This window comes from Pan paniscus, chromosome 11, assembly GCF_029289425.2.
Source record: "Pan paniscus chromosome 11, NHGRI_mPanPan1-v2.0_pri, whole genome shotgun sequence".
NCBI classification, from domain to species: Eukaryota; Metazoa; Chordata; class Mammalia; order Primates; family Hominidae; genus Pan; species Pan paniscus.
Genome location: NC_073260.2, coordinates 32,332,758 through 32,621,115, shown reverse-complemented (window position 1 = coordinate 32,621,115; position 288,358 = coordinate 32,332,758). Strand labels below are relative to the sequence as shown.

At 39.9% G+C, this 288,358-nt stretch overlaps 2 protein-coding genes across 9 annotated transcripts; one reads left to right on the top strand and one right to left on the bottom strand.

Moving 5' to 3' along the window:
• Positions 1-72,845: 72,845 nt before the first annotated feature.
• LOC103784844 (uncharacterized) lies at positions 72,846-78,100 on the bottom strand. Its single transcript, XM_034967932.3, has one exon. It carries the CDS (start codon positions 78,062-78,064, stop codon positions 77,489-77,491), a length of 576 nt encoding a protein of 191 aa, XP_034823823.1. The 5' UTR covers positions 78,065-78,100; the 3' UTR covers positions 72,846-77,488.
• Positions 77,698-231,300, top strand: ZNF462 (zinc finger protein 462). Of its 8 annotated transcripts, none has more exons than XM_034967926.3 (14): positions 79,576-80,870; positions 83,449-83,658; positions 140,792-141,041; positions 141,571-147,197; positions 147,963-148,127; positions 149,701-149,987; positions 152,944-153,062; positions 156,531-156,722; positions 189,626-189,893; positions 191,761-191,897; positions 201,811-202,034; positions 220,944-221,076; positions 227,209-227,332; positions 228,486-231,300. In XM_034967926.3, exons 3-14 carry the CDS (start codon positions 140,822-140,824, stop codon positions 228,691-228,693), a joined length of 7,704 nt encoding a protein of 2,567 aa, XP_034823817.1. In that variant the 5' UTR covers positions 79,576-80,870; positions 83,449-83,658; positions 140,792-140,821; the 3' UTR covers positions 228,694-231,300. The 8 variants fall into 8 exon arrangements, with proteins under 8 accessions (XP_008961535.1, XP_034823817.1, XP_034823822.1 ...); XM_034967925.3 differs by lacking the exon at positions 79,576-80,870 and adding an exon at positions 81,362-81,546; XM_008963287.5 differs by lacking the exons at positions 79,576-80,870; positions 83,449-83,658 and adding an exon at positions 77,698-77,757.
• The last annotated feature ends 57,058 nt before the right edge of the window (positions 231,301-288,358 follow it).

Sequence of the window (288,358 nt, the reverse complement as noted above, 5' to 3'; positions counted from 1 at the left end):
TAGCTTCCATGAGAAGCACTTTCCACAAAGCATAAACAAAAATCCTTAAACAACCAACTTATTAAATCTAGAAAAGCTCTCATTCCAGAATTTCTATAGTTAACTTCAAATATAAGAAAATAACCAAGCTGCAGAAATTAACATTAAAACTCTACTCACAAATTTATCAATTTGAAATGCAAGTTCTCCAAAAGGAAGGATAATGTTGACAGAGCCTGCTTACCAGAATCCATTAAACTGGAATCCAGCAACATTATTATCAGCACCCTTAATCTGTCATCAAGATTTCTTGATTATTCAAATACAATCATGGGCCACATAATGACACTTCAATGATAGACTGCATACACAATGGTGGTCCCATAAGATCATAATAAAGCTGAAAAATTCCTATCACCTAGTGACGTTTTGATGATCCTGACCCTGTGTAGGCATAGGCTAATGTGTGTTTGTTTCTTCATTTTTAACAAAAATGTCTAAAAAGTAAAAATAACTAGAAATTTTAAAAATAAAAGAATGCTTATAGAATAAGGATATAAAGAAAGAAAATATTTTTGACAGCTCTACAATTTGTGGTTTAACCTAAATGTTATTAAGAAAGAGTCAAAAGGATTGAAAAAAATTAAGCTTATAAGGTAAAAAAAGCTACAATAGACTAAGGTTAATTTATTTTTGAAGGAAGATAATTTTAAAAAATAAACTTAGCGTAGCCCAAGTGTCCAGTGTTAATAAAGTCTACAGTAGTGTACAGTGACATCCTAGGCCTTCACATTCACTTACCACTCACTCACTGACTCACTCAGAGGAACTTCCAGTCCCACAACCTCCATTTATGGTAAGTGCCCTATACAGGTATACCATTTTTTATCTTTTATGTCTTATTTTTACTGTACCTTTTCTATGTTTAGATCTGTTTAGCTATACAAACACTTACCTTTAGGTTACAATTGCCTGCAGTATTTAGTGCAGTAACATGCTTTACAGGTTCGTAGCCTAGGATCAATAGATTATACCATATAGCTTAGGTATATACTACGCTATACCATCTAGGTTCATTAAGTACACTCTTACCATGTGCAAACAATGATGGAATCATCTAATGATGCATTTCTCAGAATGTATTCTTGTCTGTATAATGACACATGACTGTATAGTAAATGAAAAGGGTTGAAGCATATTCAGAGAAGATAGGTTAAGCAGCTTTTGATAAATACTTAACAGTGGCTACTAATTCTACAGGCTTCATATGAAACATTTTTACATAAATATCATTTTCAAACCTCATAATAATTTTGCAAGTTGAGTATCATTATCTCCATTTTACAAATGAAACAACTAAGGATGAGGAGTGTTGGGTCATCTTCTGAAAACCTAAGAGATAGTAACTTGTTGAACCAGGAATCAAAGAGAGGTTTGCCTAACACCAAACCTGACGCATTTCCCCACATATTGAACTACTTCACTAAGGTATGTGTGGTGCTTTTCTGTATATTAATTGCCTCATTCGCTCTAGTCAACAGCCCTCTGATATAGGTATTACTATTCTTGTTTTAAAGACAGGAAAATTGAGGTTCAAGAAAATAAATGGCACCAAAAGCCAGACAGGGAGTAAGTGGTAATTCTCTTCCAATAACACCACAATGCATCTCCCCAAGAATTAGCAACAGAACTCCATCATCGACCAGGAGAGTAAGATTCAAATTGAACCGAGTTGTGGTAGATCCTTAATCAGACACATTCCATTTAACTTTTTTCAAAGTCTGTTGCCATGGTTGTTAAGACCAGCATGCATTCCTTGAGATTACAACAATCTCACAGCTGACGATGCTGGAAATTGCATTTTGAGGTGTCATTACAAGAGTAAAACCAAAACGAAACAAACAAAAAAATTAGTCTATGGCAATGAGATTCAGTAGTCAAGACAATCATTCCACTTAGGATTGTATTTAAATATTTTTACTGATCTTTACTAGCATTATTATTATTATTATTATTATTTTAAATACATGGTCTTTATAGAAAAAATTGTTGAGTTAAAAAGTAGAAAGAATATGGGGACAAATGTATAGTTTTTAGCATCCCAAGTCCACCACAACTGACAGCTTGGGTTTTTTTTTTTCTTTTGCTCTTTTTAATATTTATAGTTTTATATACCTTTGTGTATTTTTTATAAAGTCGTCATCATATTATACATATAACTTGGTCTTACTTTTTTCATTGAACATTGTAACATGGGAATAACAAGCACCAGGTTACTAGCTGCTAATATTCTATGGACCATGATTGTCATGATTTGTATATATTTTTTTCTCAGTACAATAGTTAGCCCTTTTGAGTTTTTCCAATTAATCTCTGTTATAAAAAACTTTGCAATGGGTCTTGATCCATAAATGCTTTGTCCAATATTTAGGCTTATTGCATTGGATAAATGCTCAGAAATAAAATTAATGATCACTTTTAAGACTGAGTAGATATTGTGAAATTATTTTTCTAAATGCATGTATTTCCCACTTGAAATGTCATTAATATCATTTGAATATCCCAATTTCAGCAAAGTGACAGAATATTTCCCAGAGTATTCTCTGAAAACCTATATGAATCTGTGTCATTTATTCTGAATTTAACCACTTAATTAGTTCATTCTCATGTTAAAAATAATCTTTGGCTCCAAAGAAGAAATTGAAGACGCTTCCATAGATAATAAAAATGTCCTGAAACTATCACCACTGCCTTTTAGCCATACTTTAGCCACTTCATTATTGTCTTATAACTGGGCACTGGGCAGAATGTAACTGCAACCACAAACGCTTAAGCAGCACCTATATGCATTATCTTTGGACAATCTGACTCTGGATGACTTCACTGGTGTTGGGGACTTTGCAAAGCCTAGACTTGTCCAAGTTGGTCAACAGCTGATCTTTGATGAAGCAACCATCACTTGTGAAAGGTTATTTCAGGTTACAAGGCTTCCCTTTGGAAATTCTTTCCTTCATAAAATTTTTCAGTGTCTGGGTAACTTTGAAGAAATACACTTTAAAAGAGATGCAATTAGGACTTCACTGCGTCTAAAAAAAAAAAAAAAAAGAGAGAGAGACAGAGAGCGTGCTAATGCAGGTATCTGCCAGGAGAGAAATAACACTATTCCACCAGAATCCTGGTCTGGGTTATGAAGTAGAAGTAATGTTCCCAGAATAGGAAAATAGGAGCATTGTCTTGACTGAGGAAAGGAAGATGGGGGAGGGAGGAACACAGGGAGAGGGTCAGAGATTGAGGGAGAATCAGAGAGTGAACTAGAAACAGAAAGAAGAGAACTTTTTTCATGTCTTTGGATAGTTGTAAGATTGAAGAAAAATTTTAACATATTTTGCTCAATGATATACTACTGTGTAAACTCCTGGACTAGCTCTTTAAGAAAAGATTGTAAAGATTCACATCGTTTTCTGGTCTTCTGCAGTCAAATGCTCCACCACAGAGCCATATCCCCATTTTCCGGTCTTCTGGAGTTAAACTTGTAGTGGTTTGAGGTGGAGCGTGAGATGACAGAGAGCTGTTCTTACTGGGCTCTTTTATGTCTTATCTACTGGGGACAGGTCTAAAGGTGAGACATCTATATTTAATTTATATAAATATTTTCCGAGGAAACCATTCTGAATTGACTGGGTCTTCACCAAAGCTCATATGGTTTATACGCTGACATGCTGCTATCAACTTTGACCCTGGGTCCTCTCCTATCCCACCCCAACCCCACCCCAGATTCTGACTTTTACTTATGGAATCTAGAATCTGGATGACTTTGAAGATTTTGCTATCCTGGTATTGACTTAAGCCCTGATCACTATCCCCAGTCATCACCCCTTATTTTTGCTTTTCCTTATAGTGTGAGCTTTGCTATCTTATCCATCTTATACACACTCCCATAGCATTGCCAGCCCTGCCTGATTTGTCTCAGTAATATTAGCTTGGCCTAGGCAGCTAGCACTAGTCTATACAGCAGAGAGAACATACCAATCACACAACCAAGGGAAGATACATTCATGAAAATCTTTTGATTGCCTGATATTTTCACAAATTATAAAACAAGAAAAAATGTGGAAGTCAAGTTGGAATTTCAACTCCCCCTTAAGTAATGACATGACTACTTTACCCACCCCTACTCCCACCACTTAATAGGAGTAGAGTCATATTTTATTTGAAATTTAGTTTCCAGTGTTTGCTTTTTGGTTAGAACTGTGTATCATAAAAAAATACTTTTAAAAATCCCTTAAATAGCCCAAAAAGTTTTATGTAATTCTTCAATAATTCTAAAAGCCCAGGAAACCCAGGTTTTTCTCTAGTGTTAGAATACATCACTAGTGGCTTCAGTTGAGCCCTGGAGAAAATCATTATGTGCTTAGAGGCCGTGTTGTATAAAAAATGTAAACTATGACTTGAACTCTAGATCAACATGTCAATATGTTCCCAGTAGGAGAGTCGCATGGTAACTTGGAGACATAGGAGCACCAGAATCACAGCTTTCAACCCACATTCACTCTGGGGTACAAGCTCACTGAGTGGAAATATGAGCAGAAATATCTATGCATCATAGTAGCCATAATGTATCTACTCCTAAACTAAATCGGGGTGTTAAGTCTTCTTAGAGCTATTTACTAATTCATCTATTTCAGAAACAAACACCATAGGCTTATTCTGTATCAAATATCAGGTTGGATACTGCAGCAGTGACATAGAGCAATGAAACATATTTTTTATCCTCCAGGAGCTCATTGTTGGGTGAGGGAAAGACAGAAGTTTGGACCAATATTGATCATTCAATTCAGCAACATTATATGCACACCAACAGAGGTGTAGGCATGAATTGATGAGAACATAGTGGGAGACCTTATTAATCCCAGCTGGGTAAGTTATGGTAGAAGTTACAGAAGCCTCTGAGAAGAGGTTCACTGATGATAAATTTATAATTCTTAGTGCAAAAATGGGCCTAGTAGCTCCTATTGCAAAGGTAAGCAACATGCATTTCATGCTATGTTTTTCAATCTCCGTAGTACTACTTGCTCATTCATTCACTCATTCGCTCAATTTTTCAAGCACTAAGCTATAGAGATTAAAGTATAGGGTCTGAAATTACTTGGCCTGGATACCCTTTCTAAATCTGACAATTACCCAAGCCCTCTAAATCTTAATTACCTTCTCTCTAAAACATGAATAGAACCCTGTATTAGTCAGGGTTCTCTAGAGGGACAGAACTAATAGGATAGATGCATATATGAAGGGAAGTTTATTAAGGAGTATTGACCCACATGATTACAAGGTGAGGTCCCACAACAGGCTATCTGCAAGCTGAGGAGCAAGGAAGCCAGTCTGAGTCCCAAAGCTAAAGAACTTCAGCTTTCTGCCACGTTCGATGGCGGAAAGCATCCGGTACAGGAGAAAGATGTAGACCTGAAGACTAAACCAATCTAGTCTTTCCACGTTCTTCCACCTGCTCTTATTCTGGTCATGGTGGTAGCTGATAAGATGGTGCCCAGCCAGATTAAGGGTGGGTCTGCCTTTCCCAGTCCACTGATTCAAATGTTAATCTCCTTTGGCAACACCCTCACAGACACATCCAGGAAGAATACTTTGCATCCTTCAATCCAATCAAGTTGACAACAGTAACCATCACAAACCCACATCTTGTGATTTTAAAAAACTGATTGATGCCAGGCGCGATGGCTCACGCCTGGAATCTCAGCTCTTTGGGAGGCCACAGCAGGTGGATCACTTGAGGTCAGTGTCAGGCCTCTGAGCCCAAGCTAATCCATCATATCCCCTGTGACCTGCACGTACACATCCACATGGCCAGTTCGTGCCTTAACTGATGACATTCCACCACAAAAGAAGTGAAAATGGCCTGTTCCTGCCTTAACTGATGACATTATCTTGTGAAATTCCTTCTCCTGGCTCATCCTGGCTCAAAAGCTCCCCTACTGAGCACCTTGTGACCCCCACTCCTGCCCACCAGAGAACAACCCCCCTTTGACTGTAATTTCCCTTTACCTACCCAAATCTTATAAAACGGCCCCACCCCTGTCTCCCTTCGCTGACTCTCTTTTTGGACTCAGCCTGCCTGCACCCAGGTGAAATTAACAGCTTTATTGCTCACACAAAGCCTGTTTGGTGGTCTCTTCACACAGACGCGAGTGAAATTTGGTGCCATGACTCAGATCAGGAGACCTCCCTTGGGAGGTCAATCCCCTGTCCTCCTGCTCTTTGCTCCATAAGAAAGATCCACCTACAACCTCAGGTCCTCAGACCGACCAGCCCAAGAAACATCTCACCAATTTCAAATCCGGTAAACGACCTCTTTTTACTCTCTTCTCCAACCTCCCTCATTATCCCTCAACCTCTTTCTCCTTTCAATCTTGGCGCCACACTTCAATCTCTCCCTTCTCTTAATTTCAATTCCTTTCATTTTCTGGTAGAGACAAAGGAGACACGTTTTATCCATGGACCCAAAACTCCGGCGCCAGTCACAGACTAGGGAAGGCAGCCTTCCCTTGGTGTTTAATCATCGCAGGGACACCTCTTTTATTATTCACCGAGGTTTGAGAGGTATCAGACCACGCAAGGACGCCTGCCTTGGTCCTTCACCCTTAGCGGCAAGTCCCACTTTTCTGGGGGAGAGGCAAGAACCCCAATCCCTTCTCTCCGTGTCTCTACCCCTTCTCCACTTTTCTGGAGGAGGGGCAAGAACCTCTCAACCCCTTCTCCTTCACCCTTAGCAGCAAGTCCTGCTTTTCTAGAGGAGGGGGAGGAACCCTTATTTTCATGCCCCGACCTCTTATCTCTGTGCCCCAACCCCTTATTTCCACGCCCTGACCCCTTCTCTGCTTTTCTGGAGGGCAAGAACCCCCAACCCCTTCTCCGTGTCTCTACTCTTTTCTCTGGGCTTGCCTCCTTCACTATGGGCAAGCTTCCACCTTCCATTCCTCCGTCTTCTCCCTTAGCCTGTGTTCTTAAGAACTTAAAACCTCTTCAATTCTCACCTGACCTAAAATCTAAGCATCTTATTTTCTTCTGCAATGCCGCTTAACCCCCATACAAACTCGACAGTAGTTCCAAATAGCGGGAAACCGGCACTTTCAATTTTTCCATCCTACACAATCTAAATAATTCTTGTAAAATAGGCAAACGGTCTGAGGTGCCTGACGTCCAGGCATTCTTTTACACATCAGTCCCTCCCTAGTCTGCTCCCAATGCAACTCGTCCCAAATCTTCCTTCTTTCCCTCCCACCCGTCCCCTCAGTCCCAACCCCAAGCGTCCCTGAGTCTTTCTAATCTTCCTTTTCTACAGACCCATCTGACCTCTCCCCTCCTTGCCAGGCTGAGCTAGGTCCCAATTCTTCCTCGGCCTCTGCTCCTCCACCCTATAATCCTTTTATCACCTCCCCTTCTCACACCGGGTCCAGCTTACAGTTTCGTTCTGTGAGTAGCCCTCCCCCACCTGCCCAGCAATTTACTCTTAAAAAGGTGGCTGGAGCTAAAGGCATAGTCAAAGTTAATACTCCTTTTTCTTTATCCCAAATCAGATAGCGTTTAGGCTCTTTTTCATCAAATATAAAAATCCAGCCCAGTTCATGGCTCATTTAGCAGCAACCCTAAGATGCTTTACAGTCCTAGACCCTAAAAGGTCAAAAGGCCGTCTTACTCTCAATATATATTTTGTTACCCAATCTGCTCCCAACATTAAATAAAACTCCAAAAATTAAATTCCGGCCCTCAGACCCCACAACAGGACTTAATTAACCTCGACTTCAAGGTGTACAATAATAAAGTAGAGGCAGCCAAATAGCAACATATTTCTGAGTTGCAATTCCTTGCCTCCACTGTGAGACAAACCCCAGCCACATTTCCAGCACACAAAAACTTCCAAACGCCTAAACTGCAGTGGCCAGGCGTTCCTCCAGAACTGCCTCCCCCAAGAGCTTGCTACAAGTGCCAGAAATCTAGCCACCAGGCCAAGGAATGCCGGCAGCCCAGGATTCCTCCTAAGCCGTGTCCCGTCTGTGCAGGACCCCACTAGAAATCGGACTGTTCAACTCACCTGGTAGCCACTCGCAGAGCTCCTAGAACTCTGGCCCAAGGCTCTCTGACTGACTCCTTCTCAGATCTTCTCGGCTTAGCGGCTGAAGACTGACGCTGCCCGATTGCCTCAGAAGCCCCGTAGACCATCACGGACGCCGAGCTTTAAGTAACTCTCACAGTGGAAGGTAAGTCCGTCCCCTTCTTAATCAATACGGAGGCTACCCACTCCACATCACCTTCTTTTCAAAGGCCTGATTTCCTGCCTCCATAACTGTTGTGAGTATTGACAGCCAGGCTTCTAAACCTCTTAAAACTCCCCAACTCTGTTGCCAACTTAGGCAATACCTTTTTAAGCACTCCTTTTTAGTTGTCCCCACCTGCCCAGTTCCCTTATTAGGCCAAGACACTTTAACTAAATTATCTGCTTCCCTGACTATTCCTGAACTACAGCCGCATCTCATTGCCACCCTTCTCCCCAACCCAAAGCCTCCTTTGCGTCTTCCTCTCGTATCCCGCCACCTTAACCCACAAGTATAGGACATCTCTACTCCTTCCCTGGCAACTGATCACATGCCCATTACCATCCCATTAAAACCTAATCACTCTTACCCGGCTTAACGCCAATATCCCATCCCACAGCACACTTTAAAAGAATTAAAGCCTATTATCACTCGCCTGCAACAGCGTGGACTTCTAAAACCTATAAACTCTCCTTACAATTCCCCCATTTTACCTGTCCAAAATCCGGACAAGTCTTACAGATTAGTTCAAGATCTGCACCTTATCAACCAAATTGTTTTGCCTATCCACCCTGTGGTGCCCAACCCGTACACTCTTTTGTCCTCAATACCTTCCTCCACAACTCATTATTCCATTCTTGATCTTAAAGATGCTTTTTTCACTATTCCCCTGCACCGCTTGTCCCAGCCTCTCTTTGCTTTCACCTGGACTGACCCTGACACCCATCAGTCCCAGCAGCTTACCTAGGCTGTGCTGCCGCGAAGTTTCAAGGACAGCCCTCATTACTTCAGCCAAGCTCTTTCTCATGATTTACTTTCTTTCCACCCCTCTGCTTCTCACCTTATTCAATATATTGATGACCTTCTTCTTTGTAGCCCCTCCTTTGAATCTTCTCAACAAGACACACTTCTGCTCCTTCAGCATTTATTCTCTGAAGGATATCAAGTATCCCCCTCCAAAGCTCAAATTTCTTCTCCATCCGTTACCTACCTCGGCGTAATTCTCATAAAAACACACGTGCTCTCCCTGCTGATCATGTCTGACTGATCTCTCAAACCCCAACACCTGCTACATCCTAGGCATCGTTAGATACTTTCGCCTTTAAATGCCTGGTTTTGCCATCCTAACAAAATCATTATATAAACTCACAAAAAGAAACCTAGCTGACTCCATAGATCCTAAATCTTTCCCCACTCCTCTTTCCGTTCCTTGAAGACAGCTTTAAAGACTGCCCCAACCCTAGCTCTCCCTGACTTATCCCAACCCTTTTCATTACACACAGCTGAAGTGCAAGGCTGTGCAGTCAGAATTCTTACACAAGGACCAGGATCGCGTCCTGTAGCCTTTTTGTCCAAACAACTTGACCTTACTGTTTTAAGCTGGCCATCATGTCTCCGTGCAGCGGCTGCTGCCACCCTAATACTTTTAGAGTCCCTTAAAATCACAAACTATGCTCAACTCACTCTCTACAGCTCTCATCATTTCCAAAATCTATTTTGTTCCTCACACCTGACGCATATACTGTCTGCTCCCCAGCTCCTTCAGCTGTACTCACTCTTTGTTAAGTCTCCCACAATTACCACTGTTCTTGGCCCGGACTTCAATCCGGCCTCCCACATTATTCCTGATACCACACCTGACCCTCATGACTGCATCTCTCTGATCCACCTGACGTTCACTCCATTCCCCCACATTTCCTTCTTCCCTGTTTCTCACCCTGATGACACTTAGTTTATTGATGGCAGTTCCACCAGGCCTAATCGCCACACACCAGCAAAGGCAGGCTATGCTATAGTACAAGCCACTAGCCTGCCTCTTAGAACCTCTCATTTCCTTTCCATCATGGAAATCTATCCTCAAGGAAATAACTTCTCAGTGTTCCATCTGCTATTCTATTACTCCTCAGGGATTATTCAGGCCCCCTCCCTTCCCTACACATCAAGCTCAGAGATTTGCCCCCACCCAGGACTGGCAAATTAGCTTTACTTAACATGCCCCGAGTCAGGAAACTAAAATACCTCTTGGTCTAGGTAGACACTTTCACTGGATAAGTAGAGGCCTTTCCCACAGGATCTAAGAAGGCCACCATGGTCATTTCTTCCCTTCTGTCAGACATAATTCCTCGGTTTGGCCTTCCCACCTCTATACATTCCGATAGCAGACCGGCCTTTGTTAGTCAAATCAGCCAAGCATTTTTTCAGGCTCTTAGTATTCAGTGAAACCTTTATATCCCTTACAGTCCTCAGTCTTCAGAAAAGTCTTCAAACTAATAGTCTTTTAAAAACACACCTCACCAAGCTCAGCCACCAACTTAAAAAGGACTGGACAGTACTTTTATCACTTTCCCTTCTCAGAATTCAGGCCTGTCCTCAGAATGCTACAAGGTACAGCCATTTTAAGCTCCTGTATAGACGCTCCTTTTTATTAAGCCCCAGTCTCATTCCAGACACCAGACCAACTTAGATTGTGCCCCAAAAAACTTGTCATCCCTACTGTCTTCTGTCTAGTCATACTCCTCTTCACCATTCTCAACTACTCATACATGCCCTGCTCTTGTTTACACTGCCAGTTTACACTGTTTCTCCAAGCCATCACAGCGGATATCTCCTGGTGCTATCCCCAAACTGCCACTCTTAACTCTTAAAGTAAATAAATAATCTTTGCTGGCAAGGCTATGCTGAACCTTCTTAGGCACTCTCTAATTAGATGTCCTAGGTCCTCCCAATTCTTGGTCCTTTAATACCTTTGTTTCTCCTTCTCTTATTCCGTTTAGTTTTTCAATTCATACAAAACTGTATCCAGGCCATCACCAATAATTCTAAATGACAAATGTTTCTTCTAACAACCCCATAATATCACCCCTTACCACAAAATCTTCCTTCAGCTTAATCTCTCCCACTCTAAGTTCCCACACTGCCCCTAATCCCGCTCGAAGCAGCCCTGAGAAACATCGCCCATTATCTCTCCACACCATCCCTCAAAAATTTTCACTGTCCTAATACTTTACCACTATTTCGTTTTATTTTTCTTATTAATATAAGAAGACAGTCAGGACTTCGAGACCAGCCTGATCAACATGGTGAAACCCCGTCTCTACTAAAAATGCAAAAAATTAGCCGGGCATGGTGGTGGGCGCCTATAATCCCAGTTACTTGGGAGGCTGAGGCAGGAGAATCGCTTGAACCCGGGAGGCAGAGGTTGCAGTGAGCCACGATGATCCTGCCACTGCACTCCAGCCTGGGCAACAGTGCCGAGACTCCGTCTCAGGAAAAAAAAAAAAAAAAAAAACACTGATTGAGACGATCCATGTAAAGTACTTAGTATAGTGCCTGAAGCAAAATAAATGGCCAATAAATGCAACTGTTATCAATCATTGTGCTAAGTTTGTAAAGATGACTAGGATTCCTGGGCAGGGGGGATCGGGGACGGGGGGCCAAGAAAAAGTAGAGAAGGGGATTCTAAGGAGACAAAAACACTTATGAAAACAAACCAGAATTAAGAAAGCTGGTGAAGAGTATGTGTTTGAAGGGAGAGGCAAGTAATGAGATTGGAAAGATAAGCTGGGTCCTGATTGTGAAAGGGCTTGTAAACCATATGAACAAGTTTGAACTTTATCCCTCAGGCAAAGAGTAAACAATGGAAGTCTTTTTTTTTTTTTTTTTTTTTTGAGACGGAGTCTTGCTCAGTCGCCCAGGCTGGAGTGCAGTGGCGCGATCTCGGCTCACTGCAAGCTCCGCCTCCCGGGTTCAGGCCTTTCTCCTGCCTCAGCCTCCCAAGTAGATGGGACTACAGGCGCCTGCCACTACGCCCGGCTAATTTTTTTATATTTTTAGTAGAGATGGGGTTTCACAGTGTTAGCCAGGATTGTCTTGATCTCCTGACCTCGTGATCCGCTCGCCTCGGCCTCCCAAAGTGCTGGGGCCACCACACCCGGCCGACGATGGAAGTCTTTAAGCAGAGAAGTAACCTTATGACATTTTTTTAGGAAGAAAATCCTGGCAAAAGAGTGTATGAAAAATTGGAAAGATGCAAATCCAGAGGCAGGGATATCCGTGGGAAATGTTTGCAATAATCTTGGCAAGAAAAATCTAAGGTAGTGATAATGAGTGAGAAATGAAGTGGAAGAATTGGACTTGAAGAATATTCTAAGGTAGGATGAGCAGATCGTAATGATTGATAGAATGCAAGGAACAAGAGAGAAGGAAGAGTCTGTAACCTATAATGACTCAAGCTAGAATAAAGACAAGAGAAGCAGAGGCAGCATAGATTTTGTTGTTCAGATGAGCAGTATGTGTATGCAAGACATGCTTGTAGGACTGTTGAACAGGTAGTTGGAAACTGGGTCTAGAGTTCATTGCAAAGCTCCGAGCTAGAGATATAAATTTGGAAGTCATCAGAGAATAGCGAGCAGTGAAAACTCCGGGATTGATTCCAAAAAGAGGAGTTGAACAAGCTTTCTTCTTGGTCTGTTGCATTACTTTCCCTGCTATTCACTCTTCTGAAATGAAGTGCAATCCATGTCACATGGTCTCCAAAAATAATGTCTTCAAGCCGTCCTAGAGCTATTCACCTTTCACATTTTTATTCCACAAAATGCAGCCATGGTTAAGTCACCTCATTGTCTCATGTAGAAGAAGCATCCTTTGGCATTGAATTCATCAACAAAAAAACTGCTCCTTGGATTTTTGGGACTGTTTTCTTGACAGAAACCAGCCTCTTACCATAAACAATTTATGCCTCAACTTTGTTCAGCCTCAAAATGTTGGAGGACTAAACTGACCATTTTTTACAATGCATACTCATCTTCAGGAAGTAGCTGCATACAAATTTACCAAGAAACCCATAATTTTATGACAAATCAATGTTTCAAAGGCCCTTCCACCTTTTACATTTTTTCTTCCTCTCAAGTCTTAGCAGGCAGATTCTTCTCTACAAATAAGGCTAAGCCCTTTATCGTGTCCCAGGTCCATAATGAATTGCATGACTCTTCTAGAATAAGAAATTTTGATCACAGAAGATGTCTCTAAAGGGCTAACGATGATCTTAAGGGTTTATGAAGCAGATATCTACCAGGAGAGAGAGTATATTTTTTTCCACCAGAATCCTAGTTTGGGCTGGGTAGGAGGAGGCCCCAGGCCAGTTATTTGAAGCAAATGAATGACCAAACATTGTCATTTTGGGCAATAGTTCACCATTTGCTTTGGATGAATGTAAAGAATTATGGGCAGGGCCATTATTAGACAGCCATAATATCTCATCATTCTCAAGCTTAATGTTGGACAAAAAAGAAGTTGCAGACTAAGAATGCCTTTGAGTTGACTGATGGATATAATTAACCAGAATGGCTTGGTAGTTTCCTCATTGCTCAATATACCATGTCTTCTTAACAATAGGAGCCAGTTATAACAAATCATCAATGAAAGAGCACAGAATTGAAATTTAGAAACATTAGGTTCACATCCCAGCTTCAATCTTGAGCAAATTAATTAAACTTTTAGGGGCTTATTATCCCTATTTGTAAAACATTGAAAATAGTACCACTTTACAGGGTTTTGTTTAAGCATCAGTGGGATAATATATGTGAAAACCTTTATCATAGCACCAAGTAAATAAAGACTTGCCCCCAAACATCAGTACTGGATCAGAAAAACAGCTTGGGCTCCAAATAAGATCATGGTCTGCTTATGCCAGATGTTGAGTCTTTGTTCTAATGATATAGTAGAATGAGTCTTAGCTCTAATGAAAGAGTCTTTGCTCTATTGAACTTAGAGATCCTGAGTCATATTAGTTGGAGACCAGACCTGACCCATCTTTATATTAACCATCAGCAAATGCATTCTTATTTGAGTGACTAGAAAATTTAGGACTTTTAAGAAGTTGTTGCTTTTCTGTTTGTGATTTATTTTTAGGTGCTCAACAAGAGAACATACCTTTACCTCAATGTAAAAAAGCCATAAAAATCTGACAACACAACTGCTTAAATTAAAAATATATATATATGCAGAACTTCAGACAGAAAAGGTAGAGTATCCCTCAGATTTAGTAAAGTTTTGGGTAGGGAACTAGCTGATTTTAAGACACTAGACTAGAGCTGCCTTGATATTATAACATAGTATGCATGACTAATATCTGGCATAGTTTTCAAACATAAATCTATTCCCCATAAACTTTGACTATGTGTGGCTCCCTCTCCAGTGTAAAATTTTGTCTGAGGAAAATTCCAAAGAGTTTCACTGAATATAAAAAACTGAAGAGAGCAAACTTAACAAATAAGACATTTTGGAAAAGGTCAAAGGATATTTAAGAGAGCTTGCCAAGATAAACAGCATAGGTTCAAAGAAAAAAAAACTTATAATAAATTAATATTTTAGAATCCAATATATGTCACTCTCCTTGTATATTAGAATGAAATAGACATCCATTTAACAAGTACTCACCAAGGAGAAATTGATTTTGGGGGCCCACTGGACATTCACACCAAAGTTTGCTACTGATACAATGAAAGGTTAATGTACCCAGTCACACAGAGCCAGTGAAGGAGGCTTGAGGCTGCACCTCTGTCATGACCAAATCATCTTCAGGCAACCAAGAGACTTCCTGGAAACTTCTGTGAGAAGCTGTGGACTTTGCCATCCTGGGCCATTTATCCAGGCATGATGTTTAATTAGTGCACACAAAGTCGACGTGAAGGCTTGGCAACTCATCCTCTCACCCCTGTTGGGTTCATTGCCTCATTAGAAAAGCCCTGGATGACTAACCAGCCAGACAAAACTAACAAGCACATTTTCCACTGCCCACAGTAGCAGTAGCTAACATTTTTATAAAGATGTAAGGTTTACAAAGTGATTTTATGTATGCAATACTCTCTGTTGCAGTGTAGCAGACAAAGCACCAGACCTTGGATTTCAAAGACCCGAGTCTATATCTCAATCATCTCAATCCTGCCATTATGTGACGCTGGAAAGAGTGCTAATGCTGCCTGCCTCACAGGGAGTTGTTGGGATTATCTGAGATAGTACATGTAAACATAACTGCCCCTTTGCAGGTGCTCAATGGTGATTGTCGTGACCCAATCTACTGCCTTCCCACTTCTCCAACCATTTAATTTGAAGAGTGAAATTGCCTAAATTGTCTGCTCTACATCTGAAGATATGGTGGCCCCAGAGTGACCCCCTATGTAGATCAGATGGTCAATGACAATAGAGGTTAACTGAGAAGATCATAATAGGAGATTCAGACAGGAAAGCTGGAATAGAAGACAATGTCAGCTAGGTTGACCCATCTTCAGATAAAATCTTATTGCCAATCCAGACTTCCTAGAAATTATTTTCTAGCTAAGCATGATTCTTGTTAGTTGCTGAGCTAATGTGATTATGCTGTATCCATGTGACCAAAGGAAACACTTTGAATAAAACACAGAAGAATGTTAAAATTTAACTCTAGAATAGAGGTCTTGTCTCTTGCCTCTTTTTCTTCTCCCATGTTTTGTTTCAAAACTCCAGGACTGAGTCCTCAGCTCCCTCAAGAGAAGGGGGCTGGGGCTCACACAGCAACTGTATTTGAAGGAAAGCAGTGATTACCTCTCCTATCTTTCACAGTCAAATAAATATTTACTAAGTAAGGACACACAGCATACATTAAAATTAATGCTTCGCACAGCTTTGGAAATGTCTGTCATATCTGTCAATGTTTCAATAGCTCCATGACTGTGAATGGCTCTGCTGTCTCTCAGTGAGAGCTGCCATTTTCCTGATGGTGCTCTGCAGGAGGCTGGGCCTGATTACACACTCGGAGCCTGAGGACGGGCAGCTAAGCGGACGAAAGCTCAAGGGAGAGAGGGAGAGCTTATAAAGTTATTGTTCAGTGAGGTCTGCGGCTGCTCTACAATATTTTTGGAGAGCAATTTAACGGTGATTTCAAATAAAGAGAGGAAGCTACACCTAATAGGCACATCCGTGTTTATAGACTATTAACAAAGAAAAACTGAAGAAAACTGACAATCATCTTTACTTGGTTAAATAGCCTATGCAGAGTTATGTCTTCTCTGTGTCAAGTTGTCACCAGCCCAAGGGTTTCAGAAAGGACAGTTTACACTTAAAAGATATTGATGTGTGTGTTTCCCCAAGTGTCATTCACCCAATGCCTGTGCATCATGGAGATATTTGAACTTGGATAATTTTCTTTTGGTGTTCTTCGCTCCTCTAGGAACAATGTCAACTCCTGACACTAATCTGGCTACTGAAATGATGGCTTCCAGTTTCATTAATGATATATTTATGATCCTTTTAAAATGCCAGTGATCTACTCTTTTTGGAAAATATACACAGCCATTAAGAAAGCCACATTTTTCAGCTGTTGCTCCTTCCATTGGCACCTCAGTTTCACTGCAGCTACAGTCACCAGAGGATGGAAAGAAATTTGCGGGCTATTTTGGGACAGTGAGAGAAACAGATCTGGAGAGATACAGAAATAGAGAAAGCAAGAGGTGAAATGAGAAATAGCAAACAGAGAGGTATGTGTTACACAGTTGACTACATTTTCCCAAGTATTCAGAAATAAATTAGTGACATTCCTGAATGTGCTGGAATGTCTTGCTTCATTCCAGCTGTGTTTTTTCTGTGACTCATATGTTAGGGTCCCATCTCATCAGCTCTGGCATATGAGTGTTCTGATTTAACATCGGTGCTGGCTTCCTGGGTTTTTTTGTTTTTTGTTTTTTTTGTTTTGTTTTGTTTTGTTTTAGAAAGACGCAATTATTTTTGTTAAGAAGAAAGCCAGTCTTTCCTGTCAATATTTTTATCAATGTATATGCCTCCCCATAAAAGGTATTTTACATTATAGAAATGAGATTGGAAAATCATTACAGAGGTTCTATCTCTAATGCTTTTTGAAGTTACTTGGCTATTTGGAACATGTTTATTACCTCAGTGTAAATGGCAAAATAAATAAATAAATAAGCTTGCATGTATAATTCTAGCACTGAGAAGCAACTGAGGTATTCATTTGGGTTTCCCAGAAGCAGAACCTGAGATGAGGATTGTTTCATCGGTGACCTACTAAAGAAGGATTCTCTGGAGAAATTGGTAAGTGTCGGGAAATCAGAATAGGAAAAAGGAAGAAGCTGAACATGATGTAATATCAGGTGAAGTTCCAGCCTCAACCTGAATCTGTGGGGAACTCTGGAGGATATTTAATGTTGCAGTTTGGTCTACACTGGGGCAAAGGAGCTGGAATTTCATACTGCTGCACCAGTAAAACATTGGCTTCAGATGCCCTCAAGGGATGTAAACTACCAAGCACTTTGGCTCTCGGGAGGTCCAAGCAAAAATTGTCCAACAGCTCAAAAGTGGTTCTCTTCAGAAGGTCACTAGTATAAGCTGTTAGAGGCAAAACAGCCAGAAGCTGTAGGATGGTATACAAGGGGATTTGTCTGGATCACCAACAGCATCCACTACGACATATGACCTTCATTTATTCACCAAATAATCATTTAGTGCCTGCTGTGTGCCAGGTTCTGGGCCAAGTACTAGGCTTATTAAAGTGAACAAGAAATTATTTTCTGAAAAAGTTCAACACCCAGCAGAAGGAATGGGATATAAAGAGGTCACTAAAATATAATGTGTTTGGTGCTTCAAGGATAAAAGTACTATGAAACCATATAACAGCCAAGAGGGGATGTCATGAAAAACTTCAGAGAGAACATAATCTTCTTTTTTTTTTTTTTTTTTTTTGAGACAGAGTCTCACTCTGTCACCCAGGTGGCAGTGGCACAATCTAGGCTCATGGCAACCTCCATCTCCCAGGTCCAAGTGATTCTCTGCCTCTGCTTCAGCCTCCCAAGTAGCTGGGACTACAGGCACCCACCACGATGCCTGGCTAATTTTAGTATTTTTAGTAGAGACGGTCTCACCACGTTGGCCAGGCTGGTCTCGAGCTCCTGTCCTCCAGTGATCCACCCTGCTCAGCCTCCCAAAGTGCTGGGATTACAGCATGAGTCACCACGCCCAGCCCAAAGAGAACATAATCTTAAGCATCAAACACTCTTGAACAAGTAGAAGAACTCGAAAACATTGTGAAAAGATGAAGTATTGCATCCTCAGCTCCTCAGCTTAGCTGAGCTCTGCACACACCCTGGATCACTGTTGTTTTTCTGAGATATTCATTAAGTATGTGCCCTGGAAACATTTTCTGGGGATCTGATATGTTCTAGGAACCGCCACAGGCACTGGAGACACAAAGAAAAACAACAGTCCCAACCTTTAGAGGAGCTCACATCTTGAGCTCATCATTTCCCATTCTGGAAATTCAGATTCTTCATCTGAAAAATAAAATGTATAAACCCCTGGCACCTGTCTATACTCAAGAATAATACTTAAAAAAAAAAAAAAAAGAACTCAACGGAAATGCTCCAAATGATTAAAATCTCAGATCTCAGAAGCCCCCAGAAAACAACCAACAAGCAACTTTTCTTTTTTTTCCCCCTTCTTTGTAGAAGGTGTGGGCACAGTTAGTTACAGATTTAAACTCAGCTCTTAGAATGAATGACTATTATCCCCAGTGAAATATCTATAATGTCTTAATCTACCACCAAAAATAAAAATAAAAAAGTAAATGAATCTTAAGCTCCCTGTGATAATAGTCCCTATCATGAACAGCCAAACAAAATCAATTATAGGAAAGCATCAGAATGAAGGATGGTGACACCCTGGGCCAGACAGATGTGGACATAATTGTCAGTAGAAAATGAAGAAGAAAGGAGAATAATGCAGAGGAAAAGCAAGACCTAAGCAATTCTTGCCTCATATAGCCTGCACCAGTTTACAAACTGAGATGCCCTCCCTGGGCCAGTCCAAATCTTGTCTAAACTTTCCCATCAAGCTATGTTGTACCTTTCTAATGAAATAGTCCAAACCCTTATTTTAACCTTGATAGTTCTTGTGCTGACATCAGTCATTGAGTTCTCTACAAATCTTCTGGCCTAATTTCTTAACTATCTCTTGTATCCCCTACTAGTATGTAAACTCTTTGAAGGTAAAAATTTGTCTTTGTTTCTTCTTTTCACTCTCCAAGCTGAGTGAAGGGAAATGGAAGACATGAGAACTCATGCTTGCTAAGGAAGAAATGGGTAGCGTCTCCTCAGGCTCTAAGTGTGCCTTCAAATTCTGAAAAACAAAGCAAAATGTGGGTGCAGGAAAGATCACACATTGGCACCAATGCAGATGAGTCATCAAATTTAGTAAGATTAGCATAGAAATGACAGAAAGGATGGCTGAGATCAGAATCTGACTCCTGTGAAAAAGATGCCAACACTAATCAAAGGGTTGAGAAGGACACAAGGCAGGAAGGAATAAGTCAAGATCAGAGCTAGCAGGAACTAAAAGGGAAGACGGCAGAGAAATAAAATTTGAAAGATAGGGCCACAGTGTGCAGACAGCTCTCTGCTGAGGTCCACCTCTTTTGACGACAAAGTCCACTCAGCCATCATTGCTGAATTGTGGTGATGGCCACCCAAAAGCACGATAAGTTGCATGTCTTCAGAGTTTATATGAAATTCCATTTTTAAGGATGAAAATCTTAAAGACTGCATCGATTCACTATTCCTCTATTTAATGTGCTGAAACAATTACAGAGACTATGAAATGACTATGACCAAGAGGATAGAAGAACCTGTCCTCCAGGTATGTGAACAATCTATGAAGATATTCCCTTTGTTTCCAATATGTATCTTTGACTTTTTTATAGTAATAAGGGTGAAAATGGGTAGAAATTTCCTGAAAGTGGAAAAAACACTTAAGGAAGTAGAGAAATTGAATACCTGGGTCAACACTGTCTATAGAGCCTTCTGTGATTATGGAAATCTTCTGTATCTGCCCTGTCCAATCACTGTGCTGGCCACTAGACGCATGTGGTTATTGAACACTTGTAATGTGACTGAAGAGGAACTGATTTTCTTTTAATTTTCTCTAATTCTAATTAACTTAAATAGACACATGTGGCCAGTGGCTCCCATATTGGACAGTGATAACCTAATCATCATCTAAAAGGATGAAGAGAAAACAATTAAATAATGAGGTTGAAGGAAGAGAATAAAAAAGAAAAATAATGACTAAATTGAGAAAGTGATGAGAATGGGCAACAAAGGTAGTCAGTAGAAGGAAAGAGTGAACAAGACCATCTAGGAGATCTGTTTTTATTTAAAAGAAGATTTGTTGCCAGGAAATAGATCAGCCTAAGACCAGAGTTAAAAGAGCTTAGCTAGGAGAGGTGAGATTGGCAAGAGGCCTTGTCAGGAAACATCAACTAGTTTCTACAATCTGGAAGAATGTTGAGCTAAGAATTCCTTCTATGTTCAATTTCTAGGATCCTAAATAAAGCCATGTGCACTGTCTGTTTCGATTTTAGATTGGGCCAAGGAATATCCCTACAAGGCACTTTATTTGATGCTACTTTCTAAGGAATGGCAGTTCTCATTCTTTGAAAGACAACTCTGACTAGCTGGGTCTTAAGTCCAAAAAATAAGACAAAAATTAACAAATGCTGGCAAGGATGTGGAGAAAACGGAACTCTTATACACTGTTGATGGAAATGTAAACTAGTACAGCCACTATGAATAACAGTATGGAGGTTCCTCAAAAAACTACAAATATTATAGAAAGACCATATGATACAGCAATCCTACTACTGGGAATTTGTCCAAAAGAAATCAAATCAGTATATCAAAAAGACGTCTGCAGTGTCCTGTTTCCTGCAGCACTATTCTCAATAGCCAAGATATGGAATCAATCAAAGTGTCCAACAACAGATGAATGGATAAAGAAAGTGTGCATATATATATATACACATACATATAATGGAATACTATTCAGTCATAAAAAAGAATGCAATCCTATCAATTGCAACAACATGGATGCAACTAGAGAACATTATTTTAAGTCAAATAAGCCAGGAACAAAAAATTAAACACCAGCCAGGCATGGTGGCTCACGCCCATAAACCCAGCACTTTGGGAGGCCGAGGTGGGCAGATCATGAGGTCAGGAAATCGGGACAATCCTGGCTAACACAGTGAAACCCCGTCTCTACTAAAAAATACAAAAAATTAGCTGGGCATGGTGGTGGGCACCTGTAGTTCCAGCTACTTGGGAGGCTGAGGCAAGAGAATGGCGTCAACCCCAGAGGCAGAGCTTGCAGTGAGCCAAGATCGTGCCACTGCACTCCAGCCTGGGTGACAGTGAGACTCTGTCTCAAAAAAAAAAAAAAAAAAATAGTTAAACACCACATGTTCTCACTCATGCGGAAGCCGAAAATGTTTATCTCTTAGAAATAAAAAGTAAAACAGAGGATACCATAGGGTGGGAAAGAGGGATAGGGAGAGATTTGTTAAAAGATACAAAACTACGGCTAAATAGGAGGAATAAGTTCAAGTGTTCTATAGCATTGTAGAATGACTATGGTTAACTATAATATATTTTATAGTTTCAAATAGCTAGAATGAAGATATTGAATGTTCCCAACACAAAAGATAAATGTTTCAGATGATGTATATTCTAATTGTCCTGGTCTGATCACTATATATTACATGTATTGAAACATCACGATGTACCGCATAAATATGTACAATTTGTATATATCAATTTTTAAAATTAGAAAATAAATAAATTTTATATCAAGAGATAATATTCATCCTTGAATATTATTGCATTTCATTGATTTACTGACTGTAGATGTTTGTGGCATTTTGTCCATACATACACAGAAAAGCAAATAGCTTCACTTCTCATTGAAGAAATGGGGAACTCTTAACACAAGTGTGTAAACCAAACAAACCAATGCACTTTTCTCCTGTTCAGTTAGAGACATTTTTCTGAACACTTGGAGACTCCACTGAGGTTATTAAAAACTTCAAGGGAGGGGAAGTACCTGCAGAAGAAGAGCAGAAGAAACGTGCTTTCTTTTTTCTTTAAACATGGGAAGTTGCTCCCAGACTAAGTCATTGCATTGCTTGATTTGCACCTTCCCCTTATGTAGGCAATGCCTATCTGACTATCATGCTTATGTATTATACAAAAAAGCTACCCAGTGGAGCAAAAATAACTAGTATCTTCAATGAGTTAAAACATTTAGAAAGCCTTTCCACAGCAATTAGCTCCATGATCCCCAGATCATCCTTATTTTGCCGAAAAGACAACTAAGACCCACAAGATATGGTGGTCTGCACAAGGCTGCCCAGATGACGGGCAAGAGCAGCCCAGGTTTCCTTCAGCCAAATCCTACATGAATGCACTTAACCCAGGACCTGACTTGTAAGGAACTGACTGTTTCCTTCCTCAAGACCATGTACACAGCAGAATTCATACTTCTCAGGCCGAAGGAAAGTTTCCACAATACAATACCTGAAAACCAGGCAGGTCAAGAGCCATCAATGCATTTAGATACTCACTGTCAAGTTTACTCTTATATGAGGCACACATCTCCCAAATATTGGCCAGAGGAGAGAACAGAACATTGTTAAGTAGGTGCAAGAAATGTTACAAATCAAAAATCTGAAGTGGACTTTTTAGGTCCAAATTAGTGAGTGGTTGATAAGAGAAGCTACCACGTTCTTACTATATGTGGGACAATGAGCTCAGAGTTTTATAAGCAGTTTTCACAAAAAATAAAAAAATTACAAGTTGATTCTGTAGTAGCTATGGTGACTCTCCAACATTTATTTCTCTTGAGATGACTGATTTGTGACCATCATGATAATTCTATCCTCACTACTCATCATTACTTTGGGAATAAGCTGCTAACCCGGTAGCCTTTTGTTTTGTTGTGTCGTGTTTGTTTTAGAAACAGCCTTGCACTGTCACCAGCCCTAGCTCACTGCAGCCTCAAACTCCTGGGCCCAAGTGATCCTCCCACCTCAGCCCCCTGAGTAGGTAGGACTATAGGCATGCACCATCACATCCAGATAATTTTATTTTTGTTTGTGGATACAGGGTCTCACTATGTTGCCCAGGCTGGTCTCAAACATCTAGCCTTAAGTGATCCTCCCACCTTGGCCTCCCAAAGTGCTGGGATCACTGATATAAGCCAACACACCCAGCCATACCAGCGGTCTTGAAATAAAATTTCCTTCACTCTTAAGAGACACTGGAAAATGCAGCCCTCTGAAAATGAGAGTTTTCCTCTGAAAGAAGTCAACCCTGAAGATGGTAACACTAAAAGACGGAAAGAACATCACGGTGTCATTGAATCTCTCACAACCCTGGAATCCACTGTGCCTTTGAACTTTTCATTATGTAAAATAATCAATTATTTTATTATCAGAACATCTGTTATTTATAGCCAAAATCATCCCAACTCATATATTCTATCAGTCTCATTTAAAGAAAAGAAAACTGATGCTTGAAGGCATTAAGCAAGCAAATCACATAGGTAGTAAATAGCCAAGTTGGGATTTGAGAACAGATCCTTCTGATTTCAAAGCCCAAGATCTTAACCACAAAATGAACTGAACCTATTTTCTTAAGTTTCCAGAAATTGTTGGCCACTATCATACCAAAAATATTTTTAATTCACAGTAGAAAAGTGCCAGACTTAACAAAAAATTATTTGACTAATTATGTTTTTAGATTTATTAACCCTGATCCTCATGTATTACTCTTTTTTTTCCTATTCAAATACTCATGCACACCCTCAAGGAACTCAACATCAAATACAGTGAGTGCAGCAGTTCTCAATTCCTTTTGTATTTTTTATTTTTAAACACAAGAATATATTTTTAAATACTGAATATATTTTTAAATACTGGATATATTTTTAAATACTAGAAATCTGGGCATGGAGGGTTTAGATTTCCTCCATCAGTCACAAAGCACTGTCGAACTGTTGGGTAAAGCATGGGCTGCTCTGGCGTGACATAAATTTCTGATCTTTATCCATTTCTGGTCTGCTATTGACAATATTTAGCTCTCTTTGCAGCAACTAACACCCTGCTTTAGACCACATTGCATAATTTACTGATATGGTTTGGCTGTGTCCCCACTCAAATCTCATCTTGAATTGTAACTCCTATAATTCTCACATGTTGTGGAAGAGACCTAGTGGGAGATAACTGAATCATGGGGGTGGTTCCCCCATATTGTTCTTGTGATAGTGAATAAGTCTCATGAGATCTGATGGTTTTATAAGGGGAAACCCCTTTTGCTTGGCTCTCATTTTCTCTCTTGTCTGCCGCCATATAAGACATGCCTTTTGCTTTCTGCCATGATTGTGAGGCCTCCCCAGCCACATAGAATTGTGAGTCTTTTAAACCTCTTTTTCTTTACAAATTACCCAGTCTTGGATATGTCTTTATCAGCAGTGTGAAAATGAACTAATACACTTACTCAACTCAATGTACCTTCTTACACATTGTAATAAATGAGTGTAAGGCCGGGCACGGTGGCCTCACACCTGTAATCCCAGCACTTTGGGAGGCTGAGGCAGGAGGAGGTCAATAGTTCGAGACCATCGTGGCCAATATGGTGAAACCCCAACTCTACTAAAAAAAAATACAAAAATTATCTGGGTGTGGTGGCACGTACTTATAGTCCCAGCTACTTGGAGGCTGGGAGGCTGAGGCAGGAGAATCGCTTGAACCCAGGAGGTGGGGGTTGCAGTGAGCCAAGGTGGTGCCACTGCACTCCAGCCTGGGTGACAGAGTGAGACTCCATCTCAAAAAACAAAACAACAACCAAAAAAAGAGTGTACTCAGTTACAGCAAAAATGAACTTTACACTTGGACCCACGCTTGATAGTACACCAGGAAAGGGTTCATGGTGTAGGATGTAGCTGTCAATTTTAACGCAATAGTCAAATACCTATCTGGTTAAAAAGACAGATTTGTCAAAACTAATTACAGTAATGTCTAAGGAAATTCAAGATGAGGGTTCTTCTTGAAGGATTATCAGAGAAAGTTTTGGCCGGACATGGTGGCTCACACTTGTAATCCCAGCATTTTGGGAGGCTGAGGCAGGCAGATCACGAGGTCAGGAGATCAAGACCATCCTGGCCAACATGGTGAAACCCTGTCTCTACTAAAAATACAAAAATTAGCTGGGTGTGGTGGCACGTGCCTGTAATCCCAGCTACTTGAGAGGCTGAGGCAGGAGAATTGCTTGAACCAGGGATTCAGAGGTTGCAGTGAGCCAAGATTGCGCCACTGCACTCCAGCCTGGCGGCAGAGCAAGGATCTGTCAAAAAAAAAAAAAAAAAAAAGAGAGAGAGAGAAAGCTTCATGGAGGTGGGGGCTTTTGAGCTGATCTGTGAAAGAGGAGTTGAGGTAAGCCTATCTAAGAAGGAAAGTTGCAGGGAATGTGGAGGAGGGGATTCCAGGTGGAGGTAAAAATATGGGCAGAGGCACAGTGACATGACTTTTCTTGTAGTCACAGATTAGGGTTGCCCAGTGAAGCCGAGTATAGCTTCTAATAGGAGAGAGACTCAGTCAGTCCCTTCTTATCAAAGAAATGAGAGCTTGATAAGGATGTCTATGAACTTTAAGGTAAAAATTATGGTAATTATTATTGCTTCTAGACATATAACACATATCACAATTTAAAAGAAATTTTACATATATTATCTAAGTTGGCATTTACAACAGCTCTTATTATTATTTACACTCTACTGATGAGGAAACCAAATTTCAGAAAGATTGGCTGACTTGCCAATGATTACACAGCAAATATTCAGCTAAAATTGCAAGTAAAATGCTCTTTCCATCAGATCACCAGCATCACCTCTGAGTATCTGTAAGCTCAAGACCATGGGGAGATTAACATGTATATTTTCATTGATGCCAATGAGCACAGCATAATTATTGAGTAAATCAAGCATTGGGGAAAATTTTACATTTTTTTCTTTCTAGCTTATACTTTCCCAAATTGTGGTCTTATAATTTAAAAACAAAAATTAGGAACATAGTGAATGCATCTGAGATGTAAATGGTGATATCTCTCTATATTTCAAAATTATTCTTTATTGCATATTTAAGAGTACTTATTGCTTTCTTGACTGTAAAGTAATTTATATTCATTTTATACAATTTCGGGGGTGAAAGCTCACTTTAATTTAATCATCTGTTAATATTGCATTAATGCATTTTTTTGCTTCTATGCATATATATATGTATGTATTTACCTCATGAGCCACCAATTTTTTTCTCAGATTGCTCATCAACAGAAGTGGAAGAAAAGACAAGCAAACCATGTTAGTTATATAAAACACTTCATGCTGAACAAGCCACAAGCTAGGATTGCTAGGATTGCTCCAAATCTCACTGTTGAAGCAAATAGAGTATAACAAGGAGACCTTGTTCAACTGAAGATATCTAAACATTAAGAGCATATCTGGTGGGTCACCGTTCCAAGATAGTCAAATAGTAAAAGCTCTGGTCTGCAGCTCCCCGCATGATCAACGCAGAAGATGGGTGATTTCTGCATTTCCAACTGAGGTACCTGGTTCATCTCATTAGGACTGGTTGGACAGTGGGTGCAGCCCATGGAGGGCAAGCCCAAGCAGGGCAGGGCATCACCTCACCCAGGAAGTGCAAGGGGTCAGGGGATTTCCCTTTCCTAGTCAAGGGAAGCCATGACAGACTGTAGCTGGAAAATCGGGACACTTCTGCCCAAATACTGCACTTTTGCAATGGTCTTAGCAAACGGCACACCAGGAGATTATATCCCACACCTGGCTCGGCGGGTCCCATGCCCACCGAGCCTTGCTCACTGCTAGCACAGCAGTCTGAGATCAACCTGTGAGGCAGCAGCCTGGCAGGGGGAGGGGCATCTGCCATTGCTGAGGCTTGAGTAGGTAAACAAAGTGGCCAGGGAAGCTTGAACTGGGTGGAGCCCACTGCAGCTCAGCAGGGCCCACTGCCTCTGTAGAGTCCACCTCTGGGAGCAGGGCATAGCTGAATAAAAGGCAGCAGAAACTTATGCAGACTTAAACATTCCAGTCTGACAGCTCTGAAGAGAGCAGTGGTTCTCCCAGCAAGGGGTTTGAGCTCTGAGAACAGACAGAGTGCCTCCTCAAGTGGGTCCCTGACTCCCGCGTAGCCTAACTGGGAGACATCTCCCAGTAGGGGGCCAACTGACACCTTACACAGGTGGGTGCCCCTCTGGGACAAAGCTTCCAGATATTTGTTGTTCTGCAATATTTGCTGTCCTGCAGCCTCTGCTGGTGATACCCAGGCAAACAGGGTCTGGAGTGGACCTCCAGCAAACTCCAACAGATTGCAGCTGAGGGACCTGACCATTAGAAGGAAAAATAACAAACAGAAAGGAATAGCATCAACATCAACAAAAAAGACATGCACACCAAAACCCCATCTGTAGGTCACCAACATCAAAGACCAAAGGTAGATAAAACTACAAAAATGGGGAGAAACCAGAGCAGAAAAGCTGAAAATTCTAAAAACCAGAACGCCTCTTCTCCTCCAAAGGATCGCAGCTCCTCGCCAGCAGTGAAACAAAGTTGGACAGAGAATGAGTTTGATGAGTTGACAGAAGTAGGCTTCAGAAGGTCGGTAAGAACAAACTTCTCTGATCTAAAGGAGGATGTTTGAACCCATCGCAAGGAAGCTAAAAAGCTTGAAAAAAGATTAGACAAATGGCTAACTAGAATAAACAGTATAGAGAAGACCTTAAAAGACCTGATGGAGCTGAAAACCATGGCACAAGAACTACTGACACATGCACAAGCTTCAATAGCCGATTCGATTAAGTGGAAGCAAGGGTATCAGTGATTGAAGATCAAATTAATGAAATAAAGTGAGAAGAGAAGTCTAGAGAAAAAAGAGTAAAAAGAAACAAACAAAACCTCCAAGAAATATGGGACTATGTGAAAAGACTAAATCTAGGTTTGATTTGTGTATCTGAAAGTGACGAGGAGAATGGAACCAAGTTGGAAAACACTCTGCAGGATATTATCCAGGAGAACTTCCCCAACTTAGCAAGACAGGCCAACATTCAAATTCAGGAAATACAGAGAACACCACAAAGATACTCCTCGAGAAGAGCAACACCAAGACACATAATTGTCAGATTCACCAAAGTTGAAATGAAGGAAAAAATGTTAAGGGCAGCCAGAGAGAAAAGTGGGGTTACCCACAAAGGGAAGCCCATCAGACTAATAGCGCATCTCTCAGCAGAAATTCTAAAGGCCAGAAGAGAGTGGGGGCCCATATTCAACATTCTTAAAGAAAAGAATTTTCAACCCAGAATTTCATATCCAGCCAAACTAAGCTTCATAAGTGAATGAGAAATAAAATCCTTTACAGAGAAGCAAATGCTACAAGATTTTGTCACCACCATGCCTGGCTTACAAGAGTTCCTGAAGAAAGCACTAAACATGGAAAGGAACAACTGGTACCAGCCACTGCAAAAACATGCCAAATTGTAAAGACCATCAATGCTAGGAAGAAACTGTATCAACTAATGGGCCAAATAACCAGCTAACATCATAATGACAGGATCAAATTCACACATAACAATATTAACCTTAAATGTAAATGGGCTAAATGCCCCAATTAAAAGACACAGACTGGCAAATTGGATAAAGAGTCAAGACCCATCAGTGTGTTGTATTCAGGAGACCCATCTCACATGCAGAGACACACATAGGCTGTAAATAAAGGGATGGAGGAAGATCTACCAAGCAAATGGAAAGCAAAAAAAAAGCAGGGGTTGCAATCCTCATTTCTGATAAAACAGACTTTAAACCAACAAAGATCAGAAGAGACAAAGAAGGCCATAACATAATGGTAAAGAGATCAATTCCACAAGAAGAGTTAACTCTCCTAAATATATATGCACCCAATACAGGAGCACCTAGATTCATAAAGCAAGTCCTTAGAGACCTACGAAGAGACTTAGATTCCCACGCAATAATAATGGGAGACTTTAACACCACACTGTCAATATTAGACAGATGAACGAGACAGAAGGTTAACACGGATATTCAGGATTTGAACTCAGCTCTGCACCAAGTGGATCTAAAAGACATCTACAGAACTCTCCACTGCAAATCAACAGAATATACATTCTTCTCGACACTGCATCTCACTTATTCCAAAACTGACTACATAGTTGGAAGTAAAGCACTCCTCAGCAAATGTAAAAGAACAGAAATCACAACAAACTGTCTCTCAGACCACAGTGCAATCAAATTAGAACTCAGGATTAAGAAACTCATTCAAAACTGCACAACTACATGGCATCTCAACAACTTGCTCCTGAATGACTACTGGGTAAATAATGAAATGAAGGCAGAAATAAAGATGTTCTTTGAAAACAAAGAAAACAAAGACACAACATAACAGAATCTCTTGGACACATTTAAAGTAGTGTGTAGAGGGAAATGTATAGCACTACATGCCAACAAGAGAAAGCAGAAAAGATCTAAAATCGACACCCTAACATCGCAATTAAAAAAACTAGAGAAGTAAGAGCAAACAAATTCAAAAGCTAGCAGAAGGCAAGAAATAACTAAAGATCAGAGCAGAAATGAAGAAGATAGAGGCACAAAAAATCCTTCAAAAAAATCAATGAATCCAAGAGCTGGTTTTTTGAAAAGATCAACAAAATTGATAGACTACTAGCCAGACTAATAAAGAAGAAAAGAGAGAAGAATCAAATAGATGCAATAAAAAATGATAAAGGGGATATCACCACCAATCCCACAGAAACACAAACTACCATCAGAGGATACTATAAATACCTCTACACAAATAAACTAGAAAATCTAGAAGAAATGGATAAATTCCTGGACACATACAACCTCCCAAGACTAAACCAGGAAGAAGCGGAATCTCTGAATAGACCAATAACAGGCTCTGAAATTGAGGCAATAATTAATAGTCTACCAACCAAAAAAAGTCCAGGACCAGACGGATTCACTGCCGAATTCTACCAGAGGTACAAAGAAGTGCTGGTACCATTCCTTCTGAAACTATTCCAATCAATAGAAAAAGAGGGAATCCTCCCTAACTCATTTTATGAGGCCAGTGTCATTTTGATATGAAAGCCTGGTAGAAACACAATAAAAAAAGAGAATTTTAGACCAATATCCATGATAAACATCAATACGAAAATCTTCAATAAAATACTGGTAAACCGAATCCAGCAGCACGTCAAAAAGCTTATCCACCATGATCAAGTTGGCTTCATCCCTGGGATGCAAGTGTGGTTCAACATACGCAAATCAATAAATGTAATCCATCACATAAAAAGAACCAATGACAAAAACCACATGATTATCTCAATAGATGCAGAAAAGGCCTTTGAAAAAATTTAACAACACTTCATGCTAAAAACTCTCAATAAACTAGGATTGATGGAACATATCTCAAAATAATAAGAGCTATTTATGACAACCCCACAGCCATGATCATACTGAATGGGCAAAAACTGGAAGCTGGATGCATTCCCTTTGAAAACCAGCACAAGATAAGGATGCCCTCTCTCACCGCTCCTGTTCAACATAGTGTTGGAAGTTCTGGCCAGGGCAATCAGGCAAGAGAAAGAAATAAAGGGTATTCGATTAGGAAAAGAGGAAGTCAAATTGTCCCTGTTTGCACATGATATGATTGTATATTTAGGAAACCCCATCACCTCAGCCCAAAATCTCCTTAAGCTGATAAGCAACTTCAGCAAAGTCTCAGGATGCAAAATCAATGTACAAAAATCACAAGCATTCCTATACACCAACAACAGACAAACAGAGAGCCAAATCATAAGTGAACTCCCGTTCACAATTGCTACAAAGAGAATAAAATACCTAGGAATCCAACTTACAAGGGATGTGAAGGACCTCTTCAGGGAGAACTACAAACCACTGCTCAATGAAATAAGAGCACACAAACAAATGGAAGAATATTCCATGCTCATGGATAGAAAGAATCGATATCGTGAAAATGGCCATACTGCCCAAGATAATTTATAGATTCAATGCCATCCCCATCAAGCTACCAATGACTTTCTTCACAGAACTGGAAGAAACTACTTTAAAGTTCATATGGAACCAAAAAAGAGCCCGCATCACCAAGACAATCCTAAGCAAAAAGAACAAAGCTGGAGGCACCATGCTACCTGACTTCAAACTATACTACAAGGCTACAGTTACCAAAACAGCATGGTACGGTACCAAAACAGAGATACAGACCAATGGAACGGAACAGAGGCCTCAGAAAAAACACCACACATCTACAACCATCTGATCTTTGACAAACCTGACAAAAACAAGAAAGGGGAAAGGATTCCCTATTTAATAAATGGTGCTGGGAAAACTGGCTAGCCGTATGTAGAAAGCTGAAACTGGATCCCTTCCTTACCCCTTATACAAAAATTAATTCAAGATGGATTAAAGACTTAAATGTTAGACCTAAAACCATAAAAACCCTAGAAGAAAACCTAGGCAATACCATTCAGGACATAGGCATGGGCAAGGACTTCATGACTAAAACACCAAAAGCAATGGCAACAAAAGCCAAATAGATAAATGGGATCTAATTAAACTAAAGAGCTTCTGTGCAGCAAAAGAAACTACCATCAGAGTGAAGAGCCAACCTACAGAATAGGAGAAAATTTTTGCAATCTACCCATCTGAAAAAGGGCTACTATCCAGAATCTACAAAGAACTTAAACAAATTTTCAAGAAAAAAACAAACCACCCCATCAAAAAGTGGGCAAAGCATATGAACAGACACTTCTCAAAAGAAGACATTTAGGCAGCCAACAGACATATGAAAAAATGCCCATCATCGCTGTTCATCAAAGAAATGCAAATCAAAACCACGATGAGATACCATCTCATGCCAGTTAGAATGGTGATCATTAAAAAGTCAGGAAACAACAGGTGCTGGAGAGGATGTGGAGAAATATGAATGCTTTTACACTGTTGATGGGAGTGTAAACTAGTTCAACCATTGTGGAAGACAGTGTGGAGATTCCTCCAGGATCTAGAACTAGAAATACCATTTGACCCAGCCATCCCATTACTGGGTATATACCCAAAGGATTATAAATCATGCTACTATAAAGACACATGCACACATATGTTTATTGTGGCACTATTCACAACAGTAAAGACTTGGAACCAACCCAAATATCCATCAGTGATAGACTGGATTAAGAAAATGTGGCAGATATACACCATAGAATACTATGTAGCCATAAAAAAGGATGAGTTCATGTCCTTTGCAGGGACATGGATGCGGCTGGAAACCATGATTCTCAGCAAACTATCACAAGGACAGAAAACCAAACACCGCATGTTCTCACTCATAGGTGGGAATTGAACAATGAGAATACTTGGACACAGGGCAGGGAACATCACACACACAACAACACACACACCTGTCGTGGGGTTGGGGGCAGGGGGAGGGATAGAATTAGGAGAAATACCTAATGTAAATTGTGAGTTAATGGGTGCAGCAAACCAACATGGCACATGTATACCTATGTAACAAACCTGCACATTGTGCACATGTACCCTAGAACTTAAAGTATCATAAAAAAATAAAAATAAAAAAAGAGAGCACATCTAAGTTACTGGTCTTTCTCAAACCCAGGAATACCAATGGAATATAACAAAGTGAATGGTAAGAAGGTCGCTTTGAGACATGATCTTAATGAAAATCACAGTTTTGTGGTCCCAGCAAAGATGAACTCTCTTCATGAGTCTAAGATTCCAGAAAGTTTAACTACCACTTGCTGGTCCCCATAACCCAAACTGAATGTTATGTCTATGTTCCCCACAATATACAGTCAGAATGCATTAAGATACAAGTGTGAACAATGAAACTTAGGACCATGAAGATGGTGGTCAGTAGGAAAATCAGAAAGCAAGATGACATGCCTAGAATCAGCAAAAAACGAAAGCTAACTCACCCTCTTATCCATGCTGCCTACGAAGTACAAAATCTTAAAGGAGGACCACTAGGATGTTGTTCTGAAAGATACGTGATCATCACTTGAAATAAACAAGTTAATCCATGAATTTTCTTATCTACTCCAATTGGATAGATCACTCCCCCGACCACACCTACACGGGAATGACTGCTATATATACCCTGTCTCTGTGCTTACCTAAGCGTCATCTAACTTCTGCAATTAATGCAGCTTCCAGCCTCAAAATCTGGCTCCTACTCAAAATGTGCAAAGGTCCGATCCCTACCCTTCATAGCAAAATTATCTGGTATCAGTGGTTGTAAAATAAAACAATTTTCATGGGACTTATCTATGTTAAAAACATTATTCATCTTTTAAAGATGTCAGCTCTGGAAACCTTTGAAGTTCATCATTTATCTTCATGTGATATTTTCAATCACTTAAGGAATAAGTAGAAATGTATTGATCACTTATATGCCAAGCATTCCATGAAGAGCTAAGAGGAACTACAATAAAAGAACGTACTATTTCTGCCCTCAACAAGCTTGCGGTCTATTAAGAAAAACATAAGTTACACAAGATACATTGGACAACGCAGTATTTGCACTACTTATAAGTCAGGGGAATATATAATTTAAGACTGTATTGTAAAGAGGTCACTCTGATACACTAAGAAGAGGGTAAGGCCCTGTGGACCACAGGCAGAGTTGTCTAATGGAAAACATACTGAAGTCAGAACCTAAGTTCAAGTCCTGACAGCATTATTTTCTAGTTGAGTGGCCTTGGCAACCTCTTTGAGCCTTTAAACTAGATGGCTTTGCCCCCTTCCTGCCATAAAACTTGACAACTCTCTATATCTCATCTTGAGATACAATGAAGGCAGAATAAACTTTGTATAAATAAAGAGGAACAAAAGGGCATTCAAGACAGGAACAGTGTGAATCAGAAGGAAAGTGGTAAACTGCATGTAGTGGGGAAGACCCTGAGGGGATGACAGCAATGCCTTATGGATTCAGAGTTAACAAAAATAGACTGTGACCAAGACCAGGACTTTCATTTCCCATTTCTTCCAACCCAGAGCCTTTCATTAATACTATCAGATCAAGACGTCAGAGCCCCTACCCATTCACTCCTAGACAGCCATCCAGAAAGGCAACAAGTAGAATTCAGAAGGCTTCTGATCTGAGAACTTTAGTTTGGCCAAGAATCATTTTGTTGCCTATAAAAGAAACCCACTTTTTAAGTAAAAAGGGTTTATCAAAATAACACAAGAGGATCCTATGAGGTCCAATTGTAGATTACTATAGCCAGGCCTTATGGGACCTGGAAGGTCATCAGGTACCTATTCACTCCATCTCACTCTCTGAACCACATGGCTTCTTTCTGCGCATACATCTGCTTCATTCTTTTCTTCCTGTATACCAGCTTGGCCATTCTTGCCCTATACATAACATGGCCATTGCATGGACTCTGTCCCTACCTCTTCATGAGTATAGTGTCTCTGTGCCCTAGTTAGTTTTTGTGACACATTTTAAATTATAGGGAGAACTCTTCATTGACCACCAGCCAGCTGATGGAGCTATATGTTTTCTAAAATTCCTCCACTTATCAGAGGCCAATAGAACTTGTAGTACTCAGTTCTGTCCTTTCAGGACTCTAAGTTGAATAGATTAAACTAGATATTAAATAGAAGAATTTACTTACAGCAAGCAAATCAACCACAGCCTTTGCTACAGGCTACTAGGACAGCTTAGATATCTTATGGATTCAAAAGATGTGTGAACTAACCATTTATGACATAGCTTTTAGAAGAAAAAATGCTCCAAGTCACAAATTGCAACAAATTTTTGGAGCAGAATCTACTTTTAAATTGGGGGCTATCCAACATGTTTAGTTGGTAGACACTGTGTGAATAAACATGTTGGTTTAGTTGGTAGACACTGTATGAAGAAACTGGTCAGACTGTGTCTCAACTTGATTCTACAAGGTTATACTTGCATACCACAAAATCTCTAACACACTTTAACACAAACACATGCCCTTTATGTGGAGAATAAAGGCCAATCACTTAGAAAATAATTTAAGAATGTTAGATGAGTGGCTTAGAACATCAGTCCCCACTCTTTTTGATACCAGGGACCGGTTTCATGGAAGACAATTTTTACACGGACCAGGGTGGTGGAATGGTTTCAGGATCATTCAAGCACATTACATTTATCGTATACTTTATTTATATTATTATTACATTGTAACATATAATGAAATAATTATGAAACTCATCAGAATGTAGAATCAGTGGGAACCCTGAGCCTGTTTTCCTGCAGCTAGACAGTCCCATCTGGGGGTGATGGAAGATAGTGACAGATCATCAGCCACTAAATTCTCATAAGGAGTGCTCAACTTATACCCTTTGCATGTGCAGTTCACAATAGGGTTCATGCTTCTTTGAGAATCGAATGCTGCCATTGATCTGACAGGAGGTGGAGCTCAGATGGTAATGCAAGTGATGGGGAGTGGCTATAAATACAGATGAAGCTTCACTTGCTCACCTGCTGCTCAATTCCCGCTGTGTGGCCCAGTTCCCAACAGGCCATGTACTGATGCTGGTCCATGATCTGGGGGTTGGGAACCCCCAATTTAGAAGAAAGTGGGGTGGCCAATCTCCCTCCATGCCATTAGAGAGAACTTCAAAAGGAGGTAACAAACTTTCGTTTGATGTCAATCACATGTCACAAACTGTACCAAGTGTTGGACATGCATTTTCTTCCTTAATCCTCATAAAATCCTAAGAGGAGAACATTATTAATCCCATTATCCAGACAAAGGAACCGAGGCTCAACAAGGACAACTAACTTGTACGAAGTTTCAACAGTTTTGACAAAACCAATGTTCAAAGCAGGGTCCATCAGACTCCAAAGCACATGCTCACTCATTTCCCCCTTGACTCTAGTCAGCATAGTGGTTGTGGGCACGGACTCTGAAGCTGACCTACTGGATTGCTAACCAGTCCTATGACAGGGTACAAGGAAACCTGCACCTCAGTGTTTTCAGTAAAATAAGAGTTATTTAGAACATAGTCCCAAAAGCTGTTAGAAGGGTTGAGTTAACATATGTGAAGTGCTTTAAAAAAAAATCCTGACACATCTTAAGCTCTTCACCATTCACTTTGGTATATCCAGCTGGATTTCTGATTTAAGAAGGGCTGGCAACTTAGATTTGCTCTTGAAGTCCAGATATCTTCAGTTGAACTAATCAAAGTCTCTTGCCATACCCTATTTGCTCTAATAATGAGATTTGGAGCAATTCTATTTTATGGCTCATTACTATGCAGAATTTTACATAATTCAGATGATCTTCTTGCTTTCTCATAAGCCTTTGTTGATAAGCAATCCGATAAAGAGATTGGTGGCCAGTTATGTACATGTACACAAACATTTATGCGTAGAAGCAAAAAATGCACCAAAGCTATTGTTATTACTACCCCCATATTGTTTTGTATACTATGATCCGTAAGTAGACGATTACTACTGTGAAGAGGGAAAAGTCATTTGCCTTGATCTGATTACAAGCACACAATAGTATTTGCAAACTACAAGATGTATCTAAATATCAAAGGAATGTAAAGAAATCAAGGTGAATATACTTATCTAAGGAAACACACTGAAACCCTGTCAGCACACACAGTTTAGAATGAGGGTGGACCAAATACCAAAGGAGAAGTAGAAGAAGGAATAAAATATGCTATCAGAGTAATCTTCAGTGCTGGCCCTAGGGGGATAAACTAAGTAACCTAATAGGTGTTTTCCATCTTTGAATTCTATGACTAGAATAGCAATGAAGGTTTTAGCTCAGAATTGGGATGCTACAGACAACTGAGGAGGTCTGCAGAAAGAAGCTTTTATATTACCTACCCACACCATGTCTGGCTTAAACTAGTGCTGACTGATTTCTGTTTTCATAAGTGCTCACCCACCATAACAATGTTTTTACACACTGTGTGCAATCATCATGCACACATGCATACAATTAGGGCTCAAGATACATGAGCATTTGTGTATAGATAGATTTTGAAAAGTAACGTTCATCTCTGATGCATTGGTTCTCTGATTTACATTCAATACGTAGAGAATGAAAGCATAGTTCTTTTAAAAGGGAAAGGGAAAGGAGAAAAAACAGTAGCTGATGTAGGTTGGAATTTAGGGGTCAAATATTAATTCAGTGACTATTTCAATAAATGAGTATTATACTTGTAACTTGCAATGTTTATCTAAAATGATAGTGTGTGTTGAGGGAAAGAAGAGGTGGGGGTAGGAAGAGAAAGCTATAACTTCCTTTAGACTTCATTATCAACATCACTTGGCCTACGTATTAAAATTATTATGATTATGTCTTTAAAGGTAAAAATGTGCTCATACTGATCACATTAACTTCCTTATGGTGGTAATGAGTTTGAATTACAATGTGAAAACATTGAAACTAAATAACTACTAATGTTCTTCCAAAGATTATTAAGAACAGAAGATTTCTCCAGATGGTCTAGAAATTATACCGTTAAATCATAGTTAAATAATGTATGGGTCAAATTCCACGATCTTAAGTTCAATAAAAGTGTATTTTCTGTTATGCTACTTTTCATATAATATTATATGGGTTGATTAATATAATATTAAATGGGCAGATCTCATAATATAAAGTGAATAGATTATAACCTGGGGCTTTTTCATCTTTTGCAAACAGGTATTTGTTGAAATGGAATCTGACCCATACAAACAAATTTATCTGTATGAATGCGAATCTGATATGGCAGAAACCCTTTCAAAACTCCATGCCACATGTTTTTTTCATTACTAAAGACTTTTCAAGGATATGCACTAAGTGCATGTAAAAGTTATTTTCATTGAATAAGGCATTAAATTCTAACATATGAATCTCAAAATGTAGTAAATTATTATAAAATACGAACTCAAAGTATTACATTTAAAGGAACTCATTGTAAAATGTATGGGTGCATGGAAAAATACCTGAATGACTATTTCAGCATTTAATTCCCTCAGGCTAGATTCCTTCATTTGCAGGAAATGATTATTATATATTCAGCCTTTTCACTTTTTCTACCCCTATTGTAGTGTAGTGACATTAAAAATAACTTTCTTGATTAGAGTCTGCCACCTTGGATTTTTCCCCAAGTTAAGATGCTTGAGTTTACAAAAAAGTCTTAAGTTTTTATTGCATGGAGACTATCATGGTACAACTTATAACTAGATAACATCTCTTTTCAGGCAACAGCCAGATATTGTGTTTAGAGTTTGTGCAACCCTCATTCAGTCATACATTCTTTTTTTCAACTAATAGTTGTTCATCATGCCAGACACTGTTCTGAGTGTTTCATGTGGCTAAAGATGGAAGAGCAGTCAAATAAGGAGGAGAGAAGAAACCCTACGTTCTTGAGGCAAGGTTCTGATTATACAGTACTTCCTTTGTTAACAATAATTGCTTGTTACCTTATGATGCTATCCTTTAATTAGAGATGCCAATACAGGAAAATGTTAACTAGGTCTCACACCTATTATCAAATGTAAGATATGTCAAAATTACAAGCAGTTGTAGAAACACACACTCATAATAATAATGATAATAATATTATAATAACATCTGTCATGAATTACTGCTTAGCATGTGTCTGACACCATGAAAAGAAAACACTTTACATTTAACCATAAGACTATCAGTTTTCTTTGGGCAGGAATCACGTATGTATCTCATTCATGGTAACATCTTCAGAATCATGCAAATTGTAAATATTCAAAAATATCTTTGTCAAAGGAATACATAGACGAATGAATCAATTATCTCATTGAGTGACCAAGACATATGAATTATTACCCCTTTTTACAGATGAGTAAACTTAGTTAGACAGATGAAGTATTCATGGCTAAACTAGGATCTAAATCCAGTTCTGATTGACTCCAATGTCTGTGGTTATAACTACTCTGCCCCCAAAACTTCTAGCATTGTGGGTCCCAAATCTCACTTCCTCATTAAATCAAACATATTCTTAGTTAAAATAAGCATAGAATTATCTTTCATTTGGTAAGTATTTTAGTTCACCTATTATGTTTTTAATTTCTCATACCATACCTATAAGCACCTAATTCACTCATTATTCTGAACACTCATAATTATCTTTCAAAATAAATGTTCCTTAAAACAACTCCTCTCCCTCTCACACCTAAAATTCAATGGTTGCATTGCCAAGAGGGTGGAAGCCTCTCAGGGATGCACATATGGTTTCAGTAATCCAAATCACCTTTTTATGTCTTGAAACCTGGTATAGTGAAAATAACAGGAGCTCTGGATAAGGCAAACCTGAGCTCGAGGTCTCACTACCCTACTTAACCAGCTGTGTGACTTTGAGGGTTTAAATACTGAAAGCCTCAATTCTTTAAATGTAAAATGGGAACAACTGGAAGAAATAATGATATAATATCTGCAAAGTTCCTAGCAAAGTAGCATAGAAGAGACTTAATCAATAAGAAACCTGATAAAAGTATGAGAGCAACTGAAATTTCCAGAAGCAGACTGAAAATCCTTATGTCTGGTAATTATGCCACTCCTGAAGAACCTCACCAAGAAGGCAGGCAGAAATGTTCATCTGGGTGACTTCTGGAATGGCACCTGCTTCTTGCCCTGGTTTACTGGTGAGTCAAACTCATGCTTTTCTCCAGAGACGGTACTTAAAGGAATGGTTCCTCAGGTTAAACAGTGAAAAGGGAGTTTTGTCTAAGGCTTTTTCTGCATCTATTGACATAATTATGTGGTTTTTGTTGTTGGTTGTGTTTATGTGATGGATTATGTTTATTCATTTGTGTATGTTGAACCAGCCTTGCATCCCAGGGATGAAGCCGACTTCATTGTGGTAGATAAGCTTTTCAACAGCCCTTCATGCTAAAAACTCTAAATAAACTGGGTATTGATGGAATGTATCTCAAAATAATAAGAGCTATTTATCACAAACCCACAGTCATTATCATACTGAATGGGCAAAAACTGAAAGCATTCTCTTTGAAAACTGGCACAAGACAGGGATGTCCTCTCTCACCAGTCCTATTCAACATAGTGTTGGAAGTTCTGGCCAGGGCAATCAGGCAAGAGAAAGAAATAAAGGGTATTCGATTAGGAAAAGAGGAAGTCAAATTGTCCCTGTTTGCAGATGACATGATTGTATATTTAGAAAACCCCATCACCTCAGCCCAAAATCTCCTTAAGCTGATAAGCAACTTCAGCAAAGTCTCAGGATACAAAATCAATGTGCAAAAATCACAAGCTTCCTATACACCAATAACAGACAAACAGAGAGCTAAATCATGAGTGAACTCCACTCACAATTGCTACAACTCCATTCACAATTGCTACAAAGAGAATAAAATACCTAGGGATCCAACTTAAAAGGGATGTGAAGGACCTCTTCAGGGAGAACTACAAACCACTGCTCAACAAAATAAAAGAGGACACAAACAAATGGAAAAACATTCCATGCTCACGGATAGAAAGAATCAATATCGTGAAAATGGCCATACTGCCCAAGGTAATTTATAGATTCAATGCCATCCCCATCAAGCTACCAATGACTTTCTTCACAATATTGGAAGAAACTACTTTAAAGTTCACATGGAACCAAAAAAGAGCTTGCATCGCCAAGGCAATCCTAAGCCAAAAGAACAAAGCTGGAGGCATCATGCTACCTGACTTCAAACTATGTTACAAGGCTACGGTTACCAAAACAGCATGGTACTGATACCCAAACAGCATGGTACTGGTACCAAAACAGAGATATAGACAAATGGAATGGAACAGAGGCCTCAGAAATAACACCACACATCTACAACCATCTGATCTTTGACAAACCTGACAAAAAGAAGAAATGGGGAAAGGATTCCCTATTTAATAAATGGTGCTGGGAAAACTGGCTAGCCGTATGTAGAAAGCTGAAACTGGATCCCTTCCTTACCCCTTATACAAAAATTAATTCAAGATGGATTAAACACTTAAATGTTTAGACCTAAAACCATAAAAACCCTAGAAGAAAACCTAGGCAATACCATTCAGGACATAGGCATGGGCAAGGACTTCATGACTAAAACACCAAAAACAATGGCAACAAAAGCCAAAATAGATAAATGGGATCTAATTAAACTAAAGAGCTTCTGCACAGCAAAAGAAACTACCGTCAGAGTGAACAGCCAACCTACAGAATGGGAGAAAATTTTTGCAATCTACCCATCTGACAAAGGGCTACGATTCAGAATCTACAAAGAACTTAAACAAATTTTCAAGAAAAAAACAACCCCATCAAAAAGTGGGCAAAGGATATGAACAGACACTTCTCAAAAGAAGACGTTTAGGCAGCCAACAGACACATGAAGAAATGCTTATCATCACTGGTCATCAGAGAAATACAAATCAAAACCGCAATGAGATACCATCTCATGCCAGTTAGAATGGTGATCATTAAAAAGTCAGGAAACAACAGGTGCTGGAGAGGATGTGGAGAAATACGAATGCTTTTACACTGTTGATGGGAGTGTAAACTAGTTCAATCATTGTGGAAGTCAGTGTGGTGATTCTCAAGGATCTAGAGATACCAGAAATACCATTTGACCCAGCCATCCCATTACTGGGTATATACCCAAAGGATTATAAATCATGCTACTATAAAGACACATGCACACATATGTTTACTGCAGCACTATTCACAATAGCAAAGTCTTGGAACCAATCAAAATGTTCATCAATGATAGACTGGATTAAGAAAATGTGGCACATATACCATGGAATACTATGTCGCCATAAAAAAGGATGAGTCCATGTCCTTTGCAGGGACATGGATGCGGCTGGAAACCATCATTCTCTGCAAACTATCACAAGGAAAGAAAACCATACATTGCATGTTCTCACTGATAGGTGGGAACTGAACAATGAGAATACTTGGACACAGGGCAGGGAACATCACACACCGGGGCCTGTCGTGGGGTCAGGGGCAGGGGGAGGGATAGCATTAGGAGAAATACCTAATGTAAATGATGAGTTAATGGGTACAGCAAGCCACCATGGCACATGTATAATATGTAACAAACCTGCACGTTGTGCACATGAACCCTAGAACTTAAAGCATAATAATAATTTTAAAAAAGGATGCACACACACATGAATAATAATAATTAAAAAAAAAGAGTGGAAAGGGAGAATTGCCTCCTGATGTTTCGCCTGAGTTTTAGACTTTGTGAGAAGCCAATGCCAGCTCAGGTGAAGGAAGTCTTGGAAGGAGAAACTAGTAGAGGATCTAAGGTTTGGAATGGGATGATCTCCAAGGTTTTATCCAGCAATTGCATTTTATGATTTTAACTACTGACAAATTGTAAAATCATTTAAATGATCTCACATGTCTTGTAAATGTATGAAGGCAGAACAGAACACCATGGTGTTGAGAGAAAGAGGGATTAAAAAAAACTTCACATCAGCCAGAGTGCAAAGCCTGTAATGCTGGAGAAATTATTTTAAATGGAGGTAGGAAACATAACCAAGTAGATTTCAGAAAGGGCATCGGTCTCTCCTCCCCGGCACCCCAAGAAGAATGCATTCGGTGCTCAGTAAATCTTCCAAAATATACGTGAGTGCAGCCTCAGATGGAATATTCTAAAAGCATACAGGAAAAACATACTGAATACTTGATTTGTGGCTTTTACTGGAGAGTTATACAAAAACAAATAGAAAAAGTTTTCTACCCTCAAATATCTTGTAACTAAATGGGGAAGATAGCAATCAATATGGCAGACTAAATTGATCTCTAAATAGAGGTACAAATAATGTGTTATGAAAAAACAAAGATTCAAACTAAAACACTAGAAGAAAGTTCCATGAAAAATATGTTTTTAATTGAGATTTGAGGAATAAGCAGGATTCATAATGAGGAGAAAAAAAAGAAACATGGGAAAAAAATCTTCCCTAATTTAAAAAAAAAAATAGACAAAAGCCATGAAAAAGTAATTGCCTCAAAATGCCATATAAATAACCGATAAACATTAAAAGAAAGATTAACGTTGTTAATACTCAGAAAATGCAAATTAAAGTAATGTGAACTTTTTTTGTATAACATTGGCAAACACGGGGATTTTTTTTATAGTTCTTAGGAGAGATCACGCAATATACATATCAAGGCCCTTAAAAATGTTAATATAACTTTACTCAGTAAATTCAAATCTAATAATTTATTCTAAGGGAAAGAAAAAATCAGGGGAAGTAATAAAGACACAGGTCAAGTCATTACTTATAAAGATAAAATATAATATTAATATAATAAAATATAATACATCCATTGTATATATTTTAGAAGAATATGTAATGACATTATAAAATTTTCATAATGTACTCAATAAAAAAGGGTTCTAAATAAATATATATATATGCATGTATATATACAAAGTATGTATATGTACTTTGAAGCAAAGATCAGAAAATACATCTAAAGATATCACACTATTTCTGGATTGTGGGATTATGTGATTTTATTTTATATTTAATAATCTCTGTAATATCCAAAATTTATAGTCAGAAAAATAATGTTATCTTAATGTTATGTTAAGTAATATTATTTTAAATTTTAACATCATTTATAATGAGTTGGATTTAGACAAGTGAAGAATGGAAACTGTCATTTTAGCCTAAAGAACAGTATGAGTAGAGACAAAAAGACAAATTTGAAAGGCACTTTCAGAAAAGATAGAGCAGATGAGTAGGAAGGATGCAGGGTAAATGAAACTGGAAAAGTGGTTGGAATCAGATTATTGAAGATATTGAATGTCATGCTCATGAATTGGTCCTATGAGTAGCGGAGCTCTTCACACAGGGTGATCATTGGTTTGCTTTGTTTTGTTTTGCTTTGCTTTAGAGACAGGATCTCATTTTGTCACTCGGACTGGAGTACAATGATGCAACCACAGCTCACTGCAGTCTTGAACTCCTGGCTCAAGCAATCCTCCCACCTCTGCCTCCCAAGTAGCTGGGACTATAGGTATACACCACCATGCCCAGCTAATTTTTAAATTATTTGTAGAGATGGGGGGGGTGGGTCTTGCTATGTTGCCCAGGATGGTCTCAATGTCCTGCCTTCAAGCAACACTCCTGCCTCGACCTCCCAAACTGCTGAGATTATAAGCATGAACCACCGCACATGGCCCAATCCCATTGGTTTATAGAAATACTATCCAAGTGACCATTTGAGGCATGGAGGATGGATCAAAGGGGGAAAACTACAAGCAGAAAGAATGTTGTTTATATACTCTAAACTAACAGTGTCCAAACTGTTTAGACCTTGACCCAGAGTAATGATATCTTTCATATTGTGACCCAATACCCTCATACACACACACAAACCCATATCACCCTCACATGTGACTAAAATAAAGGCTTCATTAAAAGCCTATACCCTTAACTTATGGCATCTACTCCAATACTTTCTATTCTGTTGTTTCCTATTTCTTTCCACTCTATAACATTACTTTTTTTTTTTTTCTTAAGTGCTGGTCACAGCCCACAAAAATGATTTCATGACACCTAATGTGACAGTACTACTCTGGGAAAAACCCAAGTCTTCCTTTTCTCTTCCCAACTCTACTCCTGAGTAGTAGACCAAGCTCTAGTGATGGATTGAAACCAAGAACCCGGAGCTGGGCCACGGTACTAGGAGCTGGCGCTTTCCGAGGAAGAAGCCAAGGGGGAAACATCTTTGATCCCATGTGGAAAAATATTTAGAGAGATCTTCTCCCTTGGCCTCACTTTCTTCCATGGAAGGCCTCTTGGTCCTATAAATTGTTTCCCATATAGCCAGTAAGATAAGACAGGCGTGGGTCTTGTCCTCACCTTCTGCCAACCTACCATACCCCAACAATACCAACACAAAATCTTTGTAGGCCAACAAAATATTTTTAGCTGGCATATTATCCAATTTAATTCCTAATGTAGGAATTTGAAACAAAAGCCACATCAACTAGAAAAAGAGGTTAAATTGGTAGACTGTTGTTGACATACTTTTCCTTAGACACAATTTTGTAGGCCGTGGCTTTGGATGGAAGTCATGTTTCCATCTATCCTGGCACAAAAGGATTCACTAGTCCCAGTAAGAGATAATCCAGGCTAAGTGAAGGATAGATCCAATAGACATATCTCTGATGGGATCAGCTGAATTTGAGCCTAGTTGAATTGGGGAGGGAAGGGAAGGAAGTGGTAAGGCAGAGGATGGAGAAGAGAGAGAAAGAGAATACTCCTAGCATTTCCGCTTGGGAGACTGGGATTGAAACTGGGTGTATTGTGGCATCATCAATGGTGATAGGAAATATGGGAAGAGGAACAGATTTTATGGAGAAAATAATGAGTTCTGTTTTGGTAGAGGTCCAGATCAGAGATAATTTAAAGCACAAAGAAAAAGGCATTCCGTTTTTCCATCAAAGTGTTTCTATCTTTTACAGAAGAAAGCAGAATGTGAAGGTCAGTTGAACCACGTGATGAATTGGTTAATTATTACACATTTCTGGATCTAGAGTGAACCAAGGTATAACCCCATTCACATGGCAAATGCAAACAACACCTATTATACATTTAACCAAGTTTTCTTGTTGACCATTTCACTTACCTCTCTTAACAACACCTGGGAGATATCAGGGTCATTACCTCCATTTTGCAGATGAAAAGCCTGGACCCAAAGAGTTTAAGATTCTTGTTCAAAATCACATTTGGTCCCTGGTGGTTTGGTGGCTAGGGGAAAAAAAAAGCAAAATTACATTTTGGTCTGATGCATTTTGCCAGTGCCTGTTCTAGACAGCAGCCTCTCTTATTAAGTAGTGAGCCTATAAATTTGATCTGATCATGAGAAGAGAGAGGAAATCTCTGGCTGAGGAGGTCCAAGTAGAAGAGTCATTTCTAAAAGGAATTTAGAATATTCCAGCAGCCAGGAGTAAAAGGCACGCCTTAGTCAGATTGTAAAATAGTATTAAACTGTGGAATATAAGATCTAGGCCATTAGAGAAGGTTTCCATAATTTGATGCTAGTTATATTATGAAATATAGCTCAAATAAATTCAATCTTATGGCTTTATAATCACTCAGGAAAATCATTGCAGAAAGAGGATAGTAAGGGAATTAAAATGTTTTCTGCTTTGAAGATTGTTTTGTATTTTCTTAGGCAGAAAAGGGTTTTCAACAATTTAAAGGGTGTTAATGAACATAAATCATATATGTTTTAGCAATTCAGAAAGGCTAGTATGTATAAATTATTTTTTATATTAACAAGAGTTTAATCTTTGTGATGTAACACAATTGAGTCAGATTCTCCCTTGCAGACTAGTGCAGTGGAAGGAGAACTTTGGATTTAGAGATATCAGGATTTTCATTCTGGTTCCACCACATACTAGTTTGGTAACTGCAACTGGGCAAGTCACAGCAGAATTTATCTGAGCTCAGTTTCATCACCTGTTAAATAAAAATAACAATACCTACCTCATATAATAGGAGTAAGGATTAAGAGATAAAAATGCATATAAGGCTCTGAGTCCAATCCCTGACATAGCAGAAGTTCAATGAATAGTAGCTGTGATGATGAAAGAGAATAAAGGAAAAAAAAAACACACACTATAAGCCAGCCTTGGAAAAATATAGTGATTTTATTTAGTTCATGAGGGTAAAATTCATTCTGGAGATTCCAAACTTTTAAACGCAATATATACTTTAAAAATGTATGTTTGGTTCTAACATTCATATTTCGGGTGACCCTGGAAAAGATATCTTGTCTTCTTTGGTTCAGGTTTTGCAAAACACCAGGATAAAAAGACTTACCTCTGACCTTTCCAGAAATATAGTGAATATTTGCTTTTAAAAGATCAGTCATGGTTAGAATTTTCCCATATTAGAAGTCAGTCCAGCTCTTGTCTTCAGAAAAACACATACATACAATCACACACAAACAACCAAACCATTCCAGGTAGATAAGAGGCAAGCCTTATCAGTCTAGGTTTTCAGAAACGATATGTGACCATCTTTCTAGGGAACTCATCAAGATACTTAGCCTTTTGCACTGTTGGGAATTTCTTCCTTAAATGTATGTAGAATGTCTATGTTTCAAGTGTATTTCATCATGTTCTAGCTTTAGCAGAGTTGGAGTACAATTGGTTACTACCCTCTGAATAAATAAATAAACTTTTTTCAATCCTGGAGGATTTATAACAGCTTCTTCTCACTCTTCTCTTCTCCAGGACAAATCATCCTGGTGCCTTTAACTTCTGCAGAGCATGCTGAAATGCCCTGACTCCATTAAAGTGCCTGGCACCCCATGGACCTTAATAAAATACTCTAGACAAACTGGCTAATGGGTTGACTTTTGCCATAGATCTTATTTGCCAAACTTCTAAACATGCTTGCATGCCTGGAGCTTTCCTGTCCAAGTTCAAATATAGTATAACACATCACAAGTGCTGAGAAGCAGGAAGCCCATCACTGAATCTGGCACCACAGCCCTGAATGGAAAATACCATTTGTTTCCTTGGCAATCTGTCCTTGGTAACTAGAAAAAGTGGGGAGCAAAGGGTTAATGCTACTGTAGAAGCGCCACACTCACCAATTCTCAGAGGAGGGGGTAGGGTGGTAAATTCTACTAAGAGAGAGTGACTGGAAACAGGTTAAATTCCTGGTGCCGTTCAGCAGGAAGTTGGAGAAAAGGTCTAAAGTTCTAATGGCCTCATTAAGGGCTTCTTCTGCTCCACAACAAGTTTATAATCAGAAGTTGTCCTGCAAGAAGAAAAGGGAAGGACAAGTGGGAAAGACACTTCTACATTGAGAATTGGCTAGCACAGAGGATGGAAGGCAGAAGACCTTTCCAACATGTGAAAAGCCAAAAGAGTACCTTTTAGTGTTTGTTTTGATTATATTTGCCTGTAACCCAGCAACTGGGCCCAGATGCCAGCAGCCCGAAGAGAACACTGCTGATGACTGGTGTCCAAAAAGAAAAAAAATTCCTTTTGTTTTCTAACTTTTATGGTTCTTCTCAAGGTGAGTGAAAAGAGCTGGTCAGGGCCCTTTGAAACTGTTTAGAACCCTTACTCATTTTTCTAACAATAGTCAGAATGATTTATAATGCCACATGTTCTCATTGGTGGTTTCCTCTTTTTTATTTTTGAAGACAAGACACAAGTGGGAAATGTGAATCTTGAGCCAGAGTTAAGATGATCTTTTAAAGCAAACGAATGCATTTTCCAGTCACTCTACCCCCAACTTGAGGTTTTCCTCCCTGAATCACTGAGTTCTCCCTGCTACAAAGGCAATATTCATATGTTCAGTGTCATTACAAATGCTTGGATTTGAAGAGCTACACGTTGCTAGATATTTTAAGTTGTTTGTGCTTTATACATTCTCCCCCTCTGTACCGAAAAACAAAACTAGTGTATCCAATGTATGAAATTCATCAGATATATTACAAATCACACCAAAATGATCCCAGGCAGACAGCATTCTATTATTTCAAAAGATATATCACAACAAAAGAAGACTACAAAACTAACTCATTCTTTATCATCTTTGCAACCAAGCAGGTCTTTATTCAATTCAAGATAAATCCCTCCCCTTTTAGTGTGTGTTTATTTTATTTTGTTCTTAACTCTACAGAAATAAAGAAAAGTGTGTATGTGTGTATGTGTGTGTGTGTGTGTGTGTGTGTGTTGGTGGTAGTGATGGTTTGGTTTTGGTTAACCATTACCACTCAGGCATTTGAATATCAGTATTAATGCAATCCTTAACCTCTTCATTTCTAGATGAATTAACCCAAATTTTTATAATTACCCTCCCTCCACCAACGTCCCCACGAGTCTTACTTGGTATGTTAGAAAATAACTTCGATGGCACATGTATACATATGTAACTAACCTGCACATTGTGCACATGTACCCTAAAACTTAAAGTATAATAATAATAAAATAAAATAAAATAAAAGTATTTAAACTAAAAAGAAAAAAAGAAAATAACTTCAAATTAAAATTTTTCATTATTTCTTACCTAAAGACTCCTAGAATTTCCTATGATGTGTTGGTTTAAATGGAAAAAATTACAAGTAAATTTTATTTGGCTTTTATTTGTGTCATTTCTGATTTACTTGAGCAGTGTTTTTAATTCTCATTATAGAGATCTTTGACCTCCCTAGTACCTGTATTCCTAGGTATTTTATTCTTTTTGTGGCCATTGTGAATGAGATTGCATTCCGCATTTGGATCTCAACTTGGATGTTGCCGGTGTATAGGAATGCTACTGATTTTTGTACAACTTTGCTGAAGCTGTTTATCAGATCAAGGAGTTTTGGGGCAGAGACTGTGGGGTTTTCTAGATATAGAAACATGTCATCTGCAAACAGGGATACTTTGACTTTCTTTCTTCTTATTTGGATGCCTTTTTATTCCCCTCTTGCCTGATTGCTCTGGCCAGGACTTCCAGCACTACATTGAATAGGAATGGTGATAGAGGGCATACTTCTTTTGCTCTGATTTTCAAGGGTAATGCTTCCAGCTTTTACCCATTCAGTATAATATTGGCTGTGGGTTTGTCACAGATAGTTTTTATTATTTTGAAGTATGTTCTCATAATGCCAAGTTTGTTGAGGGTTTTTAACATGAAGGAGTGTTGAATTTTATTAAAAGCCTTTTCTGCATATATTGAGATAATCATGTGGTTTTTGTTTTTAGTTTTGTTTGTGTGATGAATCATATTTATTGATTTCTGTATGTTGAACCAACCTTGCATCACAGGGATAAAGCCTACTTGATCGTAGTGGATTAGCTTTTTGATGTGCTGCTGGATTTTGTTTGCTAGTATTTTGTTGAGGATTTTTGCATCAATGTTTATCAAGGATATTGGCCTGAAGTTTTCTTTTTTTGTTGTGTCTCTACCAGGTTTTGGTATCAGAATGATACTGGCCTCAGATAATGAGTTGAGGAGGAGTCCCTCCTCAATTTGGTGGAATAGTTTCAGTAGAAATGGTATCAGATCTTCTTTATACATCTGGTAGAATTCAGCTGTGAATCTGTCTGGGTCTGGGCTTTCTTTTTTATTGGTGGGCTTTCTTTTTTATTGGTAGGCTTTTTGTTACTGATCGATTCAATTTCAGAGCTTGTTATTGGCCTGTTCAGGAATTCATTTTTTTCCTGGTTCAGTCTTGGGAAGTCATATGTGTCTAAATATTTATCCATTTCTTCTAGATTTTCTAGTTTGTATTCATAGTAGTCTTTGACGGTGTTTTGTATTTCTGTGGGGTCAGTGGTAATGTCCCTTTTGTCATTTCTAATTGTGTTTATTTGGATCTTCTCTCTTTTTTTCTTTATTAGTTTAGCTAGTGGTATATCTATATATTAATTTTTTAAAAGAACAATTCCTGGACTCATTCATCTTTTGTATGGTTTTTTTTTGTGTCTCAATTTCTTTCAGTTCAGCTCTGATTTTGGTTACTTCTGAATAATCAATATCATTAAGATGCTCATACTGCCCAAAGCAATTTACAGATTTAATGCTATTCTTATCAAACTAACAATGGCATTCTTCACAGAATTAGAAAAAACTATTCTAAAATTCATATGGAACCAAAAAAGAGCTTAAATATCCAAGGCAATCCTAAGCAAAAAGAACAAAACTGGAGGCATCACATTACCCAACTTCAAACTATACTATAAGGCGACAGTAACCAAAATAGCATGGTACTGGTACAAAAACAGGCACGAAGACCAACGGAACAGAATAGATCGCCCAAAAATAATGCTGCACTCCTACAGCCATCTGATCTTTGACAAAGCTGACAACAATAAGCAATGAAGAAAGGACTCCCTGATCAATAAATGGTGCTGGAATAATTGGCTAGCCATATGCAGAAGACTGAAACTGAACCCCCTTCCTTATGCTGTTCAATAAATGGTGCTGGAATAATTGGCTAGCCATAGCAGAAGATTGAAACTGAACCCCTTCCTTATGCCATATACAAAAATCAACTCAAGATAGATTAAAGACTGAAGTGTTAAGTCTAAAACTATAAAAACCCTGGAAGATAACCTAGGAAATATCATTCTGGACATAGGACCTGGCAAAGGTTTTACGACAAAGTCGCCAAAAGCAACTCCAAAATAGAAATTGACAAATGAGACCTAATGAAACTAAAGAGCTTCTGCACAGCAAAAGAAACTATCAACAGAGTAAACAGACAAGCTACGGAATGGGAGAAAATATTTGCAAACTCTGCATCCAACAAAGATCTAATATCCAGAATCTGTAAGGAACTTAGACAAATTTACAAGCAAAACCAAACAACCCCATTAAAAAGTGGGCAAAGGACATAAACAGGTACATTTCTTTTTCCTTCTTTCCTTTCTTTCCCTTCTTTTCCCTCTTTCTCTCTCTCTTTCCTTTCTTCCCTTTCTTTCCTTCCTTTCCTTCCTTCCCTCCTTCCCTCCCTCCCTCCCTCTCGCTTTCTCTCTTTCTTTCTGAGATGAGGTTTCACCATGTTGGCCAGGCTGGTCTTAAACTCCTGACCTCAGGTGATCCACTCGCCTCAGCCTCCCAAAATGCTGGGATTACAGGTGTGAGCCACTGTGCCTGGCCTGAACAGGCACTTTTCAAAAGACACATATGCAGCTAACAAGCATATGAAAAAGTGTTCAACATCGCTAATCATTAGAGAAATGCAAGTCAAAACCACATTGAGATAGTATCTCACACCAGTCAGATTGGCTATTATTAAAAAGTCAAGGCCTGGAGTGGTGGCTCACAGCTTTAATCCCAGCACTTTGGGAGGCCAAGGCAGGCAGATCACCTGAGGTCAGGAGTTCGAGACCAGCCTGGCCAACATGGTAAAACCCCATCTCTACTAAAAATACAAATATTAGCAGGGTGTGGTGGCGGGTGTCTGTAGTCCCAGCTACTTGGGAGGCTGAGGCAGGAGGATTGCTTGAACCTGGGTGGTGGAAGTTGCAGTGAGTCGAGATCCTGCTGCTGCACTCCAGCCTGGGCAACAGAATAAGACTCCATCTCAAAAAATAAAATAAAATAAAATAAAAATTCAAAAAGTAACAGATCCTAGAGAGACTGTGGAGAAAAGGTAGCATTTATACACTGCCGGTGGGACTGTAAATTAGCTCAGCCATTGTGGAAAACAGTGTTCACTTCCTCAAAGAACTTGAAACAGAATTACCATTCCACCCAGCAATCCCATTATTGGGTATATACCCAAAAGAATATAAATTGCTCTACCATAAAGACATATGCACATATATGTTCATTGCAGCTGTATTCACAATAGCAAAGACACTAATCAACCTAAATGTCCATCAACAGTAGATTAGATTTTTTAAAATGTGGTACATACATACAATGGAATACTATGTAGCCATAAAAAAAGGATGAGATCATGTCCTTTGCAGCAACATAGATGGAGCTAGAGGACATTATCCTAAGCAAACTAACATAGGAACAGAAAACCAAATACCACACGTTCTCACTTATAAGTGGTAGCTAAACAATGAGAACACATAGACACAAAGCGGGAAACAACAGGCACTGGGGCCTACTTGACGGTGGATGGTGGGAGGAGAAAGAAGATAAGAAAAAATACCTATTGAGTACTATGCTTATTACCTGGGTAATAAAATAATCTGTACATCAAACCCCCGTGACACACAGTTTACCCATCTAACCTGCATATGTACCCCGAACCTAAAATAAAAGTCATAATAAAAAAATACAGAAAAAAATTACACTAAAAGTTTTTTATTTGGCTGACTAATTCGGTGAATGGGATTTTCAGATTAATCAAACATTCTCCATATATTTGATATTTTAAAAATTTGAAATACATTTAACAACAAAGCTCTGTGCTACAGAATTTAACCTGTCTGATGACTCAGATGACATTTTAGAATCTTGCATTGCTTCAGTACCAGTTTTCAAGAGTTCACTATGCAACTTCACACTGGTAGCCTGAAATCAGCCAGGATGGGAGTCTTTATAACACAGAAAGCAGTAAATTCTACAATGAGAATGAGTTGTTAAACATTTACCAGCACACCACTAACTTCTAGATCATTATTACAGGTTTAATTATAAATTTCCTATACAAATCACATTCTAAAACGTACACCCTCAAATATGTAGCAGCATAATAGATCGGAGAATGAATGAATAACCAAAGTCTGAGTTTTACTAATGCTTAAAGTTGCAAAAATTCAACCTGATTTTAATTTTCTTTGCTAATCATTTTCTGAATTTTTAGAACAAAAAAAAATCTACCTTAAGTTAAAAGTGAGCGAAACAATAAAACATGCTGAAATGGCAGAATATTTTAAGTCTTGTTTAAAAGGTTAGAAGAAGTTTACTGTTTCCCTATGATTCCTTTATAATTGAATATTCAATCCCTGAAAATCAATAAGTAAAAAACATGAACCTCAATAGAAATTTTGGTGAAAAACTACATGTCTAAATTATTCTGTTTTAGATGAAAAAATACATGTCTAAATTCTTCCATTCCAAAAAAATGTAAACAATCATTTTTCTCACAGGATATCCAACAAATGCATTCTTATTATTCAGTTTCCTCATTTGTAACATGTATTTAGTTTTGAAAAAATTTATATATTGTAAAAGAAAAAGAAAAATCAAAATAATAAAGTTCTGTTTTATCTACAAGATTGGCAAAGCTTAATTTCTTAATAAAAACATTCAATGTTGGTGCAAGTATGGAGAAATAAACATTCTCACACTGTTAGTGAGAGAGCAAAATATCAAAACTTTCTGGAGAAGTTGGCAATGTCTGTCATAAGCCTTAGATACATGTATATCCTATAACCCAGAAATTATCACTCCAGAATTTATCACAAGAAAGTAACTAGAGTTTGGCAACAGCCAACTATTCAACAACATTAGATTGCTAAAGTAATTAGATCATTAGTTTTCCATTACAGTAGCTACATTGTGTTGAGTAGTTCATATAGCAGTTCAGTTTATGCAAATAAAGGATAAGAAATAAGTCTGATGTCAACAATTTTAAGGAACGAATTCAAGGCACAGCTAAGACTAGGGTAGAGTCAATTCATCACCCCAGATTCTTCTCATAAAAAATCAATATAATTCATCTTGACTGAGAACCTTCATTATCAAGAACAAAGCAAATTGTAATTGTGTTGCTCTGTTTACGAAGGCAGAAAATCATGCCTTGGGTCCTAAACGTTCTTAATTCTACTTTTCACACTATATACAGTTTTTCCTTCACAATGCTTCCAATAAGTATGTTTGTCACTCTTTTAATGTATTTTTATTAATCGTTTGTATAGATATTGCCATGGCCATAGATGATGCTGTCACCATCTCTTACCCATCACTGCAGTAGCCTCCTAACTCATCTGTATTGCCCTTGGCACTCCACAATACAACATCAGCCACTTACCCCGCATGAAAGCTCAATCCTTAATACAGCCTACACACTCCAGTTTATATGGTTGGCCCCTAAATAGCTCTTGGCTTTCTCGTTCTCCATTTCTCACTTGAGTCCAGCATCCTTTCTTCAGCTTCTCCAGGACACCTTGCACAAGTTCTTTGCACAAACCATTCCTTGAGTTCCTTCTCACTGCCCTCTCCAACCACTACTGCCTTCATCCCCCAGTTAATTTTTTTAAAAACGTTTTTCAGATCTCTTGTCCTTGGTTGTTTTTTTCTCAAAGAAACCTTCCTTGATCTCTCTATTACAAGCTCCCATGAACATTCCCTTCAAGGTCCCTGCTAACCCACCTTTGTGGGAATTTCAAAAAGGTGTCCCTTCTTCTAATGTTTCCTGCAAGAAACTCAGCAGGGAGAGCTCTGACTGGTGTTCAGGCATCATTTACACGTTGGTCTGGTGTTTTAGGTGAGGCACAGTCTGAACCACTGTAGTGGCCCTACCATCCTTCACGTGTATCACAGCTGCAATTTAACAATTTTCATAGGGAATCATTTCTCTAACTCCAGCCTCTTTCCACTGTACCTTATTAGACGCTGACCTCCAGAGTTCTGTGATATTGTCTGGACTTGATTACCATTGTATTCTCATTGTCTAGGACATTGTCTGACACAAAACAAGTACTTAATAAGTCTTTACACATCAATGAATAAATCTAATCTTTCTTTTTGTCACTGTTATTTTCCTTTCCTCCACTTACCCTTTCTATTTCCATCCTGTTGATAATCCATACACAAAGATCATTAAAACTTTCTAAGAAGTCTCCACAGGTGGCTATTTGCACCAAAATTACACCAGTAATGGAGACACATTGAGGTCCTCAACAAATGGAAACAATCATTATTTTCACAGGATATCCAACAAATGCATTCTTATTATTCAGAGTTTCTTCATTTTTAACATGTGTTTAATTTTTGTTCTTTTCTGCATGTTAAATGTGCAACCTATGGGGATATTTAGAAATAGTGGGATGTAAAGAAACGTGTAGTATATCTGATGGTGCTAACAGAGATGAATGGTGTGTCTATATTTGTGCATTTAGGTGTGTGTGTGTTTGTATGTGAGGTGGGTGTGATAGAGAGGTGAGGGAAAGAATCACTAAGATCTCAGTTCTGCTTGGCAAATAATTACAAAGCATTTCTGAACTACCCAAAAAGGGAAAGATAGGATTTATAAAAGAAAGGACCAGGTCAAAACCATGCTAAGGTAAAGGAACATATTAACGAATAAAGTTAAACAATCATGTACCAACTGTACTTGATATTGAAAAGAGATTTGTGAAAGGCTAGAATCTGGTCTTAATCCCAGCAGATTTCAATCAAGTATCAAAAAGAAGACCTATGTGTTTATAAACTTTAAATATTTTATAATTTCCAAAATAATTTATCAGATTAAAAATGAAACATTAACTAATCAAGATAGGTGGAGAACATATAAGGCAATGAGCACATATGGGTTTGGGTAGAGAAGATTAAAGGATGAGACTCTGTGTCTTGGGCTAATTGTATAGATGCAAAACTGGTATTATTGCTCCTTCCTCTATTTCTCTTGGTTTTCTAAAAGTAGCAAATGGCTGGATGGAAATATTTAGGAAGAAGGGGCTGTTCATGAACAGAACAAGAATTCTGATTTTTTTCTGCTCCTAAATCCAAATTCTACTAGAAATACAATGTACTCAGAGAAAATTAGAATGTTCATAGAAAAGTAACCAAGTTAGGGAAAGAAAACCCGCAAAAATGATATTGGCTTAAAAGTGCTTTTAGATATGTATATAACCTTATAAAATCAATTTAACTAAACATTCTAATAGACATTCCCCATTGCGCATTGAAATGTGAGTTGACAGGAAACCTTGGAAGATTAACAAAAATAGTGAAAAACAAGTCTTGTGTCTCATTAAACAAATCTTTTATGCTTTCAAAGTCAACTAAGATCATGTTGTACTCGAATGAAAGAGAGATTAAAGATCTTGTAGGTTAACATCTCCTGACCTGTGGCTGGTTTATTATATCACTCACAATATATGTGTTGGGTTTCTGATTTGAACCAGAAATTATGGTGGGTGTTGGGCATACAACAGGAAATAAATCAGAGTCTCTGATCTCAAAGAACCCATATTCTTATTGAGGGAGAAAGGCAATATCCAAATAAAGAAATCTGTAATATGTTTGATAATGCTAACAAAGCTGTACAGTGTGTGTATGTGTGCACTCAGGTGTGTGTGTATTGACATGTGAGGTGAGTGTGATAAAGTAGTGAGAGAAAGCATCTCAATAAGTTGATATTTGAGTAGAGACCTAGTTGAAGAGACAATGCCCCTGAAGATAGATGATTGCAGAGAATGCCAAAGAAGGGAACAGCAGGTGCAAACAATGAAGTAAAAAAAGGAGGCCATTAAGGCTGAAGCAGTCTGAGCAAGAAGAGGAATAGCAGGAGCAACAGTCTAAAGAGTAGTGAAGACAAGGTCATATCAGGCCCTACAGTCCAAGATAATCCAATATATACTGGATGTTATACTGTACAAGTTATGATGCCATACCATATCAGTTACTTGCTCTGACTTAATGTCTTAAAAAGGCCACTCAGAATTAAATTTAAGTAGTCAAGGGTAGAAGCAGAGAGGTCAATCGGAAGGTTATTGAAATCACCAGTCAAGACATAAGGGTGTCTTGGCTCACTCAGATCAGTAATAGAGGAAGTAAAGGGTAGCTAGACTGAGAATGTATTTTGAAGTAAAGGGATATGATTTGATTATTAATTGAATATTGAGCATGATACAGTAAGAAATTAGGAATGATTCTGATATTTTTTTAATTTTTAAAAAAATGTTTGTGAGTATATAGTAGGTGTATCTATTTTGGGCGTACGTGAGATGTGGCTCTGAGGTTTTAAAAAAATAGAACTGCCATTTGCTGTTAGAGAAAACTGGGGAAGTGAAAATCAAGGATTCCGTTCTGGATATGTTCAGTTGATGCCTATTAGACATTCAAGCAGATATATTGCATAGCGCTTATAAGGGTTCTGGAATTTAGGAGAGACGTTCAGGCTGGAGGTGTAAATTTGGGGGTCATTTTATATTTATGGTACTTAAAATACATGACTGGGTGAAATTACATGGGAAGAGAGTTTAGATAGCCAAGAGAAGGAGTCTGGGGACTGAGCTTAGATTTCTCCTACAAATAGAGCTAGAAAAATGAGGAGGTTCCAGCAAAGGACACTGAGAGAGTATGGCTTGTGAGATTGGAGGAGAACCAAGAGCTCAGTCTTGGAGGCCAAATGAAGAGCATGTTCACAGAGGAAGCAGTTGAGTGAGACAAAGATTGAGTCTCAATAGATATGACCACAGGTCATAGATTAGATTTTTTTTTTCTCATTTCCATGCTTTTTCCATAACACCATCCTTGCCTGAGCTATAGACAGGACTTCTTGGGAGCTGCTCATTCATATTGAAGTTCACTGAAATGTCAACAGAAATGGTGAAGGAGAATGACTTGGCTTGTGTTTTTCCAAAGGCAAACCCGGAAAAAAGGATTTGACAGAGGCCAAAGATGTACTAATGAGCATACTACTTCTCTGGGCAACTGCCTCAGTTTAATGGGAATCCTCTGAGGAAACATGTAGAATATGCTTCAGCATTGTCAGGAGGAGTTGTTTATAGACTCATTGGCTGTGAGTTGCCTACCTGGGGCTTTAAATACTTAGCATTTCCACATTGCCCTGTGCATGTCCTGTGGTGGTAGCAAAAGTTCCCAGGCAAAGAAACTGAGAAGCATGCTCATCACAACTGCAGATGAATCCAGAGGTGGACTGAATTGGTATGAGCATCTGCTGTTGAGGACAATGCAAATCTGATTGTGGCAGAATTTGTTCACCATCACCTGAGAGCAGACTGTCGGAACTTTATTTTTAGACTATGAACTAAGATATTTAGCTAAATGATCAGGTAGCATTCTTTTGAGCACATGCTAGATTGAGGAAAATATATATGTGTGAGAGCTTTTAAACAGTATTTATCATGTCCTAAGAGTAATACAATCTGACAAATATTAGAAGATATAACATTCTGCTTGCATTTTTTTATATCTATAAATTTCTGGAAAATCTTCTAGTTTCTGCTGTGTAGAGAAAACAGAAAGAAAATTATTGAAATATAAATATTATAAGTGGTATTATTTCCTTGTTTTTATTTTTAAAATGTATTATTTAGATCCACCTAGTACCAAAGAGGATTTCATCTGGCTAAAATAAATGATAATTTTAATGTGTTTTAATAGTGGATATGTCTATATGAATAGTTCATTAAAAGGAAATTATTTATTAGTTCATGCCATGAACTACTGCCATTGTCTCAAGAAACTGTATTTCTCTGCCTGATGAGCAATGGGTCTTTATTAAATAGATGATAGATATTTGTCTTAGTAAAGTTTCATAACTTTCTCTAGGGAACTTATCCACATAGATATGCCTTTAATTGGCAACACAGCTTGTCTGAACTTTATGTTCTCACTGGGTATCTAGCTATTCCAAATTAATTTTTTAAAAAAACAGGATTAATAGAGGATTGCCTGACACATGGCAGTATATTCTTTCCTCTAGATCCTCTGGGTCATCCTGGATAAGGTCAGGTCATAAACACACCCATGTAGACTCATTGCTTTGACTCTTCTAGAACTATTCTCAATCAAAATTTTGTGTTATCCCAATCAGTCTTTTGAGGACCTGTGGATTCACAGGATGAATCCACAGAAATAATGGCTCTCTTACTTATCTGCCTCAGGAAAAAAGCTCTGCTTCTTGTTTTAAAAAACAAAACAAACAAACAAAAGTTAGTTTTGCTTTTATCTTCTGAACACCATGCCATGTCACTAGTAATATGTCCTACCTGTTCTGGCTGACTCTGAAGGCAACTGTAGGACTCTGTGCCACACACTTCTGTGTGCCCATATTACATCTGCTACTGTTATTTTTCTACTCATTTTTCCCTTTGCTCAGACTTCTTTAACTACTTTTTATATTTTGTATTAAATTTATTTGTATAATTTGACTTGAATCCTTTGTAGAACCAAAAAAGAAATAAAAAGAAAGATGGTAGGTAGATAAATGAAATAATTTGTGAGCATTTAGGGAAAAATTGCAGTGGTTGTTGGATCTAGCATGGGTTCATTAAGAATAAACCAGGTCAAATTGACAAATGCAGAAAAAAAATGTATTCTAATTACAAGAGCATGTTTTTGTTTCTTAGAGTAGATCAGATGCTAACTTAGCTAGGTGAATTCGTCCCTAATTGAACAATGATAACAAAAAAGGATTGAATAATGAACCTATTCCATCTTGGAAAGAGGTCATTAGTAACACAATTCAACACTCCCTCCTTTGCCTTGATCCTTCAAAGAGATCACAAAAACACTGGGTTCTGAGGATTTAGGATTTCATACAACTGGGAGATATATAATAAAATGGAAAACAATATCAAGACTAAAAAAGTTTGGCAGTCTGAAATGATAGACCAAACATTTCTTAAAAGATTGTATTTAACAAGGATAGTAATAAAGTCTTGATTTAAGAATTTAATATTTGATTTCACTCTTCAGCTGAGCTAAGCCTAGGGAAAAAAAAATTGATTTTATAAGTTCAAAGTGAAGGAGAAAAACCAAGATCTGGATAGACCAGTATTTGTAAAAACAAACAAACAAAAACAAACAACAACAACAACAAAAAAACAAACCCACAGAGGTTGGGGTCAACAGAGTGGTAGAGTCATGTTAAGTTCATTTAATGTAAGTAAATAAATAACGCTGTTAGAAAAAGCTAGAATTATCACTGCCAATATTAATTGAAGTCAATATTCAAATGAAAATCTGCTAAAGTTCCTCTGTACTACCATGACATTGTATTGTTTTGTTTGAAAACCCTGTCTTTTAAGGACAGTATCAAGTACACATCTGAAGAAAGAAAATTGAGGTGGCAAAACCTCTGGAAATTTAGCAACAATTGAAGGAACTGAGGCTATTTGATGCACAATATCAGAAATTCAGTTGGAGGTAAAGTGTTTTTTATTTGGAAGAGGGTGGGGGTAGGCTGTTTGTAAATCTTTGGAGGGCTCTCCTGTAGAAGGGGCAGGTGTTCCATGCTCCTCCAAAGAGAAAAATCAGGATTATAAACTGTTTGAGGGTAGAAACCATGTCTTAAGCATCTTTGTACTCTTAGTAGGTCCAATTAAACAGAGGTGTCATTTGATGCTTGTTGGGGTGTGGAACGATGTTACAAGACAGAGTCAAGCACTCTATAGGGAAGAACTTTGTAAGAAGCAAAACAGCTGCCTTTTGATATATTGAGTTTCTTACCATTGGAAGTGTTCCAGCTGTGAGGACAATAGTGTATTAGTTCAGATTAAGAACTTGAGTTCTGAGATGAGGCTGACCTAGATTCAAATTTTAGCCCTGTTAATTAGCTGTAGGGACTCAGACAAGTTACTTAACCTCTCTGGATATTACTTTCTGTCTGTAAATTGTGTATAATGGTAGCTGGCTTTCAGATTTTTTGTGATGTTTGAACTGAGATAATTTCTCCCATCCAAGTACTAACCAGACCTGACCCTGCTTGGCTTTCAAGATCAGACAAGATCGAGTACGTTCAGGGTAGTGTAGCCATAGACAGAATTGAAATAATTTCTATGAGGAGTTAGTACAGTGCCTGAAACAACAGTAAATATTCAATAAATTGTAATAATTATTCTAGCAGACAGTATTTGACAGTCTTCTAAGAATGTTATAGAAGGGATTTTTGCATGGAATGGGAAGTTGAAAAAATGATCACTTGGTCCCACTCAATTCAAAGCTTCTCTAATTCTGTGTTTTCTCAACATTATTCTTTTCTATATCTTTAGCATTTTATGAATGGTTCTAGAATTGCATTTCTCTCACTAAGTTAAAAGCATAAAGTTAAAGCAATTATCAGGCTCCTCCAGAAAGAAAGAGTATCTCTTGTTTAACTTCACACCCCCAAGTGTTTAGGACATTGATTGACATATAGTAAATAATACTGTATCACTGTATAAACGAATGAATGATCAAATAACTAAATATTTAATTCATCTGAAAACATAAGACCATGTCTGCCATCTTTCAATGAAAATTTCAAGTACAAATGCTTGCTCAAATCGGCTTAATCAAACCATGCTTCCTTTAAGCCCAAATAAACAAAGCAAATGATAAAGATTATAATTTATTTGTCTCTAAATAGCTATTTAAGAAACTAACATTTTTTAGCACCTACTACGGGCCAGGTGTTTTTCATAATAATTCTGTCTGGGGCCGGGCGCGGTGGCTCATACCTGTAATCCCAGCACTTTGGGAGGCCGAGGCGGGCGGATCACGAGGTCAGGAGATCGACACCATCCTGGCTAACACGGTGAAACACCGTCTCTACCAAAAATACAAAAAAAAAAAAAAAAAAAAAAAAAAATTAGCCGGGCGTGGTGGCTGGCGCCTGTAGTCCCAGCTACTCGGGAGGCTGAGGCAGGAGAATGGCGTGAACGCGGGAGGCGGAGCTTGCAGTGAGCCGAGATCACGCCACTGCACTCCAGCCTGAGCGACAGAGCGAGACTCCGTATCAAAATAATAATAATAATATTAATTCTATTTGGTCTGTTCACACATCTATGAAGTAAGTAATGTTTCACCCAGTTTGTTGACCAAGAAACATAGTGTCTGAGAACTTAAAAATATTCAAGTCACACTGCCATTGGGTGGTAATATATAGGATTTGAACCTTAGTCTGACTAATCCAAATGCTAAACGATTCCTTTACAAATATTTTTAATTGCAAAAGCAACATGATATATGCTTATTTTGAAAGTTTTGAGCAGTTAGAAATATATAGACCAAAATATTAAAACTTCTTTTTATAGTTATTGTTTCTTCACCCCCTTCAACCCCCTTCCATCCTCCAACCTATAAAAAATGATCTGTAAAAACATCCTGTTAGACACTCTTCTATGCATTTACACACTTATATGATAACATATATAAACATAACAAAATATAAATGCAATAATAATGACAGAAAGATGTAGTCTTTAAAGATACAGTGCCTTTTTTTTTTTTTTTTTTTTTGAGACAGGCTCTCACTCTGTTGCTTAGGCTGGAGTGCGGTGTTGCCATCACAGCTCATTGCAGCCTTGACCTCCGGGACTCAGGTTATCCTCCCACCTCAGCTTCCAGAGTAGCTGGGACCACAGGAGCGTGCCACTATGCCTGCAAATTTTTGTGTTTTTAGTAGAGACGGGATTTCACTATGTTGCCTAGGCTGGTCTTAAATCCTGAGCTCAAGCAATCTGCCCGCCTCGGCCTCCCAAAGTCCTGGCATTACAGGTATGAGCAACCGCGCCTGGCCAACAGTGTCTTCTTTAACGTTTTGCTCATTTTGTATGCCCTCGATCAACTGCTTGATGATGCCCTAGATCAACTGCTTGATGATGCCCTATGCCTGTTTTTTAAAATGTAGATTTAATTTTTCTAAACAAATTACTGGAACACTTTGCAAATAACATTTATCCTTTCTTATATATATTGTAAACATTTTCTTCAGGTCAGTCATTTGTCTTTTTTTTTTTTTCTTTTTGAAACGGAGTCTCGCTGTGTTGCCCAGGCTGGAGTGCAGTGGCACGATCTCGGCTCACTGCAACCTCCACCCCTCCAGGTTTAAGCAATTCTCTGCCTCAGCCTCCGGAGTAGCTAGGATTACAGGCGCGTGCCACCACACCCGGCTAATTTTTTGTATTTTTTTAGTAGAGATGCGGTTTCACCATCTTGGCCAGGCTGGTCTTGAACTCCTGACCTCATGATCCACCTGCCTCGGCCCCCCAAAGTGCTGGGATTACAGGTGTGAGCCACCGCACTGGGCCAGTCATTTGTCTTTAAATTTCTTCACCTATAGAGTTTATTTTGTAGATTAACTGGTCAATCTTCTGGATTTTGTGTCATCTTAGGAAAGCCCTTTCACACCCAAGACTATAAAAATATTGTCCCATGACTTCTAGCATAATTTCGTTTTTCTATGTTTATATTAGTCTGTATGCAATTTGTTTATGTATACAGTGTGAAAAAGAAATATAACCATTTCTTCCCAAGTAGAGATAATTCTTCAAAATTCAATGGAAAATAATGAATTATTTCTGACTGATTTGAAATACCATACTTACTGCACACTAATCCTTATATGTACATAGTCTGCCTTTGGACTTTATACTCTGTATTGTGCCCCATTCTCTGTTCTGCTATTGTATTCTGTTCTTGTGCCAATACCACATTGTTTTTATCACTATATGTTTATAACATCTGATGAGGAGTTAGTCTACATAGTAGTGTTACTTTTCTAAATGTTCATTTCCTTCTACAGATAAATTTTGGGATCAATTATCAAGGTAATAAAAAGATGTCACTTTGATTAGGACTGCTATGGATTTGTAGATAATTATATGGAGAATCAACACTTTACCATATTGAGGCTTTTCATATGGGAACATGACGTGTCTCTATATTTTTCATGTTTTATAGTCTTTTAGTAAATTTAAAATATATAATTATATAGGACTTGCATACTTTATTGTTTATTCTAGATATTTTATGGGTTTTAAAAAATTGTCAGTTGAGTAAATGAGATTTTATCTCTATTGATTTTTTGGTATATATCTTATACCTGCGTCATAATTCGTATAGTGGCATATACTGAGAGTCATCTACCAAGAAGCCCTCTGACCACTTCTCTTGCTAACAGAATTCTGATTTTGTTTGGAAGTAGCAATGTGCCCATTCCCAGAGGATGAATCATGATTGGTATAAGCCAGTCATATAGCAATCCAAATGATTGTGTAATTTCCTTCATGTTCACTTTCCCTACTACACTTGCCACCTACCTTTACAAAATATGTAATAAGGGAAATTCTGATAAATTTTACTGCTTGGTACAAGGAAAGCCCCTTTGTGCCTATCTCCATTCTTTCTTCCTACTTTCAATGCTGATGAGCTGGCATTATATCTGGTTGGAATAGCCATAATGTAGCCATGAAGCTACAAATATGAAGACAAAAAGGCAATGAGTTGCAATGATGGGGTAGAAATATGGAAACTGCTGAAGTCTTTGAAGATACTACAGAGCCACTGAACATATAGATAAACTGCCTTTTTCCAGATTTCCTTTTAAGGAAACAAGGTTTAAATTTTGGTTAATTCAGTTTCTCTAACTACAGCTAAATGCATCCGAACCTATTTAGATATTACTGACATATGGAAAAATTGTTGATTTTTGTATATATTCCTTGTATTCAGTTCCCTTGCTGAACTCTAATTTTTTAGAGGTTTGTTTTAGAGTTTCGAATTTGCATTTGCAGATAATGAATTTTGGTTTTGATCTTTCTAATACTTCTTACTATTTCTTGCATTATCTAAAAGGCTGGAACCTCAGTGAAGTGTTGAATTGTATCAGTAAATAGCAGGTATTCCTCTTTTTAATTCCTGACCTTAATAGGAATGCCTGTAATATTTCAGTAGTAAGTTTTGTGCTATAAATTTCTGGTTGATACTCTGATAATAAAAAAAGCGTTCTTCTAGTCTTAGATTACTAAAAATTTACTTTTGCTTTATGTTGTTTTTTCTTAAGTCAGAAATAAGTATTATATCAACTACTTATTTGGCATATATCAAGATAATCACATGGTAGGTCTACTGCATTCAATTAATGTAATAAGGAACATCAATAGATTTTCTGGTTTTGAGCATCCTTGGTTTTCTGGGATAACCTTATTTATTCATGAAGAATCATTTCTTTCATACAACATGAGATTTTTTATATAAAATATTTTATACAGGAGTTTCAAGTCCATATTTACAAGTAATATTGCTATAAAGTTGTTTATGCATTTGATTTGCTTTGTTGGATGGTGAGATGACAAAATAATACTAGATGCAGAGAATGAGCACAAAATCTTTAAATAGTATAGGACTTTTACTTTAATGTCTAGACTTTCTGTACTCTTAGATTTTCCAATAAGCATTCATTACTTTTATAATAAAGAGTGAATATATATATATCTGAGTATATATATATAAATTTAAAGATATTAATTTTTACATGACTACAATTGTGTGACATCACATAAGTTTTGATATGTAGTATTCTCACTGTTATTTTTACTTTAAAAGACTGTAATTTTGGCTTGGTATTCTTTTTACCTAAGGGTTATTGTAAGAGGCTTAATATATATACATACACACAGGAATTATTGGTTTCTGTAAGATGTACTAGAATCTACCTAGCACTTCTGGTGTGAGGGTTAGGGGATGTTTTCTTTTTTCTATAAAAACTGATTTTTTCTTCTTCCTCTTAAGACAATTTTCATCATTATGTAGACTTTTAAAACATTATTATTTTCATCTAATATTTCTAAATTCATTGATACAATAGTCTCATAACTTTTTAATCTCCTCTGTGGAGTTATGTCTCTATTCTTGGTTTAATGTTATATATTTGTGTTTTCTTCTTTTGTCATCAGACTTACCTGATTTTCAGTTGATAGTTTAATTGATAGAGTTTACTTGTTAATTTCCATAGAATTTTGTTTCTAAAACTCAATACTTTCTACTTAAAATTTTTGTCTAATTTTAGCTCCTTTAATTGAAAGGGGTTGTGTATTTTTAATATTTTCTATTTTCTAAATAATAAATTTAAGGATATTAATTTTTACGTGACTACAACTGGGTCACATCACATAGGTTTTGATATGTAGTATTCTCAATGTTGTTTTTACTTAAAAAGGCTGCAATTTTGGCTTGGTATTCTTTTTAAGAGGTTTTTTAAACTTTTTAGTATTTTGTGTATTTTGGGTTTGTGTGTTTGTCCTTTAAGTTTATAGTTTTATTGCATTATGTTTGTTATCTACTTTGGATGTTTATTGAACTTGTAGAGATTTTTATGTGTGACTAAATAACCGGCCATTTAAAAAAATGTTCCAAGGGTACTAGAAAAGAATATCAGACACATAGTTCTATACATACCTCCATTTAATCAAGTTTAATGAATGTATCATTCAACTCCTCTATAACTTTGTATTTGAGGATCATTTAATTTGTCATTTTTTGATGAGGCATATCAAAACTCTACAATTATCATTGTAGTTTTATCAATTCTTCCTTGTATATATAACACATTATACTTCACATACTAAGAAGCCATATTGTACATAGAAATGGTGAATTATTCCTCCTATCAGTTAAAACTTTCTTCTCTTTTTCATTTGTGTTTTTCACTTTGGATTTTATTTTGTCTGATATTACCATATTTTCTGCTTTCTTTTGTATAGTATTTGCCTGATTTCTGGTTAGTCTATTTTATTTTAAACATTTTTGATCATTTAGTTTTATTTATGATATATTTAAAGAGCTGTTTGCATTTTCCATTTATCAGACTATCTTATTTCACATATCTCCTTCAGAAACTGACAGATTCTGTGACTCTCAGACAAAAAAAGGAAAAAAATATATAGAATTGAACAACCCATTTAATAAACTTGATTAAAGTTTGTGGTTATCTATTGGGCGTAACAGTATGAGTTTCTATATCGTGATAAGAAAATTTTATCTATTAACATTTATTCTGAAAATTGACATAAACATATTAACCAAACAGTTTTATTTCTGACATCTTATTCTTATTTCTGGCATTGTGTTCGTGTTTTCTATTATATAATCTTGTTTATTTTTTTCTTTTCTTTTACTACGTTACTTGAATTTTCTTGTTTCTCTTTTCTTTCATGAGTTTTAAAGCCACTGCTCTATTATCTTTACTGCTTTCTCAGTGGGATGAAACAATATCTAACAGTGATCAGTAGCGTAAGTTATTAAACTCAGAATCCTGAATCTAAGTGCAGTTGAGCCTTGAACAACATGAGTTTGCACAGGTCTACTCATACACAGTTTTTGGTCCACCTATGTCATCTCTGAGATAGCAAGACCAACTTCTCCTCTTCCCCCTCCTCCTTAGCCTACTGAACGTGAAGACATGAGGATGCAGAGCTTTACGATGATTCACTTCCACTTAATAAATCGTAAATATAGTCTTTCTTCCTTATGGTTTCTTAATAACATTTTGTTTTCTCTAGCTTACTTTATTGTAAAAATACAGTATATTATACATATAACATACAAAATATGTGTTAACTGTTTGTTATTGGTAAGATTTCCAGTCAATGGTAGGCTATTAGTACTTAAGCTTCCGGGGAGTCAAAAGTTATCTACCAATCTTTGACTGTGGCGGGGGACAGGGTGGTGGGGGTTTGGTGCTCCTAACCCCTGAGTTTTTCAAGGGCCAACTGTATGTTAAGAAAAAAGCTCATGTAAAGCTTTAAATGGATTTGTAACCCACTAATGTATCTGCGATTTTGTAAAAACCACTGTTTTGGGTCATGAGCTAAACTTGTGTACATGCAGACAGAATTCAGTCTGGGAAGTTAATTTATATATATACATACATACATATGTATATATATGGAAGTTTTGCTCAAATATTTAATAAAGTCTAAGCAATATTTAATATTGTGATCTTTTTCAGTTTAAAGTAAATAAAAATAAAACTGACACACATTTGCTAATGTGGACAGATAAATGGAAACAAATGGATAGTCTAGAAACATATCTTACGATATATAAAATTTTAGTGTGCAATAAAATGACATTTCAACTAAGAGTGTAAAAGGTTTTTTTTAAATGATGCTGTGACAGTTAATAATTTGGAAAGCAACTATGTTTTATCTCTACCTCATAGCATATGTTGAAATAAATTCTACACAGATTGTAAAGTTAAATATGAAGATAAAATTCCTGAAATTGATTAAAAATCAAGTTAATGAATAGTTATTTTATTAGGATTTCTGAAGGCTTTCCTAATATTATATTCATGGTAGAAAGTGTAAGGAAAATGATTGGTAACTTAAACTTAACTTTAACTTCCATATATCAAAAATTTAACTTCCATATATCAAAAAATATTATTATTAAGTTAAAAGCAAAATTTAAGGCCGGGCGCGGTGGCTCATGCCTGTAATCCCAGCACTTTGAGAGGCTGAGGCAGGCGGATCACGAGGTCAAGAGATCGAGACCATTCTGGCCAACATGGTGAAACCCCGTCTCTACTAAAAGTACAAAAATTAGCTGTGCGTGGTGGCGCTTGCCTGTAGTCCCAGCTACTCGGGAGGCTGAGGCAGGAGAATTGCTTGAACCTGGGAGGTGGAGGTTGCAGTGAGCCGAGATCGCGCCACTGCACTCCAGCCTGGCGACAGAGTGAGACTCTGTCTCAAAACAAACAAACAAACAAACAAACAAAAAAGCAAAATTTAAAACTAAGAAAACTATTTTATTACATATTATAAGGGGCTAAAATTCTTAATCTACAAATTAACATCATAAATCAGTGTGACACTCACACATCATACCAGTAAAAAATAAGCAAAGAGGGCCGGGCGCGGTGGCTCATGCCTGTAATCCCAACACTCGCACTTTGGGAGGCCAAGGAGTGCGGATCACCTGAGGTCAGGAGTTCAAGACCAGCCTGGCCAATGTGGTGAAACCCTGTCTCTACTAAAATTACAAAATAAAATTATTCTGGCCTGGTTGCAGGCGCCTGTAACCCCAGCTACTCAGGAAGCTGAGCCAGGAGAATCGCTTGAATCTGGGAGGCAGAGGTTGCAGTGAGCCAAGATCGCGCCATTGTACTCAAGCATGGGCAACAAGAGTGAAATTCTGTCTCAACAACAAAAACAAAACAAAACAAAAAAAACAAGCAAAGGACACAAACTGTCAAATCACAAAGGGAGAAATACAGAGGAAAGAGTAACAGTTCTGTGTTTGAAGGTTAAATATTTTTCTTTTTTTCAGACTTTTCTGTGTTTGCTAAATTTTCTATAATATGTATTACTTACATAATCAAAAAACATGTATATATACATATATACATATACACGCATAAATGCAAAAGACATATTACCATGCTATATCAGGAGTTTAATACTTGACAATGAGGAAAGCTGGTGGGTGCTATCTGGAATCAGTTCTGAGTTCAACTCCCAGTGCTAGTTGAATGATCTGGGGAAAGTCACTGAACCACTTTGAGCCTTGGTTTCTCCAAATATAAAACAGAGGAAATAATCTTCATGTCACAGTTGTGAGAACAGTTTTCGAAATGTGTGTGGAAATGCTTTGTGAGCATCATTTACAGATGTTTGAGATTCCTGTTACTGATGCAGTACGTTGGGGCTTTTCCCAGACTCCAAACACAAACACAGCCTCTGTGCACCGTCTCTTACAAACACTACATCCCTCTGCCTGATAAGGGGTTATGTTCCTGAGTTGTCCAGGTGACAGCTGGGGCTGTCTTGCATTTTGCCATCTCCTAAGTGAATGGGACAGACGCTAGCTACAGGCTATATAGTCAAGGGAAACGGTAATAAAGATCACTATTGCTGTTCTTTCTCCATGTCAATTGCTTTGACACTCAATTCTAATATTTGCAAAGTTAATGTGATTACCAAATGATCCTATAATCTCTTAACATTCAGAAAGTCCCAGCTACTTTCAAATTCTGTGTTCCATCATACGGCAAATGAGAACATTGACCGTCCTTCTTTTTGAATAATAGAAATAATCCCTTTGTGAGTGTTCCATGTTAGAAAATAAATGCAAAAGGACCAGAAGAATCAATTTGTATTTCATATGATCCCTGATAATGCAGAATAGTGCTATATTTTCCATTTATATTTATACGTGAAATAAAAAAATTATATTTTTCCAGGTGAAAAATCGTATGTTTCTTTTGTCTTTTTTATTTCCTGATCCTAAGCCTATAAAAATCATTTTAGATTAAAAATGAAAAAAAAGGTGGAGGATAACTCCAAATACTCCCAAAGAACAGAAGATATTGATATACAGATATACAGAGAACACAATTAGCTATTCCACTAATCTTCTGAGGTTAGAAAATGAAATGAACTGAAAGTCATCAAAATAATTTAGAGAAAACATAAAAATTAGGTACTGATTGACTAAGCAGTTAATTATTATTGGTCACATAAAGTACAGGATTTCATTCCTGAGAAACCTTAGGAAGGAAGGAAGCTAAGAATGGAGGGAGGAAAACGCCAGAGAGGGACAGAGGGAGAAAGTTAAAGAAGGAGTGAGAAAGGGAGGAAAGAAGATAACTGAGCTTTTGGTTCAATACCAGCTCAAGGAAATCTCTTTTGCTAGGATAGGCAAACTGGATGTAGTGGAAATAGCCATGAAGAGGGATTGAGTAGGTCTGGATCTTAGCTTCTTCAATAACTTGGTATGTAACCCTGGGCAAATCACTTTTCCTTGAGACGATTTTCTCATCTGGAATAGATCAGTGGTTTTCCAATTGTGCTCCAGCAGAACACTGCTGACTAGAAGCTAGACCAAGGAATAGTGGTGGTCTGTGCAATTAACAGAAAAAATGAAGTGAAATAAAATGTTTCCTATTTGCTGTAGTTTTAAAATTTATATTTATTATAACAATTCCTACAAAATATTGATTTTTCTAAGCATACCGAACTGTTTCTTGTATTTGAGATATCAACAAACAAAGCTTCCTTGATTTTAGGTTTTTTTCTTACACGTAAAAATAATAGCTTTTGCCCTACTCTCTCTCACATAACTGGTAGATTAGTTCTTGCAAAAGGCAAAATGAATTAGTAAGCAGCAAATCAACAGCAATAGAAGAATTTAGATACCATTCATTATGTTTAGGTGTTAAAAATTTTAAATTATTGTTGTTGTCTTGTTTATTTAAATAGTAATGGCTTGTTTTTCTAAAATCATGGCTACATAATATGGTTTTGATTTTCTAGACTAGATACCTCTCTTGATTCCAAAATTAGAGCTCTTGCTTCATCTATCCTGCCTCACAGTAAAGGTTTAAGGATTTAGAGCATATCAGCTTACAGATACAGACTCCCATATACTTTATATACATGTTATTCAATCCTCATAGCAATCCTATCAGTATTTAATTTATTCCTCTTTTACAGATGTGGAAACTGATGCATGGAGTCATTAAGACACTTGTCCAAGGTCATCATTAGCAAAAGCAGGAGGTGGAAACCAGTGAGTAGGTGTTCAGTGCTAGATTTGGTTTCATCTTTGTTCTAAACATTAAGTCACTGAAAGGTCACATAAAACCTGTTGTTTGGAATGAGCAAATTTTCAACATAAACATCAGAAAGATGCTAAAAATAAACCTGTTCTGCCTTCTAGATACTTAAAAAAACAACCAATGAGTAACTTTTTTGAAACACTGTTATTAGTAATGCGCTGAGAAATCAAACCACAACCTAGTGGACAGGAGAGTATGTGTAGATTTCATGTAATGGTGAAAGGGCAAATAACATGAAATCTACAAGGCATCAGTCATGGGCTGGTAGTCTGCAGATGCAAAGTCAACTTTGTGCTAGCATACTGCATACTGGATACCCTGAATTCTGAGTGAAGGCTGTTTGGGAAATCAAATGGATATATCACCAAGAATTTCAAGGTGTGTGTGTGTGTGTGTGTTTAAATAATGATTAACAAAACCTCACAATTAACATTATAAGTTAGAAAAGCATTTGATTTGGTCAGTCTTATGATATGGAAGAAATTTTATGCTGGCAAAATTTATTTGCAAGCTCTGAACTTTTCCTAATTGCAAAAGTGATATATTCATTGTAGAAAAGCTTAAAAATCTGAAAAGCCAGAGTGAAAAAAATGTATAATGTATACATAATTACTTTGCTAGAAAAAATGACATTACCTGGAAAAAATTACTATTAACACTTTGATTATACTTGTCTGATTATTTTTCAGTGCCTAGCCACACACACACACATACACACACACACACACACACACACACATACAAATATGGGATAATACTATATACATTGTTTTGAAATCTGTTTTTTTGGTTATCAAAAAATCATTTAAATATTTCAGTGTCATTTGACATTTCCTACAGAATTTGATAGGCATACAACTTTCTATCACATAAATGGATATAACTTCTTTGATCACTTGCTGTTAGATATCAATGCTACAATGAGTCTCTTTATACAGAAAATTTTGATGACAGTCATGAATATTTCTTTAAATCAATTTCCAAAAGTTAAATTCCTGGGTAAAAGACTTTTAATATATCTGGAAAGAATAAAACTTTTCATAGTTCCAGTCTCACCAGTAGAGAATTATAGGGTCTATTTTTTCATATTCTCAACAACTGGGAATTATATATGCTCTTAACAACTGGGAAATCACACACACTCACAAACATTCAGTATGTGGTCATCCCTTGGTATCCAAAGGATATCAGTTCCAGGACCCCCATGGATGCTCAAGTCTCTTATACACTATGGCATAATATTTGCATATAATCTACATACCTTTTCTGATATACTTTAAATCATCTCTAGATTACTTATAATAGTTAATACAATGTAAATGCTATGTTGAACTTTTTTCATATTGGCCATTAGTAATTTTCTTTTGCTAATATTTGGTAATATTTTTCAACTGTAGTGGAATGACAGATTTCAAAATGTAACAGTAAGAATTAAGAGACCTGGATTTTAGTCTTTATACCATTAGCATTGGAAGACCTTAGGTTAAATCATTCAATCTCTTTGGTCCTAAATTTTCTTTTCTATATAAAATATATTTAAAATGCCCACTCAAACCTTCTTCCTGTGTTATCTGTGAAGGGAAAAATATCTGTGTGAAAAGGTTATTGTACCACTATTTCATTAGCAGTATTAATATGTTCCTTGAGACACATTTACAATTACCAGTCTTACACAAAGTAGGTTTTATCATTTAACTTTAAAATGCTTTTAAATACTTAAAAAGATAATTGATAATTCAGTCCAAACAAAGCAGTTGACTCCATAGCATATATATATATAAACATCATTATATAGCTATATAACTTACATAGCTTATCTATACCTTCTAAATTTTCCAAATTTTTTCTAATCAGAAGTCAACTTGCTGTTCACATGCTGGTATATTTTCATTCAAGGTGATTTTGGGGGTATACAATTTGAAAAAAGTAATTCATGATCATAATTTTGTATCCAGGTCTTTTACCTAATATTGGACCATTTTTCTATTTAATTGCAAATTCTCAAACAATTAAAGCTACTTAATGTGTCATAATGGGAATAGATTATTATCTACCTAACTAGTCCTCTTATCTTAATCACTTATTTTTGATTACTTACTTTATCATTTCTTATATATATATATATTTTTTTTTCATTTCTGTTAAGGTAGATTCTAAGCATAGGAATTAAGGGCACTAAAGTGTGAACATTTAAAGACTTTAAATGTATATTGTTAAATTGCTCTAAAAAAGATTCATGCTAATTTTTATTCCCTATTAAGAATATACAAAGGAATGACTTAATTTGGAGATATACTAACCACTACTATGCCACATAATTTTTTCTGTAAAATTTTTTAAATTATAAAGGTGATTCATGTTTGTACACACACACACAAACACAAATTGTAACAACACTTTCCTCCCCATCTTTCTCACTCCTTACCATTAGCATACAGTTTAGCAAGTATACTATCAGACATTTTTTACTCCAAAAATCTTTCTTTCAATTTTGATAACAGTGTATGTATTTTGATATGCATTGAAAATGTATAAATAGCCCATCAGAGCTGTGATTTGTGAATATTATTGCTTATGATGAAGTTAAAAAATTTTTAAAGTTGACTTTAAAAATGTATATTAATTAAATAACAGGACCAAGTTACGTGAAAATATATCCCCCCAAAAAAAGAAAAAGAATAAGAAGAAATCTTGAATATGATATGAGAATGATAACTTTGGAGAAACTACCATTGAAGTGTAGACTATAGGGCTGACTGCTCCTTACCAGCTCTGCGTTCCTGAATAAATCACTTCCTTTCTCTAAGCTTCAGATAGAGAACAAATAGTAAGAACCTGGAAATGCTGGTCTTTCTGCTGGAAGTGATGCTTCAACAAATGGGCAATCTTTCACTTGAGTCTTGTCTTCAGAATTTGGTTAATCTAACCCTAGTTGATCTAAGGTTGTTATTTTGCACTTTTAAAAAGATTGGCTAGGCGAGGTGCCTCAGGCCTGTAATCCTAGCACTTTGGGAGGCTGACGTGGGCGGATCACTTGAGGTTGGGAGTTTGGGACTAGCCTGGCCAACATAGTGAAACCCCGTCTCTACTAAAAATACAAAAACTAGCTGGGTGTGGTGGTGCATGTCTGTAGTCCCAGCTACTTGGGAGGCTGAGGCAGGAGAATCCTTGAACCCGGGAGGTAGAGGTTACAGTCAGCCAAGATAGCACCACTGCACTCCAGCTGGGGCGACAGAGCAAGACTCCATCTAAAATAAAATAAAATAAAATAAAATATCTCTTTGAGGGAGAATTTCATGTTAAATTATGAGTTAAGCCAACACATTGGCTTTACAACGAACTCCAAAAATTTTATTTTGACAAAATATTACTCCTTAATAGCTTCATTGTGAGAACAGAAATATTCAAATTAATTATAGTTTCATCATAGGCCAAATCCTGGTATTGCTTTTGAGTAAAAAATCTGAAGTTTTATATCCAAGTAATGTTATATAGAAGCTAGTGGTTGATCATGCATCAAAAATTTGACTCATTTCAGTTATTCATCTTCGTATCCCTAGTACTCAGTTCTGAGATGGCATAATACAGATGCTAAACAAATACTCAATGATTGAATGAAATTACGCATTACATATTACAATAACTAGTTTGATAGAACTGTAAATTTAACTACTACCTATGGAAGAAAGACTTTCTTTTGAATTTTAGAATATCACTATCGAAACATCTTTGGTATCCAAAGGCATATATACAAAGATTCATATGGAGTAAGTTTAATATAAGTTATTGCAGTGTCTCTTCCTTTGAAAGCTGTTCAGAATCATGAATCATCCACCTTTGTCTTCTGTTAGTCACTTTTCCCTAGGCATGGACACTAGTTACCTAGTTATATATGTTTAAATATGGGTTTATGACAATATATTGATTTTTCTGTAAGAAATTAGAAAGAAGGTGTGCTAGTGACTTCACTTTTTTGATATTTGGAAGGTCCATAATTATCCAATTTGAAGTTTTAAGAAAAACTTTTTGAAGACTGAGTAATTTCCAACGAGTAAAGATCACAAGAATTCAAAATAGATAACTCATTGAAAAATCACAAGCAAACTCAACTAGTAAAAAGACTACATTGCATTGCATAGAAAGGAAGTTTCACATAGGCAGGGAAATACCACAAAGAGATGTGTAAAATGTGGTTAAAAAGCCATATTGTATTCACCTACTCTTTCTTTTGCTAAAATCATCAACTTGAATAGTTTTCCAGCTGGAATTTAGAAAACGGGGCTATCAACTGGATTTTTTTTTTTTTTTTTTTGTATAGCTTTCAGGAAGCAGGAAGACTTTTCTCTTTTTAAATGATAGAACATAAATACTGAAACAATGACATTAGAACATCTATCCATTCTTGTTTCGGTGGAAATTCTATCTAATCAGCTTCTGGACCGACTGTTCGTTTTTCCATGATCTCTTCCTGCAGGTTTGCTAGAAGTCCCTTTCCCCCCATAAACACCTTCCTTTGGGAGATTTGGGTGCCTTCCTTTTTTAAGGTTTTAAAAACTAAAATGATTTATAGACTATCCGTATCCTGTTAAGAGTTGGGCAAGTGAATGGATCATATTTGCGTGGGTCACTCTGATTATAGGACTTCACTGTTTCTTGAACTAAAAATACAAGATTTATTATTCTATTAATGCTCATAAAGTCACTCTTTTGATGAGCCATAACTTCTCTTTATGAGGAGTGTGTATGCCAGTCACCTATGATAAGGGAGAAGAAAGTCCAGACTTCTAACATATTCACTCACATTCCCTGCAACATTAACAGTCTTGAAACCCTATATGACTCCAGGGGATAATGCCACAGGATAAAGTAACAAAAGGTAAATTTCAAGGAGTCAGGATGTCCCCGTGAGACTTCCCTCACAACGTTGGCTGTGTAGGAAACCAAATTTTTTGTATTTTAATTAACAAATTTAAACATTAACCCTCCTAATGGAGAAGATAACCCACCAACTAGCCTGGTATTATCTTTGTGACTATTCTTAGGGAACGAAATAGCAGGAGGTGTGAACTTTCTCCTGTTTATCTTAATGGTCTGCTAATGGCAAAGCATAATTAGTTACTTAAATGCCACGTTTACTAAGGTTTTTACGAAAATCTTCAGCCACGGCGCTTTCCTTGACTGACCCAGCTTCTATTTATACAGTTTTATCATTTGAAAAATTGTCCCAAATAAAAACAAGAAAAAAAAAAGCCCATTCCCCTTATGTTTAACCTCTTTCAATTATTTTCATTGGAGAGTTAAAGCGTTTGTGACTTCTAAAAAGTCGAAAAGATTACGTGTATGGCATCATTAATTGAATTTGTATCGTCCCCACATTCAAGAAGCAAGAGAGTTTTGCGATAGTTCGCTTCACAGCTTCAGGAAGTCAATTTGCTTCTAAACCAGAAGACCGAGTGTGTCTTCTCAAGACCATCGTGTGGTGCCGTATTTGGGATGGAAACTTAACCATTGTACCTTTCCCCCATGCACCCACACCAGAAGCCTGAAAGCCACCATCTCCCCGTCGGTCTCTGGATCTCCTCGCTGCCTTTGTCCCTTCTAGACGTGGAGGCTTGGAGAGGAGGTTTGGTTTCCAAGGATTGGAGCGCTGTGAAGGGCGGGGCTACTCCAAGTCCATCTCCCCTTTTTGTCCTCTTCTCCCGGGACGGGAGGGTGGAGCCAGGTCCCCCCGCGGCCGGTTCGGGAGCTTTCTCTATCTCGGTCGCTCGAGGTGAGTGTGAAAGGGCGGCAGCCCGTTTAATTGCAGCGCAGGTTAATTTCTTGAGTTCACCGCAGTCGGTCCGCCAGCCGCTTCCCCGGTCTTTGCCAAGTGGGTTTACGAGGTCTGAGGCGTGTTGCGGCGCGCTCACGTTCTCGCAAAAGGCTCCTCCCCAGGGCTCAATTCCCCGACTGCGGGAAGCCCTTTGGTGCCCCAGGAGCCTTGGAAACCCAAGGTTTCCTCTGACCTCGTCGCTCCTTTCTCCCTCCCCACCGCCTGGTTCCCTACGTCCCTGCCCCCAGGGAAGGACGGCCCCCATCTTAGGACTTACGACCCAAGCCAACCCAGAGGGTACCTTCACGTCGATGAAGATTTTATCGCAGCCTCCAAAACCCAGCAGTAATAGGAGCTTTCAACCTGAAATACGATTGTTATTTTCCCGGTGCAGAGCTTGACAGAAAAAGTCAGCTTTTTATTAAAGACAAAGAGGTAAATTATCAGCCGGGACAGTGGAGGGACGGCGGAGACCTGGCGCGCTTCCTCCGGTTGCCACGAGGAATTTATGGGGTGGCGGCGGCCAGCGCTCAGACACCCCCCGGGTCCCGGTGGGGAGGAGCTCGGGGCAGGAGGACTTCCCTAGGTCCCTCCGGGCACTCGGAAGGGGGAGTCCTCCCAAAGCCGCACAAAGCCGGGATCATTTCAATCCCGAACAGCCTCAGCGTCCTCCTCCTCTCTCCTTTCTTCTTTCTCTTCTCGGTGACTCCCGTTCCCCTTTCGCCTCTGTCCTTTCTGCGCCTTGTTCTCGTCTCCTTACTTCTCTTCCCTCTCCTCGCCTTTCCTCTCCCTCCCCCTCCTTTCTTCTCCACCGCACGCGTAGACTGTCATTTATTTATTTATTTATCACCCCCGCCATCAACACCCTTTTAGGGATCCCGAGCTTTTCAATGTGAGTGGGAGGAGAAAAGGGCAGGAAGTGTTGACTGGAAGTGGGTGAAATCGTGCCTCGGGGTGAGAGATTCTGCTCAGGAATATAGGGTCGGGAAAATCTTGGAAAATGAGGATTTAGATCTGTTTATGAAGCCCCGCTATCGGATGGGAACCAACTCCGCGCGTCTCCTCCTCTTCCTTTATTGTATGGATTTATAGGTATATATCTTCTCGGACTGTTGCTTGGGGGGAGGGAGGAGAAAGGGCGAGTATTTAAAGAGGACAGACTTGCCCAGGATCCTTAACACCGCGCCTTCACCGGATGCGCGCTCCTCAATGCAAAGGAATCCAGCAACATCCCCAATTCAGACGCGGACAAAAGAAACTTTAATTAAGGTCTCTGCCCCGCGCGCTGCGCGTTTCTCCTGAGGCTGTTGATGTCCAACTCCAAGATCCGAGAAATAGAAATGGTACAATCAGCCCATGCCCTTGAACTTCAATTGCTCCTCACTTGCTGCATTGATTTTTTTGATACTGTAGAACCCCCACCCCCAACCCCCACCGCTCCCAGTCCAATTAAAACCGTAGGAGACTTTCGACCTGGTGGTGGAGGGGGGGAACCACTCCTTTGCAAAAGAGATAGTTCAGAATGATATGGGAGAGATTACACTAAATAAAAATTCAAGGTGTGAAAGCTTCATCTTGGCTCGCGTGTCTTCAACACCATGACACCTTATCATTAAGAGCGCTGATTGTTACTTTCCGAGCCTTTAGATGATCAGCCAGAAAGTGCAAACAACGCGGGGCTGGAGGGTGTAAAGTTATTTAAGCAGGCTTTCTTTTTTTCTTTTGGTGCGCAGTCAAAACATTTCACAAGTTAGGAAAAGAAAGTGGTGGTTCCGAAGCTCGGAATGATGGGCTCTTTTCCTCCTCCACCCCCCACCTTCCATATCAGGAAAGAAATAAAACGCACAATGAGCCTTTATTTCAGGAGAGAAGACTTCAAAATACGTGCCAGTAATGGACAATTTGAGCTTTTCACTGGAAATACTCACACCGCAAGCTGGAAAGGGATTAAAAAGCCCCACGTGGTTGATCTGGGTTTAGACTTGCAACCTCCAGTTCCCCACGTATGTTCTTTGCAAAGGTTGGCCTCTAGATGGATGCAAGTAAGGGACCCTCTGGGGCTCGGGCTCGGCGCCTCGGGCAGGGCTGACGGTGGGAGCGCTATGAGCTGCCGGGCAGGGTCCTCACCGGGGGCTTCCTCTGCGGGCCAGGGCTGCCGGGCGCCACCGGGACGCGAGCGCGCACGTCTCGGCCCGGCGGCCGCGCTCCTCGCACCGCCTTCTCCGCAGGTCTTTATTCATCTCATCTCCCTCTTCCCCTTCTCCTTCTCCTTTGCCTCCTTCTCCTCCTCTTCCTCCCCCTCCTCCACCACCACCTCCTCCTCCTCTGCCGCCGCCACCTCCTCCTCTTGCATCTCACTGGCCTGGCTCTGAGTGACAAAGACAATGTCCCAGCCTTAACTTTGCAACCACCTTGCCTCCTTCTGGGGTTCAGCAGGGGGGAGGGGGAACAGCAGCAGCAGCCTCAGCATCTCCTCCAGCTTCTCCTTCTGCTCTTCTCGAGCTCTTGGATAATTCTTCCTCTTTTTTCCCCTAGCCTTTTTCCTCATTTCTTTCTTTCTTTCTTTTTTTTCTTCCTCTCTGCTGCACGTTGTTGTTGTTATTAGAAAGGCTTCGCGCACCCCCTGGTGCTCCGGCGTTTTGTGTGGCAGGAGAAGATTGTCTTCCTTCTCTCTTTCTGTCTTGCTTTCTCTCTCCCCCTGGTTGCTCATTATTCAGAGAGAGACACAGAGGGAGGGAGAGAGAGAGAGCGCGCGAGGGAGAGGGAGGAGAGGAGAGAGAAGAGGAGAGAGAGGGGAGAGAGAGAGTGAGAGGGAGAGGGAGGGAGGGAGAGAGAGAGAGAGGGAGAGAGACGGATATCTCAGGTCATCTGCAGCTGCAGCGAGTCTGAGGAGCCGAGGAAGGCAGGGAAGATGGCGATCCTCCATTGCTGAGACCCGGCAGAAGCACATGAGACTCCCAAACAACTTCCACAACAATAACCCGAGCAGGAAGAGGAGAAAGAGAAAGAGGATAAGGAGGCGGTGGGGCTGGAGAACCCGAAGCACCTCCCGGCGCCGGGACGCTTCTTCTGTAAGTTACTGCAATTAACAACCACCTCGGGGTGGTCCGAGTGCTCCGGGGAAGAGAGCGCGGGGTGGTGGAGGCACAAACGCGCTCATTCATTCGGCCAAGGAAGGTTGGAGGAGCGGGGAGGAGAGGAAGTCCCCTGCATGGACTGGCTGTTGGAAGAGGAGAAGAAGCGAGAGAGAAGAGGAGGAGGGGGAGGAGGGAGAGCAGGAGGGGGAGGAGGAAGAGGAGGAGGAGAAGCGAGGGAGGAAGAGGAGGAGGAGGAAGAGGAGGAGAAGGTGGTAGTGGTGGCAGTGGAGGTGGCTGTGCTTTTCCTGCTGGCTGCTCCTTCTGTTGGGGGGAGTGAGCGCGGTGGCTTAATTAATTTCGTGTAGTTCTATGAAGAGAAGAGAAAATGAAAGATGAGTGAGAAGAGAGCTGGAGGCTTAGGACGGATGCTCCGAGTGTGGGGACAGGAGTAGGGACAGAGGGGGGCGGAGGGCGGGAGGCCGGAGACCTGAGCCGAGAGCCAGAGGGAGCGAGCGAGGGTCAGAGGAGGGAGAGCTCCGTGCGAGCGGCCCCGACCTGAGCGGGTTGACCTCTTTCTTTCTCTGTCCCTCTCCTTCCTTTCCCCCTTCTGTCTGCCTGTCCCCCGCCCGATGGCAAAGCCGTGCGGATTGGCACCCCCCCTCTTCCTCAGGTATTTGGCTCTCTCTCTCTCTCTCTCTCTCTCTCCCCGAAGTTGGGATGCGGGGTCGGGATGTGTCGGGGGGTGGCTGCTGCAGCTGCTGGTGCCGGTGCTGCTGGTGAACAGAGAGGCGAGGAGCGGGGGGCACCGGCCGGGTGGGGGGCGCAGGTTCAGGAGCGGCTGAGGAGCTGTCTCCAGGCTGGAGGTTCAGAAGCGTCTGGTGGAGGAGGACAACGGTTTCTGGAGAGGAGAAGCCATTACACACGCTTGGCTTTCCTCTGAGGAAGGCAGAAAGGAAGGCAGGGGCCTGGGGGGGCGTCTCACTCCTGGTGCAGTTCCCAGGGGTCTGCCCTCCTTCCAGGCACGAGGGGAAGCCGCAGCCGCCCCCCATTGGAGCAGCCCCTCTTTCCCTTTCTTTATCTCCCTGTCCTCCATTTGCAAGCTGTCTGCTTTGGTTCCAGTCCAGACTCCAAAACACAAAGCTCCTTCTCACGTTCATTCTCCAGGCTGTTCACCATTCCTGAAGGAACCCTCGTTTTCTTTTCATTGTGGCTTCTAACCTACAGAGAGGGAGGGAGGGAGGCTGCCTGGAGTTCCTTTTATATTCCTCCCCAACCAAGAAAAAAAAAAAAGTTTCATTTTTAAGCACGCGTCTGGGATGGGGAAAGACCAACCAGTTGGGGCTTTCTCCCAGGGCTCCCGGGGGCTGTGTCTGAGTGTCTGTGTTGGCTGTTTGGTTTGCTTTGGTTTTGTTTCTGGAGGTTGCTTGCAGGTTTTTGGAGGAAGTGACTAGTTTGGTTAAGAGCTGGGAACTGAGTCAGGTAAGCCGTGTCATGTTGTAACTCCACCAGAAAATGGAGGAGAGCGGGTTTCCAGGAGACAAAGCTGAGATGAGAAGTGTTTATAAAATTATGGATGTCTCCATTTTGAAGCTCTGTTGGTGATGGCTGGAGGAGGAGGAGGCTTGCTTGCCTACTCCTTCTCTCTTTCCAGAGGGAAACCTTGTGGTGGTTCCTCACTGTCTATTCATTATGCAAGGAAATGAGGGCTTTTAAGGGTTCCTCAGATTTTTCTCCACCAAAGAGTGCTTTCACAAGTTATTGAGGCGTTTGTTTCCATTTTAAAGTAAACTTTTGGAATTTTTTTTCTCCTTTTGAGTGGACCTGAAGGGTTTTGACCTCCTTCAGGAAAGGCAAGGCAAAAACCTTAAAACAGTTCCACTGAGGTCTTCACACAACTTTAAGCTGCTCCAGGTCTCCTGAAAGTCACCAGGAAATGTGATTTCCTCCTTGTGAAGATGGTGATGGCCCTAAGCTGAGATTTTTTTGAGTTCTAGGGTTTGGTTATCATCATGTTTTGATGCATTGCAAGACTTTATTGTCTGATTTGAGTTGATTTCTGCAAATATAAAAAATAATAAGAATAATCCTGCAAGATCTCAGAGGAACTCTAAGACTGGCTAACACCAGTTTCTCCAGGTTCTCCATTTCTCTTCAGGTCGTTCCATTTGTATGTTAGGCCTTCTTTCAATTTCTTTGTTTCCCCTTTCCCTTTCCGTCGGCTATTTTTTTCTGTGTTCTGAAGTACTCTTAAGTCTTCAGAAATATCAGTATGTCTTCTTAACAATGTCGCTATGGAAACAAATTTTAAAAACATGATGTCAGTTGAGAAAACCTAATGTCCAGGTATCTTCACCTTTTTAGTTGGGAGGAATTTATTAATCATGTAGGAAGACATTTTGTGAGGATAATTTGAAAAAAGGACCCAGTGCTACCCTAGTCCACACACATTGATGGGAGCTCTTCACATATTAGTTTTAGAGAATGTACATAATTGACCCAAGCAAAGAACTAAATCCCGAAATGCTTCAGGAATTTTTAAAAGCCAACCATGAAGATGTTGCTTTTCCATTAGGTGAGGTAGCCATCTTGAGGATGAGGGAAGATGTTGGAAGAATTTTAGATGAACTGTTGAAGATAGGTGAGGAGGGCTCCACGGTGGAATGAAAACTTGGAGGAGATTCAGAACCAGTTAATATATTCTAAGGAGGCTAATTGGACCTTGCTTTCAACTAAGAAGAAATATAGAAAGGTACCAGCTTCAACAGAAATAAGGAACACATTGGTGAGCAACTTACAACAGCATTTTTCTTGCTTTGCTTTCTCATTATGTGTCAGATTTTTTTGTGTAAAGTTCCTTATGTCTACAATATTTTTGTACATATTGAAGTGGTTTTAGATTCCAGATGTAATTATATTCTGTTGAGTAGCTGGTAGCACTGTCACTCAGTAAATGCACAGTGCTGTATATGACAACATCACATTTTTCAAACCAAACTGTTGTGTCATTAATTGAGGGTTATTGTTCTTCTGAGGGGTGTGAAAGGAGAAGGGAAATACATGGTTCTTTAGCTGATAATTGTCCATGGTCAATGAAGTAAAACCATGTTTGTGCAGACAAAAATGTATGGTTTCAGTTGACGTGTATGCTCATTTAAAAATACTTCTGTTAGATCTCTGCTCCTTTATGAAAAACCTAGGCCTCTCCAAGAGCACTTAAAAAAAATCCTACTTGGAATCATAACTTTTATTATTCATTTTTGAACATGATCTTTTGATACCATTACTTTTGCTCTTAAGTGAAATTTCACCAATATTATATTTAAATTTGCTAATGCATAAATGGATGCACCAAACTGGGTGTCCAAACTGGGAAGTTCAGTTGCAATGGATAAAGAGTTATTTGGAAAAGTAATTACCAGATAATTTTACATCTAATTAACCATGTATGTTTATGTAAACATAAGTACATTATATATTGATCTTGAAACAAACTTTCATGATACTTTTTTTATTGTTATTGATAGCAGGACAATTGGTTCATTTGCTTATTTCAGCAGGGGGGAAACATCTGACAATCTGGTTGTCAGTCCAGCTGTTTGACTCTCCACATTTTTTACTTTGCAACCAAATGTGTTGGCGTCTTAGAGTTGAACTTTTCTGGAAGGGAAAAAATAGGTATTTAAAAGGCATCTTGGAATTTGGAAATGCATTCTAACTGGTTATCTAAGACACATCCATCTCTGATGCCCTTCACCAGCATGGCAAACACCATAATATTTAAGGACATGGTTTTTTGAATTTTTCTAGACATACCCATTTGAATTAAGACAAGTATTTTGAATAAACCACCATGAGAGAAATAAAAAGTATTAAATCAGACATTTTCATTTAATGTCAAAGTTCAAAGATCATTTTTGTTTATGAGACAAGTTCATGTGGCTTATTATGCAAATTTTTTGCCATGGCTCTAATATATCACAGGGAGAAATCATGGAGAAATATTTGTGAGCTATGATGCATCCTGCCATAAAAAAAATTCTTGTTGGATCCTCACATTCCATAATATTTCTCATATTGGATTTATGTCAGTCTAATTCATTGACCATATTCCCCGAGGAATTGTTTTTTCCCCCTTACTCTTTTGAGTTGGAGACAACTTTTAGAGAAAAAAAAAAAAAAAAAACTTATCTACTCTTCCTAATGAATCTTCCGGAAGACAGCAGCAGAAAAAAAATCCAACTCTACTAATGGACTTTAGAGTACTTGTGGTCGGTTTTCCTGAAAGAAAGGAATGGTAAACTTGCAATGGGAAAGAGTCCTTTTTTCTGTGTGATGGAGTTTAATACGGTCTAGTCTGTCGTAAATTATTCCTTGATGTTGCAATTTCTTGGTTAAGGTAACCTTACTTATCTTCTTTATGGTATGTGCCTTTTTCAGACTTACACTTCACTGCATCATGAAATTGATAAAACTGTATCAGATATTCTAAATTGATAATTGGAGAACAGAGATGCTGTTTCATAATGCCGCAGTCACAATTAGGAGATACATAATGGACTCTTACTGCTAAGGATCTAACATGAATGTATGACTGGGATGATTGGTATATTCAACAGAAGTGGAGGGAGACTATTTCCATGACTGAAAGCTAAAATCCAGTGAACTGAAAAAAAAAAAAAAATTCAGTGTGTGTGAGTGTGTGTAAAAGCAAGTATCTTGTGAGTTTCACATACTTATGGAGTATGATGGCTTTGAGAGAAACATTAGCTAGGTGTTGGTGACCTATTAATTGATTATGAGAAAACAGAGAGGAGAGTAGATAATGCTAGAAGAAAATTCCTCTCCTTGTGTGATATGCCAAGACATCTGGCAGATGTTATGTTGGGCCCTAAGGAATGGACAGTTTAATTTTAGCCCTTGCAAGGAAATGGGAAGTTCTAAGCTCTTTTAATAGCACAAGTCTTAGTTTGGGGGGAAGGTTGCTTAAAAAAATAAGAAAGAAAGGAAAAGAGGCACTTAGTGTTATGTGGAAGAACTCTAGGGAGTAGGGAGTGAAAACTGAAGTTTCGGGGTGAGGAGCAAAAATATTATTTCTCATGTAGAAATTAACAAAATTATTTTAAAAGTGACAAATATGTACACTGTAAGTAAGGACTATTAGTTATTTAATATTCACCAGGCAGAACTTCCAATTTAGAAGCTAGTTGTTTTAGGCCCTAGATCATTTAGATGAAGTCTCCTCCTTCCACTTGCATTATACTGAAGAGGAAACTGGCACAAAGACATGAAGTGACTTGCACAAGGTCAGAAAGTTCAGTTGTAACCGAGCCAGGCCTAGAACTCAGGTCGGCCGACTCCAGCCTAGTGCCCTTTCCACTACCCCATTGCATTTGATTGTTGAGGGTTGTGAAATAGCTGCTCTCTTCTCCAGGGCCCACAGCTTTCTGAGAAACTCTGTACTCATACACTAGTGGGCAGGAGTATGGATTTTTCTTAGTTGGATTTAACACGTTGGGGAGCCCAGGGTTGAGCGTGGTTTCATTCATAGATCCAGAGCCCAATTTTGTTCATGTGACATTCAGTAAAGTGTTAGCTCCCGGGTTTGTAGCTGTACTTTTCTTTTCATCTTTCCTGCTCTCATCTCTCATTCCATCATCCAAGGGCTTGGGAGCCCTTCTCAAATGCCCTTCTTTGGAAGTTTGTGTGAGTCTATTGCAACTTACAATAGTGCCCACAATTGGACTCTGAGGATCTATTTTGCAACGTGGTGCAGATTTAAATTGGCTCCTTTCAGAGATGCCATTTTGTAATACTGATGAATGGCTGAGAGGGTGAAATCCAGTCTGAAACAATTACTGGTGGTTTTCCAATGTTCTTACTCATTCAAAATGTGCCCTCCGTGTATCTTCTTGGAGCCCAACTCTCTTGCAGACTAATGGCTAACCTTTTCCCATTTTCCCAGTATACATGAAATCATCCTTAAAATGACTTTTAACAACACAGACATTTAACCATGAGCAATGGGACAGTCCTGTAAAGAAGGGTGCAATGGGTTTCCACTTCTATCTCTTCTTGGATGAGCAAAAGTGATTTTGTAAAGAAGAAGAGTGATGTTTGAAGTTTCCACATTTTCTAAGCTCCTTCCAAACGAATGCATCAATTTTTAATCCAGGAGGCAGTCTGGAGAAGGTAGTGCTGGATGTGGACTTCTGGCAGAAACACAGTTAACGCTGTAAACAGTTGAACCTCAGTGTGGCACTCCTCCAAATGAGTTGACTGTCGAAAATAAAATGTTCCAGAAGAACTGGGAGAACAGGAAAGAAGTTAAAACAGCATGGTTTGCATGCCAGTACTAAAGGAAGAAAAAAAAGTTTGGGTTGGGGGGGCATTGGAGAGAAGATAATTGTAAGTTGAACTGTCTCTTGGATTTATAAGACCCAGGAGAAGTTTCCAAATGTGGGAAAATGGGTTTTTATGAATTTAGATTGTATTTGCAGTATGCTAGGAAGCTCTTTTGGATTTTTTTTTTCCCCTTGAACTTTGCATTTGGAGAACTGCACACACTGATAAAAGGGAAATCCATTGGAAGCAATTTGGATTTACATTTTGTGCTTGGAAATGCTATCATAAAATTTATCTTTTTTCTAAGTCCTCCTATTCTCATCAGCTGAAGCACATACAGGATTTTTAAAGTCTTTGGATGTGTGATTCCAACACAAAGTTAATTATTTTCACGGCTTAGAAGGACGAAGGATAGAGTGGTGTGGTGTGAGGAGGTGCTAGTATTGTCACCTACAAATGCATTGCCTTTTACTTCTGGTGAGCACATTACTTGGTGTCTTCAAAGCATTCTTGCCTAATTCCTAGCTGGAGACATTTTTTCTTGAGTTATTCTTGGAGGGAAGGTTTTTTTTGTGTGCCAGGTCATGGGTATTTTGGTATTGATTTCCTTGCTTTCATGTGTTTGCTTGTTCAGTTCACTGCATGTTGCTTCTGGATATTAATAAAATACTTGTGCTGCGCCTGTCCACATCTTACCCCCAACCTTATTCAAAGAGTAGACCCTGTTCTTTAGGGTGAAAGGAAGTTTGACAGGTACTTATTTGTTCAAAAAATAAATACTTGAAGATGAGAACTGTGTAATTCAGGAAGTTATTTGCTAGACCTTCACATAGACAAATTTTAACAAAGACCACACCAGGAAAAATGGAGAAAATTCTACTAGGAACCAATAGATCCTGATTAAAATGTTTTAGGATCACTTAGTAGGAAATTAAGCATTTGCCCAAGATGAGGAAGCGAAGTCTTACCTTTGGGTTCAGCTTGGTTGGAGCACAAAAGGAGCTGCAGGCCCAGGTGAGACAACTGTGTCAGAAGTAATAAAGCCCAGGATTTGTGGAGAGAGCTTAGCCGCCACAGAGCCCAGCTGGGGAAGGCCAAACTCACTCTAAGTTCTCGTCTGAGCAGTTGAACCGGAACACACGCTAAGGCCTCCAAATTTTGGAATTCTTCTTTTTCCTGTTCAGATTTAAGAAGGTAATGCCATTATTCTTCAGTTTTGCTCATGTCAGCTGAGTGTTTCTCTTTTGAACTGGGAAATGCCAGAGGCTGGGGGGTGGGAGCCGATGTCCTCTAAGGGAAAATTCTCCCCGTTAACACTGCAAATGTGCCTTAACATTGTACTTATTCCTCCAAAAATAATTGTTCAGTGGCACAATGTGGGATACTTGAAAGATGTTTGCTGCACAAAGGTTCCAATACTCACCTGCAGATTAAGAAATGAGTTTCTAAACCATCTCATTTCTATTGCTAATGAAAAGCTTTGGAAGGCACCTGTGAATTAGAGCTCCAGCTGCTATCATGGTAGGGAAGTTAGGCCTTGAAAGGATACGTGGATTAGCCTGTCAGAAAAGCAAACAGTAGCATCAGCACAAGTAGAAAATAGACAAGGTTGTTAAAGCTAACAGGAAAGTAGGCTAAAGCATTGCTGTAATTTTATAGTGGAAATTTGCTGGGAAGGAGTGACTGGTTGGATGGGAGAAGGAAAAGAAGAGAAGCAGGAAAATAATTGACTAGCCAAATTGAAGAAGTCTGTCCACTGGGGAAGATCCTACAGGAAGAAGTAAGGCATTGCTTTTAAGAAAGCGATTATAGCAAGTAGAAAAAGACCTTGTAATTTGGTACCTAACACATGTGAAATATGAAGACCAGTGCTCAGATGCACATTCTTTGGCTAGTTCCTATTGTAAAAAATAGAATTGGGTTTGGAGGACAATTTATGTGACTTTGGGGTTACAATTACAGCCTTTCTGATAAAGGACAGATGGAAACTCAAGGGAACTGGTTAAGTAGGCCTAGGTGGAGATTTTCCTGGAAAATGAACGAAGTAGAGAATAGAGCACAGCAGAAAACAGCTGCATTATTAATGGACAGAAAATGTGATAGTCCTCTCTGAAGTGATCCATAGAGCTTCTCTACCTACACCCTGGGTGTTAGAAGAAATGAAGAACAAAGACATGCCTTTTCAGAGGGGAAAGGAATGGACTATGACTACTACCTGGCGTCAGTTTGGGTTTCAGCCATTGACTTGAGCCAAGCGTCACAGCCTGGTCTGTCCTTCCAGTCCCAGCATTTTAAAATCCAAAATAAGGCCACTGTGGTCCAGAAGGTTTAGCCATTCTAATCCCTAATTACATCATCCCTCTGTGTTATGACTAATTAGTCAGCAATTGAGCACCAATCATTCAACCCAGATTGCCATGGGCCTAATGGAGGGTCCTTCGTTTGGGGTACAATTTGAATGCTGGGTTATAGCTGAAGATGACCAAAGATAGATACCAGCTACAAGTACTTATCACCCAGAATCTTTTCTCTTCAATGGTTTCTATCTTAAATAGTCTTCTCTGAAGACTCATTAGTATTTGATAACAATAAGTGGGAAGGGAGTCTTTGTAGAAGAGACCATTTTCTTTTTTCTTTTCTTTTTGGAGACAGTTTTGCTCTGTCTCCCAGGCTGGAGTGCAGTGGCACGATCTCCACTTAAGCAACTGCTGCCTCCCAGGTTCAAGCAATTCTCCTGACTCAGCCTCCTGAGTAGCTGGGACTACAGGCACAAGCCACCATGCCCAGCTAATTTCTTGTATTTTAGTAGAGACGGGGTTTCACTGTGTTGTCCAGGCTGGTCTCGAACTCCTGAGCTCAGGCAATCTGCCTGCCTCGGCCTTCCAAAGTGCTACGACTACAGGCATGAGCCACCATGCCCGGCCTCAGAAAAGACCATTTTAATTTAAATATCAGAGTTCAGTTGCAAGAACTTCCCCCCTTTCTGCTGTCAATTGAATATTGTCTGTTCTAATATTGGGTAAGAACAATAGAAAATAAATATGATTGCTTCATCAAAAAAATCTGCCAACTCTATATAGAGTGGGAATACCACATAGGACCTTAAAACATGCTGTCTTCCCTCGTGGACTGACTCATAGTTAATACTGGACAACGGTTTTTATTTTTTTTTTAACATTTAATATGAACCAGGGACTGTTCATATGGTAGAGGAAACTGAGGTTTAGGGAGGTAAAGTAATTTAGCCAAAGTCATGAGGCTGCAAAGTGGGGGAGCCAGGATTCACATGGAGTGGGGACTGCCTCCAGAGGCCTGGCTCTCAGCTGATGGGACCCGGCCTTGGTTATTACTTAGTCTGCTAATAGCTTATGTTCTTGATGGTTTATCTCTTCCAGTTGCTTATGCCAGGACTATATCCTTGGAGTTCTAGAAAGAAATCTGAGAATAATGGAAAATTAATTGTAATATATTATTTGATATGAGAGATATAACTTATTGCAATAGCTTGAGGAAGTGTGTTTAACTGAAGAGCGCCCTTTTCTGAATTGTAGAGGAGATGATAGGGAAAAAAAGCAAGAGACCATGTAGGGGACACTTTAGGGAATAAACATTTAAAAATTATATCAAACTCAGAAAAAAAGGAGTCACCTACCTGTTATGGCAGGAAGATATGCTGGTGACTTTTTTTTTTTGTAGAAAAGGTGTTGTACTTTTTTTCTTCATAGGGCCCCTTTTGAAGCCTCAGTGCCCTGTATTGGCTCTGGTTACTATCAGCCTGAGAAATGTTCTCAAAAGCTACGCAGATGTTTGAAAATTAGTTCTATTCTTTAATGGTCATTTTTGGAACATGGTGCAGATTCTCTTAAAAGTGTGGGTGCTGATACCCCCTCCACCCCTTTTTGTGATCACCATGTGCTCTATTTAGATCATGGAGATGTGATGAGTGCTTTGGTTTTATTTGCCTGTCTCTGAAACATTACAAGATAGTAAGGAAGTTCATGGATGAGCACAAATGTCCCTAATAGAGTGACACACTGTGCTAAGGGAGATGGAGCAGATCCAGATATCCCTACGGTATCCGAGAGAGTAGCTTTTCTGCAAATGGTGGTTGGACATTAGTTGCTGAATAGACTCTTCAGCCCCCAAGAAACTAGTGGTGGTTTTATAAAATCCTAACATTGCTATGGATCTATCCAGTTGATCTCTGGTCTCCAGACAGACCCATAATCAAAACCTTCGTAGAAGGATAAACACATGTCCTGTTTATAAAGTGTACTAGAGAAGGCCACAGAGTCATCCATTTTTACTTCTCATCCATATCATTATCTACCAAATTTATAAAAACCGTTATTTTCTTAGATAAAGGACTAAAATAGAAAAAAGGCTTAGAAAAAATATATAAAGTGAACAATTGAACTGTATAGTTAAAGAGAGTAAAATGGAACTGAAGCGTGTTGTTCTCTGGGCAGAATTTCTAATTTAGAGGAATAGGGACTCCATTCAGCCTTGGACAGCGTAAACTGTGACCCTAGGCAGTAGGGCCTAGCATTCTAGGATAATCCCTCAGAGAGCAGCCTGTCTCAAAGACCAGTTCTCAATGGGTTTCTTCAGTTTTCCTTTTAATTCTTTGAGGAAACCTACCCAGGCTACCCTCAGGAACTGCTTTGCAGGAAACAAGGTGAACTGGGTCAACATATCTTTGTGGATACAGTGAGAACTGGGAATTTGCGAACACATTCAATTTGAGGGGCTCCATAGGAGAGGAAGCTTGGGATATGTTCTAAGGAGGTAAACTTAGAAAGTTTATGTATGCAGGCCTGGCAAAGGAATCATTCATTCTCTTGAAAAGAAAACCACATTTTCAAAGACAGATTCTATGATAATTTAAAAAGTACACTGTATAGATCACATAAAATAGCACGTATTTAAGGAGGTGGAATTGTATCCTTCCACTTGTGTGGAAGTTTTTGCCATTCATTCCATCTTCTCCCGTGGCTTTGCCTCCAATTAGCAATTTTGCAGGCCTGAGAACTGAAGTGGTGTTGAAGAACAGATGTCAGCTGTTCCTGAAATTCATCCCTGCCCCATGGTTGACTCAGTGTTTCAGAATACCTCACCCATTCTTTTTCTGACCAGTGGCTGTAGCTTGTTAATAATGAATGAACATCACCCATAGGTCCTGAAATTAGCAAGTGTTAAATGTTAGGTGATTATTAGGGGAAAACAAGATAATCTAGTCAGTGGGCTTAATTAGGTGGTGATTGCCCAATTGCTGCTTCATGATAATTATATTCATAACCCCATTTCTAGACATCAACTACAATTATCAAAATTGACCCCAGCATAGGTAAGTGTTAGGAATCTTATTTGAAGCAGCTTCTCAACGGTAAATATCTGATGTTTCCAATGTGCTTCTGCCTGTTCTTTCTTCCCCTCTTGCCCCCTTTCCATGATCTTTCCCCCATCTTAGTAGAAAGGTCGTGGCAATATTATTTTGTCTGTGACCATGCACATATTGTATAGCTTGTGTTGGTGTCTACAGAAAAAGAAATTCTTAAGTTTTTAGGGGTCAAGTATAACTGCAAAGCTTTCATAAATCAGCAAATAGGAATCTTGAAGGATAAAAATCCCAAATTGGCTGGATTGTTATTTTCCTCAGCACATGAAACCTGTTAAGTCGATTGAATATGATTCATTTGAATAGATCTTTTACTTTATAAGGCATAATCTTAAAACGAAAAAGAGAGTCATCTGTGTTTAAGATAATGCCTTAGCAACATGATCACTAAGATTTGAGGGAACTGTAAATCGAGAACTTTTAACTTTATATCACCCCTTCCTTTCCTCCAAATTATGAAATTTGCTGCCAGTGTATTCTAGTATAAAAAAGAACGTGTCATTACTAGGGACATTGTTTACTGTTTATCTCCCAAATGAAGTCAATGATTTCCAGGAAATACTAACAACAACCTGTATCAGAAGTGATACAGTGTGGGTATGTCAGTGTGACACTGTGAATCACTGGGCCAGATTGTCATTTGGCAGGCTTCCCTTTCTGACATGCAGTTATATGGGAAAATAATGCACTTGAAACTTGCACACCATGGCTGAACTTCAGAGCAACTAAGAATAGGAACTCAGCTACTGTATATATTGCTTTATATGTGTATATATGTATATGTATGTATACGTACACACATGTATCTCTATACATAGAGGAAGATAGATAGATAGATACTCTCTAGGCACTTATTTTTCTCTAAAACATCAAGAGTGCAAATAGTCATCTCTTAGAATTTCTGGGGTGAAAATGCAGTTCTCTGTGCAGGGGTCTCTGTTAAGAAAGTGATGTGTAGTAGGTGGAGTATACTCTTTGGGGCCACACAAGCTGAGGCTGAAATTTGTCTCTGTCCATTACTAGCTGTGGGACCTTGAGTAAGTCATTTATCCTTTCTGTCCCCATGATTTCCTACCCAGTAAAATAGGAATTATTATAATTTGAATCTGTAGAACTAACATAAGGATTAAAAAATAATATGTGTCTAAGAGTCCTGGCTCATAATGGCCAGGAAGGAAGAAAGTGATAGTTTCTTCCTTCCTCACTGATAGAGAAACTGAGGCAGAGATCTTCTCCAGGGCTTTGCCCCATTTATCTATGGTCAGTATATTAGGTATTTTGTTCTTGGTCTTAAAGTCAGCTTTTGGAATCCTGCTTGTTTAATTTTGTGCTGTGTGTCCCTTTACTGATGAGTAGTCTTTGCTGCAGCTGTCCATTCCCGGCTAGACTTTATTACATCTTCAACTGATGGTCTGTGGATGAAGCAGCACTCTGTATTGCTGTGTGTGCATTCAGTAGGAGCTTGTAAACTACCCGAGAATGATGCCATTTCCTCTTGGAAAAAGTACATTTATATGGTAACAACGCCTTCAACCTGACCTTGCAGAGCTATTCCCTGGAGTGTTGTAGGGGAACAATTTTTAATAAACATGAAGTTTTCTGAGCTTTTCAGAAGAAAGATGTTATTACTGTTCCTATTGTTTGGTATCATTCTGGCAAAAATGATATGTCGAAGAAAATTGTCCTTATTGCAGAGAAAATATTGGCTGTGCTGTTTATATAAATGTTGTCTGCCTCACTGTTGCTGTACTCACATACATATCTCTTAGCCAGTTTGAGGACTGCCCCATAGCCTGGCTTAGAAATGCTTTGGTTTTCTCTGTGCAAATGTTTATTTCAATAGTCCACATCTACTTGGTCTTACTAATGTACTGTAATATCTTGAGACCTCATGGGTAAGGAGACTAATTTTAGAGTGTTTTAAGGGTAGATGATATTTTAAAATGTAGAAAACATGGAATGGTGTTGGTAGGGCCTAACCAGACTTACCTTATTGGGTCTGGCCAAAAGGACATTCATTGGTAGCTTTATTGGTGGTGGTGGTGGTGTGGTGGTGGTGATGTGGTGGTGGTGGTGTGAATGTTAGTGGGAAAGATGAAGAACATGTAAGTGGTTCTTTGGTAAAACCATATAGTGATTTTTCACCTGTACAAGCAAAGTACTCATGATTTTTTTTTTTTTTTTTTTGGGAAATTTCCAGAGAAATAAATATGTCATTGGAATGTTGTTGTTGTTATTATTATTATCATTATTATTACTATTTTTGAGACAAGATCTTGCGCTGTTGCCCAGGCTGGAGTGCAGTGGCATGATCTCAAGCACACTGTAAGCCCGGCCTCCTGGGTTCAAGTGATTCCTCCACCTCAGCCTCCCGAGTAGCTGGGACTACAGGCATGCACCACCATGCCTGGCTAATTTTTTATATATTTAGTAGAGATGGGGTTTCAGCATGTTGGCCACGCTGGTCTTGAACAGGAGTTCAAGTGATCTGCCCACCTCGGCCTCCCAAAGTGTTGGGATTGCAGGTGTAAGCCACTGCGTCCAGCCAGAATGTTATTATTTTTAAATTATAAATAAACTTTAGAGTTGCCACTCTAACTTTGTCCAGAGCTATTTGAGGAGGAAAGAAAAACCTTGTGTTTATTTACTGGTGTTCAAATCTCTAGGATTCTCCTAAATGAGAGATTTTTGGTCTTCAAAGGGTAGAACTCAAAACTAAAGGAGTAGAGATGTAGCTGTGGCTGTGGCAGTGGTTATTAGTACAGAATGCCCTCAATACAGTAAGAAATATGGGATGAAAGAGTATGAGCTGAACCCCAGACTCCCTGGGACCCCTAAAAGACTGGGAGTGGGAAGGTTGTCCAGTTGTTTACTTCCTTAAGAGATGTATTTGGGAATGCTACTGTCACATGTGTTCAGTTCGTGACATGTAGGATCCTTGCTTATTTGTGACTACAGAGTAGTGGGAAAGTGATTGGCTTTGGGGTATGACCTGAATTCACTCCCCTGCCTGCCACTTCCTAGCTTTGTGAACCTGGGTCAAGCTCATAATGCTCCTCTGCTCCAGTTTCTTATCTTTAAAGTGGAATTCTCTTTCTGGTGAAGCCTGAGAGGCATAATGTATGTAAAGCATTCAGCACCCTGCCAGGGGCCCAATAAATGGCCACCTCTACAGTTCATTTGCAATGATCAATTAGGGGCCACCCAATGCCTCTGGTACAGATGGCATGCTCTTGCCATTCATCCAATGCCTGGTTTTGCATGCTTAGTTAGCAGTTGTGGGATGATAGAGTTGGAAATAATTTAGTGTCTTCATCTTCATGTGTTTTATAGAAGCTGTTTAAGGAATATGTGCCCATACGTCTATTCATTCATTGAACACTTACTGAGCTCCTCCTTTTGAGTGAGTACTAAGCACGGCTACAGTATGCCTAGATGGTCAAACCCAGGGGATATGAGATCTCTCTATCACAGTTGTGTTAGGCTCTTTGTTTTGGTAATTCAGTGATTATGATGGAGATAGGTGTCCTCAGCCACATTCAAATAGCCTGGAGCCAGGGGATGGTGAAGAGTGGCTTAGGCTGTGGGTAGTGGATTCCTGTTTAGATGCATTCATTTCTACGTCTTTGTGTGTATATATTTACAATATAATCTGCTAACCATATAGTCAGTGCTGCTGTGGTTCGTAATCTGGCAGATGATTTAAATATTTACTCCAAAATATCTTGTTCTCTGTTGGTGTGAAGTAGAGTTTCCAGTTATTTTTAGGTCATTTTCATCTTAGCAACCCTGTTGGAGATGAACCAGACATGCTGCTGTAAACTGTCCCCACATTTGGATAGAATTTAATAAAGTAAAGTTTAATGGTTTGGTCCCAAGAGGCAAACAGACCATCTGGTTAGCAGAAGGTTAGGTCAAGTATTGCATGGCTGCTGAGAGGGCCACAAACCAGCCCTGATGCACTGGTAATGTGTCCAGTTGCTGAATGCATTAAGCATTGAAATGGTGCTTTCAGGTCTGCCGAGCCAGCAGTTCTGTTACCACCGCTGTGACGCAGGAGATAATTCAGCTGGGCAAGCAGCAGCATGGGGGTGGATCTACAGTACAGGATGTGTAATGTCAACATGAAGGATTGGAGCTGGCAGAAGGAAGGGAAGCAGTCATTTCATGCCAGTGCAGGAAGCCTAGAGAGATGCTTTCCACCCCCCCCCCCCACCCCCCACCTTGTCTCTTGTCCTCTTCTGGAGCTTTCACATTATGTGTTAAATGATTACCTTGTGCATGGTCCATGGCAAAACTTCAGCTGATTTTTCTGCCTCTTTTGGAACCTGTCAGCATAAACAGAGTAAACCACATTCCACACACATGTAGGGCGGGCAAAGGAAAGAGTTTACTGCACAGACTGGGAGGAGGAGAAAGGGCTTCATTAGGCAGGAGCATCTTTGTGCTTGAGATGGAATCCCATTGTATGTCCCTTTGTGCTCAGATTTGAGACCGGCCATCCATTCAAAGCCTGCAATCATCTCGGAACATTGTGCTGCAGCTGTAGTTGGTAGAAGCCTGCAGAATGGTTCCAGTGATTCTGCAGAAGCTTAGCAATTATATAATTGCTATGTAACTGGAGAGAGCCATCAGGATTGTCTAGTTCCCCTGGAAAGAAAGCTTCTACAATTTGAGGGGTAGATTGTTTTCCCTTGTTAAACCTGAAAGCTGATGAGCAAGTACATCATACCACTAGGCTGAAACCAGGTCCTCTCACTGGCATGAGAGGGGAAGAAATTCACAAGTACACTTGGCTGGATATTCAGTGGACTTCACAGCTGTGTTAAAGGGAGAGAGAGCAACTCACTGACTCTTGGAATCGTGGATCCTTGTAGCAGTTGAACATGATAGTTGAATTGTTTCTAATATCTGAGACTGTGTTCTATATGCATTCAAGGCATGGAGTATTCCAGAGCTTTCCTAGGAATGGGACAAACAGAGTTGCTCGTAACCACCAAGAGCCCTCTCAATTTCTGCCCCCCCGCTCAGGAGGATTTTCACAGCCTCTCTTGAATGAATACTTGCCTCAGATGCTGATCAGTGGAAGCACTGCAAAGCCTGACTCTTCAGATATTCCCGAATGCTGAAATCTTCTCGGCATCAGCTCATGATTCTGTCTGGGCCTGTGCAGTCCAGGAGCTGGGACAGACTGAACAGTTTGCCTGTGAGAATTTAACAGTGCAGAAATGAATTCCTTCTTTCAGCTACCTTACCACTTGTTTTCCATAGTTGAGAAAACTTTGAGGTGGTGTTGGCTAAATGTAGGTACGAGGGCTGCATTAAACCAGTGAGAAGTCCAAGGCTCCATTTCATCCCGTGTAAAACACTCATCTAAAATTAGCCACATCTCCTAACCCAAGTGTGGACTTTGTGTTTGTTTATGTTAAGTAGCTCTAAATTTCAGTGATCCTGCCTTTCTGGTGTCAGTTTTGTAGAGCTGCTAGAATAGAAAGAGTGGTTGTTGGGATATATTTTTATTAATGGTTTAAGTTGGGCCTTTTATAACTGATACTCACCTATATTTCTCTATTTAAATGTGTTTGTAGTCAGAACTTCAGTATAAGGGAAAAGTAAAACATTTTGGTTCCTTTGTGAATTAAAAAGGAATGTCTAGTAGGCAGTGTGGGGACCTGGACTCCCAAGATGGATTGGGTCCACACATTCCTAGACCTTTCACCTTTAGACCTGTACGTTACTCTGTACCTCCTGGGTTTAACTCTGAGGTTGATAGATACAAATAGTTTCTTTAAGAATTCTGATTCCTACAAAACAATATTGGCAGGTTTTCAAGGAGCCAGCCTGTCTCAGCACTGAGCTTTTATTTTGTAACAATTTGGAGGGGTATAGGATCACCCATGGTGACCCTTTCCTGCGTCATTCCAGGCAGGCCTTGGCATGCTTCGCCAGATGAGTAAGGACGAGGACAGTTGGCAGGAGGATCTGCTGAGTTCATCTTGCTTCGTATCTTAGGAACTGGCTTGACCCTGCTCCATCATCAGTGTTTGGGCCCTCTGAGAAACTCTAGACCATCTTTTCAAACACTAGGCCTGGAGATTATGTTGGGAGCAGCAGCGTGCCCTCATATGAGGGAGGAGCACTTGATTCTAGCGCAGAGGACACATCGAAGGGGGACCCTTTTCTGTCAGTATTGGTAGGCCTGTGAGGACCTTGGTGGTGAGGGCCATGGTGTATAGTGGAAAGATCGTAGACCTCAGAGTCAGTGAGTAACTGGGTGACCTTGAGGGAATGATTTAATCTTTGGTCCCCAATTTCCCTATCTGGAAAAGAAATCCACTTTGTAAAGTTCTTTTGAGGAATAAAGGAAATCATGAAAATAAATCTCTGGTGCAGAGCTTGACATATAGTGGACACACAAAAAATCCTAATTTTCTTTCCTCCCATCTTTGAGTTTGTATTAAACACTTATTATAGGTAGAGCACTGTTAAACAGTGACTATCTGATTAGAAGTCAGAATATACCTGAGTTTTACATGAAATCCCAATTGAGGGCTCCTTGAAGCTTGTACTGGTAAAATTGACAAACATATACCTTCTTGGCTAAAGAGGCTGAGCAATATTTTTTATTATATGGTGGCTTTTCAAAGCCAGTGTGCTCCCCTATGAAACATGACTCCAAAATCTGGTAAAAGGAAAGAAAAGTACCTTACCCTCTGTTTGTGCTATCTTGAACATTCTATAATAGATTATATATTAAATTCCTTAGATGAAGTTCTGGTTTTTTGTTTTGACTATTGCTACACGACTAACTCCTCTATAGTAAACCTGAAATTTTCCAGGAATAGCACAGATGTAAGCTATTTGATTATCTAGAATCCAAATGTCTTAACAATTTTAATGTCTTAAAAGCCTTTTTTCTATCACCTCTAGTCCAGTGTGCAGCTCTTCATGTTGGTGTGCAGGCAGCCTTATTGACTGGTTTCAGGGAAAAAGATCTTATTCAGTTAAAATTTAGCTGATCAACTTTGAAGGCCAACCACTGATTTGTTTCATAATGAGTTCCTGAACAGGACTAGACTAGAAGCTACAGAAAGGCAGGCTGAGTCTCCCTTGTTCACTAGTGCCTTGAGCAATGCCTAAAACAGATGTACACAGTCAAAATGTATGGAGTCTGTAAACCAAACCTAGCATTTTTAAAAATGTCATATTGCTCCTAAATACCTGTTCCTTAAAAGTGCCTACATATCTGAAACAGAATGGTCTCTTAGTTGCTTCTGAGCAGTCATTGCTGCCTGAAACATCGCTAGATTTATAGCATTCAACTAAAAAATGAAAGTTAATGTAAGTTCTCAATCAAAGAAAACTACCCATCTCTACAATCCATATTATGTACATTTTGAAGTAAGAATGTCTAACAGTCTAGGTTAAAGAAGCCAAGGAAAATTTGTTCGTTGGTAGCTTTCGAAAGATACTAATGTGAGGATGACATTTGACTAGTATGATCCTGAATGATCTTCAGTGCATTATAGAGTTAAATTTCATAGAATTGAGTCTGAAACATTGGATAAGAAAAATTCAAACTCGAATATTCAGTGATTCAAGGCCATTGGTTCTGGAGGAAACTCATTTGCGGTTTTATGTGAAAGAGGAAGACAGGTCTTTTTCCAAGACTTTCTTTGACCTATTAAGTCTAAATGGATGGTGGCATGTATTTTGTAGGGTAAATTGGTGGTATGGAAGCCTCAAGGAATATAGAGAAAAACGTTATGGAAAAAAATGATGAGTATATAGTGTTTCCTATCAATTTAACAAAATTGGAAGGATGAAGCAACGGAACCAGGATGATAGTCATGTTCTTTGAAGATGGTCAAGCAGATTCAGAAAACATCCTTCTTCACCTTTGACTTTAGTTCTTGAACATTTCAATGGAATGATTTAGATCATTGAAAGTCTACTATGTGCAGAAGCCTTCTAGGTATTAGGTGACCTTGCAGTATTAAAGAAACCCATGGGTCCTGTTAGTCCCAACCTCACTGAAGGACATATTCTGAAGAGCCAGCTCATTAAGCAAGCTTTTGAAGGGTGTGCGCTGCAGAGCAGTTTCCTGTTATTTGGTTAATGGTTGACCTAGTTCTAATGCCATATGCTTCCTGGAACGCATTCTAATATAAAGTATGTGTTAAAGCAAGACTAGGATAATAGCAGGAAAGTCAAAGCCTTTCTAAAGCAGAGACCATATTAATGCTGGCCCAGTGAAGGCAGAATAGTGTGTGGATGGAAAATGAAAAGACTTTTCTCCTCATGATCCTGTTTGCTAATTCTGATTTTAATCCTCACATTTTATCCCAGTTCATTCTAAGGAGTTGCATTTTCCCCAGAATACCGTATACATAAGGCCTGCGTCATTAGTTCATTTTTCAGTGAATGCTAGGCCAAGGTTAGTGTTGAAGTACCCTAAGTAAAATTATTACTGCAAGGAAAGATTAGATTAGAGTTGGCTAATGGCAGGTGATTTTGTTTTTGTGTTATTATTTTTGTATTGTAAACAGGGGATTAGTAAATCTTTTCCTCTGAAGTTTGGATGCGGTTCAAAGCTAAGATTGAGGCTCCTTTGGCTTATTTATCCTTCTACCTGGAATCAGCATCCCTGGCTTGTTCATTTAGATGGACAGGGGAGCCTACGCAAGTCATGGGGGCTGGTGAGCAAACTCTACACCAGGCACACAAGTGTTTGTTTTAACAGCTTCAGAATGTGAAGAATCTGTAGGTCTAGTCTGCTAATTGCTGGATATTTGGGTGGCAATAGAGGAAGCTGTTATGCTGTCTTCATTGCTCATAAAAAAATGTTTAAGCAACCACAAGTGTGTATATATGGTGGGGGAAGGGTGGACAGCTCCCTTTTAAAAAGTTTTCTTTTTAAATCACCATAAACTTGTGGTATGCGGCAGTGATTCCTAAACCAGGCTGATCTTCAGAATTATTCTGAGAACTTAGAAACAAAAAGGGATTTATTAAAAATAGACTTTCAGGTTCTACCACAGGAGAGGAATTCATTAGGTCTAGGGTAGGAGCCTAGAATGTTTATTCTTAGAAGCCAGGTTTGGGAGCCACTGGTCTTGGTATCATTAAGGAAGGGAGGAAGAAGCAGCCACTGTGCTTGAAGAGTTGACATGCAGGAAGTAGGAAAAGGAAAAGAGTTGCTGTCAGAACTTGATATTTGTGGCTGCTAATAATTTGAGCTATGGAATAGGCTTTCGTCTTTTCTTCTCTAGGAATTTAGTACCTTCAGAGCACCTTAAGGGTACTGTATACTGAGTGATTTACTCACTACTGTGGTTATTGGATACTGAGTGATTTAGGTTTGGGAAATGTCATCTCAGTGACAGGCTACATACTGCAACCACCACCATCCACCTCTGCCCTGTCCCCTTCCTGCCACCATGGAGGCAGTGGAAACAGAATATCTGTCATTCATCAGTTAAATTGGATGCAATTTTTTCATATTAATATATTTGGCAGAAACAAAGGAAACACATTATGTTGATTTCTGTATACAAAGAAATTGCTATGAATTCACCCAAGTACATTTTTGGTTTTTTTGTTTGTTTGTTTGTTTTTTCTATTGACAATAAGAGATGCACTTGTTGACCGAGGACTTGTTCCATATGGCTTCCTGCCTGGCCTGGTTTGAAGCTGTTGCTTCTGATATTGGGCCACTGCTAACTGACCTAGTTGTAAATTAGAGTAACGTTGGCTAGAGGATCAACACGGTCTAGGGTCTAATAGTATGCCTGATGTGTAGTTGATCGTCAGTGCTTATTAGTGAATGACTGAGCCAGCTCAGTAGATGTTTCTTCAAAAGATAAGAAGTAACCTGGAGAGGTTAAGATTCTGCTTCAAAGCAATGTATGTGTTCAACATAACCTTTCTAGAGAGATTTCTGCTTTAATCTCAATAAAAAGGAAAATGGCCCTGTTGCAAAATTTGGCAGGTCAGACACTTCAGCTTCCCAAGAAAATGCGAGGAATTTATTTATTTTCTTTACATGTTGTCTACTCCTAAAACAACTATCACTACTACCATTAAACTCTCCATATACATTAAAGGAAGTGCCTCTAGAATAAATGTTGTTAAAAGAATTTAATCTTCACTTTCCTTCTAACTTTAAGAGCCTCATGGGAATGAAAAGAATGTTGTTTTAGAAGTAGAAGAGAAGAAACAATTGAGTAGAAAAAGAAAATAATTTGAGAAAACTTGTCTGGTTGACAGTAATTTTTTAGTAACAGAAAGCAGCAGTCATGGCCCAAGAACCTATGGTTCTTGGTTGTGTCCTTGCCATGCTTAGAAGGTTCAAGAAAGGGAGTATAGTCTCTTTAAAGTTATTTTGAGGAGTTGGACACTACCTACTAGGTTCCTAATGCTTACCCAAGTTAAGAGGTTGAAGTGCCTCCAAGGCTTTAAGTAGCAGCTGAACATGTGATCTTGTTAACCCTGAGATGTTGCTGAGAAGTGACTCAGATCACCGTGGCAAACAATCCTGTCCAGTTCCAGCTGCCCCAGCAGAACTCAGCATTAGGTCACCCTTTAGGCGTATGGTGCAGAGCTCATGCTACCATCAAGACTTAAGAACAAGGACAACTTGAAGTGGCTATCTTGCACATGGGACTGATGTTGAGGACTGCTTGATGTTTTGGAGCCCACCTGATTCTTAAGAGTTTCCAGTTCCTCTATCCCTATTCCCTGTCATCACATAAACCACTTGGAGAGAAGGGGAGGATGCCAGAGAGAGTCATGTTCTCATAATTATTTGCTCTTTGGATATTTCCTCATCTAGATAGACGGGACCTTTTGTTTTCCCCAGGAAAAGGTAACGTATGCTCAAGGTAGCCTTAAAAAAATGTGTGATGCCTATTTTAAATAAAATAACAAACTAGAACAGTTTGTATTTTATTAAATAATAATCAAGAGGTAACTCATACCCAAGAAGTGGGTTTGTTGGCCTTAGCCTGATAGGTGGTAGCCACATAATGACTCATTGAGCACTACTGACTTAGTAAAAAAGAAAAGTAGGGGTGGGGTGGTTAAGAAGGTGGCTGGGATTGTTACCTCACTGGACCACTCTTTAAACTTTCTCTGTCTTTTCATGACTTGGGTATGTTTATGTAGATCCAAAATTATTTTAAAGTTTGAAGTGTCTTTCTGTTAGCTGTGTGAATGTGCTGCCTATTTCGAAAGTTGATAATGACTCAAGGGTATCCAACTCTCAGGATTCAAGCCACTGCATGTTGGCAATGATACGAGATCCTGGTTTTAAAAATAAAATGCCAGGATGCCACCCTGAGGATCCAGACATAGGCTGTGAGCACATTTGAAATCCACATCCTCAAATATACAACAATGTCAGCTACAAAAAAAATAGAAGAGATAGGGTCTGAAAAGGAAGGAGTTCCTGTCATCCGCAGTCAATGTGAAGAAACTGGTTATATGGACCTAGGAAATCATCCCACTTAACCCCTTCATTTTACAGCTCTGGAAAGGCTGAAATGATGTGTCCAAAGTCCACAATGTAGGAAGTTAGTTAAGGAAGCCTGAAATGGAATACCAGTTTTCTGCCCTGGTGATCCATGCTTATTCCACTACAACAGTGTTGGCAGATAGCTTCTATTTCTCGTGCCAATTTTGATTGATTGGTGGAGAATGCCTGGAGCTCCACTTTGAGGATTCTGTGCCTTGTCTAGGCTTGTTGGAAAAGAGTGTGGAGATCAAGCAGAGAAGTCTGCAATAGACGAGAGAGGGTAAATGACAGGCGGTGGCACTTCCCTATACTTGCTGTCCCTTACAATTATGTGACTTAAAATTACAGCCTTACTCTTTACCAAAACACTTTCTCCCTTGGTGTTCATGAAGACATCCTATTTCCAAATGTTTTCAAACAAAATAGAGAATATTTAGTCAAGGGCAGAGAATCTCATTCAGAATAGCTTGTCCAGGTGATTTATCCAGGGTAACTAAGTTGTTGAGTAGCAGTTTGAACGAATGATAAGGTTTTCACCATAAGTTTTATAACCTATCATGAAGAGCTGTCTTTCTGCATTGTTGGTATTATCTAACCCTGATAAGGCTGAGGAGTCATTCATCTGTTTCACCACCATCTTCTAACATGTTGTTCTTACATGTTATCCACAGCTGGCTTTTCCTTGCCTACATCCTCCTAGGCCATCTACTAAATCCTCTCCCTCCATAAATGGAAGTAAAAAAACAGTTTCACAAAGGTCATAATTTGCCCAGGATAATACAGAGCCCAAGTGGAACCTTGGTTCCCTGACCATCAGTATTCCAAGATACTTCCTGACAGGTTTCCTACTTGTTACAATAAAACTAGAAGGAACCTTTGAGGTTATTTATTTAATGTTATCTTATAGCCAGAGAAGTTGAATCCAAGAATATTTAAGGGACTTGCTCAAGGTAACGAAGTTGTTTAGTAGCACAAACACCCTCTGGATCTTGAAAGCTAAACCCACATTGTATATACATCTATTTCTTTCCTTTCTTTCCTTTACTTTAATGAGACAAATGAACTGTTTATTGTTGAATTCACAGGGGTCATGATTGCCTTACAACATACTAGAATCTCTAGATTTCAAATAGAATGATGAAACTGTGATTAAAAAGGACTTTTTGGGTTATCGTTACATAGTTTATGTAGTACATTTAGAAAGAAAGACTGATAATAAATTTTCTCGTAACACGACCCTCACAAGTGTAATTTTGGAACCCTTTCTACTTCCAAAAACAAGCTGTTGTGAAGATGAATGTGGGAGATAAATGTGCCTGGCAGTCTAAAGCATGCCATGAATTCGTGGTTGTCTAGCCCAGTGCTAGGTACATGATAGCTGTTCTGTAAATGTGGATTTTTTTTTTTTTTTTTTTTGAGACGGAGTCTCCCTCTGTCGCCCAGGCTGGAGTGCAGTGGCGCGATCTTGGCTCACTGCAAGCTCCGCCTCCCGGGTTCACGCCGTTCTCCCGCCTCAGCCTCCCCAGTAGCTGGGACTACAGGCGCCCGCCACCGCGCCCGGCTAATTTTTTGTATTTTTAGTAGAGACAGGGTTTCACCGTGTTAGCCATCATGGTCTCGATCTCCTGACCTCGTGATCCGCCCACCTCGGCCTCCCAAAGTGCTGGGATTACAGGCGTGAGCCACCGCGCCCGGCCAAATGTGGATTTAGATCTACCACCAGAGCTCTGTCATGGTTATCTTTTTATGTACGAACTGACAATACTTTGCCCTGAATAGGGTTAGTGTTTGGCAGGGAGGAAGCTATGTTTCACTGGTAGAGCAGTCTGTTAACGTCTAATTTGAGATGAATGCTATTGATAACAGCATAGAAAAAGCTACTGTCATTTCCAATTCAGTTGCATCCATTTGCCCATCTTGGCCAGTTTGGAAAACATAACTGGGGCTCTTTTTTGGCGTCTTCAGTATCAGATAGCTCCTTATATGCAATGCCACTGTGGTCTGTTGCCATTGGCTGCTCCACATCTGTCACTCTTCCCACCGTATTAGCTAATAATGAGAGAGAGTTAACCTAGATTTCTAAGATCCTGGTGTTCAAAAGTGTTGACTCTTGGACCTCTTAGGAAGTAGGCAAGGTAGGCCACCTTGGAGCTTTTACCCTCTGCTGGAATATTTCCTTTTGAAGTGCCACCATTTATAGAATCATCGATTACAAACCTTTCCCATGTTCCTTCTGGAACCTCAATCTAACCTTGAGCCTTTGTTTTTGGAAGATAATGGTACAATTTCTACACAAAACTGGGAACAAACTACTTTTAATTCCTTTTCCTCTTAGTTGTTTCAGCAGAATGATCCCCTTTCACTTTAACAGAAAGATTCTCTTTCTAGCTTAAAATATTCTGGATATGCTTTAACTTGCCTTGGGGTCATAGCACACATCTCCCAGGACTGATGAGTCTTGTCAGTTGCCCCAGGGTGAGAACTTTAATAAGCAAATTGCACACACCTGGTTTTGCAAAATATTGGCCTAATGGGGCACCTAGGTGGAAGTCAGTAAGTATGTCCACTCCCTATGTACACACCCTTCCTCCCCACCCCTTTTAAAAGGGAGGCCTCAGAAATGCTGCCTCCCCATTTATCTTGTAAAACTTTCCTGTCTCTCCTTCGCTGTGCTCGGGTAGCTCAGAGGGTTGTGATCGTTAACGAGCTCAGGGTGTTACTGTCACTGCTGCTGTCTTGTGGATTTGAAAGTAATGCCGTGATGGGATGTGGTATAGGTACGGGGGAGTCTGGTTAAAAGGGAACAGGGCTGGAGAACTCTCTTTGTCAGACTGTGATTCCCCCTGCTCTGCTCTTTGATTTGTGGCTGCCATTGGTGTTTACACAGCCTTTCCCCGCTCACACTTTCCTTGGTTAGTTGAAAAGAAACAGCCTGTTTTCCTGTTACTGAATGCTGGACCCTGGGCTTACTTGTTTTTTACTCTTTTTCATTCATTTGTTCATTCATTTAAATACTTACTGAGCATTTGACTGCTTCCCAGGCTTTGTGCTAAATGTTGGCTCTACAGAAATGAAAGACCTAGACCCTGCCTTTCAGAGGCTCATAATCTAGTATTTACATCTCCAGTTGTCAACAGGTCTAACACATTACCACCACCACTAGAAGTGGTGCGTTTTAATGCATTTTATTTGGCTTATGTACTATCTTTATTTGCTGACGATCAACTCCCCCAAATAAAGCTATTTGGATATCTTTCTTGTTATCCATTCTTTCAGACATATTGGCTTACCCAGGTGATTAGAGTGCAGGGTAACTGCCTTAAGAAGCTACAGTGGCATTGATACTTACACATATCCAGGCCAACTAATAGGTGTGACCATTTCTTTGTTTTATGCTCTAGTGTAGAGCTTGACTCCACCTTACTTTCCGGCTGCCATCCAGTTAACATACCCACAGGATTCTTAGACTAGGCATACATCATTGTATATATTCTGCCTAAAAGTTTGTAAAATCTAGTGGTGGCATTTAGCTCTTTTGGCAATAAAAACTATATGTGAGAATTTCGTGGCCTTGACTGAGCTGTGTATGGCCTCACTCTTCAATTCTGTTGTCAGCCTATGTTCCACAATCATTTGTGTGTATGGACCTCAAGAATTTCAGTCAACCCGGCAACACATGCAGTGCCCCTTCTGGGAACACTGGTGATCTTCTGGTCTCTTGGTTTGGAGTTAATTAAACATTGTCGGGAGAATTCCTTCATTTCCTTCTGGAGTCCTTTTTGGGCATACAAAAATCTAGCACTTGAAGCCACTTAATCAAATATCATATCCACACACCTGCAGTTCTTTCTCTGTGTCCACAAACATGGTTTTACACTTGGATGATGTAGTTAGGCTCAACTCCATTTGTAGTGAGAAACATTTGAAGCTTGTCCCCACTCACAATGATGATGCACTTAGGCTTACCTTCGTAATATGGGTAAATGTCTCAGGTTAGCCAAATGTGCCTAGGGTCAGAGGGCATATGCTTTGATATGGAATTTTGGAGGTCATTCCCTGCCTTTGTCCTCTGCTCTAAGGCTCATGTCACTTGCATCATGCTGTGACATGAAACAATATTGCATCGTAGGGAGTGCATAATAGACTATGTTGTTCAATTATCATGAGATTACCACATACTCTTGCCTGGAATCTTGCCAGCAATAGTGAACAAAGAGATGACCCAAGCAACTTTCTCACTTTTATTCTCGAAGACTAAATGGCATCCTTAAAATCTGATGGTTTTCTTTGTACCCTTCTGGTTGAGTAAAGAATAAGATAGTCTTTTTCTTTTTTGGAAAAATCGTATGGCTAGTACAGGAAATCAAGGAGATTTTTAGCTAATTTAGTAAAAAAGTCAGAGGTGGAACAGAAAATACACCGGCTGAAAAAGGAGATGATTGATTTCTAGGAAATGGGAGATTGTTTGGTATATTTACAGTAATGAAGAAGAGTTCTTCCTGGAACAAAAGTACTGAATAAATAACAACAAGAGACAAAAAAGAAAAATGCATTTCCCTGGTACACAAACCTTGAAGCTCATGCTTTTTGCCATTAGGAATTCTGAACATGTCTTGAATTCTTAGACTTTCTTGATTTTTAAAATCTAATATTTAATTCCAAAATAATTTTTATTCATGTCTGTGTTTTCTTTGTTTTCCCCCTGAGTTATCTGTGTCCTCTGAAAGTTTAAAAACAAGTGATTTTTTTTCTCATCTTGTTGGCGGAGACACACAATAGGCTGCCTCTCCCCTTCTCTGTGGAAAGAATGGAAACATAGTAAGTGGCCAGAGGAGCTCCATACGGATTGACATTCCTTGCTTCTGCTTTTGAAGTTAAGATGGTCACGAGAGAGAAAAATATTTTTGGTTCCAAGCCTAAGAAAAGGACATTCCTTTTAGTCTTGGCATTCTTGTTTTCATGGTGTTGATTTCTCTTTGAATTATCATTAGTACCATTAATAAATCACATCTGAACGTGAAATCACTTTTGCAAGTTCCTCCCCTCTCCACACCCTTGATTATAGAAAAGGTGACGTTTCTTGATATTTATCTGAAGTAGCTTAGAGTATGTTTTCCTGGCTTTTTTTCCCCCCCTCTGGATGGGTTCCCATTGTTGATCAAGCATATTCAAGAGAGTTTTTTCCCAAGAGTCCTGAGAGACCCATCCATGCATTCTATTCTGTTAAACAAGGAAAATAATAATAATAATAATGTTTAGCTTTCACCTTGCTTTAGAGAGAGAAATCTCAGAGGAACCATTTTCCTTTCAGGAGGATTGGGGTTCTTAGGTTAAATTCCATATTATACAAATTCCCTAATGACAAATAACCTATGCAATCAACAATCTTTCTTTTAAATGTATTTCTCTATTGAAAGAGCAGGGGATTCCATTTGAGGCTGTTGATTAAGACATGAAGACTAGGTCTAAAATTGGTGGTGGCCCAAGGTCATTGGTAGAACTAATGGACCATTTGAAAATTATTAGCAGCTGGTTTAATAGAGTTTTAATAACTACAGCTGTGAGAAAATCCAAGTACAAGGTATTTGGAATGTTCCCTTTGAGGTCCTTTCCTTTTGTTCTATAATAATCCTGGCATCCATTTAACGAAAGTGCAACTCAGAAGATTAGGTAGCTATATACGTAAGCGTATCATGCAGGCTTTATTTGCTTTAGGTTTTTACCATTAAAAATATTTTTAGGCATCATCAAACTTGTCGCATAACCTGCACATCCCCATGCCCCACTCAATAACACCACAATCTCAGGGTCTCACAGTGTTGGAGAATTTCCATGGCTCATCTAAGAGTTCTTCTCACTTAACATTTTTTATTGAAAATTTTTACCGTATCTAAGGATTTGTGGGGTTCAATTTGCCAAACTCCAAGGCAGTGGAAAAGAAGACAACTGCATCAAGTCAGTTTCTGGTTTTATATAGTTTAACAGAAGAATAATTTGCTTAGATCTTCGCCTTCATATTTGGAGGCATATACTCACACACACACACACGCACACACACGCACACACACACGCATGTTATGCATAGATGAATAATATTTGGTCTGCAAAGAAATAGGCCTGTTTCCTCCGTCATCTGTACCTTGCTAACCCAGAGACTTGACATGGAGGAGGAATGCAGAGAGCCTTTCACCCTTAATGGATTCCACAGCTGTGAGTCACCCTGGCCCCAGGCTTCTCGCTTTTGCCTCATCCCATTCCTGCTCTCACAGTCAGAGGTCTGGATCTCCAGTTACTGACTTTGGAACTAGGGGGAAGATGACACAGGTGACATAAAACAAGAGCCCCCTTCTATATCTCAGAGCAAATTCCTGAAATATACTACCAAAACATAAAAGTGTGGACGTCAACTTTAGACAAATCCTTGCCTTACATTGATTTGCAGAGCTCTTTAGAAATCAGACCACGGCTTTCAGTATACATTATATAAATGTGTTCTTCACAACACGATGCCAAGAAGCAGATGTGCTCTCTGAGACCCACAGAGGTCAAGCAACTTCCCCAAAATCATAGCTGGTTGATTGCCAGGACAGAGACCCAAACCTTGTCTTCTGACCAGCCCTTTCCAGTACACCATGGATGACTCACCCACAAATGACAAATGCTTTGTAGTCTTTTAAAGGAAGTTGGGGATATTCAGGGGACATCCTCTAACCTTGTGAGAATGTATCATCATGGAAGGAAATCACCATCCTTTTCATAGAGTAGTCCTTGGAGTCAGTTGCTGAGATGGCTTGCTATGGCTTTTGCAGGATGGATTTTAGTGATGATAAAGGACATGGTAAATATTTGGTAATATAACAAATGCCCACGGAACTTGTAAACAGTACTATCATAATTGTTTCCATTTGTCTTAACCGCACTCGAAGCGATATCTCCTAACTCATCCCCAAACTAATATGTCGAAAGCAACAGGCTCTGATGGAGAGGGAAAGGGGTAATGCTAACAGTACTCAGGAGATGGCAGGAACTATATTTTCTAAGAGTCAGATTCCCTGCTATTTCTGTTGTCTCATTTAATCCTCACTATATAGTTGTGCAGTGGATGTAATTTTATTGTTATTTCTATTTAGCATAGAGAAAACAGAGGCTTTAGACAGGTTAAGTAACTTGCACACTTGTACTACGTGGTAGGTGTCAAAAAACTGGGATGTGAACGCAGGTCAGTTGCGCTCTATCCATTGTGAAGTGCTGCCTACAAACCTCTTTGAGATTATTGAGAAATGTGATCCTGACATTTCTGGAGGACTAGAGAAGTCCATGAAAATATATGGCTAGGAATTACTGGCAACAGACTATGTGCAAACTGACTTTTAGTATTTCCTCATTTAATCCTTGTTATAATCCTATGAAATAGTACCATCTTTACACTTTCCACAGTGAGGAAATGGAAGCAGAGAGAGGTTATACAACTTGCCAAGCAAGATCTGACCATTGTTACTTGATAAAGACTGGATTTAAACCGGTAGGTGGGCTGCAAGCCCATGCTCCTCACTGCCATACTGGGTGCTGCTAGGCCGAGGTTCAAAACAGCCCTTGTTGGCTGAAGGTTTTTTTGAGCTGGCTCAGCTCTGGGGTTGGTGCATTCTGTAAATGATCAGTTTGACAGTGTAGGTAGTAGAGACATGCTGCTTTAAGAAAGAACTTTGTATCTCTATTACAGAGAGAAGATATAAAGATATTAGTTCAGTCTTCCATAACACAATATAACAGACTTTTCATTTTTATGCGGGAGGGATCTCTAACTCTTTGATCTTTATCTTAAGGAAAATGTAAAGGTATTACAGGGTTGTAAGCATGACAACAGATGTGATTAGATTAGCTTTTTAAATCTCTCACTCCAGATGTTCAGCTGCATTAGGTAACTACCTCAAGGTGAGTACCAATGAAAACTCTTAAATAAGTACTTTGTTCAAAGGAATCCTTCAAGGTTTTCTAGGTCTGTGCTGTCCAGTGTGGTAGCCCTGAGCCACAGGTGGCTGTTGAGCACTTGAAACAGTGAAACAGCCCTTGAAACAGTGCCTGGTCCAAATGGATATGGTGCTGTAAGTCTAAAATAAACTGAATTTTGAAGCTTATTAGAAAAAAAAGGATGAAATATCTCATTAGTAAGTTTTATATTGATAAATATTGTAAGTTTTCTATTGATAAATATAAAAATATTAAGATAATATTTTTGGATATATTAGGCTATGTGGACTGTGTTATTGAAGTTAACTACACTTGTTTCTAGCTGCTAGAAAATTTAAAATTACATACATGGCTGGCATGATTTTTTTAATCTGATGCTGCTGGTCTAGGTAATTTCCTTGCTCTCTAGTTAAATAGGAAATTTATGGGAATACCATTAGCATAGGTTGATGCACTGCCTCTGAGTACCCTTTGTTTAAACTATTCCAACCTAAGGTCTGTTGCTTCTTGGATAATATTCCATACCTTTATTGGCACTGTTCTTTTAAAATTCAGTTAAAAGTATCATTTTCCATTTATTACCAAAGAGTAGACTGTTCTTGACATATGTTAGAAAAAATTGAGCTTAGACCACAGCTCATTAGTTAACTCTGGATGGGTCAGAAAGTGGTGACCTGGTTATTAGACAGAGTGCACCAAGCATTAGCTTCTGCCTGTGCTCCCTTCTAAATATCATGTAGGCTTGACCCCTCCTCTTCATCCCCAGTGCATCGTCTGGCCCAGGCTTCCTTTATCTCTTCCCTGGACCATCTCAGCAGCTGCTTAGCAGCCTGTTTCCCACCATCCTCTTCACCTCTAGGAGTCCCTCATAATGCTAGCAAAATAATCTTGATAGGGCACAGCTTTCGTTATATCACATTGCCCTGATTAAGGATGATAAGAGATCCCTGTTTCTGTCCGAATGAAGGGAGGGAGGGAAGGCTCTGACATTTGAAACTGGATAGATCTTACGTTATTTAATCCCTATGAAATGGATATTTTTTAGTCCCATTATACAGGTCAGGAAGTTGGAGGTCCTGTTGTCTTTCTTTGCTAAAACCTATGCTAGTTCTAGTGACATGTGCTGATTGCTAGCTTTCAAGAACATTCATGGAAACAAAAACTTGGAACTCCTGTAATGCCATCTTTTTGGGGGTGGGAATATGTATTGGGTTCTTCTTTCTTACATATGTTCATGGAATTATTCATAGACAAACCATTCAGTCTGGTTATGATGTTCACCTCCCCTCTACATCCTGGTTTTATTTACTTATGAGAAGAAATGCAATGCAAAAAAAAAACAAGAACATTCATTATCTAACCCGCCCTTTCTAGCCTTAAATCATGTCCTTTTCTTTCCCAATGGTCTAATCATAACTGCCCTCTCCATCTCTGTACTTGGAAACTGTACCATAACAATCTATGCCTTATTATAGAGTGTTTGGAATTCTTCATTGTCTGATTTTTTTAATGTTAGTCTCATCCCAACTATATTTTTAACTTCCATGAGAAAGAACATGCCTTATACCAGCCTTCTGTCCCCCTCATTGTTTTTGTTTTTCTCTCACGTCTAGAACCATACTAGCTACGTAGTAGGCACTCAAATGTTTAGTTAGTGGATGGTGCTGGCATGTGGCAGCTGGTCAATAAATATTTGTTTTTGGCTCAATTGAAAATGATTTTTTTAAAAAATGAGGGCAGAGAGCTTCAGATCAATGATTCCCTCTTCACCAGTCTATATGTGAGGTAGAGTGGACCTTGGCAATGACAGGACACTTCTATGCCAGACTCGACCTCATGGCGTCTCAGATTTCCCACCTAATTTCGGTTGCGGGATGAGGTGGTCATGGCTAGTAGTCCATATAGCTCCAGAAGGTAATGGGTTATATTGCTTCTAATATTTCCTGGAGTGACATTTAAGATGTTTATTTGTGTTTGGGGGATAGAAGGTAAAGTATATAATCCCCTGAGGACAGAACCTGTGTCCTCCTTAGGGCCTCCTAGAAGGAAATTGAACATTAGATCAGTGAGGTCGACTGATTGATGAAATATTTTGTTCAAATATGTGTTTCTGCTAAACCTTGCTGTCTCTTGTATAGGATACACCTGCTCCTGTCTGAAGTTTATGAAGACAGCTCACAAGGCATTGACATTTGGTCCACTTGCTAATAGGCAGTTAATGTTCTGTGGTCAGTCTTGGCTGTGCCTCTTTTCTTCACATGCCAACATTATTTTGTGGATTCATATTAAGTATTTAAACACCAAAGTGATCACACACCCACACATTCCCTAAAATGTGGGCTGACTTGTTGGCCAACCATTCATGAACCTGGGGATTTTTTGAGAGAAACTATTTGATTTGTTTTCTGATTTCTCTGAAAACATTTAAACAAACAGACAAAAATTCCAACTTGTAAAACCCACATACTAATAAAAATCACACAAACATTATAGAAGTTGGAATTCAGAAAAAGTAAAACTTCTTTTCAACCTCCCTTTCAGAGAAAACTTCACCAGTAAAAGTTTAGGGTATATGGCTTCTGGTCATTTTTCTATATTTATATATTTGCATCATATTATTATTATCATCAGTATTTGAGTAGAAACAGATTATGTATTATGTTTTGCAACTTATTTTTTCACTTAACTATAAACATGAAAGAACACTTCCCCTAAGAATTCCCTTAGTACAGGTTTTGGTATGCAGGAAAAAGAACTAGATGCCTGGGGTTCTTAGCTTTGGTGACAAGATAACTTTGTCTACACTGTTGAACTTTTGCCATCAGTGACCTCATTCTACTTTAATATGTCGATCTTTGAAGACTTACTTTTTTTTTTTTTAGTAATTCCATGGAAATAAACTATTTGGAGACCAGTTCTTTTCAGTTGTGATGCTTCTCATCCCCTAAATACACCAGTCTTCTGGAATGTAGTAATGTTTTATGAGTAAAAATTATGTTTTGTAAGGGCACTCCTCTTTGTCTGAAATTCATTGCCAGAGGCAGGGACAGAATAAGGAGCACAGTAATATGCACAAGGATATGAGAAAAGGAAGACAAAGGTAGAAGTATCCTTAAGTTTGAAAATGCCAGATCTGCTAGACAGTCTTAAGACAAGGATGGCATTGAGATTAGGGAAGGAGAGAATAGAGAGGGAAAGAGGCCAGCAGCAGGGCCCTGCTGATCCATGGATTCGCCTCCAGCCACAAGCCAGTCCCTAGCTCATGGCCATATGGGACTGAGGCTAAAGCCGTGCTCTAATTCTGGTCCTCAGCTTCTCCACCAGCCCTCTCCCTCCCCCTACAAACACATACAGCCTTGCAGTTCCTCAGCATTAGCAAATGTGTAATTCCTTATTTCGTCAGTGCTAAGTTGCACTTTTCCCCACATTTATACATTTCTCAAAAGGGATGCATGTTATCATCAGTTTATATTTAATGTGCATGGAGTCCTCCCTTGAAAATTTGTTATTAAACTAAGTCTTATAATAACATTTGGAGGAAGAACTCCAAATAGAGGAAGAACAATGTATGGGTTCTGGACTCTGCCTGGAGATGGGTTTGAACAGAACAGAACACAGTCCCTGCTTTCAAGAAACTCACAATGCACGTGGGGAAAGAGACAACTAAGTGGATGGTGCTGTGTGAAAATGTTTGGGAGATTCAGGGGTCCCTAGGAAGGGTCGAGCCCAGCCTTGAGGTGCCAGGAAAGGCCTTCTAGAGAAAGTGGTACTCAATTGGGTATGATTTTGTGCTAACCCTTCTGGAGGTGGTGGGGGGGGGGGGGTCATTTGGTAGTGTCTCCAGAGAGACAGTTGAAGCACTGTTGGTTGTCACTACTGGGGATGAGGGAAGATGCTACCAGCATCTAGTGGGGATGTCAGCGATGCTGCTAAATATCCTACAATGCCCAGGACAGCCTCTCACAATAATTATCAGGCTTCAAATGGGAATAGCACCCCGAGTTTGAGAAACCCTCCTGTAAGTTGAGATTGAGGGATGAATACAAATTGGTGGTGCTGGGGGAGGAGGTCAGGGTGGAGAGAGTCATAGGTGTCCAGGAAAGGGAGTTATTTGGAGGAAGAGTTGGCCATGATGGAGAATGGTACAGAAACAATGGTTTTGTAAGGTTTAGAAGCAAAAGTATCCCATTATTGCTCCTAAGAAGGTTGTTGCTGACCATGATGAATTTGGTTTAGCAGAATTAGAGTTACAAAAGCCAGATGTAGAAGACTGAAGGAGAAGTAAGGAACATGAAAGCAGTTTGTGAAAAGGAGGAATTAATGATAACAATGGCAATTGTAGTTAAGTTTTTGTATATGCCAGAAACTATGCCAAATGCTTTATGTTCCTTATCCAGATTATTCTACACAACCCTGTGATATATGGATTACTTGGTATGGATGAGGAAATAGAGGTTTGGAGAATTTAAATAGTTTGTCAAGGATTCATATAGCTAATAAATCATAGAGTCGGTATTCAACCTCAGGCCTCTTTGACTCTTATCTATAATTTCCCTAGAGAAGAAGTTAGGCCAGAGGGACATGGAGAGAGAGAGAGAGAGAGAATGTGTGTGTGTGTGTGGGGGGGAGGAGGGTGTGTGTGCATGCATGCATGTGTGTTTTCTCCCCTAGATGGGTGAGAGTTTAAGGTGGGGATGACTTAGCTAGTAGTCAAAGATAAATTGAAAATGCAGAAAGGATAACTATCAGACCATCTCGCAGATGAGGCAGTGAGGACTGACTCAAGAGCTCAAGTTAAGGAATCAGCCTTAGATGATGGGACATGGGAGCACCACTTCCATTGTGGCACGAGGATAAGAGAGAAAAGATAGGTGTCTGTGCAGATGAGGAAGGGAAACCCTGAGAGAAAAGGGAATCCTCTTCCTCTTCTCAGTTAGACACAGTGAGCAATGGGAGACAGACTTAACTATGTGAACATCAGATTACTGGGTGGAGTTGAGACCATGAATTTGCAGGGACACCAATCTGAGGATATGCAAAAAGAATTTGGGAGAAAACACTCATTTAAGATTGTTCCAGAGTTGACATTTTTTTCAGATGGTTATGTGGGAAAGGCAAAGGACTGGGTTGCATAACAACAGCTCATTCTCAGGTTTCCCTCCACCTGCTTAAATTCCTTTAGGAGGAGATAGTGTGGCTTTTCTTTTTTTTTAATTTTAATTTTATTTAATTGTTTTACTTTTCCATAAGTTATTGGGGTACAGGTGGAATTTGGTTACATGAGTAAGTTCTTTAGTGGTGACGTGTGACATTTTGGTGCACCCATCACCCACATATACACTGCACCATATTTGTAGTCTTTTATCTCTTGCCCCCCTCCCACTCTTCCCCCCAAGTCCCCAAAGTCCATTGTATTGTTTTTATGCCTTTGTGTCTTCATAGCTTAGCTCCCAAATATCAGTGAGAACATACGATGTTTGGTTTTCCATTCCTGAGTTACATCACTTAGAATAATAGTCTCCAGTCTTATCCAGGTCACTGCAAATGCTGTTAATTCATTCCTTTTTATGGCTGCATAGTATTCCATCGTGTGTGTGTGTGTGTGTGTGTGTGTGTGTGTGTGTGTGTGTATCTCACAGTTTTTTAATCCACTCATTGATTGATGGGCATCTGGGTTGGTTCCAAGATTTTGCAATTGTGAATTGTGCTGCTATAAACATGTGTGTGCAAGTATCTTTTTCGAATAATGACTTCATTTCCTCTGGGTAGATACCCAGTAGTGGGATTGCTGGATCAAATGGTAGTTCTACTTTTAGCTCTTTAAGGATCTCCACACTGTTACACTGTTTTCCATAGTGGTTGTACTAGTTTAGTTCCCACCAGCAGTGTAGAAGTGTTCTCTGTTCACCGCATCCATGCCAACATCTACTGTTTTTTGATTTTTTGATTATGGCCATTCTTGCAGGAGTAAGATGGTATTGCATTGTGGCTTCAATTTGCATTTCCCTGATCATTAGTGATGTTGCACATTTTTTCATGTTTGTTGGCCATTTGTATCTCTTCTTTTGAGAATTGGCTATTCATGTCCTTCACCTACTTTTTGATGGGATTGTTGTTTTCTTACTGATTTGTTTGAATTTGTCGTAGTTTCTGGATATTAGTCTTTTGCCAGATGTATAGATTGTGGATGATTTTTCTCCTACTCTGTGGGTTGTCTGTTTACTTTGCTGACTCTTCCTTTTGCTATGCAAAAGCTCTTTAATTAGGTCCCAGCGATTTATCTTTGTTTGTATTGCACTTCCTTTTGGCTTCTTGGTCATGAAATCTTTGCATAAGCCAATGTCTAGAAGGATTTTTCCAATGTCATCTTCTAAAATTTTTATAGTTTCAGGTCGTAGATTTAAGTCCTTAATCCATCTTGAGTTGATTTTTGTATAAAGTAAGAGATGATCCAGTTTCATTCTCCTACATGTGGCTAGCCAATTATCCCAGTAATTGGCTAATTGGATAATTTCAACAAATTTCAACCATTTGTTGAAAAGGATGTTCTTTCCCCACTTTATGTTTTTGTTTGCTTTGTTGAAGATCAGTTGGCTGTAAGTATTTGGGATTATTTCTGGGTTCTCTATTCTCTTCCACTGGTATACATGCCTATTTTTGTACCAGTACCATGCTGTTTTGGTGACTGTGCCCTTACAGTATAGTTTGAAATCAGGTAGTGTGATGCCTCTAGATTTGTTCTTTTGCTTAGTCTTCCTTTGGCCATGTGGGCTATTTTTTGGTTCCATATGAATTTTAGAATTGTTTTTTCTAATTCTGTGAAGAATGATGGTAGTATTCTGACGGAGATTGCATTGAATTTGTACATTGCTTTTGGCAGTATGGTCATTTTCACAATATTGATTCTACCCATCCATGAGCATGGGATGTGTTTCCTTTTGTTTGTGTCATCTATAATTTCTTTCAGCAATGTTTTCTAGTTTTCCTTGTAGGGGTGTTTTGCCTCCTTGGTTAGGTATATTCCTAAGTACTTATTTTATTTTTTGCAGCTATTGTAAAAGGGGTTGAGTTCTTGATTTGATTCTCTGCTTGGCTGCTGTTGGTGTCCAGAAGAGCTAATTTGTGTACATTAATGCTGTATCTAGAAACTTTGCTGAATTCTTTTATCAGTTCTAGGAGATTTCTGGAGGAGTTCTTAGGGTTTTCAAGGTAAACAATCCTATTGTCAGCAAACAAACAGTGACAGTTTGGCTTCCTCTTTACCGATTTGCATGCCTTTTATTTCTTTCTATTGTCTGATTGCTCTCGCTAGAACTTTCAACACTGTGTTGAAGTGGAGTGGTGAGAGTGGACATCCTTGTCTTGTTCCAGTTCTCAGAGGGAGAGCTTTCAACTTTCCCCATTCAGTATTATGCTGGCGGTGGGTTTGTCATAGATGGCTTTTATTACATTAAGGTATGTCTCTCGTATGCTGATTTTGCCGAGCGTTTTAATCATAAAGGGATGCTGGATTTTGTCGAATGCTTTTTCTGCCTCTATTGAGATGATCGTGTGATTTTTTATTTTTAATTCTGTTTATGTGGTGTATCACATTTATTGACTCATGTATGTTAAACCATCCCTGCATCCCTGGTATGAAACCCACTTGATCATGGTGGATTATCTTTTTGATATGTTGTTGAATTTGGTTAGCTAGTATTTTGTTAAGGATTTTAGCATCTATATTCATCAAGGATATTGGTCTGTAGTTTTCTTCTGTGGTTATGTCGTTTCCTGGTTTTGGTATTAGAGTGCTGTTGGATTCATAGAATGAATTAGGGAGGGTTCTCTCTCTCTCTGTCTTGTGGAATAGTGTCAAAAGGACTGGTACAAATTCTTTTTTGAATGTCTCGTAGAATTCTGCTGTGAATCCATCTGGTCCTGGACTTTTTTTGTTGGTAATTTTTTAATTTATCATTTCAATCTCACTGCTTGTTATTGGTCTGTTTAGGGTACCTAATTCTTCCTGATTTAAGCTGGGAGGGTTGTATTTTTCCAGGAATTTATCCATCTCTCCTAGGTTTTCTAGTTTATGTGCATAAAGGTGTTCATAGTAACCTTGAATGATCTTTTTGTATTTCTGTGGTATCAGATGTAATATCACCTGTTTTGTTTCTTAGTGAGGTTATTTGGATTTTCTCTCTTCTTTTCTTGGTTAATTTTGCTAATGGTCTATCAATTTTATTTATCTTCTCAAAGAACCAGCTTTTGTTTCATTTATCTTTTGTGTTTTTTTTTGTTTGTTTGAATTTCATTTAGTTTTGCCCTGATCTTGGTTATTTCCTCCCTTCTGCTGGGTTTGGGTTTGGTTTATTCTTGTTTATCTGTTTCCTTGAGGTGTGACCTTAGATTGTCTGTTTGTGCCCTTTCAGACTTTTTGATGTAGATGTAGGCATTTAGAGCTATGAATTTTCCTCTTAGCACCACCTTTGCTTTGTCCCAGAGGTTTTGATAGATTGTGTCATTAAGTTCGAAGAATTTTTAAATTTCCATCTTGATGTCATTTTTGACCCAATGTTCATTCAGGACCAGATTATTTAATTTCCATGTATTTTCATGGTTTGGAAGGTTCCTTTTGGAATTGCTTTCCAGTTTTATTCCACTGTGGTCTGAGAGAGTGCTTAAAATAATTTTAATTTTCTTAAATTTATTGAGGCTCATTTTGTGGCCTATCATATGGTCTATCTTGGAGAACATTCCATGTGCTGGTGAATGGAATGTGTATTCTGCAGTTGTTGGATGAAATGTTTTGTATATATCTGTTAAGTCCATTTGTTCCAAGGTATAGTTTAAATCCACTGTTTCTTTGTTGACTTCCTATCTTGATGACCTGTCTAGTACTGTCAGTGTAATATTGAAGCCCCCGCTATTATTGTGTTGTTATCTCATTTCTTAGGTCTATTAGTAATTATTTTATAAATTTGGGAGCTGCAGTGTTAGGTGCATATATGTTCACAATTGTGATATTTTCCTGTTAGACAAGGCCTTTTACCATTGTATACTGTCCCTCTTTGTCTCCTTTAACCACTGTTGCTTTAAAGTTTGTTTTGTCTGATATAAGAATAGTTACCCCTGCTCACTTTTGGTGTCCATTTGCATGAAATGCCTTTTTCCACCCCTTTAAATTTATGTGAGTCCTTATGTGTTAGTTGAGTCTCCTGAAGGCAGCAGATAGTTGGTTGGTGACTTCTTATATATTCTGTGGTTCTGTATCTTTTAAGTGGAGCATTTAGGCCATTTACATTCACTGTCAGTATTGAAATGTGAGGTACCATTGCTTTCATCATGCTCATTGTTGCCTGTGTACTTTGGTTTTTTGTTTTTGTTTTTTAACTTGTATTTTTGTTTTATAGGTCCTGTGTGATTTATGTTTTAAAGAGATTCTGTTTTGATGTGTTTCCAGGGTTTAAGATTTAGAGTTCCTTTTAGCAGTTCTTGTAGTGGTGGTTTGGTAATGGCGAATTCTCCCAGCATTTGTTTGTCTGAAAACAAGTGTATCTTTCCTTCATATATTATGCTTAGTTTTGGGGGATACAAAATTCTTTGCTGATAATTGTTTTGTTTGAGGAGAGTGAAGATAGGTCCCCAATCCCTTCTAGCTTGTAGGGTTTCTGCTGAGAAATCTGCTGTTAATCTGATAGGTTTTCCTTTATAGGTTACCTGGTGCTTCTGTCTCACAGCTCTTAAGATTCTTTCCTTTGTCTTAACTTTGGATAACTTGATGACAGTGTGCCTAGGTGAAGATCTTTTTGCAATGAATTTCCCAGGTGTTCTTTGTGCTTCCTATATTTGGCTGTCTAGGTCTCTCACAAGGCTGGGGAAGTTTTCCTCAATTATTCCCCCAGATATGTTTTCTAGGCTTTCAGAATTCTCTTCTTCCTCAGGTACACTGATTATTATTAGGTTTGGTCATTTAGCATGACCCCAGACTTCTTGGATGTTTTGTTCATATTTTCTTATTCTTTTTCTTTGTCTTTGTTGGATTGGGTTAATTTGAAGACCTTATCTTCAAGCTCTGAATTTCTTTCTTCTACTTGTTCAAGTCTATCGCTGAGACTTTCCAGAGCATTTTGCATTTCTAAAAGTGTGTCCAAAGTTTTCTGAATTTTTGATTGTTTTTTTTCTTTAAGCTATCTATTTCCATGAATATCTCTCCCTTCTCTTCTTGTATCATTTTTTGGATTTCCTTGCATTGGGCTTTACCTTTCTCTGGTCTCGCCCTGATTAGCTTAATAACTAACCTCCTGAATTCTTTTTCAGATAAATCAGGGATTTCTTCTTGGTTTGGATCCATTGCTGGTGAACTAGTGTGATTTTTTTGTGGGGGGGTGTTGAAGAGCCTTGTTTTGTCATATTACCAGGGTTGGTTTTCTGGTTTCTTCTCATTTGGGTAGGCTCTGTCAGAGGGAAGGTCTATGGCTGAAGACTGTTGTTTAGATTCTTTTGTCCCAAGGGGTGTTCCCTTGATGTGTAGTACTCTCCCCCTTTTCCTATGGATGTGGCTTCCTATGAGCCAAACTTCAGTGATTGTTATCTCTCTTCTGGGTCTAGCTACCCAGCGAGTCTACGCAGCAACAGGCTGGTTGGGGGTTTCTGCACAGAGTCCTGTGATGTGAATTGTCTAAGGGGTCTCTCAGCCATGGATACCAGCACCTGTTCTGGTGGAGGTGGCAGAGTGTGCAATGGACTCTCTGAGGGTCCTTAGCTTTGGTGATTTAATGGTCTATTTTTGTGCTCGTTGGCCTCCTGCCAGGAGGTGGCATTTTCTAAAAACTGTCAGCTATAATAGTGTGGAGAGAGATCAGAGGTGGGCGGGGCCCTAGAATCCCCAAGATTATATGCCCTTTGTCTTCCACTACTAGGGTGGGTAGGGAAGGACCATCAGGTAGGGTGGGGAGAGATGTGTCTGAGCTTAGACTCTCCTTGGGCAGGTCTTGCTGCGGCTGCCGTGGGAGATGAGGGTGAGATTCCCAGATCACTGGAGTTGTGTACCTAGGAAGATTATGGCTGCCTCTGCTGAGTCGTACAGGTTGTCAGGGAAGTGGGGGAAAGCCAGCAGTCATGAAGGGCTGGTCTCACTCTCACCGTGACCCCCGCAACAGCCCTGAGTCTGTTTCCAGGTGGAGGGCGAGATGGGCTTGAAAATTTCTCTGAGGCTACGCACCTCCCAGCTGCGAGAAAAAAGGGTTTTAGTTCTTCCACACCTGTGTAGTCTGCATGCCGGATTTATGCCCTCCCCGGAGTTCTGGCCAGGAGGCTTCTCACCACGTTTAAATTGTTACAAAGTTCAGCTACAGAGTTCCTTCTCCCTGTGGAGTTTTACCCCCTCCTCCTCTGGCCACCCTCCCAATGGATCCCTGTGATGCCAGGCAGGAATGGGCCGCTTGGGGACCCAGTGAGATCCCAGGGCCTTCCTGCTGCTTCCTCTACCCCTGTATTTCACTTGGCTCTCTAACTTGACTCAGCTCCAGGTAAAGTCGGAAACTTCTCCTGCAAACAGACCTTCAGCTTCTCCAGTGGGGGGTGTGTGTTTGGGAGAGGAGGGTCTCCCTTTCCCATTTCTGCAGCTGGGGCACTCACAGTATTTGCAGTGTCTCCTGGGTCCTGCAGGAGCAGTCTGCTCTTTTCAGAGGGCCTGTGGGTCCTCTTGGGATTGCTGGTTTGTTCTTGCAGTCAATCTGGAGCTAAAATTCACAATGCAAGCCTCCGCATGCTGCTCTGCCTGGAGCTACAATCTATTCCTGCCTCCCTTCTGCCGTGATAACAGATCCCTGCTTTTCCTTTAAAGGTATGGGTAGAGCAATGTGTTGATTGAGAATTGATGATATAAAGATATAATCACCAAAAATTATCTTCATAACCTTAAGGCTGGAGTTTCTAAAATCACTGAATATGGATTGTCTGAGGTTATTGACTTAGAAGTAGTCCTTCAAGAATCCCAGACAGGATGGAAAAAAAGAATGTCATTGTCAGCAGAAGAGTCAACATTCTTAGTAATCTGAAATAAGAAAGTTGAGTTTATTGATAACTAGTACTTTATCAATCACCCCAGTTGTTTTACATTTGATGATTATTTTTAAATGTTTAACGTGTTGAAATTTGTTGAAAATTTTTCACATCATTAAGTAGAAAATGAAAGTGTTATTCACTTGCGCCCACGCCTAGATAATTTACCTTATTTGTAAATTTTGAAAACTTTATCTCCTCTTTTCTAGCAGTTGTTTCTCTTACTTTGTTTTCTTGTACAAATGCATTGGCTAGCATTTCCACAACAATGCTAACTACCAGTGATAATCCTTGTCTGGTTTTTTACTTTAATTTTTCTAATGTTTCATCATTAAGTATAACACTGAGTTTATCTTGAATTGCATCAAGTGCTCTTCAGCCTCTTTGGTACTGATAAAATTATTATTTTATTTTTTGACATTTTAATATAGTGGAGTGTTGATAGATTTTCCTGTATTGAAATTGACTTTTCTCAGTCAACCCTACTTGATGTTGGAGGGATATTTGTTTAATGAGTTCCTGGATTTTATTTTGAATTTCTGCCTCAATATTTCTAAGTGACATTTTTCTGCTTTTTACTAGTATTTATTGTGGACTAAGCTCTGTAATCTGTGTCACACTGGATTTGGAAATACATTGGTAACAATCTTGTGCTTGAGACTTTAGACCAGTTTAAAAAGCATCTGATTTACTGATTCCTTAATGTCACTTAAGATGTTTTGGTGATTAGGTTGGCTATTTGACTGTTTGCTAGTCTTTCATTGATATTGCTTCTTCTTGGATTAATTTTGGTAATATATGTGTTTCTAGACACATTACATTAGTTTTACATATATTGCCATGAGTCTTACATGGTAATTTAAAAATTATAATACATTTTCCTTTACATTTTTGGATAGTGTCTACTTCTTATACTTATTTTCTATATTTATGTTTTGCCCTACTCCCTTTTTGTTGTTAATTAGGCTAGCTAATTGTTTTAATTTAATTTTATATAGCATATTTTTAAAAAATAAAAGTTACTGAGGAAATTACCTTATTATGTAATATATTGATTCCTGAGTTTGTTTTTATTGTAGTCAAATCTTTTCTTCCACTTTTCTTCTTCTGTCTTTCCATTTCCCCCTGTACTTGAGTTAGATGTTTGATTCATTTAGTATTATTATTTCTTGCTTTATAATTTTCATAGATCTGTGAAATTTCCTCTAAGTATTGCTTTTACCAGATTCCATATTTAAATACATAGCATTTTAAAAGTCATATTCTACTGGTGAGTTTTTATTTCTGGTTACCCCAGAAATTGCTTAGGAGAATGTTAAAAAATTTTCTCAAATGTTTGGGATTTTTCTTTTTTTTTTTTTTTTAACATACCTTTATTTCACTGTAAGTAGAAATTGTGTACTATTTTTTAAATTTGTAATGTATTATCTCTTAATTGTGGCATTAAAGACTTCTATAAACCTCCACGGGCACTTGAAAACTTTTGTAGATGTCTCACAGATACTTGAAATGAAAATATGTTTTCTATTTCCAGATATAGAATATGAAATGTACCTCTTAACTCAGTTTTATGAATTACATGAATTATATCCTTGGTGGTCTTTCTCCAATTAATCTGTTAAGTGCTTATGCCTATTTCTTGTATCTGTTGCCATCTTTATTTCTTTATTTATTTGGTGCTGCTAGAGAGCATAAATATTCATAATAAATCTCCATTGTGGATTGTACTTTTACATTATTAAGTGTTCATCTCTATCATGTTAAAAGCTTTTGTATCTTGAATTTAACCATGAATAACACTAATCATGATTTCTTCCTTCTTTTGCTTGGTATATGTTTAATGATATTAGATTTTCAAACTTTTTGTATCATTTTACTATATATGTGTCTCTTACAGACAGAATCCAGTTAGAGATTGTTTTTCAATTTACTCTGGGGATATTTTCCAGAGGAAGAATTATCCAATTCACATTTATTGATATATCACATATACCTAATTCTAATTAATTTTATGCATTCTCTTTTATATTTCTGTGCAATTTCCTTTGTCCTCTTCATTTTATTATATAATCTGCATTTTCTTTGAGTTCTTTCCTCTAGTAATTCAAAGCTATAGTCTGTTTTTATTTTTATTACTGATTAAATTAATGTTCTTACACCTTTATTTGGAAATTTGTTAACTTCAGAAATGAAATAGTATGAGTATTTCTGTCCTGCTATGAAAGTTGAGAATATTTGCCCATATATACATATATATATATATTTTTATTTATTTTTTTTTTTTATTTTTGAGACTCTATCACCCAGACAAGAGTGCAGTGACATGATCTCGGCTCACTGCAACCTCTGCCTCCCAGGCTCAAGCAATTCTCCTGTCTCAGCCTCCCGAGCAGCTGGGATTATAGGCACATGCCACTACCACCTGGCTAATTTTTGTATTTTTAGTAGAGATGGGTTTCACCATGTTGGCCAGACTGGTCTTGAACTCCTGACCTCAAATGATCCACTTGCTTCTGCATCCCAGAGTGCTGGGATTACAGGCGTGAGCCACTGCTGCCCGTTAATATTTATCCTCTAAAGCTTTTTCACTTCCATCTGTGTATTTTATTATGGTTAAGTTTTTTTTTCCAATTCGACATACTTTTATAGTTATTGTTACGGAATTATTTATTGTTATAACCACTACATTTAAGGAATTATAATTTTATTTTGTAAGTATTATCAATTATTCAATTTTAGTTCTAAATGTAAGTGGATTCAATGCTCACAGCTTCTGCTTACCTCTAAATTACCTATTCTTGAGATCTTGATTTTGAACCTTCCGTTGGTTGTATTTTGAAGAAAAGTTACTTACATGCTGCATTCTCTGACTATGCTGATTAGAAAATCACTTTTTATTACTTCTATATATTTAAAAAACTGGTTGTGAACTTAGTTGGGAATTGAATACTTGGGTATTGTTCTCTCTTTCTTGAGCCTCTACAGACACAGCTTCACTTTTTTTCTGTCATCAAATGTTACTGTGAAAAAGTCAGAGGACACCTGACTTAGATTTCTGTTATAATTGACTAATTGTTAAAGGTCTTGATGTATATAGGATTCAATGTTTAGCCTTGAAATTCTGTAACCTCACCAAGATGTTTCCATTTTACTGATTCAGTCTTACTTTTTCTTGGAATAACAGATACTCTTTTATTTCAACTAAGTATTTTCTACCACAGATTTAAGCATATTTTGTTTTGCTTTGTTTTGTTTTGCTGTCTACTTCTACGAAACCTTTTATCTGTATGTTCGATCTGTTTTCAAACCTTCTTATCTGTCATCTTCTCCACTTGCTTTCATCTACTTGTCCTTTTCGTCTGCATTTTGTGCAGTTTTTTGAAGACTGTTTTCTACATCATCAACATTGTTTTTGATTTGTGGATTTTGCCTCTTATAACTTTAGTATATTTATTACTTCTGCAATGATATTATTTTTGTCATCATTTTCTTTCTTCAACTGCCAGCCTCTCTTTCATCTTGTGCTGATGTCTTGTCATCTTGTCTTTGATCTCTTCGTTCATAGAATCTCTGTTAATTGTTGTATATAATTTTCTTCTGTGTCCTGTGCCTCCAAAATAGATTTTTTCATGGGTCTTTTCCATGCTACATTTTTCTGTCGTCCTCCACCCCTTGTTTTAGTTTTTTTGTTTTTTTTTTTAAATAACTCATTTGTCTTCGAGGCATAACTAGCAGAACTTTTTCTTGGCCCTCAAAAAATGAGAGAAACATCTCTTTAAATCCCCTCCTCAAGCCCTGCTTAATTCTGCTTTTAGAACCTGAGTTTGTGTCTTGATGGCTTGACTTGCTGCAGTAGTCCTTCAGCAGTTTAAAAGGGTTCTGGCTAGGTTCCTGGGCAGGACACAGTTGAATTTTTCTCTCTGAACTTCATGATTCTAAGTTTTAAGTCTTGCTTTTGATTCAAGGGTCCTGTCAGTTTATGGGTTTGGTGTGGCCAAACTCTTTTTTTCTTTGTCTATATTTTGTCTTTCTTTTTCCCCAGCCAAGCCTTTGTTAGCAGTGTGAGACAATTAGCCACCATTTTTTTCTGGAAGTTTCTTTGGTTAGCCTAAAGCATATATCTTTCTTTTGAGAGATTTCCAGACACATCTTTGTCTTCAGATGTTGGTTCTTAACTGAGAGTTTAGCCCTGCAATATAGCTTTAGGGCAACAATCAAATGACCACTCTAAGCTTGGAGGTATTTTCTAATAAGATTTTATTTATCACGAAAGCATCATGTCATGGAAGAGTCTGGGATCCTGAGGATTTACCCAACTCTTAGTATTTTCTAGGTAAAATACTCTGATTCTTTCCTTTGTGGATCCATGTCCTGCTTTAGAAATATCAAGGACACTGTGTCACGAACCCTTCTGAAGTTTTTAAGGGAGGTAGGTATCAGTATCAGCACTTGAAGTAGCCACAGTCTTCATTCTTTCAAGACCAGTAATTGTCTTTTATGAGTGTACTCATGTTAGTTTCTGATGCTGGTTCTGCAACTTAGTATTTTCTCATTAATTGCTATAGAAGAAGTTAAATATTTGCAAACAGTAGTTGTCTCCTGTGCTCTTCAAGGACTGCGTAGCTATTATTGCATTCATCCAGTCGGCAGCATTTTAAAATAGGGCTCCAATGCAGTGGAGCAGGGAATGCTCACTGTTCTAGCTGGTGGTCTCAGGGACTGTTTCATACAGGAAGGAAAACTTGAGCTTGGTCTTAAAACTTGCTTGGGCCTCAGAATCACCCTGAGAATATGTAAAAAAAAATTACTGGACCTCAACACCAGAGTTTCTGATTCAAGTCTTGGGTGGAACTCAATAATTTGCATTTCTAACAAGTTCTTTGGTGATGCTGATGCTGCTGGTCCAGGGATTAGACTTTGAGAACCACTGTCGTAAAGGATGGGAATTACTTAGACCTTCCAAAAGCAGGTGAAAGTGTTCTACATGGAGGAAAACCGTGAACAAACATAGAGATCTCAACATCTTCCTGATTTTCTAAGCTATTCTCTTCAGAATGATAACAGGCTCTTCTAAGAGACCCTTAGGGGAGATAGTTTAAAAGTTAAAGATGATTCCCAGACTTTCTGATACATTTAGATTTTTTTATATCCAACAAATGGATATAGATACCCTCTAGGAATAAAGTTAGATAAATAAAGAATGGATAAAGATAAATTAATATATTAGTAAAGAGAGAAAAATATTCCAAGTTGGTTTCAGAATGCAGTATATAATTTGAAGCGAAATCCAGTATGAACAATATTCTGGTATCATTAGTCTGAGTCATTCACTAGATGTTCCACAAAGAGGCTGGCTTTTTTTGACAGACATTCGTAAGGCTGACTACTCCTTTCCTTTCCATTTTACATGAACCGACCCTGCTATGTCCAGATCCTCCTAAGGCTCGTTCAGCTAGCCTCTTCAGTGACTTTGTTGGCAGTGCACATTTTCCATAAGAAACAAGATGATGTTTCTCATGGGGTAGATTTGGCAGGCATAAAGCTACTACATAACGTTGTTCCGACTCCATGAGGTTGGATTCTAAAGATAATTCAGTGTTATAGCTCTTGTTCTTCTGTGTATACCTTTGCCAGCAACTTTCAGTCTTCCAAACATGTTTCCAAAGTATAAACACACTGCTTGCATGCCTAAGAAGTTCTTTGAATAGTCAATCTGCAAAAAATGGATTTTGTACCTTTTCAGTTACTCTCCTGGGTGTGGATTCAGAGTAGAGGAGACACTTGTGGTTATTCTGAAATCTGCCTTCCTGATGAAGACTCATTACTGAGAATATACGGGGCATGGACCTTAAGTGTGAATACTGTTGAACAACTGACACGTATGTAATGTCTTTACTTGTGAGGTCCTGTCTCAAATTATGAAATTCAAAAGATTTTTTTTCTGGCTTCAGAAAATGCATGTGCCAGAAGGCTTGGGCAGGTTATTTTTCTTGAGACTTCAGTTTCACTCTCTGGAAAATGAAGATGTTGGACCAGGTTGGACTATATGGTCTTTAAGATCTCCTCTCCATTGGACATGATGAACCTATTGATGGTTAACTTTTAGAGTAGAGTCTTCTCTTTGACTTAAGGAAGGCACAAATAATATTTCAATATTTTTCAGGGAGGCTAAGAAGAAAAAATTCTGTTTCTACCTGATTTTGTTACACTCCCTCCACTGAAAATGTTTATACAGTTTTGAGCTATAGGACAGAATTGTTCCTCTGGCTTTCCAGGATACTTTGCAAACAAGAATAAAAAAGGCTTTGTGGAGGGAAGGCAACCAAATGGTCTCAAGTGTAGTCAGGTGATGACTCCAGGTGTCACATCAGTTCAGGGTAGCTTAGCAGTGTTATAAACACATAGGTGGAACAATGCAGCCAGAGGCATCTTCTCCATGGATGATGAGGAAAAGGAGGATGGTCATTTACTTAAAACTCATGGACAAGTGGAAACTTAGAATTGCTAGTGGAGACTTAGAATTGCTAGTGTCTCAGTAGTCAGCTAACCACTGTGATGTGGCTTCATTAGCTTCATAAGCACTAGGTTTTGTTTTGTTTTTCTGTTCATGGATGCTCTCTGGAATTCCTTAGGTTCTTGAACATTTAGTTCGATTTTGTACCACTGGTTAATTTTCTCCTGGAAAGCAGGCCTGCATACAGTTAGTACTCATAGCACAAATCTCATCAGAGCCAGACTTATGCCGGGCCCTGGGGATATAAGAATAAAAAGGAACGTATTACTTGTCCTCTGAAGAGTGACTTATAGTAGCCTGGGGCCCTGTCACTTTGAAAGAAGATGATTTTACACATTGGAGAGGAGAACATATGCATTGTTTTTCACAGAAATTTTAGTCAGAGGCCACATGCTAAAGACTTAACTTTTTTTGGGGGGGGACGGAATCTCATTCTGTGACCCAGGCTGGAGTGCAGTGGCATGATCTCGACTCACTGCAACCTCTGTCTCCCAGGCTCAAACAGTTTTCCTGCCTCAGCCTCCCGAGTAGCTGGGATTACAGGCGCCTGCCACCAAGCCCGGCTAATTTTTGTGTGTGTTTTTAATAGAGAAGAGGTTTCACCATGTTGGCTAGGCTGGTCTCGAACTCCTTACCTCAAGTGATCTGCCCACCTCAGCCTCCCAAAGTGCTAGGATTACAGGCATGAGACACTGTGCCCAGCTGACTTGACCATTTTTAATGACATTTGCCCCTTACTCACAAAACTCACAGGATTATCAACTGTGCAAGGGTGGATACAAAGGCCGTATCACTAGGAAAGACAGACCAGTCACATGCCTTCGCCTAGGATTTTTTTTTTTTTCTGAAGAGATTTTTGGTAACATACCCAAATTAGAAAAATAAAACTGAAAACTCATCATGATATCATATAGCATGAGGGCTGCTAAGATCATTTAGAACCACACAATTATAAAATCTTGGACCTGGGCTCTCCCAGGTTGTTGACCCTCTAAGGATCCAGAGACTCCCCAGCCAGAACCCCATAAAGGGCCTCTGAAGACAGGTGGGTTATATGCAGAGAATGAAAATACCTGGAGATCATTAAGTTTTCAGTCTCAGCACTATTGACATTTGGAGCTAGATAATTCTTTGTTGTGGGGGCTGTCCTGTGCGTTGTAGAATGCTTAGCAGTATCCATAGCCTTTACCCACAGATGCTGGGTATGATAACTAAAACTGCCTGCAGATACTGCCAAACAGCCCCAAGTTGGGGCAAGCGGGGAATAAAATTACCGCTCGTTGGGACTACTGCTTTATGACAACACAGGGTTAGTAGAGTCATCTAACACTCATGACCAATCTCTGTTGGTTGGTTGGAATCCTATCATTCAGAAGCTCTAGTTCATTCATTTGTTCCTTCCTTCATTCAGCGTATATTTCTGAGTACCTGTTGAGTACACTGAGTGTTCCCAAGGCTGAAGAGCCAGACAGACCTAGACTCCTTCTAAGGGTACTTGTGTTCTGGTGGGAAGAAAAGACCACAAACAAACAAGGGTCATGCCAATAGTGAAGGAAATAAAGTAGTGTATTGTGGTAGAGAGAAACTGTGTGTGGGTTGGTGGTGTGAGTTAGGGGTTTCAATTTTGTAGATTTTGTAAGGGTTGGGAGTGGTGGCTAAGATAGAGTTGTCAAGGAAAGCCCCTGGATTTAATTTATAAGAAGGCAGTCACATGAAGATTGGCATTTATATGCCTCTGAATAATAAAATGTAAGGGAATGAATTTAATCAGGAAAAAAAATCTTAGAAAATATGAGAAGAAAATCTTGTAAAACAGGTCCTTTGTACAAAAAGGTTGAACGTCATGATCTAATCTCTTCATTTAACAAAATGATCAAAGTAAGGGCCTCAAAAGACTTGCTCTCAAGGTGAAGATGGCAGGCAGAGACATCATACCTACTGTTGCTTTTTGGTTTTAGTGACCTGAGAACAAATTCCTTAATGGCTGGATAGGCATTTCTGTATGTTTTTTTTTTCTTTTTTTTTAAAAACAGCTCAACAGTGGATATGCTGAAAAACCTAACTTTGTTGGGCAAAAGTGGGATTTATCATTAAGGATATATGGAATGCGAGGCTTGGCTCCTTAACTGAGCACTGTAGTGTTTTCACCTGGTAATAAAGCCTACTGTTGTGTTGGTGGACAAATGTCTAAGCTTTCTGCTCAGTTCTTGGGATGTAAGAAGTTTTAGGAATAAGCTTACTTGCTAAAAGTAGATTGGGGATTGCAAGAGAAAGAAATTTCTTAGCTTTCATTTTTAGAAAATTTCTAATTTTGGAGTATATTCCAGTCCCATATAGAAGCACATATGGATGTTTCTCCTGCTATAAGGTTGCATTAATTTGTTGAAGCAAGGGTGGGGAAACTAATGTATCTGAATGGGCCAGTTGGTTAGTTTGATAAGAGAGAAGGACAGCCTTCTGTTGGCTTCTGCTACAGGCAGAAGTCAAGAAGAGGAAAACAAAAAATCACAGTCCCCTTGAGTAGGAGGACTTGAAAGCATTTACGGTCTATATAGGCTCAGGCACTGTTTGCCTTTTCAGAAAGCAGGGGTTTAGGACTTTATCCTCACAGGGTAGTTATATTAGAAACCATGGTTTGGAGAAAGACACACAGACAGGCAGATCCAGGTGCCAGGCTTAGGTAATCAGTTTTGTCTGCTATAAGAAAATAGACTGGAAGGGTTATTACATCAGGGGCTGCCACTGATGGAGGCAGGCTCAGAATCATTCTCATCTAAAGCAAGTGAATTGTCTGAATTTTTTGAGCAAATGATGAGCATACAAAAGTGAGCAAGTCTCAGGGAGATTAGATTGAGATTTTCCCCAGATAAAAGAAGTTATTTCAGCAAAACTTCCTCACACACTCCGCAAGCCACTGGCCATACATCATTTTTTTTTTCTTTGCATAGTAATAGAAAACAAGGTAAGTTGTTAAAAATGGTTTCTGGATTCATTCACTGAATCTGTAAAATTGAGACTTGGTATGTTTGGCTGAATCTTGTGAGCCACGAACACTTTGGGCCATGAAGACACACCCAAGGCCCGAGGTCAGTCAGGCTGACCAGCCCCCAGGGAAAGTTCTCAATTCATGTCTTGGTCTTTTATGATGTGGAAGATGACTTGTACTGCAGCTTCTGCTTACTCTGCGTCTTAATCAGTTCTGTAATGAAGACCCAGCAGCATATCTGCAACTTCCCTTTAATTTTACAATTTTTATAATGAGAGTTCTTGTGTGAAAAGTGTCTGTAGAAACCCAGCCAGCATTCTGAAGAGTCGATAAAGCAACACCGTGATTTTCTGTCTCTGCTGTTTGGGCGAGGTTTAGCTCTGGTGGGGGAGAAATCAGTTATCTGTTGTTCTAAGTACAAGGGCAAGAACAGCTGCAGTTTCCAAGGAACTTCCTGGTGAACCCATGACATTTCAGAGAATTCCTCAATACTTATTATTTCTCACTTACTCATTCTTAGGACACCAAGAATGGGTTCCCATCATTTGAAAGGACATGATGAGCTGGAATCTCATTTATCATGGTTGCATTTTGAGAATTTCATTGAGGGGGAGTCATCTTCATTTTGTTTTGTTTTGTTTCTAAACCACATCTCAAGAAAATTGTCAAGACGCTTCTCAGAATTAGAATTATCCAGTGAACTGCAAGTTCCCCTTTACAGACAATGAAGTCTAAAGCTACTGAGATATCAGCCTGCTTCCTCCCTTTCTTTTCTTGTCCCTTCTCTCCTTTTATCTCCTTATTCAAATCACACGCTTCCTTTTCTATGGACAGGAGAGCTGGCAGACTGCCTATTGGCCTGTTGGCCTCAATTAGCCTTATATCATTGCAAAGGAATGCATGAATTCTCCAGAAGGTATGTAGTATCTCTTTCTGTATGAGACACTTACTACCTGCTTTCATAACAGGTCACTCAGCCGGAATGACTTCTTATTTACATATCCAACATTTTTAGCCACTTGGATTACATCCCTAGATGCTCATTTCATTTTAATGATGATTCCAAAGGTATCTATTAAGAAATAGTACTCCAGCATACTCTGTAGTACTTGAAAACTTTATGCAGGAGAGCGATCCTAAAATAAAAAGTAACCTGAAGGCTAGCATCCTTGGCCAGTAGGTGATTGGGTTATTAATCTGCAAATTGCCTGCTTCAGACTTTGTGCTTATATACAAGGTCCCACAGATGGACCAGGCCAACTGTATACAACAGAGGCCACATGCATTGGCAGGACTTCGTCTCATGGTATTTCCCTGCTACTATTTAAATTCAGTCTCATATTGGGGGTTACATATGTGATTGCAAATTAATCCTTTCTCTTCTGAAAATTTGGTTTTGAAGAACAGCTGTGTCTCCCTTCTGAATTCCTTAATTATTTATCCTCCCTGATACGTTAAACCTTTCATTAGTGTGGTGAATTGCCAAGAGTACACAGAACTGCTTAGATCATGTAGCAAAAAGTATAAACATTTGATAGGTCATTTGAAGACTACATGGTGAGCCAGAATCTATAGTAGTACCAAATGCTATGGGATTGTTGGAGGTAGCTTGTTGTTGGAAGTTGCTTGTTGGTTTATTTTGCTGGTTTATTTTTTTTTTATATTTATTTATTTATTTATTTATTTAGTGACAGAGTCTCACTCTGCCACCGAGGCTGGAGTGCAGTGGCGCGATCTCGGCTCACTGCAACCTTCTTCTCCCGGGTTCAAGCAATTCTCTGCCTCAGCCTCCTGAGTAGCTGGGATTACAGGTGCCCACCACCACACCCGGCTAATTTTTTTTATTTTTAGTAGAAACAGGGTTTCACCATGTTGACCAGACTGGTCTCGAACTCCTGACCTCCTGATTCATCCACCTCGGCCTCCCAAAGTGCTGGAATTACAGGCGTGAGCCACCACGCCCTGCCTGCTGGTTTATTGTTTTACACTATAACATGGAGATAGTACCGATGTCATTTGTATTTATTCAGAAAAGAACTGATTCTGCCCCCAGCTCTTGTTAAATTTGGAGGGCATATGCCCATATATGAGTTAAAATTAAATCAAGAAAATTAATTACATATATCTGTATGTCATTAATTATATCTATAATTATGTGTGTTTGTGTATAGATATATATATTTAGACATTCTATATTTGCATTTGTAGATTTGATTCCATAACTGCTGTTCCTGAAAGAGATTTCACCTCAACTTTTCAGGTCATTACTCTTTGGAAAGATGCTTTAAATGATTATTAAATTATTAGAACTTCCACTTCAGCCATAACAAGTGTAAATGATTAGTAGTGATATAGAACTTCCCTTGTTGCTAAGAATAGCAACCCAACATTTATAAGTTTACTAGTGCCTTTTTAAAAAAAATCATTTTTCATCTTAAGGTCCTGGGGCTTGCAACTGAAAATATTAATCTCCCAATACACATCACAAATCTTTGACCTCAGCATATCAACAATTTCTGATCTGCAAATACATTTTTTAGAATGATCTTTAGTCTCTTGATTTTTCTGTTTTTCTAGCTGAACTATTCCAGAATTTATGTATTCTATTACCTGTCCTTGGATAATTGGTTTTTCCATTCATAAGAAAGAAAACTAAGAAAAGTTCAAACAACAGGTGCTAATGAGAGCCTTTTATTAGAATTATGATTGAGGAGAACTGGGAAGTTTAGTGTCTTATAAATGAAACTAGGTTTCTGGAGTGGACAGAGGAAAAGCACCTTATGGTGTTTCTGGTTCTATTTCTCAAAGGCTTTGAAGGTTATAATTAGTTGCTACTGAATCACATGGCTGTGGTGCTTCACAGCTTTATTTCTGGGCTGCAGTCCTTCAGTCAGAGAACAGGTTAGATCCAGGCAAGGCCTATGCCTTTTAATTTGATCACTTCCTGAAGAGAGCTGGGATTTTGACTTGAGGACCACATTTATGCTCCTGGGCCCTCAAACTAAAGAGCAGTGTTTGCCAAGCTGACCTGGACCAAGTGATGGTGGCGGGCCTGTAAGAATGCTGTACAATGTCAACACCTCCCCGCTCCGGTTGCGTCTGAGCAGTGAGTTGGAAGGATGGACGATGAAGCTGTGGTTTGTCTCCTTCCTCCTTCACAGGAGGGAAAACTGAGGCAAATGGATCTCTGGAATTCTGAGCACAGAAAGTAGGTGGGCAGGTCATATAAATTAAAATTGGTGTTCTTAAGATTGAAAATGAGCAGGCTTTGTCCATAATTTACTTTTCCCCATTTCTGTATATATGTTTCAAATCTTTGACATCATCTCTGGATGTTCTTTATATCTTCAAGAGTTTGTCAAACATAAACAATTGGATTTTGGGTTTGCCCGTCAAAACCCCACATTTTGAAATCCTTCAAACTGTAAATGCAAACTGAACAAACCAGCAACGAATAAGTAGTACTAAAGGCAGTGACTAAATAGGATGGTTTAGGGGTTTCATGTTAGGAGGACCAGTCACATTAGGTGCCAGTTATTTTAGAATGAATCTGTGTTCACCTTGCAGGGATCATGATGGGTGGTGTTTAAAGTCTAGGCATCTGAGGTCTATTTGACCTTGAAGGGCCTGGACATATATCTGGGGTAGAAGACAGGGGTGCTTGTTTGATATGTAGATTCATCTCATGACCTTTTGAAATAGACTCTTTTTAGTTAGTTCAGAAACTTCCTCTTTTCCTTTTGATTTTGCTGATTTTGGTGAGAAAAATTATTGCTAATTTCATAATCATAGTATTATTAAATGAAGTCAATAGATATGAGATCAAAGCTTTTAACTTAAAATCATAATTTTATAGCAGATCAGTGACTAGGTTAGCCTCTTAGGGTTGCTGCTCTTCGGGATTGATGAAGAAGATATGCAGAGCTTATTTCTCACCTTTTTTTTTTTTTTCTCGGTTTTGGTTTCTTAGAGGATTACCATCTGCTGCAAAAACATATGAATGGGTCATCTTCATGTCCAGTGTGTTTTTGTCTCTGTCCTTCCCTACTCCCTTCCCCTCCACTTGCTGTCACTTTTTGCACGTGTGCCCATGTACCATCTCATAAACATATCAAGTTTCTATCTCTTTGATTGGGCCATGCCAGCAACTTCTATTTTCTTCTTCTGTCAGCGTCTTCAGGAGAAATGTGTACACAAAAGCAAGATGGCTTTCAAAGTAGGCTACATCCTCCTTTCAGTACTTGGTGCAGACATGAAATTGAAGGCCATTCAGCTCTACCTGATGCTGGTTCTCTCAGCGGCCTGCAGATTAACCTCTTCTAAGGCTCTGAGCTATTTTTGAGGCAGAGGCTGCAACAACATTAAAGCTAGAACCCATTAGGAAATCACTTTCATCATCTCTTCTTTTTCCAAATCAGTGACTCTTTTTCTGATCTCATAACCCTTTAATCTCCTTTGTAGCAGAACAAGGAGATTGTTAGTTTATGTTTGTGTCCAGTGAAGTTAGCATCCTTGATAATAGCTTCAGAAGACACCAAGATATTAGAGAACTACATAGAGAGATGAATTTCATTTCTAGGTGGATGACTTAATGCCGAAGGTGCCCTGCTTTCCTTCTGCAGAACCGTAACTTCTGTTGATGTTGTGCAAATCAGGCTCAAACTTTCCAAAAGACACACAGCAGAAAGCCTTTTGTTGCATTATTTCTAAAGGCTTGAAGTTTTGAAGGGAAGAGATTTTGTTTTCCTCTCTGCTACACAATGGAGCTTTCAGAGAACCTCCTTTAAAAGGAATAGCTACAGCCTTTGTGTTGAAGGGTGTGTCTGTTGGCAGGGTCTGCTGATGCAGACAGACTGGCTGGTGATTAACAAAGGTCATTAGACTTTGGAATCTGGCAAGCAGAGTCGGATGGTATGTCTTCTGTGTGTGGAAGGACGACTTCCAAGAAGCCAAGGCATTCTGGAGGTCCCCCCACTGCACCCCTAAATCCTGATGTAGAACAGGATCTGGCCCAGGGTCATCCTGCTCTGACCAGGGCTCTGCTGGGACTAACAAACCAGCATATCAATCATGGAATAAAAGAACCTTTGGAGATCTTGGTGAATGACATTTGAGGAGGAGAAAGGTGCTGCTTTTCAGAGAGAAATGAAAACAGTTAATTCTTTGTTGGGAAGAGAAGAGCATAGGAGGAGTCCAGCCTGCTCTTCTAGCATTCATTTCTGATTGTTAGCCTAGCAGACTCCAGGAGAAGCCATGTTGTGCACGGAGGAGAAGCTCTGAGCTAAAATGGCTGCCCCTAAAGCTCAGAGGACTAGGGCAGCTTAGTGAGTCTTAGAGCTTCAGTGACGCAGGAGCTCATATCTCTTGAAAGTGTGATAAACACATTCAGCAGAGCTGTGGCTTGTTTGGCTGAGATGAAAGGACTAAGCTTGGGGGATGGGGAGTGCACACTGGATGATCTGCTTTTTTCTGTGAAGTGTTCTAAATGCAGGAGTTGTCTGCACCATGGAAAAATTTGTTTTCAGGTCTAATGGACTGTGCGAAAGGAGAAGTGGGGTGGGGCCTCAGTGACTGCTGTAATTTGATCCAGAGCTGATAGCAACCTCTTCCACACAATTTGGGTTGGTGCTTAGACATAAAAGCTTGTGTATCTGGAATATTGAGACTTAGCTGAAAAGAGTCTGGTGCACAGTTCAATGTTTATTGAAAAAGGATAAATTGCTGGGTGAAAGAAGAGGAGGTAAATATCTGCGGCTCACTCTGCAAGCTCAGTCTGTCCAGAACTGGACTTGCCAGAAGTTATTTTAGCAGGCGATCAGGAGGAGCATTCTTTGATAGAAAATCCTTGTGTGATGGCTCCTTTCACTACGTTGATGTATTATTACTGGACTTTTTTGTTCCTGCAGAAATAATTTATCTTTTACAGTAAAAGTATAGAGTATTACATCATAAAATACATTGGCTACAGTGTTAGTTCTTGGACATCTGGTTCTAGATTACAGTGACTCAGTAGAGTTTGTGATGATCTTACTGAAGTAACTTACTCATTAGATAATAACAGGGTATCTCAACTTAGGATATACATTAAGGTAGGAAGGACTCTACCTTTCTAATACAATTTTGATTTCTTGATGGTGGGACTCTCCTTTGAGTTAGTGTGTAGCTTTCTGTATATTTCAGTCACAAAGTAAATAGCAGAATGAAGGTAGCTGGGCAAGTTTCGATTTATTCCACGGTAGGTTCACAGCTTTTTGCATCCAGGTATGTGCTTCATGTTTGTAAAGGAAAGAAGTGGAAAAAGGTAAAGTCATGACTTAGAAGCCCTTCTTCAAAAATGCAAGTTTCTGTTGTCTTCATGCAAATTGAGGTGCCAAGGTGCAACTTTAAACAGAAACTGGATTGTCATCCAAAGTTGGTTGTTTGAAAATCTCATGAGGAATATTTTATGACCTAATTAGATTGAAGAAGCTGTTAGGTTATAATTGGTAGGTTGTAAAACAGCAAATAGTCATTTAGCTCATGGAAAAAAAAACCCACAACTAAACTATTTGGAGAAGGGAGGAAAGAGAGGTGCACCCCAATATCAGCAAAGTTATTAAAGTAAGAAAAGCTACAATAAAAATGCTCTACCTCCACCCCCAAGATTTAAATACTATTTCACTAATTGGTGATAAAACACCAAGGTCATAATACTAAATAAACAGCTAATGAAGGTTGAAATTTTCCCTTTCTTCTGTGTGGACATCCTCTTTACTTTTGAGATGGTTCCAATTTAAAAAGAAAATGAGTCCAAGGCAGAACCAAAGCCAACATTAAGTTACCAAGAAATTTGGATTCAGTGGAGAAGCTCAGAAACTTCTAAAACTTTTGAAGTATTAAGCGTTTCCTTGACAAATGGCATTGGAAGACATATCATGCTAGAAAATGTTTATCTGGTATTTTTCCTTCTTTGAAGTTATGAGGTCAAGGACATCATCTCCATTATGTCTGATTGCCTCTCTTTAGCCAATGTTCCAACTGGCAAAGTCCAATAAGAGAAATCTACTGATACTGGAATTTTTTCCCATTAATGGATATATAGCCCCATCAGCTCGAGGTATGTGATTAGTGCATTCCTTAAGATGTTTTGTTCTAACTTCTGCCACAGGTTCCTAATGTGAGAGGGTAGACCCAGATCATGGAGGTGCTTCAGTGTGATGGCTGTGATTTCAGAGCCCCGTCTTATGAAGATCTCAAGGCACACATTCAGGATGTCCACACGGCATTTCTGCAGCCAACTGATGTTGCTGAGGACAATGTGAATGAGCCACGATGTGGGTCCATGAATGCCAGTAATCAGACAGAGGTGGAGTTTTCTTCTATAAAGGATGAATTTGCCATTGCAGAAGATTTATCAGGTAAATCTATACTAAACTTGGCACGGCCGATGTATTTTAATTGCTCTTGTTTCCTTTTAGCCTGTAGCCATGGTTCTTAATATACGTGGCTTTTGCAGAGTTTTTTGTGCTTTGCTAGCCATTTTTGTGGTTTGGGCATCATGTATCTCTCCTTGAGTACCTTAGGTTTTATCCTTTCAAAAGCTTCCTCATATATCCTACCTTTCAATTTGGAGAACAAGATAGTTGCTTGGAAAGTTCTAGAAAAAGTAGTACAATTTATGAAACTTGTATTTTTATAGCTGTGTGGCTCATTTATGGAGATGAGGAGAATACCTAAAGCTATACACTGCATCTTTATCCATGAGAAGGTGCAGTACGTATATCTTCATTGATGCTTTGTGAATACTCTTCAAGGCCTCATCTTGAGACTTCAGGCCTTTTGCATGTGATGTTTAGTAATGAAGAATAATTGGAATGGTACTGATTTGCATGATTGGATATTTTAATTATCTTTTGCTTTGTCACTTTCCTTATGCTTTTTCTTTAGGTCAAAATGCAACTGCATTGGGGACCGGAGGTTACTATGGCCACAGTCCAGGATATTATGGTCAGCATATTGCCGCTAATCCCAAACCAACAAACAAGTTTTTTCAATGCAAGTTCTGTGTACGCTACTTCAGGTCAAAAAACCTCCTCATAGAACACACTAGAAAAGTCCATGGAGCTCAAGCTGAAGGGAGTTCATCAGGACCCCCTGTCCCGGGATCCTTAAATTATAATATCATGATGCACGAGGGATTTGGAAAGGTCTTCTCTTGCCAGTTTTGCACATACAAGTCACCAAGAAGGGCAAGAATAATGAAGCATCAGAAGATGTATCACAAAAACAATTTGAAGGAGACCACTGCTCCCCCACCTGCTCCTGCTCCAATGCCAGACCCTGTGGTTCCGCCCGTATCACTGCAGGACCCCTGCAAGGAACTGCCAGCAGAGGTTGTGGAGCGCAGCATCTTAGAGTCTATGGTCAAGCCTTTGACCAAATCTCGAGGCAACTTTTGTTGTGAGTGGTGCAGCTACCAGACCCCCCGCCGAGAACGCTGGTGTGACCACATGATGAAGAAACACCGCAGTATGGTCAAGATCCTTTCCAGTCTCAGACAGCAACAAGAAGGAACTAATCTACCTGATGTGCCGAACAAGAGTGCCCCCAGCCCCACTTCCAACTCCACCTATCTGACCATGAATGCTGCAAGCCGGGAGATACCCAATACTACCGTCTCCAACTTCAGGGGCTCCATGGGCAACTCCATCATGAGACCCAATTCTTCAGCTTCCAAGTTTTCGCCCATGTCTTACCCTCAGATGAAGCCGAAGTCACCTCACAATTCTGGTCTAGTTAACTTGACAGAGAGATCCCGTTATGGAATGACTGACATGACCAATTCTTCTGCTGACCTGGAAACTAACAGCATGCTAAATGACTCTAGTTCTGATGAAGAGTTAAATGAAATAGACAGTGAGAATGGTTTAAGTGCTATGGATCACCAGACATCAGGCCTGTCTGCAGAGCAGCTGATGGGCTCAGATGGCAACAAATTATTGGAGACCAAGGGGATTCCATTTAGAAGATTCATGAATAGGTTCCAGTGCCCTTTTTGTCCTTTCCTCACCATGCATCGACGTAGCATCTCTCGTCACATAGAAAACATCCACTTATCTGGAAAGACAGCTGTCTATAAATGTGACGAATGTCCGTTTACTTGCAAGAGCTCGTTGAAACTTGGGGCTCACAAACAGTGTCACACGGGTACAACGTCAGATTGGGATGCTGTGAATTCCCAGAGTGAAAGCATTTCTTCCTCACTGAATGAAGGTGTGGTGTCTTATGAGAGCTCAAGCATCAATGGTAGAAAGTCAGGAGTCATGTTGGATCCCTTGCAGCAGCAACAGCCACCGCAGCCACCACCACCGCCGCCGCCACCACCACCATCACAGCCACAGCCACTGCAGCAGCCACAGCCACCACAGCTGCAGCCACCACATCAGGTGCCACCCCAGCCACAAACACAGCCACCACCACCGCAGCAGCCACAGCCACCCACACAAGCTGCACCTCTGCACCCATACAAATGCACCATGTGTAATTACTCCACCACAACTCTGAAAGGGCTAAGAGTCCATCAGCAGCATAAACATTCATTCTGTGACAACTTGCCAAAATTCGAGGGGCAGCCCTCAAGCCTACCATTGGAAAATGAGACAGACAGCCACCCCTCTTCCAGCAACACTGTGAAGAAAAGTCAGACCTCAATTCTTGGGTTGTCCTCCAAGAACAATTTTGTAGCTAAAGCCTCTAGGAAGCTCGCCAATGACTTTCCTCTAGATTTGTCACCCGTGAAGAAGAGAACCAGGATTGACGAGATAGCAAGCAACCTTCAGAGCAAAATTAACCAAACCAAACAGCAGGAAGATGCAGTGATCAATGTTGAGGATGATGAAGAGGAAGAGGAAGACAACGAAGTCGAGATAGAGGTTGAGTTGGACAGGGAGGAAGAACCGACAGAACCCATCATAGAGGTTCCCACTTCCTTTTCTGCCCAACAGATATGGGTAAGAGATACCATTGAGCCCCAGAAAGAGCCCAACTTCAGAAACATCACCCACGATTACAATGCCACCAATGGGGCTGAGATTGAGCTCACCCTTTCTGAAGATGAAGAGGATTATTATGGCTCCTCAACAAACTTGAAAGATCACCAAGTTTCCAATACTGCTCTGCTGAATACCCAAACTCCCATCTATGGGACTGAGCACAATAGTGAAAACACAGACTTTGGTGACTCTGGAAGGCTTTACTATTGTAAACACTGTGACTTTAACAACAAATCTGCCCGGAGTGTTAGCACCCACTACCAACGAATGCACCCATACATTAAATTCAGCTTTAGGTACATCTTGGACCCCAACGATCACAGTGCAGTGTACAGGTGCCTGGAATGCTACATCGATTACACCAACTTCGAAGATCTCCAGCAGCATTATGGTGAGCACCACCCAGAAGCCATGAATGTACTCAACTTTGATCACTCGGACCTGATCTACCGGTGTCGGTTTTGTTCATACACGAGCCCGAATGTTAGAAGCCTGATGCCACATTACCAAAGAATGCATCCCACGGTGAAGATCAACAACGCGATGATATTTTCAAGCTATGTCGTGGAGCAGCAGGAAGGGCTGAATACGGAATCCCAGACCCTGAGGGAGATTCTGAATTCGGCTCCCAAGAACATGGCGACTTCCACACCTGTGGCTCGTGGTGGTGGTTTGCCAGCTACGTTCAACAAAAACACTCCTAAGACCTTTACTCCTGAATGTGAAAATCAGAAGGACCCTTTGGTCAACACTGTTGTTGTTTATGATTGTGATGTTTGTTCGTTTGCGAGCCCCAACATGCATTCTGTCTTGGTTCATTATCAGAAGAAACACCCCGAAGAAAAGGCTTCCTACTTTAGGATCCAGAAAACTATGCGAATGGTGTCTGTGGACAGGGGCTCTGCCCTTTCTCAATTATCATTTGAGGTGGGTGCTCCAATGTCTCCCAAAATGTCCAACATGGGTTCCCCACCCCCCCCACAACCCCCGCCACCAGACCTCAGTACTGAGCTTTACTACTGCAAACACTGTTCCTACAGCAATCGGTCAGTTGTGGGAGTGCTTGTCCACTACCAGAAAAGACACCCAGAAATAAAGGTTACTGCCAAATATATCAGACAGGCTCCTCCCACAGCTGCAATGATGAGAGGGGTCGAAGGGCCCCAAGGCTCCCCCCGGCCACCCGCCCCCATACAACAGCTGAACCGAAGCAGCTCTGAGAGAGATGGCCCTCCTGTGGAGAATGAGATGTTCTTTTGCCAGCACTGTGATTATGGGAACCGGACGGTCAAAGGGGTACTCATTCATTATCAGAAGAAGCACCGAGACTTCAAGGCCAACGCAGATGTGATCCGGCAGCATACGGCCACCATTCGAAGCCTCTGCGACCGAAATCAGAAGAAGCCTGCCAGCTGCGTGCTTGTCTCCCCCTCTAATCTGGAGCGGGACAAAACGAAACTCCGAGCACTCAAATGTAGGCAGTGCTCATATACCTCCCCCTACTTCTATGCACTGAGGAAGCATATCAAGAAAGACCACCCCGCCCTGAAAGCCACAGTCACGTCCATCATGCGATGGGCATTTCTAGATGGCTTGATAGAAGCTGGCTACCACTGCGAGTGGTGCATCTACTCCCATACGGAGCCCAACGGTTTGCTCCTGCATTACCAACGGAGGCATCCAGAACACTATGTTGATTACACCTACATGGCTACTAAACTGTGGGCTGGGCCAGACCCATCCCCTCCCTCTCTCACAATGCCAGCCGAAGCCAAAACCTACAGATGCAGGGACTGTGTTTTCGAAGCTGTCTCCATCTGGGACATCACTAATCACTACCAAGCATTCCACCCCTGGGCCATGAATGGTGATGAGTCAGTGCTGCTGGACATCATCAAGGAGAAAGATGCTGTGGAGAAGCCCATTCTTTCATCCGAAGAGTTGGCAGGCCCTGTGAATTGTGAAAACAGTATACCCACCCCTCTCCCGGAGCAGGAAGCTGAATGTCCAGAGGATGCAAGACTGTCCCCTGAGAAAAGCCTGCAGCTAGCTTCAGCCAACCCCGCCATATCCTCCACCCCATACCAGTGCACGGTATGCCAATCTGAGTATAACAACTTGCACGGCCTTCTCACTCATTATGGGAAGAAGCACCCTGGCATGAAAGTGAAGGCTGCTGACTTTGCCCAGGACATTGACATCAACCCAGGTGCCGTCTACAAATGCAGGCATTGCCCATACATCAACACCCGCATCCACGGCGTACTGACCCACTACCAGAAGCGACACCCGTCCATCAAGGTGACCGCTGAGGACTTTGTGCACGACGTAGAGCAGTCTGCTGACATATCCCAGAATGACGTGGAGGAGACGAGCAGGATCTTCAAGCAAGGGTATGGCGCCTACCGGTGCAAACTGTGTCCGTACACACACGGCACTTTGGAGAAACTAAAAATCCACTACGAGAAGTATCACAATCAGCCTGAATTTGATGTCTTTTCCCAGTCGCCCCCGAAGCTGCCAGTCCCCCTCGAGCCCGAGATGACCACTGAAGTGAGCCCTTCCCAAGTCTCCATCACTGAGGAGGAGGTGGGAGAGGAGCCCGTGTCCACTTCTCACTTCTCTACCTCCCACCTGGTCTCCCACACTGTGTTCCGGTGCCAGCTCTGCAAGTACTTCTGCTCCACGAGGAAGGGGATCGCCAGGCACTACCGCATCAAGCACAATAATGTCCGAGCCCAGCCAGAAGGCAAGAACAACCTCTTCAAGTGTGCCCTGTGTGCCTACACCAACCCCATCCGCAAAGGTCTGGCAGCCCACTACCAGAAGCGCCACGACATTGATGCGTATTACACTCACTGCTTGGCAGCCTCCAGGACCATCAGCGACAAGCCCAACAAAGTGATCATCCCATCCCCGCCCAAGGACGACTCCCCTCAGCTGAGCGAGGAACTCCGGCGGGCAGTGGAGAAGAAAAAGTGCTCCTTGTGCTCTTTCCAGTCGTTCAGCAAGAAGGGCATCGTGTCCCATTACATGAAACGCCACCCAGGGGTGTTCCCAAAGAAGCAGCACGCCAGCAAGTTGGGGGGCTACTTCACGGCCGTCTATGCAGATGAGCATGAGAAGCCCACGCTGATGGAAGAAGAGGAGAGAGGCAGCTTTGAGAAAGCCGAGGTGGAGGGTGAAGCTCAGGAAATCGAGTGGCTCCCGTTCCGCTGCATCAAATGCTTCAAGCTGTCCTTTAGCACTGCAGAGCTGCTGTGCATGCATTACACTGACCACCACAGTCGGGACCTAAAGAGGGACTTCATCATTCTGGGCAACGGCCCCCGCTTGCAGAACTCCACCTACCAGTGTAAGCACTGTGATAGCAAACTGCAAAGCACAGCCGAGCTGACCTCACACTTGAACATTCACAATGAGGAATTCCAGAAGCGTGCCAAACGTCAGGAGAGGAGGAAACAGCTTTTGAGCAAGCAGAAATATGCAGATGGTGCTTTTGCAGATTTCAAACAAGAGAGGGTAAGGATATGTTTTGATTTCCCTTCCCCCAGGAGGCCTCTCATCACTGGTGCCCACATGCACTTCTTCGTTGCCAGCCAAACTGCTGCAGGCTTCCTAGTGACTTAGCTTGCCAGAGAGCTCAATAAGTCAATTAAACATTTCGAGCTTGATTATCTCCCATTCTGTGCTCACCCCTCTCCTTGGTCCCTTCCCCTCCCTCCTTCCCTTTGACTCCTCCCATGGCTCCCCAGGGGAGGTTTGGGGTGGTTTCTATGTATGTCTTTCTGCCAAGTAGCTTTATCTGAAGCCTAGTTTTACAACAACGCTCGCTCTTTCCTAAGGCAGTGTGGGCTGTCTCTTGGTACCATTAGCACTTCTCAGCCATGTCTTGGTCTTCAGTGTTTGCTACATGAACCTAACGTCTCCAGGAGTAGATTTTATTTTATCAAGAAGTTCATTAATGGCGCAACTATGCAACGTTTCACCTGCCTAGTTGAAACTGGTTTGAAAACCAGATGACTTAGTGGCAGTGACGATGAGCTTCTGCACAGAAATCTTCTCTACTCACAAGCCGTAATGTATTTGGGTTTCAAAGACTTTGCATAGTAGGCAGCATGCCATGATGCTGACAAATTTGTTATATAAAAATACTCGCCTATATCTCCCTTGGTTTTTAACCTGCTAATCGGCTTTAAAATAAAGTATGTTAGTAAACTGCAAGAATAAATTCTGACAATTGAGGGAGGGCTCGGAGTACTGATGGCTACCACTGTATTTTACCAGCCTTTTGGTCACTTAGAAGAGGTGCCAAAGATCAAGGAGAGGAAAGTGGTGGGCTACAAATGTAAATTCTGTGTGGAAGTGCACCCAACGCTCCGAGCCATCTGCAATCACCTCCGAAAGCACGTCCAGTATGGCAATGTCCCAGCTGTGTCAGCTGCTGTGAAGGTGAGAACTGGAAGGTCTGGATGAGCATTGTGTGTGAGCGATTCGAGTTACTTATTAACCCCATTGCCTAAAGCAGCTCAGGAAAGAGCATCTCAGAATGTGGGCATTCCTGAATTATGCTTGGATTGGTTTGGCTTGTTTTGATTTCTTTGCAGGTTGGACCTTCCTCATCTTTCTGTTCAGGGAAAGGTCGAGTTTCGATCTGGTTTCCTTCCACGCGGATAGTTTGGTGGCAGCAGAAGGTCCAGGATTCTCGGTCTAGGAGGCTTCGGGTCGTCCTTCTGTTCTGCGTTTAGTGCCATTAGCTCTTCGTTCTTCCAAGTTGCCCGAGCTCTTGAGAGGAATCAAGTGGGTTCTGTTCCCATCATCTTCTGCTCCTCTTTCTTCCTGACTTCTTACTGTTCTCATCTGGCTGAGGATGCAGAGAGCCTAGGAGAATCTCTTTGTCTTCTTATCCTGGGTCCTCTGGGGACTGCAAGAGACATTAAAACTAAAAGCATTCAAGTCACAATTGACCCTGAAAGCCTTGGTTTGTCTCCTCCATCCCCTCTCCCATATGATGCTGACAAGTGTCTTCCCTTTTCCCTCTGACTTTTATTAGGCCACCTGTTTTGAACATCATAATCCTAATAGCAGCCACCATGTCAGTAACCAAGCCACCATCCCCGTCTTCCAGGATATTGCTAAGCCCTATTATTTATTAAAACAGAAGTCATTTTGGGGTTCTGCCCTTTCTCTAAGGGTACACGCGAACATATTTTTGTCATCTGCCCTTCTTGAGCTTACATCCTATTTTGCCAATTTAACATGAAGATAAAGTCTCTACTTTTCTTCACTGAAGACTGAAGCTTTCTGTCTTTTGGCAGAACCGTGGCAACCCAGGGATATCAGCAGTCACTTTCTTTCAGACACCACTGCGGTGTGTCCCAGGCTCGTTTCCTGGGATCATGTGAGAGAGACAGAAGGGCTTTTCCTGTGTAATCAGTAACCCAAGGAGCTATCTCGAAAAACAGGTGACTTAAAACTAGGCTGCTCCTTAATTTTTTGAATTGATTATGCAGCAGTCTCCAGTCATAGAGTGAAGTCACCATCTACAGGGTAGGGGGCAGACAGCGGGATCTTTTGCTTTGCTTCCTTTCCAGATAATGGCCCAAGGCTCCTCAATGACCATACTACTTTGCTTTTCTTTCTCTTCCTTTCTTCCTCTCTTTTCTGTGAGCCACAACCCTAGCCCAACTTTATGTCAACTTAGATGGGGTTGCAGTTTGAATTTTCTTTTAAGATGGGGAAGAAGTGAGTGAAGTGTCTTCAGAGTGGGAGAAGCCCTTGTTCACATTTCGCAAACAGTAGCAACCTGTGTCCGGGTATGTTGTCCTAAAATCACCTCCACTGCATGAAGAATGGCAGTTGGGCTTGCTCTCCCTCTAGGGGTAGCTGGAGAGGCAGGGGAGGAAGCTTTGACAAGAAGTGCTGTTGAGTTTGGGAGAATGAAGGGAGAAAAAGAAAGCTGGAGGCAATGATGATGGATATTTATTTTGTTGGTGGGGCATGTGTGTGTGTGTGGTTCTCTTAGCAGGAGGCGGATGACCCTGCCCACTTGTTCCTGGATGGATTGGAAGCAGCCAAAGACGCCAGTGGCGCCCTGGTGGGCCGGGTGGATGGTGAACACTGCTTGCTTGATGGAATGTTGGAGGATGAAACCCGGCCGGGGGGATACCATTGCAGTCAATGTGACAGAGTCCTGATGTCCATGCAGGGGCTGCGTTCTCATGAGAGGAGCCACCTGGCCCTGGCCATGTTTACCCGCGAGGACAAGTACAGCTGCCAGTATTGCTCGTTTGTTTCTGCTTTCAGGCACAAGTAAGTGCTATTGGGGGGTCACTAGTGGTTACTGGGAGATGATGTCATAGTGGAAGGCACTAAGCTAAAGCAGAAGCTTGGATGAGTAAGAAGGCCCCACTCATGGTTCACACCTGCTGCTATGTTACCTGGAGCCTCAGTCACCTTTTCTGTAAAATGGGGCTGAGAACAGGAGATTGATCGGATGGCGTTAGATTTGGCAAATGCAGGCATTTTAAAAATGAGAATTGGAGGAATTGCTATGATTTACCCAAAGGTAAAATGGCAGCTGTGGAGAGTAGATGAGTCTCCTGATTCATCTGTCGAACATTCAGCCAAAATCTAGTCATTGTTTGAGGAAGTAAAGTCCATTTAGAAAACTGAGTTGCTAAAGAGGTAAAATTAGGACTACTAACCCATGTGACCAAAGAAACATTGCTTGCAATTTTTCAAAAGATCTTGAAAGGTAAAGAAGTTCATGGATGCCAAAGAGTTGCTTGACATACAGGGAGATTGAGGAGAGGGAGCTTCCCATTACTCATCACAGCTTCGAAAGTGTAAATATGGAATAGGTGTGTAAGGCTTTTTGGGGCCATGGAAAGAGGGGTGGTTTTAAGAACAACTTTTTGTTGCCTTTCTCTTTCAGCTGTGTAAAAGAGAGATAAATATTCAATAATGCGTTTGGACAGTCTTGGATAAAGGTGACTAAGACTGACATGCTTTTTAAAACAATTCTTTTAATGAAATAAATGATGGACTATTTGCTTCTTAAAAAGATAAAGGACCAGTTAGTGGTTGTTGAACAGAAGAAGGAGGTGGTGTTTTCACAGAGGTTAGGATGGGTTGTAAACACTTTATTATAATACAGAGCCTAATATCTAATCTTTGTCATCAGATCCATACATTGGCATAAAACTTGAAATACTTCAATTCAAGAAGTATTTATTGAACAGCATCTATCACATTGTCTGACGCACAGTGGAACTTTAAATAATTGTGAATAAATGAATATATCCTGTCCTAGGTACTGTACTTTTGGGAAATATAAAGACACAGGCCACGGTCTGTGGCCAGGGGAATTTAGGGTCAAGGGTTGGTTTATGAAATTAAAAAAAAAAAACAAAACCCACTGACTCAGCAAAATAAAGCACGTCTTTGAAAATATCAGTAAAATACTATGATGTGTCAAAGAAGAGAAATGTTACATCAGCTTTGGAAGAGTCAGGAAGGTTTTATGGCATAAGGAGCATTTGGGTGAAGTCTTAAAGTAGGAAAATAGGACTTGAATAGTTTGGAAAGGACATATGATGTAGAGGAAAAGCTGAGGGAGGAGACCATGAAGCTGACTGGGGCCCTAGCTGGGGGTTCAGTTTGACTAATCCTTAAGTTACATGTAAAGGAATAGTGAAAGATAAGGTCTAAATACTTTAAAGGAGACCATATTTGGAGTTTTAAATGCCAGGAAATAGTATTTCATAATTTAAATTGCTGGTAAAAGGAAGAGTCAAATTAGCAAAATAATTATAATTGCTAACATTTATTGCATCTCACTATATACCAGGCACTGTACTAAGGGCCTTTAAATATTACTTAATTTCATTCTCAAAACACTCCTATAAGGTATGGCCCCATTATTATCATCTTATGAATAAGAAAAGTAAAGCCTAGAAAAATTAAGTAATTTGCCCAAGGACACACAGCCTATATGTAATGGCTGAGATTTTATCCCAGGTAGTCTGACTCCATAGCGTGTGCTCTTGAGATGAAAAAAAAAAAAAAAAAAAAAAAATCCATGGGGGCTGGGGGACAAGGAATTAAGAAGCAATAATAGTAGCTAGTTCAAGAAGTTAGGGAATGATTGAAGGAATGGATTTGCCTGACTTGGAAAAATTGACTTCATGCGTGGGATGAGGGACAAAGTAAAATACAAATGGCAGCTAGGTTTTCAGTTTACTCATCTGGAAGAAAGGTTAGTGCCATTTATAGAAACAAGGAAATGAAGAAGAGAATTTGTTTTGTAGAAAACTCTCTGATGGGTTTGTTTAGAACAGGTTGAGTTAAAGAGAACTAAAGGACACCCAGAGGGAGCTGTCCAGGGGCAATTGAAAATGTTGCTTTGGAGCTCAGGAGAGCATTATATGTTGAAATGGTAAGCAGTACCGTTCCCACATGAGGCATTTAGAATGGAATTTAGTGCTCTGGAGTACTGATACAAATTAGAACTTCCCACACCTTGTTTGGTAGATTTATTATTTTTTTAGGCTAATAATTATTATGAAGTACTAGGGGTTCGTTGTAATTAAATAACTCCCTTGTAAATTGCTTCTGGAAGACTTACAGCAAACATGGCTGTGTGTATCAGAAGGGATGTGCGGCCTTTTGACCACGTGGCTCCTTTAAACATGCGTGCACTGTGCCTCCGTATTAATATAGACCCTGGCAACAAGACAGCCCATTGCAAGAAGGTCAGCCACTTCGAAACCTCCCTTCCTCACTCTAGTGTTCACAATGAAAGTAGAATTAGAATTCAAAAAGAAAGTCAGCTCTTTTCAAATGCTAAATTTCTCTAATTCCCATTCTGTTATTTGAATAAGTTAGAGGACTAATTGATAGGCACTCTCACTGGCTTGGCAGGAAGCTTGAATTCACCCATATTGTACCTTCTCTTTAGATACACTCTTCCAATGATCAGAGCTCTAAGAAGGGACAATAAAGATTCTTACCATGACCTGTTACCACTGCCATATCTCTAAATCCAAAAAAAACTCTTGATCTCTTCCTTTAGCTTCCTGTCCTCTTAGAGTAGGTACAACTCTTGAAAATTAATTAATTAAATCAATAAATGCCATTATTGGAAAGTAAACAAAAGGACTTTGAACGACCTAGAAATAGGATTCCTGGAAAAAAAGCAATGAGCAAATCCTCTATGCAATTTTTAATTTTGTCATTTTTCTTTTTGTTTTCCTTCTACATCAAGTTTGGATCGCCATATGCAAACCCACCACGGACACCATAAACCATTCCGATGCAAACTCTGCTCCTTCAAGTCCTCCTATAACAGCCGGCTGAAAACACATATACTCAAAGCTCATGCTGGTGAGTTGTGCATTGATGATGCACAAGTTCTTTAGCACTCTCTGAGTTTGAAACCTGATGATCTTTATTGAGTGAAATACTGTCCTGCCTTACGCTTGAGAATGTTATTCTTGGGATGGATGTATATTCAGTTTTATTTTCACCTAGTAAAGAAAAAATAAAGAAAAAAGTAAAAGTTAAACAAAATCACCTAAATCCAAAATAATACAAAACCTATGTCACCCATGTTATGGTTAGTTCGTTCGTGCTACTGACAAGTTAGAATTAGACTGTTGGTGATTTTTACAGAAATTTCTAAACTGCCTATACTTTCTAATTCAATTGCCAAGAATTGTTATATCTATTAAAAAGACTTTCCAGCTAAAATAAAGTTACCAACTTAAGGAAGTTAGAAAGGGCAAAGGGAACTCAAGATGTGTGAGATTTTTCAAGAGATACCCTTAGATATGTTTCCGTACATAAGACAGAAATGACTTTGGGTTGTGAGTGTCCAGCAGCTGTGCTGGTCTCTATCATACTGTTGTTCCATCTCATTACTCATTAGAGAAAATTGGAAATGAAAGAAGAAATACAGTCAGTCATCTATAATCTTATCTGAAGACCACTGTTGTTGACGTCTGATGTGTCATGACCCTTACCCACCAGGCTGGGCACTAGGCGTGTTATATGCATCATCTTCTTTAGTCCTATAATCGTCCTAAAGGGGAGGCATTGTGTCACATTCCTTGTGCCTTGTATAACCCTTGGTCACAGTTTGAACAGTGTTGTAAGAACCGCTCAGAACCTGGGTCCTTCACTTTCGCCAGCTCCTCATGCTCTGTGTAAACAGGACCATGTCTCTTCACTGTCTTCTGAGTGTTGGATTTTGTTGAACTGACTTAATGCAGTAAGATTACCCAGGTCTCCCAGTTGCCTCAAACTCCACTAGGAGTAAGGAATGGGACAGGGAAGTTAGCTATAGGGGCTTTTCTCTATCTTTTTGTATTTTTCTGTCTCTGGGAAATTTCTACTAAAGTCCTTGAAGTGAGTGGCTTCAGGGTTCAAATCACTGTTTTCTAACTTGTGTATATTGTAAATTATCCAGCTGGGACACTATCCTGGTGAGTTTTGCCCATAGGCCTTAGCCTTGTCAAAAGCACTTTTACCAGCGAGAGCTGGGAAGAGATGATTCGGCCTGTGGGAAAGACTTGAAGAGAGCATCAGAGCCTGCACACTGATGCCAGCGTATTAAGCTGAAGTGTCTGCCCTTGGAACTGACCCAGCAAACTGGCCTCCCTGTACTCACTGGCTGGCAAGAAGAGAGCATCCAGTAAGAGAGATTGGGAGCAGTGTAATTCAGTTCTTGACATACCTTGGAACTTTGGCCTCCATGACATTGCTTTGAGTGACTGAGTGGGGCTTGGCTTGGAAAAAGCCAGTACCTTTTCTGAAAGACTCTTGACTCATCTTGTCTTTTCTAGATAGATTATTTTATTTTATTTTAAAGAAGAAAAGGTAATGTGTGCTAACCCAAACATCTGGATTTGAATTCTCTCTCAGGTCGTGCAACTCACAGCCACCAGCAATATTCACACAACCAAGCTTGCATTAAAAAGAAAAAATGAAAAAATAGAATAAAGAGGGCAGTAGTATTCTATATATTGTTATATATATATTAGTAAACATCATACCCAGCATTGTCATCTAACTCCTAAAGAGATACAACTGGCTGGTGTTCCTGGTTGGGTCCTCTGACTTTTTTGAACTTCTGTCCTTCCTTGTGCTTTGTGATGCTGGGCAATTCAAGTTTTTCTATGGGTTTCTTCAAGACTTCTTTGGAAATGCAAGCTCTGAGGGTCATCAGTGGTGAGAGGAAGGCTTAATTACAGAACTTGGATGCTATACTCACTTCACATGTGAACCCATTTAGTAATTTTCATGGTGGCAGGAAAATAATAATCTCGGAAATGTAGGGACAAAGAATGATCTTCCAATACCTGTTTTTCTTACTTTTAATCCTTAGACCACACCTCTGTTCATTTTCACTGGTCCACAAAACTTTGTGATTCTGTTTTCTCTTTTTTCTTCTCTGAGTTTTAAATGTCACCTTAAAAATTAATTTTAAAAATACATGTTCATTAGAGAAAGTTTGGAAATGAAAGAAGAAATACAGTCATTCATAATCTTGTTATCTAAACGCCACTGTTGTTAACATTTCATATATTTCCTTTCAGTCATTTTCTCTGTAATTATTTTTAATAGTTGTAATTCTAATGCAATTGAATATATATATTTAGCCTTTGTATTTACTTTTATTTTTATGTTATTATAAACTCCAAGAATTTATTTTAATTGAATAAAATAAATCATCATTAGGATATGCCCAGAAATCTTTTCCTTATGGTTGTAAATTTAGGTTATTTCATACCTTTTTCAAGCATAAATGATGTATATTTCTAAGTAAAACTTTATATTTATTAAAGGATATCTTCTTATTACTCTTTGAAATGGAGTTACTGGGTTGGAAACATGAGCATTTCTAAGTCTATTGTTCTTAAAAGCAAAATGGCTTTCTGAATTGATCTTACCAGTGTATATAAGTCCAACAATTTAAGCCTGCCCACTTCACACTCTTAGTTCTTAAAATGTAATTAATTTAACAGGTAATATATGGCGAAGGTAAATCACACTTTAACTTAATTTGGTCATGGTGATCTGTGTTGTATTTCAGTGGCATAAAATTAATTTTAAAAGTAGTGCTTATTTTTACCGAGAGGCAGTCTTTATTGAAGAATATTGGAGATAAACACACACACTGTACCCCCTAAACCCCCATGTTTACATATACAGCTCTCTTCCTTAGAGAAATGACTTATTTTTACCCATTTCTGTGCTATTGACTAGATAAGGAAATGGAGTTCTATGCTGAGGTTTATGAACTGGTCCAAAAATATATATATGTGGGATGAGAATGTGTATAGTTAGCAAGGAAGTACAGAATAGAATAGCACAACAGAGCTTGCACTGAATGACTTTGTGATTAAAAAGCCACTAATAGATCTTTGGAATAATAATTAAGCATGTTATTTTCTGGGACTGACAAAAAGGCCACCTTGAATGAAACCTGACATGGTCATTTCTAGTGTAGAGAGGGAGGGAAAGGGATTGGAAATTTTTCTAAAGGAGGTATCATGGGCAGTTGGGTTTGACTTCCTATTGGGGAATTAATTCATAGCTTCACTCCTGTAAGCAGAGCCCAAAATGAAAAAGGACCAGTTCACTAGATTCTGGAGCTCATGGAAGAGTTTCAACTCCAAAGGAGTACTGTGGTTGTAGCAGGTTGTTGGTCTGTGAGGTTCGTTCATAGAACATGAAGCTTGAGATGCGCTTCTCTAGCATGAGTTAACTGAGTTATCTTGTTTCCACCCTGGCCTTATACCCTTCTCCCCTCTTTTTCCTGTTCTATTTCTTGTCACCATCCTCTTCCAGGTGAGCATGCCTACAAGTGTTCTTGGTGCTCATTCTCCACCATGACAATCAGCCAGCTGAAGGAACACTCCCTCAAGGTCCACGGAAAAGCCCTGACCCTCCCCAGGCCACGGATCGTCAGTCTCCTCTCCTCACACTCCCACCACTCCTCCCAAAAAGCTACCCCGGCTGAAGAAGTGGAAGACTCCAATGGTAAAAATGGGCTTCCAAGCTGGAATTAACCACTCAGGGTTGAGGTGGGCTGGGATTCATTGCCAATCATTTTTATTTAGAGGAAAATCTTATGTGAAAATATGATGGTTCAAGTGAAGGAAGAAATGTGAAAAAGTTGAAATGGTGTGGAAGTTGGAGTGGGAAGGGGAAATGAACTTGTTGAGCATCTGTGTGACGCCATGATGAAAATGGAATTCAGTGCTCATGGGAGTGTTGCTAGTGGAAAGAGCCTGTCAAGTGGGATGGATTAGTTTTGGATCGTTCCACTGTGGTTTCAAGCAAGAAAGCGAATACGGTACCAGGCCAATTTGTTTGTTTTTATTTATATCCTGTCTTGTTCTAAAAATATGTGCTGCGAAATGTTTGGGGAGACAGGTATGTACATTAATGACACAAAATTCAGAGTAGGAGTGCAAAGGGTGAATGAGTGGGGAAGTGTGTCTGACTGAGCCACGTGATACCTTAGGGGTGACATAGGGATTTCTTACAGCTAAAGGATGCTAAGGAGGCATGAGTTGGGAAGAGAGTTTTACTGTTTAGTTTTGGAGTTTCAGAAGAAATACAGGAAGCCAGGGAGAGGGTCTCCTCGCTAGCAATGTGACCAAAGCTGTAGGGGAGAGAAAGAGTCCAGACCTTAGGGCCTGCAGATATGGCATAGTAAGCAAAGGGATAGTTTATTGTTTTTATAAGACCAGGAAGCAGACCTGCTTGATTTCTCATTTCACCTCAAATGATTGCAGAATCAGCTGCTTAGAAGAGAAGGAGAGGAAGTCTGCAGATTCTTCGAGGTAGACCTGCTCTCTTCCAACCCCTTCTAATTCTTGAATCCCTTCTGCGGGAGCCAGTTAGCTACCATCAGCTTGAGTACTTCCCAGGTCAAGGAATGACTGTCTCCCAAGATCTACTGTTACATTCTTGGGAGGAGCTTAGTGGACTGGAAAGAAAGCAGAACAAAAGCTTGGGTTTGAATCTCACTTCTCTCGATGATGGTCACGTTTCCCTGGGCAATCTTAGCTTCTTGTAGCCGTACGTAAAATTGTATAGTGATATCTGCCTCAACTGATTATCTTCAGAGATTAATGAGAAAAGATACGCACCTGTAAAATACCTAATACAGCCTCTGACACATAGTAGGAATTTAATAAAAGGCCGTTTTATTTCTGTACTTTTCATCCTTTGGTTGCAATTCTGGCCTTTGGGACCATTTATAACAAGTATGAATTTTGGTTATTTTTAATATGTGTGTTTAAAACAAGAGACTCTTCAGATAACCTGATGATCTGACAGCCCAACTTGTCAACATGGTCTAATTCTCAGATTACCGAAAGAGTAAATGAGTAATCTTTATTCATGAGGTCTGTGAGCAGACACCTGTAGGAGGAAATGAAATGGTAAGTCCTAAGATGAAAAGCTGCTTTTTAAAAAGTTTTTGAAGCTTGGTGGTCTTTCCTTTGCAAGTTATTTATAGTGTTCAACACTATAGCTCCTTACTGGTGTCCCGGCCTTAAAGGACTTCTGTTTAACAAAGAAGGCTTGTTATGATGGCTACGACTTGTAATGAAGTGACCACACAATCTCCTTAGCTACTGTGTAGTAGTTTAAAATGGGGAAGGAAGCCTGTGGTGTTTTTTTTTTTTTCTTCTGGGAAAATTCAGAGTTACACATCTAGGGCTGGGTGAGAGTACCTGTGGAAGGGTAAAGAAAATGTCCCCTTTTCACCTGAAATCTTCTATTCACCGGGAAAGGTTGGTATATTGCAAGCAGAAGGGCAAAATCTAACTTGACTCAAATTGTAGGATCTGTATTAATGTGATTTTTAATTAATTGTTTTCATCTGACATGGAAGCTACATTTGTGGAGCTGTTTGGATGAAACAGATTCATCTCAGTGCCATTGCTAGCAAAGGCTTTTGCTGGGACATTTTTCTCAATGTCATACCTTCTTTTTCCTTTGTCTGTCTTCCTTGAAAGGTGGGTCTCAGTCAGAGGTCAAGGGAATCCTTTAAACCCACCCACTGCATGTATCATCATCCTCTGCATAGACGGAGAAGAGTTGAGTTCAGTTATATTCTTGAGCCTGTACTCTCTTCTGAGGGCTGTACTATGCACGGAAGAATCAGAAATGAGTATAGTATTTTTCTGGCCCTCCGACAACTTAAAATCAACTGTTTAGATGATACTATTAGCGCTTACATTTGAGCTAACCATAACCCTAAGCCTCAGGCCTAATCTATTTGTGGAGTGATTTCAGATTCTTGGAGGATGGACTGTGGGGAGGAGTGGGTGTCACAGAAATATGACAAAGTGATGTTGAGTAGCTCTCTCTATAACATAGATATTCTGTTTTTGTTTAGCCACAGGGAAATAATTTGCAATATATAAAAGGGATTCTTACTTTTCTCCTTATGAAAGAACACAGTAACTGAAAGCTCTGTGTGGTAACTATTTAGTGATCCGTACACAAAAGTCATTGGGCCTGTACTGTTTTTAATGTATATAAATGACCTATATCAATGGATCAGCAGTGATTAATTTGATGACGTAAAAGCTGATTAGATGAGGTAAACAAAAAGAAGGCTATTCACATGAATGAATAATTCTGTGGAAAGAGTAGTTAATAATTGTTCATTCAGTAAGTATTTTCTTGAATCCTTACTATAGATTTTGTATAGTTTTGCATGGCCAAGAGTGGCTGGGCAGGCCCAAAGTGGGAAGACTTTGCTAAGGAGCCGGATGGTGGATTCCTAGAAACAGCTAAGTCTACAGGATGGAAAAACAGCTGTGGGGCTAGATAGTAGCCTGTAAATTAGGCCTTGAATGGTGTTTGAAACACACATGTGAAATCCAGTTGCACATTTTAATAGAGAGAAGCTGTGGGGCTATTGGCTCACAGTTAAGGTTTCCCACACTGCAGATGCCAGGACAATGTGAACACACCAACCAAAAATGTGTTGCAGGCCTGGGGGGAGTCAAGATCCATAAAACCAGGGAAATCACCAGTGTGTCTTTGGCTTTCTGATTCCCTAGTGAGGGATGTGAATAAAACAAGTTGACATGCTCCTGTTATTTGCAGTGGTCAAATGCTTGCCGTCTTGAGAGTGAGCCAGTCTTCTCTGGCAGAGGGAAACAGCCTGAAAAGGGAGGTTCTTTCTAAGCTGCTCTCCCTCCTAACCCAGAGGAGGGAGGAAAGTGGAGAAAGCAAAAATGAGAAGGTAGAGGGGAGATTTCACTCCAGCTGCCTGGCCACACACCTGTTCTGTGCTTCAGCCCTGCTCTTGGGCTCTGAGCTGTCAGTGTTGACATGTTTCACCAGCACACGAATCCTCTATATATTCATGATGATCAGTTGTTGGAAAGAAAAGCAACGGCTCTATGGTATTGGTTTTGTGTATAAGATAATGGGCAATGACATGTAATTGCTATTCTAAACAATGCATTAAGAGGAAACAATAAGGTTGTCAACAAAGGGAAATGCTCTGCTGTGTTTGTGTTTACTGTGTTCCTTCTCCTGCCATATACAACACAGGACTAGCTTTTATCCGGCTATTTCCAAGTCTCTGCTTTCAGTACAGAAAAATACACATATAGGCACAGCTGTAAAATAACAAAGAAACTAGGACAGCGTAGTTTAGCTATGAGATTTGTTTTAGGTCTGAGAAGCTACACAGGACATGGGCAATGGATACGTAACTTAAAATTCAACTATGTGTTTTATAAGAAGTCAAGCCAGTGGTGACATTCCATCTTTTTCCTCCCTCTAGTTTCTCCCGGGGACTAATAAGTTATTTTGTTTCATCTATCTATGCAGTTATGCTATGGAATTGCCTGCTTTAGAAAATAGTACTATGATGCATTTAGGACGAAAACAAAAATCAGACCAGGTGCAAAATTAATAAGGTGAATGATGGTAACATAGTTTTGTTTTGCATGTGTGTGTGTGTGTGTGTGTGTGTGTGTGTGTGTGTGTTTGCTGGTGCCTTAGTTAGCAACCCAGAGAAAACAGAAAGAACACTTGGTTGTGATACCCCTCCATTTATAATATAGAACTTGATATAGTCCTCCCAAAAGAGAAGTCTGTGATATTGTGAATTAGTAGAAAAATGTTGCAAGGAGCTTGGCAATTTCCTTTTGTACTGATTTTTTAATAAATTTCAATTGGTTTTTCTGCTCTGAACTCTAGAATAATATTTGACAAACACTATTTTTATCAAGACATTTCTCATCAAGGAACCACATGTACTTATTGTCTGTCATATCAAAGTCTTCAGTGTTGCATCCAAAGTTCACCATTTAGTCATGCTTTCTCCATTGCACAGTGGCTTCACTAGCAAATACTGACATTCCTACCATCTCTCTACTTACTACCCTAAGCATTTAATGTCTTCCTTTGTACTTCTACTCACTTTCAGTAAGCTCTGCTGGGAGGTTAGGTGGATTTCTTTCCTGTCTGCTTCTCTCTACTAGTCCATGACTTTCACTTCCTTTAAGGATTGATTTTCATTGGCCCCAAACTACTCTTATTACTCTTCCTGGTGCTGTATTAGTACTTGCAGATATGCTATTTTTTTCTGTCCCCTAATTTTCCAATATGGACAGTTAGGTAAGTACTTATTAAATACTTATTCTTTTCATGGACCAGTGGTATCTTGGAGGCATCACAGTTTTCAGTTCTGTTAATTGTACTGGGTCCTCAAATACATTTTAACTCCACTAACCAAATTACACAGGCTGAGTTTATTTCATTTCCATTTAAGAGGCAGATCAAAAGACAATCTGAAGATGAAACCTTAGGGAATGCTCTAACATTAATTCTCTGACACAATTACTCTGCCAAGATAAAAAGATCTTCCTTGACAAAGAGCGTTTTAAATATTGTCATTGTTCCCTGCATGATGAGACCTCCTGTATAGGTGGGAAGCTGAATGTTGAGACAGGGTATAAACCCTTCTGTCCCTCAGAATGATATAGAAAGTATGATGGAGCTGGAGAAATGAACATTTCTAGTATGGTCAGCTGTTAGCAGAGTTGCTTCTTGGAGCAAGTGCGCACAATTATTGATCTTAGAGTGGGCTAATTTGTTCTCTGTGTCTCTGTCAATATACAGTGTTTGGTTGCAGTTAAATTCAGATTCAAAGATGATATAGCGATAAACTGACCAACAAAACTTGTCAATGAGTAGAGCTTTCTATTCTACCTGAAAACTTTTCCCATCAGACTTTTAAAACAATATATTGGTTAGAAGAAGAGACTCATTTGGTGAGACTCAGTTTTTCTAAACATTAGAGATTGGCAAACTTTTTCCTTTAAAAAAATTTAAATTGACACATAATAATTACACATATTTATAGCATACAGTGTGATAATTTGACACATGCATATGATGTGTAATGATTAAATTAGGGTCATTAGCATTTCCATCACCTCAAACATTTATCATTTCTTTGTGTTGGAAACATTCAAAGTCTGCTCTTTAAACTGTTAGAAAATATACAATCAGTTGTTGTTTATTCTAGTTATCTTAAGATGCTGTAAAATTCTAGAACTTGTTTCTCCTATCCGGCTATAATTGTGTATCTATTTACCACCCTAATGCCCTTCCCAGTCTCTAGTAATCACTATTCTACTTGCTACTTCTATGAGATCAACTTTTCTAGCTTCTACATAGGACATAAGAATGTGCAGTATTTGTCTTTCTGTGCCGGCTTATTGGCAATTTTTTTCTATAAAAAGGGCCAGACAGAAAATATTTTCAGCACTGTAGGTTATGCAGTCTCTGTCACAACTACTTAATTCTGCCATTGTAACGTGAAAGTAGCCATAGACAATATGTAAACAAACGACATGGCTGTGTTCCAATGAAACTTTATGTACAAAAACAGAGGAAAGGCCCATGAATGATACTTCACTAACCCATGCCATAGATGAGATGATTGGGGGGAATAATTACAGCAATACCCATGAGATTAATCCAGTCTTTAATAAATGTCATTCTGAGCCTTTATATTTAACATATGGAATACTCCTAGATGTCACTTAAAAATGTAACTTGACCTAAATATATTATTAGAATCATATATGAAATGTAAGGTATTAGATGAAGTTTTAAAAATATTTGTGCATGAATTACATTTAAGCTTAAAAGGAAAACCTTCTCTAAGAATTATGTTGAGTCTATCAACTCATTTAACCTTGGCTGCAGCAATGCTTGACAACTAAAAAATTAAGATCTGGGATGCTTTATTTTTGAAGAGAAGCTTTTCAGATATCTAAATAGGTCAGACATAAAATTCAACCTTTAAGAGGATCCAGTTAGTTGCTAGGGCATCAGCCCTTCCACACAGGTTCCAATTGCAATCAGATTAAAAGAAAAAATGAGGTGGTTTCTTTAAAAACGACAATCATGAAATGGAGACTCCGAAGTGAATAATTAATTGTAAAGTACAAAAATTTACATCGTTTATAGCACATGCGATGTAAGACATAATTTTAATGGCTTGACTATAATTTTTAATAGGTTCTGCTGGTCTCAAAATTATCTGACCAGATACTAACTAACCTTCTCTTTTTGACATCAGAATTTCTCCATCAAAATGTGGCCTAAAGTTCATTTTAACACTTACTATGTTTCTATATTTCTACTGTAAAGACTTAAGAGGTCTGCAACTTCAGTGGAGCAAAGTGGCATTGAAGACCCCGAATCTTCTGTTATTACCTGGAAATCTACAGAGATTAAATGTTAAGACTCTGCCTCAGTGGCAAAGAGCAACCCTCCAATATTATCACCACTCTGAACTCAAAGGTCATGTGATACACGCTTCCCAAGATACCAACCTGCCTGGGATTTCTGTGACTTTGAATTAGCCATAGTTTTGTGGCTGCTATCATCCTTTGTGCCGGAGATGAAAACATTTCAAGTATAGGCTTTCCATGTCCTGGGAACTTAGTCAACTAATTCATCTCCCTGTTCCCATGCCAACAAAAACATTGTTCATCAGAAATATAACCATATACTACTAAACTTATTCAGAACTAGTTCCCAGCAACACTGGAGTTTGCTTCATAATTCCACATCTGACTTTCAAATCTCTGGGTGAACTGCTTGGAGATTACTTCAAGTCTTCCAGACCTCATTTGTGGAAAGTATCTAAAAGAGAAGAAATCTACTTTATTCTTTAGCAGAAAAATATGTCAGTCATTAGCTGAATCATCTAAAGCAACTAATCTCTGTTATTTTTTAAAAGAAAGAATTTTTCCTTGTCTTCTCATTGCCCACTTCGAATTTTCTGTCCCTGGAGCTGAAGCTAGTATTTTAGCCCAATTTTACTTGAGATAAAAATCCCTCAAACTGTCTTGAGACTTCTTATGACTCATAGGTCTCTCCAGTCTTTCTGTTCTGTGTGAGAGGATTTTACATAGGCAGAAGGAAGGGTATTTGAGTTGGGAGAAGTCACAAGAGTGAGCCATGATTTAGAGGTAGAAATCCTGCAACAGCCTTGCTAGAGTCGAGGGTATGTCCTCGGAAAGATGGGTATGTAAAAAAATAATTTTTTTAAAAGTGTGAAGAGCCCCGGTGTTGTGGCTCGTGCCTGTAATCCCAACACTTTGGGAGGCTGAGGCAAGAGGATCTCTTGAGGCCAGGAGTTCAAGACCAGCGTGGGCAACATAGCAAGATCCCATCTCTACAAAAATATAAAAATAAAATAAAATAAAAGTAAATTAGTATGGAGGTGAGAATAAGATGCCAGAAATAACTTTTTAGCTACAATTATTCTTTTGAAAAAATAAATTACATACATTTTGATTGTATGTCCCAGGAAAGCATGTCCAAATGTTGCACACATATTTTTGTTAACATGTTTTGTTAACTGTAAATAACAACCAACAGAAAAATCCCAGTGGTGGTGATTAAACAAAAATGGTGAAATAGCAAATGGCCAAAAGTGACATGAGGGGCAAGTATACAGCTGGGAGAATCTGCTTGCTCTCTGCTGGATTCAGTCCGTTTCTGTTTAGGCTCAGGAAATGATATGTTCCTGCCATTGGGGCTCTTCCACTTTGCAAACAGTTTCCGAGTCGTCAAGTTCAACCCAAAGGAAGTGTTTGGCTGAGAATGTAGGGCCCAGCTAAAGTTTCATTTCCCAGCACACTGCTTGTGGAGAAGTCATTCCAAGGCTAGGTTCTTCAGCTTCCATGGGGACACAAAACATTCTTAGATGACTCGCACAGGTCACTCACTCTCTTATGTCATCTTTTATTTTGATGCACTGTGAGTCCTCCACCAGAGCTGCTATGATAGCCACATCGAAGAGATGCAGGACCTTCTAAACTCTTAACCTATGTGTTGATTTTTAGCACTGCTAGTTTTTTTTTTCCCCTTTGGCCAGTTTGAAAGTCATCCATTCTGGTTTACATAAGGGTTCTGCATGTCTCTTTGTTCAATTCCCAAGCGATGAAAAATAATTCTTATTTTTTAAAATTCTACCAATTGCCTTAAATATGTCATCTGCTTTAATATGTCTAATGCATTGGAGGTATAAATGATTAATCTCATTTGAAAGAGAAGGGCACGAGGAGTGAAATGGTGAGTCAGACATCACAAAGCATGTACGTGGTAGAGCTGTTTCATTCACAGGTTTGTCCAATTCCAGAGCCTGTGCCCTTGAACTTTGTGCCTCAGTGGGGTCTAGTAGCAAAAACACATACCCAAGAAATGATCCAGAGTGGTGAAGCCTTGGCTGCTTATATGTCTGTGGGCTCTGGAATCTTCTACAGGAAATGAAAGACAAGTGTTTATTACTTACTGATATTTGGAGCTTAAGTTAACAGATGTACAGATAATATTAAGTTAAAAGACCAGAATAGAATAAAGTGAGAAATTGTATATCTGCATTTGAATGGCTATAACTTTGGATAGGAGAAGGAATTGAGTCATGTAGGGCTTCATGGAAGAGGCAGTACTCAAGCTGGACTTGAAGGGTGAGTGGATGTATACAGGTGGATGGAAGGAGTATCAGACATGAGCAGAGATACAGGAGAAAGGATCCTGGGACTGCAAAAATCCAGTGTGGCTGGAGCAAAGGATGTGTGGTGAGGTTAGTGGAAGGGTAATTAGTGAACGAAGGAGAGGTAGAGCCAGATGACAGGAGTACTTAACACTGGGAAGAGGACTTTTGGATTTATTAAGAAACAGACTCAATGGGGAAGACTAGCAGCAAGATTCCTTCCTCTCTGGAAGTGCCAGGGTACATTTGAGCTATAAGTGCATTCAGCTAGCATCAATAGGTCTTCAACAAGGAATGTGCAATGAAATCAGTCATGGGTAGTAGTCACCCTCTTTTAAGATGGCTGCATAGAATTTTTACCTTCTGATGACAAAAGTAATACCAACTTGTGACTAACGAACAGCTTTATGGCAATACATAATAAAATGTAAGGGTCACCCATCATGCCAGCCTCTCCCTACCCAGAATGATCTCTACTCACAGTTTGTTGAAGTCATCTAGATATTTGTTCTATGAGTATACAAACATAGGTTGTCATTTAGTTTAGTTTTTTTTTTCTTCAAAACTGAACCGTACTACACAAACTATTTTTCTTTCATGTGTTTTTGCTCTCACTATATAGGTTCCATCACCACATGACTTACTATAGTTTTGAAATATAAGGATTCATATCTCAAAAATAATTCCTTTTCAAATAATAAATATTGAGTACTTAAAGGTTTCAAATATATTTTTAAGTATAATAAATTATATGTATATTATATTTAAGGTGGGATTCTCAGAGTTATAGAAGGCCTTTGAGATTTTGCCAATCAAAAATTCATTAATTTTATCTTAAGGCTCACTCACCTCCTCAAAAATTACTCAAGTAGAGTCTGTTTCCCCACTACTTACTTAAAACTTAATACATTTACAGTATTGGTGAACAGTTCTTAAAAGACAAAAATCAAGATTACAGACTGCCTAGACTGTTCAGAGTAATGGGCTAGAAATAAGACTTTGTGAAAGGATAAATACAAAGTAAGTTGGGTAGCTGATGACCCTTGGCATTTGTTTCCATTCCTGGACTTGCCAAATATTCTTATAATTATTAGCTACCTTACCTGTGTCTCCAGCTAAACTGTGTGCTCTCCGAGGTCAGGGACCATTTCCTATTCATTTCTAGAGCCCTAGCACTGGGTAGGCCATTCAATAGATATTTCTTAAATTGTTTTGAATTAGGACAGCAAAAGCAACCGCACACAAGGAAAGCCAAGAGAACAATTTATGTGTGAACAAGCCTGGGAATCTGGAAAAAGCCAATGGAATCTGGCTGTGTGTATAGCAAGATGTGCCATGCCATGTTACTGCACTTTTCATGCATCATTCCCTTGTCCTTGAGTTAACTAACTTCTCCCTTCCTCCCACCCCAGTGGCAACACCATAGCCCTTTCAACTTTCTGCAGATGAAGCAACCAATTCCTTTTTTTCCAAGCAGCCAAGGAGACAAGTGGGTACCTTCCTTACTTTCTGCCACCTCTTCAGAGTACTTCTACTTCCTTTGTTTAATGATCCTTTTTCAAATGCCTGCTTCCTGCTTATTTTCTTCCTCTCTTTTGGAGTATTCTTTTGTCTTCCTCTATGAACTCAGTGACTGGCTCACAGCCTTGCTTTCCAATCCAAATGTAATCTTCATGCTCTGGAATTACAATAGACTAGACTCAATGGTAATAACTCAACAGACACTTCAGTCGCCTAAGCTAGGGAAATTTGTCTCCTTCCTGACTGTCCTCCAGCTGCCCACCTGTGGCCAAATTCACCATAACAGCTCCGTCTCCAGCACCTTAAATTTGCCTTTACTCTGACCACTGTGGGTGGATCTCCTTCCCCATCCAACCTAGACCTGACCAGAGGGTTAGCCATTTCAAAGGGGCTTTCTCCAGCATCCTGGTTTCTCTCGTCCCCTCGTCCTCTGGTTTCCAACTTACCAGACTCCAACCCTGAATAACCTTCACTCCTGCCCTTCCTCTGATGTTAGCCAGTCTTTCTGATTCTAACCTCCATCTTTTCCAATCTGTTTTCCAGGATATCTTTGTTAATCACAAATCAAATTTACTTTTCAAAATAAATTTGAGCTGAGTCAGACTTATCCCTATGTAATGTCAGTTTACACCTAAGTATTTCAAGGTATTTTCTTAAGTGAAAGAGACAGGAATAGAGCCACAACCAATGTGCTAGAAGTTGCAAATAGCTGCAGTCTATCTTACTTGTCCCAAACTAAATGGAGTGAGCAGCTGTGTGGTTAGTAGCTGTGGCAATCACAAATTATTGTCCTTGTGAGTTGTGATTTTATTGTTACTCTGATTTTATAGTATTTTAAAATTTTGCCCATGGGTAAGTTTTTAATTAGGGATACAGAGAAGGAAAGATGAGGAAATTCACATCTACCTTGCATGTAAGCAAGAGTAATGCCATCAATATGTCTATTAGAAGAAACATAATAATTGTCATAACTAAACCACAGGCAGACAGTGAAGTGTAAGTGCAGTTCCCTATTAGCACATTAAAATTGATCAGTTCTGTGTGTTGTTCTGTGGACAATAAAATAAGATCATTTTTGCTAATATGGTTACAGTATACTGTTGAATCTTAGCTATGTTATCTCCATAACAGAAGTCTGGAAAACAATAACTCTTTAAAAAATTAAGTTCAGGCCAGGCGTGGTGGCTCGCACCTGTAATCTCAGCACTTTGGGAGGCCAAGGCAGGCGGATTGCCTGAAGTCAGGAGTTCAAGACCAGCCTGGCCAACATAGTGAAACCCCATCTCGACTAAAAATACAAAAATTAGCCAGGCTTGGTGGCGAGCGCCTGTAACTCCAGCTACTCCGGAGGCTGAGGTGGGAGAATTGCTTGAACCCAGGAGACAGAGGTTGCAGTGAGCCGAGATCACACCACTGCACTCCAGCCTGGGCAACAGAGTGAAACTCCATCTCAAAAAAAAAAAAAAAAAAAAAAAAATTTAAGTTCAAGGTTTAAGTAAAATATTGATAAGATTTGCTTTTTCTGTTTTAAAATGAAAGCTTTTTAGTTACTTTTTGAATAGCTTCATTATTATGTGCCTCTACCCCTATAACTTAACAAAAAGGTACATAGTACTTTTCACTGTACTTCTTTCTCTTCTGATTTTTTGGGGTATTTTCTAAATCACGGCATGCCTAGGAGAGAACGTTGAGTAAATAGATATCACCCACTATGTGTTGCCAAGAGCAGCATAAGAGTTAGAGAACTTGAGGTCGGAGAAGTAATTCTGTGCAAGTGTAGGTTTAAGATTTATTGATTTATTTATTATCTTTTTCCAAATTGAGAGAAAGCAAAAAACAAGGGTAAGAAGGAAGCTTTCAAAACTATACTGTGCTGCACACGTTGGTGGTTGTTTTTATGTTAATTATCATAATCCCAATGAACAGAGGTGACTCTACTGGGACTGGCCATATAAAGCCACTATTAATAAAGTACTGAGAGCAGCCCAGCCGCACAGCACTAGCCCAGGCGGAGCAGCTTTCACTGTGCTCCTGGGCTTCCTGTATCCAAAAGGGGAAGGAGGGTTGTTGACAGCAACGGATCTGCAACATTTGAGGGTACCATAAGCCTGTCCAAGTTCCACCCCAGGCCTTCTTGCTTGCCTCAGCCCCAATCCGGCACTCTCACCCTGGGGAAGCATCCAAATGTTCCATGGAACCTCTTCTCCAAGTCATAACAGTGGTTTTTTTTTTTTTTTTTTTTTTTCCAGTGGAATTTTGGAGTTGCGGTGCTGTACCGGCATCAAGTGTGACTCTTTCGGTGTATTGCTGGGCTCATTTTGATTGAGCACATACCAGGAGGGATCGTTTTCACCCAACTGGAGCTAGTGAACATTAGGGGCAAATGATCTTTTTGAACCCACTTCTCCGTATAGATCATCTTTACTTAGTGGTGTACAGATCACACTGGAGATGCTGGAACCATGAGTTTGAGATTTGGCTTGAAAGCTGCTGCAGGCTCAAGTCCAGGAAGTACCATACACATTGTTGTTAATGAAATGTGCAGCCTTAGGTAGAGGTCCTGTCTAGCTCCCTATCACACATGCATGTCCTTAGTTAAAGCATTTACCCTCTCTGAGCCTTGGAGTTTCTAATATGCAAAATAATGATGCCGACTTTATGGGGTTATTTCAAGGATCAAATGAGATAACACAATGGAAGTACTTTCATATTCTAAATTACTGTAGAAATAGCTATTATTAAAATACTATAGTAGAAGCAAATTTGTTGTCAATTTATGATCCTTTTTAATCAACCATAGAATGGGTTTAAGTAAAAAAGGAAAAAATTACACATCTAGCCTCAAGCTGAATGAAGTTTCCTTACATCATGAGCTTTCTTGGAAGCCTAAGACAATTCAGTGTTTGGAAGGTGGTGCTTAATCTGGAGCCTTGTTGATATAAATTTATCTGAACTTCAGGGCTTAGTTGGAACCACCCAAATAAGAAACTCCTTAGCACTTGATACTCTAATGGGCTAGTGGAATGCATTGATGAGTCCCAGTGTTAGACATCATTACTATAATTATTACTGACATTAATCGATGATCATTTTTAATCAATGATAACTATCACTTATTGCATATCTACTGATTGAGTACTTTGTAAACATTGTTTCATTTTATTTAAGCCATACAACAATCCCATGAGACAGGAACTTCCATGACTAGCTCCTTGCTGTTTAGGAAGGAGGAAAATAGGCTTAAGCAAGTTAAGTGGTGTGCCCTGGGTCATAGTTAAATCCAGCAGAGTTGAGGTTAGGGGGCACATCAGCCTGACTCCAAACTCTGTTTACTGTGCCACTGCTTCCCTAAGCCTCAGTTCTTAGATGTACTGTTTTTCCCCAGGCAAATCTTAAAAAGGTTATACATGAGCCCCAGGAAAGTGCTCTGTGTTTGAAATATTAAAACCATTCTTGGATGTGACCTTCTGCAATCTTATCTTCCAAATCTCTTGGAAGGAAAAAACCAATAATCCCAACTTCTACTTTCTCACCACTCACTCTTTGCTTTTCGTAAACTGCTAGACTCAGTGTTCTGCCTTCAGCATTTTATTGAAACCACTTTCATGAAGTGATCTAATACGGGCTAACTGCAGTGGCATTTTCTGTGGGAAGGAGTCATTCCTTCTTGCTGTTTACACCTGCTGCCTCCTTGGCTCCCCCTCCCTCTCTCTGGAATTCCTTGCAGCATGACCTTGATCCCTATGACTATAATGAAATAGCTTTCACAAGGATCATCAGTGACTTCAGACAAACAAGGTCACAGCCTCTGCTCTTGCCTCATCCTTCTTTTTTTGTCTGTGGCATTTAAAACTGCTGACCTTCCTCCTGGGGAAATTCTCTTCCCTTGGTTTTGGTCTTGCTATGTGTTTCAGGCTCTCCTCCAGCCTCTCTGATCATGCCTTCCCTTTACCTTGTTTTTGCCATGTTTCTCCTGCTCCCCTTACATGTACTTGGTTCTCGTCCTCAGTTCTCTTTGCACTCTCTCTCTCTCTTTACAAATATATGAAGTCAACTTGCCCTCTTCTGATGCCACCATACTTCCAGTGCTAACCTCTCATGTTAAGTCTGAGACCCTCTGTTCTAACTGCTCCCTACCTTCTCCACCTGCGGGTCTCATTCAACCTTCATTTCAAAGGTTCTAAAATGGAACTCATTAATTTCCCACTAAACTTGTCCCTTTGCCAGAGCCCTTGGGACCTAGCTAATATCCTCTGCCACTCCAGGTCTTGTTGGACCCACGTTCCATCAGCCAGTCATTTGTTGTCTGCTTAGTCCTGATGTTTATATTGCCTTAATTCTTCTCACATCCATCTCCCTCCTTCCCATCCTCATCTCTTACCTAAGCCATTAATTACCATGTTTATCCCACCTGCAAAGTCCTCCATTCATTCTATTCTAAGCAAGGTTAAGAGTTCAAATAATCCTCCTATTCAGAAGTCTTCAACAGCTCTGCATGGCCTGTGTATTAGTCCGTTTTCACATTGCTATAAAGAACTACCTGAGACTGCGTAATTTATAAAGAAAAGAGGTTTAATTGACTCACAGTTCTACATGGCTAGGGAGGCCTCAGGAAACTTATAATCAAGGTGGAAGGCAAAGGGGGAGCAAGGCACATCTTATGGTGGCAGGAGAGAGAAAGAGAGTGAGGGGGGGATGTGCCATACTTCTAAACCATCAGATCTTGTGATAACTCACTTACTGTCACAAGAATAGCATGGAGGAAACTGCCCCCATGATCCAGTCACCTCCCACAAGGTCCCTTCCTTGACACGTGGGGATTACAATTAGAGATGAGATTTGGGTGGGGACACAGAACCAAACCATATCAGCCTGTTTAGAAGAGGAAAAAAAAAAAACTCAGTCAATATTCTCCATGTTTATACCCAGCCTTTTCTCTTTCCATCAGCTGCCTCATTCTCCCTATATTCTAGCCTAACTGGAATGAGCATCTCTCTCCTCACCCTTTTGCCTTTGTTCATGTTATGTCCCCTTTCCTTCATCTCCACATGCCCAGGTACTACCTGTCTTTCAAAGCCACTTGCAAATTCCTTCATTTCTGTGATGCAACAGTGATCTCCTGAGATGTGAGTCAACTCTTCCTCTGAAATCCCTCAATGCTGTGCCCTACCTCTCTTAAGAACATGTAGTTCAGTCTGCTGACTCCATAATATTACCAGGAGGGAGCTCTTTAGGAGCAGGGTTTTTGTTATTTTTTTATTCTGAACAATGAATATTAGGCTGCTTCCTTCCTAGAGTAGATGTCCTGTAAATGTAAAATGAAAATTTGTTGTGTCCTGTAAATAGTCGTGGTAGTAAAGTAGTAAATCAAGATTTGAATGCTTTTCTGACTCCAGAGCCCCACTGTCTTCTGGCCACGCTACTAACAACAGATAATGGACTCATGGGCATTTGTTTGATTGTTTGAGCACTCACTCATCTTAGTGTGTGTTGCTGTAATCTCCCCTAACAACCTGAGAGCTCTTGAAATATGAGATCTGATTATCTTTGTATCTATCAGGTATCTAACATACAGGAATACCTTGGAGATGTTGCGGGTTTGGTTCCAGACCACCTCAGTAAAGCAAATATTGCAATATAAAAGTCATACAAATCTTTTGGTTTCCCAGTACACATAAAAGTCATGTTTACACTATACTGTAGTTTACTAAGTATACAATAGCATTATGTCTAAAAAATGTACATATCTTAATTAAAAAATGATTTATTGCTAAAAAATGCTAATGATTATCTGAGCTTTCAGTGACTCATAATCTCTTTGCTAATGAAGGATTTTTGCCTTGATGTTGGTGGCTGCTGACTGATCAGGGTGGTGGTTGCTGAGGATTGGGAGTAGCTGTGTCAGTTTCTTAAAGTAAAACAACAATGAAGTTTGCCACATTGATTGACTCTTCCTTTCACAAAAGATTTATCTGCAGCATGCAGTGCTGTTGCAGTGCTATTTGATAGCATTTTACCCACAGTAGAACTTCCTTCAAAATTAGAGTCAATATTCTCAAACCCTGCCACTACTTTATCAGCTAAGTTTATGAAATATGCTAAATCCTTTGTTGTCATTTCAACAGTGTTCGCAACATCTTCATCAAAAGTAGTCTTCACCTCAAGAAACCACTTTCTTTGTTCCTCTATAAGAAGCAACTCCTTATCTTTGCAAGTTTTATCATGAGATTTTATCATGAGAATCAGTCACCTCTCCAGGCTCTACTTCTAATTCTGGTTCTCTTGGTGTTTGTACCACATCTGCAGTTACTTCCTTCACCACAGTCTTAAACCCCTCAAAGTCATCCATGAGAGTTGGAATCAACTTCTTCGACACTCCTGCTAATGTTGATATTTTGACGTCCTCCCATGAATCACAGATGTTCTTAATGTCATCTAGAATGGTGATTCCTTTCCAAAAGTGTTTTATTTTACTTTGCCTAAGTCAGAAGAATTCATCGGAAGAATCACTATCTATGGCAACCGAATCCTTATTACCTGTATTTCTTAAATAGTAGCTCTTGAAATGGAAATTACTCCTTGATCCATGGGCTACAGAGTGGATGTTGTGTTAGCAGGCATGAAAACAACATTAATCTCCTTGTATATCTTCATCAGAGCTCTAGGGTGATGAAGTTCATTGCCAATGAATAGTAACATTTTGAAAGGAATCTTTTTTATCTGAGTAGTAAGTCCCAACAGTGAGCTTCAAATATTTAGTAAACCATGCTGTAAACAGGTGTGCTATCATCCAGGCTTTGTTGTTCCATTTATAGAGCACAGAGTACAATTAGCATAATTTTAAAGGATTTTTTGAATGGGAAAAGCACTGCTGTCAACATAAAGTCACCAGCTGCATTAGTCTGTACCAAGAGTGTCAGCCTGTCCTTCGGAGCTTTGAAGCCAGTTATTAACTTCCCCTTAGCTGTGAAAGTCCTAGATGGAATCTTCTTCCAATAAAAGTCTGTGGGGCCTACATTGAAAATCTGTTGCTTAGTGGAGCCAGCTTCATCCCTTCTCTTAGCTATATCTTCTGGGTAATCTGCTGCAGCTTCTACGTCAGCACTTGCTGCTTCACCTTGCACTTTTCTGCTTTGAAGACAGCTTCTTTTCTGAAACCTTATAAACCAACCTCTGCTAGCTTCAGACATTTCTTCTCCAGCTCTGTCACCTCTCTTAGCCTTCATAGAATTGAAGATAATGAGGGCCTTGCTTTGGATTAGGCTTTGGCTTAAGAGAATGTCGTGGCTGATTTGATCTTCTATCCAGGCTACTACAACTTTCTCCATAATCAGCAATAAGGATGTTTTGTTTTCTTATTATTCATGTGTTCACTGGAGTAGCACTTTTAATTTTCCTCAAGAACTTTTCCTTTGCATTCACAACTTGACTAACTGTTTGGCACAAGAGGCCTGGTTTTCATCGTGTCTCAGCTTTCAGCATGCCTTCCTCACTAAGCTTAATCATTCCTAGCTTTTGATTTAAGGCGAGAGACGTGTGACTTTTTCTTTCACTTGAACACTTAGAGGCCATTCTACTAGGGTTAGTCATTGGCCTAATTTCAATATTGTTGTGGCTCAGGGAATAGGGAGGTCCAAGGAGAGGGAAGCAGATGGGGGAAATGGCTGGTCAGTAGAGCAGTCAGAACACACACATTTATTGATTAAGTTTGCATGTTACATAGGCATGGTTCATGACACCACAAAACAGTTAAAATATTAACATCAAAGATCACACATCACCATAACAGAAATTATAATAACATTTGAAATATTACAGAATATTGCATGACACGGACACAGGAAATGAGTACCTGTTGCTGGAAAAATGGTGTCAATAGACTTATTCAAGTTAAACCTTCAACTTGGAAAAAATGTAATATTTTGTAGTGCAATAAAGCATATGCCTGTATAGTACATATAATATATATCATGAGTGATCCAACCATTTATAAAAAGCTAAGACATCCAGAAGAATATTGCATCACTTTGCAAAATAATATTTTGATCACAGTGTTGTCTAAATGAATCTAAGAAATATGTATTAAGCGTCTGAGTTGACAAATGGATGTTAAAACTAAGAGTAAAATGCAGATCTAGAAATATTTTGGATGTTGCTGAGAGTGTGTATTCGGGAAATAGAGCAAAGGGTGGCTGATGATTACACACTGTGGTTTGCAGCACATGGATAAAGCACTTGGTCACCTGTTCTACATTATTATTAATTTTTGCACATGAAGGGTTGGTAGGGAGCAGAGAAGGTAGCCTACTAAGTTCCTTTCCTTCCTTCCCATAGGTAGGGCCATAGTCCATTTGAGATGTGAATGTACTGAGTTCAATAGAAACAGTTAGACGAACAGTTCAGATGAACGATTCTAACCTGCTAGTAAAATCCCGAGAAGAAAAGATGGTGTTTTCTACTTAACAAAACAAAATGTGGAATCGTGGGGTGCTGATGATATTCCATCATCACTAGGGAATGTGCTGCCAGTTGGTTTTTCTCACAGTGGGAATGCATTTCTACTAAGCCTCCTTTCCCATCTGAGAGGTCAGGACTGTGGGTACAATTTACAGACACAGTAAAGGTAAAACTGGGAGGCCACTATCTCACCTGCTTCCTGCTTAAAGCCCTTCCGTGGCTGTCTACGTTGCCTTCAGAATAAATTCTGAGCTTAGCATGGAAAGCTGTTCATTGGGCCCTGCATTTCTCACTGGGATCATTCCTCACCACTTCTTTCCTTGTGCTGTAGCTACACTGAATACCCTGTCTTTAAAAGGGTCCTATTATCTCACACTTTAGCCCTTGCTATTCCTTCTTCCTGGAATCCCTTTCTCCACTTATTTTCTCTTCAAATTATTTTGTAGATCTATAGTGGGAAGAAAGCACCTCTCAGCACAGAGCCTAAGATTTCTTAAAATGAGTAGTAGGCAAACACCCCTAAAGAGTAACCCATACTTAGCTGAGCCAGAAGTTCCCAAGGAAGCTGAGATGCCCTTATCAATCATGAAATAAAATCCAAACATCCATGCACACTAAGAAATTCGCGATAACATTCCTCGTGGGGTAGCAGGGAGAACCAGACAGTCAACCAATACATCCACTGTAGATGACGTGGCAAGAAGTGCTATCAAGAGAAAGAAAGCCATGGTGAAGGGTAGAAAGGATGGGAGTTGGAGTATCAGGTAAGGTGGTTGGGGAGGGCATCATTGATGACAGGAATGATTGAGGCCAAGCCTATCAATTGGATGCCAAGAACCTTGCTCAAAGCTGCAGGTAATCTTGAAGAATATTGAAAAGGAAATAGACCCCAGAATCATTGCCAGGAAAGCCTGTCCAGTTTGGGAATTGAATTTGCCCTGAGATGACTTTTTGAAGCAAGTTGATTTGTGACCATTCCATGTGCATTGTTAACTAACAAAATAGGAGTGAATCATTCTGTCTGTGGTATTACTCAGGTTGAGCCCTGCCTTTGAGCTGAATCCAAGTCCCACAATCAATCCCCTCCCCACTCAGCCATCTCCCCCTACAAAATCACTGGACAAGTTGCTGCCATAAGTAGCAGTGCATTTGGCTCTGCCAGAACTGGTCAGTCAAAAAGTAGCCTCCAAGCAGCTACTGTGTGCCTAGAGCTGGGATGAATACTACATATTTTACAGCCGTGTCAGAGATCCCTGTTCCACTTGATTCTGCAGTCCAGTAAAGGAGTCCAAATGCTTCCATCCATAGAACACACTCCATAAACACTTACTTGTTGCAGAATTGATATAATGCAGACTTCATTGCTGTGGAACTGAGGCCCTTGGAAGCACTCACTATGTGCCGGTCACTGGACTTCACACATGGGTCTTATATAATCTGCAGAGCACCCTATGAAGTTGCCAATGTTATCTTCTCCACTTGACAAATGAGGACACAGAGGTGTGTTGGGTTAAAAGTTGCTGCAGACCTAGAAGGAGGCTCCTCAACATACTCTGGGAGCTGAAAAGTTGTCTGTTTTCCAGTTGTTGCTGGGTTTTGCCATCTATATAATGGGAAGTAATAATTCTCATAAGGTCATGGTGAAGGGCAACAAGAGACTTTACAAAAAACTCTGACATAGATGCTAGACAGAGCTGGCTAAGACAGTGAAAGGTGAACCTGGATCTCACTACCTGATCCCTCCAGCTTCTTGGAAATTTAATACCCTACACCTGAATCCAGCATCACTGGGCAGCATTTCTGTGGGGTGAGTTTGGAGTGGGTGGAGGAGCTATCCTAAGGGAACAACCTACTGCTTTAATGGTGATTAAAAATATAGCTTAACCTAGAGCGAGGATTTTCTTACACTGCATGGAAATAGGTGAAAATAAAAGAAAAAAAGGGTTAAGAAACCCACTGGGTTTGTTGGCTCAGAGACTCCCGCTCGGGGACAATTTTAGAAGAGCTCTGTGCTTTGAAATGTGGCTGCTCATTCTTGTTCTTGATCAACCATAGCCTTTCTCACCTGATTTCCGTGTAGCATCACTTAGAGCTCTACGTGTATCTAAATATATATATGCTTATACCCAGATGTGCTCTTTCCTCTTGATTATCGAATCTTTTAAGAAATCTCCACAGTTGTTCCCTCCGGGCTCTCACAGCACTGTTCATAGCAAGCCATCAATTGTGACCAACTCCTTGAAGTCAGTAGGCATCTTCCCTCCAGTCAGGTCTTGAGGAGGAAGCACTGTGGCCTTGCCCACGGCCTGTGAGCTCTAAATACCATCTGAGGTTGCTCACAAGCTCTCTACGGTTGAGGCCAAGTCATTTATATAAAGAGGCTTTTGTGCTCAACACTTTTTGTTGGATTTTTTCAGTGTGGTAAAGACATCTATATGATCTAAACGAACAGCAGGAAACCTTACTTCCTCATCACACAATTCAAAAGAGTCACAGGTGAATTATGCATTCGGTATTGTGAGAGCTTCTCAATTAACAATGGCAGATGCCACCCAGAGTTTCCTCCAAAAAACATTAGAAAAAGGATCCTTCACCACACATTCATTTCCCTACAAGTTTCCTGCCTGTTTCAAGGAGGGTTTTTAAGAACACACACTTTGAATTACAAATACCGTTTAATGAAGAAGGAATAGGTACAGTGGCAGAAAAAACAAACACACACATTTTTGGGACTGGGCATTCAGGATCCCCAAGTTATGCTTCTGTTTCTTCATTGGTTACCTGGGCAACATAAACCCATATCTGCTTTTCTGAGCCACTACAAGTCTTTAGGCAAAATGGATAGTCTGTATGCTACATATCTGGGATGAGTGCATTTCTAATAGAGGAAAATAGGTAAAACAGTGTATACAGTGAAAATATAGTTCTAAACACCTGAAGGTAATCCATGAATACCTTCTCACAGATTGCAAAGGGCTCTATTTGTATGGTCTCAGGTGTTGATTGTTTATCAAAAAGCTATGATGCATTTAAATACATGGTACCCATTACACCTGAGCATCTCACAAACATCGATGCCTACTGATGGGTGAAAAAAATGAGGGATAGAGAGCTGCATACTGAATAATCTCAAGTGGCTTCCAGATGTGCTGATAGCATGTGTTTTGAGTTTTGGCTTATAGCTGATTTAGGGGCAAGACTAGAAATTAATGCCTTTGGTTTCTTGAGACAGCCATGGATTCTGAATTACATTGCATTCAAGTTCTTAAATGTTCAGAAGCCATTGTCCGTGTAATTAAAAAAGACCCAGGCTTATTTCAGCAAACATGGTTCAGTGTTTCAGTGGGAAGACTCTTAAACCTCAGTATCCAAAGAGAGAGTAGCATTTGGTCAGTTGCATTTTCTTTTTAAATCTGGGTTTTCCAGAACAGTATTTTCAGTTTGTACTCTTTTTTTTTTTTTTGGATGTTTGTAGCATGTTTGTTGAGCACTTGCTTTAGGCCAGCCACTGGACTAAGTTCTGGGGTACATCGACTTAAAACAATTATAGATAGATGGATGGATGCACACATGGATACATGAATGGATAGATGGATGGATGGCCTAATTTCAAAGAGATCATAGTCTGGTAGGGGCAAAATAAATTAACCTTAATACAGCATGATATGTAGTAGTAGGGGAGTCTAAGGGGGGAATTTAATATGTGTATCTAGAAGGGTCAAGGAAAATCTTCGTGGTGATGGCAGATTTGGACTGAGTTCAGTTTTGAAAGATGAGTAAGTTTGTCAGACTGAAAAGTATAAGAAGGATATTGCAAGAATGTACAACAATGCAGGGGGAAAAGGCATAAAAAGTGAATATTAGAAGCCTTGTATGTGACTGGCATTAAGCATAGCATGGAAACAGTGTGGGCATGGGAGTGAGGATCGGCCTGGAAAGATGAAGGAGAGTGTGAGCCCCATGGTTCAGAGTTTGGACTTTTTTCTGTAAGAAAGTGAGTATCATGATCACATTTGCATTTTAGAAAAGAAAGGAATCATAGGGGGAGAAGAAACTGGAAAATGGAATGCCAGTTAGGAACATGTTGCAGTAGAAGTTCACACAGCAACCATGAGGGCCTGAACAAAAGCCATGGCAGTGGGCTAGTGAGTGGATCACAGAGATAGAGTTTCTCAGGAGGCTGAACCAACAGAGCTTTTGACTCATTGAATGTGTGGAATGAAAGAGAGAAATGAATCAAGGATTTATTCTGATTTCATTGACTGGGTGAACGAATGGTGATGTCATTGACAAAAAATATAGAAAGACAAATGAATATGTTCCCAAGTATACGATCTAGTAAATTGAAAAGTCCAGGAATCCTCCTTGGCCTCAGGTCAGACCTGCCTGGATTCCTCAAAAATATAAAGAAAAAACATGAGGCTTCACACAAAATAAGGTCTTTGAGAAACCTTTTCAGTGAATGTAAGTATGATGGGAAACTAGATCTCAAAAAAGAGAAAGCTTGCCCATTTTTTGCCATGTTTGTATCATTTTGCAGGCTAATATTTTGTTTTGTTTTGTTTTCTCAATCTATTCCCTGATCATATTTCAAGGTTTTGTTTTTACTCATCAGAATGACAGGAAGTTTTCAGTGTGTGTTTCCTTCGAGTTTGGCCTCAACCTTATTTTCAGGATTAGGCGTTTGTTTTTCCGTTTGCCTCCATGACAACGGAGTCCAGAATTCCTATATATAGTCATCCAGCATCCATTGTCCCCCTGGCCATTGTATCATAATCTTGTGCGTCCAGGCCAGAGAGCTCCACTGATGACAGTAGACAAGGAGGTGCCAGAGTCCTTGGCCTGGAGATTTTCAAGGCATAATCAAAAGAAGGAAATAAAATAATGTGACTGCCTTTAGAGGCATATATTCCCCCTTAGACACTATGGAATGGAAATGGTTTGTATTCTAAAGCTTAGTTTTGAATATAATTTTCTTTTGGAATAGCCCATAGATAAAGAACATTTTTGAGGCTCTTCAGAGGAAATACTTGGAAAGTTGCATTGGTGATTTGTGGTTTTTATTGTTTCTCTGGATACCAAATTCTGCTCAGTGTTAACAGCACTTGAGAAACAGGTATTTTGAGAACGGGAATTAAATCAAGGTACAAAGGAATTCGGATAGAACCGAGAACAATTTTTTAAATCAGCAGACTTCTTGAGTCTGTGAATCATCTTGATAGCTCTGTGTTACACACTGTTTTAATAACTTAAAACAATATATATGTATCTGGACTTAACAAAGTTGTCCACAAGTTTAATCCAGGAAACATTTTCTTAAGTACCTTTCCAGGCACTTCTAAGCAATTGAGATACATCAGCGAAAAAGACAGCATGAACCCTTGCTCCTGTGGAGCTGACATTACCTGCTTGGTTGTCATTTCAGATTGACAGGAACAATGCCTTGTGTGCCTGTATAGCATGGCTGTCCACAAATTCAATCTAATGGATATTTTCTTAAGTACCATCATTAAGTATTTATGGTGATAATTAAAGTTTATGAAGTTTGTAAAGAACCTAACAGATTATCTTGTCTAAAGGCACCTAAAAAAATTACTGCAGTAAAAAGCATATAACATGGGAATTTACCCTCTTAACAAATTTCTAAGTATATAGGATAGTATTGTTAACTGTATACACATTGTTATACAGCAGATCTCTAGAACTCTTTCATCTTACATGACTGAAACTCTATATCCATAGAACAACAACTTTCCACTTCCTTCTACCCACAGCCCCTGGCAACCACCATTCTACTGTCTGTCTGTATGGGTTTGACTGCTCTAGGTGCCTCATAGAAGTGGCATCATGCAGTATTTGTCCCTCTGTGACTGGCTTTAGCATATAACAAGATTTCCTTCTTTTTTAAGGCTAAATAATATTCGTGTGTGTGTGTGTGTGTGTGTGTGTGTGTGTGTGTTATACACCACATTTTCTCTCATTCACATGTTGATGCTTCTACCTCCTGGCTATTGTAACTAATGCTGTAGTGAACATGGGAGTACATATCTCTTCAAGATCTTAATTTCAGTTCTTTTGGATAAATATCCAGTAGTGGGATTGCCTGATCATACGATAGTTCTGTTTTTAATTTTTTGAGGAAATTCTATGCTATTTTCCATGAGACTGTACCATTTTGCATTCCAAACAGCAGCACACAAGGGTTCCAGTTTCTCCACAGCCTTGCCAGCACTTATTTTCTTTTTTTGATAATCACCATCCTAACTAGGGAATCTTTTTCAAAATGCCTTAAGCATTTTAATTTCATTTAAAATGTAAATACATGTATTCACCAGTATTGTGATACAGGGTAAAGCCTATGTATTTGAATCTCGTTCCTTTGATTGAAGTTCCCTGTTTTCTCCCTCGTGTAAACCACACTCACCTACACTGCGTTGTGTGTTACTTCCAGTTTCCATTTCTTTGAAGTGGAATGAGAACTTAGACATTTGTGAAACAGTCTTAGAGCAGAGTCCTTCTAGATTTTTATGTTCTCAATCTTTTATAGTTGGTCTTGCCAAAATGTAACTTAACAGTAATTTTTTTTTAGCAACTTGACTTTATCAAGTCTTTTCAAAGCATTCAACATAGCTTTCATAGAAATAACACTTTTATACCTATATTTTATCTTATAGAATATTAATTAAATTGAATGAGCTCAGTAGCAAATATAACTGGTACAAAAAAGTTTTAAGAGCAAATGAAACTGATGATTCTTGTTAGCATTAGGTCCAGTGCTAGAAGCAGAAATGGATGGACCTGCTAAAGGATGGTGTACAGCATCAGCCTAGACACCACTGTTGCCATGGTTCTTCTTTGGTTAGAATGTTTTAAGGTCAGAGACATTGATCTAGCCAAGTTTGCTTAAGGAGGACTTGTAAATGTAATATGAGGTATAATGAGATCAGGGCAAGAATCACAATGTGTATGTATTGGCAAAGCATAGAGGAAAGCAAAGAGTTCTGTTTGGATTGCTGGGAAAAATCTTCACAGAGGGTGTGACATTTCAGCTGAGTTTTGAAGGATGGGTAAGAATTTGCCAGGGAAAAAGAAGAGAAAGCACACTGGTGGCGTTGATTAAGGATCCCCAAGGATGCAATACGTAGAATTTGCAAGAAATTGGAAGCTAGCTGGAAGTGAGGCTGGAGACATGGGCTGAGACGAGACTGAAGAGCTTTACTCTTGAGCAATAGGGCACACTCATATCATAATCATATATGAGTAATGATATGTATGCTGGCTGAACTGGAATTGATCTTAGAAGAAGAAACACCAGGTAGGAGACTTCAAGAGTTGCCCATATGTAATAGGAGGACCTCAATGAACAAGGGGTAGGGAAGGCAGGACTGAGGAGGAAAATGAATGGAGGCGGGTCATGAGGCATGTCTTTGATGCGTTATACCTGTTTAAATGTGCTGCCACAGGGAAGGGAGAAATCTGAACCTTTGAAGGAAGAATCTCACAATTTGAGCTCAAACAAAGTGGTGGGCCATTTACCAACATTCAGAACGCAGAAGGAGATGTTTAGGGAAAGATGGTGTCAGTTCTCAACGTGGTGAGTTTCAGGACTCCATCAGACACAAAGCTTGAACAGTCTTTCAGCTTTAGATGAAGACTCAGATGATCACAAAGCTCATTAGGTTTCCCATTGCAGAATTCTGTTTCTGGTCACTACAGATTCCTGGATCACTGTCGCATACATGAAAATACTGAAACTATTTTTGTCCTTTGCCTAAGTTTATTAGCAGTTGTATAATAGAAGTTGCATGGCATCCCAAAAGTTTCCTGGCTATTAAATAAAGTACATTTTTAGCTACCCTCTTACCTTTGTTTTTGTACCTTTCTCACATTTTCTTCACTAGAAATAATGTTCTGTACGTCTAGCTTATTTGGGTTCTCCCTCAACCTCCTCACTTTGGGCATTTACAATATCTTAAGTTATCCACAGATAATATTCTGTTTCTAATGGCCCATGCTACCAACCATTAGTTGCTAAATAGTCTGCTTTTCAGAAGAAAATTACAATCCATGTATTATTTTAAACTTCCTATGCTATTTTAGAACTTGGCGATTTTAAATTGTCCCTTACACAACCTACCCCACCCTCTGATGTACATGTTTTTCTGTTCAGACTCATCATTTCTTTACCCTAGGGAAATTAAGTCATTTTTTTTCATTGTGATAATAATGTAGTTGAATTTCTGTTTAGTTTCTCCAAAATGTACGACTTAAGGTGGAGGTGTAGTGAGTTGAACATTTAGGTAGCTGCGTGTCTAGTGTTGATTTCATTAATTAGCACACTAATTAATACTAGTTATATTTATTAATGGACACTCATAGTTCTCTTGACATCCCCTCTCCATCTCTCTCACTCCCACATTCTGTGAGGCACAAAGTGCTGCTGATTTTTCCTTCCTTCCCCTGCCTGTTTATAAATGCCTCTATTAAAACATTTTGTTTGCATTGTATCACGATCAATTATTTACATCTTTGTCTGAGAAAGTGAGTTGCTTGAGGTCAAGGCTCAAGTCTTACTGTCCCAGAACAGGGTCTCCTATTTACTTAAATGCTCAGTAAATATTTGCTGAATGAATGGGTGTAATTGAATCATTTGCCCCTTGGCCACCTCTAAAATTTGCTTGCCTAAAATTCCTTGTCTTTTATTTTTTCTTGGTACTTGATTCACACTGACCAACAAGCCTGTCTTCCAAGTCTGCACAAAAATCTAGCTCAAATATAATTAAATGTAGTTGCTGGCACTAAGGTACTTCTGTTCCCTTTCACCTTCACTCATATTCTCTATGCAGGGCTGCAGAAAATTGAGAATTGATCCTCTGGTATAGCTTCCTCTTTGTATCACTTAGAGCATGCAAGGGGGCTGTCCTCTGTGGCTCCTACAATTTGCTGCCCAATTGACTCTTATTCTTCCTTGTGTCTTCCTTAAACTTACAATAGCTGAACTCTCCTGTTACTGTTCATTTGTTCTCTTTGCCTCTTTTATTCCTTCAATCAGTGGGGTAAGTTTACTAGACATGGAGAGGCCTGTATTTTCATAAGTCAACTGCTCAACTGTCTCCCCTAATAAATATGAGTTTCTAGAAGGCATCTCTCATGTCTTCTTTGACTTTGGATCCCCAGAGCCAGCACATGACCTGGCACTAGCACAATGTTAACTAAATGTTGTGGAATTGGAACTGTGAATACTCAAGAAAGTCTCATTCTCTCAGGCTTATGGTCCATTTATTTGTCGTTTGCCTTTATAAAGTCAAATTTCTTGTGATTGTTTCATTTTTTTCTCTAAGTTTTGGAGAAAAAAAGGAAAAAAATCAAAACAACTCAAACTGTTATTCTAGAGAGCTGGAATTAGCAAAAAAAAAAAAAGTCCAATTTCTCCAGGAACATGAAAAATGAGAGGGTTAGGACATCCCATTTAGAATTCAGCCCTTACCTGGTTTGAAATCCTGAGCTGTTCAAGAGCCACGAAAAAGCACCCATCTCTCATTTGCATTTGTGTATCTTTCTTTTCCCAGCCAAACCCCACTTGAGGAATGTTAGAGTGTTATTATTTGAGGACAATTTATCAAGCATCTAACTAAAGCATGACATTTAGACAGATAGGTTTCCAGTTCTGGGTATTTGCAGGGCTTATCTTCACAACATGCTTCTAGAAATGTCTCCTGTGTGGTCCCTTACTTTGTTTATATAAGCATTTTGAAATTTCGGATATTCTTTCTCTTTTTGAATCTTGCTTTATTTTTTTTCATAATGCTTCAAAATGTTAGTGTTTTCTTCCCTATTCATTTTAGTGTTATTTTCTATCTATTCTATTATCATTTGCATCTGTTCTAATGTTATTTTCTTAACTATTTCAACCTTTCTATCACTTTCTCTCTTTCCTCTCTACTATGTGTTTATTGCTGAAGCAACGTTCATGCTCTTTTTGGCTCCTCTGATTTGTATCACAGAACCCTAGAGGTCACCATTGAGAACAGATGCCTAAGACACAAGATTCAGACTTTATAATCAGACAGGTCTTTGTTCAAATCCTACCTCTGCTTCTTCGTGTCTATGTGACCCGTCATCCTCAGCTTCAGCTACCTCACTGGTAAAATTGAGATGTAAACCCAATTAGACCGCACACCATAGTTGTGAGAATTAATTGCTGGCTTCTGAATAAATTCTAAATCCTATAGGCACTGTGACCATCATTGCTAAAATTCTAATTTGATCCTGATTTTAATTCATTTCTTATGATAGCTTACAAACTGGAGAACTCCATATAACTTAATTAAATTTATTTTATAACTACAATTATACATTATAATTTCATTTCTAAAACTTCGCATATAATTAAAGTCACAAGTCAGAGAATAAAACTCTTTTCTCAGACTGTATGTGTCAGGGTTGGTTGGTTGGTTGGTTGGTTGGTTGGGAATGTATGGTGATGCTAAGCCATGACCTGCTTTTAAAGGTGGACCACCTTAGTCTTTGCTGTTGGTTCCATTGTAGATACCACTGGCCATACAGGTGTTAAAGATCTAACTTGTGTGAGCCGCAGTTGGGTGCAGAACTTCCCACTGAATTCACATCCATGTGATTCAGCTGCTGTATTTCCCCATGACCAGAAGTCTGACTCTCCCAACACAAGGATATTTTTAACCTTTCTTTCCTTAAGCTCAAAATGAAAGAAAATAGTCTTAATGATGATTTTTAACTTATGTGACATGCCCTTCGCAGCTAACAATCTGTTTGCCTTTCTAACCTGGGCACAGAACGACCTCCTTCCTGCTCTTCAGGCCATGCTTCATGAACAAACAGGAATTTTATGTAGCTTAGCAAGTGGGCTTTTTAAAGATCGGTGGAATGATACACACTCATGTCTTTATCACTTTAGTGCCCAAAGTGCTAAAATCCTACATTATTCACAAATTCCACGTGAGCGAGAGCGAAATTGAGAATGTTGGCAGCAGAAAGGAAAGTAAAGCCCTAAGAAAATCCAAAAAGTTGTAACCTGGGCATTATTACAAATGTGTCCTAAATGATGGGATTTGCTTGTTTTTGTCAATAAACCTGTCCATCTGATTTTAACCAGGAGGAAAAAAAAATTTTATGACATGGACGCATTAGCTGTTCCTTTTGCACTGCCATTTGAGAAGGGCAATGAGCCTCTGTTTCTTGGAATGCTTTTCCCGTGACTTCTTGCATTTTTATTTCTTCAGGTTTTCCATACTGTATAAATACCAGAGTTAAAATATAGAATTTGTTTTTTGAGATGGATGAAATAATATGCAATAGGCCCTAGAGACAAGATAAAAATGTGTTAACTAAAAGAGATTGGGGTCCTTGGAGGGGATCTGCCTGACAGATCAGTGCATGTGTTGAGTTGGGGGTGGATGGGAGGTCTGGGAGTGCATTCATCTGGCTTATCATCTGGCTAGGAGCCGTTCATTTCTTTATAGTTTTGCTAGAAAGGGACTGGAGATGTCAGGTACCTGGTATGTGAGATGACTACCAGCATCCATACTAATCTGGGAGATCCAGGGATGTGCCTTGTTATGGAGGGGACTGTGACTCCTTTAAGACCTAGACCATCACTTGGGAGATTTGTTTTGGTCTCTGGGTGGATTGTGGATGGTAGACAGATCACAGGCCAGCAGGACCTGGCTTTGGCCTTGCTGGTTATAGAATTTCTATTCTGCAGAGCTAAGAGTGCAAACTAGGACCAACATTACCAAGAGGACAGAAGCTATCTGGGGATCCTGGCTGGCAGTGCTCAACTTACAGCTCAAGCCTGTGATAACAGGAGAGGTGGAGTGTGTTTTGTGCTTCATTGTGCGTGTGTTTCAAGCAGAAACTAGACTTGAGGGCTTAAATAGAAAACATCTCAAACAATCCATGAAATGGTAAACAAACCTGCTATTGAATGAGAAGAATGAAAAGTTGACAATTGCATTATTGTGATCCAGAGTGGGTTCATCAGCTAGGGTAGAGGAATAAAGAAAAAGGAGATAAAAGAACTGGGTAAAATGAATTCAGTTGTCATTCCTTTCTTCCTTTGTCTTCCATTTACACCTGGTAATGAACCTATGGAGGCTTGAAGACATTGTTCAGGTTTCCTTTTGTTTTATTTTTGTGTGTGTGGCAGGTTTGTTTACAATTTCCAAAGGGGTTTTTCTCAATCTTGAGGAATATGAATTGAGGAGGCGGGGAGGAGAACAAGAAGGGAAAGATATTTGAGTGTTTTGCAGACAGGCGGTGGCCCAGCAATCAGGGAGGCTGCTCTGCTTTTGTTTTCCTGTTCGAAGAGGCTGACGGGATGGATGGTGCTGGTTTCATCAAATATGGGTTTTAGAGAATTCCTCCATGTCCTGCCTTAGGGAATTATGCTTTGGAAAATTAAGTGTCCATCAAATCAGGAGGAGGCTTGTACAGTTTCTATCCCCTTTCCCCCCTGCTTTTTGAAAGGCTTAAGAAAAGAGCCCTTTGTTTTCTTTTCAAGGAAAGTTACACTGAAATTCATCTGTGTGGTATTCATGGACTTCATTTGTGTCATTCATAGGCAGCTGTAGGTTATATAGGACAATGTTTTTGAATTTCTAACCTCCACATTGAAAGCAGCATGTTGGGAAAAGGTTCAAGACCTTTTACTTTTCCTCTCCCCCAACCCCTTTATTTATTTATTTTTACTTTTTTTTCTCTCTCTTTTTTTTAATTCAAAGAAGAAACGCTGAGATTTCCCCTCCTCCCTCCTAGATCAGATTTCTCCACCACATGCCATTGAAGCTTCTCGGGGTTAAGATTTGTGCCTGTCATTTCCGACATTTTCCTCAGAATCGCAAACTTTAAAATACCTTTCAGGGAAACTTGTTTGGAATTTCATTTTAATGGGATTTATGAATAAATCTCCATCTTAATGCTGACTAAGCTTTAAACATCCATTCCAGGAGAACGCTATTGGATTTTTATATTTTAAAATTTAAATCACTTGAGTGTGAAGGCATAAAACATTTTTATATTTGTGTGAGTGCCTTGTGCTTGAGCATTTCTGTTAAAGACTGATTTTTTTCTTAATTTGGTTGCTTGAATAAATCTGGGCTGCAAAGGAGGAGATGTTGCATCATGTCCTTTCCTTTCTCGTGTAGACGTGTACATTATGCAGGTTTATTTTCTCACCTACAGGGAAGGGTATTCTGTGGCAACCTGTTGCCATGCTGCGATTTCCTTTAAAAAAAACAAAAACAAAAACAAAAACAAAAAAACGGTTTACTTTCTTCCTACACTTTGAAACCTTTAACCTCAAAATTTTATTTTTAAATGCCATGAGCCCTCAAAGTCAGATTAAAAGAGGTGATAGTTCCTCCCGGCATGCATTCCCCAAATCTGTGTTGTAGAATGTAAATGAAGATAAAAGATGGAATCATAATCATCCCTCTTAAAAAAAAAAAAAAAAAAAAGAACTCTCAAAACTAACATTGGTCAAAAGATGCAAACATTCCGTTATAAAATTAGTAAGTTCTGGGGATCCAATGTGCAGCATAGTGACTATAATTTATAATACTTGAAATTTGTGTGGTGTACTTGAAATTTGCTGGGGGAGTAGGTCTTAGGTGTGTTCCCTGCACATTACAAATGGTAACTGTGAGGTGATGGATACGTTCATTAAATTGATTGTGGTCATCATTTCACAATAGATACATATATCAAATCATCATCTTGTACACCTTAAGTATAAACAATTTCCGTTTGTCAATTATACCTTAGTAAAGCTGGAGGGTAAAAAGAAACCTGATGTCAGGGGTTTTCAAGCATCGATCCCCTACTGTGTTCTCTGTGCCCCCGTGTCATTTTTCCCGTCTCTTCACAGACTCATCATATTCAGAGCCCCCAGATGTTCAGCAGCAGTTGAACCACTATCAGTCAGCTGCCCTGGCAAGGAACAACAGCCGTGTTAGCCCTGTGCCTCTTTCTGGGGCTGCTGCTGGCACTGAGCAGAAAACTGAAGCCGTGCTTCACTGCGAATTCTGTGAATTCTCCTCCGGCTACATCCAGAGCATCAGGCGTCATTACCGGGACAAGCATGGTGGGAAGAAGCTTTTCAAGTGCAAAGACTGCTCCTTTTACACAGGCTTTAAGTAAGTGACGTAATGAACAGCTATGGAAAACAAGGCGGCCGCCACTGCTCCACCCCTCACTGCAGGCTTCCCTTACACTTTTCTACTTGGAGCTTATGGGAGGCCCTGCCCATGTGATGATGTAGGGGTTGGGTCCAGGCTTCATGGAAGGAGGGTAGTTTCAGAAGACTGCTTTGGGATTTGGGAAGGGATGAAGAGCTATATCAGAACAAATGAGTTTTAAAATTGGAGCAAATGGGCTCTCAAGTAGTGTAAGATTGAAGCAAATGATTTCCTCCCATGCGTGGAGTGGTGTTTCCCTTCAGAGAACTGTCTCCTCTCCTTTTTTTAGCTTTGGAAAAAAAAGTATGTTCTTGGAAGCAAAGTCAAAGTCAAGAGAAAACATCCTGCAGTAGTGTCTTCCCTGCTCCCCTGATAGAAAATTCTTTAATTCTTAAGATCGTAGTATTGAAAGACACATAGAGAATCAAGACCCTGGCACTTCCAACACTACACTTGAGCAATCTTAGAGAGATTGCTCCAGTCTAGAAAAAGAGAATCCATAGTCACCCTTGCCCCTGTGGATGACAGAATTGATGGACTCAATTATTAAGAATGGAATGCTTCCTATGATGTAATCTAAGCTTCTGCATTTGAATCTCATCCTGTGAGATAGCGTTTAGGGTAGTGGTTACAGGTGTAGAGTGTGGAGCCTGACTACCTGGGTGATTCTGGACAAGTCACTAAGACACTCTCTGTGTCCCTATTTTGTTACCTATAAAATAAAGATAATAATAGTACCTACATCATAGGGCTCTTGTGAGCAATAAATGAACCAGTGTATCTTGAAGTACTTAGAATAGTGCCTGGCACAAAGCAAACACTAATAAGTGTAATAACATCATAGATAGAAAGCTATTATAATAATATGACATTAGATATCATAGATAAAAAGCTATTATTTTCTGTTCCTATTGTAATCAGGATCTGAGCCTTAGACTACTTCAATACATGCTTCACACCGAGAGGCTGTGGAAATTAGGCTTCATGTCCAAAGAAAAAGAAGAATTGGAAGAAGAAGAAGTCTCTTTCCCACCAGCATCATAGTAGCTGGGATTTGATGGAACGTGTGTTCTATCTCTATTAATTTGCTCCAGTTACTTTTCAGATAAATACATTTGTGATTTGGTGCTGAGAGAAGGCTAGAGGACCCCAGAGGGCAAGGGCCGACAGACAGGCAGACACTTTCTCCAGAGAGCAACACTTGGGTTCACAAGAAAGGGTCCCTGCCCATTAAAGTCTTGGCTTTATCGATTTTAATGAGACATTTAAGGCTTTGCAAATTTTGAAGATTTGAAAAGGATGGAGGAAGAGGCAGCAGTACCATTCCACCTTTAAGCTGGTACAACACCACTTAGTTTACCTAATCATCAATCATGATGATTGACTTCCTGGACAACTTGTCCTACCCCCCTTACCTGTGAAGAATTATACAGGCAGTTTCTAAGTCAACCTAGCTTTAAAATAGTCTCTCTCCTCCCAAGCATGATGAAAAATAGTTCCTTTTGTGGGATTTTGTTTTCATACTCTTAATAGACAATTTTTAAGAATAAGGTGTTTGGGGAATTTGTTTCTTTTCAAACTAAGCTCTGAACCCAGCCCAGGGCACAGTTTCCAGAAAGAAGTTACTACCATTTGACAGTGTTCAGATTCGGTTGAGTGACCAGGTTTCTGGGTGGTCAACAAACATGATTAACAGATTTTTTTTTTAGCCCCGCAAGCAGGAGAGCCGCACTTGGACATATATAACGGGTTTGCCAGCAGGAAATGTGAAAATGCAATGATCCCTGGTTACACGCATCACCTCTCCTCCCAAACTCTCTCCTAGATCTGCTTTTACTATGCACGTGGAAGCTGGGCACTCAGCGGTTCCCGAGGAGGGCCCCAAAGATCTTCGCTGTCCTCTCTGCCTCTATCACACCAAATACAAGCGCAACATGATTGACCACATCGTGCTGCACCGAGGTAACCTTTCTAACTTGGTTTTCTTGGATGTAGCGGGGGGCAGGCAGCAGAGATGGCCTTCTAGGGATGCTCTCTCAGAGTGGCAGTAGCACCTGTGCCTTGTTCCTCACCTTATCTTCAGGCAAGAAACCACAGTGATAACCACAGTGACAGCCAAAAGGGCAAAAACACCTTCCTGCTGGGAGTATTTCCTCCACCTGGAGGGAGGCAAAGGTGATGGATTCTGCAGTGAACACTTCCGTAGGGCTTCCCAGCATGGGGGATTTGTACATTCTGACAATTCTGCCACCCACAGCCTTGCGTAGACTGCATAGAAGGAATGAACAAGAAACAAAATGGGTGGGTGAAAGCAAATGTGAAATGTGGAGAGCTCTATGGCTGTGAGAGATTCTTTCAAGAAGACCAAAATGATTTCCAAAGCAGAACATGGAACTTCCCTTGAAATGGTTGGAGGGAGAGAGAATTCTTTAAAATAATATATATTATACATTCTAATAATAGTCTCTATTATATAATCTAATAATAATTAGAAAATCCATGGGCTTTGGATTTAAATTCTGGTTTTAAAGCCTACTGTGTTTAACCTCTCCATCCATTAAAAGAGATGATTGTACCTATGAGATAATGGGTAAAGTGTCCAGTGGTTTTTCATAATGGATGCATAATGACTGTTCCATAAATGTTGGTTCCTGCTGATAAACAGTGATACTTCTTTTAAGTCCACTTCGGTCTTTCTTTGAGTTGCATTTACCCTTGGCCAATTAAAACATTGTTAAACAACAGGCTTCCTCTGCATTGGAAGGAAAAATATGTAGAACCTGTTTCGTCCTGAAAAGATTCAAGCTACAGGTGGATAGAAAAAGATTACTGGAGTACTCATTGCCAGTCTTGATTGGTGTTTCTACTGATCTTTCCATCTACTTCATTCTTTCTCTCCATCCCTTCTTTTCATCCTCTTCCCTCCTATCTTCATTCCTTCGCCTCTGACCTTAGAAAGCCTTTCAATATTTGTCACATATGCCTCAAAAGCAATGAGTGTCATCTGTTGTCTTGCTGGGATGTCACTCACTCTGAAATGCTGAGTATTTGGGGGCCATTGGCAACACACCTCACATTGCCCCTGAGCCATTGCCTTTGGCCAATACATTTGTGACATTCTCACCCATGTTCATGCAAACTCAATGGAAGGCTGGACACTTAACATGCACAGATTTCCCTCCTCCCCCTTGCACTCTAATGAGACATGAGATCGTTGCTGGCTAGGATGTCCACCTGCAAGCTGGGAGAAGCATCATAGGAACATTTAGGCAGGAATTCTTGGCCCGAGTGGTCCCGCCTGGTGTTCCGCCTCAGTCACCTGGCTTCCGGTCCCCCAGCCCATGTGTTGCAGTGGCTCTGTGCCCTATCACAGCTTGGTAAGGGGCCATCAGCAGGGCTGCTGCCGAGCAGACACGGCGAGTCTTCACTTTCTGTGGTTGGTTCCTTTCTTTTCCCATATTGCTGCCTGGCAGGAACAGAGCTTTGATGCCTAACAAGCTCAATGACTTTCCCTCCCTGAGCTGAGAACACAAGAAAGGGGGAAGCAAAGAGAGATTAAACACTACGACCACAAATACTCCCATAGCATTCTACCCTCAACAAAGTGCCGCTTACACGCACAGTCACTTCATCTTCCAGCAACATTGTGAAGGATACTATTACTCTATTCCCGTTGTATGCCTGTGAAACTTGAGAGTGAGACAAACTATTTTTAAAATAATTTAATGTACTTATTTGCCATCTACTTCATTTCACAAAGGTTTTAAGATATCTTAAAGATGTGTGTGCCGAACTATAGGTTTAAAAACAAATGAGGAAATTGGGGTAAATGCAAAATAAGAAGAAACTAGTGGAAAGTTCACCTCTAAGTATGAAAAAGCTAGCTGAGAGTTTGGATACCCAGTGGATACCATGAGGTGCCATGCCCTTGTTCACAGTGGGCTGCAGATTTCGCCCTGAGATTCCTTGCCTACCATGGTAGAAAAGAAAACCACAGAAGCAACCAGATTTCAACTGCTTGTTAGACTTTTTTGAACTGTCATTCAGGAAATTTTCAGGAATCCTAGACACTGAAACCTAGAGGAATTTGTCTAGCAGGTTTTCCTGAAGGGCACAGTGTGTGACGTAGTGCATATTGTGCCCATCATAAATACAATAGTAAGTTTTGCAGGGCGCATGAGAGCTGGAATCACTCACTCAAAGTCACCCAACTGGTAAGCAGTCAGTCGCAGTCCTTTGATCCCATGTCTCATCACATTACCTGTCACTGGTTATTTGTGGTCTCTTCTGTTTACTTGTAAGGATCATTTTCAGAGTCCTTATCAAGGTCAGAAAACATCCATCTGAAATGAACATGAGCATTTGAGGATTAATAGTAATAATAACAACATTAACAATAATAACAACAATGGTTACTGTTGCCGGTTGCTTGCCTAGCAGGTACTGTGCTAAGTGCTTTACAGTATGTCATTTTATAGAATTCTCACAAAATCCTATGTGGTGGATGACTGTTATCCCCCATGATGAGGAAATAAATGGATTCAGAAAGGCTAACAACTTGACAAACATGAAATGTCTAGTAAGTAATCCAGCTGGGATTTAAACCCAGGCTTGTCTGACCCACAGCTCTTGCCTTTACCCACCTGGCGTCACTCTCTCACCCTGAGAGAGGTAGTGTCACCCTGTTGAGTGTTCTAGTAGCTGTGGTGGCTGGGTTCAAAGATAGAATTATCAGAGGAGGTCAGAGGGGAAGTCCACGGATCCACAGGCAGCAGAGTGCCTCAGGACAGCCATGTATACCATCTGTGTCCCGGCCTGGCTTTGGTGTCCATCTCTACTCAAAATGGCAGCTCAGTAGGAAGCTGACCTTGACAAGTCGAGAGACAGAGCTGCATGTCTGCCTTGCAATTTTGAGTTGGGGCTGATCTCAAAGTAACAAGATGTGGCTCCTTCTGCATCTGTCCTCTTCCTGCTCTATCCATGACATCCTTGGTCTCTCAGGTCCACAGTACAAGATCTTTCTGAGGTCTTAGTTAATTAAAGTATGTGTGATGAAAAGCAAGAAAACCAACTTCTGAACTGGCCCAGAGACAGAACTACTGCTGGCAGAAATAAGAGTTTCCATTGCTTTTTGTCTGTATAAATTGATATATTTAAGTAGAGAGAGAATCTACTTCGCTCATGGGAAATCTGAATATGAACTAATCAGGGATTTATGTTGGCCACAGCAAAAGAGAGTATGATGTTTACTCATGTGTTCAGCAAACATTCATTATTTGCTTGTTACATGCCACACTATGCTTGGTTCTTTGGGCAAAATGGGGAACATAAGACCCAGTACCCACTCTCCTCAGAGATGAGCATGTGCGTAGTATAGACAAGACAGTGAGTGATGGGTATCTAGGTTTATTTCTGTTTGTAGTAGAGAGGGGTGGCTTTCAAACTGAGCCATGATAACATTTCAACAGGCAGAGAAGACTTAAGGCAGGGCATATTAGTTTGCAAGGATTATTGTAACAAGTGACCACCAACTGTGTAGATTAAAACAATAGAAATGTATTCTCTCACAGTTCTGGAAGCTAGAACTCTGAAATCAAGGTGTTGACAGAGCTGTGTTTCCTTTGAAGGCACAAGAGAAGGATCCTTATTTGCCTCTTCCTAGCTTCTGACGGCTCCCAGCGTTCCTTGACGCTACTTGGCTTATAGTTGCATCACTCTCATGTTTGTCTCCATCTTCATATGGGCTTTTTCTCTATGTGTATCTCTTTGTGCCCTCTTTTCTTCTTATAAGAACACTAGTCATTGGGTTTAGGGCACACCCTAATCTAGTGTGGCCTTAACTGATTGCCATCTGCAAAGAACCTATGTCCCAATAAAGTCTGGGGTTCCAGGTAGACTTAAGTTTATGGGGGACACTCTTCAACCCACTACACGAGGGAAGAGACAATTTAATAAACCACCGAGGTCAGTGGAAGCAAGACATGTTTGCAGAATGTTATTAGACATTTCCGGGGTCCTGAAGAGAATAGGAAGCATACCAGAGAAGTATGTTCTGGCCAAAGTATGAAGCGCCTGGATACTAATATAGAAGTTGGAACTTTAGTCAGTAGACAGATGGGAAGCCAGGACAAATTCTGATCAGGTTACTGATGAGACACTTATTGAATACTAATTTAGCAAAGGTTGAAGCAAAGGATTGGTAGACCCATCTCATTCAGGAACTGTGAACTTAGGTCAGATCAACATTTGGTGAGATTGACCATGATTTGATGAGTTTAACTAGGGAAAAATTAAGCCCTGAACTTCTCTTTCAAGGATGAAGTCAGTGGTAGGACTTTTGGTAGGTTTTCATTCATGCAACAAATATTTATTGAACACCCACTATATGCCAGCCTTATTTTGTTTTTGGTTTTTTGAAGGAGACTTTTTATTATTTTTATGTACAGAAAACTGAACAGTGTACATTTAACCCAGTTTAGTGGCAAGTTTTTTAGCTTCTGCCTTTTACAGCTTGGCAACACAAGCCACAGATTTTGGACCAAGGACCTTGCCTCCTCAGTGATGTGGGATCTCATCATATCTGCCATTGTAATTGGTCCTGATGGCTTCTACCAGCTTAGCCAAAGCGCCTTTGTCTTCCAAGTTAATGTGTGTGAAGGCAACAGTAGTGCAGATCTCCCTGTGGACTAGACACCCCAATTTGGCCATCTCCTTGATAATACAATAGGGGACTCCCTTCTTAGGACTCAGGGCAAGCAGGAAGACAGCCAGCTCCATGGAATCCACATCATGTGCAGTCACCATCGGCTGAGCTTTCTTGTTCTCTACTGAGGTGGTAAGAGTATTAACTCCTGCTGGAAGGACAGGTGGCCTCTTCGTGGGGACATTCCCTTTGCTGGCAGCTTTCTTCTCAATGCAGGCCAACAATCTTCTTCTCTTGCTTTGTCTCTAGCCAGTTTAAGCAGTTGAGTAGCTGTTAGGGGTCCAAGTCATGGGTGAACTGGTTAATCACAGGAGTCATTCTGAGCTGCTTATAGGGTAGCCCTTTACTACTATAGCCAGAAGTAGTGAGAATATTTGACAAAGGGACTAAGGTCCCTTTGGGGCTGGAGGTCCTGTCTTATGCCAACATTCTTAAGCCTTTTCTCGAACAGGGGATTCACCACCCTCTTGGCCTCCTACTTTTTCATGACAGCAGGAGCCAAGGCCATCTTCTTCCCCTTGGCCTTTTTTTCTTTTGGCATCTTGGGCAGCTGGAGGAGAAAGCTCTAGCATTGTTTTAAGCTGTAGAGATACAGCCATGAAGAGTCAGGCAAGGTTTCTGCACTGAAGGAATTTGAACTTGAATGAGAAGAGAGACTAAAAAACAGGTGAATAAATAGTTTTATGAGGGTATTCCTATTGAGTTGATCACCATTGGAAGCACAATGTTTCATGCTTAGCTTTGCCCATGTATATGTATCTTGCACATCCATAGTGAGCCTTAAAAACTGGCCACAGATTTTAGGGATGAAACACAGTTTTGCCAAATATTTACATTGTAATTTTGGAACCATGTAATCACTGCTATGGGTCTTTAATTGGCATATTAACTTAAAGTTTCTGTTTCCCAATACATAGACAAATGCTGCATTTAACTGAACTTTGCAAGTGGGAGCCTTGGGAACGGAAATAATCTCCCCTAATTTATCTGATCAGTGTCATTTTTCTTGAGAATAAAGTCTACAGTGAGATTGCCAATCTTTAATTTTATTCGGTGAAATTACATGTTTCCTTTCAACTTCTCCAAATATCTTTGCCTGATAGAATTAGAGGTGCCATTTCCAGTTCCTTCTAACTTGAGGATGGCAGCCTGGCTAACATCAAAACCTCATACTTCCTACCAGGAACTGTTTTGCTTGTGTTTATGTTTGTCTATTTATGGCTATGTTTTGGGATGATTTATATAAAAATAATGTTATTTTCTTCATAGCTTTCTCTAATACTCAGACTTTGTCACTTCTTTGCTTTGGTGCAAAGAGGGACTCAGTCCTCTAGAGTGGCAGTTTGCACGCAAAGTTTTGGTGGAGTGAAGAACTTCCAATCTCATTGCTTCATGTAGACTTGGCATGTTCTGGGAAGGAAACCCACCTATGTTGTGGTGTGCCTTTCAGGAAGGATTTTTGCTAGCTGAATCTGGGCTCTGCAGTGGTGTGGTTTCTCGCCAATTTGAGCAGAAGTGAACCCTCTGTATTGCAGCTGTGCAGAATTTTCCACTGACCTCCATGGAGGCTTGAAAGCATGCTATTCTCAGCTCTTGTTGCACCTTAGTACACATGTGCTTCAATGTGACATTACTCTCGGGCCCAACCTCTTCGGTTTTATGTCCTGCTGCAGCACCAAGCATCTTTTGAGTAGGAGGAGATGAGAGACACAATCCATCTTGTAGTTGAACTGGTGAAGTCATAATATTTTTGCAGCCAGTGCTAGAAGCTGAGTCACAATGAGTGTGATTCAGGCCTTGAGTTTTCACCCAAGGTAATTTTGAGAGGTGTGAAGTCAAAAAGACCCACAGTTGTCACTGCCCCCATAGAAAAAGCCCTGAGCACTGAGCTTCTGTAACCAAGGCAGAGCCCAGTCTATACCTGGAACCATTCCAGTTTTTAACTTTTATGTCTTTCATTTGCCTCAAGAATGAATGACCTCATTCAGAAAACACTGTCAGTCATTTGCCCACCTTTTAAAGTCTGTCTTTTTTTATTTTTATCTTGGTCATGTTAACCATGTTTTTAGAAAGGGGAAAAAGCTAACTTTTTTCTAAAATTAATATCTCAGTAAAAACTCACATAATTAAGAGATTGGTAGACTGGCATTGTCTTAGTTTGGAAATGGGAAGTTCTAGATTTCAGATATAAGTTCAGCAGGGATTTGACCCTTTCCTCAAATGTAGAAGGTGCTTGAAAGACATTCAGATATAAAGGGTTACCTTAGAAATCTGTAGCTTTTGCATTTTTTAAATATTATGAATGAAAGGCTTATAAGCACACACATACAGACTGGAGAGTTCTTATCAGGGGTGCAAGAGGAGGGCCCTGGCAGAGATCAGAAGACCTGTGTTCCCAGGTCACAGCTTTGTGCTGAACCAGAGGTGTGACTTTGAGGAAGTAGCTTAATTGATCAGTTCTCGGTTTCCACATCAACAAACTGAAGAAAATAGAACTGACTTTGCAGGGTGTTATGAGAACAAAAAGTTATGTCAAGGGTAGAACACCTAACGGTGCTTGAACCATAGCAAGCACTTAATAGTCTGCAGTGGTGTTCACATGAATAATTACTTGAACTTCAGGGTATTATTCTGACTGTTCATGACTTTGTGTAAAATTCACTTAGACACACATAGTGAAATTGGAAACTGCAAAGAAAACCAACCTAAGTGGTAGAGGAATTGAAAAGGAGGCTCATAAAAATGTTTGAAAGAACTGATTATTAATTGTGGAGAAGTGAAGACTGGAGAGTCACTGAATGACTGTCTTTGAGGCGTGTGGGACATCATTATATGAAAAATGATACCGGGCTGTTCTTCTTCAACGCAGAGGTCAACGGAACCAAGGCAGGCAGGACAGGGCAAAGCCAAAGAATGAAAGTAGAAACAGTAGAGATGATAACATATAAATGAGGAACAAAAATGTAGAGAGAGCAAGGGGGATGCAGTCCCAAGGAAGATGCCAGTGAAGTTCATGTCAACACTTCCCATGAACTCCTAAGGTCTAAAGGCATATCCCCAGCATGGGGGGCAGTTCCCCGTGGTTCAGCCTGCATGCCCCATCTCTTGCTGTTGACACTGGCTTGTTCATGGGTTCTGTCCATGGGTGCCTTACCCAGCGTAGTTGCAGTTAATGCCTGGCAGTTTGCTTAGAGCAGTGATTCTCAACTGAGGTCAATTTGCCTCCCCAGAGTGTGTTAGTCTGCAGGCATTTTTGGTTGTCACAGCTGGAGAGAAGGGGGTGCTTTTGACACCTAGTGGGTAGAGGCCACAGTTATTGCTAAACATCCTGCAATGCACAGGCTGGCCCCCCACAACAAGGAATTATCCTGTCCCAAAATTTCAATAATGCTACTTTTTAGAAACCTTGAGTTACAAGAATAGAATATCCTAGCATGAGCTCCTTAAGATTTACTAGTTTATGCCAAAGCATTTTTTTTTCTCCGTTTACACCAAACCATACAACTGAATGGTTAGAGGACTTAAACAGTTGCTATTCTAAAAAAATGTGTGGATTACATTATAATCATGTGTTTCTTAGCTGTCTGCTATACTTGGGTTTAAAAATATTTATATTTCTAAATAAGCAACTGATTCTTTGTATAGGGAAAATAACATGCATTAGAGCTCCAGGGAGTATGTTGCAGATACCACCTTCCACGCTTCCTCTGCCCAGCATTTTGCTGGCCGATTAATCGCTGCCTTCAAGGACTCCCAAGGCAGTGACTGCCCTACAATCAGAGTGTTGCGGTTGAGACTAAGGCATGACATTGGGTGGGGAAAATTCCCTAGGGCCTGCACACTGGCCAGCAACAAAGGGAGGACTCTAAAGAGTGAGTCGCATCGGTGTACAACGTACCGATGCCCTGGAAACGTTGCTATTCAGTGACTCTGGGAATAAATCATGCTTTCTTGACTTAATAATACATTGCCGTTTCTAAATAATATAAGTATATGTTGTGTGCGTCCATTTGTAAACTTTCTGAGTCTTCTGAAATCCAGACACAGCATGAAAACACATTCTATATTTGATTCTTGCATAAATAGCACAGATTTTAATTTTATCCCAGTTATGGATATCTGGCGTGTGCGCTGATACTCTGGGCAGACTGGTGTGAAATTTAATTTGAGCAGTTAAACACAAGGGTGAGAGAGTGCAAAATAAACAAGCACACGCATTTCCAGCCCTACAGCATTTGGTATGTTAACGGGAAAAGCACCCAAATCCTCTCTCTCTTTTATTTTTTCCCTCTGACAATCAGATTACAGACTGTCTAAAAAGACACAAATCCTCCCTGTCTCCTGCGCAACCCCACCTCCCCCGATTGTTGCCTGCAGTCATTTCATTTGTGAGCTCTTCATAGTTGGAGTTTTAGTGAATGAAAGTGTACAGGTTTGCTTTCAGACTTGATATTAGATGAGAAATCCCCTTAGTTTCAAAAGGAGGGAAGAGTCTCTTTGAGAATACCTTAGAAGGGGAAATGAGAATGGAATTAGAAATAGTGAGAAATAATAGATTTACAGTTAAGCAGACCTGGTTTCACATCTCTGCTTTGCCAACTGCAATGTCTGTGACCTTTGGAGAGTTACTTAAAGACTCTGTTGCCCATTTGTACTTATTTGTAAAAATGAGAGTAACTCCAGCCTCATAAAGTTGCTGATAGAAAGGTACCAAAACATAGGTGCCTGGTGAATGTCAGTTTCTTTCCCCATTAAAGACATCTGTAAGTCCAGCCTCAGTTGCACTTGCTGAGGAAGGAAGGCATGCTAATGGTTGTTGTCAGTAATCATTAATGTTGGTAAAAATTGCAGCTACTTCTATTCCTCCCCCTTGCCTTAATCACCTCCATTCAGGAATTAGCAAGCACCTACTAGCCCGCCCCACCTCTATTTATAGGTCATTCTGGGTATTAAGTACACAAAGAGCTTTTGGTCTTAAAAACACCCACTCATTCCTGAGGAATATGTTGTTTGGGGGTTAGGGGAGGGGCAGGGTGCATGTGTGTCAGTTCAAGGAACCAGATCCACGAGGAGCAGCAAGATTGGGTGAGTTTCTTCTTGTATTCCAAAGAAAGAACTTCTGTTTTGCCATCAGTAAAAATTCCCATTTTTCCATTCAATTTGTTTCCACAGAAGAGCGTGTTGTCCCCATTGAAGTTTGCCGGTCCAAACTGTCCAAATACTTGCAGGGAGTAGTTTTCCGCTGTGATAAGTGTACCTTCACCTGCTCCAGTGATGAGAGCCTCCAGCAACATATAGAAAAGCACAATGAACTGAAACCTTACAAATGCCAGCTCTGCTACTATGAGACCAAGCACACGGAGGAACTGGACAGCCACCTTCGGGATGAGCATAAGGTACTTACCAGGACTTCCTGCTCCCGCCTCAGCACACTTGTGGGGAGGGGCCAAGGGGGAGACACCACTGCATTTAGTCATGCCCACTGTATACCAGATGGAGATGTGAACTCAAAGAGCTTTTAAAGTGAGGTCTAGTTTCTTCTATTAGAAACATAAGGTCATTTTTAAAAATTGCAAAACACAGGTTGGGTGGAAGGGAAATCACCCATAATTCTGCCACACTAGTCCAAATGCTGAACATTTCTGGTCTGTTCTCTAGACCCACTTTCATTTGTTTTACGTAATTGTGATTATACTATACATAAAACATGATACCTTACAATTTTTAAAGCTTATTCTAAAAGAAGTATTTTGCTATGTTATTTGAAATGTTAATACATTTTAAATGACAAGGTTTGGCAGTTTCTATAAAGGACCAGAGAGCAAATATTTTAGCCTTTGCAGGCCTAAAATGTAGTCTTTGTGGCAATTAAGAAAGCAGCCATGCTGGAGTTCAAGACCAGCCTGGGCAACATGGCGAAACCCCATCTCTACAAAAAATACAAAAGATTAGCCAGGCATGGTGGTGTGCACCTGTGGTCCCAACTACTTGGGAGGCTGAGGAGGGAGGATCACTTGAGCCTGGGAGGTGGAGGTTGCAGTGAAGTGAGATAGCACCACTGCACTGGAGCGTGGGCGACAAAAAAAGAAAGAAAGCAGCCATAGACAATACATAAATGAGCCAACATGGCTATGTTCCAGTAAAAGTTTATTTACAAAGACAGGCAACAGGCTGTGGGCCCACAGTTGCCAACCCCTGTTCTGATAGAATTACCTCTGTGTTTCTCAATCGTGTAGGTGGTTTCCAATATTTTGCTAACTACAAAGATTTGTCAAGGCATTACCCAGTATGTCTGAACATTATAAGGATTGTAAAATATATGTTTTGGGAGGAAGGAGACTCGAGAATGAATACATTAGTACAGGACATAAAATAGAGGATTTGTGAAAAAAAAATCTCTTCCAGAGGTTTGCCGATCAGAGGGTAGAAATCACAGAGGACAACTTTCTCACTCTGCACAGGGCTCATCTGGCATCTCATGAACTGAGATGATCATTTCTGGTTTTGTGTATTGCCCAGAGTACAGAAGGAGCTATAATTAGTATTTGTTTAATGACAAGAGCCTATCAAAATGCTTTTTAATTAGCCAACAAGTCCAAAATATCTATTGGGTATTTACTGAAGGCACAAGGAGAAGCACTTTTGATATTGTTTGCTTTTTCCTTGCTCTGTATCCTCATGAGTGGAAATATAGTCCTTCTTTTCTGGCCTTACAAACCCACATTATAAAGAATTTAGTCTGAATCATCTGCACCCATGAGTTAGAATTGTTCTGTGGGGTGTTGAGAGAGAAGGCTGAGCTTTGTCACCTGTCCACAATGGACCAGTTTAATGGTAACTTCTCTGCTTTGGAATGCACTTATTTTCCAATGTGTCTGCCCGAGAAAATGAAGCAGAGAGGAAAAGCCTGAATTAGCTCACTTAAAATTTTTCATATCCTTTCTTTTTCAAACTTCCTGGGCATTTCTTCCCCAAACTTAAGGGTAAATTACTCATCTTTTTCAAACAAAGCTTTCTATAATTATTCACATGTATCTTATTTACGTAACTACCTCAGACCTTTTTATTACAGTGTTTAAGCCTCCAGGCTGATATTTTCAGACAGAACAAATCAGAAAGAAGATTCTTCTCTAGTTGTTGCACGGTAGCTTGTAAATCACTGAGGAAATCCAGAAAATGTTAGAAACCATAGAACCAGAGGGTTCCTCAGCAGTGGGCGGAAGGCTGAGGCTTTGAGATATGGATCATGGAAATGAGTTGCTCAGGAACATAGGGCCGAATTAAGAGCTTTTGAACCAAAAAGATCTGGGTTTTAATCTTGTCTCCACCATTTACTGTGCATACTTCAACAAATTACTTAAATTTCTGGGTCTGTTTTCCAATTCGTAAATGGGAATTGTTACACCTTTCTCAGAAGTTTTGTAAGATTAAATGAAGTCCTGTATTTCCTCCACTTTGAGACCCAATACATTCCTTAGAGTATTTGTTAATTGAATTATGTTCAAATATAATAATAGATGTACCTATCATAATGGCAGCTGTGTTCCCAAAGACCTAAAACATATTACAAAACCACTAATTATACTTTGCATCTTAGACACAGTCTTTTTTAAAAATTATTTTTCCATTGAGTATTGCGATACAAGTGGCATTTGGTTACATGAGTAATTTCTTTAGTGGTGATTTGTGAGATTTTGGTGCACCCATCACCCCAGCAGTATACACTGCACCCTATTTGTAGTCTTTTATCCCTTGCCCCCCTCCCACCCTTCCTCCCAAGTCCCCAAAGTCCATTGTATTATTCTTAGGCTTTTTTTCCTGATAGCTTAGCTCCCACATATCAGTGAGAACAAACCATGTTTGGTTTTCCATCCCTGAGTTACTTCACTTAGAATACTAGTCTCCAGTTTCATCCAGGTCGCTGCACATGCCATTAATACATTCCTTTTTATGGCTGAGTAGTATTCCATCATAGATAGGTAGATAGATAGATAGATAGATAGATAGATAGATAGATAGATAGATAGATAGATAGATAGATAGATAGATAGATATCACAGTTTCTTTATCCACTTGTTGACTGATGGGCATTTGGGTTGGTTCCATGATTTTGCAATTGTGAATTGTGCTGCTATAAACATGCATGTGCAAGTATCTTTTTCGAGTAATGACTTTTCCTCTGGGTAGATACCCAGTAGTGGAATTGGTGGATCAAATGGTAGTTCTACTTTTAGTTCTTTAAGGAATCACCACACTGTTTTCCATAGTGGCTGTACTAGTTTATATCCCACCAGCAGTGTAGAAGTGTTCGCTCTTCGTTGCATCCATGCCAATATCTACTGGATTTAAAAAAATTTTTTTATTGCCATTTTTGCAGAAGTAAGGTGGTATTGCATTGTGGTTTCGATTTGCATTTCCCTGATCATTAGTGATGCTGAGCATTTTTCCATATGTCTATTGGCCATCTGTATCTCTTCTTTTGAGAACTGTCTATTCATGTCCTTAGCCCACTTTTTCATGAGATTGTTTGTTTTTTTCTTACTGATTTGTTTGATTTCATTGTAGATTCTGATATTAGTCCTTTGTCAGTTGTATAGATTGTGAAGATTTTCTCCCAATCTGTGGGTTGTCTGTTTACTCTGCTAACTATTCTTTCTGCCATGCAAAAGCTCTTTAGTTTAATTAAGTCCCAACTATTTATCTTTGTATTTATTGCATTTGGTTTTGGGTTCTTGGTCATGAAGTCCTTGCCTAAGCCAGTGTCTAGAAGGGTTTTTCCAATGTTATCTTCTAGAATTTTTATAGTTTCTCGTCTTAGATTTAAGTCCTTAGTCCATCTTGAGTTGATTTTTGTATAAAGTGAGAGATGAGGATCCAGTTTCATTCTCCTACATGTGGCTAGCCAATTATCCCAGCACCATTTGTTGAAAAGGGTGTCCTTTCCCCACTTCATGTTTTGTTTGCTTTGCCAAAGATCAATTGGCTATAAGTATTTGGGTATATTTCTGGGTTCTCTATTCTGTTCCATTGGTATATATGCCTATTTTTATACCAGTACTATGCTGTTTTGGTGAGGAACAGCATAGTACAGTTTGGAATCAGATAGTGTGATTGTAGTAGTCTGTTTTCACACTACTGATAAAGACGTACCTGAGACTGGGCAATTTACAAAAGAAAGAGGTTTAATTGGACTTATAGTTCCAGGTGGCTGGGGAAGCCTCACAATCATGGCAGAAGGCAAGGAGGAGAAAGTCCCGTTTTACATGGATGGCGACAGGCAAAAAGAGAAGGAGGAAGACACAAAAGCGGAAACCCCTGGTAAACCATTAGATCTCATGAGACATTCACTACCACAAGAACAGTATGGGGGAAACTGCCCACATGATTCAATTATCTCCCACCAGACCCCTCCCACAGTACATGGGAATTATGGGAGTACAATTCAAGATGAGATTTGGGTGGGGACACAGAGCTGAACCATATCAGTGATGTCCTCAGAGTTATTATTTTTGCTTAGTCTTGCTTTAGCTATCTGGGCTCTTTTTTGGTTCCATTTGAACTTTAGGATTGTTTTTTCTAATTCTGTGAAGAATGATGGTGGTATTTTAATGCAGATTGCATTAAATTTGTAGATTGCTTTTGGCAGTATGGTCATTTTCACAATGTTGATTCTTCCCATCCATGAGCATGGGATGTGTTTCCATTTGTTTGTGTCGTCTATGATTTCTTTCAGCAGTGTTTTGTAGTTTTCCTTGTAGAGGTCTTTTGCCTCCTTTGTTAGGTATATTCCTAAGTGCTTTATTTTTTTTTGCGGCTATTTTAAAAGGGGTTGAGTTCTTGATTTGATTCTCCACTGGTCGCTGTTGATGTATGGAAGAGCTACTGATTTGTGTACATTAATCTTGTATCTGGAAACTTTGCTGAATTCCTTTATTGGTTCTAGGAGATTTCTGGAGGAGTCCTTAGGGTTTTTGAAGTAAATGATCATATCATCAGCAAACAATGATGGTTTGACTCCCTCTTTACCAGTTTTGGATAATCTTTATTTCTTTCTCTTGTCTGATTGTTTTGGCAAGGACTTCCAGTACTATGTTGAAGAGGAGTGGTGAGAGTGGGCATCCTTGTCTTGTTCCAGTTCTCAGAGGGACAGCTTTCAACTTTTCCCCATTCAGTATTATGTTGGCTGTGGGTTTGTCATAGGTGGCTTTTATTACATTAAGGTATGTCCTTTGTATGCCAATTTTGCTGGGAGTTTTAATCATAAAGCAATCCTGGATATTGTCCAATGCTTTTTCTGCATCTATTGAGATGATCATGTGATTTCTGTTTCAAATTCTGTTTATGTGGTGTATCACATTTATTGACTCGTGTGTGTTAAACTATCCCTGCATCCCTGGTATGAAACCCATTTGATCATGGTGGATTATCTTTTTGATATGTTGTTGAGTTTGGTTAGCTAGTATTTTGTTAAGGATTTTAGTGTCTGTGTTCATGAGGGGTATTGGTCTGTAGTTTTCTTTTTTGATTATGTCCTTTGCTGGTTTTGGTATTAGGGTGATGCTGGCTTCCCAGAATGAATTAGGGAGGGTTCCCTCTTTCTCTATCTTGTGGGATAGTGTCAAAAGTAATGCTACCAATCCTTTGAGTACCAATTCTGGTAGAATTCTGCTGTGAATACATCTGGTCCTGGACTTTTTTTGTTGGTAATTTTTAAATTACCGTTTCAATCTCGCTACTTGTTATTGGTCTGTTCAGGGTATCTTAATTCTTCCTGATTTAGGCTACGAGGGTTGTATTTTTCCAGGAATTTATCCATCTCTGCTAGGTTTTCTAGTTTATGTGCATAAAGGTGTTCATAGTAGCCTTGAATGATCTTTTGTATTTCTGTGGTGTCAGTTGTAATATCTGCCATTTCATTTCTTAATGAGGTTATTTGGATTTTCTCTCTTCTTTTCTTGGTTAATCTTGCTAATGGTCTATCAATTTTATTTATCTTTTCAAAGAACCGCTCTTGTTTCATTTATCTTTTGTATTGTTTTTTGTTTGCTTGTTTCAATTTCATTTAGTTCTGCTCTGATCTTGGTTATTTCCCTTAACGCTGCCTTTGCTGTATCCCAGAGGTTTTGATAGGTGATGTCATTATTGTCGTTTGGTTCGAAGAATTTTTTAATTTTCATCTTGATATCATTTTTGACCCAATGCTCATTCAGGAGCCAGTTATTTAATTTCCATGTATTTGCATAGTTTTGAAGATTCCTTTTTAGAGTTGATTTCCGGTTTTATTCCACTCTGGTCTGAGAGACTGCTTGATACAATTTCAATTTTCTTAATTTATTGAGACTCATTCTATGGCTCGTCATAGTCTACCCTGGAGAAAGTTCCCTGCACTGTTGAATAGAATGTGTATTCTGTGGTTGTTGGATGGAATGTTCTGTATGTATCTGTTAAGCCCATTTTTTCCAAGGTATAGTTTAAATCCATTGTTCTTTTGTTGACTTTCTGTCTTGATGACCTGTCTAGTGCTGTTAGTGGAGTATTGAAGTCCCCCACTATTATTGTATTGCTGTCTGTCTCATTTCTTAGTTTAGACACAGTCTTTAATGTAATATTTTCACTATGCCATATTATGTTCTTTAATTTTTTTCTCTTCCTCATGGTTGACCAGCTTATTAAGTCCAGTGAGCACCTAATTGAGGCTAAAGAATTGCGACTTTCAGCATGCCTAATGATTCTCATGTTTGTCTCAATTGTTAGGTTTATGAGACTCATGCTTATTACTGAGATAGCAGTACTTTTTTTCTCATTTTCTAATCTTTTTTCCCTACATGATGAGTACAAAATGCAATTTGAATTTTTGAAATAATTCTCCAAAGACTTTTGTAAGTAAAGATGGCAGTGCTATTGAAACTGAATTTTTGGCTGACAGCCAGTGGAATTATGTGCTGGCTAAAAATGGTCATTTGTTAGGGGGAAAGATATACAAACACCTGATTTCAGGGTTCATGAGAGAGGAATAGGGGTATCAGTGTACAATGTACTAAACAGAATTATGCTGAAAATTCAAGTATAAAAGTCAAGGACCATAATGCTAAAACAAGAAATTAAAGGCATGAGAATTGGAAAGGAAGAAACACAACTTTTTATTTATAGACAATTTGATTTTTATAGGTAGAAAATCCACAGAATCTACAAAAAAAAAAAGCTACTAGAACATGAATGAGCTTAGCAAGATTGCAAGATATAAAATCAATATACAAAAATCAGTTATGTTTCTGTATACTAGTAATGGACAACTGGAAAATGAAATTTTAAGAAGATCAGTTTCATGTACAATAACATCAAAAAGAATAAAAGTCTTAAGAATACATTTAACATGAGAACTATACACTGAAAACTACAGTGTTGCTGAGAGAAATTTATAAAACTAAATTAATGCAGTATATACCATGTTTATTAATTAGGAGACTCAATATTGGTAATTCTTTTCATAATCATATACAGATTCAACATAATCTCTATCAAAATCCCAGTAGGCTTTTTGGGGGTAGAAAGTGACAAACTGGCCCTAAAATTTATATGGAAATGCAAATGACCTATAGAATATCCTAGTGTGGAGAAACAACAAAATCAGAGGATTCACCCATCTTGATTTCAAAACTCACTGTAAATTGACATAAGATAGATGCATAGATCAGTAGTGCAGAAGCAAAAGTCAAGAAATAAACCCTCATATATGTGGTCAGTTGATTTTCATAAAAGGTGTTAAGGTGATAGGGAAAGGATGATTTTTTTTAAATGGTGCTGAAACAATTGGATTTGTGTATGCAAATTATGACCCTTGACCTTTACAGCACTCTCTCTACACACACACACACACACACACACACACACACACACACACACACAGACAGAAAACAAAGTGGACCATAAGCTTAAATGTGGGAGCTAAAACTATGAAACTTTCAGAAGAATAATAGAAGATTATATCATCTTGGGTTAGGGAAAAAAATTTTATATATGATGCAAAAGTTATGGACAACTGAAAGAAAAAAGAAGACACCATTAAGAAAATGAAAAGGCAAGCAACAGACTAGAAGCAAATATTTGCAAAGTAATTATCTAACAAAGGGCTTTAACCAAAATATTTAAAGAAATCTTACAACTCAACAATAAGAAGATAAGCAATTCAGTTAAAAATGAGCACAAGATTTGCATAGACACCTTACCAAAGAAGATAGATATACAAATGGCAAATAAGCACATGAAAAGATGTTCAACTTGATTCACCACTTGGGAAATATAAATTAAGACAATAATAAGATTCTACTCCCCAACCACTAGCTAGCATGGCTAAAATTAAGAAGGCTGATAGTATCAAAGTGTTGGCAAGTATGTAGACAAACTGGAATCTCATACATTGCTGATTGGAATGTAAAATACCATAGCCACTTTGGAGCAGTTTGGCATTTGTTTATAAGTTAAACGTACACTTGCCATCTGACCTATCCTACCTTCACATAAAATGGATGGATAAATAAAATATGGCATATCCATGCAATGGAGTACTATTCAGCAATGAAAAAGAATGAGCTACTGATACATTTAACGGCATTGAGGAATCCAAAAAATGTTACATGGACAGAAGCTAGACACAAGAGACTACGTATTTTATGATTCTGTTTATATGAAATTTCTAGAAAAGGCAACACGATAGAGACAGGAAGCAGCTAAGAGGTTACTTGGGCCTGGAAGATGGGAGCAGGGATTGATTACAAAGGACATGAAGGAGCTTCTCAGAGTGATGAGAGTGTTCTTAAACATCATTGAGTTGTTTACTTATAATAGATAAATTTTATGGTAGGTAAATTATACCTCAATACCTAAAACAGATGCAAGTTTCCCATAACCCAACACACAGTAGGTCTTCAACAAATGTTAATTTCCTGTAGTCTTTATGACGTTCATCCTGAGAACAGCTATATCAACAAGATACTCAAGATCCGGATTAATGTGGAATAGACTTAGCAATTGGTTCCAAACAGGGATTCACTTTTTTTTCCCAGTAAAACAGTGCATTGCTCATTATATTCTTCTACAAATAGCATTAGGTGATTTGTGTGGTGGGGAGACTCTACGGAATAAACTATAAGACACGTAGAATGTATTTTCAGTTAAAGGATTTCATTAAAAAGAACTGAACATTCAAAACTGGACTTCTGAATTCTGCCTGCAAAGGTTATAAACCTCAGGAACATCTATAAAGATGTCAGACTATATCATTCACGGACTGGACAGAATCCTGGTACCAGCAAGAAAGGTCCTTAAAGTCAAATATACCATTCCTTTTTAAGAACCAAAATCTCCAGTGCAGTCGATTTAGGCTGCATGTTTATCCTCAGAAGCCAGAGTGCAAAAGGGATAACCATCAGAACCCTCATTTTATAGGTGATAAACACAATCTTTCCTCCTAGATCTTTATCTTTGTTACTAGTGAGCAAGGCATCACTTGTAATCTCTTAGGATCTAAAGGAAACAGTGCAGGTTATTTGAAATTTTATTTTTTTATCCTGTGACTCCCTGTCTGTTTTTAATCTCAGTGGGTCCTCTAGAAGGTTGACTAGTGTAGTCTCTCCCTCCTCTCCCCCTCCCCTTTACTTCCCTCTCCCTTCCTTCACTCCCTGCATTCTCTGTCCCCCAACATTCTACCCCCCAACACACATAGTGAATTATTTATCAGTAATGCCCTTTATTAGCAATACTGTTGAAAGATGAAGACAACATTTTTTCTTTTTTGAGTCAGGGTCTTGCTCTGTTGCCCAGGCTGAGGTGCAATGGCGCAATCATAGCTCACTGCATCTTCAAACTCCTAGGCTCAAGCAATCCTCCCACCTTGGCTTCCCAAAGTACAGGAATTGCAGGTGTGTGCACTGTGCCCAGCCTAAGACAACATCTTTAGGAACCTTAAAGTCATGAAGAAAAACAAACCTTGTACTTCTTACATTTAAAAAATACACACACTTTTTTTTAAAAGAAAGTTTATATGCAATACCTTGTTAGTGTTCTTTATGGTTCTGAACTCTCTTTGCTAGTTTAAGGAACATAAAAATATATTATCTCTAACTTGGTCCGCTCGTAAAATTGTCATGTTCAGTGTATTAAATTTAGAAGGATAGTCTATTCAGGCAATACACATTCACTAATTGAATTTACTTTGAAATGTTTTTAATTTTTTATATAAATGGAGCCTCAGGCAGTTGAACTCTTAAGAAACTCATATCTTACTTTTTGCCAGTTTGGGGAAAACAGCAAAACATTAAGCTCAGAAGGAATCATCAACATTTTAGTTATTCTAATAAAATTGCTCAGTTTTTTGCACTAGTGAAATCCACAGTGGCCAAAAAAGTCACTTAGGACATTTGTTTCCAGAAAAGGAAATGAGAAATAAACAAAGAATCTTTCTCCAAAGATTCTTCCCAAATAAATCATAAGAAGAATTTTTTCCCAAATCATAAAACACACCTTTGGCCACATTTTTTTTGGATTGCTTTTTATTTCTGAACTAAATGCTAGCAGCTTTAGCTTTATCAACAACAATGATTTCTGCAAGCTGAAGGCTTCTCTAGAAGACTATGCCATTTCGTTTCTGCTTTCCCTCCTGTAGTTCTGCTTCTTGGTTTGTTAACTACAGCTCTGTCTCTTCCGTGTGTTGTAGAAGACAGAGAAACCAGAATTAGATGAGCAAGAGGTGTGACTTTTTCAGAGGGGTGTGTCTGGCAAAACCTTAAACAGTATTTCTCAAATAGACATTTGAAGATGTTCTTTACCTGTGCCTTCGAAACCATCCACTAAACTCCCCAGTCAAAATTCTTTGTCCCAGATTCAAAGCTTCCATAGAACTTTTCTCCTTCCTTTCTTAAGGCACATTTATTTATCTCACCTTTCTTTCAAAATCTAACCTAGTGCCCAGCATACAGTAAAGCCTCAGGAATTGTTTGTTAAATAAATCAATAAATGAAATCAACTTTTCAAATATGAAATTTTAAGTATCCTGTTCAAATAAGCAAAATGTGGCAGCATCCATTAGCATCTTTTCCCTCTGTATTTTGGGTCCAGGAGATTGACAGCTGCTTAACTAGCCAGCCACAAAGCTCTGAGCCTTTCTTAATTATGTCTTTCACCTCGCTTCCTTGAGTACTTGTGTCTGAAGTTATGCTGAGTGTCTCCAAATAAGTGATTTTGTCTGGACTTTTGCTAAGTTAGGTATGATGGAAATATGTTTTCTGATTGTAACACAGTGATTGCAAAAGAAAGTAGATACCTTCCTTGACTTCTGTGCTCTATATCCTTCTGGGTACTCTATGATTCTTTGTTTTTAATATTCTTAGGCTTTTATTTTGAAAAAAATTCGGAAAGGATGCTACTGTTCTATCCCATCACATTTTGCAACATAACGTTATTGTTAATACTTTTTCTTTCTCATTCCTGTGTTCAGCCAGTATAGCCATGGTAGTTTTGACATATTTTGTGAGTAATTTTGCATTTCTGCAGATGATTTGCATTATAATGGGAAAAGCTTGAGCTGTGTCATCTGGAGATCTGAGTCCTAACTAATCCTGGCTTCATCACTTACCTGTTTTGTGATCTTCATCTACAAATATAGAAGGCAACACATTTACTGCACAATGGTCGTAAGGGATAAGTGATACACGTAAAAACTACTGGGGGCATTTTTAGCACAATAGTTATTTGGTAAGTATTGAAACAAAATCATTTAGAAAGTGCCTACTTTTATTCTCTCATTAACAAGCAACTTTATTTCATGGGATGCAAATCTTATGGCAATTTTATTATTATTATTATACTTTAAGTTCTAGGGTACATGTGCACAACGTGCAGGTTTGTCACATAGGTATGCATGTGCCATGTTGGTGTGCTGCACCCATTAACTCGTCATTTACATTAGGTATATCTCCTAATGCTATCCCTTCCCCCTACCCCCACCCCATGACAGGCCCCAGTGTGTGATGTTCCCCACCCTGTGTCCAAGTGTTCTCATTGTTCAATTTCCACCTATGAGTGAGAACATGCAGTGTTTGGTTTTCTGTCCTTGTGATAGTTTGCTCAGAATGATGGTTTCCAGCTTCATCCATGTCCCTACAAAGGACATGAACTCATCCTTTTTTATGGCTGCATAGTATTCCATGGTGTATATGTGCCACATTTTCTTAATCCAGTCTATCATTGATGGACATTTGGGTTGGTTCCAAGTCTTTGCTGTTGTGAATAGTGCCACAATAAACATACGTGTGCATGTGTCTTTATAGCAGCATGGTTTGTAATCCTTTGGGTATATACCCAGTAATGGGATGGATGGGTCAAATGGTATTTCTAGTTCTAGATCCTTGAGGAATCACCACAGTCTTCCACAATGGTTGAACTAGTTTACAGTCCCACCAACAGTGTAAAAGTGTTCCTATTTCTCCACAACCTCTCCAGCACCTGTTGTTTCCTGACTTTTTAATGATCGCCATTCTAACTGGTGTGAGATGGTATCTCATTGTGGTTTTGATTTGCATTTCTCTGATGGCCAGTGATGATGAGCATTTTTTCATGTGTCTGTTGGCTGCATAAATGTCTTCTTTTGAGAAGTGTCTGTTCATATCCTTTGCCCACTTTTTGATGGGGTTGTTTGATTTTTTCTTGTAAATTTGTTTAAGTTTTTTGTAGATTCTGGATATTAACCCTTTGTCAGATGGGTAGATTGTAAAAATTTTCTCCTATTCTATAGGTTGATCTTATGGCAATATTATGAAGTCTTTATACCTTATGATCTCTCATGGGTTTTCATGTTACTGGTAAATTCAAATAGCATTTATTGTGTGTCAAGTGTATGACTCTGCACTGAGCCTATAAAGCTAAGTAAGAAATGGTTGCTACCCTGGAAGAGTTTATAAGCAACTAGGTGAGACAAGTTTAAACAAAGAAGCACAATTCAGCATGTTACTTGCTTGATAAGAGGTAGTTTTAAAATTGGAGAGGAGCACAGTGCACAACAAATATAGTTTCATGGCTCAGGTTCCATAGAACTTCAATACTGCCTAACTGGTTTGTTTGGCTGAATATCTTTTCTTTCTTTCCCCCCTCCAGCTTTATTGAGGTATAATTGATAAATGAAATTGTATATATGTAAGGTGTACAATGTGATGGTTTGATATATGTGAAGAAAAGGGGAACCCTTGTGCACTGTTGATAGGAATGTAAATTGGGAGAGCCATTAGAGAAAACAGCATGAAAGCTCCTCAGAAAATTAAAGATAGAACTACCATATGATACAGCAATCCCACTTCTGGATATTTAACTAAAGGAAACAAAATCAGTGTCTCAAAGAGCTACTGCACTCCCATGTTCCCTGCAACAGTATTCACAATAGAATAGCCAAGACATGGAAGCAGCCTAACTATCCATTGATGGATGAATTTTTTAAAAAGTGGTACATAAACACACAATGGAATATTATTCAGCCATGGAAAACAGACATTCTACCATTTGGGACTGTATGGACAAACTTTGAATATCCTTCCTTGAAGCTTTTACAAGAACTCTAATTGAGGTGCTCTTATCTGAGAATTCAAGATTTTTTTACCTGCACTTTTGACCATCTTGCTGTAAGAAATCGTAGAGACAATACTTTGCTGAATCTTTGTCCCACTGTTTTCTTTCCCTCATTCCCATTCTGATTTTTAAGGACAGACAAAGAAGATCTGTCTGTTGAGTAGACCACTTGGTACGTTAGGGGTTGGCAAACTATGGTGCATGGACCAAATCTAGTCCACCTCCTTTTTTATATGGTCCACTCTCTAAGGATGGTCTTGACATGTTTTAGTGATTGAAAAAGTATCAAAAAAATTGTAATGTGAAATATGAAATTCAGATTTCACTTTCCCTAAATAAAGCTTTATTGGAATACAGCCATGGTCATCCATTGACTTATTGTTTATGGTTGCTTCTGAGCTACAACAGCAGTTGAATAGTTGTAACAAAGACTATAGAGTCCAGAAAGCCTAAAAATATTTACTTATCTGGCCCTTTACACAAAAAGTTTACCAGCCTGTGTTATAAGTCATTCAAAATCTTCACAGCACTGCACATTCTTTTTAACATCAGCATGCAGTATTAGGTAATATGAGCATCTTTTTGAAGCTACAAATGTTAAGTAAGAGGGGCAACCTTAGAGTTAAAAATTCTGGAAACATTAAGTGGACTTTCTCAATCTCAATCTGTCCTATTTGATGCCTGCAATGTAATCTGAAGACAAGGGTTCCAGTTCCATTCTATCATTAGCAAGCACATTCATATCAGTCTTCTATCAGACTGGGTTTGCTATCCTAGTACAATATGAAAATGCATATTCAACTTGATAATATTTGTAAATCACATATAATTATTATCACCTTAGAATATGCCAGAAGTATGGAAATACATGCTAAGACCAGATCTAAACCATTTTACTGAATAGTTAAAAGCCAACAAATAGACAAGTGTGGAAGTGGTTTTGCAGTGTCCTCACTTCATTGTTAAAGGATAAAACATTTGACACCTCATCTCACTTTTATTTTTATTTATTTATTTATTTTTTTGGGACGGAGTCTTGCTCTGTCACCCAGGCTGGAGTGCAGTGGCATGATCTTGGCTCACTGCAACCTCCACTTCCCAGGTTTAAGCAATTCTCCTGCCTCAGCCTCCCAAGTAGCTGGGATTACAGGTACCCGTCACCACACCTGGCTAATTTTTGTATTTTTAGTAGAGACGGGGTTTCACCATGTTGGCCAGGCTGGTCTCAAACTCCTGACCTCAAGTGATCGACTCATCTCAGCCTCCCAAAGTGCTGGCATTACAGGTGTGAGCCACCGCAGCCAGCCCTCATCTCACATTCTCATTAGACAGATGACTTCACCAAACTCTGGGTTAGTAGCCTTCACAGGGGACCTTGAGTGAATGGGCATTCACAGATAGCTTTCACAGGAATAAAGATCTGCATATAGGTTTCTAGTCTGAATTATTATGTATCTGAACAATCCACCCTTCAAGAACATATACGGCTTCTTTTGCCTGCAGAAAGAGCCTGGAAGGAGCCGGGTTCTAAATCTCAAACTCTTAAGCTTGCTCCTTCTCCCTTTGTTGTGGGCCTTTGGGGAAATGATAATAAACTGCTTCTCATCTTTAGAGGAAACAAGTGTGTTTCTCTCAATATGTCATCTGCATCATCAAGGAGTTATTCAAATACCCACCAATCTCCGGGCCCAAAAAGTAGTGTAATCAGTTCAAAATATATGGGAACTTTTATAAAGTCTATACCCTTTGACTTTGACCCTGTAATTTCACATCTGGAAATTTAGCCTATAAAATTAAAACTAAGCATGAAAGAAAGGCTTAAATACAATAAGGTTTATTACTTTTTGTAACAAACATTTTTAATAGTGAAAAGCCAGAAATCATCTACCGTAAATTCATACGGGAATGAATAGTCAAGTAAACTATCATATGCCTACTTGATGAAATGCTATGCAGTGATTAAAAATTATGTTTATTCAGAGAATGATGTGTACACTATGCCAGGCATGAAAAAGTTGGATATACACTTGTTTGTTTTAAAATGATAACAGCAATGTAAATAATCTACAGACAGAGAACAGGAATACAGAACTACTTTAATTCATTAACAGTTATTATGTATAGGTAGTTGGACTTTAAATGAGTTTTTCTTATTTTCATAAATTTTTTGTGAATGTTTATATAAAAGAAACTATTTTAAATGAAAATGAAGATATCCGGTAGCCAGGAGGTGAGAATAACACCCTCTCTTAATCTAGACACTGTGCTGGCCAGTGGGGGTTCAGCTGTAAGTAAGACTCACAGCAAGTCTGTCCTCATAGTTTGTAGTTGGACTGGGGAGGGGCAGGCCATAAACAATTCATTACTGAATGGGGTGAGCTCTTGAAGGCGGGGTGCAGAATGCTGTGAACACATGGAGCAAGGATGTCAAACACAGGAGGAGTTTAGGGAAGGTCTCCCAGAAGAAGTGACAGAAGCAGGGCTAGGAGATTAAGGACTCAACACATGAAGCCAGCAGGCATGAGAGAGTTTCAGACAGGTGAGATGGTGGAGGCATAGACTCCTCGAGGGCCTGCCATATTGCAGGACCTCAGTAAGTTCAGGGTGGTGGGAGCAAGGGGGAGCCTGGAGAAGATGGGCCAGAATAACATGAGAGCCCGCCATGTAAACGACAGTTAAGAAATGTGTATTTCATCCTCAGGGCAAGCAGAGACTGACATGAAGAGATTTACATTTTGTTAAAGATTGCTTTGACCACACTAAAGAATCAGGTACAAGAAGGGACAAGAGTAGGTGCTAGGAGACCAACGTGGGAGGGGAAGGAGCTGGCAGTAATCCAGGTAAAAGATGATAATGGGCTCAGGAATGCGGAAAAGAGTCTTCCTTTTGTGTTAGGATTAATATTTGGATAGATGACTTGGGGATTTCAAATACCGTCATAACCCAAAACAATAAAGAGTTTTTATTTTAAAATCTTCTAATTACATAGCAAAAATTTTAGTTCTCATTTTTGAATCTTTTAATTGCCTAGCAAAGATTTTAGAAATCTTCAGGACCAAATAAATCCTGGGTTAGCCTGGGATGAACATCATACTGTGAAAATGTCATGTACTATTTTAAAATCATGCAGAATTTAAAATGTTAACAGTTTTCCAGTGAAGGGATGATGGTGCTGGGAAAATGGACAAATACAGTCTTCAAAAAAACCCAGAATGAGGGGGAAAAAAATAACATTTGGTTTGGTGACAGATCTCCTTCTGTCACCAAGAGCTCCAAAGGAAGCAGGGGTTCCAGTGTGGACCCCAGAGGCTGGCACACAGCAAGCCAGCCCTCCAGGAATCCTTGATGAATGAATGAATGAATGAATTAAAACAACTGGATTAAAGCAGATGTTTGAGGATTCTTCTTTGGTCTCCTTGGTTTCATTGTTTTTGTTTCCTGGTGACAGCCCACCCCTCATGTCCTTTACACATATTTATAGTTTCCCTGATTCCTAATGGTGAGAAGTGCAGGAGAAAGTGGCCCAGGAAAGGCTGCCTTTTATGTGCTAGTCACTTAAAAATACTTCTCTTCAAATATGTTTAAAAATTAGGCAAATTGGAACCTTGCCCACTTTTCCTGAAAAACTAGCAAGCCAGAAAACTTTTTATTCAAATATTTATCATGAATGCTATTTGGCTAAAATGTAGACTTTGTGGCTAAACATAACTTCGTAAATATGCATTTACAATGCTTGTTGTAAGCATTCCCAAGAGCCAAAACTAGAAAAGGCTCACATTCCCAGAAAGGGGAAGGAAATTACATTTTGGGGGACTGTTGTGTCTCAAGCACTATGCTGACCTCCTTTTACAAATGAAGATATCAAGGACATATACTGAGTGATTTATCCAGAATCTAGTGGTTAGTGGCAAATCCTAAACTTGAACTCAGGTCTGTCTGACTTCAAAGAGCATTTTCTTGTGCTATCCCTTTTTGCTCTTATGTCATAAAAGGAAATCAATGAAAATGTTAAAGCCCTAGTTAGTAAGGTGCTACAAGCAAAAGTCCTTTGGAAACCGTTACTGTGGACTTAGAGGGGAAGAAAGAGAAATCAGGATTCGGAATTGACCTCTTTCTCCTCTTGCCTTAGTCCCTTAATTTTTATAGCTTTTTTAACTGAGAAAAACAAGAAGTTGCCTTCCCTGCTTGCTTAGCGTTGGCATTGTTGTCTGCGTCTTGTCCACCCCCATGTTGAGTTGTTTTCAAAGTTAACTAATTTCATGGATTTCATTGTTATAGATAGATCAGTGTATTGTTTCTCCTGTTTTAAAAGAGGTTTTTCCCTGAGTTGTTCTCCTCCTGAATGCTACCTATCTCTTACAGGATGTTGTTGGGACAGTATTCAGTCTCAGTGTCTAAGGCCTGGTACGCTGAGGCTCTTTACATTTGTCACAGTCGATAATGATGTTCCCATCTGCCAGGCACATGGAATTGGTGGCATTCAGCAAATCTTTGTTCCAGTCTGGTCCCAGAGACTATTTTGGAATTGTCTTGTAAATTATCTCTTTCCTCTCCTGTGTCCTCATCATCTAGCTGTGTCCTCATCATCTAGCTGTGCCCTACTGTGGCAGCTAGGGAAGTCGGCCTCGGAATCTAATTAATGATGTCTGTCTTCCCTCTTCAACTCAACTGTGAGCCTCTGGAGGCCAGAACCAGGTCTCATTCATCTTGTATGTCCCCTCCCCAGGCCTCCAACAAGGGGAGCATAACACCTTACATAGAAGGCGTAGCCCATGGCAATTTTTTGACTTTAGCCCTGCACCAGCTTGTCATGCCTGATCATTCTATGCATTCAACTGGAGAGGTTCTGAAAATCGATTCATGATGAAGGTAAATTTTGTGTTGCCATTGATCTGAGAACCCAAAATGGAAAAATCATTAAAGACTTTTCTTAGTGTAGATTTTTGTTTCCCTCCAATGATACTTTGAAGAAAGCTTGGATTCCCACATTATTCTGACCACATTTTACATAAATAAAAACCAGCCGTAGTTAACACTTTTAAAGGGCTTTTAGGGGTTAGTCATCTAGGTTTTTCTCAGATAATCCCAGCCTTGATACATAGGCTGTGGTCAGCTTCAAAAACAGTAGTAACACTAATAGTAATAATATTATCTTCCATTTAAACTAGAGTTAAGGATCAGATGGCTGTCATCTGGCCTAAGCTGGGACAGCCTGCAACACCCTGGTTGATGGGATCGTGGCAAAGAAGGTTGTATTGTGTCTCATTGCTAGTGGTCGGCATGCTTGCAGAACTTCTTCACCTGCAGAAGTATTTGAAACTTGGGTTGTTATGAGAGTTACACCTTTGAATTCAACTACAAAAAAAAATGTGTTTTGGATATTTACTCTATACTCTAGCCTTCATTTTACTTTTGGTCTCCTGTGTACTATAGCTCATGTTTCTTCACAAGTTTGGTAATGAAGGTCCAGTGTACAAAAGTTGCGGTGAAAATGATGGAATGTGGGAGCAAAGGGCAGCTCCATCTCCAAAAGAGTCAAAACGAAGAAAAAGACCTCTTAGGCCCCGGAGTTGTTTGGTCCTGGTTGCAAAACCACAGTCACAGGAAAATGATGTTAGAAAGATCTCTCCATCAGGGAGAACCCCATTTGGTCTGCGGTTTATTATTCCATCATTTGTTTGGGCCTTTTTCAGGTAAGCCGTAACTTTGAGCTGGTTGGACGGGTTAACTTGGATCAGCTGGAACAGATGAAGGAGAAAATGGAGAGCTCCAGCAGCGATGATGAGGACAAGGAAGAAGAAATGAACAGCAAGGCTGAAGACAGAGGTTAGTCTCATCCTGCCCTCCCAATCCCAGATGGCATCTGGCATGTCCGTAGTGAGACAGAAGGGAGGCAGGAGGTTGTTGTAGGAGTAACAGAAGGAATGATCCTTCTTAGTTAAGTAGCAGAACAGACTGACTTAGGAAACACATCAAGAGCTGTGTCTTTGTAAACTATTACCAGCTATAGAAACGCCAAGGAAAACAGACATTTTCTCCCTAATTATAGATATATGTTTGTTGAAAAATAGATGGCAGTGATTTGTTTTTAATAAGGAAAACTGGTATCTAGGGAATCTTCAGAATAAGGACAAGCAGACAGCAAGATGGATGACACTGTAGAGCTCTAGAGGAATGAGAATGAACTTCCAGTTGAATGCATATTTAAAATTGCTGCTGGGGCACACACTGCTGGAACTGTAGGGGAGGGTGGTGCAAAGAACTTGAGCCCCTACCCCCTGATGTCCCTCTGCGTGGCCCTTTTCTTAACCCCCTTTGTGCTCTGACTTGCTTTGTAAAGAGAGAGAAAGGGAGACCACCTCTTTCATTCAACTATGTATTTACAGAATACACTGGGGAAGGTTTTGTGGGACTTTGGTACTATTTTTCTAACTTCCTGTGAGTCTATAATTATTTCAAAATGAAAAAGTTTTCAAAAGTATATTTAGTTGTGGATATACATTTATGTGATTCAGAGTTGGTTTTCTATATTGTTCAACATAGAATATTGTGAAAAACCCCAGACTATACATACAAGAATATAGGTTGAGATATGTTACTTTAGTTATTGCAGATTTATCAGAAGCACGTGGATAACATAAACATCAGAAATCAACATTGCAGATATTGACCCAGAGATGAGAATAGTACTGGTTGCCATTACTGAGCATCATTATGTGCTAGCCTCAGTGCTGGTCGTTTTTATATAACATTTTTCTTTAATCTCATGACTAGAGAGGACTGTACATTTAGCCTGCTTGAATTTGGTTTCCAGTTCTGCTACTTACTGTCTAGATGGCTTGGGGTAAATTATTGTATTTCCTTGTACATTCATCATCTGTGAAATAATCACAATCATAATAATGAGAATAATATCACCTCCCTCCTAAGATTGTTGTAAAGATTTTTTTTAACTTTAAAACTTCAGATTTTGGACTTTTTAAATTTACTTTTTAAAATTATTTTAATAAAAATTGTATATATTTATGATGTACAACATGTTTCAAAATACATATACATTGTGGAAAATTAAATCAAGCTAATTAACATATGCATTACCTCACATACTTGTCATTTTTTATGGTGAGAACACTTAAAATCTACTCTCTTAGCAATTGTCAGGTATACAATATGTTGTTATTAAATGTAGTCACTGTGTTGTACAATAGATCTCTTGAGCTTATTTTTCCTATCTGACTGAAATTTTGTATCCTTTGAACAATATCTCCCCAAACCCCGAGCCCCTGGTAACCACCATTCTACTATCTGCTTGTATGACTTTGACTTTTCTAGATTCCCCATATAAGTGAGATCATGCAGTATTTGTGCCTGCCTCTCTGTGCCTGTCTCATTTCACTTAATGTAATGTTCTACAAGTTTATCTACGTTGTCACAAATGACAGGATTTCATATTTTTTAATGGTGAATAGTATTTCATGTGTGTATATACCACATTTTCTTTATCCATTCATTTATTGATGGACACCTAGCTTGATTACTTACCTTGGTTATTATGAATAACCCTGCAGTGAACGTGAGAGTGCAGATATTTCTTCAATATCCTGCTTTCATTTCCTTTGGATATACCTAGGAGTGGGATTGCTAGATCAATGTGGTAGTTCTACTTTTAACTGATTGAGGAACCTCCATGCTGTTTCCATAATGGGTGTACTAATTTGCAGTCCCACCAACAATGCAACAGGAGTTCGCTTATCTCCACATTCTCTCTAGCATGTTATCTTCACTGTTTTTGATAATAGCCTCGTAACAGGTGTGAAGTGATAGCTCATTGTGGTTTAATTTGCATTTCCCTGATGATTAGTGATGTTGAACATTTTTTCATATGCCTGCTGGCCATTTGTGTGTCTTCTTTTGAGAAATGTCTACTCAGATCCTTTGCCATTTTTTAATCAGATGATTTTCTATTGAGTTGCTTGATTTTCTAATACAGCATGGGTATTAATTCCTTATCAAATGTATGGTTTGCAAATATTTTCACTCATTCCATAGGTTGTCTGTTACTGTGTTGATTGTTTCCTTGGCTGTGCAGAAGCTGTTTAGTTTGATGTAATTCTGTTTATCTGTTTTTGCTTTTGTTGCCCATGCTTTTGAGGTCATATCCAAAAAATCATTGCCCAGACCAATGTCATGGAGCTTTTCCCCTTTGTTTTTGTCTAGTAGTTTTATAGTTTTAGGTCTTATATTCAAGTTTTTAATTCATTTTGAGACGATTTTTGTATCTGGTGTGAGATAAGGATCTAATTTCATTCTTCTGCATGTGGATATCCACCTGTTCCAATACCATTTATTGAAGAGACTGCCCTTTCCCCATTATGTGTTCTTGGCACCTTTGTTGAAAACCGATGGACCGTGAATGTGTGGATTTATTTCTGGGCTCTCTATTCTGTTCTGTTGGTCTGTGTATCTGTTTTTTATGCCAGTACCATGCTGTTTTGATTACTGTAGTTTTGTAGTCAACTTTGAAGTCAAGTAGGGTGGTGCCTCCAACTTCGTTCTGTTTGTTTAAGATTTCTTTGGCTATCCAGGGTGTGGTTCCATTGGTTGTTGTAAAGATTAAATGAGATAACACACAAGACCTTCACCCAGTTCCTAGAATATAGCAATCACCTAATAAATGATAAGCCTGCAATGTAGGTGTTATTTTTGTGATTTCACAAATGGGAAAATAAGGACCCAGGAAATTTAAGAGCATGTACAAAGTAAAAAACAAAACAAACAAACAAACAACAACAAAAAATATAAACCCTGGAGACCAAATTCAATTCAAATTTACATCTTCTGGCTCCAAAGGCAAGCCCTCTTCTTACCCTGCACACCACTTTCCCAGTGCTTCGAGTAGTGTAATCTTCACTGAAGGGGACCTGACCCTGAAATCTGTGGATTCAGTGGCCCTTGGGACCTTGCTGTGAGGAGCAGTTTTGCAGAATTTCTTTGTGTTTTCTGCTTGTTCTGTCTGCAAACATTAAGGAAGCCTATTGGTGGGCTACTTCCCTCCAAGGTGTTCCCTGTTCCTTTTCCTGACTTGCACTCACCCTCCTACCATGATGCCAGGGCTAAAGACTATGGGTTTGCGAAGGGGGCCCCAGTTTGGCTCTTGAACCCCTGACCAAGACAGTCAGCAGGAAATGACAGCCAAGGTACACTACCCTTTCAAAAACCCTGTGCCTGTATTAACCTGAAAAATACATGGACAAATAAAACATCCTTACCATGTAGGTTGATTGTTCTTATAAAGTTATTACTTTTATTAGTAGAGGCTGTATCCATTTCTTACAAGGAAAACGGTTGTGATCGGAGAAGCATGGCTTTTTTTTTTTCTTTTTCAAACCATTTCATGAGTATGTTCTTTACAATGATTTCTTAACATCTCTGCACTGTTACCGGAGTTTTCTGGGAGAGGATACTTTTGACAGAAAGACTCCTTTTTCTTCATGATCCTCTGTGGCCTTGCCTTTTCTCCTCTGGAAATAAACTATTTCTCATTGGATATTATTATGGCTTTTTAATCTCTAAAGCTGAGCATATGTGATTTCAAAGGTTATAAGCATTATAAAGGCAAAATACCCTTCTAGGCTTCTGCTCCCCTATGACTCCTTATAAAAAAGAAAAGGAAAGAAAGAAAACTCGAATTTAAAAGATGGTGGTTGAGATGTGTGTGGTATACCAGGCAGACCTCCTTATTTTACCCTACTTGGCAGCCCCCTTTTACTTGGCACTGTGGCATTACACTGGAGTGGTTTGGCTGGAAAGAACTTCAGGGTCTCCTCTTCTCACTGGAAAAAGTATAGTGTCCACATTCATGAGCTTTACCACATGGGGGAAAAAAAAGCCCTCAGGGTGGAGAAGCACGTATTCCTCTCAGAGGGTGGGGGATTTACATGAGTAACTTCCAGTCACATTAATGGGAATTACAAGCCTAAACCTTCCCTTCCCCCTCGCCGATCCTTGAAAGAGCAGCCTCCTTTGTCCCATCTCTCCTTTGAATAGACCAAGAATCAACTTTCCACCATCTAGGTGTATTCTTGGCAGGAAAAAGAAATACACACAGTAGCCTCGGGTGTTTCTGCTAGACATCCCAGCTTCTAGGAGCAGAGGGCAGGAGGTGGCTTGCGTGCAGCTCTCAGGCTGGTGGAGAGCTCTTGGAAGTGTGGCCAGTGCCCAGTGGCCTCCTCCTTTGAGGATGGAACTTAGTATGTGCCATTGGAAAGGACAGATGACTGGTTTCCTATTTACAGATTAAGGGTAAAGAAACAAGTATACCAGAAACATTATTCCTCTTGTTGGCAATTTAGACTTTTATCAGACACCCTCAGTTTAGGGGGTTCACAGCCTCGCAGCCACCCCACTGCCTACCTCCTTTCTAAATGCAAGTGCCGGACTGAATATGGACACGCTGCAGGTCCTGCCTAGGAAGCTCAGGGAAGATTTGAAAGAGAAGAATCCAGGCATGAAGAAATCAAAATTAACCCAAGCAGAATCCTCCCCGCCCCCCTCTCATTATGCAGTTGGGGAGGAGTCAGGAAGGCATTCTGTTGATTTCTTGCCCAAGATAATCCCTGCTAAGGAATTAATGCGCAGAGCAGATGGTGCTGTCTCATTTCCAATGAAAAGAATCAAGGAAGATAGTCTGTGCAATTATTTTTAATGGCTTGTGTGGTGATCTTCTTAATTTGTGAGAAAATGTTTCATCTTTTGTTAAAACTGGCCCCAGTCACATAGCTGTTTGTGCTGAAGATTAAGGCATCACAGAGCCCCCCATCCTGTTAACATGGTCCTGAGAATCTTATTAGATGGGGGCATTTCAACCAGGAGGCATGTTCCTGTAATGTCTTGTATGTGTGGACCAGAGTGATCAGAGTGTAAAGATGATCAACACTTCCCTGTGCGATGCCCTCACTTTGCAACACGGCTGCAGAACTGGCAAGGTCCTGCTGTTTATTACCTACATGAAGACTTGGCCCTCTGTGGTATAATGAAACACATATGGGCTAGGAACTCGGGCTAACACAATGGTCATATAATCTCTTATCTTTGAGTTTGCCAGGAGACGTGGCCTGAAAACAGTTAAACAGCCAATCCACATTTATCAGACTTCTACCATGTGCCTAGTACCATGGAGGAAACAAAACAACTAAGTCAATATTTGATGTTTACAACAGACCGTCCAGAAATGTCTGCATATCCCCGTATTCATGAATACCACCAATTGAGGGGTAGGTGCCAGGCAGCTGGCCAGGATCTCTCAATAGCAGGGGACATGTGTTCACATACTGGTTCCCACTCATCCAGATAAATGTTCATGGTAGACGCTTCGCTTGCAGATCTCATTCAGTGCACATAACCGCCCTGTAAGGTATTGATTATAATATCTATGATGGATGACCACAAGTCATGAGCCTTCAGCCTTACTTGGAACAAGTAGAAACCCTGAGGTCCACAACACATAACCTGGTCCAGGGCTTTCGGTAGCCTATGTTCTTTTCAGTGAACAAAGATAAACCTGTGTCAAAAAGGAAATGAATAGATGCTAGCCTGCGAGGCACTGATATAAATCATCACACAAGGGAGAGAATAAATCGGAAAAAATAATGCTCAGATTCCTTTGGAATCTCGGGCAAGGGGCTCTTCAGTCAAGAAAGACCCAGATTTTGTGATAGAAGCATTGGGGAGGTGAGGCGAAATGAGGTCTTGGGGCCCAAGAACCAGAAACAGTTCTCGGATGCTATTCAAGGAATGCCCTAAGGGGGAAACCTAAGAAAAAGTAAGGAATCTGGAAATTGCTTTCACCACATGGCTTTATCAGTGAAGGTAGGAGAGAGGGTATCCTAATGAATGCTGACTTACCTATTCTGCTGATTCCCACAGCACACAGGTAACACTTCTGCTTTCTCTTTGCAGAGCTGATGAGATTTTCTGACCACGGGGCTGCTCTTAACACTGAGAAGCGTTTTCCATGTGAATTTTGTGGACGGGCGTTTTCACAGGGCTCTGAGTGGGAAAGACATGTGCTGAGACACGGCATGTAAGTTGGGCCACTTCAAGGATGCCTTTGTCCAAAGCAAGAGGTAGGGAGGGAGGGAGGGGCTCTTGTTTTGGTTCCCCTGACAGTATGTACACCCCTCTGTGTCACATTTCTGGGCCGTGGGAGGAGAGGCAATGGTGAGGAACCAAGTTTCTCCTTTTCTGTTGTTTTTGAAAATGGTCACCCAGCCGCAAGTCAAAGAGGGAAAAAAATCGTCTTTATGAATGATCAGTCCTGCTCAAGCCCGTGTGCAGAAGTATAGTGTTTTCTCCAGCCAATATCCCTTTAGTCTTCATTAGCGTGACATTCTATAATAGAATGTGAATCGAGGTCAAAAGATCTGGCTTCTGTTCCTGCCTCTCTGACTGATCATTCCCTGAGTGGCCCTGAACATTCCCATGTACTGCCTCGGGGACAGAGCCAGCTTCTGCCTGCCTCCCAGGTAGGTGAGAGCATACTTGTAAAATACTTATGAGATCCCTGAACATAAAATCAGCCCCTCAACAAGGCACGTTAGTCCACCAGATGCAGAGAGAACCTAGGATATGGTCTTTTCAGGAGGAAACATGGCTTGTATGGTGATATGAAGCCTGAAGCTTGGTCCCTGAAGCCTCAAGGGTCTAGACCTCAGAGAATATAACCAAGCTTCCCGAGACATGGGTTCCATCTTCAGGTTTTTGCTTTTAGTTTGTTTTCGTGATTTGTTTCGGGACCTGACAAATAAATCTTTAGTACCTGAGTTACTCTTTTAGACTTAATAAATATAACCAATCTCCAAGCTTCTGGGTTCAGCCGATGACTCTGAGCATAAGACAATTCTTGCTGTTACCACTTATGACCCAGTAGAGGAAGTGACATAAAATGATTACGCTTATCTAGAAAGAAAACATGGGATAATCAATATATAGTATAATAATGGATACTTCTGTAAGTTCAAATCTTTAAGATACAGAAATATGTGACTTAAGCAAAATATAGCAGGGATGCATCACTTGGTATTTTGTCATACACCCATGGCATTTGTTCAAAGGAAACCCCAAGGCTTTTTGAGGATCAGGAAAATAAAGACACTCGAGGGTTTTTATTATTTTTTGTTTAAAAAGAGAAATATATATACTATACTCATCTGTCTCTTCGATAAATGTTTTTCCAGGGCATTGAATGACACCAAGCAGGTGAGCAGAGAAGAAATCCACCCAAAAGAGATCATGGAGAACAGTGTTAAAATGCCTTCCATAGAGGAAAAGGAAGATGACGAGGCCATTGGGATAGACTTTTCCCTAAAGAATGAAACAGTAGCCATCTGTGTAGTAACTGCCGACAAATCTCTCCTGGAGAATGCAGAGGCCAAAAAAGAATGAGCGTTTGGTGAAATTCTTAATCAAACCTTACTTGAACAGTGATGAAAAAGTGGGAGGGCTGGCTTGGGCTGAGAAGGGAGGGACAGAAAAGAGAAGACAGAACAAAGCTGCTTTTTAGGACTGAACAATCTATTTTCAAAGCACTGGTACCTGTGTGAGTGAGTATGTAAATTAAAGTTATTTAAATGGTTGGAATATGTGGCTCCTTTTCCATCACTACATCTTTTCTTCCGGATCTTCATCATGGAAGTTTCATTTGTTGCGGAATATGGAAGCACCTCCCAAGGGTACGGTGCACCCTGTGGTGGTCTTGGACAGTATGTGGAAGCAGAAGCTCCATGACGGTAGAAGACTTCTCATTGGGGAGCAACTTTTTGACGCACAACTTTTGGTGCGTTTTTCTAGTTTTAATACCTTAAGCTTTTTCAAGACCTAACTGCAGCCGCTTTGGGAAAAAAAAACAAAAAACAAAAAACAGAAAACAAACAAAAAAAAACTGCTTTGCATAAAACAGTCACCTGTTTCCTAGTACCTCAAACTTAACCAAGGGAACTCTCTGCATTTGTCAGTACTACCTGTCGTCGTTGTGGTTAAATGTAGAGAGAACTGCTGGGCAAGATGGTGAATGGAGAAAAAAAAAAGAGTTTTAAAGAAAGGAACACAAATTGTGCTTAAAATCCCCATGTGGGTTTTATTTCTTAAAATACTGTGATTTTTTTAATTATTTTAGTAAAAAACAAAACAAAAAAAAGAAACAGACTTTAATTATTAGATAACTGTTTGTGAATTGTCATCCTTTATTCCAGGTAAGCTGTTTATTAGTGTTCAACTATAATTTAGAATTTGGTAGATTCATGTGAGCTAATTTTAAGGTGATTGTGGAGTTTTGTTTGCCACATGTTTATTTTCTATCAATTTGAGTGTTACAAACACAGCACAATTCAGTTTTTCATACGAATTGTTTTTCGTGTGTGTGTTGTTACTGTTGTTTTAATTTCGGGGCAAGGGAGATTTAGTTTTTTGTGAATAGGAATGTTTTTATTTTAAACATGGAAATAACAAAGAAGTTAACTTTCTTTTTTTTTTTTTTTTTAATTTAACTAAAGAACCAAACTTTCGGCACAGCTATGCAGCTTGTGGGCCAGATGAGGAGGTCCTCCTCACCCTTTTGTTGCCTGTCAAATTCACGCATTATCCGTCTCATAAATAATTTCTGTTAGGATTGGCTGGCTTTTGTGTGTGATTTTAAAATCTGTGTTTTGTTTCTGCTGGCATTGTGTTTTGTGGGGGGTTTTCATTTATTTAGGGGACGAGGGGATGTACTAGAATCCCATCCCTTTGGTGAGAGTGGACAAGAAATAACGTATCCTACAAGGAGCCTGGAGAACTACTTTCTTTCTTTCTTTTTTTTTTTTTTTTTTTTTTTTTTTTTAATCTAGCTGCCAGCTGCTCTGTCCCCCATATCAGCTTTTTCAGGAGGGAGCAGCTTAGACTAAATCTAAGCCTACATTTATAATATGTTCTGATTGTGAACAAAGGGTTTCATTCCAAAAAATAGAAAAGAACTTTTCTTGAAGCCTAGGTTTTAGAAGCCCGTGTGTGTGTGTGCTTGGATGTGTGTGTGCGTGTATGAGTGTGTGTGTGCATGTGTGCACGTGTGAGTCCTTTGGTTTTCATGTTTTGTTTTTTTTTTTTACTTGGAAGGGTTGTGGGAGGGTGGGAGGGAAGAAAGGGAAGGGGAATTGCTGAGATGACAGTGTCCCACACAGCTTCAAATAAAATCCATGGAAAGATGTTGCATTTGTGGAATAAGTGCTTACTTGAAAAGCATGTTCTTCTTTTATTTTCTTACTGTTAAGAATTTTTATTTGTAGGATGTTTGTTTTAATTTAATTTTTTTAAGGGATGGGGGCCATCATGTGGAAACCAGAAAATGGGGAAAGTGTGAACTATCCAGACAAAGATTCATTTTGTGTCTATATTTGTTTTTAATTGGCCTCATTTCAAATGTATTAAACAGTTCCATACCTGGATTGGGTGTTTGTAATGGTTACCAAAAAACAAACAAAAAAAGAAAGAAAAAGGAAAAAAAAAAAGAAAATAATTGTGACATGCTTTTATCACTACTTTATTTTTCAAATAACATGTAAATATTGTAATCCATTGGATTTTGTTTTGCTAACCTGTTAATAAAAATATGGGACCATTATCCTTTTAACAAGGCTAGAATGTCATTTTTTTCTTTTTCAAACATATACCTGATATTTTGTGGCCGCACATTTTGGATGCATTATTATAATTCTGTTGACTGTAATGACATAGAATTTACAACATTTTTTGTTGTTGTTTAATTTATACAGAGGACATTTTTTTCAGAGCTTGAGAGAAGAAAATAAATAGCAAAATGATAACCTATTGACTCCAGTAATCAGTGTTTCCCAATACTTCATAAAAGATAGGGAGACCCTGAGTCCTTGAAGCCAAGGGTTTAAAAACAAAACAAAAACAAAAAAACAAAAAAACACACAAGTAGGTTATTCAAGTTGTTTGCAACATACATTTTGTAATGAAATGTGAGAAATTAATAAAGAATTTTTTTCACATGTGTCTATGTGCATCTGTTGTAAATCATTTACAGATATGACTACAGATATGAAATCTAGAAATATAGCACTACCTTTCAATGCTTGTACACGAGATATTTTAAGTCATTGAATCTACACAGGTATGGAAAGCAAAGGTAAAGCTGAGGTGAGGTTGAGGTTGAGCTGGGATTTTCAAATGTTAATATTTCTGCATCAGGTATTCATCGCCAACTGAGGGAGCTTTAGGGAAGGAGTATTTTCCATCAAAAATGTGAATCAAAGTGATGTGTGAACTTCAGAAGGAGGAAGCACCCGTGATTAAACATCATCTGGGACCCTGAATCCACAAGCACAGTCATTTTAAGCTAACTGCCAAGTCACACCCACTGCACAGGATCTATTTCAATGTTGCCCTCCTTGCTTATGAAAGCCTGCGCCACAAACTATCTTACTGAACATCCTGCAGCCATAATTATCACCATTAACTTATTCTTTGAGCTACCCTGTTATAAATCAATGGAAAAATTAATAGTCCTGAAACCTAGAAGAAAAGTAAATTGAAATCAACAGCATTAATTATTAACTCAAAGCTGAGTTACACTATCTGCCTCTACCAGTGTTAGAAGTATGGCTCCTGAATCATTTGTTCAGTGTTCATTCTAAAAACTTGGTTCTAACCCTTCCTCCTCCCCATCCCTATCAATCAATAAGATTGCATTCTGAGTAACATTTTATATTTGAATACTCAAGAGATACTCAACCTTTTCTAAGGACTGCAGGTTGAGAAGTTTATCCTGTATGTTTTCAGAAAGGAGAGAAAGTGACTTAATGGACTTCACTGCGATACAGCTGTTCTCTCATGGTCTTCATGAAATATTTTATGAACAGTGCTTTTACTGAGTTCATATCTAATCCATATTCTCACTTTGTTTATGTAAAAGAAATGGAATTTATTGCTATATAAGTCATGGTAGGGGGTGCAACAAGGCAAATCTTGAAATCTCTGGCTTAACACCATAGAGATTTGATTCTTACACACATTCCCTGTGAATGTCTGTGAGGTGTCCTAGACCTGTTGACTCGGGAGTCTGGGTTGCTCCATCTGGTGATGCTGTCATCTCAACACATGAATCTCAAGGTCAACGCTGAGAGCTTGGAAGTGTTTCACCCACTCAAATGCCTGATCCAGGAAGTAGCACACATCACTTTCAGCCTCTTTTTATGGGCTGAATCTGGTCACATTGTTCCACCTGTCCAAAAAGGGACTGGAAAGTGTGTGAGCTTCCAGTGTGCTTAGGAAGAGCACGTAACCAAGCAGCCTCCACCATAGTCAGGAACTGGTAGAGAAAGAAACCCTGTTCTTTAGAAGGTAAAGGATGCTGATCCCACCGCATTGCTCACGCACTTAACCAAGATTTCTGAGCAAATATTTGGTGCTAGCTATAGCAAGAAACAGGACAGACGTGAGATGTGTCTTCTGACAGCTCATGAATGGTGAGCATAGATATGCAACATTTGGAGACGTGCCTTCCACTGGAGATGCTTGGGGCTTGCTGGACCCATTAGCTTCCTGGTGTGAGGCTTTGACTGTACCTCTGCATTGATAGTGGCAACCCTTGGGAAACATGGTCTTGATAGTAAATGTGTTTTTTCTGTCCATCCGAAAGAACATATTTGACTTAGGGAGGCATAAAAGAAATTGGTTACTCACATACATTCGTTGAGTCTTTTAGTCCTAAGTTTAACAAAAATTACTATGTTTTTTCCTTGCAACTATCCTTATTGATTCACTATTTGCCACCATTATGGCATAGCTCTCAGAGGAATAAGTTTAGCAAAACAAAACTATCTCTCACTTCCTTTCACTTGTACACTTGTGTATACACTCCACTCGTGCCAACAGGTGGAGCTTTAAGGATTGGAGAAGTCTTTACCTTCAGAATTTAAAAATTTATGTTTACAATTATTAATGTGATGATATTAGAGGAGACATCAAAATAAAGTCACTTTCCTGCCTCCCACATCCATATCCAGGAATGCTTTCTACCAGTTTCATTCCTGAGCACTTTTTACATGTCTCTAATCAATTTTAAAACATGCTTTTTTCCACTTAATAGTATATTTTCCATGTTGCTATAGAGTCTTCACAACTAAAAATGTTCAGAACGACATAACATATTGAATGGAAACACATAACTGTGTAACTCATGAGTTATTGAACATTTAGATTTTTAGATTTTGCAATATTATAAATAATGATGTAGTTGATATCTTGCCCATGGCATCCCCAGCCACACTTTTGGATAATTTCATTAAAATAAATTTTCAAAGGTACAATTAGCATTCAAAAGGGTATTATTAATTTGCACCAACACCAGCCATGAATGGAAGTAATAACTTAATCATGCCCTTGGATATACAAAAGAGAGGGAGATACCATGATCATGAATGTAGGTTCTAAAGTCAGCCCACCTGGATTCAAATCCCAGCTGACCCACTTAATTGTGTGATTTCAGGCAAGCTACTTAAACCACGTTATGTCTTAGTTTCCTTATTTGTAAAATGAAGATAACAATATTCAACCGTGCATCTTGCATGCTTTTATTGCAATTTAAAAATTTCTAGATATTTTAGCATAGCCAAGATATTCACAGTTGGGAGGCTAGACTTTCAGATTTGGGTTATCTGTAAAATAATGTTAAGACTTAATTAGAAAGAGAAGAATTCTTATTCAGTTTTGTATGGCCCAAGACCCACTGAAAACTATGATGCCAACGCTGATGGCAGGCACCAATGATATTGTTTATGTTTCCTTCATTTGGGGCTTACAGGGACAATTCACAAAACAGTATGATAAGGTCATTTAGAAACAAGGAGGAGGGAGGAACTGGCTGCCTGAGGGATGGGGAGTGGTTGACACTGGAAAGGCTAGACCATTGAACAGAGTCTTCAATGACTAGTCTGGGATGTATGCCAGGAAGAAAACGTGATGGAGAGAGGACATTCCAGGTGCAAAAGGAGGCATTTATGCAATCATAGAGGTGAAAAGTGCTGAGCCTGGTGTTCTGGGGATGGCAGGTGATACTGGATGACCTGATGAGGAATGCCAAGAGAGGAGAAAGCTAGAAAGGTTGATCAGAGAATTCATGACGGCGTTCAATACCATGCCAAAGAGTTTCAACATAAAGAAGTGGAGATGCCTGTAAGAATTGTGAGCTTGATAAAGAATTTTAAGCAAGGGATTGACACAATCAGATTTAAGTTTAACAAAGACTATGTTCAACTAACAAAGGCAATGGTGGTTGGTTAGTTGCCTGCCCAATAGCTATCACTCCCATTTTTCTTACTTAGTTGAAGCCTAATTTTAATTGGAATGGTAATGTACCCAGCTTTAAAAAATATATTTCTCAGCTTCCCTTGCAGCTAGGAACACCATATGTCACATTTCTGGCCAATGAAATGTAAGCTGAAACTTTCTGGGAAACTTTTGTTTTCCAATTATAGATATCACCTCTTTCTCCACACTGCATTCTTTTCCCCTTCTACATCCCCTTTTACATCCCCTCATCCTTTTTCTTCTTTCTGGAATATGGAGCAGCCAAGTTACAACCATGAGACCACAGGAGTGTGAAAGTGTGATGCTTTCTAAAGTATGACCTACTGGTGCCCCAGAAAGTTGAAGGAGGCTGGGTTCCTAAATGCATTGTGATTATGCTGTAGAAGCCTAAATGGACTCATCCTGAATTTCTTGTGAGATGGAGTAGGGAGGGGGAAAGATATTTGTTTAAACCACTGTTATTTAGGCTTTTTGTTATTTATAGCTGGAAGCAGTTTCTACTGCTGTAAAGTGATAGCCAGCTGAAGTCAAGACAAGTTCACTGCAATTGCATTCTTAAACTGAACCTCCTGAGTGAAAAAATTCCAAAAGCAATGGTAAGATAGAAGCCTCCATGTTCTATATTGACTGAGCTTTGGCTGGTGATTTCTTGTAGCCCTTCGGAAGGGAGAATTTGACTCCAGCAGTCACATTATGTCACAGAGCTATGAGGGGGCTATTTAAGGCCGAATTGTAGGTGGGAAATATGAGGAATCATATCAGCCTCTCCCATCTCACTGTCTTCTCTATTAGCCTCAGGTAGGGAACAGAAAGGAAATAGGAAAGAAAGTGTTGATAAAATGCTTCCAGTAAGCTTCTCTGGCAAGGCCTGGGAGTTGATAGGCAATAGCATTCTATCATAGAAATTATAAAGTGTCTTGAAATATCATGCTCATCATTTCCTGAAAATGTCAGTTCCTTTCTAAACAACTCACACCGCACGTATCTTGAGTGCTAAGCTCTTTTTCTCTTTTGGAATTACCTCCCAATGAAGACTCAGCCTAAATGTCACTTCTGATGTGAAGCCTTCCCTGCCTCCCTATGAGTCACAAGATATAGACTATCACCCTAGCTGTCACCTACCCCCAATCTTAATAAACATTTATGGAAGGCTCATTATGTCCCAGGAATGGTTCTAAATACTTTATACACATCATCTCATTTAATCCTTGTGTTGGTTTTCCTAAGACTGCTGTAACAAATGACTACAAACTTGGTGGCTTAAAACAACAGAAATGTATCCTCTTACAGTTCTGGAAGCCGGAAGTGGAAAATTAAGGTGTCATTAGGGTTGGTTCCTCCTGGAGGCTCTGTGAGAGAACCTGATTCATGCCTCTTTCCTAGTTTCTGGAGGCTGTGGGCAAGCCTTGGTGTTCCTTGGCTTACAGACGCGTTACTCCAATCTCTGCCATCTCCCCTCACATCACCTTTTCTTCTGTGTCTTTTCCCTTTCCCCTAAAAGGATATCTGTTATTGGACTTAGCACACACCCTAATCCAGAATGATTTCCTCTCAAGATCCTTAATAACATCTGCAAAGATTCTTTTTCCAAATAAGATCAAAGTCACAGATTCTAATTAGACATATCTTTGGGGGTGGGGGGAGTTCCATTCAACCCACTACAGTCCTCCTAAAACACATATGAAGTGACTACTATTATTAGCTCCATTTTATAAATCAGAACCCTTAGTGAAAGGCTAGATAATTGCCCAAGATTCACAGCTCAGGAGGGGTGGAGCACTTCAAGCAGCCAACGTGCATTCCCTTAACCACTGCTCTACACCCTTCTCTTTGTCTTATTCATTGTTGCCTCCCTAGTGCCATGCACAGAACCTGGCCCTGAATCAGGACTCAATAAATGTCTGTGGAAGAAATGGATGGATGGATGGATGGATGGATGGATGGATGGATGGATGATGAAATGTTCTTCTCTCCCCCACCCCCACCCCACTCAGCCTCTAAGTAGCTGAGACACATTGCTGTCAGATGCAGCTAGCCTTTTTAAATTCAAATATATTCCTGTTGATACCAAGTGTTAGTTCTCATCTGATTTGGCATCAATGTTACATTTTCTTTCAGAGCTCGATATTGCTTTTTAAAATATCTAAGTAAAAATATGCAGCTTGGTAGATGAAAAATGTCTTTGTCTGCAACTCCAGGCTCTCTCTGAGAAAACGCCAGAGAACTCAATACCAACACTCCCCCTTCAGAGGTCACCTTGACCCTCCTCCTCCTTCCTTGCTTAGAGGTGGCTAGGAAATGGAAGAAGAGGTCCCCTGGGTCTGAAAATTATAATAGACGGCAGCAGTGACTGCTCATAGAGGAGGGGAGAAAAGCCGGAATTGGCTGTGATGGGAGTGGAGACCCTTGGCTGTGACTAACAGGGCAGACTGTGTCAAGATGTTTAGTGGTGAAGGCAAGTGAGTAAGAGTGGGACGGTGGCTTGAGAGAGAGAGGGTTGAGGGAAGACTGTTTTTTAGAATACACATGACTTGGACATGTTTATCACACTGGAAAGAAGGAGCCATGGCAGTTGTAGGGGCACTGACAAGCAAACTCTTACTGGTATACAGGGCACAGGAGAACAATTGGCTTTAGAGATGAAGAGGGAAGGAAGTGCAAAGGGAATGTGCTCTCCTCTCCATGAAGGTGAAAGATTCAGGGAGTGACGGGGTTCATGCTGAGGTGGGATCCGAAGTCAGAGGAGAGGGATGAGTAGGCAGAGAAGTGAAGGGTTGGAGCTGCTGCTGAGGGCTGTGTAGAAAAGAACTGGTGGAAGTAAAAGGAAGCTGAACAGAGCTGAACCCGATTAGTCAGTATTGTGCTCTTCACACGACAGAGAAAGCTTACCCAGAGGGTCCAGGGTAATAGATCTTTTGCTGGGACTTCCTTCACAACATCCCTCCACAACATCCCTCCACACACATACAAATGCACATAAGCATGCACACACCACCACCACCTAATAAAGAAAAACAAGAGAGAGAGAGTCACTCTAGGAATCTGAGGGGACACTACCTTTCCCTACCTACCTAATTATGTGGCTTTTTGAATTAGGGCTGGATAGCAAACTTGCCTTGTTTCTACTCACAATTTCTCTCTTGAAATTCCCATTAATGAAACAGCTTAGTTTGGTTTAGCTAACTGCATGCATGACTTCCAAAAACCACATCACAATGCAGGAGGAATGCAGTCTCTAGCAACGCTACAACAGCTTAACCACATTGTTTAAAGAGAGGAGCTGGGGCAGCCCCAGTGCTTCTGAAATCCATTTAAGATGTGTGAAAACATGAGACTGAAATTCTGACCTTTCCCTAGAGCTGGAAGAACCTCCTCCAGGGGGCTGTTTGGAAGACTGCAGATGCAGGCCTGGGCCCAACTACATCTCCCCAAGACTCTGGCTTCTGGTAGCCTGTCAAGCAGGGAAGCCCTGCCTCTGTGTCCTGTCCCTGACGGGGCATCAGCCTGGTTAAGAGTGCAGTCTCTGAAGCCAAGTTGCCTTAGTTCCAATCTTGACTGCTCCATTTATAGTGTGGCCTTGGGCACTTAACCTTCCCACACTTCAGTTTCTCCATCTATTTTTGGCATTAAAGTTATTGACGTGAAAGTACCTAGTCACATACATGTTATAGGGATTAAATACAATAAGTAAGGCCTTTCTCATAGTTTGTGCTCACTTGGTATAATTGATCATCATCATTCTCATTGTTATTGTGCTTAATTCTTTAGTGACTTGGAACCTTTGTTTCCCCATCTGCAAAGAAAGGACAATAACATCGCCTTCCTTAAGGTGGCTTAAAATAAAAACAGATTAAAGAGACTAGGATGTGCTTGGTATGTGGTAGACACTTGATATGTGGCCATTGATTTTACTACATCTCTACTACATCCACTGATTTTTCTCTTGCTGGCCTTGCAGAAATGTAAATGGCTTGATTTCTTCAGTCGTAAGTATGAGGATGGAAGATGGGTAGAGCTCACACCACAGGCTCTGGGGTCAGATAGAGCCAGGTTTGGGTTCTCTTATGAGCTTTGAAACCTGGGGTGCTATTTAGCCTCTTTTATGCCTTAGTTTTTTTAATCCGTAGAAAGGGAAATAAAAGTATCCACTGTGAAAATGCCATGTGATAAAGCAGTATCGGGGCCAGAGGAGGACTGCAGAGTGTGAAATGCATGCTCCTTGAGGGCAGGGGCTCTCTCAGGCTTCCTGTTATATCCCCACAACTATGAGCATACCTGGCTTGTTGTAGGGCTGCTCCATAAGTATTTGCAGGCTGACTAATGTAGAAGTGAGGCAGAAGCTCAGTGCTGATCTTTGAAATGAGGTGTGGCCCAAGAGGGCCTCATAATTTCACTCTGTATAATTGGTTGAGCAAGTGCCACCCTCACTTATTAGTCTTTTTTTCTGTACTGCAGCTCTGTTTGAGTCTTCCAGAAACAGAAGTATTGCTCTGCAAATACTTTTCTGCCACTGCAGAGGGTTCTCATACTTAAAAAGTTCCAGTCAGTCACCATGCATCCCACCACCCCACGCCCGACACTACATGTGAAGAGGCTTCCCAAGTGATAGATGGTCATGCTTTGACTAAGCAGCCATGAGAAGATGTCTTGCTTCTATTAATTATCCTAAATTGGTTATTGATTATGGTTAGATTTAGAAATATAGTCACTGTCCTGGTTTAAATGTAAACACTGCAGGATTCTTGCTTATGAACCTTGTGAAGATACTAGAAGATCCTAACTGACCTCCAAATCACACTTTGAGAGTTCTTGGAAACAAAGTTCCTACGTTACTAAAGAATTAAAAACTACAACAGTGATGATGATGATGGTCGTGGTTACCATCAATTGCACACAGACTATGAAAGAGGCATGGAGCTAAATTCTTTACATGTATTACTTTATTTAATCCTCATAACATGTATATGAGGGTTAGAAAAGGGGCTTCCCTCTCCCCAAGGTTTACTGATGAAGTACACACTCAGCTGCCTGACCCTAAGTGTTCAGGGAGCACTGGGAGCCAATATGTATGAGCATTTGAGGGTAAAACACTCTACTCCATGGCCTGCTAGAGGGATTCTTCTGAATTTAAATCTGAGCCTGTCTCTCTCAGACTTAAAGCACATCTCTTCAGTGAATCTTCACTCATCCTTCAGGTCTCAGCTTACATGCCACCTCCTCTAGGAAGGGTTCCGTTGCCCCCAGGATTGAATGAGGCTTCCCTCCCAGGTGCTCCTGTAGCCTTCAGGGCTTACTGAGATCATTGCACTGAACTGATAAGTCAGAATTGAAGTGTTGTGCTCACTTGTGTACCTCTCTCACTCCACAATGAGCAAAGACTGTGTCTTATTGACTAGGTTTCCAGGGCCTGGCACTGTGCCTAGAACAAAGAAATCATTGATATAGTTAGGATGCTTTGTGCTGCAAGTAATAGCAGATCCCAGCTCAAACTCAAACTGGCTTAAACAATGAGGAAATGTATAACTTCAAAAAATCAGAAGTCAGATACACCATGCAGTAGGATCAGCAGCTCAATGATCTCATCAAGGGTTCGGGTTCTGATCTTTTTCTCTGGCCATCATCAATTCAGTTCCACCCTAAAGCTAGTTGCCTTTGTGGTCACAGCATGACCCTCAACACCACATACTTTATGATTCACATCTAGAAGAGAAAAGAGGGCAACCTCTTTCCCAAGTGTAGTCTATAAAACCTTCCTTGTAATCTGATTGGGTCAATTTATGTTGGTCCACCCATACAGTCCTTGGCAGGTAATCACCATCATCTGATTGTCCCAGACAAATTATGATTTCTATCTAGAATAGCAATGAGATATAAAAAAAATCTAGGTTTAATTAGAGAGGAGGAAAGTAGAGACAGATGTAGGCTAAGCGACCGGGAGTACACTTTACATAGGTGCTGAATAACTATTTGGTGAATGAATAAGTGTGTCTTGGTGCTCCTAGAAACTACTCCAATGGGGAAGTCCATCAACAAAGTGGGAGGGGCTGAGGCTCTCATGGCACCTCTCCTGGTATTGAAATGTCCTCCACTTAAGGAACCTTTAACTGATCTAGGCACAATAGAACCATGTTCAATCTGATGCTTCTCTCTCAACCATCCTCTTGCTCAGAGAGGATAGTGGTAAACTTCTCTAGCCAAGTGAAAGCATTTCTAGAGTTTTGCAAGCAACACCACATCGCTTTATTTCAGACCATTTCCCTGACTCTAAAAAGGAGCTTAGCAGACCTGCAGCTCTTATCTTACAACCCAAACTGTTCAGTGCTCATTATTTGTAAAGAACCAGAAAACTCTGCTTGGGAACAATGAAGGGAGTGCAGCCCCTCTTCCAAGCCTGTGTCCTATATCTGCCCAACCTACTTCTCAGGGAGCTGGTGAGGGTGGATGGAAACATGGGCCTTTGGGACCCAAAGGGTCTGTCCTGAAATGCCAGCTCCACTGTTGACTCAGAATGAGACCATGAGAAAATCACTTACTCTCTGTGACTCTTCTTTTCCTTATCTGTGAAATAGGACACTCATAAATAAAGACCTGCCTTCCCTACCAGAAAGAATGGGCTTCTGAACTGTCAGAGTAGGAGAATTTGGGTTTAGAGAAATTAAGACCTTATAGAGAACAGACGGTGGGAGGCAGAGGAGGAAACATCAACAATAAACCTAGGAAAGGTCTCATGAATATAAGTTTCATATTTTTCCTAAAATAGAGTTTTTAAAAAGGCACAAAATGTCAGTGACATTTAACGCATATTAAAACACTAATAACAAGTGCTATCCAATTAATTTCTATTTACCACCCCTTGCTTGTAAGAACATCTTTAAGATCTTCCTCCCCTTAAGTTTTCAGGAAAATGCTGAAATTTCAGGTTGCAGATAAGAGGCAGGTTGAGAGGTGTTGGTTGGTTGGTTGGTTTGTTCCTGCATTTGGGTTTCCATCTACACATTCATGTATTTCTTCCAGTTCACTTGGGCATTGTTTTCTCCTATTCGCCAGAGACCCACATTCAAGGCACCTTAATGAACAAACCCCATGGACCATCTGTCTATACAAGACCTGCTACCTTCCCTGGGTCTCCTGGTCTCAGGGAAACACCACCATTTACCCAGTTACCCAAGGAGGAACCTGGACATGGGCCTGGACTCCTCACATTAGACCCTCACCTCCTATAGGTCCCCAGGTCCAATCATTTACTGCATGAGACTCCTTGAATCCATTAGCCTCTGTCCACACTCACTCCAGGTGGCTGTAGGTTACTTTTCGTTGTTTATCAAGACCACTGTAACCACTTCCTGTCTGGTTTCCTCCAGTGCATCCAGACCACATAAAGCAGCCTGAATGAAGGCACATCAGACTCTGTCACTTCCTTTCTGAAAACATCTCAAAACCCTCCAGCTCCATCTCTCCCCCAAAAAATCAGAAGTCAGATACACCATGCAGTAGGATCACCAGCTCAATGATGCCATCAAGGGTTTGGGTTCTGATCTTTTTCTCTGGCCCCCTCCCCTGAACTTCCTCCCGACATAAATGCCAGTTTAATGAATACCTGCAATCCCTCAGTGACTTCATTCTCATGCCTTTCCACATGCTGCTCCAATTTCTGGGAACACTTCCCTCCACACCCAGCCTAAGTAATTTCTCTTTGACTTTCAATACTTTTATAAAATTTAACCACTTTGTGGCTCAATTTTTTTCTCCCATACAATGAGAATAAATGCCTGTGAGTTTTATTATTATTATTATTATTATTATTATTATTATTATTCTGTGAGTACCTACCTCGCAGGTTGTTGGAAGGCATGAATGGGTTAATCCACTTAAAGCATGAAGAACTGTGCCTGGCAGTTCAATTGATGTTAGCTATTTCATCCTTTCCAAGTAGACTTGACCCTGAACCATATCCCTCTCTCTGGTTATGCACTCCTGTGTTATCCCACACTTCCCTCATCATTACCCTTAATAAACTGAATTCAAATTGAATCACTAGAATTTGCATTCCTTGAGATCATATACAAGGTCATATTTATCTTTGTGTCTCAGCTCAGCATGTAGGGCCAGGAACAACGAAGGGACATAGTGAATTTCAGTTGAATGAATAAATGTTCAGGCCAAGAAGCCCTTTTACCATTGCCTGAAAGTCATGCCAAATGAATTATGGAAAATCGCTCTCACTGGGGCTTCTGACAAACTGCTCCTGAGATATCTGGATTTTTCCCTAAATTCACACCAGCCAGGGACAACCCCGCCAACTCTCTGGGGTAGTAGCATGACAGGCAGAGCTACCCTCTATTTCACTTAAAAAAAGAAAAAGAAAACCATGAAGAGGAAAATTACTTAGTCATCACTGTCAATCTTGGCAAATAAACATTGCTATTACGTACTTCAGAACTCAAGCAGCAACACATAATTAGGCACAGGTTCAATCAGCAGCAAGATGCAGGTTAGGGGAGTGTGCGAGAGGATGAGTGGCTCATTTGCACTGCAGAAGAGGTGAGATGTTGATTTTCATGCAAGCACTGTCTCAGAGATTCCCAACTAAATAGGCGCATTTAGATTTTTAAGGCCCAACTAAGCGAAATGCTTTTTCTGGGGAAAAAAGAGCAGGGAGTTGTATAGATGTGTTTCTGAGTGGCAGCTGCAGATCTATTATAATTTTACTTGTTTTCTGATTATAGAACTAGCGTATTTTCATTATGAAAACTTGGAAAATATAGAAAACAATAAAGAAGCAAATAAAAATCTGTAATAATCTCATACACTTGATCCTATCATCCGCTTGATTCCTTTTATATCTACATTCAGTAACTCACTCAGTAAATGATCTCATCCAGTCTCATGGCTTTAAATGCTGTCTTTATGTGCATGAGTCTGAAATTAATCTCACCAGCTCTGTCCTCTCTACCAAGCTCCAGACTAGATGTCAAAGAGACAGAGCCTTACAGATATTTAATAGCATCAAAAACTCAATATGGCCATAATAAATCTCTTGCTTTCTACCCTCTCTCTGCAAAAATGTTCCCTCCTCCAATCTTTCCAATATTTGTAAATGCCACCATTATCCACCCAACTGCTTAAGCCAAAAACTAAAAGTCATACCTTTAACCATCACAAACATTTAGTCCATCAGTCTTACCTCTACCTCCAAAAAAAATCCAATTTCCTACGTCTTCCATCTCTACTGCCATCACCCAAGTGCAAAATGCTGATGTTTGTTGCCCAGAATCTTGTAAGATCAGTCTCCTAACCCATTTCCTTGCTTTCTCTATTCTTTGTATGGCATTCAGAATGCTATCTGGTTATTTTCTTAAGCCTCCTACTTAAAAGTAAAATCGCAAAAATAAATAACTTAAGGTTCTTGATTATATACGTGTGTATACATGTATATACATATATGTATATATACACACATATATGATATATACACATATACACACATATGATATATGTGTATATCATATGCACATACATACACATGTATGATATATATGTGTATATATCATATACACATGTATGATATATATGTGTATATATCATATACACATGTATGATATATACGTGTATATATCATATCATACGCATGTATGATATATACGTGTATATATCATATCATACGCATGTATGATATATACGTGTATATATATCATACGCATGTATGATATATACGTGTATATATCATATCATACGCATGTATGATATATACGTGTATATATCATATCATACACATGTATGATATATACGTGTATATATCATATCATACACATGTATGATATATACGTGTATATATCATATCATACACATGTATGATATATACGTGTATATATCATATCATACACATGTATGATATATACGTGTATATATCATATCATACACATGTATGATATATACGTGTATATATCATATCATACACATGTATGATATATACGTGTATATATCATATCATACACATGTATGATATATACGTGTATATATCATATCATACACATGTATGATATATACGTGTATATATCATATCATACACATGTATGATATATACGTGTATATATCATATCATACACATGTATGATATATACGTGTATATATCATATCATACACATGTATGATATATACGTGTATATATCATATCATACACATGTATGATATATACGTGTATATATCATATCATACACATGTATGATATATACGTGTATATATCATATCATACACATGTATGATATATACGTGTATATATCATATCATACACATGTATGATATATATGTGTATATATCATATCATACACATGTATGAGATATATGTGTATATATCATCATACACATGTATGAGATATGTGTGTATATATCATCTCATACACATGTATGAGATATATGTGTATATATCATATCATACACATGTATGATATATATGTGTATATATCATATCATACACATGTATGATATATATGTGTATATATCATATCATACACATGTATGAGATATGTGTGTATATATCATCATACACATGTATGAGATATGTGTGTATATATCATCTCATACACATGTATGAGATATATGTGTATATATCATATCATACACATGTATGATATATATGTGTATATATCATATCATACACATGTATGATATATATGTGCATATATCATATCATACACATGTATGATATATATGTGTATATATCATATCATACACATGTATGATATATATGTGTATATATCATATCATACACATGTATGATATATATGTGTATATATCATATCATACACATGTATGATATATGTGTGTATATATCATATCATACACATGTATGATATATGTGTGTATATATCATATCATACACATGTATGATATATGTGTGTATATCATATACAGAAATGTATGATATATATGTGTATATATCATATACACAAATGTATGATATATATGTGTATATATCATATACACAAATGTATGATATATATGTGTATATATCATATCATACACACATATATATCATATATGTGTGTGTATACATATATTTCCAAGTTGATTTACAGAAGTTATCTACCAATGTCAATTGCACCAGCAGTGTCTGGATTTTAAGATAGCATCCTCACTTGTGCCATGCACTTGGCCAAGAGTAAGCTTGAATGTTTCTGTTGGTTTACATTTCTGTCTCTCCTACTGGTTAATGCAATAATTATTTCTTTGATCATTTCATATTTATATAGCAGCATGAATTTTCAATCCATGATGCATGTGAATTAAAATGTAACTTTTAAATACTTTTTCTTATAATTGAACTTAGTAGCCACCTAAAGCCCCCATGTTGTCTAATGGCAGAAAACTCAACCTATTTAAGGAACTCAGTCACTTAGGATTTTCTCTGTCACTTCAAGTTTAAACTCAGTCAATTTTGGTTTTCCCCATCCCTTTTTTTTTCTGCTTAAGACCTGAGATGTATCCAGATTGATGGAAATCGTAGGGCTCAGAGGGGTCTTATAGAATCCTAGCCTCTGTCAGAAAAAAGGAGAGAGAGAATTGGTTTATGGCTGGCATCTGTCATTGCTTGGAATCTACTAAGAACTTTGTCCTATGTGGTCTTTGGTTAATCTCACTTTAATAAGTCGACATATCCTGGGCTCCACCATCAACTCCAGGTGTTAATTGGTCCAAGCAGTCCATGGTTGACTCTTTATCAATCATTGCCAGACCCTCTTGTGGTCACAGGCAACTTTGGAAACTTTTGGACACTCTCCCATGGCAGTCTGGAACCACACAAGACTGAAAGAGCTATTTTGGAGCCTCTTTGTATCTTATTCCCATTTCCTCTCTGCTTCCAGTTCACTATACTGCTTTTGGGCTACACTTGCGAAGTTCTACACAGGTTCTTTCTTTAGGCTTTTCAAACTTACTCAAGTGTTCCATTATCTCCTGGCCTGAGATTAAGCTCAGGGAGGAGATAATTAATGCGGCAGACACAGAGATAAACGACTGCCCAGATCCCTCTTTATGCTAGATGTTGTTACTCAGGTGCAGGGAGTGAGGACAGTCAGCAGATGGTCTCCAGCTGTCAGCTTCTCCCAGATGCAGATGCAGAACCTTGCCGAAGGTCATGCCCTTCCCAGAGCAGCTTGTATCTGGTGACTAAGTAAGGTGGGGCTATAAAGGTCCAGCCATTCTGCCCAACACAGAATTACTTTGGGAGTACTATTTGCTCCAGAGTGCCTGCTGCTTAAGGCTTGGTCAAGGTTGCCTTGCAGCTCAACTTTTCCCTCAACCCAATTCTGCTTTCTTCTTTTTCCTTTCCTAATCATTAATTGCAAATCAGTATTTTGCACCCCAAGCCTCATCTCAGAGTCTACTTGAGAGAACCCACCCTTCTGTTTTTGGTAAGCTGGATCATGTTCATGATCCCTTCTCATGAATACTCTGCAAGTTTCTTGCTCCCCCTGAGAGCTCCCTCCCTCAGTTTAGCCCTTGGAAGTTTTACAGACTCTACAGAAGTAGACCATTAGCTTTTATATGTTATCACTCAATAGCCCCAATTCTCATAGCATGTGGCTTTTGGCACAAAAAAAGCCAAGCTTTTGAAACTCAACAACTTTTTCTATCAACCTATTTTCTTTGCCAGGACTTTGAAAAGGCTCTTTTGAAACTCAAGATTGAGAATTGATGCCTTTGTTGTCTTTTGTTTGGCTGTGGCCTCCCTTCTTTGAGGCAGTGAGCTCCAATTGCCCTAGTTGCTGCCTTGAAATAAGTAGAAGGTTCCCATGATACATAAGAAATGTGGAGCTATGTGTACATGAAGCATGGAAAATTCTCAGGTTAACTCAAAAACCTTATCCTAGCTTATTTGCCAAATACCTGCAGCCTTGTAAACACCATTGAAAATAGCCAGAGCTCAAATTTGTGCTGGTTCTGAAACCCAGACATGGAAGGCAGAGAGAAGGCATAGCAAGGGCAAAAGCTCCCTAAAATCAGAATTGTCAGTACCTGAAAGCTAAAAGATATTCTGCCAAGAACTTGGAAGTAAATTTTCTCCTTTATGCAAAGTCACCTGAGCAAGAGAGTGGTACCCAAAAAAACTGGGCCCTATTATATCTTAGCAGATATATTATTCAGAAGATGGAGTTAGAAATACTAGGCAACATCAAGAGTTTCAGAAACAGATGTGGGCAGTCCTATTGGAAAGTTCTTTCCTATGGTTATAAATCAATATATGCAAAATATTGATAAGATTTTGTTACAGTGATGGCCCTCAATGAACCACACTTTGTTTAGTCCCTTCCCTTGAATGTAGACTTGTCCTGTGACATGCTTTAACTAGTAGACTGCAGAGGAAGTGATGCTGTGCCAATCATAGGCGTAAACCTCAAGACCTAGCAGCTTCTACTTTTCTGCTGTTAGGAACCCTGAGCCTCCATATTACAAACGGTAGTTCTGTTGAAGAGACCTTATAGAAATCCATGTGGGGAAAGCAGTCCTGAGACTATACGGAAAGAGAGGTGACCCAGGCAACCCAGGATTCTGACTGAGCGCAGAACCACTGACGAGCCAACTAAAAACAGCCAGTAAACTTCAGTAAGACCAGTAAATTACTGCCCAGCTAAACCAGGCTCATTTTACGGAATTGCGAGCAACAATACAATATTTTCTATTTAAACCACTGAATTTTGTGATGGGTTTTTTTTTGTTTTTTTTTTTTTCCAGCTTTAGATGACCCAAAGGAGATTGTAGCTTATAGACTTCAAGTCTTCAGGGCAGGCCCTCTCATTATGAGATAAATTCATCAGGCATCTTAGTGTAATGCTATTAAACATTCAATTCACCTTACTTCCTCTGTGCTAATTCCAGGCTCACACAACAATCTTTTAACCCTTCCCCAGTCCTGCACCTCCTGCTCTGCCAAGCAGTTCTGACTTAAGAGGGAGAAGGCACTAGTAAAAGACTTCAATAAATTTTTCTTTTAGGAATTTAGAAATTGAGGTATCACTTACATACAGCAAAATACGCAGATCTTACAGTTCTATGAATTTTGACAAAATACATACAGCCTTGTAACCCACACTCCTGATAAAAATATAAACTACTTTTGTAACCCCAGAAGGTTCTCTTGTGTTCCTTTCCTACCAATCTTACCACCTCCCGAGCAACCACTGCTAGGGTTACATTTTGCATGGATTAGTTTCGACCATTCTTAAACATCATATAAATGGAATTATACAGTGGATGCTCTTTTGTGTTTGGCTTCTTTTACTTATATGTCTGTGAATTTTATTTCCATTGCTGTGTGAATTTGTAGGCATTCCTCTTAATTGCTGATATGGTTTGGCTGTGTCCCCACCTGAATCTCATCTTGAATTGTAGTTCCTATAATGCCCACATGTTGTGGGAGGAACCAGGTGGAGACAATTAAATCATGGGGGAGGTTTCCCCCATCCTGTTCTCATGATAGTGAGTCAGTTCTCATGAGATCTGATGGTTTTATAAGGAACTTCCCACTTCACTGGGCACTCATTCTTCTCCTTCCTGCTGCCATGTGAAAAGGGATGTGTTTGCTTCACCTTCCACCATGATTGTAAGTTTCCTGAGGCCTCCCCAGTCATGCTGAACTGTGAGTCCATTAAACCTCTTTGCTTTATAAATTACCCAGTCTTGGGTATGTCCTTATAGCAGCATAAGAACAGACTAATACAGTAAATTGGTACCAGGTAGTGGGGTACTGCTGTAAAGATGCCCAAAAATGGGGAAGTGATTTTGGAACTGGGTAACAAGCAGAGGTCGGAACAGTTTGGAGGACTCAGAAGACAGGAAAATGTGGGGAAGTTTGGAACTTCCTAGAGACTTGGAGGGCTCAGAAGACAGGAAGATGTGGGAAAGTTTGGAACTTCCTAGAGGCTCGTTGAATGGCTTTGACCAAAATCCTGAGAGTGACATGGACAATAAAGTACAGGCTGAGGTGGTCTCAGATGGAGATGAGGAATTTGTTGGGAACAAGAGTAAAGGTCACTCTTGCTATGCAAAGAGACTTGCTGAGTCTTCCGGCCTTCATCTTTCTCCCGTGCTAGATGCTTACTGCCATCAAACATCGGACTCCAAGTTCTTTAGCTTTTGGACTTTTGGATCGACACCAGTGGCTTGCCAGGGGCTCTTAGGCCTTTGGCCACAGACTGAAGGCTGCACTGTCGGCTTCTGTACTTTTGAGGTTATGGGACTCAGACTGGCTTCCTTGCTCCTCAGCTTGCAGACGGCCTATTGTGAGACTTCACGTCGTGATTACGTGAGTCAATACTCCTTAATACTTCTTGCAAAACTTTTCTCCCATTCTGTAGGTTACCTGTTCACTCTGATGATAGTTTCTTTTGCTGAGCGGGAGCTCTTTAGTTTGACTGGATCCCTTTTGTCAATTTTGGCTTTTGTTGCAATTGCATTTGGTGTTTTAGTCATGAAGTCCTTGCCCAGGAAGGTATAGATTTTAAGGAAACCTGATCCAAAACATGACTGTGCACTTTAATTTGGGAGTGGACGATAGTTTAGGAACTGGAGCAAAGAGAACAGTGAATTTATTCAGGGCAGGAGGGGAGTGTGTGTTTGCGGGGACGAGGTGGGGAATTGAGAAAGTTGAATGTAGTTGAAATAACTGTCCATGGAATTCAGGATAGGTTAGGAAGGAAGTAAAATGGGATGGCGATATGATTGGCTGTGTCTCCACCCAAATCTCATCTTGAATTTTGGTTCCCACAATCCCCACGAGTCATAGGAGAGACACTAGGATGTAATTGAATCATTGGGCTTTGACCGCCATGATGTTCTTGTGATAGTGAGTTCTCATGAGATCTGATGGTCTTATAAGGGGCTATCCCCACTTTAGCTCTGCAATTCTCCTTGCTGATGCCATGTGAAGAAGGATGTGTTTGTTTCTCCTTCCGCCATGATTGTAAGTTTCCTGAGGCCTCCCCAGGTGTGCTGAATTGTGAGTCAATTAAATCTCTTTCCTTTATAAATTACCCAGTCTCGGGTATGTCCTTATTAGCAACATGAGAACAGACGAATACAGATGGGATTTAATGCAGGCAGATATTTATGTGATTAGAAATATTGCAATAAAAGTAAAGAGAGGGCTTAGGAGCATCTTTAAAAATATATCTCATTTCACAAGCACTCGGGAAGAGACCATTTGTGTCTAAACCTGACAAGTTGGGTTTGGTGGCTACTTGATCCCCATTTCAAACCCTCCGCTTTTTTCTCCTAGGATGGACTGCCTGGTTTACACTCATCTGTTGAATCATTTTTGTTACAAAGCCATAGAGTTAATGGGAAATTTGAATAAAATTGCTTTTATAAAAAGGGACTCCTCAAGAAAGAAAAAATATTGAGAATTTCACCAGGTCAAAGAGACACACTTCTTTAGCAGAAATAGATGATTAGTTGAGGTGTTTGTGATATAATTACAGATGGGTGGTGAGAGAACTCCCCCCCATGGTCCCCCATCATGCCCATAGACCTAGCACAGTATAGACTCCATGAGCTCCACCACTCCTTGATATGTAACCTTGGGCAAGTAAATTAACCTTCCTTAGTCTGTTTCTTCATCTCGAAAATGACTTCTCTTCTGGGGCTGTAATGTGGGCAGAATGAGAAAATGGATATGAAATAATGCAAGGGTTAGTCCTTATTTTGTTGGAGTGCCCACTGTAGTAGGTTTCTTTGAGGCTGACTTACCTAAAAGGATGATCTGGGATACATTTACTGCATTAAATAAAGTTTCTTCAGTTCCCATCCAGATTCACTAAGGGAAACTGAAAGATACTTGAGTACATGAAAGATCTTAAGCTTGGTGCCCACATCAGAAGCAGTTTCTTGGTCTAAAGTAGTGATTCTCAAGTTTCAGCATGCCCCAGAATCACACAGAAGGTTTTGTTAACACACAGGTGGTGGCGTTCCACCACCAGAATTTTTGATTCAGTAGGTCCGGGATGGGGCCCAAGAATTTTCACTTCTAAAATGTTCCTAGTTGCTGCCGCTGCCATCCAGGAGACCACACTTGAAGAATCACAGGTCTTTGCTATTGTGAATAGTGCTGCAACAAACATATGCAGGCATGAGTCTTTATTTATAATAGGATGATTTATATTCCTTTGGGTGTATACCCAGCAATGGGATTGCTGGGTCAAATGGTATTTCTGTCTTTAGGTCTTTGAGGAATCGCCACATTGTCTTCCACAGTGTTTGAACTAATTTACACTCCCACGAACAGTGTATAAGTGTTCTTTTTTCTCCACAACCTAGCCACCGTCTGTTATTTTTTGACTTTTTAATAGCCACTCTGACTGGTGTAAGATGGTATCTCATTGTGGTTTTGATTTGTATTTCTGTAATGGTTAGTGACGATGAGCTTTTTTTCATATGCTTTTTGGCCACATGTATGCCTCCTTTTGAGAAGTATCTGTTCATATCTTTTGCCTACTTTTGTATGGGGTTGTTTGGTTTGGTTTGTAAATTTAAGTTCACTTGCACCCCTTTAAAAAAAAGGAATCAATGGGTCTAAAAGACTTACAGATCTGAGACAGCGAGTCAGTCCCCATGTGACCCCTTTTCAAAGCAGAGCCACCAGCACTATTCCCTGTCAATAGAGGAAGACATTTTTCGTTTCACAGATGAGTGGGGACTCTTGTTCCTTCTCTCCCAATCAGTGCTCTGAAGTGAAAGTCACTGACTTTTCATGATTAAACTCTGAAGCTTGGTTGGCCAGTCATTGAGGGAAGAGGCTGTAACCACACACCTAAATGAATGGGTTTGATTGATAATGAAGTGAGCTGTTTCTGGCATGATTGTGATGATGAAGGCGTGGTCATGCTGCACGATGCAGGAGGCGATTAGGAGCAGTCTTCCTCGTTCATACTGGGTTAAAAAGGACTTCTTGGAGTGAGAAACAGCCAAATAGAGTAAATATAATTTTTAAGCAGGGAAATAAGCGCTACTGAGAGGTAATGCTGAAGGGAATATAAAATGTTGCCACCTGCCTTCTAAGCCTCCTTCTTATGCCTGGGAATTACCAAATGTGTGAAGTTGAGTCCAGTGCCCATAAAAGAAACTGCAAATACCAGGCACTTATCTTCCCTGCATTTAGGGGACCTGATGGAGACTCTGCCCCTCAGTGCAGTAACTCCAGATTCTACCTGAAGTTAACAAACCCAAGAAGCAGGGATTACTGAGAATCCACCTGTCAAGGAGTGGGGCAACTCTACTGAGTTTCTAGAAGCACCTGAAGCAGAAGTTCAAGGGGCAGCACAAGGCATGTTGGTGGTTTCAGGTATGCATGCTATGGTATCTAATGCTCAGGGGAGGTTACACTGGTGACTTCACCAGCTCAGTTGTCAGTTCTTGATCCTGGTTGGGTTTTGGCTACAGAGACTCCAAGCTTAGTGCCAGAGAGGTTTTTAGTTTGTTTGTGTGTTTTAATTTTGTTGTTAACTGTTGCTTGCAGCTGAGAACCCTGATCAATTCAAAATAAATCTAAGACAAACTCCAAAATCAGAAAACCTAGTTATGAGTCCTGCTTTTCCATTTTTGTTTGTAATTTTGTGCAAATCTCTTAGCCTATCTCAGCCCTAACTCCTTAAATTGTAAATAGAGAAGAAGAGTAATTTCTACACAAAGGTTGTTGGAAATAATGAGACAAATATGTGGAAATGATTTTAAAACCATATTGCACTATAAAAACATGGGTTACTATTTTAATACAAATATAGACTTACATGGCCTCTCTATAACTGAGGCTTGATTTGGGCCCTTCCCCCAAATTAGTAAGCCTTCCCTTTTCTGTGCTCATCAGTACCTGAAATTGTCTCTACTTAGAGTATTTTCACAATGAATTTTAGTTACTTAATAATCTGTCTCTTCTACAAGACTGAGTTCAAGGGCAGTCTTGTTTACCTTTTCCTTTCCCTCTAGTATCAATTGGCACATAGCAGGTTCACGGTAATTGTCAATTGGATGAAAACATAAAAGAATTTGCCGAACACTCTAGGAGCATACTAGAAAGTTTCCAGTACAGATGCAACTCTCACTTTCTTCCTTGGCAACACTTTTTGGATTTGTAGCAACATGCCCCAATGGACAAGGGAGTGATCAGATGGAATAGGCTCATGGTGAGGCTACTGGTTGTCCTGCAGGTGCAAGTGATGGACGCAGTGGAGGAAATGTATTTTAATTGGTGGCATAAAAAACACTTCCCCAGTGCTGGGTTGGGTTGTAAGTGCCATCTGTCCTGCCACAGAGGATTAAAGGGAAGAACACCTTTCCCTGGATTCTGGAGACAGCATAGGCATTAATATGAGCTGTTGATATTAACTTGTCTGTGCTCCACCTGGCTAATTGCAGGCAAGGGAATCTGTCTAGGGTTTCCAGTTTGAAATCAAATGGATAATACAGTGGCAGGTCTCTCATTCCCAGGTGTTTGGTTGCGTTTTTGTTAAAGGGAATTCTAGAGAGAGTGAGAATTAAACATTTTTTGGCCTATCCTGGAAGGTTTTCTGTCAATATAATCCATTGTTTGATGTTTGATCTCCCAGTCACAGAAAAAATAAAATGTGCTTCTTCATTCTGGCTCTGTCTTATCTTACACAACCTCTTTCATTTGCTTATTCCCTCCACAATTACTGAGTCCCTATGTTGGGTACTGGGGACACCAAGGAAGCTATAACATTGTTTCTGAAATATGAAAAAGTACTGTCATGGATAAGAAGTAGGGGAGGAAGTAAGACCTATAGAGGGAAGGAAGAAACAAAGCTAAGAAAGAAAAAGGGAAAGAAAAGACGCTTAACTATGCCCATGGGTCACAGTCCCTGTTGTATTTTCTGTGCTGTCTCCCTCATTCTGTTTGAGAAATGCTTCCAGGAGGACCACCTATCGTAGTGTTTCTCCATTGTCTAGATGAAAGCCACATGGTCCAGACCTGGCCAACTCTGTTACAACATCTTCCTGGCCTCGGTGATGAATACAAAGATAGGACACAACAAAAGAAAAGCAAAGAGGGTCTCTCCATGAAACAGCCCATTAAGGTGCTGAAAAGGGAGAGATTTTTCCTCTGCTGAAGCCATGAGCTACACCTGTAAACACTGGGCTGCTGGAGGCCCTCAGTCTTGGGACTGGCTATGCTATGTTGTGGTAACAATCTCCAAGTCTCAGTGGCTGGTGACAAAGGTTTCTGCCTTGTTCACACTATCAGTACACTGAGGGGCAGCTGAGAGCTCTGTTCTAAATTCCCTTACTTGGGACCAAAGCTGATCAAGCAACCACTGATCTAAATGTTGCTAGTCACTATGGTAGAGGTAAAAAAGATTGAAGGGGTGTGTCCTGCCAATTAAATGTTCTAATCCAGAAGTGACACATGTCAGAAGTCACATGTCACTTCTGCTTACAACTCATTGGCCAGAACTAGTCATAGGACCCCACCCCATCATAAGGGGATTGGGAGACATTAAGTCTCCTATGTTCCCAGAAGGGAGAGTAATCAGATATTTGGAGAACAAAGGAATGCATGTGTGTATGTATAAATGTATATAAGCATATAGATATATGTATTTTTACATTAATGTGTGTATACATAGTCATGCATCACTTAGCAATGGAAATATGTTCTGAGAAATGTGTCATCAGGTGATTTTTGTCGTCATACAAACATCAGAGTGTACTCACACAAACCTAGATGGTATAGCCTACTACACACCTAGCCTGTATGGCATATAGCCTATTTTTAGGCAGCAATTCTGTACAGCCTGTTACTCTACTGAATTCTGTAAGTAATTATAATTTACACCTATATCTTTGGCTTTCAGTGACTGTAAGCTTCTTGAAAGAAAGGCTAAACAATGTATCTATGTTTCCTAAAATATGAGAATTCCTTTCCTGAGACAAATATTGGCACCTGTGGTTGGGATAACATTTTACCCAACAAGACCAAGAGTCAATAAATAATGAATCCACATGCACAAATATTACTGCTTGTTATATTTTGCAGGGAGGGGAAACATTATATACATGAATAAACATTAGGATATGAATGTCCCTTTGCCTAATCTATGTGTGAATCTCATGCCATACGTTGCATTAAGTAAACAAAAGTCCATGAAGAATTGCAGCTCCCATCTTCAGTAATGGTTATAAAAATAACCGCATCCATCTACTATGTAATTCCCCTGTGCCCAGCACTATGCTGGGTGTTTAATATGCTTAATGCCGTTCTGTCCTCAGCACAACCCTGCAGTGAGTGAGTACAGTCATTCCCATTTTAGAGGCAAATAGACTGAGGCCCCAGAGAGTTTAAACAAGTTGCCCACAGCTGGTGGGGGTCAGGATCAGGATCTAGATGCTTCTTTTATGCCACATTCATCTCTCTGCCTCTTCAATGTCCTCATTCCCTAGCTCCAAAATCAACTTCTCAGTATTCACTTCTTAGGAGTGAGTTTCTGGCCCTTTCAGCTTCTACAGTAGGAGGTGAGCTTCTGGCAAGGAAATTGCGGGGGAAGAGAGAATCGCTGTTAGGAAGGCAGCCAGCAGTGGCTGCCTCCCCATAGCACATGGGACAGGGCTGAAGAAACTGGAAGTGTTTACTGCAGAGGAGAATAATGAAAGGGTATGATTGCTGTCTTCAAGCATCCTAAATCTTTTATATGAGTGTCTCTGGAAGGTAAGCCCAGTGCAATGGGTGGAGATTTCAGTAAGAATCTTCTAATATCCCAGTAGTCAAGAGAATGGACTTAACAGAGGGAAGGTCATGCAAGGTGTTCAGACAGACTGGAAGGCGTCAGGCCATGGGGAAGGAGATGCACTCTGGAGTCAGAAAGACCTGGGTTGATCTAGTTCTGCCACATCTGAGCTCCGTGACATAGGACAGGTTATTTAAACACTGAGTCTCTCTTTCCTCATAAATTGAGCCAGATAATACCTATTCTGCAGGCTCATTGTGAAAATTAGAAGTAATACATGCAGAGGACTGCTATAGAGCAGTGGAAATAAGAATATCATAATCATTGCCTTAGATGGGACATCTCCCTTAGCACAGCTCTTTGAGATTCGAGAATCAAATGAGAAGGGTAGAGCACTGACTGGTATGACCTGTAGAGATCTCACTGGGGTAAAAAGGTCTTTATGAAGCATAATATCCTAAAATGTGGGCAATTTTTTTTGGGGGGAGGATTTCATGACAAGTTTTGAGAGCAGCACTGATTGGTGGGGGGCAGCAGCCTTGTTACAGAAATTTTTTTCTTTGTGACTGTTGGTGGAGGGGTGGGGAATTTCCCATATTATGTGTACTTCATCTCCAATAAGGGATCAAGTTACTCTCTTTGACTTAACCGCAGCAAGCCTGTCATCGACCCTCTGTCTCGGTAAAATTCTCACCACTGAGTTTACAGTTGATTGATTGTTCCTTCCACATACTATAATTGCTTCATTAGAAGCTTCAGATGGTTCATTGTCTTGGCAACTTCCTATAAAACTGTCTGCACAATCAGGGCCAGATACATGCCACTGAGTCACCAGGGATTGAATATTTGCGTGTGTGTGTGTGCATGTGTGTGTGTGTGTGTCTGTCTGTCTGTCTGTCTGTTTTCAAAAGGCAGACTATTATGCAGGGTTTATTCCATGGCTGAGGGGCAGCATCTGAGTGACCTCAGCCACTCCAGGGCATCAGTTACCATCTGTTTATTAACAGCTCTTCAATTTCTAGCTCCAGCCCAAGATCTCTTCCCTGATCTTCAGAATGAGATAGCAAAATGCCTCAAGGTATGATCCCACAAGCATCTCCAACTCAACATCCCTAATCTTGAGCTGATGATCCCCACTGCACCTCACTCCGCTAAAACCAGTGATCTCTCTCATTCCCCATCTCAGCAAATGGCATCACCATCCAGCAGTTGCACAGGCAGATTTCTGCCCATTGTCTGTTCTCCCTCACACTGTACACCCAGTCAGCAAGCCCTGTGAATTCTTTCTTCCACGCCTTTTTCTTCAGGTCCATTCCCTCATTCCCACAGTCACTTCCATTGCTTAAGCTACCACTATTTATTCCATGGGCTACAGCAACAGCCTCTTTCATTTGTGCTCCCTCCAAGCTCAAAAAGATGGCCAGTGCTGGGCATGGTGGTTCATATCTGTAATCCCAGCTACTCAGGAAGCTGAGGCAGAAGAATCACTTGAGCCCAGGAGCTCGAGGCCAGCCTGGGCAATATAGAAAGACTCCATCTCTAAAAACAACAAAAAACCCTCAAACTGATAACATCACTTGCATATTTAAAACTCTTTAAAAACCTTATGCTGCAGTATACTTTTTTCCTTAGCATCTTGTATTCCTTTTTTACTTTCTTTTTTTTTTTTTTCCAGAGAGGACCTCTCTCTGTGCTGGTGTGCAGTGGCACAATCACAGCTCACTGCAGCCTCAACCTCCAAGCTTAAGTGATCCTTCCACCTCAGCCTCCGGAATAGCTGGGGCCACAAGTGCATCCCACCACACCCAGCACATTTTTTTAGTTTTGGTAGAATTAGGGCTCTCACCACATTGCCCAGGCAGGTCTCAAACTCCTGGGCTCAAGTAATCCCCTTGCCCCAGCTTCTCAAAATGCTGGGATTACAGGCATGAGCCACTGTGCCCATCCCCTTTCTTTTTAAAAAAATAATCCTTATTTCTCATAACACTCTTTTTCCCTGACATCAAGGGTCGTGTCTTTCTTATTCACCACAGTATATCCCCATGATTAGCAGCTGTTAGCCACAGAGAAGGAGCTCAGGAACCATCCACAGCCACGAAAGAACAAAATAGGAGGTCATCTTGTTAGCTGACATTTCTCCCTATAGTCTAAAATGTCTTCGGGGGTGGAGAATGGAGCTCTTCAAATATCAAATGGGCAGAACTTAACAAATAAGTCTACCCGGAGTATGAGATGCAAGCCTTTCACAAATGTGCCTCTCCAGCCTTAGCTCTACCAAATCCCATCCTTTCCTCTCACCTCCGTTACTGCTGTCTGTGCTGCAAGTGGCCAGAACTGTCCTCTCCTGTCTGCAAACACCCCATGCCCATTCATATGCTCATTCATATCACCATTGCTTTTACACATGTGTTCCTCTGCCTTTTCCTTCCTTCCTTCTCCACCCAGGGAAATTCTGCTCATCCTCAGTGGCCACTTCTTTGACTGCCCCAGGTAAAGATAGTTGCTCCTACCTTGGGTTAGTCAGTTCAGGCTGCCATAAACAAAACACCATAGACTGGGTGGCTTAAAGAACAGACATTCATTTCTCACACTTCTGGAGGCTGAAGTCCAAGATCAGGGTGCCAGCATGGTCAGGTTCTGGTGAGGGCTCTCTTCCTGGGTTGCAGGTGGCTACCTTCTCTCTGTGTCCTCACATGGTGGTGGGAGAGAGAGAGAAAGCTCTCTGGTCTCTTCTTTTAAGGGTGCTCATCTATGAGGACTCTACCCTCATGACCTCATTTAAATCTGATTAACCTTCAAAGGCCTCACCTGCAAATAACATCATATTGGGGTTAGGGCTTCAATATATGAATTTTCAGGGGGATACAAACATTCCTCACTCCGTAAATCTCTTTATCCTACCTTCCTACTTTACTATGTGTAATCATTATAATGACTACAAATATCAAGCACTTACTATGTGTTTCATTTTTTTTATTTCATTCAATTCTCATTCTTATCCTAAGAGGGTAGGTAATTGATATGGCTTGAATATTTGTTCCCTCCAAATCTCAAGTTAAAATGTGATCCTCAGTGTTGGAGGTGGGACTGAGTGGGAGGTGTTTGGGTCCCCAGGGCAGATCACTCATGCATGAATGGCCTGGTGCCCTCCTGGTGGTAACATGGTAATGAGTGAGTTCTTGCTCTATTAGTTTATGCAAAATCTGATTGTTAAAAAGAGGCTGGCACATCCTCCCCTCTCTCTTGCGCCTTCTCTTGCCACATGACAGGCCCTCTCCCCCTTCACCTTCTGCTACGATTTAAAGCTTCCTGAGGCCCTCACCAGAAACAGATACTGACACTATATTTCTTGTACAGCCTGCAGAGCCATGAGCCAAATAAACCTCTTTATAAATGGTCCAGCCTTGGGTATTCCTTTATAGCAACGTTAAATGGACTAATAATACAGCACTTTTGTCCCTATCTCAGAAATGAGGAAAAAGTCACAGAGTAGATAGACCATTTGCCCAAAGTCTTACAACCACCAAGGGGTGGCCCTACCCAAGCCTGGAATCAGGGGCTCCTGACCCCAAAACCAAAGTCTAACCACTCTCTTGTATTGCCTAGAGCAGGAGTTGGTGAATGTTTTCTGTAAAGGGCCAAATAGTAAATATTTTAGGCTTTGCGGGGCATATGTTCTCTATCATAACTACTCAACTCTGCCATTATAGCACAAAAGCAGCCATAGAAAATATATAAATGAATGAGCATGGCCTTGTTCCAATAAAACTTTATTTATGGACTCTGAAATTTGAATTTCATATACTTTTCATGTGTCACAAAATAGTCTTCTTTTGATTTTTTTCCCAACCATTTAAAAATGTAAAACCAATCTTAGCTCACAGGCTGTACAAAAACACATAGTATGCTGATCCCTGGCCTAAACCACTACATTGAACTTAGAATAGTAATTAGTTTTTAAACATATCTCTCTTCTCCAATTCCCCCTGACCTTCTCAAGCAGGAGCCTGCAGTACTCATTCTGTTTCTCCAACAGCCCACTTAACATTTTCCTCTTCAGTGTCTTTTCATACAGTATAGGGCTGCTTCCTTACCACCTTCATGTCCTTGTCCTTCTCAGCGAGGTTGGCCCTGGCCACACATCTAAAAGTGTAGCAGCCTCCTCTACAATTCATGCCCTTTATCCTGTTTTATCTTTCTCCTTTGTACTTCTCAAGCACGTAATTTTATAACCAAGCATGTAGTCTTTCCATTTATCTTGTTATTTACCTTGTTTAGTGTCCCCAGTAGAATGTTAGTTACTTGCAGGCAAGCACTTCCCTTTTGTACACTGCTGTAAACCCAGAACCTAGAAGGGTATGTAGCGCATAGTAAGAGCAAAATAAATATTTTCTTAAGGAATCATTCACTTACCTAAGTCATTTAAAAAATCCAGCACAGAGTAGATTCTCAAAATTAAAAGCTTAGGCTGGGCACAATGGCTTAATGCCAGTAAACCCAGCATTTTGAGAGGACGAAGTGGGCAGATCACTTGAGGTCAGGAGATCCAGACCAGCCTGGCCAACATGGTGAAACCCCATCTCTACTAAAGATACAAAACTTAGCCAGGTGTGGTGGCAGGCACATGTAATCCCAGCTACTCAGGAGGCTGAGGTAGGAGAATCACTTGAACCCAGGAGGCGGAGGTTGCAGTGAGCAGAGATCACGCCTTTGCACTCCAGCCTGGGCGACAGAGCAAGACTCCATCTCAAAAAACAAAAACAATTAAATGAACAGCTAGATGAGGTATGGATCATGTTTCCTCCCAAGATCTTATGCTTTTGGGTTTGTAGAAAATCTCTCGTTTTCTATGGAGTATGTAGAGGGCAGAAACGGGCCCTTGCTTTGTCTATCTGATCTCCCTGTTAGACGCTGATCTGCACTGAGGTTTCTTGGAGGTGTGAACTCCTGACCCTGTTCCTTCTGGAATGCTGGGCTGGAGTATCTCAGGGAGGAGGCAGGACGTGACTAGGGCAAGGGGATCAGCCTCAGACGGGAGCAGCAGATGGAGCCGGGGACAGCTTGGTAAGGAAGGCCTGGAATCCTGGCAGGAAAGAGAAAAGGTGCGTGCCAGGGTTCCCGGGCGGGCTGGCAGAGTAGAACAGGCTTCTTGTTAAGTTAATTGAGGTAATTTCTGCTGCCACCTTTTGGATAGTAGCAAAATTCTCTTTCCACCAGCCACTGATCATATCTCTGCCTCCTGCCACATTTCATTGTACAGACAGTGCACTAAATTTAGCTACATTTATTTAGCTGTTCCTTAAAACTTTGTCACTTAAAAAATAATTATAGGATTTCTCTGACAGACTGCAATACACAGAGTGCACCAAATTACAGGTATAATTTGGAGATCCAACTGGGATCACCAAATAAAATTGACAGCAGCGGCCTAATTCCAGAATAATCCATGTGGCACTGGAGAGGATTTGTTCCTTAGGCCCCTCTCCTTAATCTGTGTATTGAGCCAAAAGGTCAAAGAAACCAAAGCAAAATAAAGGAAGTGGCCTTTAGGCCAAAGTATGGACCCCGGGGAAGTCCAGCCTTCCTTCTGCTTGGCAGAACTGGGCAGACCACCAGGCCCCAGACGTGCTCTCCCCGAGTGCAAAGAAAGTTAACTTCCATCCTTCCACCCAGCCAGGAGCCTGACAAGGGGAGCTCTAGGAGAGAAGGGCTTCATTAATTTTTAAATTTTTCTTTTGCATTTTCTGTGATTGTGAACTACAGAAACCAAAGTTTGGCTCCCAGGGAAAAATTGATGCTCGGGAAGAAAACAGCAGGTCCTTCTGGGAAGTGAAGACACCACTCAGCAGAGCCTAAGTGGACATAAAGCCACAGAGTGATGGATAATTGTGTTACCAATTCATTTCACAAATGGTGCTGAGGTCCTGCTGAGCTGCTGCTTTTGTACAGACCCTGGGGACACACAAGCCGATCAGAAAAGTAAGGGAGACCTATTCAGCCTAAAACCTTCTGCAGATGCTACAGAAGGGCCCTAGAGGGGCAGAGAGAGCCAGGCTTGGGGTCATGCCTCGGGGAGCAGCTGGGCACAGAGGCCAGGAACTGGCAAGGAGGATGGCACCGCCCTACTGGTGATTTTTGATGTCTGTGGATTTCCCCCTCTCTAAATCAAGCTCTGTTCTTCTCAGATACATCATTGTGGCTTTCAGGTAGGAATAAAGAGCTCTCTGGCAAGGGATATTTCCCTGGGGAGCTGGGTGGAGTCTAGAGCATCCCTTCAGAAGTTAGCACTTCAGAGGTTAATTTCTGGAACAACTGGTGGCTAGGAGCACTGCCAGCATTAATACAGCGAGATAGTCCAGTTGGAAGGAATCTTTCCGATTTTCTGTTCCAAGATCTGTGTTGTTAACATTGTTAACTCAAGCCCCAGAGCAGTTAAGTGACTTGTCACAGGACATAGAGCAAGGCTGGGGAGAAGTCTTGAAAAGAAACTAGTTCTCCTGTCTCTCATTCCAGGGCTACCATTTATTTATTTATTTATTTATTTATTTATTATTATTTTTTTTTGAGATGGAGTCTTGCTCTGTCGCCCAGGCTGGAGTGCAGTGGCAAGATCTTGGCTCACTGCAAGCTCCACCTCCCAGGTTCACGACATTCTCCTGCCTCAGCCTCCCAAGTAGCTGGGACTACAGGCGCCCGCCACCACACCCGGCTAATTTTTTTGTATTTTTAGTAGAGATGGGGTTTCACTGTGTTAGCCAGGATGGTGTCGATCTGCTGACCTTGTGATCTGCCCCCCTCGACCTCCCAAAGTGCTGGGATTACAGGTGTGAGCCACTGCACCCGGCCCAGGGCTACCATTTTTAATGCAACTCCTGACTAGTACAAAGAGCACTAGTTTTGGAGACAGATGATTTTGAATTTGAATCCAGGCCCTGGCACACACCAATTCTGAGGCCTAAGTAAGTCTCTCAAAGTTACTGTTTCCTCATCTGTAAAATGGAGACAGTCATTTCCTGCTGGGCCTCCTGTATTGTGTGGTTAAAAAGATCAAATGATCCAGGTTGGGTGAAAGTGCTTTGTAAGTTGCAAGGCGCTGAATGAATACCGCTCATGGTCATATTGCCATCTGTAGCTGAGATCCCAAAGGAGCCCAACTTTCCAACAGGAGCCCTAAACAGAACAGCAGAACAGTGTCCCCAGAGCACCTAGAAGGCAGGAAGCAGGCCTCAGCACCACCCCACTGTCCATCCTTCCCTCTGTCCACTTCCTCTCCCATAGGGCCTGAGAAGAGTGAGCTGCAAATCTTCCCATATTGCACAGTAGCTCTGAGTCCCTGGCTATGCAATAGCCATGAGGAAAATCCAGGGCATTTGACTAGTTCTTTCCTGCTGGTGTGAACATCTCAATTCTCAGCCTTTGCCTTGTTTCCCAAGGCCTTTGGGTATGTAGAGGACCCTGTCCTTGTAGAGGACCCTGTCCTTGGGTTCCACCCATCTCCCATGGAACCAGAGGCTACCCTGCAGTCTGGAAGGGGTGACAGCAAATTTTTAGGACCACAGACTGGGATGGCTAGTAGTTGGCAGCTGGCCCTGGCCTTTGATCACTGCTTCTGCAAAGCCTATGACCAGAACCAGCAGCCCAGATTTCTGCAGCTCACCTGCAGGACCCTACACAGTCACAAACCCTGCTAGTACCTAGGGAGGCAGAGGACAGACTTGAGCTGCCACTGCAGATAGCCTAACTGGTGACCATCTCTGAGTGTAACCTCCTGCACTAACTAATGCACAACATCACTATTCACTGAGCACTTGCTATATATCAGGGACTTCCCCAAGCACTATTGACTTGGTCTTCTAATGCCTGCTAAGTAAGAAACAATTGCTTCTATTACACAAATGAGGAAATGAGAGTCCAGAAAGGTTGTAAAATTTGCCCAAGGTCATGCAGCTAACAACAACATTAATAAAGCAGTAATGAGTGCTTTCAATTGTGGATTTTCTCAACAACCCCTACAATAACCTGGAGAGGGTTAGAACGCTCCCTGTCTTGTAGATGAGAAGGCTGGGTATGGAAGAAGCTAATGACTTGCCCACTCACATAGATAGCAAATTACCATTGATCTGTAGTCAAATCCATGCCCCACTTATGTGGTTTCCAACTCACATGGGCTGGTGCTGGATTTAGACCCAACATTTCTGATGCTAACCCCGGTGTTCATGCCCCAGTCCTGGTCATTTGGAATTCTTGCTGCAGAATCACCACAGAATCACCAAGGTAGCCTTTTCCAAGGGTAGGTTCTCAGATTCTGCCTCTGAAGACCTGTTTCAGCAGATCTGGTAAGGGCCTATGTGGCTGTGTTTATAACACATGCCACAGGTACTTGCAGTGCTTGAAAAGCACGAGGTTCTATTACAGCTTCCCTAACTGCCAAGGTTTCTAATGGCAAACCCTGCCTTGTAGGTTTCCATCTTCCATCCTTAACTTACAGCGTCACCACAACTGGCTCTGTCCTTGCCTCCATCACTGACAACCTGCCTTCACTGTAAGTCCAGAGGCCGCTTTCAGATGCTTACCTCAGTTGGCTTCTCAGTGGCCACCAACGCCTGTGACCACTCCTCATTCCTGATTCTCCATAACATTCCTTTTCTCCTGGTTTTCCTCCCATACTACTCTGGCCTCTTCTTTTAATTAAGTCTCCTAACTGACTTCCGGCCTCATTCTGTCTCTCCCCAGGACTTTGTGTTCAGCCACATTCTTTTGCCATTTTCCTTGCCCTGGGTGACCTCATCCACCCCATGGCTTCAATTGCTCCCTCTGTGTGGATAATGCACATCACCTACCCAGAGCTCCCTGAAATCCCCAAGCCTCTTGATAGTGTCCACCCTGCTATCTCACAAGGCACCTCAAATGCAGCATGTCTGTAACGGATGACAGAGTCTTCTCTGGCTACTACTGCTGTCTCATCTCTGTGAAGGATCACTCATGGGTCACTGAAGGCTGAGACCTGGTGGTTTATGTTGGGGGGTGTTTCCCCAACCCCTCCTGCATCAGGTTATTACCAAATGCCAGATATTCTAGCTCCTAACTTCCCAAGGAGCACCCCCAGGTCCCCATCTACATGGCCTCTGTCCCAGTTCTTTCTCTTCAGGGCCCTGATGGATCCCTTTAGTGTCTTTCTGACCAGGTTCTTATCCACCCAACGCACTCTCCTCCCAGTAGCCAGGCCACATGCCTACTGAAAACCATGAAGTATTTCCCTATTGCTGCAGGGTAAAATCCCAGTCTTTTGTCTCCTGCCCAAAGCACTTCCTGAGGGGGCCAGACTTTCCTTTCCAGCCACATCCCCTGCAACTCCCCATCAAACAGTTCTATCTGTGCTCCAGGCACTTAGACCTGCACACAGTTCTGGGAAAGCTTCAGGGTCTTTTGATATCTTTGCACATGCTGTTCTCTCTGGCAGGAAGAGACTTTGCTGACTTCTGCACTTAACACTATCTCCTTCTCCACTGTTCATCCTTCAAGTCTCCCTCAGGAGCCACCACCTCTAGAAGCCCTCCCTGACTGCTGGGTTTGGGCAGGTACCCCTCCCTTGCCTGCCACAGCAGCCTGTGACCCTTCTTTCCCAGAGTTTACCACCAACCATGAACCATCACTCTCCCTCCCAGTGGAACACCAGCAACTTCCCATTTTGTACATCTCTCTCTGTCCAGAGCAACAGGTCAGTACAAATGGCACTTAATAAATGTCTGTGGCCTAATAATGACGAAAATAATAACATGTGCCAAACACTTACTGAGGACTTAGACTACCAGGCACTATATTAATTATGGACATTGTATCACTTAACCCATACAACAACCCTATAAGGAAACTCTAATTCTCATTCCCATTTTATAGATGAGGAAATTGAGGTGGGGGATGTTAGTTAATTTACCCAAGGTGACACATTTAGTAAGTGATGGAGTGGGGACCAAAGCCCCGTCAAATTAATGAATAGAGGAGGAAATTGTGACTCTGGCTTGACCCTGCGCTCAAAATTGAGATAGGACCACATGTCAGTAGTAATATTTAATCGTGTCATCCCGAGTAAAAGTCACTGGGAAATCAACTCCGAATTCACTGTGGGAAAGAGAAGACCTTTAGCTTTTTAAAACTAACCAGCCATCCTGCAACCCTGAGAACCTGAAGTAAGCATTCCTAAGACATTCCTAAGAAAAACATGTGCGAGGTTTTCCTCCTGAGTCTCCCTTCCCCTGACTCCTCCCTCTCCCTCCTCCTGCACTGTCCACTGAATAAGTCCCAGTTCCACCTTGCTTCCCCGGCAGCCAGAGGGGCCATCTGCAGAGAACCACAAACTCCATCTCTTCAATTACCCCCAATTCCCAGCTGCTCCGGGAACACATGAGGGCAGAAAAATGGCTTGAAATCTGTATGCGGGAGAGGTTGGGAAGGTTGAAGAGAGCAATTTTTGTTTCACATCATTCCTTTGTATAACGTTGTATCCTTCTGACAAGTCCCCATAATACATCTTAACTTCACCAATTGCTGCCTTAAGAGAAAACAGTGAAGACCTATCTTTAATGTCAAAGGAACAATGGGCGTCCTTCCAGAGGAGGAAAATGACTTGCTTTGAAAGAGTTGAATAAGAAAAGTGCAAAATGTTCCAGCTTAACGTGAGGGGGGAGAAAGTCAGCAGCTGTGTACTGCCACATCCGCTCCCCGGCTGCACGACTAGGGCGGCCCTGCCAGCTTCATCTTTCTGTTGGACCCACAGGCTGAGGAGGGCGCCTCTTAGCTTGAGTGGGGGCAGATAGCGGGTGTTTATTCCTAGGGAAAGTCGAGCCAGCTCCTCTCGGCCCAGGTGTGCCTGTGGGTGTGTATACCTGGATGTAGAGTTGCTGCAGTTCCCACTTATTGAAATCTGCTTTGCCTTCAAAGACAATGGGGACCTGAATGCTTAAGTGGCATGCCTGGGAACTTCAGCCACTGGCTGTTGTTCTTCCTCCAGAGCATTCCTTTTGCACCTGATTTTCTCCACATGTGGCCACTCTCCACCAGGTATTGAGATGCAGATAGATTCTAACCAACTTTGGCACAAAGTCTCAGTGGACTAAAGATTATTTAGGTCCACCTCATTAGACTTTTCCCCATAGGTTGGGAACTTCTTCGGCCACCTTTCCATTTTCAGATTTGGCACTGCTACACCAAGCTCCTTGCAACTTTCTGATTGTGCAGTTTCATGAATTCCTGTCCTGTGCCCTGGTGCCCTTGCACATGCTGTTCCCTTTGTCTGAAATTCCCCTGGGAAGTCCTGTTCATTTCTTTAAGACTCAGCTCAAATATTTCCTCCTTCTGGAAGCCTATGTGACCTTTTAAGTGAGTTTATTACCCCCCTCCTTTGGATGCCAGGCTACTTCTACTATAGCAGACATTACCCTGAATGAAATTTATTGATTTACATGATGCTTCTATTAGGTGATGATGGTTTCGGAAGCAGGGACTTTGTTTATTCATATAGAGATAGATATTATAGATATAGATACAGACATATGTCCACAGCCTGGACCTAGTTCAGTGCCAGGCCCATTGTATATGCACAATAAATCCTTTTTGGATGAGAGGATCTAAACCTGAGGTCCTTAATCCTGGCTCAAAATTAGATTTACCTGGGAGATTATGTCTAACACATCTCAATAACAGGTTCCTACCCTAAACTAAATTAATTAGAATCTCTGGAGCGCTATGTAACTTGCATTTGAATCACCTTAGAGGGCTCATTAAACACAAATGGCTGACCTCCACCCCCAGAGTTTCTAATTCAGTTGGTCTGAAGTGGGCCCTAGAATTTCCATTTCTAACAAGTTCCGAGGTGATATGGATGATGGGGGGATATGAGGACCACACTTTGAGAACCACTATCTAGGCCCAGGACTTCCCTTCTTATCCATTTCAATCAGCTTGAACCAGCTGAGACGCTCTTGCATATCCTGAAGTGGGCTAAGTGCTGTGAATTTGAGTCAGGGTTCCCTGCTTGCCCTAAAAAGGCTTCAAAGCAGCTTCCCAAATTTCAATGTGCATAAAAATCACCTGGAATCTGTTCAATTACTGAACCTAATAAAGTAGGTCTGAAGTTGGCCTGACATTCTGCACTTGTAACAAGCTCTTAAGCAATGCCTACATTCCAGAGCAGGAACTGGCAAACTTTTTCTGTAAAGGGTAAGATACTAAATATTGTCGGTTTTATTGGCCATAGAGTCTCTGTAGCAATTACTCAACTCTGCATTATAACCTGAAAGCAACCACAAACAATACAAAAGTGAATGGGCATTTTCATTCATAAATGAATGGGCATTTCAAAACTTTATTTACAAAAACAGGTGGGAAAGACAGGATTTTGCTCATGGGTCATAGTTTGCTGAGTCTGCTTCTAGAGACTTGAAAGAGCAAAACGTATTGCATTGGCCAAGACAAAAGTGAGGTGCAAGGTGGCTGGAGAGGAGGTAAGAAATGAGTTGGGTTTGGGGTTAAAAAGTGATTTAAGCTCTGAGTAGAGGAAGGAAAGGAGAGAGGACATTGTTGGCAGAGGGACAGAGGCCCAGAGGGGAGACTGAGAGCCTTCTAGCCACAATGGAACGACCAGAATGTGGGTAATTAGACTATATTAGCTTCAAAGTGACCCACTTAACTCTTTCCCCTTACACCTTCCCTGCACCAAATTAATAGACATTTATCAGAACAGCCTGTTTCAGGAAGTAAAAGATCAGGGGCCAAGCAGCAGGTATGTGTGTTGGGGAGAGGGGTCTCTGAATTATTTCTTTTGCCATTGTTGAGTTCCAGGGTCCAATAGTAGAAGCAGCATCAGTGAAGAGTCCTGAGACTTTGGACTCACTATTATGTGTTCAGCATTGTTCTAGTGCCTTAGACTGTTACATTTAATACTACCAACTCTGTGTGGTAGGTACTATTAGCCCTATATTAGAGAAGCCAAGGTGATAATGCTTATCTAACCCACATGTACCACAAAAATGATTCTCTAAGGAAAAGAAGTATTCTGTTACCAGAAGAAAAATACAATACACATTCAATCAACTCTGTTGCCCAACATATGTACATACAATTTCCAAAATGCCCCCACCTAACATGGTACAAATATTCCATTTAAAACTGAAAACATACTCATACATATTCTAAAAGGAAGGCTATATAAATAATAAAAATAACTAACATTTATTAAGCTCTTAATTTATGCCAGTCACTACAATTTCTTTACACGTATTGACTTATTTAAGCCTCACAAAATTATAAAAAAAAAAATATTACTGTTTTATCCCAGGTTTACATATGAAGAAACAGAGGCACAATGGAGTGTTATTAGTTGCCAAAAGTTACGCAAGTAAGTAGTAGACTTGGGATACCAACATAAGCAATCTGATTCCAGAGCCAGTGCTCATAATTTCTACACAAACTTAACTAGTTGACTGCATCTCTCTTCTAAGACAGGATTTCTGCAATGAAAATTCTATTCTGGTGTGGGTGAAGTTTCGTGTGTCTAGAAAATCATGGTAAATGACATATTCACTCACTCCTCCCCAAAATATATGATACACGATGAGAAAGAAAAAGATAACTACCATTAAAAACTCTTTCTTGGACAAAGAGAAGAGAAACAATATATTGTAATCATCAACTGTATAGCATCTACCATGAGGATAAGTGGATGGTAGGTAGGAACAACCAGGGCATCTCTGCCCTGTGATGAAAGGTATTCCTTGGTCAACCCGTCTGGCTTCCCCTCATTCTGCTCTGGCAGGAAATCCTTTGTCTATTCATCCTGTGGCCATAACTAAGCGTGACAATAAGACGTTTCCCTTCCCATGGCTACTTGCTTTCTCTCAGTGAGTTCATGAGCCTGGGACTGCCCCAGTTGTTGACCACTTTGTTGCAGATTATCATTTGTCAGGTTTTGTTTTTCAGGCATTACAACCTTCTTAAATCTTAATAAACACTTGATTGATTTGCATTCAGTCAAATCCAGTCAGAAAGATGGGTCCTTGAAACTCAACCCCCATCTGGAAGTTTCTCTTCCTTGGCAGCAGGCCTTCCTGTTGTGTCCACCGTACTAATGATGCACTAAGGCAGGGAGGCAAGACTGAAATTTCTTTTGCTTCTCGTTGCGTCCCAGAGAAGGGCTTTTTATGCTATGGAAGAAAGATGATGTTCAGAGGGGTTGGATATCATGCTACCTCAAGGTTCCAGTCTCTTCTCTTTGTATTTAGCCTCCCTTCATTTCATTTATGTTAAATTTATCCTGGGATAGAGAATTTGGCTTTTCCAACTCACAGTGCTCCTCTCAGCCATTCTGGACTGCTGACTGATACAGGGTGGGCTTCTCTGAGAGAAGTTCTCTCTTCTTCCCATTAAGCTTCCTTCTTCCTTACAGGGCATTACTGAAGGCCATAAGGAATAGACAATTCTCTCCAATATAATTATATTTTCTATCTCTAGAACATGGTTTGAGCCTTAATAATATTACATAAAACAGTTCAATCCAGCCGACTTCCCAGCCAAGAACAGAGAAATTCTTGGTGCTCTGCAACCTACTGTGACTCAGCCAATTCTACATTTTAGGATGTCACTTACAAAACCTCACTTCCAAGAGCCAATGTTATTGTTATTTAGGACTCATTTCATTGTAAGTGATAGAAATCCATCTTAAAATGGCTTAAGAAGAAAAGGGAATGTATTGGCTCATGTGAATGGGAAATCCAGGGCTTCTGCTGGCTTTAGATATGGCTGTTTCTAAAGCCTGAAATTATGCCATCAGTCTACTCTTGCTCCCTCAAAATCTCAGCTCTGATTTCCTTTGTGTTGATTTTATTCTCTGTCAGTAGTTCCAGGTTTATATTTAACCAGAAGAAATAAAGCATCACTTTTTGAATACAGTTACGTATTACATAAGAATATTGCAAACAACAATGGACCACATATATGGTGGTGGTCCCATAAGATTATACTATGTTTTTACTGTACTTTTTCTATGTTTAGATACACAAATACTTACCATTGTGTTACAATTGCCTACAGTATTTTGTACAGTGACATGCTGTACATATTTGTAGCCTAGGATAAACAGGCTATACTATACAGCCTAGGTGTGTAGTAGGCTATCCCATCTAGGTTTGTGTGAGTACACTCTATGACGTTCACACAATGATGAAATCTCCTAAGGACACATTTCTCAGAGTGTATTCTCAATGAGCCCCATTGAGAAGTGATGTATGACTCTAATTCCAGTCAAAAACTCATTGCTGATAATCATTTACCCAACTGGAGCCACATGACCATTCCTAAACCAATCACTGTGGATAGAGAGGACACAACACAATGATTGGTCATGCCTGGCCAAGTGCCCAAACTCAAAGCCAAGAACTGGAAATTAGCCCAACCTAAAACACACAGTCTGAAAATAGGAAGAATATTTTCTCAAGAGAAAAGAGTGGTTCTGTTAGCAGAAGAGATGCTGGACAGGCAAACAACAGGAGTCCACTTTAAGGACCATGACTATTTGTGCTGACTCTTGTTTCCCCAAAGCCCAGCCCAATGCTCGTCACATAGAGAGAACTCTATTAATATTTGTTGAATGGATGAATGAGTTTAGAGATTGTTTATATTCCAATTACTCTGTGGGGAAGCCTAGTGGAGGCTGAGCTCTTTAGGATCGTCCATGAGTTCAAGTGGATAGCCCAATTTTAATGACTCCTGGATTTGCCTCATTGGTGAAATAATCCTCCTCTCTCCATAGGGACCCCTCTTCCCAACACTTCATCAGAAGGGAAATCTGGCAACTTACATGCTCCCTGAAATTTGAAAATACAACAAATTTATCTGAAGCAACAAAATTTTATATTCATTCTTTCTTTCATTCATTCATTCCACCAACATTTACTGAGCACTTATTTTATACTAAGCATTGTGCTAGGTACAAAGATATGAGCATGAAGGTCATAATCCCTTACCTTAAGAAGCTCAAGCCTAATAGGCCAACAAGTGATTTAAAACAAAACAAAACAAAACAAAACAAAACAAAACCCCACACACAAAAAAACAAAACAAAATGGAGGCAGCTTATGAAGTAAAAGATTATGGGCTTTGCTGGCCAGGTGCGGTGGCTTACACCTGTAATCCCAGCACTCTGGGAGGCCGAAGAGGGTGGATCACCTAAGGTCAGGAGTTTGAGACCAGCCTGGCCAACATGGTGAAACCCTGTTTCTACAAAAAATACAAAAGTTAGTCAGATGTGGTAGCTCATGCCTGTAATCTCAGCTTCTCAGGAGGCTGAGGCAGGGGAATCGCTTGAACTTGGGAGGCGAAGGTTGCAGTGAGCGAAGATAACACCACTGCACTCCAACTTGTGTGACAGAGCAAGACTCTCTCAAAAAAAAAAAAAAAAAAAAAAAGATTTGGGCTTTGCTGTTTGACCTTAGTTTGAAATTTGGCTTTACCTCCTAATTATCAATGAAACACTGGGAGTAATTAACCTCTTCAAGCCTCTTTTTTCTTATCAGCAAAATTAGTTATAATTGTATCACCAACTTCAGAGGGATATCATGTGAATTAAATGATAATATATATGTACAGCATGTAACTAGAGCCTGGTAGAAGTGGTAGCTCTTCTATTTGAAGCTGTGGAAGATTAGAGGAAAGATCAACTAACTCACCCTGTAGAAGTCAAAGAAAATTTGATGAAAGACATGAGATTTGAGCTAGTTCTTAAGGATGAACAGGAGATCACAGAGTAGAGGATGATTGGGGTGGAGAGGAGCATTCTGACAGAGGAAATAGTTTATTCAAAGCTTTGAAAACCTGAAGAAAATTGGTACATTTAGAGAGCAGCAAATACTTCCAGACGCCTGGTGTATTACTGGGATAGTGAGGGGAGTGGAAGGTGTGAAATGCCAGTATTCAGGGAAAGAATAAGGATTCTGGGATTTCTTTGTCCAGTGGCAGTAAAGGGCACCTGGCAATCTCTGCCCAAAAACCATAAATCATTGGTGTTCCAGGTAAGTAGGTGTCAGAACAGCCATTATTTCTTCTATACACACATTAAGATGGTACCTTTCAAATAGATGGAGAAGTTGAGGGTCCATTTATAGTTCCTTCTAAATGACTTGCAATAAATCACAATATTTATTATTCAGAGTCTGGTTTGAATGAAGCAGGGATTGTGAGTTGGGGTGGGGGAGGGGTGTGGCTTTACTCCTGGGGAAAAGGCTGGGGGATTTAGTGAGATAATATTCATAAGGTGCCTTGAACTCCCCAAGGCGATATGCTACAGCTACCACTTAGGGACCCTGCAAGATCTGGGGAGATAATGTTTCTAAGTGAAGATGCCAGACTGCAGGAATGCTAGACAGAACAGAGGGGGGTGGAGGGGGAAGACTTGGTCCTTAAGTAATTTCTCTCATCAGCATCACAGCTAGAACAATCCATTACAGCAAGCACAGAGAAATGCCAGTTAGGGGGCTTGGGTCCAGATGCTCAGGCCCATGTGGCATCCTTCACTGGAGAAACACCCACTAGTTTCTACCCTGGGCCACACGCCACTCACACATTAAACAGACTACCAGGGGCTCTGGAGCCTTGCTCACAGCCTTGGTCCTGAACCTTTCTCTCTTACCTATCTTGTATTCCACTTCCCATTCTAATTCTGGTGGTCAGTTATGACAGAAAAAAAGACAGCTAGGATCCAGGATTCCAAATTCCTGACTAGCTGCTTACTGATGTCACAGGTCCCTCATGAGTGCATAGTACAAAAAGAACATGAACACTTTGTCGACTGCTAGGATGGGGGACGGCTAGATTGTGGGAGGGGAGGTCATTATTAGCTCCTCTCACCCCGCTGAGTCCCTCCTTTTCTCTGGATCATTCTCTTATTCTTACCTGGCATTACACATAGAGACAGTGATAGCCCCAGTTCCATGAATGGACCATTCTTGAAAGAATAAAACATTTTTTAAAAAATCCATAAAGAAGAGAGAACTTCAGATCTCTTTGTTGCCTCACCCAAAGCTTGCTGCCTTCACCGTGGCCCAGTTCTTGGTCCCTGATGACTCTATTTGAATATGATCCATTTTAGAATTCCTTCTCCTTACACATCGTATTTGTTAGATGAAACTAACTGCTGTAACAAATCCTAAAATTTCAGTGGCTTAACTCTGTTAAAAGCTTGCTTTTTATTTGTGGTCAATGTGTATGTTTTTCTTCAGTCTAGGGGAGCCAGTCCACAGGGGCAGGGAGAGACAGGCTTATGTTCCATTTAGGGATTCAAGGTGACAGAGTTTTCCATCTGCATCAAGTGGCTTTCAGGGTCACCCTGGTGTTAGCATTCAATTTGCAAAAGAAGAAGAGCATGAAGGATTAGATGTGGGAGATATTGGTGGGCCAGGCCTCAGAGGGACACACCTCACCACCACTCATAATCCATCAGCTAGATTGCCATAATATGACCCCACTTAACAGCGAGGAAGGCAGGAAATGTAGTCTTACTGCATGATCAGAGCAGGAGTGAATGGAGGACTTGATTAACAGCTAGCTAGCTTGCCATGATATGGATCTGCAAGGTCCAAATTGTAAAATATTTCGTGAGAATTTGGCTTTAAGGATATAGGATCAGGGTGTTGAAAAGAGTATGGCAGCACTTGCAGATCCCAGTCAAATCAATGGAAAGCCATTGAAGACATGGTGGGGAAGATTAGATATTTGCTCCAGTTTGAGAAATGCTGCTTGCAGGAGCATCATGAATTGGACAGAGGGCTGGGGCCTCAGAGGCCCAGGGCAATAGGGAGATACCACATGTTGATAGTTCTGGGTAGAAGTGGCCGTCAAAAAGACTAGACAGTGGGACAAGCTTAGGGATATATAAAGCGGTTGGTTGAAAACCTCATCTTTGCAGATTTTAAGTCTTTAAGAAAGATGACAGGCATGTGGAAGGAGGAGAAGTCTGTGAATAGGTTACAAAATCCTTCATGACTGAAAGTGGCACAGAGGTTGATAAATAATATCACTGGAGTTAGGAAAAGAGCAATGGGACTACCTTAAAGGAGATGCATAAGGAAAGAGTCATACAGTATTCTGGACAGGGGAGCAGAAAGGTAGGAGGATTCCCAGCTCCATGGTGTGGTCTCGAGGTGGAAGGTATGAGAGCAGGAGCAGCCTTTGCTTGAGAGGGCTTAGTTGGCTCTGGCTGCCAGGACACAGCACCATAGACTGGTTTATAAACAACAGAAATGGACTTCTCCACAGTTCTGGAGTCTGGGAAGTATATCATCAGGGTACCAGTATGGTCAGGTTCTTCTGAGAGCCCTCTTCTGGGTTGCAGAATATCAACTTCCTGTTGTATCCTCACATGGAGGAAAGACAGCTAACTAACTCTCGGGGCTCTTCTTAAAAGGACACCAATCCTATTAATGAGAGTGCCACCATCATGACCTGATCAATTCCCAAAGGACCCACCTGCAAATACCATCACATTGGAATTTAGGGTTTCAACGTATGAATGTGAGGGACACAAACATTCAGTCCATTGCAGCCATAAAAGATACAGTGGGCTCAGATACAGCCAGGTCTCAGTCCAGATGAAGCGGTGCAGAGGGCATACCAGGAGGCCTTTGAGGGTAGGCAGGGATCTTATAGAGGCCCAATGCAGAGGAGATCCCAAGAGGAGAATGGCTTGGGAATGGGCCAGGGCTGACCTAGGTGGGACTTTGAGAAAACGGGAGAGAAGAGCTGACCAGATGGACCTCGGACTGAGGAAGACAACAAGCCCCATTATGACTACTGCATTTCACTGTATGTGAATTATACCCCAATTTTAAAAAAATGAAATAAAACTCATGAGGGCAACTTTTTAAAAAATGATGTAAATTACATAGAAATATATCAACCATTTCCCCCAAATGAAGAAGTTTGGGTTTTATACACATTTTTAAGAGGTTTAAAGTATGAAGAAGACCAAATAACTTTTTAAAATCTAAATATAATGGCTAATATGTGAACAATAATGAATATTTAAGAAAGACCTCAAACAAAGAAACGAATTATTCTGCTGCTGTCTTCCTCAAGCACATGAAGTTTCTCTGAGCTGGTGAATGTTTCAATTCAGGTTGGTAATGCCTGACAGAGAAGTAGAAAGTTAGTTTCCTTCAGAAAGAAAAAGAATGGATTCCACTTTAAAGATTAAATTTTGATCTGGGAGCTATAACAGCACTGCCAAATAATTATTATTGTTATTTTTACAAATCTATTTCACTTTAAAACAAGTTGGGAAATTTCTGACTTAGTTTAAATGAGACCTCAATTCTCCCAGGCCTGATCTGCCACCTGAGGCAGGATCTCCTGCTGAAAAAGTGCTGTGCTGAGGCATTAAAATGGCAGCTCCCACTGAGAGAAATAACGGAGCCAGATTCTTGCAGCAGAGATGCTGAACAGTAGGGGAGGAAGCGAGGAAGGGAAGCTAATTTTTCCAGGCAGATCTGAATGCTTCTTTTTCATAGGCCCTCTTAGTCAATATTTATCTAGCTATTCAAAGAATTATAACCAATTGTTGATCTCTTTTTCCTTTTCCTTAAATGTATTTCTTTGCCTCTTTGTAGTACTTTGAACTTGGGGCAACAGAATGAAGTTCTAGCTTCTTCATTCCAAGCCTTACGATATCAGAAGAAAACTTGTGGCTGAGATTTGACCAAACTGTGAGGCCCAGACAATTGGTGCAAGCCCCGTGGAAAACAAAGCTTATGCTCCCAGCTTCCAGGTGTTGATTTATAGAGTTAAGCTTCTTTAAGTATATTTTCCTAGAGTCTTTTGTTTTTATTTTTGCCATGGCACCATTTGGAGGGGGCTTTACTGGCCAGTCCTTCTGACTTACTGCTTTCTCTGACTTTAGACATTAGAATAGTTTTCCTGGGAGAAGAAATCTTCTTTGCTATTTTAAAGTACAGTGGGATACACAGAAAATGTAGAGTAAAATGTCCCAACTTGCATTTCTGTAACTGTTGAGTAAGAAGTGTAAAGGAGCCCAGGTTTCGCTGGCCTTCCACCTTGGCTTTTTGATGGGGAGCCTGAGCCAAGTCCATAGAGGTCTAGAAGCCAGGGGAGAAGTCAGAGATCAAGTCTAAGGGGAAATGCCTGAATTTGTGTGCAGATGTTTTCTTGAGAATGCCTTAAGGAATACCAGTGAGGAAGTGAAGAAAGCAGAATTGGGTGGAGTTGAAGGGGAAGTTGAGCTGAGATGCAGTTCCAACAGATCCCAGGAGAGCTCTGAGGCTGAAATGACTCTCAGAGATCTCCAAAATTGAGATGAGAGGGCTGGGACTTTGTATCCCCACAATAACTAGTGGTTGAATAGAGGCTGTCCCCCACGGAGGGGCTACCTTGGGAAAGGCAGCTCCCTTCAGCTAAGGACTATTTCTGTAGATAGTCAGCAGGCAACGCTCCCAGCAGCCGGGAAGTGAATGCCTCAGCTGTGAAGGGGGGAATGTGAGTGGTACATCACACACTCATTATGGGGCCACTCTTTATACATATATACAATTTACTGCTGAAGCCTTTTTTGGACTCTAAAATGTGACTCTTCTCTGTCACTTAAGTCTCAGTCTGTTTTGTGTTGCTGTAACAATACCACGGATTGGGTAATTTATAAAGAAAAGAAATTCTCACAGTGCTGAAGGCTGAGAAGTCCAAGATCAAGGTGCCAGCATCTGGTGCAGGCCTTCTTGTTAACAGCATCCACGGTAGAAGGTGGAAGAGAAGGCAGGAAAGCCAGAGATTGAACTCCTAGCATAAAGTCCTTTAATAATTGACATTAATCTATTCATGAGGATGGAGCCCTCATGACCTAAACACCTCCCATTAGGCTCCACCCTTCAACACTGTTTCATTGGGGATTAAGTTCCCAGCACATGCTTTTGGGAGGATGCATTCAAACCATCGCAATTTGCTTCTGGATTTACACTTGCATGACAGTTCTACATCTGTCATCTGGTTTCATAAATCCTAATAGAATTCTAGATGGGAAGGTAACATGATCTAATCCAACACCCTCATGTTACACATGGAGAAACTGAGGCTATGAGAGCAGGAATAAGTTACTTTTGGTGTCAGACTCAGGATTGGAATCATGTCTTTTGACTTCCAAACTCCCATGCTCTTTCCATTACCAATGTATGCTGCCTCCATTTCATTCTTATGGTGGCCCTGAAAAATATGAAGGAAAAGTATATTTTCTTTATACCTGGGAGATATTGTGGGTTTGATTCCAGATAATTGAAATAAAGCAAATATCACAATAAAATGAATTATATAATTTTTTTAGTTTCCCAAAGCATGTAAAAGTTATGTTTATACTGTACTGTTTGTCTCTTAAATCTGCAATAGCATTGTGTCTAAAAAAAAGTACATGCCTTAATTTAAAAAATACTTCATTGCTAAAAAAATGCCAACTATAATATCATCTGAGCCTTCATGGAGTCATAATCATTTTGCTGGTGGAGTATCTTGCCTCAATATGAATGGTTGCTGACTGATTAGGGTGCTGGTTGATGGAAATTGGGGTGACTATGGCAATTTATTCAAATAAGACAACAATGAAGTTTGTTGCATCAATTGACTCTTCCTTTCAGGAAAGATTTCCCTGCAGCATGCAATGCCATTTCACACCGTTTTACCCACAGTAGAACTTCCTAACTTCCTTCAAAATTGCAGTCAATTCTCTCAACCCCTGCCACTGTTTTATCAACTAAGTTTATTTAATATTCTAAATATGTTGTTGGCATTTCAACAATATTCATAGCATCTTCACCAGGAGTAGATTCCATCTCAAGAAACTGCTTTCTTCACACCTCCATAAAAAGCAACTCCTCATCTGTTCAAGTTTTATAATGAAATTGTATCGTGAGATTCAGTCACATCTTCAGGCTGCACTTCAAATTGTAGTTCTCTTGCTATTTTCACCACATCTGCAGTTACTTCCTCCAGTAAAATCTCGAACCCCTCAAAGTGATTCAGGAAGATTGGGATTAACTTTTCCGTCAGACAAATCACCATCTATGGCAGCTATAACATTATGATATATTTATTAAACAATAAGGCTTAAAAATCAAAATTACTCCTTGATCCATGGGCTAAAGAATGGATATTGTGGTAACAGGCATGAAAACAAATATTGATCTCCTGTACATCTCCATCAGAGCTCTTGGTTGACCAGGTGCATTCTTACTGAGCTGTAATATTTTGAAAGGAATCTTTTTCTGAGCAGTAGGTCTTAACAGTGGGCTTCAAATATTCAATAAGCCATGCTATAAATGGAATGCTATCATCCAGGCTTTGTCATTCCATTTATACAGCACAAGCAGAGTAGATTTAGCATAATTGTTAAGGGTCCTTGGCTTTTCAGGAAGGGAAATGAGCATTGGCTTCAACTTAAAGTCCCCAGCTGCATTAGTCCCTAACAAGAGAGTCAGCCTGTCCTTTGAAGTTTTGAAGCCAGGCATTGACTTCTTCTTTCTAGCTATGGAAAGTCCTAGATGGCACCTTCTATATAGATGTGCTAGATGGCACCTTCCAATAGAAGGCTGTTTTGTCTACATTGAAAATATGTTGTTTAATGGAGCCACCTTCATCAATTTGTCTTAGCTGGATCTTCTGGGTAACTTGCTGCAGCTTCTACATCAGCACTTGCTGCTTCACCTTTTATGTTACGAAGACAATGTCTTTTCTTAAACCTCTTGAGTCAAACTCTGCTAGTTTCATACTTTTCTTCTGCAGCTCCTCACCTTTCTCAGCTTTCATAGAATTGAAGAGAGTTTGGCCCTTGCTCTGAATTAGGCTTAAGGGAATGTTGTAGCTGGTTTGATTTTATATCCCAAACATTAATGCTTTCTCAGTATCAGCAATAAAGCTGTTTTGCTTTCTTATTTGTGTGGTAACTAGTGTAGCACTTTTAATTTCCTTCAATAACTTTTTCATTGCATTCACAACTTGGCTAACTTTTTGTCACAAAAGGCCTGGCTTTCAATCTATCTCAGCTTTCAATGTGCCTTCCTCACTAAGCATAATTGATTCCTAGCTTTTGATTTAAAGTGAAGGATGTGCAACTTTTCCTTTCACTTGAACACTTAGATGCCATTGTAGGAGTATTAATTGGCCTAATTTCAATATTGTTGTGTCTAAGGGAATAGGGAGGCAGGAGCGGGGAGAAAGAGAGAGAGATGGAAAAATAGCCAGTGGTAGAACAGTCAGAACACACACAACATTTATTGGTTAAGTTTGCCCTCTTACATGGGCACAACTTGTGGTGCCTCAAACCAATTACAATATCAAGGGTCACTGATCCCAAATCACCATAACAGATACAATAATAATAATGTAGTAGTCTAATGTAATAGCATAATAATGTAATAATAATAATGTGAAAGTTTGAAATATTGTAAGAATTACTAAAATGTGACACAGAGACCCAAAGTGAACACACACTGTAGGAAAAAAGTCACCAATAGACTTGCTCAACCCAAGGTTGCCACAAACCTTCAGCTTGTCAAAAACTCAAAATCTGAAAGCATGATGAAACAAAGCACAATAAAATGAGGTATGCCAATATTTATATAAAAATGAAGTGATCTGGCAAAGCTCATGTAAACCAAAAATGAAATTCTAAGACCCCCCAACTATCTGAACGGACTTCCTCCTAGGCCAGGGCACTTTAAAATTTAACCTGAAAGACTGATTCAGGCCACGAAGGGAAGTGGGGATAGGACATACCCCATTATGCCTCTCCAGTATTAACGTCAACACGACCTTAAGTCTGATAAGAACCATTTAAAATTGATTCTCTCTGAAGCCTGCTACCTGGAGGCTTTACCTATTTGATAAAACTTTGGTCTCCACAACACCTTATCTCAACCCAGACCTTCCTTTCTATTGATAACTCTTTCAACTAATTACCAATTAGAAACACTTTAAATCTACCTATAACCTAGCCTGGAAGCCCTACCCCCACCACCCCTCCACCCCCACTTTGAGTTGTCCCACCTTTCTGGACTGAACCAATGTATTTCTTAAACGTATTTGATTAAAGTCTCATGTATCCTTAAAATGTATAAAATCAATGCACCCTGACCACCTTGGGCACATGTTCTTAGGATCTCCTGAGGGCTGGGTCACAGGCCATGGTCACTCATATTTGGCTCAGAATAAATCTCTTCAAATATTTTATAGAGTTTCACTCTTTTTGTCAACACTCACAAAGGTAGAAAGTGGAAAGATTCTACAGGTCTGTTAGAGGACAAAGCTGTTGCTCTGCCCACCACATCACCCAGGGGGACCTTCCCCAAGAGGCCCCACCTCTATTCAGTGAAGCTCAATGATCATTTATTGAGCAACTGGACACTGTAGGCCCCGACAAAATAAAGATTAATCATTACATCAACTTTCAATGAGTTCATCCCATCTAAGTGGGGTAAAAAATAAAAGTACAAACCAGTTAAGAGCTACTTGGTAAAGGTTCTGAATGACTAACCAATGCTCCAACAGAGGAGGACCATAACTCATCCTGAAGGCTTCCTAGAAGAGGTGATGGCTGAAGGTATTCATTTACATTTGAACCATGATTCATTCACATTGAACAATGCCTCATCCTCCCTGCACGCCAGCACCTTGACTTCTAAGGCATTCTCTAGCTCAGGTGTCTCTCCATTATCCTCTCAGTGACCAGAACCAGCCACCTATAAGAGGAAACCAGAGCCAACAGAACCAGCCACCTGTAAGAGGAAACCAGAGCCAAGCTTTCCCCCACTCACCAACGACAGCCCATCTGTAACAGATAATTCATTAAGCCCTCTCAGATCTGAGTGCTCATCTTCTTCCCCTCACCCTCACATTTGTCTGAGTTTATATATCATGACTGCTTAACTGAACAAGTAAAATCACCTCCTGTCTGGTCTCCCTGCCCCCAGTTTTGCCCTGCCCTCTCCTTTCTGTTCCTACCATACATATATATGACTTTGCCATTTTCTGTTAAAAATCCTTCTATGACCCCACAACAACTTTCTCTTGATATGATGTCTTGACACTTGTATGGCTTCACATGCTGTTTATCTGCCTGGAAAACCCTTAACTGAATCCCTTTTGCCTTGCAAACTCCTTGCAAAATCTTTTAATGTGTAGCTGTTCAAAGATGTAAAAACAATTCTTAGCTTGTAGTTTAGTCCTTGAGAGCCAAATTTGGCCTATGAGTTGCAGTATGCTAACCCCTTGCCATAAAGGATGAGTAGAGAGGGTCCACACTGAGGGGAAAGGCCAGGGAGATAAGCCGTGGCTGATCATGGAGGGCTAAAATGGCAGGCAGAAAATCTAGGACTTGACTGTGGAATCAATGGTGAACTATCGAAGAGCTTTAAGCAGGGAAGGGACATGATCTGATTTGTGTTTTATAAAGGTTCAGCTAGTGCAGTAGCAAAGGAAGTCTTTATTCATCTGAACTATAAAAACTCTATCCATCCAGTCACTATCTTCTGATCCCAACATGTGAGCATCTCAGGTGGATTCCAACACCATCTCTTTTTCCAAATGAGGAATTCTTGGAAAGAGGTAACCCTCAGGACTATAAGCTCTTATATCTTTCTGCAAGAGCAAGGGGCCTTGGATTTGTGAGAACGTTCCTAGGGGACAACTTTCCTTATCCCTTCCAACGAAAATAAAAGGGCCATTTGTAACCAATGGAACAGGGCCCATGAAGAACATTCTCTGTGCCTCTGCAGACCCATTTCTGCCTGGGTCTCCTGATGACAATGGTTATTTATCTGACCTTCTCTTCCACATCATTCCAACTCCCACACTTAGTTCCAAAACAGGTCTTAAATCACTCAGGAGCCAAGCCAGGCTGAAAAAGGAAGTAACCGTGGCCAGGCCAGTGTTCCAGCACTCTCTACAGACATCAAAACAAAGACAGGGTAAAGTCCGAAGAAATCACCTGCAAAAAAATCAAAGCAAGATGTTGGCATCTTCTTCAGTGATTGTCCCAAATTAAGACTGAAATGTCTGTGCATAAAACAGGCAAGGGAGTCAGAAGTCTTTCCAGGGGAGGCCTTGGTAGCTAAATCAGATGATGACAATTGCTGGATATTACAAATTTGTGCATGAGTTAAATGAGTATCTGCTTTTGGATGCCAGTGAGACCACCTTAAGAATGTCAGCTTAATACTGGCCTCTGGGGAGGCCATACCCACTTTACTGCCAGTATTAACTCTCCTCTATACACTTCCCTCCAAGCAAACAACCTTGATTCTGACTGTACTGACTTGCTGAGGTTGTGGTAATTCTACTTTGCCATTATCATGCTGTGTCTACCTTCATGCTGTAGTGCTGGTGTGAGATCTACTCTGTTAGCTCCAGGCTAGAAGAAGGTCAAATTAGTCATTCAAATACTAAGTCTTCAATGCATCAGCACCACCTCTCCCATGCCACAATCCTTTATTCAGGTAAAGTGACATCCTCAGCATTCTATAATAATCTTCTAGGGATAATGTCACCAAGGAGGGACAAAGCTTTTGGTTTCATGAGTTCTATTTAGGATTGAGCTTTAGAAACATGGTTCAAATGGATCAGATAACTTGAAGTTGGCAGGCTTTCAAAATTTTTAAATTATCTTAGGAAAGTCATCATGAAAAGTGCCTACAGTTGTCCCAGAATAACCTTTCCAATATTCTGATGGCCAAATATTTCAGATAAAATATCCCAACAAGTTGCTGGGTTCCTAAGGATCTTATAGTCCAGACCTCATGTTTATTAAAAAGAAAACTGTGAATATAGCAAATTATCCCACCAAATACCTGGGTATTTTGATGGCCTGCAGAGAACACATTTATTTTCTGCTGTAGCAAGAATCTGCCTGTCCATCTTTAAAAAGAAGACCTTGGCTGACAGGGTTCATTTGGTGCTTCTCAGAATAGGATAGCTTTGGGGCAGGTAGAGGTATTATAGGATATTTGTGAAGGATTATTTCTGGATTGCTAAACTACTTAGTGACCTATTTTGAGGTTATCCAGTTAAGACTGGGGTACTATTTAAGAGGAAGAGGAAGCTCCAGGAGTGGTAATAACCCCAACATCCCCACCACCACTGCCTTTCACCTTTGGAGAATTGATAAAGGCAGGCTGTGACCAAGTATTTAGAGTTCTGCCTTCACAAGATTCCATTAAGTCCTTATCTTATGCAAAAAGTCAGCTTTGAGGGCCTGGGATTAAATTATATTAGGGCAAAAATGAAGAGGAAAGGGACCCTACAAATCTCACTACCAAAGGCTTGTATATATGACAAAACAGGCGCCCAACTCACAAATCAGAACCGCTGGCCTTAAGCAATCATTTGCAAGGCTGGGGTATATGTGTAGAGGGTCACTGGGTGTGCCATCTCAAAGTGGGAAAACCACCTGCTTACACATCCACTGCCTGGAGGAGCAAGGAGCCCACACCCAGGAAATACACAGGTGGGGACTAATTGCTTCACCCACTATAGCAGGCTTATTCCACTATCCAAAGTCACCCAGATTATAGGAGAGAGGGTGTTTTTACTATGTAGGTGTCCTGTCAGAATTCACCCAGATGATGTGAAAATTCTGAAAATAGTATTAAAAGAAAAACTTTAGAATAATCCGATGTAACAGAGTTTAATTGAATGAAGATCAGCTCACCAACTGGGCAGTCTTAAGGGCCAGAATAGGTTCAGAGCAACTCCAGGGATGCTGCTTGGTTGGGTAACATTTACAGACCAAAAAAGGAAAGTGACATACAGAACACAGAAGCAAGGTACAGAAACAGCAGGGTTAGGTACAGGTTGGCGTTTGCCTTATCTGAACACTGTTTAAACATTTGGCTGCCTGTAATGGACTGAAACTCGGCTGCAGTGATTGGCTGAGACTCGCTACCTGTTATGAGAGTACGTTACACTCTGTGTACACAGCAAGTCAGGTTACAGTTTAATATGTATGAAGAAACCTTTAAGCCAATATTAAAATATGTATGGATGCAGCTTTAGGCCAAACTTAATTTAATAGCAATTTACTGTGAGAAGGCCCCAGTCTAATGGAAGTGTGCAAGTCTAATAAAACTCCACTTGCGAAGCTTGTGCCTGGATCCTTTGGTCTCCCTGACTGAGGCAGGTATCAAATGTCTTAAGTTCCTCTTGCAGAGTAGGTCCAGGCTTCTGCTGGGCTGACTCAACTTTGTTGGGCTATTCTCCTGAGGCAGTTCTCATGACCAGATCTCTGACAATCAATTATTTCACTGGATCACTATGACTTCCCTGGGGCCAATCATTCCCTGCACTTTGTACACAAGCAAGGGTCCAACTCTGCCTGGTATGACTAGGTGAGTACTTCTTGGGGGTCAGCTCTTTGGTGCCTATTGTGTAATCTGAAGCTCTGCAGAAGCACTAGGTCTTCTTCAGGTGTCTCAGGTGTAACCTGAATGAGGTTCATAACCAACAGCCCTTGTTAGACTAAGGCACTAACCCCAACCCCACAGACTGGCCAGGGCAGATGGGACCATTTGGTGAGTGGGGTCATCACTTAGCTTTGCAACATTTTCTTCCCTGGAATGAATGCCATCAACACCCTACCTGCAGTTCTAGACCTTACAAGACAGAAATCTAGCCATTGCCTGTGGGCACCTCCCAGCTAAACCACCACACACTCATAAACTCATAAAGGGACACTGTGTTATCTCTCTGTATGGGAAAGAAGCTGAACTTTGGACCTGGTCAGGCTCACTCAAATATCCTTGAGCTTGGGGTTGAGAGAGGAGACATACCTCTGACACCCCATTAACATGAGAAAGTAGGTTGAGAGCAGGAGAGTTATGCTGTTCAACAATAGTGGCAAGCATTCATCACGTGTTTACTATGGGGCAGGCATTGTTTAAGTACTTTGCATGTATGAAATCATTTAAGCCTTCTGATAATCAGCCAAGGTACATAATGTTTTCGTTCCTTTCTTTTTTTTTCCTTTGTTTTGAGATGGAATCTCACTCTGTCACCCAGGCTGGATTGCAGTGGTGTGATCTCGGCTTACTGCAACCTTCGTTTTCCAGGTTCAAGTGATTCTCCTGCCTCAGCCTCCCAAGTAGCTGGGACTACAGGCGCGTGCTACCACACCCAGCTAATTTTGGTATATTTATTTTATTTTATTTTATTTTGAGAGGGAGTCTCCCTCTGTCTCCAGGCTGGAGCGCAGTGGTGTGATCTCTGCTCACTGCAACCTCTACCTCCCTGGTTCAAGCAATTCTCTCTGCCTTAGCCTCCCAAGTAGCTAGGATTACAGGCACACACCACCACACCCAGCTACTTTTTGTATTTTTAGTAGACATGGGGTTTCATCATATTGGACAGGATGGTCTCGATCTCCTGACCTCATGATCCACCCACCCGGCCTCCCAAAGTGCTGGGATTACAGGCATGAGCCACTGCACCCACCCTTGTATATTTATTAATAGTAGAGATGAGTTTCACCATGTTGGCCAGGCTGGTCTTGAACTCCTGACCTCAAGTGATCCACTTGCCTTGGCCTCCCAAAGTGCTGAGATTACAGGCACGAGCTGTCGTGCTGGGTCTGTTTTCATTCTATGTATGAGAAAAATGAAGCACAGAGAAGTGAAGGGGTTTGATGCACATATTAAGTGGCTGAATGGGGAATCAAACCCAGGCTGTTGGCTCCTGAACCCGAGTCTAACCTTAATTCCCCTCCTAGGACTGTATTTCACATTCTATAATTTAATCCTTCCAGGTACCCTGAAAGCTTTACTAGCCCATTTTATGGACAAGAAATTGAATTTCAGAGAGGCTAAAACATTTTTCCGAAAATCACAGTGTTAGCCAAACAGGGATTTCAGTCCCTGCCTCCAAGGCCCACATTTTGACCCCATATATGACACTCTGTAGATTTGTTTTACAGAAGTTTTTTTTTTTTTTTTTTTTTGGTCAGCTTTTAAAATGACTTTAAAAGTTTATTCAACAGAAGTAATTTCATTACTATTTCGGGGAGGGAATCACCAACTTTTTGGTGCAAACAATGCTAGCCTTCTTTTAAGCATTAAGAGCACGACTTCTTAAGAAATGACATAAGCAATAATTCGACACCTCTATCTCCCCTAAAATAATATATTTTATTAATGTGTGCACAGCTTTAGCAAATTAGCCTGAGATAAATGATAGAGTTACACTATCCAGAGGCAAAAAAGCAGGGTCTATTAGAACTCATCATTGCATTTTCCAGAAGTTTTAAAGCCTATGAGGTGGGAGAGCCATTCAGAGAGGATTAAAAAATAGATATTTGGAGAGTAATTAAATTAATATGTATTTTTCTCACATTGTCGATTTGAAGTTACATCATGTGGGGTTTGGAACACAGAAATATATTACGTGTTACTTGGTTTGCAAATAAAATGTCCATGCCTTGTTCATTTAATGACATGAAAGCCTAGAAAAGGATGGAAACAAACTGGGACAAGTAAAAAAATAAACAAACAAAAAGACCCTTAGGGATTTAGAAAAACAAACATGTTTTTCAGTACTTTTTAAAATTGTCATGGTTTCTCTTCCTTGGTTATTGTAGAGCTCTCCTGCAGTCACACACAATTTGCAGTTGACCATTTGGGAGAAAGTATTTTGGCCCAATTGTGTAGTCTCTCTGTCCCATCCACAAAGGGTGGCACAGTCCAGAGGGCTGCTGCCATTCATCAAATGGGCTCAGCTTTTAGACTCAGCTTTTAGAGCCACCCCATGGGGAAGGGCAATTGTTCCTCATGGTCCCAAGGGAGGACATCAGTTTGGCTGTGACAGTCCCCCAATCACATGCATAATTGTTCCAGGGGAAGTATTACAGGACCAACCAAAAGAAATCTGTGCTGTATTATTTTGTAGGTTCCAACTGGTTGGATATGAAACAAAACAAAAAAGAAATTACATAC

Bases quoted from the DNA above. Each gene is read 5' to 3' on its own strand.
- LOC103784844 (XM_034967932.3), bottom strand. From the start codon at position 78,064: ATGGGGGCCGTCCTTCCCTGGGGGCAGGGACGTAGGGAACCAGGCGGT.
- ZNF462 (XM_008963287.5), top strand. From the start codon at position 140,822: ATGGAGGTGCTTCAGTGTGATGGCTGTGATTTCAGAGCCCCGTCTTAT. The intron at 202,035-220,943 runs GTACTTACCAGG...GGCCTTTTTCAG, and splicing joins ACCTTCGGGATGAGCATAAG to GTAAGCCGTAACTTTGAGCT. The intron at 227,333-228,485 runs GTAAGTTGGGCC...ATGTTTTTCCAG, and splicing joins CATGTGCTGAGACACGGCAT to GGCATTGAATGACACCAAGC.